Source organism: Nomascus leucogenys, chromosome 11 (genome assembly GCF_006542625.1).
Source record: "Nomascus leucogenys isolate Asia chromosome 11, Asia_NLE_v1, whole genome shotgun sequence".
Taxonomy (NCBI): Eukaryota; Metazoa; Chordata; class Mammalia; order Primates; family Hylobatidae; genus Nomascus; species Nomascus leucogenys.
Genome location: NC_044391.1, coordinates 54566056 through 54849033, shown reverse-complemented (window position 1 = coordinate 54849033; position 282978 = coordinate 54566056). Strand labels below are relative to the sequence as shown.

Sequence of the window (282978 nt, the reverse complement as noted above, 5' to 3'; positions counted from 1 at the left end):
AGTGGGTAGAGGTCCATCAGTAAGACAGATGGAGTGTGTGTGTGTCACCTTGTGTGCACGGTTGCAGCCTTCCAACAGAGGGACTGGCATGATTAACCATTTGGAGGCATGAAAAAGCCTACCAGGGTGACTATGATGTAAAGTCGGTGTGTGAGTGGTGTGGCTGTGAGGCTGCAAAGGTTGGCCAAGGATGGGGATGCCATTTGGAGTTTGTGGATTCTGTCCTGCAAGCAGTAAGGAACCATCAATGGCTCTGGACAGGGGACTTGACCCTCCATATCCACAAGTTCTGAATCTGTGGATTCAAACCACTGTAGATCGACAATATTAAAAAAAAATTAACAGGCCGGGCGCGGTGGCTCACGCTTGTAATCCCAGCACTTTGGGAGGCCGAGGCAGGCGGATCACGAGGTCAGGAGATCGAGACCACGGTGAAACCCTGTCTCTACTAAAAATACAAAAAATTAGCCGGGTGTGGTGGCGGGCGCCTGTAGTCCCAGCTACTCGGAGAGGCTGAGGCAGGAGAATGGCGTGAACCCGGGAGGCGGAGCTTGCAGTGAGCCGAGATTGCACCACTGCACTCCAGCCTAGGCGACAGAGCAAGACTCCGTCTCAAAAAAAAAAAAAAAAAAAAATTAACAATAAAAAAATAACAATACAACATTAAACAATAATACAAAGCCTGGGCAACATGGCATAACCCCATCTCTACAAAAAATACAAAAAATTAGCGGGGAGTGGTAACATAGGCCTGTAGTCCCAGCTACTCAGGAGGCTGAGGTGGGAGGATCACCTGAGCCTGGGAGGTTGAGGCAACAGTGAGCTGAGACTGAGCCACTGCACTCCAGCCTGCGTGATGGAGTGAGACTCTGTCCCCCCTAAAACAATAAAAATAAATAAATAAATAAATATATATATATAATACATATATATTTAAAATACAGTATAACGATTATTTACCTAACATTTACATTGTTTGGTATTATATGTAATCTAAAAATGACTTAAAGTATACAGGAGGATGTACCTAGGTTATTTACAAATACTACAAAAAGGGACTTCAGCATCTGTAGATTTTGGTATCTGTGGGCAGGGGGGTCCTGGAACCAATCCCCTCTCAGATACTAAGGGACAACTGTAATCAAAACTATATTTTAAAAAGATAAATCTGGGGGCAGTCTGGAAGATGGATCTAGGGGAAGGGGAGATTAGAGAGAGGAAAAGAAGACTAGCAGAATGGCTGCTGCAGGAATCTTGGTCAGAGATGACAAGACAATGAGGAAGACCAAGATGACGATGAGGATGATAAGGAGGACCACCATGACAGCGAGGAGGAGGAGAAGATGTATTTGGAAATAGGACTAATATGCCTTGGTTGACACTGTAACTGGCATATTTACCTGCCCAGAGGCGGGGGGCCGAACCCCTAGCTTGTGCAACAGCTGCTGAAACTGTTCGTTTTCCATGGCTTCCTCATTTTCCTCTGTGAGTGGCACCAATGGAACGGCCTGGGAGCAGCCTAAGACAGGGTCAATAGTCATATGGTGAAGATATAAGGGAAGAACTGGTCCTCCATCCCATGACCAGGTAGGTCTCCAATAGCCTCCAGGGCTCTCCTCCTAAAAGTGTCATCTGTCCACTCACCATCCTCTTCCCGATCATCAGCTGCTCGGATCAGGCAGTTCTGGAGCCATAGGAGCGGGGCAGAAAAGCCTAAGGAAATGAGGGAAACTTACATTTGACCCTACTCCCAAGCCTCCACCTGAGACACCTCTCCCAGCCAAAGTCCTCACCTTCCTGATGCAGGCTTTGACCAAGGTTTTCAGTTGAAAGGATTAAGCTACCCTGGACTTGTGCTGCTTCTGAGCCCCCTTCTTCTTCCTCTTCGCTGTCTTCCTCAGGCAGGTTTTCCTCTTCTTCCAGATCTTCCTGGCAAAAATCTTTCAGGGACTCCGCTCCATTTGGCTAAAATTCATTGGGGGTTGGGGGAATGAAAATGAAGGCAACACAAGGAACTTAGTGGAGTCTTCTCGTTCCTTTCTGCCGCACCCCGCCCCCGCCCCGCCACCTGCTCTCTCGGAAGGACCTGGTCAGAACAGCCTCAGGCAGGAAGAATCCAGGTACACTGCTCCTAAGGAGCACTTCAAGGGGAGCAGGCCCATGCCAGCAGAGCTAGGATCAGATTGTTACCAAGATGGAGGATGCCAACTTTTTCCGCCGTTTCTTGTACAGCTCCCGCCGCTCAGCCACCAGCCCCAGAGCCAAGAGTTTATCCACTATTCGGGCCCGTGAGCGTTTGGCTGTGATATTCTTCATGATATGACCCAGGACATCTATAAAAAGTAAGCACGTGAATACCCAACGGCAACAGGGAAAGAGATGAGTAAAATAAATCAGAGGTCTCTGGAAAGAGGGTACCTCAATTCATCCAAAAATGACACTTACAAATATAGTAAGTGAACAGAAGGGATGGGAGAATCTTTTCTTGGGAATAAAAGGCAGCCCCAAAATAAATGGATAGCTTGGCTTTCATCTCAAAGGTCCCCTGAGTTTCCACCTCACTCACCATCTGAGTCCCGGAATTCCTCAAAAAGCCGCTGCAGCTCCAACTCCTGATCCCCCGTCCACAGTACAACATGAGTTCCTTTCCTGATTAGGAAGGTGTCAGTGGAAGAGGAAGCCCAGGAAGTGAATGGAAGTCCCCATCCCAACAGCCTCCAGAGCATGTGCCTCTCTACCTTTGAAAGTCCTTGACACTGTCAGCCAGTCCCAGCTGTACCAGATGGTGGATGATCTGCTTGCGTGTTCGAGGAGCAGTGTTCAGGTGGGTCAAGATGGCTTCCACCACATCCTGCCCTGGCGTGGGGAAGGACTAAGGCAGTAAAGAAGGTCCCACAGCTCAGGCTGCCCTCCTCACAAACTCTCCAGATCCCAAGGCCTCTCACCTTCCACGTCCTTATGGGCGAGGTACAGCTCCCGAAGATGAGCCTCTTCTTCGGGGCTCCATGTAGGCGCTCTGCGACTGGAAGACCTGAATGGTGAAAGGAGAAAGGGAGCATATAGGTTCTTGGCCCAAAAAGAGGGGACCAAAGGCCTTCTCTGATCAGTTCTGAAAAGAACAGGAAGGACGAGGCAGGTAACTGAAAGAGGCCAGCCAGCAGAGGCCTACAGTGTGCCTCCTTCCCCTCACTTTCCTTCCACGTAAGAACCTAAAAGTCAAACTAAGAGATTTTCCAGGTTGGGCCAATGGAACCCTGACCATTTTGACTTTAGGGACTGAGAATATTATGGGAAAAAGAGACTAAGTGTGAAAGGAGAGGGGCTGAGATACTAAGGGAAAGAGGACAAACATTTCTACAAATCCTCATGGTTTCCCAACACATTTTGGGAGAGGTCGCACACGGACTCTCTCTGGGCAACCACCCAGCTCCCAACAGTGACCACCTCTATGGAGGCTGGTGATGGAGAAGGAAACTAGATACACGGTAGACTTGGGCTCCAGTCCCTGCTCCTCTCTTAGATAACCTTAGGTAAAGCATTTCACCCCCTGAGCCTGTTTTCTCACCCATGATAGGCAAAGAAACAGTGGGCTAAATGACATGCAAGCTCTTAACAGCTTTGACATTCTGTGACTCTGCATCAAACTTCCCCTACCCCCACCCATCCTTCGCCAACTTCAAGCTCACCTGTCCTCCAGGGAGCCATAGCCCTCAGTCATCTCTCGAATCACAGCTGTGTTCTTCCAGAACAACAGCTCCACAAAGGCTTTTTGGTTGACTGCAGCCAATGCAAAGAATTTGCCCAGGATGTATTTGGCAAAAGTCACTAGCTCCTGTAGGAGAAGGAGGTTACTATGAGGCCTCTGGTCCAATGCAGACCCGAACCTGGCCTTCTAGGTATTTTCTCTATAGCTGTTCCCAGCTGCTCCCTCCTCACTCACTCTCTTCTGTCCTTCTCCATGCAGCTCCCTCAACCTGCCTGTCTACTTTCTCATTGTTTTCCCATCTCCCAGCCCTTGACACCTCTCAGCACCTTCTATCTCCTGAAGATTATTTATTTACCTGAGGGTTCCCATACCCTTCCAGACCCCCATTCCTTGTTATCCCCTCACTTTGTAGGCTCCAGCAGCAGGGTCACTAAGCAGACGATTGAAGAGGCAGAAGACTGACAGCTGAAAAAGTAGGGCTTCCATTTTGAGGTCATGGGCCAGCCGGTGCAGCATCTTCACAATGCAATGGTTAGTGTGAGCACTATTCTGCTGGTAGCTCCGTAGTAGCAGCACATAGGCTCGAATGACAGTTGAACATGCAAAGCTGCACCAAAACAAGGAGGGAGAGGATGTCAGCATAAGGAAGACATAACTCATCCTCACAGCCACACAATCGCCACTCTAGGACCAACTCAGGCCTCTCAGCCCTCACCGTTTCAGGTAGTCCAGAAAATTAAATTCTTTCTCCGACACCTGGACCACTTGCAACTCCTCCTCTTCCTCCTCCTCCTCCTCCTCCTCTTCTTCTTCCTCTGCCCCGCATTCCTCTGGGCCCTGCTGCCCTATAGATAGAGGGAGGATTACTGAGTCTCTGTTACGTTGGTGCTAGAAAAGAGCTGGAAGGAGACAGATGTGAAGGGAGGAGACTCACGTGGAAGTGGAGCAGAAAGGATTTGTTTCAGCAACTGGATCTCTTCCTCTGGAGAAATGTCTTGAGAGCCAAACACATCTCCTTCAGGCCACACCTCCCTGGAGCACAGATAGAAAAAAGGCTTTACCCAGGGGAAATCTGGCTTTAAATTTATAATTCAAAGTAGAAGAAGGAATTTAGACTTATTTCTTTTGTTGGCCACAAACAGAATGAAAACTGTTACCTCAAATGAAACAAAGACTCCAGGGAAAATTTTCCTCATAAGCCACAATTCAATAAAAATCACGTAAGAACAAAATGCAAACAATCTAAATGTTTGACACCTGGTTGAACAAATGTACATATTCAAACAACGGTGTTTTAAAGCCATTAACAATTACAGAAATATATCTGATGAGAAATAATGCTCATAATATACTGAGAAGTGAAAAATTACTATAAATCAGCATGTACAGTATTTCATTTTTGTAAAACAAGGTATATATGATATTTTTACATGTAACAGAGTAAAAAAACCTCTGGATGGTTACTCATCAAAATGTTAATGATGCATATCTTTGGCTACTAGAATTAAAGTAAGTCCGCCCTTAATGTCTTCAATAGGTTCTTGGATACTGCCACTTTAAGTGAAAACAATGTATAACAAAACCAGTTTTTTTTCTCTTAACGTTATAAGAAACATGCTGTAGGTCATTTCACTCAAAGCTGCAATTACCAAGGACTTATTGATGATGTCAAGTGAGGATTTGCTTTATCTTTATTTTTTTCTCAATTAACTATGCTTTTTAAATGTTTTTCAGAAACAAAAAAAACCAACAAACCAATCAAAACGCCCCAGGAGTCAGTTGGTGTACAGTCCCAGAGCCTTGATGAGATGACACTCTTTTGAAGACTGAGAACCCTGTACCGCAGTGATGGCCTCCTCCTTCCCCCAAAGCCCAAGAGGATGAGCAGGCAGGGTTCTTACCGGGCACACCTCAGGAGAGTCAGGGCCTGTGGCGCCTGGCCAGCCAGGAGACAGTCCTGGATCCGTACCATGGCTTCTGCCCGCTGCTCCTCCACTGGCACCTCTGAGGCCGCATCAAAGGGAACCATGGAGTCCATGCTGAGCTCAGAATTCTAGAGATGGATAAAGCTATGGGAGCGGAGGGAGTGGAAAACCCAGACTGTATACCCTGAGCACTATTCTCAAAAAAGACAGGGTTTCTGTAACCACCTACCTGGGCACAGCACTGTAGCTGCTCAGCCAGGGCTGGCCACACAGCCTCCACTTCTTCTGGGCTAGATGGGACATTACCAGAAACAATGGCCTGGTCTAGGACCTTCTTCTTCTTCTTCCTTCTCTTCTTTCGTTTGTTCTGTGGGGAAAGAATTGTATTAGGATGTCAAGAGAGCTAAAGAGGCCTTTTCCCCATCAGTGTCTTTTCTATTACAAAACTAATTAACCGGACATTCACAGAGTGCCCATTATGTGCTATCCATTGGTAATACAAAGCAATAGTTAACAGCATATTTCCTTCCCTTTGAGGAGCTTTTACTCTAGTGGTGGAGACAGGAAGTAGAAAGGTAATTACACTAGAGTATGGATAACAGCTATAATGTGAGTGAGCATAAGATGCCACGGCAAAACTCCTGACCTATTTCCTGAGTTCAGAGGTTTGCCAAAAGCAGTGCTATCTCAAGAGGTCTATAGAATAAGCAGATGCTATGAGGATCAAATAAGACACATGGAAAAGCTTCATAAAATGCAAAGCACTATGTAAATAAAGCCTCTAATTTTTTCTCCTGAAAACTAGGACAGCCAGGCGCAATGGCTCACACCTGTAGTCCCAACACTTTGGGAAGCCTAGGCAGGTGGATGGCTTGAGGTCAGGAGTTCAAGACCAGCCTGGGCAACATAGCGAGACCCTGTCTCTACAAAAAAATACAAAAATTAGCCAGGCATGGTGGTGTGTGCCTGTAGTCCCAGCTACTTGGGAGGCTGAGGCAGAAGAATCGCTTGGGCACGGGAAGGAGAGGTTGCAGTGAGCTGAGATTGAGCCACTGCACTCCAGCTTAGGTAACAGTGCGAGATCCTGCTTAAAAAAATAAATAAATAAAAAATAAAAAAAAAAGAAAAGCAGGAGAGTGAGTCAATACCCAAATCCTGCTTTTCCCAAGTCAGGGCTGTGAACCAGTCTTTGGTGTGGGTACTCAAAAGTCAAATAGGATGAACTGAGAGGCCCCTAAAGGTCATGCTCCATTAAAGAACTTATAATCAAACACACCAAATCTTAGGAGCATGGAGTCCAGCAGATCTGGATTTGAGTATTGAATTAGTATTACTAACAAGACTTTGGACAAGTTGCTTAAGCACTTTGGGCACATGTGCTACTGTGAGGATTGCATGAAGATGTCAGCACAGTGTCCGACACATAGTAAATGCTCAATAAATGACAGTACCTAGTATTACAGATAACACCACAGAGCCCTGAGTGCAAAAACACCCTTTAGCAAAGTCTCATTGGTACTACTGCATCTTTCAAGTCCAGTTATGACAGAATTTTAAGCTGTAGCAACTAGAGTTATAGGAAAGTTCTGGTACAAAATCTATTTTTTTTTTTTTTTTTTTTTTAAGACAGAGTTTCACTCTTGTTGCCCAGGCTGGAGTGCAATGGCGTGATCTCGGCTCACTGCAACCTCTGCCTCCTGGGTTCAAGTGATTCTCCTACCTCAGCCTCCCAAGTAGCTGGGATTACAGGTGTGTGCCACCGCGCCAGGCTAATTTTTTTTTTTTTCTCTTTTTTTTTTTGAGACGGAGTCTTGCTCTGTTGCCCAGGCTGGAGTGCAATGGCATGATCTTGGCTCACTGCAACCTCTGCCTCCCGGGTTCAAGTGATTCTCCCACTTCAGCCTCCCAAGAAGCTGGGATTACAGGTGTGCACGACCATGCCTGGCTAATTTTTGTATTTTTAGTAGAGACAGGGTTTCACCATGTTGGCCAGGCTGGTCTCGAACTCCTGACCTCAAGTGATCTGCCCGCCTCAGCCTCCCAAAGTGCCGGGATTACAGGCATGAGCCACCGTGCCTGGCCCAAAATCTGTTTATACAAAGCAAAGTCTCTGTGTTTCCAGGATACAAATTCCTTGGAGTTTTCATTTTGTCCCGGGGTTTTTTTTTATTTTAATGTGAACCAACAATTTTATTTTTCAGAGATAGGGTCTTGCTCTCGCCCAGACTGGAATGCAATGTCTCAATCACAGCTCACTGCACCCCCGAACTCCTAAGCTCCAGTGATCCTCGTGTCTCAGCCTCCTGAGTAGCTGGGACTACAGGTATGTGCCACCATGCTGGTGAATTGTTTTTTTTTTTTTTTTTTTTTTTGAGACAGAGTCTTGCTCTGTGGCCCAGACTGGAGTACAGTGGCATGATCTTGGCCTACTGCAACCTCTGCCTCCTGGGTTCAAGCAATTCTCATGACTCAGCTTCCCAAATGGTTGGGACTACAGGTGCGTGCCATCACACCCAGCTAATTTTTGTATTTTTAGTAGAGAAGGGGCTTTGTCATGTTGCCCAGGCTGGTCTCAAACTCCTGGCCTCAAATGATCCACCCACCGTGGCCTCCCGAAGTGCTGGGATTACAGGCATGAGCCACTGTGCCCAGCCTGTCCTAGGCTTTTCACTGATTCCACTTTGGGTTCATGGACAACTGTTACAATCCCAACTTTATGGATCTGGAGACTGACACGACCAGCTTGAGCTTATTCCAATAATAACCAATACAGGACTAAATTCCAGACTTTCTAAAGTTCAATTTAAGGCTCTTTTTGTGTTGCTGTTGAGACAGAGTCTCACTGTGTCACCCAGGCTGGAGTGCAGTGGCATGATCTTGGCTCACTGCAATCTCCACCTCCTGGATTCAAGTGATTCTGTCTCAGCCTTCTGAGTAGCTGGGATTACAGGTGTGCATCACCACGCCTGGCTAATTTTTGTATTTTTAGTAGAGACGGGGTTTCACCACGTTGGCCAGGCTGGTCTTGAACCCCTGACCTCAAGTAATCTGCCCACGGCCTCCTCAAGCGTGGGGATTACAGGTGTGTGCCACCATGCCTGGCCGCAATTTAAGGCTCTTTCCACCTCACCACAATGCTTTCAAGGTATAACCAGAAAATGCTATAGCATAATTATTAAACTCTAAAATTATGAATCCCCAGGGTTTTTGTACTTGGCACGTGGTAGGTGTTCAATAAATGTTTCCTGACTGAACTAAAATATTTATGGCAGATCAGAGATTATTCTAATGGGAGAAGGAAACTGAGAAGTCTACTGTAGTAGACTCACACTGGCCAACACCCACAAACCTCTTGCTGTCGTAGTTCAGAGCAGGTTTAACAGATGAACTTAAGCTGTACAAACTGTGAGAAGAAAGAGCCCCCCTTCCTTGACTCTCCCTCACAGCTCTTTCTACATTGTGGGGCTGCCCAGTACCTGCACCACCAGCTTCCCACGGCTCCGACAGAATCGCTCCAACATTTTGAGGAAGAGGTGGGTGGTCTCCACCAGGTCACGAAGGAAAGAGCGGGGCTGGCATCTCTCATCAAACTTTCGAAAAAGTGCCAGGAATAGTTCTCGGTACTCCATCACATAGAAAATATTGTCTAGGAATGGGGAAGAGAAACGGATGGAAGGGCTATTCTGGAAAGCTTGGAAAAGGAGAGATGGATGAAGCTGGGACTGGGAAGAATGAGATTCTCATCACGAGACGGGACAGGCTGGGATCAGGGACCAGGCCAGGGCCTCACTCTTGATGATGCGGCTGCTCTCCCTCACAGCCTCATCTGGAGATATGTCCATCTCATTCACTGTTGCCAGCAGCTCCTGATAGGCCTTCAGTGCCAAGTGCATCCTGGGAGTTGAGGGGAAAAGGTGAAATGGAGGACAACTTAGGGCAATGGCCCATGGAAACAGCAACCTCCCACAGCCAAAAAAAAAAAAAAATGTGCCACCCAAACCAAATTTCCCAGCCAGTCCTTGCTCCCCAGACTGACCACCTGAACCCTGAATCAGGAAAAAAGCACCAGCCAGAATTCAAGCATTCAGATCCCTAGCTCACTCTATCTCCAGTAACCATCCCACTCACCGGCGTGCCCAGGAGGCAGCTTCCTTGCGGTCAGTCAGCATCATCTCATAGTAGTTGGTGAGGTTCTGCTCAATGAAGTGGAAGGTACGGACACTGAGGGTCTCAGAAACCAGGCCTGGCTGGAAGGAGGCAGCTCGGTTGAAGGCCATGAAGAAAGCCAAGGCCCACATATAATAGGTCTCATCATGCTGCTGAGCTTTCTCCCGAAGCAGGTGATCCTAACGTTTAAAAAAGAAAAAAAAAAAGATCACCACAACTTCAGGGCTTCCAACTTCTTCCTTCCTGTCCTATGATGATGGAATGGATGCTGGACACCATTGTCATAATTTTTTTTTTTTTGAGGTGGAGTCTCACTCTGTTGCCCAGGCTGGAGTGCAATGGCATGATCTCGGCTCACCGCAACTTCCACCTCCTGGGTTCAGGCGATTCTCCTGCCTCAGCCTCCTGGGTAGCTGGGATTATAGGTGCTCACGACCACGCCCAGTTAATTTTTTGTATTTTCAGTAGAGATGGGGTTTCATCATATTGCAGGCTGGTCTCAAACTCCTGACCTCAGGTGATCCACCTGCCTTGGACTCCCAAAGTGCTGGTATTACAGGCATGAGCCACCGCGCCTGGTCTTTTTGACAGCCTCGCGCTGTCATGATGAGGCTGGAGTGCAGTGGTGTGATCTCGGCTCACTGCAACCTCTGCCTCCCAGGTTCAAGTGATTATCCTGCCTCAGGCTCCCGAGTAACTGGGACTACAAATGCACACCACCATGCCGGCTAATTTTTTCTTTTTTTTTTTTAGGAAAGATATGGTTTCACCATATTGGCCAGGTTGGTCTTGAACTTCTGACCTCAAGTGATCCACTGCCTCGGCCTCTCAAAGCGCTGGGATTACAGGTGTGAGCCACCGCGCCGGGACACTACTGTAATACCCTAGGATCCACAATTTCCAACTCTGTCCTGTTCTCGCTTTCCTCTCCCTCTGAGGCAATTTTTCCAGAGCCTCTTTTGTCATGCCAGGAGCCCACTCGCTCCTGGCATTTTCACTATCTCTCAGGGACATCCTAACTGCATATCCTTCCCACCTACGAGTCCACATTCCAGGGGCAGCCTCCCCGAGCTCCTCCCCACTTCTTACCCACCAACAGCTGCATCATCATCTGTCTATTCCATTCCTGATTATCTCCATATCCTTCACAGGTTCTCACCTTTACTGATCCCATGAGCCGGTTGTAACAGTTCTCCAGGAACTCCGAGCAGAAGTCTCTGAGGAAGAGCCTCACATTGAGGGCAGAACGGCGCTGAATGGACAGCTCTCGGGCGGCCTGGCGACGTTTAGGCACCTTTCTCGGCTGCTTTCCCAAATCTGAACTGTAGTTTCGTAGCTGGGTGTGTTGGTTGGGGGATTAGAATTACTCCTAACTACCACCTTCCCCTTGCAGCTCTCGTCAATTTTCTCAGAAGAAACTAATTTTTGTTTTTGTTTTGAGACAAGAACTTGCTCTGTCACCCAGGTTGGAGTGTAATGATGCAATCGTAGCGCACTGGAGCCTTGAACTCCTGGGCTCAAGCAATCCTCCCACCTCAGCCTCCCGAGTAGTTAGGACCACAGGCGGGTGCCACCATGCTCAGTTAGTATTTTTCACTTGTTGTAGGGACAGGGTTTTGCTATGTTGCCCAGGCTGGTCTCGAACTCCTGGGCTCAAGCAATCCTCCTTCCTTAGCTTCTCAAAGTGTTAAGATTACAGGCATGAGCCATTGTACCCAACCTTTAATTTAATTTTTTTTTTAGAGACAGGGTCTTGCCGTGTTGCCCAGTCTGATCTTGAACTTCTGGGCTCAAGCAATCCTCCTGCCTCAGCCTCCCAAAGTGCTGGGACCACAAGTATGAGCCACCAGGCCCAGCCAAGAACTCTTAAGATGATTACCCTGCTTAAGCTATGCAACTCCACTATGTTCCCACTCCAGATGTAAGAATACTCACGTTGTGAAGGCCTTTGTGAAAGATGAGGTCCCTCTCCCCAATGGATTTCAACCCCTGGACAATATAGGAGCCCCCAAATCGAGAATGCCTGCAGAAACAAAAAGGTCCAAGGTGATTTTTCAGTTCTCTGGAAACTTTATCTCCATTCTCTATCATCGGCACATTGGAGCAAGTTAAAACTACAAAATGTTGGTCGGGCGTGGTGGCTCACGCCTATAATCCCAGCACTTTGGGAGGCTGAGGCAGGCAGATCACCTGAGGTTAGGAGTTTGAGACCAGCCTGGCCAACATGGTGAAACCCTGTCTCTACTAAAAATACAAAAATTAGCCTGGCATGGTGGCATGCGCCTGTAGTCCCAGCTACTGGGGAGGCTGAGGCAGAAGAATCACTTGAACCCAGGAGACGGAGGTTGCAGTGAGCAGAGATCGTGCCACTGCACTCCAGCCTGGGCGACAAGAGCAAAATTCTGTCTCAAAAAAAAAAAAAAAACTAAAATGTTATTCAATCACCCCATCTTAGAATTTGCCTTCTATGGGGCCAGGCGCGGTGGCTCACGCTTGTAATCCCAGCACTTTGGGAGGCCGAGGCGGGCAGATCACGAGGTCAGGAGATCGAGACCACGGTGAAACCCCATCTCTACTAAAAATACAAAAAATTAGCCGGGCATGGTGGCGGGCGCCTGTAGTCCCAGCTACTCAGAGAGGCTGAGGCAGGAGAATGGCGTGAACCCGGGAGGCGGAGCTTGCAGTGAGCCGAGATCGCGCCACTGCACTCCAGTCTGGGCGACAGAGCGAGACTCCGTCTCAAAAAAAAAAAAAAAAAAAAAAAAAAAAAGAAGAATTTGCCTTCTATGCCCTCAGCATTCCATGATGTAGGAAAAAGAACCTGCCTCTCTGTCACTCACCTGTTGCCTCGCTGGAGAGCTCGAGCCTTCTTTTCTGCCATCTCTCGCTGGCGCAACACCTCCAGTTCTGCAACATCTGCGCTCCGCTCCTGAGCTAAGCGTCCCTGCCCTACTCCCGCCAGCTGCTCAGGGTTCTAGATTGGAACAAAGAGGGAAGAATCAGAACAGTCATTCCTTATCCTGAGTTCATGCCTACTGGGGATGCAAAGAGTGAACAAAATAGAACCCCATTAACGGGGCGCTGTGCTGTTGTTCTCCCTTATCTGAGGGGGAAATGTTCTAAGACTCCCACTAGATGCCTGAAACTGCAGACAGTACTGAAATATATATATGTATATATTCGTATATATATATGTGTATACACATATACATAGAACATGTACGTTCTATGTTTTATAGAATGTATATATGTGCTATATATATACGTTATCAGAAAACAACATGTATACATATACACACACACACACACACACACACACACACACACACACACACGTTCTATTATGTTTTTTCAATTTGATAACCAAGATGGCTAGTATGTGACTAACAGGCAGGTATACAGTGTGGATATGCTGCGCAGAGGGATGATTCACATCTTGTTTAGGACAGACAGGGAGAAAAGATTTCATCACACTACTCAGAACAATGGACAAGTTTAAAACTTCTAAAATGTTTATTTCTGAAATTTTCCACTTAATATTTTCAGACCATGGTTGACTGTGAGTAACTGAAATCAACGAAAGCAAAACCATGAATAAGGGGGTACTACTGTACACAAGACATGGCTACTCCTGCCGTCGCCTGCCTTCCCCAAATAATGCAGCCACTATCACAAGAACAATTCTGGCTGTACAGCAGAAAAGTTCATGGGCAGAGGGGACTTGGGCAATAGGCCAGGGTCTCACCTGGTCACGAAACATAAGGGAGACAATCTCTAGCACATGTAGGCTCCATTGCTGCTCAGCAGACGAGCTGGCCAGAAAGAGGAGCAGGTCATCCAGGCCGCTGAGGTGAATCGCCCAGAGGAGCTGGTCATGGGCACTGGCGTCATCATCAATCTTCTGAGCAGTGAGTGGTGAGGGTAGAGAGGGAGCTCATTCAATCCCACTGCCCTGCCTTGAAGCTCTCCAACTCATTCTTTGACCAAGTCTCCTCTCCCAGACTTGTCAGAGGACAGAATAGCACGAAATGGGCAGCTTGGCCAGGTGCGGTGGCTCACACCCGTAATCCCAGCACTTTGGGAGGCCAAGGCAGGTGGATCACGAGGTCAGGAGATCGAGGTCATCCTGGCTAACATGGTGAAACCCTGTCTCTACTAAAAATACAAAAAAAAATTTAGCCAGGCATGGTGGCGGGCGCCTGTAGTCCCAGCTACTCAGGAGGCAGAGGCTGAGGCAGGAGAATGGCGTGAACCCAGGAGGCTGAGCTTGCAGTGAGCTGAGATCGCACCACTGCACTCCAGCCTGGCGACAGAGCGAGACTCCGTCTCAAAAAAAAAAAAAAAAAAAAAAAAAAAGGCAGCTCAACCTAACTGCACAAGAACATAGAATACCCAAAACCCTCACCTTCTCCTGATCAAGGTCAGCTGGGACATGAAGAATATTTCTGACCAGCAGTAGGATCCGCTCAATCAGCAAGTTGTCTTCCTCCTGCCGTTCCTCCCAGCCCTAACCAGAAGAGAGGAAGAGGAAGAGACTCCCTGTGGAAGGCAGGCAGTATGTACTCTGGCTGGAAGACCCAGGCACAGAAGAGAAGCAGGATTAAAAAGAAAGCGTTCCAACGGTACTGAGGCAGCCAGAGACTATGGATCGGACTACCATATCCCCAAGGACTGGGACCATATCTCAGCATCTCCTCCTCTGCCCGGAGAAGGTGCAAAATGCTGTCCCATGGGATCCTGTAAGGTGAAGACTCACCAGCTGCAACAGCTCATACAGGGTTTCACTGAGGACTCCAAAAGCCTTCTCACTGGCAAAGGCCTGTGAAACGGAGAACCTGATCTTAAGTAGCAGTCATCCAATTCTCCACCTTCTTCACCACTGCCCCATATTCTGCCCCAGGGACTCCAAAGGAAAGCCTCACCTCTTTGTAGGCCTGCAAATAAGTTAGCACCTGCAAAAAATGGTGCCGAAAGCTGGGCTCCTTAGGCAGATTGCCAAAACAGAGCAAGGCTGGTTGTGTCAAGTTCACCATCAGTCTGGGAGACAATGAAGGAGGGAGAAGTTGTTAAGTTTCCTTACCAGCTCAAATGCCAAACCTATCAGCTCAAACACCAAAGCCTGGCAGGTGGCGAAAGTTTAAAAGCTAAGGAGGCAACCTGATAACAGCATCAAAGAGAGGCTTGTCCTGGCGATGCTGGGTGAGGATGGGCAGAAGGTCGCTCTGTAGGATCTGGGCTGCCCCCAGCTGCTGCCGCACATCTCGTGTCTCATCCTCATACCTCAAATAGCGGATCAGATCCTTCACACTCTCTTCAGAGACAGAACAAAACATGCATGTGGAACCTTGGAAGAAGTTCCACCCAGACCCACATCTTTTCACACCCATGGTTTGAGAAATTCAACAGACCTCCTTAATTCAAGCAAATTTTTTTCCTGTTTCCTCGAAAAGGTACTCACCTAAGCAATCTGGTTCCTTGTGGTAAGTGTCTCCCTCCAAGTACCCAAGGGCACTACATGTGGCTAGAAGTTCACAGTTCATCATGTGCAAGTTCATATATCAGTGGACCAACCAATAGAGAAGGAAGTGGAGAAACAGGAGACAGAAATGATGAGGCCTGGAGAGATAGAGAAAGATAAAAAATGTAAGTTCCTCTCCATGAAAAGAAGATAGGAACAGGACAAGGCCGTAATGCTTAGAATATTATGAACACGATCCTCAAATGTTTGACTTTTGTCACAACCAAAATTCTGTTCTCAGTCCCAGAGAAAGTTTTAAATAATGGCTTCTACCTGATCAAAACCAAAGAGGCTCCAGCCTATGAATTAAGCACCTGCCCTGGCCAGGCACAGTGGTTCATGTCTTTAATCCCAGCACTTTGGGAGGCCAAGGCGGGCAGATCACCTGAGGTTAGGAGTTCGAGACCAGCCTGACCAACATGCAGAAACCCTGTCTCCACTAAAAATACAAAATTAGCCGGGCGTGGTGGCGTATGCCTATAATCCCAGCTACTCGGAAGGCTGAGGCAGGAGAATCGCTTGAACCCAGGAGGCAGAGGTTGCGGTGAGCCGAGATCAGCAACAGAGCAAGACTGTCTCAAAAAAAAAATTAACAAATAAAATTGTTAGACCCTGGCTGGGCACAGTGGCTCATGCCTATAATCTCAGCACTTTAGGAGGCCAAGACATGATAATTTGCCCCAGTGTTCAAGATTAGCCTGGGCAACATTGTGAGACCCCATCTGTACAAAAAGCCAAGCGTTGTGGCACACACCTGTAGTCCTACCTACTCGGGAGGCTGGCTGAGGCAAGAGGACTACTTGCGCCTAGGTGTTCGAGGTTGAGGTGAGCTGTGATTGCACCACTACACTCCAGCCTGGTCTACAGAGTCTCTGGAAAAAAAAAATTGCTCAACCCTGTCACCCTCCACTTTCTGTGGCTCTTCCACGCAGACACAGCTCTGATGTATCACAGGAATTAAAAAAACCGAGCTCTGGCCATACAGTGATTCCACCAAGGATCTAATACATCTCAGGAGCCCTGAGGCTTCTGAGACACTGTGAATGTGTAGAGAAAGGTTCTTCACTCTCCTCTCCAAAGTTACTCTTACACCTTGGTAATCTCAGTAGAAATCAGCATCTAACAGAACAGGTGAGGAAATGGAGTGAATAGAAACTGGTACATTCCCTATCACTCTCTCCCAAAGAATCATCTTCCTTTAAAAAAAAAAAAAAGAGACAGGGTTTCACTCTGTTGCCCAGGCTGGAGTACAGTGGCATGATCACAGCTCATTATAACCTCAAATTCCTGGGCTCAAGCAGTCCTCCTGCCTCAGCCTCCTGAGTAGCTATGACTCTGGGCATGTGCCACCATGCCCGGCCTTTTAAAAAATTTTTCTAGGCCAGGTGCGGTGGCATCCCAGCACTTTGGAGGGCCAAGGCAGGCAGATCACCTAAGGTCAGGAGTTCCAGACCAGCTTGGCCAACATGGTGAAACCCCATCTTCTACTAAAAATACAAACATTAGCTGGGCGTTGGCCAGGCACGGTGGCTCACGCCTGTAATCCCAGCACTTTGGGAGGCCAAGGCGGGCGGATCACGAGGTCAGGAGATCGAGACCATCCTGGCTAACATGGTGAAACCCCCTCTCTACCAAAAATACAAAAAATTAGCCGGGCGTGGTGGCGGGCGCCTGTAATCCCAGGTACTCAGGAGGCTGAGGCAGGAGAATGGAGTGAACCCAAGAGGCGGAGCTTGCAGTGAGCAGAGATTGCACCACTGCACTCCAGCCTGGGCGACAGAGTGAGACTCCGTCTAAAAAAAAAAAAGAAAAGAAACAGCTTGTTTAACACTCTGAAAAAGTATATAGTATATGATATAATCTCAGCTATGTCCTTTGAAATCCATAATCACTATGAAAAACTCCATACTGTCTGTGGAAAAACCAAACTCTGACAAATATTTAAAGAGACTTATTCTTAGCCGATGAGTAACTGCAGTCCAAGAAAACACTAACTTAAGAAGTCTTGGCTGGGTGTGGTGGCTCATGCCTGTAATCCCAGCACTTTGGGAGGCTGAGGTGTGTGGATCACCTTAGGTCAGGAGTTCAAGACCAGCCTGACCAACATGGTGAAACACTGTCTCTACTAAAAATACAAAAATTAGCTGGGCGTGGTGGTGTGCGCCTGTAGTACCAGCTACTTGGGAGGCTGAGGCGGGAGAATCGCTTGAACCTGGGAGGCATAGGTTGCAGTAGGCCGCCACCCTCCAGCCTGGGCCACAGAGCAAGACTCCATCTCAAAAAATAAACAGAAATAAATAAAAATAAAAAGTTGGAGTCAGTAGAAAGGAATGTTTAATATCAGTGTAAATTAGTTAAGGAAGTCTGCTAACCATCGTGTGATTGATGCTATGCCAGAGTCAAGTTATGAGAGCAAGCCATAACATACTGGGTCCAAGTGACCTGTTTAGCAAGATGGATGGGCTGCGGACATGGCTCTCTCCAGGCTCCTCAGGAAGGAATTTAGAACACCGAACAGTGGTCAGAATTCAGTAAGAATACATTATCTTTATTTTTCTCATTTCACTTCAGATGGATGGAAATGTCATCATATATTAGCGTTGTTCTAGCATTTAGAAATCGATTTGTATAATAAAAATCGTAAACCAGTCCAACAAAAGGAAAACTCCATGCTGCACGGCTTCATTTTGTTTTGCTCATTGCTGCATTCTCCAGTGCTTAGAATACAGCTTGGCATATAGCGAGCATGCAATTTTTTTTTTTTTTTTTGAGACAGAGTCTCACGCTCTGTTGCCCAGGCTGGAGTGTAGTGGCGTGGTCTCGGCTCACTGTAACCTGTGCCTCCCAGGTTTAAGTGACTCTTTGCCTCAGCCTCCCAAGTAGCTAGAATTACAGGCGCACATCACCATACCAGGCTAATTTTGTATTTTTAGTAGAGACAGGGTTTTACCATATTGGCCAGGTGGGTCTTGAACTCCTGACCTCAGGTGATCCACCCACCTCGGCCTCCCAAAGTGCTGGGATTACATGCTTGAGCCACCACGCCCAGCCAAGCATGCAATAAATATTTGCCGAATTTTGAATCAACAGATTATCCTGGGTCATACCCTTTGAAACAGTAAACTCATTTCAGAAAATATAACCCAAGAAAATAATTCATAAAAGAAAGGAAATCATTTGTACAAAACCAAAAATAGTAATACCTTTTCCTAGTACACTCGAGTTTGCAAAATGATTTTATAGCTTTTTTTTTGAGACAGGGTCTCACTCAGGCATCCAGGCTGGCACCCAGGAGTGCAGTGGTACAATCATGGCTCACTGTAACTGAGACAGCAGAATAGGGAAAATGAGGCAGGATAATATTAAAGGGAATTTAAAGTTGGATAAAGGGCAGAATGAGTAAGAACATGAGAGCAGAAGCAAGGTGAAGGGGTAGGTGAGCAAGAAGCAAGATAAAAGGCAAAAGTTAAGCAGGCCAAAACAAAAAGTAAGCTAGAGAAGCAAGCAAGGACCCCATGGCCTGCAGGATCCAGACAAAACCAGCAAGGAGCAGCTCTTCAGGGCAAGGCATATGCATCAAAGAGAAAAAGTGTCCTTATCATGACCCCGTATGATAATCAGCTCATCAATGCATATGGACTGCATATCACGCATGTACTTAAAATTATGGGATGGAGGCAGCAGGCAAGCACTAAGTAACACATCCATCAATTAAAAGGCAGACACTGACTAGAGATTAGGCAGCCAAAAAAAAAAACCACATAAAAAGACCCAAACTACATCAAACTAATGCTGATCTCATTTTGCAGAGGTCAGTCTGCTCTCTCGCTCCGAGAGTGTTAATACTGGGCTTGATAAACCTTTTTTTTTTCTAAGACGGAGTTTCGCTCTGTCACCCAGTCTGGGGTGCAGTGGCACGATCTTGGCTCACTGCAACCTCCGCCTCCCTCCTGGGTTCAAGCAATTCTCCTGCCTCAGCATCCCAAGTAGCTGGGATTACAGGCATGCACCACCACACCCGGCTAATTTTGTATTTTTAGTAGAGACAAGGTTTCTCCACGTTGGTCAGGCTGGTCTCAAACTCCCGACCTCCGGTGATCTGCCCGTCTTGGCCTCACAAAGTACAGGGATTACAGGCGTGAGCCACCGTGCCCGGCTTGCCCAGCTAATTTTTTGGTATTTTTGGTAGAAACAGGGTTTCACCATGTTGCCCAGGCTGCTCCGGAACTCCTGACTTCAAGTGATCCTCCTGCCTCCTAACTATGCTAACTCAAATTTGAAAGTCTATATTTAAAAAGGGCACAGCCAGGCTCAGTGGCTCACGCCTGAAATCCTAGTACTTTGGGAGGCCAAGGCGGGAGGATCACTTGAGCAAAGGAGTTTAAGAACAGTTTGGGCAATATAGTGAGACCTCGTCTCTACAAAAAATTTAAAAAATAAAATTATCTGAGTGTGGTGGTGTGTGCTTGTGGTCCCAGCTACTAGAGAAGCTGAGGTGGGAGAATTACTTGAGCCTGGGAAGTGGAGGCTGCAGTGGGCTGATATTGCGCCACTGTGCTCCAGCCTAGATGACAGAGCAAGGCTCTGTCTCAAAAAAAAAAAAAAAAAAGGAATGGAATACTGACTGATACATGCCATGAAGTAGATGAAACTTGAAAACATGTTCAGTGAAAGAAGCCAAACACAGCCAGGTGCAGTGGCTCACACCTGTAATCCCAGCACTTTTTGGAGGCCAAGGTGGGCAGATCACCCTGAGGTCAGGAGTTGAGACCAGCCTGGCCAACATGGTGAAACCCCATCTCTACTAAAAATACAAAAAAATTAGCTGGGCATGGTGGCGGGTGCCTGTAATCCCAGCTACTCGGGAGGCTGAGGCAGGAGAATCGCTTGAACCCTGGAGGTGGAGGTTGCAGTGAGCCCAAATCGCGCCACTGCACTCCAGCCTGGGCAGCAAGAATGAAAAATGAAAACTCCATCTCAAAAAAACAAACAAAAAAAAGAAGCCAAACACAAAAGGTCATATATTGTATGATGGAATTTATATGAAATGTCTAGAATAGGCAAATGCAATAGGCCGATATGGGCACAGTGGCTCACACCTGTAATCCCAGCACTTTAGGAGGCTGAGGTGGGCAGAAATGGTTGTACAACTCTCTGAATATACTAAAAATCACAGAATTGTACAGTGGTTTTCTTGTATTTTTTTTTTTTTTTTTTTTTTTTGAGACAGGGTCTCACTCTGTTGACCAGCCCAGGCTGGAGTACAGATCAATTATGACTTGTTATAGCCTCAACTTCTTGGCCCAAGCAATCCTCCCACCTCAGCCTCCCAAGTAGCTGGGACTACAGGCATTCAATACCACACCTGGCTAATTTTTTAAATTTGTGTAGAGCTGGTACCTCCCTATGTTGCCCACACTGGTCTCAAACTCCTGACTGGCCTAAAGTAATCCTCCTGCCTTGGCCTCCCAAAGTGCTGAGATTACAGGTATGAACCACCACACCTGGCCTGAATTGTACACTTTAAAAGGGTGAATTTTACAGTATATGAATTATATCTCAAACAGCCATTATAAACTACACTCCACACAATTACTATACACATTCTGTTTCTACCATTTTAACACCAAAAAAACTATAGACAAAAATCTCAGGATAAAATACTGTCCTTCAAATTTAATAAATATGACTTCATGAAAAAATTCATTACATTGACTTTATTTTCACATTTCATCATAGACCAGGTGAGAACTTTGTCAAACACCATAGAGCCAGTGGATCTGGACATTTAAAAGGGATGTCAGTTACTTTTCCTACTCAACTAAGTATCAAGCAGTTCAGATGAAGCAATATGTATCTGAAATCAATACTTGGAGGCATTAAAATGCAAGAACCAAAAGAAAACAACAGATAAAATATTAAATGTATTTGCAATTCAAATTAACTTTTTTTTTTTTTTTTTTTAGACAGTCTTGCTCTGTCACCTAGGCTGGAGTGCAGTGGCGTGATCTCAGCTCACTGCAACCTCTGCCTCCTGGTTTCAAGCAACTCTTCTGCCTCAGCCTCCCAAGTAGCTGGGACTACAGGTGCATGCCACTATGCCCAGCTAATTTTTGTATTTTTAGTAGAGATGGGGTTTCACCATATTGGCTAGGCTGGTCTCGGAACTCCTGACCTCATGATCTGCCCACCTCGGCCTCCCAAAGTGCTGGGATAACAGGCATGAGACACTGCGCCCGACCAAATTAACTTACTTTTTAAAGACAAAACAAAACACTCTACCTGCCCCAAACCAACTCTGCTCCAAGGATCCTCTTTGAGACCCAGTAGTATGAACAAAATGGCATCTAGCACTTGAATTCCAATTCTGTCCGGTACTAAATTGGTGAACTTGAGCAGGTGGCTTAACTAAATCCCTTTCCTTATCAGTATACTGAGGAAATAATAATACCCACCCTCACGAGATATTAGGGAAGTGCAAATGAGATCATGTAAAGCAATGCTACTCAAACCTTGGTCTTCAGACCATTGCCAGTCCACAAACTATTAGCAGTCTGCATCAAGGTAAGTACAGAAAGAAAGCATTAGCACTTAGAACATCTTAGGGCAATTTGACAGGCAGTTTACAGTTTTGTTTTGAGACAGGGTCTCCCTTTGTCACCCAGGATGGAGTGCAGTGGCGTGATCTTGGCTCACTGTAACCTCCGCCTCCCGGGTTCAAACTATTATCGTGCCTCAGCCTCCCAAGTAGCTGGGGTTACAGGCCTGTGCCACCATGCCAGGTTAATTTTTTTGTGTTTTGTAGTTGAGATGGGGTTTCGCCATGTTGCCTAGGCTGCTGAACTCTGGCCTCAAGTGATCCACCCACCTCGGCCTCCCAAAGTGCTGGGATTACAGGCATGAGCCACCGCACCCAGCCAATGTTTGTTGAATCTAATAATGATAATAATAAAAAGCCTGTATTCTCTATGTCTTCTTAAATGTTATTTTTCTAGTAATTTTATTTTACAGAAGTGCTTTTAGAACACTACTGATCTGCAACAGCTTGAGGGAAAAATCTACCTGGTCCTTTACCAAGACAGTTTGAGAAGCAGTGATATTAAGCACTCTACCCAGTGCTGAGCACAAAGTAAGAACCCCTGGCTGGACATGGTGGCTCACGCCTGTAATCCTAATACTTTGGGAGGTTGAGGTGGGAAGATCACTTGAGTCCAGGGGTTTGAGACCAGCCTGGGCAACATAGCGAAGCCCAGTCTCTACAAAAAATAAAATACAAAAATCAGCCGGGCATGCTGATGTACACCTTCAGTCCCAGCCTTAGGAGGCTAAGGCAGGAGGATCACTTGAGCCCAGGAAGTTGAAATTGCAATAAGCTGGCCGGGCGCGGTGGCCCATGCCTGTAATCCCAGCACTTTGGGAGGCCGAGGCGGGCGGATCACAAGGTCAGGAGATCGAGACCATCCTGGCTAACACGGTGAAACCCCATCTCTACTAAAAATACAAAAAATTAGCCGAGTGTGGTGGTGGGCGCCTGTAGTCCCAGCTACTCGGGAGGCTGAGGCAGGAGAATGGCGTGAACCCGGGAGGCAGAGCTTGCAGTGAGCCGAGATTGCGCCACCACACTCCAGCCTGGGTGACACAGCGAGACTCCGTCTCAAAAAAAAAAAAAAAAAAAGACATTGCAATAAGCTGAAATTGTGCCACTGCACTCCACCCTGGGTAACAGAGTGAGACCCTGTCTCAAAAGACAAACAAACAAAACAAACAGAAAACCCCCCCAAATATTAATTTCCTCTCCATCTGTCAGACTCTATAGTCAGTTACTAAATGCTTAGGGAGAACCTTCCTGGCAAAAGATAGTGTGTAGGTGCAATGGTAGAGCTAAAGAAATTTAAGAAATGTAGTTGCAGAGGCCAGGCGCGGTGGCTCACGCCTGTAATCCCAGCACTTTGGGAAGCCAGGGCGGGTGGATCACGAGGTCAGGAGTTCAAGACTAGTCTGGCCAACATGATGAAACCCCGTCTCTATTAAAACTACCAAAAAATTAGTCGGGTGTGGTGGCGGGTGCCTGTAATCCCAGCTACTCGGGAGGCTGAGGCAGGAGAATCACTTGAACGAGGGAGGCGGAGGTTACAGTGAGTCGAGATCGTACCACTGCACTCCAGCCTGGGTGACAGAGTGAGACTCCGTCTCAAAAAAAAAAAAATGTAGTTGCAGAAATAAAATCCACAAATATAGAACAAACAATGTAAAAGACCAGGCAGTACAAGCTCTAAATATGTGATACCAAAAAAAACTAAAAAACTAGTACTCTTTTCAGGTTAAAGTGGTCAAGGAGGTTTTGTCTGAGGAAGCACGATTAGAACTGGGCCTTTGAAAGCTGCATAGGATTAAGGCAGCTGAGAATAGGACGGGCATTTAAGCAGAGAACTGCCAGTGCAAAACCAAAGAGGGGGCCATTATGAATAGATGAGTCCAACAGGAAAGCAATGGAAAAGCAGCTGGAACCAGCTTTATGGGAAAAACCTCATCTTTGTCCATCAGTTCAAAGATTTAGAACCTAACCCAGGGAGCCACTGAAGATTTCTGAGCTAGAAAACAAAATGATCAAACCAGGGTCACACATATCCTACTACTGTATCACTATATACATCAGTTTGGCCATTTTCCCGTGTGGCCTCTATCTCTTTTCCTTTCAGTACACTCACCCTGCAAAAGACCATACATAACCTCAGATCAATGCAACCATCTGCTTCCTAGACTTCAATTCAAATCTAGGCCCAGATGTGCTGGAGAAAACCAAACAACCCTGTATAGTGATATAAGACAGATGATGTTGTGGGAAGTCAGGGACCCCGAATGGAGAGACCAGCTGAAGCCACAGCAGAAGAACAGAAACTGTGAAGATTTCATGGACATTTATTAGTTCCTCAAATTAATACTTTAATAATTTATTACGCCTGTCTTTACTGCAATCTCTGAACATAAATTATGAAGATTTCATGGATATTTATCACTTCCCCAATCAATACTCTTATAATTTCCTATGCCTGTCTTTAATCTCTTAATCCCGTCATCTTCATAAGCTGAGGATATATGTCATCTCAGGACCCTGTGATCATTGTGTTAACTGTACAAATTGTTTGTAAAACATTGTGTGTTTGAACAATATGAAATCAGGGCACCCTGAAAAAGAACAGAACAACAGCGATTTTCAGGGAACAAGGAAAGATACCATAAGGTCTGACTGCCTGGGGGGTCGGGCAGAATACAGCCATATTTTTCTTCTTCTTTTTTTTTTGAGACGGAGTCTTGCTCTGTCACCCAGGCTGGAGTGCAGTGGTGCAGTCTCGGCTCACTGCAAGCTCCGCCTCCCAGGTTCACGCCATTCTCCTGCCTCAGCCTCTCTGAGTAGCTGGGACTACAAGTGCCCGCCACCATGCCTGGCTAATTTTTTGTATTTTTAGTAGAGACGGGGTTTCACCGTGGTCTCGATCTCCTGACCTCGTGATCCGCCCGCCTCGGCCTCCCAAAGTGCTGGGATTACAAACGTGAGCCACCGCGCCCGGCCCATATTTTTCTTCTTGCAGGGGGCCTATAAACAGACGTGTGAGTAGGAGAAATATCACTGAATTATTTTCCCAGCAAGGAATATTAATAATTGATAACCCTGGGGAAGGAGTGCATTCCCAGGGGTAGGCCTATAGACGACTACTCTGGGAGTGTCTGTCTTACACGGTTGAGATAAGGGATGAAATATGCCCTGGTCTCCTGCAGTGCCCTCAGGCTTACTAGGATTGGGAAATTCCAGCCTGGTGAATTCTAGTCAGACTGGTCTTCTGCTCTCAAACCCTGTTTCCTGTTAAGATGTTTATCAAGACAATGTGTGCCCAGCGGGACATGGACCCTCATCAGTAATTCTAATTTTGCCCTTGCCTTGTGATCCGACTCTGCCCTTTTGCCTTGTGATCTTTTATTGCCCTTTGAAGCATGTGATCTCTGTGATCCACTCCCTATTCGTACCCCCCTCCCCTTCTAAAATCCCTAATAAAAACTTGCTGGTTTTGCGGCTCAAGTCGCCATCATGGTCCTACCAATATGTGACGGCACCCACGGAGGCCCAGCTGTAAAATTCTTTTCTTTGTAGTCTTTCTCTTTATTTATGAGACCGGCCGACAGGCAAAATAGAAAAGAACCTATGTTGAAATATTGGGGGCTGGTTCCCCCGATAACACGTATAGCCTGCAACCTGAGCAGGGCCTTCAGCTGGTCCAGCAAATCATTTCAGCATTCTTTTTTTTTTTGAGACAGAGTCTTGCTCTGTCATCCAGGCTGGAGTGCAGTGGTGCGATCTCAGCTCACTGCAACTCCACCTCCTGGGTTCAAGCAATTCTCCTGCCTCAGCCTCCCAAGTAGCTGGGATTACAGGTGCCCGCCACCACACTTGGCTAATTTTTGTATTTTTAGTAGAGACAGGGTTTCACCATGTTGGCCAGGCTGGTCTGGAACACCTGACCTCATGATCCGCCTGCCTCGGCCTCCCAAAATGCTGAGATTACAGGCATGAGCCACCGCGCCCAGCCTCATTTCTGTATTCTTGGTCCGCTTCATTGTCTCTTCCCAAAGAACCACTGTTCCTAACTTTCATCATTATCCTCAAGCTCCTTCACTCTACTGCTTCCTTGCCTCCCACCTGGTTTATCTGCTTCCTTCCTGTTAGGAACAATTGAGGTTATCAGACATGAACTCTCTCAACTCTCTCCACCCAAGGCTAAAAACATACATATTTCAAACACCCACCCCTAGTTCTTTGCTTCTAATCTAAGTACTCTGTGATCCTCATTAATCACTTCCTGTTCCTTAGTTGGTTATTCCTTATTTCCAACCTTCCCTTTACACTAGCCCCATCCCAATATATTGAGTTGCTCAAGGCTATTCCATCTGTTTTTTCTTTTGAGACAGTGTCTCAAAAGTGTAGTGATGTGCAGTGGTGTGATCTCGGCTCACTGCAGCCTCAAGCCCCCAGGCTCAAGCTATCCTCCCACCTCAGCCTCCCAAAGTGCTGGGATTACAGGCATGTGCCCCCACACCTGTCCCAGCTCATCTTAAGGGGGGAAAAAAATCCAACATAAAACTTTTCCCTTTGACCTCTTATTGGCTGTTCCTCCTCCTACTTAAGTGCTGATTTTCCTTAGGCCTGCTTCTTTAGCCTTCTTCCCTTCTCACTGTACACGGCCTGATTGGGCAAACTCACCCTCTCCCATGCACTTCAACTACCATCCAAGCCAGAAGCCAGCAAATCTGTATTTCTGGCCCCTCTGAGCTCTTGAGTTGACAATCTCATATGTTAAACTGACTAACTGAATAGCATTCTCTACCTTTATGTCTCAAAGATACCTTACACTCAATAGGTCTAAAGCTGAACTCATCTTCCCAAGTCTGTCTCCACTTTAGCTCTCTCAAGGACTGACACTATCTCCTCAGTGAAGAAGGCCGAGTTTCACCTTATTAAAAGAAACCTAGGGCCAGGCACAGTGGCTCATGCCTGTAATCCCAGCACTTTGGGAAGCTGAGGTGGGCGGATCACCTGAGGTTGGGAGTTCGAGACCAGCCTGACCAACATGGAGAAATGCCATCTCTACTAAAAATACAAAATTAGCTGGGTGTGGTGGCGCATGCCTGTAATCCCAGCTACTTGGGAGGCTGAGGCAGAATTGTTTGAACCCAGGAGGCAGAGGTTGCAGTGAGCCAAGATCGCACCATTGCACTCCAGCCTGGGAAACAAGAGCGAAACTCCTTGTCAAAAAAAAAAAAAAAAAAGAGGCTGGATGCAGTGGCTCATGCCTGTAATCCCAGCACTTTGGGAGGCCGAGACAGGTGGATCACCTGAGGTCAGGAGTTCAAGACTAGCCTGACCAACATGGAGAAACCCTGTCTCTACTAAAAATACAAAACTGGCCGGGTGTAGTGGTGCATGCCTGTAATCCCAGCTACTCAGAAAGCTGAGGCAGGAGAATCGCTTGAACCCGGGAGGCGGAGGTTGCAGTGAGCTGAGATCGCGCCATTGCACTCCAGCCTGGGCAACAAGAGCAAAACTGCGTCTCAAAAAAAAAAAAAAGAAACCTAGGAGTCACCTTAGCTCCATCTCACTTAACTTCCTTAAGTTCTTCTATTCAGTTGCAGTCTATCCTTCTATTCCAATTGCTACTGCCTTAGTTCAGTTCCTGAGTAGATCTTGCTTAGGTTACTCAACCTCTTCCTATCCTCTTTCTCTGCCACCAGCCTTTTTTCTTTTTTGAAAGAGGGTCTCACTTTGTCACCCAGACTGGAGTGCAGTGGTGCAATCACAGCTCCCGGCAGCCTCCATCTCCCAGGCTCAAGCAACTTTCCCACCTCAGCCTCCCAAATAGCTGGGACTATAGGGTACATCATCACACGCTGCTAATTTTTGTATTTTTTGTAGAGACAAGGTTTTGCCATGTTGCCCGGGCTGGTCTTTAACTCCTGGGCTCAAGCGATCCACCCCCCTGGGCTCCCAAAGTGCTGGGATTACGGGCATGAATGCAGCTGCCTCTAGTCTTGTTCAATCTAGCCTCAATATGGTTACCTGATTTAGGCATATAACAATCCTGCTTAAAACACTTCAATGTATACATAAGAAACTTCATAGTGATTGTCTCTGAGAACTAGGGGATCTAGGATAGGAGAAATATTTCTCTTTCCCTTTGATACTATTTGAATTCTTTACTATTAGCATGCATTACTATACAAAACTAAAGTTTCAGTGACCCCCAGTGCCTACAATACAAAGTCTTTCATGAATCTCTCTCCTGTTTACCTCTCACGCTTCTCTCTCAAGCCACTAGTCTATCTAGAATGGCCTCCCATCTAAATATCAACTTAGCTCTGAAGACTCTGTCCAGGCCAGGCGCAGTGGCTCACGCCTGTAATCCCAGCACTTTGGGTGGCCGAGGCGGGTGGATCGCCTGAGGTCAGGACTTCAAGACCAGCCTGGCCAATATGGTGAAACCCTGTCTCTACTAAAAATTAAAAAAAATTAGCCAGGTGTGGTGGCGGGTGCCTGTAATTCCAGCTACTTGGGAGTCTGAGCCAGGAGAATCGCTTGAACCTGGGAGACCATGCCACTGCACTCCAGCCTGGACAACAAGAGCAAAACTCCATCTCAAAAAAAAAAAAAGACTCTGCCCAAAAGGGACTTCCTCCTGACTTCTCCACACAGAAGTGACCTCCTTTTCCTTGATGTCTACTGTGTGCCATATTCAGACTTCCAACATGGTACTTACAATTCATGTTGTATATAATAGTTAAAATCAAAGTCTATCTCCCTCCATTAGCCTTAGATTCCCTGAGGACAGGAATTCTTTTTTTTTTTTTTTTTTTTTGGAGACGGAGTCTCACTCTGTCACCCAGGCTGGAATGCAATAGTGCAATCTTGGCTCACTGCAACCTCCGCCTCCCGGGTTCAAGTGATTCTCCCTGCCTCAGCCTCCCAAGTAGCTGGGATTACAGGAACATGCCACCATACCCAGCTAATTTTTGTATTTTTTTTTTTTAGTAGAGATAGGAATTCTTATTCACCCTTGAATTTTCAGAGCCTTGTTAGAGGATCAGAATTTCCACAGATGGGGCTTAGGCAAGTGTTTTGACAATGTTCCTCAGGTGATTTTAACTATCCTATGATAACTGCACTAAAACGTAAACTCTTTCACATCAGGAATCATCACTACCCAGCACAATGTAAGTGCTCAATAAATGCTTTACTAAATTGAACTGAAACAGACAAGTCTGGAAGATGAGGGATAAGAGTTTGGAGCTAAAGATTTGGAGGCATCAGGATGTAAGATGGTGTGAGTGCAGTGAGAGGAGGAAGGAAGCCGGGAAGGACTTCTTGATGACCCTTTCACTTTAACCACAGAAGACTCAATTACATGTGTTTTCCTTACGACTTGAGTTCCTCAAGGGATGGGAACTCTCCGTCCTAGTCATCTCTGTAAGCCTGGTGCTAAGCACAGTGCATGGTACATGTTAGGAGCTCAGTAACCTTTTATTGATCTTTTATTGAGCTGTATCAATGCCCCTGGTAATACAGGGGGATAAAAAACTTCAGGGACACACAGGAAGAAGTGACTAACTTGGCATAGGAGGCCGGATACATTGATTTTCAGAGGGACAATTAAGCTCAGTCTTCAAAGAGAAGTTCGCTTGGCAGAGCAGTGTCAAGAACTTCCAAGCAGAAGGAACAGCAGGAACGTAAGTACTGAGATATGAAAGAGGGCAGCCACAATCTTTCTACGTGGCCAGGAGTCAGGTGCGTAAGAGATTTACAAAATGAAATTGAGAGGGTCAGGGCCAGACTGTAAGGGGCCAAAGACACCCACCTACGGATTTAAGGCTAACTGTGGGTGGTCAAAGAGGAGTTTTAAATTTAACATCAGATGATCTACCTTTACTTTGTACCAAGTACTAGTAGGGTTGGGCACGGTGGCTCACACCTGTAATCCCAGCACTGTGGGAGGCCGAGGCGGGCGGATCATTTGGGGTCAGGAGTTCGAGACCAGCCTGGCCAACATGGTGAAACCCCATCTCTACTAAAAATACAAAAATTAGCCGGGCATAGTGGCGGGCACCTGTAATCCCAGCTCCTGGGGAGGCTGAGGCAGGAGAATCGCTTGAACCAGGGAGGTGGAGGTTGCAGTGAGCCGAGATCGGGCCACTGCACTCCAGCCTGGGCGACAGAGCAAGACTCCGTCTCAAAAACAAAACAAAACAAAACAACCAAAAAAACAAACAGGCCAGGCGCGGTGACTCACGCCTATAATCCCAGCACTTTGGGAGGCCGAGGCGGGCGGATCACAAGGTCAGGAGTTTGAGATCATCCTGACCAATATGGTGAAACCCCCGTCTCTACTAAAAAAAATACAAAAAATTAGCCGGGCATGGTGGCGCGCGCCTGTAATCCCAGCTGCTCAGGAAGCTGAGGCAAGAGAATCGCTTGAACCCGGGAGGCGGAGGTTGCAGTGAGCCGAGATGGCGCCACTGCAGAACGAGACTCCGTCTCAAAATAAAATAAATAAAAAATTGAAAGTACTAGTCGAAGCACGAAAGGCAAAGAATTGAGAGGCTCAAGGAAAAAAGCTTCATTAGCAGCTGAGGTCCAGGTGACAAACCCAAACAAGGCAACGAAGGGAAGGGAGTGAGAAATCCATTCCATAAAACCCACGATATAAGCAAAGCGGCCTGTGAATTCCGACCCCTGCTGACAGCCAGGCCACACACCAGTTTTTTTCAGGTCTCAACTAGATGCTAAGCTCCGAAGTGGAACTCCCTCAGATACTTTCTGTTCTAATTCAGGAGTTCCAAGCCCCTTTCCATCACAACCCATCCAGCGGGAGGCCCAAGCTGTGCGGAGCAGCGCAGGGATAAGCCTGCGTCCGGTGAGACCCGGGAACACGGCGCGGGAGACTAAGGAGCAGAGTACAGAACTGCGCGTGCGCGCCTGCAGCACGAGCCCCGCCCCCTGGCTCTAAACCGGATGGCGCGAAAAGGGACTCAGCGTCTCCCGAGAATGCCCCCATAGCTTCGAAAGGATCCCCGTGTCCGCTTAGCGCCCTCTCGCCACACACTCACTCACCCGCTCCCTGCGGGTCTTCAGAAGCCCGGAGGAGCCAGGAGCCCTCTGGCGCGGGGCCGCAGCCTTTCCGCCACCAGGCTCAGCTGGACCGGTCCTCGCCTGCGCGGAGAGCTAGGCGGGGCGAGCCGGGCTGGTCCACGTGACTCCGAGCGAGCTGGGGCGGAGATTGGTGAAGAAGGAAGGAAAAGGGAAGCGAGTGCAGGGACTGTTTTATGTGAGGTCGATCTAAAAATCACAGCGCTATGAATTTTCTGCTGAATTATAGTAGAATTAAAGTCCGATTAGAGGTGAATTTACAAACATTCTTCCCCTTCTTCTAGTCAAGCGGACTATTCCAAGTCTTAAATAGTTAGTTAGAAAAGTTAGGTTTTATTTGGGAGGAAGTAAAGAGCTGAAGTACAGAGAGGAATGGTCTTCTGGGATAGGGGGTGTCCGTTGTATTATAGGTATAAGTTTAAAGCTTTCAAAGTATGCAAGAGGCTCATAAAAGGAAGAAAGCAACCGTAAATATTCATTGATCAGTTGAGGGTCTCTTCTGGCCTCTGCTCAGAAGATCTTGCCAAAAGGAAAAGATAATAGGGCTCTGCTCTGGCCCCCTGTAATCCCAGCTACTGGGGAGGCTGAAGCAGGAAGATCGCTTGAGCCCAGGATTTCTAGACTGTAGTGTGCGATAATCGTGCCTGTGAATATCCATTGCACTCCAACCTGGTCAACATAGTAAGACCCCCCTCTCAAAAAAAAAAAAAGAAGAAGAAGATAGGGCTCAAACAAATAATAATCTCCTGAATTATTAAGCATTTGAATAGAAGGAATCAATTTCTGAGGTATGAGAGAGTTAGAAGAGATTTGCTTCAAGATGAAAGGACAGATGACAGAGAAATGAAAATACACAAGGCACAAAACAAAACAAAAAAACCACGGAACTAGTGATAAAAGCAGAAAGATGCCATTTGAGGAGTGTTTCGATTTGCTCTAAATAAATTAGAACAGAGTCAAAGCCTCTCCCCTCATGCCCCCTACTACCACCCGTTCATTTATTGCTCCAGGAATCAGATTTCCTGTGTTGGCCTTAGGGAACAATTGTGGGGCTTAAATACCATCTGCCAGGCAGCTACAACAGTGGATGTCAGGCTGACCAGTTAAGCTGCTTAATTTTTCTAGATTCTAGGCTTGCCCAAGCCCTATTTAGGTTGGAAGCTCCTTGGCCCAGGACCTCTGAAGAGATCCATTATGCCAGAATGAAAACAACCAGCCAGCGGATGTAGACAGGTTTATGTGGCTTTACAGAACAGCTAAATCCTAGTGTTCACTTTTCTCAGAGCTACTTCCCCACTCAAGTCCCTGGGGCAAGCATCCCTGAGATAAGTAGGTTATATATTCCCACTAACTTCCCCCCAATTCTTTGGTACACCTACATCCTGATCTGGGGCTAATACCTCCATTTTCACCACCCACCTCCCTTGAGTCCCTTCTCCTAACCCTTGGAAGCCTTGTCTCCTCCACTTCTCTCCATCTGCCTCATGTGAGGAGTAACTCCCTGCTTCTCTGTTCCCTCAGAAATCAAGAGCCACACACTTGACTGGCAGCAGGGTAAAGGCCAGAAACTTAAGGTATTGGTTACCCAGTACTCACCATACTGGGTCGAGGAAGGGAGGTATAGGATGGCACCTCTTTTTGCTTCCTTAGCTCTCATGCCCCAAAACTCAGACACAGCCACACTCACATTCATATGCACAATCAGCACACACGGCGAAGGGAGGTGGGATGGGGAGGAAGGGAAGTTTGCACCAACCAGCTCATGAATGCAACTTGAAAGATTTCACACAGCAAAAGAAAAAAAAAAAAAACAACCACATACACAAGTTAAAAAATAAAGAAGTACATGCCCCTCCCCACAGTCTCTTTCTTCATCTAGGGGCTGGCTCAACCCCTCCACGTAAACTCAGAAGCTTTCTACTCCCTCTATTCAGCTGGAGCTTCTACAGGGCCTGGGTGTTCAGTTCAACAGGTTCCCCTGTGACCTCTGGTTGTCCATTGGAGTCTTCGGGTTTGGCACCCTTGAGGACAGACAGTCTCTCAGAAATACTCTTGAGCCGGGGGAAGAGAAGAAAGTCGTACAGGAGGCTGCCCAGACCCCCTCCAATGATTGGGCCTACCCAGTACACCTGTAGGAAGAGAAAAGGAATACGCAGGCTTGGTTGCTGCTCTTTTTCCTGCCACCTTAGTGGAAAACAAGATATTGTACACTTGATATCTACAATAAACTCACCATTTATTTTCTGATTCATCAAATTACTCCTTTATCCCACACCTTAGCATGTGTATATTCTATTTGTTATCAATTTGCACTAGTTTGATGTTGCTTTCAAAAAAATTTTATAAATTGTGGTAAAACACATATAAAATTTACCATATTAAATATTTTTGGATAGGCACAGTGGCTTACGCCTGTAATCCCAGCACTTTGGGAGGCTGAGACGGGCGGATCACAAGGTCAGCCATTTGAGAACAGCCTGATCAACAGGGAGAAACCCCATCTCTACTAAAAATACAAAAATTAGCTGGGTGTGGTAGCAGGCGCCTGAAATCCCAGCTACTCGGGAGGCTGAAGCAGGAGAATTGCTTGAACCCAGGAGGCGGAGTTTGCAGTGAGCTGAGATCCTGAGATCAAGCTCCACTGCACTCCAGCCTGGGTGATAGAGGGAGACTCCGTCTCAAAAAAAAATATATATGTTTTTAAGTGTACAGTTTAGTAGTGTTAAGTATATTCACATTGTTGTGCAACCTATATCTAGAACTTTTTCATCTTGCAAAACTGTAACTCTATACCCATTAAACAACTGCCTATTCCACCCCACCCCCATCAGCCCCTGGTAACTATCCTTCTACTTTGTGTCTATGAATTTGAGTACTCTAAATACCCCATATAAATGTAATCATACAGTATTTGTCTTTTTGTGACTGGCTTATTCACTTAGCATAATGTCCTCAAGATTCATCCATGTTGTGGTATGTGTCACAATTTCCTTCCTTTTTACGGCTAATATTCCATTTATGTATATACCACATTTTGTTTATCCATTCATCCACCGAGGAACAGTTGGGTTGCTTCTACCTCTTGGCTATTGTGAGTAATGCTGTTATGAAAATGGGTGTACAGCTTTGAAAATTTTTAAAATTATTTCCATATGTTTGGACATAACCAATATTTATTGAGTGCTTACTTTATATCAGATTCTGTGCTAAATGTTTCTCACATATAACTTTCACACATTTCTCGTAATGTCCCATTTTATAGTAAAACAAACTGAAGCACAGAGTGATTATTTGCCCATGGTCACACACAAAGCCGATAACGTATTAGAACTGGAATGGGGCTGAGGCCCATTTGTGCTCACAACACATCTTGATCTCTGAGAGCAGAATTTATTCTGCTCATATTTAGTTGTCTCTCTTCATACTCCCTAGTTCAGCAACCAGTGAATACTCAGTGCATACTCCCTGACTAACCAGAGAAGGAAAAATATGAGCAAGAGCCTCTCCTTCTAGCAAAATCATGAATCCTGCTCACACAGGCATGCCACACTCTCTGACAGCCCCCTTAGCTGAGTGCTGGTAGAGCAGCCAACACATGCAGAAGGAGAGCAGGAATCCAGCCTGAAACCTGCAGTCCACAACCATCCAGATGGGCTCCAGGATCTTGCCCCTCTCCCTTCACTCACCCAGTGGTTAGTGAAGTTCCCAGTGAGAATGGCAGGAGCAAAGGAGCGGGCAGGATTCATGCCTGCACCAGTATAATACATCTGCAAAAGAGACAGTTGTAACTGAGACACCCCCCTACTGCACCCCAGCTTCTCTCCCCACAACCCACATTGCCCCTGAGAGCCGGCATCTTTTCTCTAGCCAGCAGCAAGTGGAGAGGGACAGCCTGCATGACTCTCCAGGGGTTCCTGCAGTGGGGTGAGGGCAACTGATGCCCTGTCTGGGAACAGACTATGGATCCATAGGCAAAGCCCATGTCTAGCCATGATGCATTCATTTCTACCTTGGGGTCAAGAAGGACTAGATATAGCAGTCACAAGAGAGGGATAGGGCAGAGTTGATTCCTTTGTGCCAGTACAGAGTGCGATGGATAATGTTCATGTTTGACAGTGAAGTAGGCAGGAAGAACCCTTAAAAGTTGGGAAAGGTTTAGGGGCCCCGGAATCCTTGAATGAGAAGTTGTTCTCCTTCCTGCTTACCCCAAAGAGGTGCCCTAGGGCAAGGGAGAAGCCAACGGCCAGGGCCACGGAGCCCAGTTGGCCATTCCGCCTCTCGTCATATGTGGCAAAGATGCAGAGCACAAACTGGAGCGTCAGGAAGATCTCCACTGTGGTTGCCTGGCCCACGCTCACTGCAGGGTGCAACTGCGCAAAGGAAGAAGAAGAGAGGCAGCTCGTGAGGGCTGCCACAGTGTTACCTCCTCAAGACTTCCCCGGCAAGGATCTCCTTATGGCATCAGGTCCCTGGAGAGGAAGGACAATACAACCCCCTTCATAATCATTGTATTTGCATCTTAGTATCTCCTAACAGTGCTCCTTCATGATGGAAATGATTGCAGCCACTTACATGTATGAGGAAACTGAGGCCTTGAAAGGTAAAATAAGTTTCCTTAAGAACCTGCAAGGAGTTGGAAGGAAAGCTGAAACTCAAACTCAGGTTTGTTAATTCTCAGTCCAGGGCCCTATGCCTTCCTTAAAGCTCTAAACCACCTGTCAATCCTCACCACTTCAACACACACATGCTCACACATGCACATATTGTCCCAGACCCCAGGTGAGCTGATTCACCTGCACCAGTCAGGGAGTCAGGGCAACAGAGAGTCAGGACACCAGGTTCCCCATCCCCTCTCAGCCAACCATTACCGTGTTGAGTGCTAGGTTTCCTCGGACGGCAGGTGGGGTAACGCTATACAGCACAGCGGCCCCAGCCACAGCTCCCAGGATCTGGGCTGCCATATAGCAGAAGGCACGGAGCAGGGACATCTGGGAGCCCACAAGGAAAGCAAAAGTGACTGCAGGATTGATGTGGGCTCCACTGATGTGGCCCACAGACTGCACCAGTGTAGCCAGGGCCAAGCCAAATGCCATAGCCACCTGCAGAACATGCAGGGATCCAGGAGCCCAACGCAGTGAGGACCCCAGCCCAAAGAAGACATAGAAGAGGGTGGCAAAGAATTCAGCGAATATGGCCCTCCAAAAGGAGGCTGATCGCAGTTCCCACATGGCAGGGGGGATGGGCACAGTGCCTGGGTCCCTGCTACCCCCATGGCCTTGTCTGGGTGGACAGTCCCCTTTATAGAGGACTCTTAATCCCTGGGAGGGGCAGGCTGAGGTAGCTGGCCCAGCCTCTTAACCCCTTCACAGCTGTGGAGGGCTAAGTCGCCTCCCATACATGGTAAAGATGTTGGATTTTCCCGCCTTTCTCAACTGGGAGATGAGCCGAGAGAGCCATGGCAGTGAGGGTGGGATTGGGGTCAGAGCAAGAGAGACTACGAGAAGTGGGGGTGAAGAACAGCAGGACTGGAAGAGTCTGCCCTTCTGTGTGTGTCAAAATTGGGGTTCATAGTCCTGATTGACATCAACATTAGAATACTCTTCAGCTCTGTTTGGAAGGTCCATCAAGCTGAGCTCACTTCATGGCATTTGGGGCTGAGCTCCTGGGGGCCTCAGCCTCCTCTGAGTCTGCCAGGGGTAAGGGTGGGGGTGCGGGTAAGGAGTGGGGTTCAGCAGGGAAGTTGGATAACTAAAGAGAATTCTTTAGTTCCCAGGGATTAGAAGCCTTTCTCCCATTGGCTAGTTTGGGCTGGAATCTGTGGACCCTGCAGCTCTGGGACAAAATAGTTCTGCTGCGTCTGGCTTTCTCTGAGCCTGGGTTCCCTACCCCCAGTCCATGACAGCACCTCCCTTTTCAAACCCTAGGCCTGGCTTTTTAAACCACAGGGATCGACAGAGAGAAGACACTATCATCCCTGCATGGGCTGGGGGTGGGGTTGGAGGGATAGGAATAAGAAAGGGACTCGTAGTTAAACCTTAGAATCAGCTTGTATTTCATCTTTCTTAAATCACATGGTCATAGCAAGAAGTACTGAAAGGAAGGAAACTGAGTCTTGGCTATGAAGCAATGGGAAGGTCTAATGTCCTCTAATACAGCCATGATCAGCACACCCTAAGCCTTGATCCCCAGGGAAAGACATGGGTGTGCTGGGATCAGACCTGGGGAAACAGCTGGTCAAGGAGAAGGAAAAGGATAATATGGGGCAGGAAAGTTTGGGGAAACAGGTTCAGTTGTGCTCAGGCTTGGTGAGGGACTTGGGACCTAGGTGTGGAGTTGTGTGGTGATGGAGAAGGTGGAATGGGACATACTGATAGGTTCTACCATCTCCACATAATAGCAAGTCATACCGGCCACAAACTTTTCTCATGAAGCACCAGAGAACAGAAATTCGAGGTGAGGCCTGCAAGAATGGTGCCCAGCATGGGTCCTACCCAGTACACCTGTGGGGAGACAGAAGGAACACAGATCAGGGACTGTGCTTTCTCCTCATAATACCCAGCTTGGGGATGAACAGAAAGAGAGTTATAGTGAAGGTAGGGGGTCCATCTAACCTATCCATTGGCAGGAAGAGTTGCTGACAACAGGTCAGAGAGCACCCAAAGGGTTTGGAGCTCTCAATTACATAGAAGAGAAACAGTCCACCAGAAGTCATTGGAATCTCCTATATTCTAGAAGCCTCACCAGTCTCCTGACTTAAGGCCCTGTAACCCTCAATGCATCTCACCCAGTAATGCTCCCAGATCCCAGTCACCACTGCTGGCCTCAGGAAGCATGCAGGGTTCACGCTGCCTCCAGAAAACTTCCCCTGGACAGGATAAAGAGAGAGGGTAGCACATCATGGTGTTAAGAGCAGAGATTTTGGCCACAGATACTCTGGTCTAATTAGGTGAGGATAAAAAGTGACAGAACCAGCTGGGTGCAGTGGCTCACGCCTGTAATCTCAGCACTTTGGGAGGCCAAGGTGGGTGGATCACCTGAGGTCAGGAGTTCGAGACCAGCCTGACCAACATAATGAAACCCTGTCTCTACTAAAAATAAGAAAAATTAGCTGGGCATGGTGGCGGGTACCCGTAATCCCAGCTACTCGGGAGGTTGAGGCAGGAGAATCGTTGGAACCCGGGAGGCAGAGGTTGTGGTGAGCCGAGATCACGCCATTGCACTCTAGCCTGGGCAATAAGAGCGAAACTCCGTCTCAAAAAAAAAAAAAAAAAAAAAAAAAGAACCAGTTACAACTGCTGGTGGGAGTATAAACTGAGATATTACTTTTTTTTTTTTTTTTTTAGACAGGGTTTCGCCCTGTCACCCATGCTGGAGTGGAGTGGTGCAATCACAGCTCATTGCATTTTCAGCCTCCTGGGCTCAAGCGATCCTTCTACCCCAGCCTTCCAAATAGCTGGGACTACAGGTGTTTACCACCATGCTCAGCTAACTTTTTTATTTTTTGTAGAGATGGGGTCTCACTTGTGTTGCCTAATCTGGCCTCAAACTCCCGGGCTCAGGTGATCCTGTCACCTCAGCATCCCAAAGTGTTGAGATTACAGGCGTGAGGCACTGTTCCCTACCTGAGATAATGACTTTGGGACATAGTTTAACACCTACTTATAAAGATGAACAAATTACATAATTTCTTTTCTTTTTTTTTTTCTTTGAGACAGAGTCTCACTCTGTTGCCCAGGCTGGAGTGCAGTGGCACAATCAGCTCACTGCAACCTCTGCAATTTTTATGTCTCAGCCTCCCAAGTAGCTGGGACTACAGGTGCCCGCCACCATGCCCAGCTAATTTTTGTATTTTTAGTAGAAATGGAGTTTCACCATGTTGGCCACGCTGGTCTTGAACTCCTGACCTTAAGTGATCTGCCCCTCTTGGCCTCCCAAAGTGCTGGGATTACAGGTGTGAGCCACCACGCCAGGTCAAATTACATAATTTCTGACTCAGCAACTCCACTTCTCACTTACATACCCAAGAGAAACTTGGGTAGCACATCATGTAAATTTATGTAATTGTCGGCTGGGGGCAATGGCTCACGCCTGTAATCCCAGCACTTTGGGAGTCTGAGGCAGGCGGATCACCTGAGGTCAGGAGTTGGAGACCAGCCTGGCCAACATGGTGAAACCCCATCTCTACTAAAAATACAATAATTAGTCAGGCATGGTGGTGGGTGCCTGTAATCCCAGCTACTTGGGAGGCTGAGACAGGAGAATCGCTTGAACCTGGGAGGTGGAGGTTGCAGTGAGCCAAGATTGTGCCACTGCACTCCAGCCTGGGCGACAAGAGCAAAACTCAGTCTCAAAAATAAAATAAAATAAAAGTAATTGTCAAGGTTCTAGTTTTTCTATTGGATGGATGGTTAGAAATGATGTTTAATCATTATTAAAAACAAATAAGTGGGAGCCATATATAGGCCAATGAGGAGAGGATATCATGAACAACAAAACATTCTGTGTACCCCAAATTAATTAAAAACAGCAGTGACAACAATATATGCTTTACCACTTTCTAGTTGGGCAAGTTATCCCCGCTATATATAGGTTCCAGGAGGGCAGGGACCGTGTCTGATTTTTCGCCAGTGCAAACCTGGTGCTTAACACACAGAAGGCAGCAAATAAATATTTGTTGAATAGATTAGATTAGCATAGGCTTGCTTGCTTGCTTGCTTCTTTTTTTTTTTTTTTCCCAGGCAGAGTCTTACTCTGGAGTGCAGTGGTGCCATCTCAGCTCACTGCAGCCTCCACCTCCTGGGTTCAAGCCTCCCAAGTAGCTGGGATTACAGGTGCACACCACCACACCTGGCTAATTTTTGTATTTTTAGTAGAGACAGGGTTTCACCACGTTGGCCAGGCTGATCTCGAACTCCTGGCCTCAAGTGATCTGCCCGCCGCGGCCTCCCAAAGTGCTGGGATTACAAGCCTGAGTCACTGTACCTGGCCAGATTAGCATAAGCTTTCTGAGTCTCAGTTTCCTCTGTATCAAATAACATAATGTAGGTAAAGAGCCTGGTACAGTGTCTGGCACAGAATAAAGCACTTAAAAACAGGAGCTACCTGCACCTGTAGTCCCAGCAAATCAGGAGGCTGAGGTAGGAGGATCGTTTGAGCTCAGGAGTCAGAGAGCAGCGTGGGCAATATGGCGAAACCCCTCCTGTACAAAAAATACAAAAATTAGCCAGGCACAATGGCACACACCTGTAGTCCCAGCTACTGGGGAGGCTGAGGTGGGAGGATGACTTGAGCCTGGGAGGTAGAGGTTGCAGTGGACTGAGACAGCACCACTGCACTCCAGCCTTGGTGACAGAGTCAGGCCCTGTCTCAAAAACAATTGAAAATTTGGCTGGGTGTGGTGGCTTACATCTGTAATCCCAGCACCTTGGGAGGCTGAGGTGGGTGGATCATCTGAGGTTGGGAATTTGAGACCAGCCTGGCCAACATGGCAAAACCCCATCTCTACTAAAAATACACAAAAAAATTAGCCAGGCATCATGGTGTTCACCTGTCATCCCAGCTACTTGGGAGGCTGAGGCAAGAGAATCACTTGAACCCAGGAAGTGGAGGCTGTGGTGAGCTGAGATCACACCACTGCACTCCAGCCTGGGAGACAGAGTGAGACTCCGTCTCGAAAAAAAAAAAAAAATTAAAATTAAAAAATTTAAAAAGTAAACAGAAGCCACTCAATGGGGTTTTATTAACAGGAATGGGTTATCTCTACCCACCAATCCTGTAGCCTCTGATAATAAGAGATGGAACAGCAAAGGGCAGTTAATTCAATCTCTTATAGACGACAAATAAAATGGCTAGCTTTCCTTATCTGCAGCTACCATCCTCTTGCCTTTATTCTTCATCAGCGTTGACAAGAATTTCATGGAGAACTAAACCTCGGCCCATTTCCTTTGACATCAGTCTCCCCACTTAGCTAAATGCCGGCCTCTTTCAAACCTAACTAGAGATGAACTCTCAAAAGCTTACTTGAGTTTTTGCATAGATTTACATACAATTAGTATGCTTATTGTTTTCTACTAGCCTAGCCTTTTATTTTATTTTATTTTTTACAGACGTAGTCTCACTGTGTTGCGCAGGCTGGAGTGCAGTGGCGCGATCACAGGTCATTGCAGTCTTAAACTTCTGGGCTCATGCGATCCTCCCACCTAAGCCCCCTGAGTAGCTGGGACTACAGGCACGTGCCACTGTACCCAGCTTATTTAAAATTTTTTTTTTAGAGATGAGGTGTTACTATGTTGCCCAGGCTGGTCCCAAACTCCTGGCTTCAAGCCATCCTACCGATTCTACCACCTCAGCCTCCCAAAGTGCTGGGATTACAAGATTACAAGCATGAGCCATAGAACCTGGCCTTATTTTTGTTGTTGTTGTTCTTGTTTTGTTTTGTTTTGTTTTTGAGACAGGGTCTTGCTGTGTTTCAAAAAAGGAGAGACTCCAGGCTGGAGTGTAATGGCGCAATCTCCCAGGCTCAAACAATCCTCCCACCACCTCAGCCTCCCAAATAGCTGGGACTACAGGCATGCACCATCACACCTAGCTAATGTTTGTATTTTTTGTAGAGATGGGGTTTTGCCGTGTGGCCCAGGCTTATCTTGAACTCTTGGGCTCAAGCAATCTGCCTGCCTTGGCCTCCCAAAGTGCTGGGATTACAGGCGTGAGGCACCTCACCCAGCCTTAGCCTAGCCTTTTTAAACAAAACAACAAAAAACAAATACAATCCGGGCTCAGTGGCTCACGCCTGTAATCCCAGCCCTTTGGGAGGCTGAGGCGAGCGGATCACCAGGTCAGGAGATCGAGACCATCCTGGCTAACACGGTGAAACCCTGTCTCTACTAAAAATACAAAAAATTAGCCGGGCGTGGTGGCGGGCGCCTGTAGTCCCAGCTCCTCGGGAGGCTGAGGCAGGAGAAGGGCGTTTACCCAGAAGGCGGAGCTTGCAGTGAGCCGAGATTGCACCACTGCACTCTAGCTTGGGCGACAGAGCAAGACTCCATCTCAAAACAAAAAACAAAAAAAGGCTGTGTCTCCCTTCAGAAGTGGGATGCACCTGTGGTCCTAGTTACTTGGAAGGCTGAGGTGGTGAGCTGTGATGGTGCCACTGCACTCCAGCCTGGGCAACAGAGTGAGACCCTGTCTCAAAACAACACCACAAAATAACCAGGCCTTAGCCTGGTTCACTGAGCCCGTGGAGGTTGAGGCTGCAGTGGGCCATGATTGCACTACTGCACTCCAGCCTGGACCACAGAGTGAGACTCTGTCTTAAAAAACAAAACAAAACAAAAACAAAAACAAAAGAAAAGAAATCTGCAAAGGAAGGTGACTTTGGAGAATTGCCTAGGAGTAAGGGGATTTCTGGGGTCTAACCCTCCTGGGTGATGCCAGGACACACTCCAATTCATCTTCATCTTTTTTTCTTGTTCACTTGTTCCCCCCTTTGCTATTATTCTACTTCATTCTCGTATTTGGGGTTCTTTTCAGGGGTTGCAAAATGTTTTTAGCTGTAGATTCTCCACCTTTCTTCTGGCCTTAAGTAAGTATACAAATGTTTTTGAAGTTTTTTCCAACAGGAACTATGAAAATGGAGAAAGGATTTGTAAAATAACAAATTTGAGTAATTACAAAGTTATTATAAATCTTAATGGCTCCTAGCGGTAATCACCCTGAATTCTCATTTATCTCTATACTTAACTGAGTTATCTCTTGATTACTAATGATCAGTCTTTCAAACTTTAGGACAGTGACAGTGATTCTAGCTTACTCCCCACTTCAATAAGGAAGGTTCCATTGCTTAGTCCCAGAGAGTGCTATATAACCATAATCCATAGTAAGAGAGAGCAAGTGGGTCTATATAGCTTAGGAAATCTGCAGGCAGAGCTATTTTTCTTGCTGTGTTCCTCCACAGTGAGTCCCATGTGATTACCACAGTCACCTCTAAGGATGTCCAGGACTGACTCACCATCTTACTGCAGCTACTCCCTAGCCAGCTCATATTATCAGGACCTGAAGAATATATCAGGTTTGAGTTCCATAAACAATCTACGCTGGACAGGTGTGGTGGCTCATGCCTGTAACCTCAACACTTTGGGAGGCCAAGGCAGGAAGACTACCTTGTCAGGAGTTCAAGACCAGCTTGGGCAACATAGCAAGACCCTGTCTCTATAAGAAGTTTTTTAAAAATTAGAGGGTGTGGTGGCACGTGCCTATAGTCTTAGCTACTCAGGAGGCTGGGGTTGAAGGTTCACTTGAGTCCAGGAATTCAAGGCTACAGTGAGCTATGATTATGTCACTGCATTCCAGCCTGAGTGACGGAGTGAGACTGTGTCTCTTTAAAAGAAAACAAAATAGTATTTTATTGCCTATCCGGCCAGATTGTAAAAATATAAATAAATGTAAATATATATAAATAAATTATATATATAAATTATATATAAAATAAATAAAATGTAAAAGGAAAAATAGCCAGTCATGGTGACTCATGCCTGTAATCCCAGCACTTTGGGAGGCCAAGGCAGGAGGATCACCAGAGGCCAGGAGTTCAAGGCTGCAGTAAGCTTGTGGCACCACTGCACTTTGGCCTTGGCAACAGAGGGAGATTCTGTTCAAAACAATAAATAAAGCCCAGGCGCAGGGGTTCACACCTGTAATCCTAGCACTCTGGAGGCCGAGGCAGGTGTTCATGACCAGCCTGGCCAACATGGTGAAACCCATCTCTACTAAAAATACAAAAATCAGCTGGGCATGGTGGTGTATGCCTGTAGTCCCAGCTACTTGGGAGGCTGAGGCAGGAGAATGGCTTGAACCCGGGAGGCAGAGGCTGCAGTGACTGAGATCATGCCATTGCACTCCAGCCTGGGTGACAGAATGAGACTACGTCTCACAAATAAGTAAATAAAATAAAAATAATAAAAACAAAATAAAATAAATAAAAATAAATGAGCTGGGTACAGTAGCACATGCCTGTAGTCCTTGCTATTTGGGAGCCTGAGGTTAAGGATTGCTTGAGCCTAGGAATTTAAATCCAGCTTGGACAATGTAGGCAGACCCTGTCTCTTAAAAAAAAAAAATCAAAGTATAAATGAATTGAGGTGTGAATTACATATAAACATAATTTATTATTATCATATATTGAACATCCTTTCTAGTGATTTCACTGTGGATTAATGGAGATGCAGCCCTCAGGGACTAGGTGACTATCTATCTCTGCTTCCACCATACAGAATCTCTTTCCCAGCCCCATACTCAGAATGCCAGGTCAGCATGTAACCCAGCTCCATTGTGTGGACAGTTTCAGCAGGACAAAGGCCCCAACATAGCACAAGCCAGCCCAGCAGCCCCTTTGGCTAGTTCCTGAGGCCCTCCCCACCCCCTGCCCTTCTCTCTCTTTCTCTGGTTATGCTTTGCTGACTGCTGACTACTGGCAAAGTCCAGAACAATCACCAAGCACTGAGTGCATCATCTTTCTCCCATCCATAGTTAAGGGATCCAATTAGTACTTGGATCAGGCCAGGACTCCCACGAATTAGAAATGGGGTAATCCAAGAAATCAAGTAATAAAGAGATTAGCGCACCTTGCCTCCTCCTTTCTTTTCCTAAGGAGTCAGATACAACTTCAAGCCAGGCAGACCAATGCTCACTATGGTCAGGTTCTATTCTAAGCATTTTATATTTATCTCATGGAATGGTCTTTTTTAGGGTTGTACCTTCCGTTTATTCCCTACTTACCCTATACCCTCTGTTTGGATGACCTCATCTACATCTACATCCACCTCATCCTTGAGATGTATATCCATATATCTATAGAACATTTCACCTGGTTGTCTCACAGACACCTCAATTTAGCCTGTCCAAAACTGAACTGATTATCTTCTCATCCAAACATGCTTCTCCTTCTGCATTCCCTTATTAAGTCAGAAAGTCAGAAACTTATGAATCAGCTTTGACACCTTCCCTCATCCTCTTACTTCCATCTAATGTCTCCAAAGCTCCAAGAATTCTACCTCTTAGTTAACTGAGTCTGCACTACGTTTCACCTGAGAACTTTAGTGCTCTCAGACCCTGTTTGTCCCTGTTTCTAGTCTCGTCCCTTCCAATTCATTCTCCATATTGCTGCCAGCTTTATCTTTATATGGTACCCGTAATTTGTAACTTCTCTGTGTTCCCTTCAACAGTTCCTGAATGCCTGAAAGACAGTCTAAACTCCTTCTCATGGCATGTAAGCCACTTCATCATCCAGCCTCAACTTTTCCAACTGCTTTCCTTGTCTCCCCAACATGAGACTCCGGCAATATTGTGTTCCTTGTGGTTCCTTCTAATACTCTGTTCTAAATTTCATAACCCAGTGCATTAGTCTAAGCTGTTCCTGTTGCCTCAGTGTCTTTCCTGTTTTGTCTGTTAAGTAAAATTGTATCATATTCTAATTATTTTGCATTAAAGTTAAGAATTATAGGCTGGGTGTGGTCAGCCTTTGGGAGGCTGAGGTGGGCAGATCACTGGAGGCCAGGAGTTCGAGACCAGCCTGGGCAACATGGCGAAACCCCGTCTCTACTAAAAATACAAAAAATTAGCCAGGCGTGGTGGTGCGCATCTGTGATCCCAACTACTCGGGTGGCTTTGGTAGGAGAACTGCTTGAACCCAGGAGGCGGAGTTTGCAGTGAGCTGAACTGCACTGCAGCCTGGGTGACAGAGCGAGAATCTGTTTAAAAAAAAAAAAAAAATTATAATTACAATGAGCAACGAGGCAGCTAAATCATCTGAATGAGGAAGGTGAGTTTATCAAATGAATGATCAGCCTGTGAAAGTGAAATGATACAAGAGATGACAAGCAAGGCTATTCCCTGAATAAGGAATAAAGTAATGGATGTGTCTTAAGTGACGGTGTGAGGGATGTATAGTGATTGCTTCAGCTCTCACAGGAACCAAAGGGGAAATCCTACAGAAACACAATCCGGGAACCTTCCCATTACTACCAAAATGCAAAGTATTGACAGAGCAGGACTTTGCTGAAGGAAATCTCTAAGCTCTCTTCTCACGTTATTTAGCTGACTGAAAAGTCTGGGCCATGATGACCCCTGGTGGAGATAATGGGCCACTGCACTCCAAACTGGTGGCGAGGCCAGGCGGGAGGCCGAGAGGGGCAGATCGCTTGAGGACAGGGGTTCAAGATCAGCCTGGCCAACATAGTGAAACCCTGTCTCTATTAAAAATACAAAAAATTAGCCAGGCATGGTGGTGCATGCCTGTAGTCCCAGCTACTCGGGAGGCTGAGGCAGGAGAATCGCTTGAACCCACGAGGCTGAGGTTGCAGTGAGTTGAGATCACACCACTGCACTCCAGCCTGGGCGACAGAGCCAGACTCTGTCTCAAAAGAAAAAAAAAAAACTGGTGGAGAGAATGAGCCACTGCACTCCAAAAAATGTGGGAACAAAACTTTTTTTTTTTTTTTTTAGACAGGGTCTCAGTTCGTTGCCCAGGCTCACTGTAGCCTCAACCTCCTGGGCTCAAGCAATCCTCGTGCCTCAGCTTCCCAATTAGCTGGGACTACAGGCATGCACAACCACACCTGGCTAATTCTAAAATTTATTTTGTAGAGATAGGGTCTCCCTATGTTGCCCAGGCTGGTCTTGAACTCCTGGGCTCAAGTGATCCTCTCACCTCAGCCTCCCAAAATGCTGGGATTACGGGCATGAGCTACCATGCCCAACCACCCTCTCCTTTTATACTCATTCGTTTTAATGAGTACATATTCTATGGTAAAGGGAACACTAAGGCCCTGGGGCACAGAGAACACAGTATTTAATCACCTTTCTTAAGAATTCACGACCTAAGGCAGGAGTGGTGGCTCATGTCTGTAATCCCAGCACTTTGGGAGACTGAGGCAGGTGGATCACAAGGTCGGGAGTGCAAGAACAGCCTGACCAAGATGGTGAAACCCCGTCTCTACTAAAAACACAAAAAAATTAGCCAGGCCTGGTGGCAGGTGCATGTAATCCCAGCTATTCAGGAGGCTGAGGCAGGAGAATCGCTTGAACCTGGGAGGCGGAGGTTGCAGTGAGTCAAGATCACACCATGGCACTTGAGCCTGGGCAATAGAGTGAGACTCTGTCTCAAAAAAAAAAAAAAAAAGAATTCACAACCTAATGGGTGATATAGGTTTCACTCAGCAGAGCACTGGGGAGAATGGAGACAAGTTAGAAGGCTGATGCAGGCCGGGCGTGGTGGCTCACGCTTGTAATCCCAGCACTTTGGGAGGCCGAGGCGGGCGGATCACGAGGTCAGGAGATCGAGACCACAGTGAAACCCCGTCTCTACTAAAAATACAAAAAATTAGCCGGGTGTGGTGGCGGGCACCTGTAGTCGCAGCTACTCGGAGAGGCTGAGGCAGGAGAATGGCGGAGCTTGCAGTGAGCCGAGATTGCGCCACTGCACTCCAGCCTGGGTGACAGAGCGAGACTCCGTCTCAAAAAAAAAGAAGGCTGATGCAGTTGATGGTGGGGGCTGGGTAGGAGTAGGGGGAATGTGATAGGGATTCAGCGACAATCAGATATGTGAGAGGAGACAGACAAGCCAAGGACTCCATGGTTTCTGGGCAACTGGCTGAATATGGGTTGCAATTCATGAGATTCCCTCACTTGCTTAACCATTTCTGCTTTTCAAGCCATAGCTATGGCTTTTGGGAAGTCTCTTCCCACCACTCTCAAATATACTAAATCAGAGGTTTCTCCTTTGTTTTCTGAGCAACCTGTATGACTTCAGTCATGGCACCTAGTGAATTATACTGCAATGGCCCTGTGAACCCTTAAAGAAATCATATTTTGTGAAAATGAACAAAGAAGGTAGCCTTACATATCATGTAAAGCCTTGTGACCATGCAAGGGAATTTGAGGCAGGCACATTAACAGATTTAAGTAGGGAGGTGGCATGTCTGACTGTAATGCCGACATTGAATTAGAAGCAGACAGATAGAAGCTGGCGGATCAGCTTAGAAGCTACTCACATTTCTACATTGAAATGAGAAAGCCTTGGCCAGGCACGGTGGCTCATGCCTGTAATCCCAGAACGTTGGGAGGCAGAGGCGGGCAGATCACCTGAGGTCAGGAGTTTGAGATAAGCCTGGCCAACATGGCAAAACCCTGTCTCTACTAAAAATACAAAAATTAGCCGGGCCTGGTGGTAGGCGCCTGTAGTCCCAACTACTTGGGAGGCTGAGGCAGGAGAATTGCTTGAACCTGGGCAGTGGAGGTTGCAGTGAGCCGAGATTGTGCCACTGCACTCCAGCCTGGGTGACAGAGCGAGACTCGGTCTCAATAAAAAAGATAAAATAAAATAAATAAATAAATGAAATAAGAAAGCCTTAAGGCCAAGGATGACAGAGGCCTGAACTAGGGCCATGTGCACCATTCAAGGCAGTTACAACTCTGGGAGAGGCGAAAGAATTTTTGGTTAATTATTTAGGCTTTTAAATATCTAGGCCAGAAGCCAGGTGTGGTGGCTCACACCTGTAATCCCAGCACTTTGGGAAGCTGAGGTGGGTGGATCACTTGAGGTCAGGAGTTTGAGACCAGCCTGGCCAACATGGTGAAACCCTGTCTCTACTAAAAACACAAAAATTAGGCCAGGTGCAGTGGCTCACGCCTGTAATCCCAGCACTTTGGGAGGCTGAGATGGGTGGATCACCTGAGGTCAGGAGTTTGAGACCAGCCCGACCAATATGGTGAAACCCGTCTCTACTAAAAATACAAAAATTAGCCGGACGTAGTGGCATGCGCCTGTAGTCCCAGCTACTCAGGAGGCTGAGACGAGAGAATTGCTTGAACCCGGGAGGCGGAGGTTACAGTGAGCCAAGGTCACGCCACTGTGCTCTAGCCTGGGCAACAGAGTGAGACTCAGTCTCAAAAAAAAAATTAGCCAGGTGTGGTTGGTGGGCATCTGTAATTCCAGCTACTCAGGAGGCTGAGACAGGAAAATTGCTTGAACTCCAGAGGCAGAGGCTGCAGTTAGCCAAGATCAAACCACTGCACTCCAGCCTGGGTGATAGAGTGACACTCCGTCTCAAAATATAAATTTTTAAAATGTATATCTAAAATCCTTTTTTGAGGGGTAGGAGGATGGAGGTGGGATGTATGTTGCTATTGCACTTGCCAGCAGAACCTTGAGAAGTGGACTGATTAAAAAAAAGTAAGCCTGGCATAGTGGCTAACACCTGTAATCACAGCACTTTGAGAGGCAAAGGAGGGAGGATGGCTTGAGCCCGAGAATTCGAGAACAGCTTGGTCAACAAAGTGAAACCCCGTTTCTACAAAAAAGTTAACCGGGCCTGGTGCATGCGCATGTGGTCCCAGCTACACGGGAGGCTGAAGCAGGAAGATCGCTTGTGCCTCGGAGATGAAGGCTGCAGTGAGCTGTGTTTGCGCCACTGTGCTGCATGCAGCCTGGGTGACAGAATGAGACCCTGTCTCAAAAAATAAAATAAAATGGAATGCAGATCGAAATGTTAAATATAGGCTGTCGATAATCCCCTACCTCATACCCTGAACCAAAATATTGCTACTTTTGGTTAAGTTCAGAAAACTGAATGCTGAGTTAAACCATCCGTTCCTAGCCTTGAACATACAAAACCAGCATTAACAGTATTTATGTATTTACTATTAATTATAAACAACTGTGAATTACCCAATGGTTGCTATTTGCCAATATATATCTAGATTATTCTTTTTTTTTTGAGATGGAGTCTTGCTCTGTCACCAGGCTGGAGTGCAGTGGCAGGATCTCGGTTCACTGCAACCTCCCACTCCCTGGTTCAAGCGATTCTCCTGCTTCAGCCTCCCGGGTAGCTGGGATTACAGGCGCGCGCCACCACGCCCGGCTAATTTTTGTACTTTTGGTAGAGGCGGGGTTTCACCATATTGGCCAGGATGGTCTTGATCTCCTGACCTCGTGATCTGCCTGCCTCGGCCTCCCAAAGTGCTGAGATTACAGGCGTGAGCCACCGCGCTCGGCCTTGATTATTCTCACTTAATTATTACTAAGGTCTGTATATAATTTCTATTTTATAAATGAGAACACTAAGGCTCAGAAAAGTGGAGTTGCCCAAACTCACACAGTGAAGCCAGGTTCAAAGCTAATTACAGTACTAATTTTAAAATCTATACTTTTAAGCATCTGGCTACACTATATCTCTAAAAGTTTTACGTAGTTCAAATGTGAGCAGCGTTCGTCTACGCAGAAAAACTGAATAAGCAGCATTAACCGCGGGAAGAAACAGAACAGAAACCACTAACGTGGCGCCCCCACCCCGCAGCCCAGGGCGTCTCTTACGTCATAACACTGCGCGGCCGCCCCTCGCGCACCACGTGCTGGGGGAGCAGGCGGGCAGATGGCTGAGTCTGTAAGCGGGAGGCGTGCCCGGTTCATCCAAGGCGCAAGATGGCGCTGCTTTTTGCACGCTATTTGCGATTGTGCCGCTGGGGAGCCAAACGATTGGGAGTTGCCTCCACAGAGGCCCAGAGAGGTAGGATTATCTCTTTTTACTCTTTTACCTCCAGAATGGCTTCTGTCTATTATTCCCAGACCCCACTCCGAGAAGCAACTCCAACCCTCTCGGGTCTTTTCCTTCCCCACCTGCCTTGGTCTCGAGATTCCAAACCTGTGACACCATTTGGTTTCTTTAAATTCCGGGACTTCCTCAATCCGAGTTTTTCAGCTCCGTGAGCTATCCATAGTAAAGCGACCTCGCGACTCTCTTGCCCGCTTGGCATTCTGACTCTTCCCTAGTTGCTCGTGTCTCATGACTGCCTGCCTCAGATCTGAATATATCACCAGCCCTAGGGTTCTAGCCCGTTATTATCCCGTCTTTTTGCTCTGCCCGCAGGCGTCAGTTTCAAACTGGAAGAAAAAACCGCCCACAGCAGCCTGGCACTCTTCAGAGATGATACGGGTGTCAAATATGGCTTGGTGGGATTGGAGCCCACCAAGGTGGCCTTGAATGTGGAGCGCTTCCGGGAGTGGGCAGTGGTGCTGGCAGACACAGCGGTCACCAGTGGCAGACACTACTGGGAAGTGACAGTGAAGCGCTCCCAGCAGTTCCGGATAGGAGTGGCAGATGTGGACATGTCCCGGGATAGCTGCATTGGTGTTGATGATCGTTCCTGGGTGTTCACCTATGCCCAGCGCAAGTGGTACACCATGTTGGCCAACGAGAAAGCCCCAGTTGAGGGTATTGGGCAGCCAGAGAAGGTGGGGCTGTTGCTGGAGTATGAGGCCCAGAAGCTGAGCCTGGTGGATGTGAGCCAGGTCTCTGTGGTTCACACTCTACAGACAGATTTCCGGGGTCCAGTGGTGCCTGCCTTTGCTCTCTGGGATGGGGAGCTGCTGACCCATTCAGGGCTTGAGGTGCCCGAGGGCCTCTAGTATGTCCATTACTGGAGTCCCTAATCATGCCCTTGGCCAGCCTCCTTTTGAAAGTGTCTGAAGCCTTTTTACTTTGCCTCAAGCAACCTCTAGCTCCCACAATTCAATGTTGGGTCCTCTGTGCAATATCATAATCATCTTCCTCATCCCCTACCTTGTGACAGCTAGGCATACAGCCGAACCCTCCTTTTCCCCACCCACCAACTACTGCCAATTTCCTAGTCTACCATGGGTGTATCTTCCCTGACCTGCTTCTTTCAGTCCCTCTGCCTCCCTTTGCCCAGGCCTTTCTCAGACTGTATTCCATCCTGGGGTCTTATCATTCAGCTTTGTTTGAATTTATTAATCACCATGATACCTCTCCCTCCCTTTGTCCACATGTAACTTGTTCTTGGGGCTCTACCAGATCGCTGAAGAGTAAATCCTTTCTACCTCTGGCTGAAGGAGTGGTGCAGTCAATGACTTGGCCCTTTTTCTACAGCACATTTAGAGTTTGGGCTCTGGCTCCCTCAGTAAGTGCTTTATTAACTCAGTGTGTCAAAATGAAAACAGAGCCCTCCTTCCCCAGTAGCTCAGTGCCATAGACCTTCAGCCCCACACAGCCGTAGCTATCCTTACCCTGAGTCCATCTACCTTAATCTGTACCTCTGACACCCAGCCAGTCTGTCATAATCATTATCCCAGTTATAACCGTGACCAAAGGGGAAGAGAGACACTTGGGGGATATCTAGGGGATGAGTGCTAGAAACTATTTATTTATTTATTTTTTGAGACAGAGTCTCACTCTGTCACCCAGGCTGGAGTGCGGTGGCATGATCTTGGCTCACTGCAAACTCTACCTCTTGGGTTCAAGCGACTCTCGTGCCTCAGCCTCCTGAGTAGCTGGGATTACAGGTGTCTGCCACCATGCCCATCTAATTTTTATATTTTTAGTAGAGATGGGGTTTTGCCATATTGGCCAGGCTGGTCTCGAACTCCTGGCCTCATGTGATCCACCCACCTTGGCCTCCCAAAGTGCTGGGATTTCAGGCATGAGCCACCACGCCCGGCCAAAACTGTTTATTCTTCAGAAGTTCCATCTTCATTTCTGCCACAGTTGGAACTTCCCGAGGAAGGAAGGAGGCCTGAGGTTTTGCACAATCTGTTTCAGAGCCTGTTTAGACTCAAACCTACACTTCCCTTGGCAGCAGAATACACTTAACCTAAAGCAGTATTTGGAGTTGAGAAAAACCTGGTGGGGTAAGTGAATATGTACTGTTTGGTAGGGTAGGTAGAGAAGCTGTGCTCTGACCCTGTGATTCCATCTTTTTCTACCTTCTATGATGGTGATGAAGCTAGATACCCCTAGGGAAGAAAGAAGGACTGGGTTTAGCAAAAATGATTCGGTAATTAAAGTTTATTTGAACACAAAATACTTTCTCTGTCTATAAAATTGGCTGTTAGCAGTAGCAGCAGCATGTCCTGGCCAAGGGGAGTAGATCTCTCCAGACTACTAAAGCCATGTATATAGCCATTCCCACTTCCCATATTCTGTGGATATGTCCATGTGCATGGTAGCTAGAGTGCCTCCACCAGTGTATCTCTCTCATGATGGTTTCTTCAGGGAGAGGAAGAGGAGACCTGGGTGAAGAGCTGGGATGGTTTTGAGTGGGGCAAGCCATTAGGCTGTACCTTGAAGCCCATTTTCTCTGGATAGCTCTACTGCAGGTGTCCTCTGAGGCCCTTCTCTGTACTCTGTCTGCTGAGGGAATGGGGTATTTTGACTCCCATAGAAAGCACTAGCCTAAGTCACCAAATGACTGCTTGGTCCCCACTGAAGCAGTGTAGCTCTCCATAGTATTTTTGGTGGTTATGGATTACATGTGTGGCCAGCTCATGCTTTTTCTTGAGCATGGGCTCTCCATGACCTGTGCTCATACCATGCTTTCTAAGTTCTCTTTGGACAGGGCCTCAGCTGCTGCCTCAGCCTGAGTCTCAGAGAGTGTGTAGGAGTCCTGGTAATCTTGAAGCAGTTTGACCACCTCCAGATGGTTGAACTGCACAGCATCATCCAGGGGAATGTTGCCCCACCTGAGAGGAATAATGATATGATCAGGCAAAGGAGACGTGGAGAGTATGGTGGTTGTATATATTTGCATGGTGGCTGGAGGATAGGTGGAGAAGCTGTGCCCACCCTCCTCCACTTTTAGCCTATTCCTCACCTGTCCTTGACAAAAGGATTCACTTTGCAAGCCTCGATCAGGAATTTAACAACTTCGATGTGTCCTAGGAATACGGGCAGAAGGAAAATGAGAAGGCGCAGGTCTTGAACCCTTTGGTGCAGACACTTAGCCACTGAAGTCTTTACCAAGAGGGGAGGGGAAAAGGCCTCTTCCCATTTTGTACCCTGCAGCACCCAGTAATAGTCTAGCTGCAAACCAAAGGGTGTCTAGATAAAACTAGTTGCTGCCCCTATAACCTTGAGGGCACATATAATGAAGGTACTTTTGGTGAAAAAGAAAGGGTCTTATGATTACCCTCCCCTCCTTAACCCTTCAGTACCTTCAGCTGCAGCAACATGCAGAGCTGTGCGCGAGTCATAGTCTTTCTGTTCCATATCCATGGCTGACAAGGCAAACCTGAGGGTAGTGGGAAAGCAGCTAGAGTTGCCTAGATCAGACTGGAATCACAGGTGTTCTTTTGTGAACTGGTATCAGACTGGATGAGTTTCAGAGAAAGTGAAACAGCCTATACTCAGATTTGTAGGCTCTGAATAATCTTTTTTCCATATCCAGATGAGACTGTTATACCCTTATTAGAGAGATGGGAATGTGATCCTACCAGAAATATCACTCACTGCCTACCTGTGGTAAGTGCCCATTTGAGGCAGGGTAACTACTTCCTAGGACACTGCTCTTAACACTCAATAACAATGGCTAACATTAATTATCATAGAGCAGGCAGTTTACTTTTTTTAAAAAATCTCCTTTTTAAAAAAAATTTCATTTAAATGCAATCTATATCCATTCTAATTCCAAAGCTGAAGCACTTAACTATTTTGTTATGCTGCCTCCGAGTAAAATCTCTGACCAGGAGTATTTTATTGTGTATATTTGGTCACAGTAGCATTACCTTCGAAGAGCTGAGACATCGCCACTATAGGCAGCAAATAACAGGTTGACCACAGTCTTGTTCTGGAACACAAATCATACCCACATGACATTAATTGAACTCACCTATGCCAGCTGTGCCCTGTGACCCTCCTCCATGGATGCTTAGTCCAAGGGTATTGCTGAAGTGTTATGGAATGTGCTACTCTGAAATATTATTATTATTATTATTATTATTTTTTTTTTTTTTTGAGATGGAGTCTCACTCTGTCGTTCAGGCTGAAGTGTAGTGGCGCACGATCTTGGCTCACTGCAACCTCCGCCTCCCGGTTTCAAGCGATTCTCCTGCCTCAGCCTCCCAAGTAGCTAGGACCACAGGCGCGTGCCACCACGTCTGGCTAATTTTTTGTATTTTCAATAGAGACGGGGTTTCACCGTGTTAGCCAGGATGGTCTTGATCTCCTGATCTCGTGATCTGCCCGCCTTGGCCTCTCAAAGTGCTGGGATTACAGGCGTGAGCCACCGCACCTGGCCTTTGAAATAGTCTTACAAGCCATCTGGAGTTTTCCTTACCCGAACTTCTGCCCCTTCACGCCGTGGGTCTAACTTCCGAGCACAGTGCCTCAGGTTGTCATAGTTGTGGAAATTGAAGAGAGACACCAACTTCTAGAATTGTAAGCCAAATATATTGTTTATTTACTCCTTACACTTAGTAGGAGCTCAAAATTGCTTTATTATAGTAAAAGTGGTATCATTAAACAAATTTATTGCTTCAAAAATATTAAGTACTATATGCAAAGCATCTCACCTGGCAGAAGCTGGTCCCCCTATGGCTGTTCCCCAGCTTGTCCAATGGGGGTGATAGGCACATCATTCCCATGACATTGGGTACCACTAGGAGGATGGCTCCTGATACAGCTGACTTGGCTGGCAGGCCCACCTGGGAAACAGAACTGAAGCTGAGGATGACGTAGGTGTACCCCAAATCAGAAAATAAACAAGTTAGGCTGTACTCTTAAGTTTGCAAATGACTGCATGGCCACCATCCACCTCAACCTTTTGGCTTGTTAATTAGCTTCTTTTATTACTCCTGTCCTTTCCTTCTCTTAAATTCACTGATTCAGCTAGAAAATATTTTTTGAAATACTTACAGCATTCTGTGCTGGATGCTGTGCTAGAACTAGGAACTTACATTCTGGTGTTAGGAGATAAGTAATAAACAGGTAAATAAATAGACACATAATTTTTAAAGTAATTGTGATAAACAGTGAGAAGCAGGGTGCTGTAAATAGAGGTAGAGGGGGGCCACGTGAGATAGGGTGGTCAGAAAAGTCTTTCTTTGGAAATGACATCTAAGCTGAGACCCCAAGGAGAAGAGCCAGCAATGTGAAGCACAATTCAGGAGCTGCAGCACCTCTGGTTGTTGTTGTTGTTTTTTTTTCTTTTTTTTGAGATGGAGTTTTGCTCTTGTTGCCCAGGCTAGAGTGCAATGGCACAATCTCAGTTCACTGCAACCTCCGCCTCCCAGGTTCAAGCACTTCTCCTGCCTCAGCCTCCCAAGTAGCTGGGATTACAGGTTGCACCACCACTCCTGGCTAATTTTTTGTATTTAGTAGAGATGGGGTTTCACCATGTAGGTCGGGCTGGTCTCAAACTCCTGACCTCAGGTGATCCACCTGCCTCAGCCTCCCAAAGACATCTCTTTATATATTCGAGGAACTTGGTGTTTTTGAGAAACTCGCCTAAGGAGTCTCAACCTAATTGCCTTCCTGGAAGTTAGTGAATGAGAGGCAGGAACAAGCCTCCACCTCTATCTTGAGAGAGTCAGTGTTCTCTCTTCTTAGCACTGGGCTCATGACAGATGGATAGCAGAGCCAGAAACTCACGTGGAAGGCAAACTGGCCAGAGAAGTCATACATGCCGCAGGAATGCATGAGGCTAAGGGTGTTGCGCACTGCTTCAGCACTCAGCACACTCTCGCCTGTGATGGGGCAGATCCCACCATTGGCGAGGGTGGCTGCCATGACACTGCCTGATTCACAAGTGACCTCCACAGAGCACAGCTATGAAAACAAAGAATAGGTGAAGATGTGATGTGAACCTGCACATGGTACCGTTGGGTGTAGGGCAAGGGCAAGGACAGTCTGTCCTGTTCCCTCGGACCTGAGCAGTGTTTTCTTACCTGGAAGTAGAGATCAAGGGCAGCCATCATGTCCACCCCCTTAGGAAAGCACTGCAAGGAAGAGAGGGGAGAGCATTTCTCTTCAGGACATCAGCCCTTTCACACTGTCAGGGTCTCAGCTGAAGCCCCCAACCCCTACTGCCCTTCCACTAGCAGCAGAATTCCCAGGGACTTTCTCTTCCGGCCTCTTCTGGTTACCTTCTTTTCCTTGAGATAATAGCCGATGGCATAATTCCGATCCCCTGTTTCCTTCTCTGACTGGAATCTGAAGCAAACACCCAATTTAGTACTTGAAGTTGGAGGAGTGGGTGTTGGGAGAAGGGGAAAAATTACCTTCCCTGGAGAGACAGAACTACATCACACCACAAACTAAATGAACCCCTTTATAACTTCTCACAGTAATATTAGAGGAAATTTCTGAACCTGAGCAAACACTCAGCATAGCTTTGTTATAAAGTAAACCCAAACCAAACACCCCAAACTGTCTAGTCATCTAGGAAAACCGGTGAAGTTTTTGGCTTTGAAAGTCTTGGCAAGAAAGGGCTTAGGCACAAACCATCACACTGCCTCTCTCATTACGTACTAATTAGAAATGGAACAAATTATTTTACAAGATAAACAAATGTTAATGAAGGGACTCAGGGGAAGCTGGAGGGCCAAATTTCCCCTGGGATTTCTTCCTCCTAAGATTCTCTCTCCCTCATTCCTCTTGTCCCCATCCTAAGTACACACACATACACCACAATGCTTTCAGTCAGTCCTCTGAGTAGGGACTTACGTGGCATTGCTGAAACCCATGTATTCATTCCCAGCCATTTTGTTGAGATACTGCAACACCTGGAAGAGAAAAAGGGACATTGAGGCTCCACTTGACTAAGAAGCTCTATTAATACCTCACAGGCTGACTAGCCCTTCTGAACTCAGGTCTTGTTAAGAGGCTTTCCTCTCTGAGGCCAGCAGATTTCCACACTTCTGGAAATAAGGCTTCTAGTATGGGCTGGTGCACCTGGTAGTGGGGTTAGAGAGCCACTGGGGCAGCTGGAGAGGACAGCATGCCATGGAGAAATGCAGCCAGGGGCCAAGTAGCAAGGGAACTTACAAAATCAAACTTCTCTGCTTTGTTACAGTCCATCTGCAGAGAAAGAGAGAGAGATGTCAGTATTCTAAGCCTAGGAGGATGACAGAGGGAAGGGTCAGAAGGATCTAGTGGAGTTCTAGTGTTAGTCTGGTTCTGCTGCTGCAAATGTATTCAGTTTTATAATGGCCCTTTTTTTATCCTTCTGAAAACACTGCACTTCCATTGGCTCCTCTCTTTCTTTTTTTTGAGACAGAGGCTTGCTTTGTCACCCTTGTCACCCAGGCTGGAGTGCAGTGGCATGATCATGGCTCACTGCAGCTTTGACCTCCGAGGCTCAAGTGATCCTCCCGCCTCAGCCTCTGAGTAGCTGGGATTACAGACATGAGCTACCTTGCTGGGCCATCCCACTTCCATTCTCAATCCAAACCCTCATCCCTGACTCCCACATTCATTTTCCTGACTTGAATCCTGTCTCCTAGCCCCACCCTATCCCTGATCTCCATCCCCATTCCTTACACCCCATGCTAGAGCTTTACTCTATCCCATTGGCCAGCATGATGTTTCACGCCTGTAATCTCAGCAATTTGGGGGGCTAAGGCAGGAGGATTGCTTGAGACCAGGGGTTTGAGACCAACCTAGGCAACATACGAGAGACCCTGTCTCTATTTTTTTTTTAATTTTTTTATTTTTATTATTATTATTTTTTGAGATGGAGTCTCGCTCTGTCGCCCAGGCTGGAGTGCAGTGGCAGGATCTCAGCTCAACTGCAAGCTCCACCTCCCGGGTTCATACCATTCTCCTGCCTTAGCCTCCCGAGCAGCTGGGACCACAGGCACCCGCCACCAAGCCTGGCTAATTTTTTGTATTTTTAGTAGAGAGGGGTTTCACCGTGCTAGCCAGGATGGTCTCGATCTCCTGACCTCGTGATCTGCCTACCTCGGCCTCCCAAAGTGTTGGGATTACAGGCGTGAGCCACCGCGCCCGGCCTCTATATTTTTTAAAAAAGGTCCTACTTAGATGGGAATGGGATGAGGCAGGTCCCAGATACAGGTTTGTAGGTGGAGCCATCACAGAACAGGAGGACTCAGCCTCTTTTCCTCACCCAGACTCATTGCTTACTCATGTGTCAACTACAGAGTCAATACCACAGGGACTCTGACACCTGAGTCCCTGAGGGGAGGATTCCTAACACCACCTTCCCCAGGAGGGGCTGTGATTGGCTCCAGGGTGTTGCTGCCCAGCTGCTCCCAGGTTCTTGCTCAAGCCCTGGGAGACCTACAGCTGATGGGCTAGTCTGACACCCTGTTCAAGGCCAACTCACAGTTCCAGGTGACGTGAATAACTGCCCTGGCCTGGCCATTCACCCTTCCCTGCAGGTGTCCCACACCCAGAAGTGGCCAATCAGTGCCCAATAGTGCTGTCCTCCCCTTGTCTCTGGCATTTGGCCCTTGGTCCTAGGCAGGGGTCAGGACCTGCTCACTTCTCTAAGGGTCAGGAAGCTCTAGGCTCTAGACTCATGGGTGGGGGCAGGGAACAGTACTGAGTGGGGGTGAGGGAGGCTGTGCAGTCTCTTTTACTGACATCGTCAGCATAACATGTGGGTCCCTGCTGTGCCTCATGTGCCTTCTGGGGACCCTCAAAGGAATCAGAGCCCCATCGGTCTCCCCAGAGAGCTGAACAAATATGAGGGATACAGGAACACAGGAGCTTAGAGGATAATACCTATCAGAAGGTTAAGGTGGCACTGACCTTGATCAGGGAGCTGACAACAATGGCACCAGCATTGACCATGGGGTTATGGGGGATTCCTGGGGAAATACAAACCACCAAGAGTCTTAGCCACTGAACAAAGCCTCCCTGACAGCCCGCTCTCTTTGTGGGTTGGACAAGAAAGACTGCTAGGGAGAAAGGCATGACAGGGCTAATCAGGAAGGGCAGAGAAACACAAAAGGCTGGGAGATGGGGTGGGGATAAGGAGAAGGGGACGGCTATAAGTATGGTCTGAGCCTTGGTAGTGCTCACCTTCCTCATTGAGGGAGAGCTTGTTGTAGCGCAGGCCACTTGGCTCTTTGCCCACAAACTTGTGCACGTAGTCAGTGCCTAGGGTGCTTATGGAGATGGCATAGGTGAGGGGCTTCACACAGGACTGCAGGCAGAAGGGGATCTTTGTGTGGCCCACAGAGTGTCTGGAGGCAGACAGATGCCATCAAAGGGGTTGGCCTGTGTTCGGCACCTGTGCCCTGCCTCCCCTTCCTCTTGCCCAGCATCTCACCGCTGACCATCCACAGTGCACAGGGAGACACCCCACAGGTCTGGGTTTGACTTGGCCAGCTGAGGGATGTAGGCTGCCACCTGGACGTGAGTGGGTAGAGAAAAGGGAGATGGATGTGGAGAAGAGGAACAGAGTTGAGGTTGAGGGTCAAGAGAATCTTTTAGATAAAAGCTAAAGTTCTGTCTTCTGTAGGGCAGAGGGGTTCCCTCCTGCATGTTGCTCCCAGAAATGCCCGAGCCTTAAATCCTAGAAGGCCATATCTTTCTGTATCCCCAATCCTGTAGAGATAGCAGTAAAGCCCATGGAAGTTAAAAAAGGAGAATTCTGAGGTCACCTTCCCCTTTTGGTTCTTAGGCTCAATTACCCTATAAATCCCTTTGAAGGCTCTACTGAATCTTGATTCCCTCACCTGCTCTAGGAATCGTGTATAGAAACACATGAAGCCATGTCACCATTTACAGAAGTTCTGCTTCTCATCTCTCATTCATAGGATTCCCAGCCCCAGGAAATCTCTGAGAAGCAAGGTATATCTAGGTGTGGTGGCTCATGCCTGTAATCCCAGCACTTTGGGAGGCCGAGGTGGGTGGATCACTTGAGGTCAGGGGTTCGAGACCAGCCTGGCCAATATGGCAAAACCCCATCTCTACTAAAAATACAAAAATTAGTCGGGTATGGTGGCATATGCCAGCTACTCGGGAGGCTGAGACAGGAGAATCGCTTGAACTCGGGAGGTGGAGGTTGCAGTGAGCTGAGATTGCACCATTGCACTCCAGCCCGGGTGATAGCACAAAACTCTGTCTCAGGAAAAAAAAAAAAAAAAAAAAAAGATATCTGGCCCAGGTCCCTGACCCCTCCCTTAGTCCCGACTCTCACTTTGCCTCCAGTGAGCTCTTTGGCATCCTCAAAGATGCGATCCACATGGCCCGTGAACTCCTCAAAATCAGGAATGACAAACTTCTTTCGGAATGCCTGGGTCAGGAGCACAATGTTGCTGCTCACACACCTGGATCCCAGACACGATTGGATTAGGGGGCTAGAGAGATACAGCTGGGACTCACTCTGGAGCCACGGAAGTTGGGAATAAAGAAGGTTGAGTGGTCTTCAGGTTTGAGATCAACAGCTCTGTTACCTTTGGCACATCAGTTTACCTTTCTAGGTCTTAGTTTCCTTACCTCTAAAATGAGGGGTTTTAATGATGTGGAAAGACACTATGTCTTGGGATATGAGAAAAAAAATAAATACCAGAATAATATGTATGTATGTTACCTTGATATTTAAAAAGCCTAAATCATAAAAGTATATTTATATATATATTCATGTATGTATGTCAATACATAGGACATTATCTAGAAGATACCCACTAATCTGTTAATATTTACTTCTGGGAAAAGAGGACAGGGATTGAATAGGGAGGGAAAGAAGAACATGTATTTCTATATCGTTTGAACTCTTATGATGAGTATTCATGTATAACTTATGTAATAAGTAATAAAATAAAATGAGGACTTGAACTATACAATTCCCAAATTCCTCCCTGCTCTGAGAGTCTATGTCCACAGGACAGTTTTCAGAGAGCAGTGCCCTTGTTTCTGGGGCCCTCACTTTCGGAAGAGATCTCGGTCCAAGAGGCCACCACTACTGGACTCTTGGACCACGCGGTGCATCTCGCTCATGCAGTCTCGGAGCCGAGGATCTGATGTCTGCAGTCCAGTGGCCTTTAGTGCCTTTAGAGGAAAGAAGAGGCCAGAAAGGTCAGCTACAAGGACAGCGATATACTCCTCATAATCTTTCCCACTGGATACTCAATTAGCTGAACCCCAGCCACTACAATAGGTGGAACAAATGGGTTTGCAGAATAAGAAAGGAGGGGATGGAGTAGCTCTGAAGGCTAACAAGGGTTTCCTGTCCTTTTTCCAGAGGGTTTAATCTTCTGACCCTGGGGCAGGGATTGGCTTGTCTTGTCAGCCTAGACATCTGGATTCTCATCCATCTGTATACTTCACCCTCATGTAGCAACCCATTAGCTGCCCTGCACTTGTCATACCCTCCTTTCCCCACTTTTCAGAGATCTTAAGGAATTAGGGTCCTGAACAGGTAGAGAGCAACTTACAGTGGTGAACTTGTGGATAGGGATTCGTTCCTGTCCTTCAGCAATAGTGTAAAAGAGCAAATCACCCAGGCGGGACAGCATGCCACTTTCTGATGAATCACTGTTTGGGGGCAGAGAATGGGGAGGAAAGTGGGGCCTGAGAACTGCTACCTGCTCCTCCTTCTGCAACATGGCCTTATAAGTAGGTGAGTGTCCTCATTCTATGCCTCCTCCTTAAGCCATCTGATCTAGCCCTATAAATCTAACTTTCATGTCTGTCCTAAGAAGTTGTAGATCTTTTCTCTAGCTTTTACTCCTGACCTTCAGATCTTTATTTTTAGCTCCCTTCTCACACTTCCACCTATAGGTGCCCCACAAGCACTGAAAAATATGTCCAAACCTGAGTCATCTCAATTCCTTCCCTCTTCTTCTCCTCTTGTTTCCCACCTGGGTTAACAGCATTACCACCCACCTGGGTGCCAAGCTGGAAATGTGGCATCGTTTTGATAGTTGCCACACCTTAAGTCTCTGCTTAGTTGGTCACCAACATTGGATGAATCTGCCTCATAATGTCTCAAATCCACCCTCTCTTCTCCTTTTCCCTGTGCCAGCATGGTGTAGTAGACCAGAGTTTGCCCCTTAATAGCTGTGTGATCTTGAGCAGGTCGCTTAATATTGCTGAACTTGCTTCCTATCTGTAATATAAGGATAGTAATGTCTACTTCACCTGGGTGATGTGAGGCTTAAGATAATATTCCGTGAAAAACTGCCTGACACAAAGTAAATGTTCAATAAATCATGTTTATCATCAGCTCCTTATTCCCTATTACCTAATTACCACTATACTCTCTTGACTTTCAATCCATCTTTTTTTTTTTGAGACAGAGTTTTGCTCTTGTTGCCTCAATCCATCTTCTAAAATGTGCCAGTGATCTTTTTCTTTTTTCTTTTTTTTTTTTTGAGATGGAGTCTGGCTCTGTCGCCCAGGCTGGAGCGCAATGGCGCAATCTCGGCTCACTGCAACCTCCACCTCCTGGGTTCAAGCGATTCTCCTGCCTCAGCCTCCTGAGTAGCTGGGATTGCAGGTGTGCGCCACCACGCCCTGCTAATTTTTTTGTATTTTTAGTAGAGACGGAGTTTCACCATTTCGGTCAGGCTGGTCTCGAACACCCTACCTTGTGATCCGCCTGCCTTGGCCTCCCAAAGTGCTGGGATTACAGGCATGAGCCACCATGCCCAGTCAAAATGTGCCAGTGATCTTTCTAAACTCAAATGTAATTTCTCTACTCAAAAACGTTTGGTAGCTCCCCAGTGCCTACAGAATAAGCTCTTGAAATAAGAAGTAGGCTGGGCATGGTGGCTCACACCTGTAATCCCAGCACTTTGGGAGGCTGAGGCAGGCGGATCACCTGAGGTTAGGAGTTCAAGACCAGCCTGGCCAACATGGTGAAACCCATCTCTATTAAAAAACACAAAATTAACCGGGCATAGTGGCACGTGCCTGTAATCCCAGCTACTCCAGAAACTGAGGCAAGAGAATTGCTTGAACCCGGGAGGCAGAGGGTGCAGTGAGCCAAGATCTCGCCATTACACTCCAGCCTGGGCAAAAAGAGCAAAACTCCATCTCAAAACAAACAAAAACTTGGTAGGACATCAAAAGCTCTTTAAAACCTGCCAACTGGCCGGGCGTGGTGGTTCATGCCTGTAATCCCAGCACTTTGGGAGGCCAAGGCGGGCAGATCACCTGAGGTCAGGAGTTCGAGACCAGACTGGCCAACATGGTAAAACCCCATCTTTACTAAAAATACAAAAATTAGCCAGGCGTGGTGGTGGGCTCCTGTAATCTCAGCTACTTAGGAAGCTGAGGCAGGAGAATCGCCTGAGCCTGGGAGGTGGAGGTTATAGTTGGTCAAGATTGTGCCACTGCACTCCAGCCTGGGTGACAGAGTGAGACTTTGTTTCAAAAGAAAATAAAAATAAAATAAATAAAACCTGCCCACTTAACTTTCCTATTCCCCATCATGCCCACACTCCAGATATAACAGGCAATATAGATGGTTCCCCAAAATGGGCCAGGAACTGTGAGGCTTCCTGGCCTTTGCTTATGCTGTAACTTCTGCATAGAATGACCTTTGCTTAGTATGGTCCTGCTCATTCTTCAAGGTCCAGATCAAATGTCACCAACTCTGTAAAGACTTCCCCAAACCTCCAGATATTGCTTATGCTGCCGGTTTGACACAACACACCATCTTACTGACAGAAGAATCTCCCGTGCTCCACTGTTAGGTCTTTGGGTTTTACACATCTTTGTCTTCCTAGCACTCAGCAAAGTCCCTAGCAACGCAGTGGGTCTTCAATAAGAATTACTAAATTGTTCTGCTAGCAAGGTCCCTGTGTCCCAAAGTATCTCTCTGGCTATAACACCTAAAATTCCAGGTACTGAAGACTTCTTAGTTTTCAAGATTTCCATTAATATGTTAAAATATTTAGAAGAGTTATTATTTTTTTAAGTAGAAAAGGGGTCTCACTATGTTGCCTAGGCTGATCTCAAACTCCTGGACTCAAGTGATCCTCCCACCTCAGCCTCCCAGAGTGCTGGGATTATAGGCATGAGCCACCGCACCCAGCCAAGCGGAGTTATTTTATCAGATTATTTCCAAATATGACAGCTAGTTGTGATTAAGACCCTTCAAAGATCTTTGAGCCAATAATTTGACTTCCAGTGATTTATCCTACAGGTATACTTACACACCTCAAAAATAACATATTTACAATTATTCATCACTTTGTTATTTTTTCTTTTTTCTTTTTTCTTTTTCTTTCTTTCTTTTTTTTTTTTTTTTTTTTTGAGATGGAGTCTTGCTGTGTCACCCAGGCTGGAGTGCAATGGCATGATCTCGGCTCACTGCAGCCTCTGCCTCCTGGGTTCAAGTGATTCTCCTGCCTCAGCCTCCCAAGTAGCTGGGATTACAGGCACGTGCCACCACGCCCAGCTAATTTTTGTATTTTTAGTAGAGACGGGGTTTCACCACGTTGGCCAGGCTGGTCTCGAACTCCTGACCTCGTGATCCGCCCGCCTCCCCCTCCCAAAGTGCTGGGATTACAGGAGTGAGCCACCGCGCCCAGCCTTCATCACATTGTTAGTAAGATTAGAAACAACTTGATGTGCAACAATAGGGAACTGATTAATTATGGTATATTCATATAATGCAATATTATGCAGTGTAAAAAAAAATTGGGGTGTGCTCTAAGAATTGATATGGAATTATCTCTAAGATATAATATTAACTAAAAGAAGTGTGTTGTAGAACAGTATAATATTAACTAAAAGAAGCGTGTGGTAGTATTTATGTTTGTTTGTTTGTTTCTTTTTAGAGATGGGGTTTAGCTGTATTGCTCAAGCTGGCCTTGAACTCCTGGGCTCAAGTGATCCTTCTGCCTCAGCCTCCCTAGAGTAGCTGGGACTATAGGTGTATGCCACCATGCCCAGCTTTATTTATTTTTATTTTTTAATTTATTTTTTATTTCAATAGGTTTTTGGGGGAACAGGTGGTGTTTGGTTACATGAGTAAGTTCTTTAGTGCTAGCTTTTTCATTTGTTTTTTCTTTTTTTTCTTATATCAGTTTTCTCAGGTTGAAGCACAGGTTTAAAAGGGAAAAATATGTATGTGTTTGCTTATTCAGGCACAGAATATTTCTAGAAGACCATTTAGGTAGAAATAGGTAACACTGGCCGGGCATGGTGGCTTATGCCTGTAATCCCAGCACTTTGGGAGCCTAAGGTGGGCGGATCATGAGGTAAGGAGTTCGAGACCAGCCTGATCAACATGGTGAAACCCCATCTCTACTAAAAGTACAAGAATTAGCTGGGTGTCGCTGGGCGCGGTGGCTCATGCTTGTAATCCCAGCACTTTGGGAGGCCGAGGCGGGCGGATCACGAGGTCAGGAGATCGAGACCACGGTGAAACCCCGTCTCTACTAAAAAAATACAAAAAATCAGCCGGGCGTGGTGGCGGGCGCCTGTAGTCCCAGCTACTCGGAGAGGCTGAGGCAGAAGAATGGCGTGAACCCGGGAGGCGGTGCTTGCACTGAGCCGAGATTGCGTCACTGCACTCCAGCCTGGGTGACAGAGCGAGACTCTGTCTCAAAAAAAAAAAAAAAAAAAAAAAAAAAAAAAAAGAATTAGCTGGGTGTAGTGGCGCGCGCCTATAATCCCAGCTATTCAGGAGGCTGAGGTAGGAGAATCACTTGAACCCAGGAGGCGGAGGTTGCAGTGAGCCAAGATTACGCCACTGCACTCCAGCCTGGGCAACAGAGTGAGACTCCATCTCAAAAAAAAAAATAAATAAATAGGCAAGATTGATTCATTCCTTCTACAGAGATGACATAGGTGCTGGGAAAAAGGGATGGGAGGATACTTTTCACTATCTTTTGTATATTTTGAATTTTGAACCATATGGAATATATTATCTATTGAAACAATGGATTAAAAAATAAGACTCAAACAGCTTGGCATAGACTAGGCATGTGTGTGTTTGGAGTCAGGAGGAATACCAGAAGAGGGAATACCAGAAGAGTTTTCCTGCTTCTGGAGAAATCCGGTTGTCACAATGAAGCTAGTGCCTATAGCGGAGAGAGGAGGAAAAAAGCTATCTGAGGGATAACTCAAGAAGGAAAGTACATGGGAACACTTTGAAGGCAGGACTCTGCCTGGAAGCTAACAGAAGACAGGAAATAATGCTATACCACTGAATGTATCACAGGCCTAAAAAAACTGCATATCCCTCAGATATGGATGGATCACCAATGTAATGTTGAAGGAAAACAAGCAAGGTACAAGAGCAATGTGTATAGTATACCAAAAAAGCAAGGTATAGGAACAATGTTTATAGGATACCATTTGTATAAAAAAAGGTAGAGTAGTATCAGCATGTATTTTATGCATAAAATATCTCTAGAAGACTATACATGATATCAATGACATCAGATTATCTCTGGGGGGCAAAATTTCCTTGGAATTTGTGAAATAATTGAACAAGTGTACAAGACTATATAGTAACCAAATTGAAGACTGGTTATATAAACTATGATACCTCAAACAATGGAATCTTAAAATGACAAAATGACAATGTCATACACATTCAATGATATTAAAAGCTGTTCATAAATGAAAAAGATAAGTTCAAGAATATGACTTATCCAATTTTTGTTAAATTACATATACATATATAGGATATATATGAATATATCACAGTATTAATTGGTTATCTCTAATACTGGGATCTTTCTTTTTAAAATTTTTAAGTAATAAACTTATTTATGTATTTTTGAGACAGGGTCTTACTCTGTTGCCTAGGCTGGAGTGTGATGGTGCAATCATGGATCACTACAGCCTCGACCTATAGGGCTCAAGTGATCCTCCCACCTCAGTCTCCCAAGTAGCTGGGACTACAGGCACGCGCCACCATGCCTGGTTAATTTCTGTATTTTTTTTTGGTAGAGACAGGGTTTTGCCATGCTGCCCAAGCTGGTTTCGAACTCCTGAGCTCAAGTGATCCCCCTGCCTTGGCCACCCACAGTGCTGGGATTACAGGTGTGAGCCACTGCGCCTGGCTCTAAATTTATATTTTTTAAAATTGAAACATAATTGTACACATGTTTATGGGATGCATAACGATGTTTCAATACACAGAATTATAGTGATCAGATAAGGGTAATTAGTATATCCATCATCTCAAACATTTATCATTTCTTTGTGTCGGGATATTTTCCTCTTGATACTCTTGTTTTTCTTTTAAAGTCATAAATATGGTCCAGCACGGTGGCTCATGCCTATAATCCCAGCACTTTGGGAGGCCGAGGCAGGTGGATTATCTGAGGTCAGGAGTTCGAGACCACCCTGGCCAACATGGTGAAACCCCATCTCTATTAAAAATACAAAAATTAGCCAGTTGTGGTGGTGGATGCCTGTAATCCCAGCTACTCAGGAAGCTGAGGCAGAGGTTGCAGTGAGCTGAGATGGTGCCACTGCACTCCAGCCTGGGCGACAAAGAGACTCTGTCTCCAAAAAAAAAAAAAAAGTCATAAATACAGCTAAATATTAAACAAACAATAACCTGAATAACAGCGCATTTCCTCTTTGCTGCTCTCTTTCCTCCCCCAAACACAGGAACCCCACCCCATCATGGTGTCACACTGCCAGAGCACATCACTCTCCAGTGCTCTCAACCCTTTCTGCCTGGGGAGCACCAGTCCAAGGATATGATAGGGGGTTCCCTGGGCAGAAGAAACAAGGTCCCCTAAAAACACTTCCATCACCAGACTCCACTGGAAAAGGAGGTGTGTGTGTGGGAAACCAGGGATACCTCTAGTTCCCTACTCTGCAGAAGGCGGACAGATGAGGGAAGTTCAGCCTTTGCTGTATGCCACCATTATTTCTCCCATGGTGAATACCTGGGGGGAAGTTGGGGTGGAGACTAGAACAGGAGTGAGAGGGCTTATCCTTTAAATGTTCTGTGTCTCTTTGAGAAGAAACTGATAGGAAAGCACTGTGTAATATGGATAAGAGACACCATGACTATGAAAAAAAAGAAAAGGGCCGGGCGTGGTGGCTCATGCCTGTAATCGCGGCACTTTGGGAGGCTGAGGCAGGCGAATCACCTGAAGTCAGGAGTTCAAGACCAGCGGGGCCAACATGGTGAAACCCTGTCTCTACTAAAACTACAAAAAGTAGCGGGTTGTGGTGGCATGCACCTGTAATCCCAGCTACTCGAGGTAATCCCAGCTATTCGAGAAGCTGAGGCAGGAGAATTACTTGAACCCAGGAGGTGCAGATTGCAGTGAGTCGAGATGGTGCCACTGCACTCCAGCCTATGTGACAGAGTGAGACTCCGTCTCAAAAAAGAAAGAAAGAAAAGTACTGCATAATGTCATTAATAATAAATAATACCTATTGGTGTCCCTTACGACAGAGACTCGAGTAGTGGTGAGGTAGTGTTGTGTCAGTCTGGCTACTTTACTGATGGTGTCCATGTTTCTGAGTGTCATCAGGGAGATGGCAGCGACGAGGGAGATGGCCCATTTCCTGTTCCTGCTACAGTAGAGCAGGGGCTCTTTGGACAGTGTCTATGCTGGCCCTCTGGGGAGGACAAGATTTCCTGCTCAGCACCGTCTGCGTCTCGGAGAAAAAGGCTCAGCCACCAAGTGTGTCCTAGGCGGTGGGGAAGATAAAGGTTTGGCATCCTGGGCGGAAGAAACACCCAAATGAAGAGAACCTTTTAGATTCTGGAGCCTGGGCCGCACAAATAAAGGCTCGGACTGGCTCTGGTTTGGGAAATCTGCGTCTTAAAGACTTTTCCTCCATTACAAATATTCTCCCCATTCAACAACCAGTTTGGGAATTCCCCCCCCCCCCCATTCTGCTGTTCAGGGAGCACTGCTACGCACACACCCAACACTTATGCACGTACCTGCGCACCAATAATACACGCGCATCACACATTACCTGCCGAGGACACGCAGAAATACAACACACAGACCCCAGTACACCTGGAGCGGAGGCAGGAGGCTGTTCCACACCCACGCATCTCCTAAAATACACACGGGGACTAGGGAAGGTGAGGACTGGCGGCGTGCGCCTGGCCCTGCACTCAGACACGTGAGCCAAGCAACACTCGGCGCGCATCTGTGATCCGGGTTAAGTGCGCACCTTGGACAGGCGCCATCCCCAGGACCCGCTTGCCCAACGCACTCCCAGGCAGACGGCAGATTACTGCCCGAGCGCGGCGCACCCAAAGCCCCACATCCAAAGGAAAAGGCATCGAGGGCTAGTGAGCGAGGAGAGGGGAGATGAGGGGCGCTGCCTGGGGAGGGCACTCGGGAACTAGCGAGAACCACAGTGGGAGTGGGGGCAAGCCCGTCCCCTGCCCTGTCCCAGGAGCCTTACTGATCCTGGTGCTGCGGCTGGTGGCTGTGTGGCGTCTCTCTGCCCTGCGCCGCGGCCTCACTGAGGTGGTGCCGGACGCCCCCGCCAAGGAGGGGGCTCCGGCTCAGGTGACCCCAGCCTCCTCGCCCGCAGTGACTGCCGGCCCGGCTCAGGGCCTTCTGCAGAGCCTTCATGGAAAGCATGCCCCCAGCAAGCCGCCGGCTCTGCAGGTGCGCCCAGGACCTCTAGCTGTGGCTGGGAAGGAGGGGCGGAGCGAGCGAGACAAGGTGCGGGGGAGTTCTGTGAGGGAGCGCAGGGCCTGGAAGACGGAGAAGGGGGGGCCGGTGGGTGGGACTGGGGCAGGAGAAGGGGCCTGCCCCTTTAAAGCTGGCTCCAGGGTTATGAGCACCCTCAGGACAGGGGCTAGGTGAGGAGCGTTGGGGATGAAGGAGAACCCGGGTGGAGTTCTAGTGGGTGGAGAGAGGGCGGTGCCTGGGAGCTGGAATGGACAATGCCCAGGTCCAATCACTGAGGAAGCACAAACATTGAGGCGGGGAAAGGGTAAGGTTGCCCAATGAGAGCAAGACGGTGGGACCTTGCGACAGCCTGCGGATGCTTCCGCGTGGGCCCCGCGAGGGAGGGTGTCCGCGGATGTTGAGGGTGGGAAAGGCGAGGACAAGCTGAGGCGAAGCTGGTGGGGGCGGGAGGCCCTCCCCGGGGACACCGTGGGGCTGCGAACGATGGAGTTCTCGTGTAGAGAGGAGGGTGCTGCCTCGAGAGAGGAGGCTAAGTAAGAGTGAGCCCAGTTCAGGAGGTCACTTAGAGAGCCTCGACCTCCGAAGGCCAAACCAGCGCCCAGTAACTCGGCGGGTAGCGTGGCGCGCGGCCGACGTGCGGTGGTGCTGAGTGGAGAGTAGGGTGGCTGCTGGGTACCCCGGGCAGAAGCAGCCGACTAGCACTCCAGGGAGGTATTGGGCGGCGGGAAGGTCGCTCTGGCGGTTAGGATGCCTGGGTTCCAGTTTGTGTCCCTCTACCATTTATTTGGTGTAGGACTTGTTTTCAAATCTGGAAAGTTAAGACATTAAAATAAGGTGGCACGCAGAAAAACATTTTATAAACCATGAAGTGTTCCCCACATTTTTCCTATTTTAATTGTTTGCCCTTGTCCTCACGGGCAGAAAAAAGAGGCGATGTACAAAAAGCATTTTGAAATCTAAGAACATTCAGGACTTTTGCCATTTGCAACTAGAACTTTCACCTTGTATCTCGGCAGCGCCTAACCCAGCATCCATATTTAGTAGGGACTTACTATGTAAATGATAGCTATTATTGAGTGCCCATGGTGTGTCAACCACTTAGTTTCTTTCTTCCTCTCACCAGAGACCTACAAAGTAGTTATTAGTCTCAATTTGAAGGTGAGGAAACTAAGACTGGGAAATTAAGACTTCTCGCATAAGGTAACCCAGCTAGTAAGTACCAGAGCCAGAAATTAGACCCGTTTTTTTTTTAACTACAAGTCTCTCCTTCATGCAGCCCTTCTCAAAAATTAAGCACTGAATTGAATTATCCCAGGAGAAATGACCCCATCCCCAAAGGAGGTATTTTATGTGGAAGTATTATGATACAGTACTGGGAGTCTTTTCCTTGTGATAGTTCTGGCTGTACCACAAAATACCGATTTTTGTTTGTTCGTTTGTTTTTGAGACGAAGTTTTGCTCTTGTTGCCCTAGCTGGAGTGCAATGGCGCAATCTCGACTAACTGCAACCTCCGCCTCCTGGGTTCATGCGATTCTCCTGCCTCAGCCTCCCTAGTAGCTGGGATTACAGGCGCCTGCTACCTCGCCCAGCTAATTTTTTGTATTTAGTAGAGATGGGGTTTTGCCATGTTGGTCAGGCTGGTCTCAAACTCCTGACCTCAGATGATCCACCCGCCTCAGCCTCCCACAAGTGCTGGGATTACAGGCATGAGCCACCGTGCTTGGCCCATAGTTTTCATTTTTGGATTAAAATGAGTTTCAAGGGTACCTGTGGGAAAACAAATACTGAAACCAGTCAGGTGTGTTCTGTGGAAAGGCAGTTCTCCTTTGCCTTGATTAGGGTTGGAGGGCGTATTTGGCTTAAAACCAGATGGAATGACATTTGTTTTTGCTTGTTTTTGTCTTCTGTAGTCATTCTGTGTCTGCTGTATCTGTTCTCCTGTCCGTGGAAAGCCCTCTAATTCTGGGAAGGCTTGCTGCTTTGTGCTTGGCTTTGCCCAAGAGGCAGAGTTCTGGGTCTTAATACTTAACGTAAACTCAATCCTGCATTAGTTTTTTTCATATGTAACAGACGAATCTTATCCTTGTTTCATAGGAATATTATTTATCTGAAGCGTTTTGATCTGTTCAAGAGAAAAATACCATCTGTTAGGGAATTTCTAAACATTACCCAGAAGTAATTTGCTTCCTTTTTTTCCTATTTCTGCCTTTTTGAATTAGCTTTATACTCTAATGAGTTCCTTTCTCTCTTTCTCCCAGCATTCTTCCACTAATAGGAACTGGTTGGGTAGTGAAGAAGATCTATGCATGGAAGCAGAGGTTCTTTGCTCAGAGAACTAGCTCCAGCTGCACTTGGACCTTTGGACTAACTGTCTCCAATACAATATTGTTGTCTTTGCATGAGGATGGAGCATGAACTGGTGAATTGGGAGGCCAATGGTACTGTGTAAAGTGTAAGATGCTGGAGAAGAACAAGTTTGTTGTCCCAGGTGGTTAAAGCTTGGCAGGGTCAGGTCCTCTTTTTGTTTCTAATTTGAAAAATACTCATCATCTAGTTTAATTTGTGCAAAACTATTAGCCAACTATGACAAGGGCAGCTAGAAATTAAGATTTTCATAACTGAAAGTTCTTTGTGTCTCTAACAGTGGGCTTTTAGGTTAGTCCATGGCTGTGCCAGAGTTTTGTGGTATGTGAGAGAGGATTAGACTTAATGATTTTGAATCTTCAATAAAAGCTAAATCCGGGCCGGGCGCGGTGGCTCATGCCTGTAATCCCAGCATTTTGGGAGGCTGAGGCAGGTGGATCACCTGAGGTGAGGAGTTCGAGACCAACCTGACCAACATGGAGAAGCACTGACTCTAATAAAAATACAAAATTAGCTGGGTGTGGTGGCACATGCCTGTAATCCCAGCTGTTCAGGAGGCTGAGGCAGGAGAATTGCTTGAATCTGGGAGGTGGAGGTTGCAGTGGGCTGAGATCGCGCCATTGCACTCCCGCCTGGGCAACAAGAGTGAAACTCCATCTCAAACAAAAACAAACAAACAAACAAACAAAAAAACCAAAAAGAAAGAAAGAAAGAAAGAAAGAAAAGCTAAATCCTCTGTGATAGGAAATTGATGTTTGGAGTTTGTTTATTTCTTATGATTTAGAGACTCATTTGTTCTACTCTATTTTGTGTGTGTGTGTGTGTGTGTGTGTGTGTGTGTGAGATGGAGTCTCGCTCTGTCGTCCATGCTTCAGTGCAATGGTGTGATCTCAGCTCACTGCAACATCCACCTCCCGGGTTCAAGCAATTCTCCTGCCTCAGCCTCCTGAGTAGCTGGGATTACAGGCACCCACCAATATGTTCAGCTAATTTTTGTATTTTTAGTAGTGACAGAGTTTCACTATGTTGGCCAGGCTGGTCTCGAACTCCTGACCCCGTGATTTGCCCGCCTCGGCCTCTCAAAGTGCTGGGATTGCAGGTGTGAGCCACCGCACCTGGCCTGTTCTACTCTTTAGACTGTAGCTAGGATGTTAATTGGTCCAAGTAAAAGATTAGTTCACTTTTTTTTTATTAATCTTTGTTAATGATACTATTGTTACAAACTCCTTTCTGCCTTAGTTTCTCCATTTGTAAAAGATAAACTTGTATTTTACTGAGTAAAATGTAAGTACTTGGGGCTCTGACATAATCAGCTTCCATTCACTCAATTAATATTTATTTGTTGGCATTCAGTGTGCCAGGTCCAGTGCTGGAGAATCCAGAAATTTAAAAATTTAATAAACCAGTTTCTATTGGGAGAAATGAGAAAGCTTATGTTTAAAATTCCTAATGAAAAATGCTGTGATGTAGAGACATTCAGAAGAAAGTATAAAGAGGGGACATCTAACTAAGCTGGGGGTGAAGGGCCACTGGGGTAGAAGAGGAATGTTGACTGACAGGAGCTGGTTTTTAAAGCATGAGAGGTGTTTCAGACAGAGGGCTCTACAAGAATAAACATAGCCTGAGAGGAACATTCGAGGGACTCTACCCCTAGTTTGGTTGGAATGAAACGTAGGTATAAGAATGTGGACCAGCCAGGCACGGTGGCTTATGCCTGTAATCCCATCACTCTGGGAGGCTGAGGTGGGTGGATCACAAGGTCAGGAGTTCGAGACCAGCCTGACCAACATGGTGAAACCCCATCTCTACTGAAAATACAAAAATTAGCCAGGCGTGGTGATGTGCACCTGTAATCTCAGCTACTCAGGAGGCTGAGGCAGGAGAATCAGTTGAACCTGGGAGGCAGAGGTTGCAGTGAGCCGAGATCGTGCCACTGCACTCCAGCCTGGGTGACAGAGCGAGACTCCGTCTCAAAAAAAAAAAAAAAAAAAAAAAAGAATATGGACCAATGAAACTGAGGATGTAGGTATGGGATGCATGTTTTAACTTGATGCTAGACTTCCATGGAGTAAATGAAATTTAATAAAAGTTTAAGCGTGTCTGTGATCTACTCCAGTGTGCTTTCCTAATTCTTCTTTGGTTTAGCAATAACAAAATGAAAATTTATAGGACTGAAAAAATATAAATATAAGCCTATTAAAAAACATATCATCACACTGGTCCATTTACGATGCCTAACATGCATTTTCTCTATTTTGCCAAATAATATCTTCTATAATCTGCGTTCTCCAATAGCCATTAAAGTAGATTCTAGCAAGTCTTAATCAACAAAATATACTAAAATAATGTAGATTTTGCTAGAATTCCTAAAAAGGATTTAGAAAAGTCTGTAGGTGAAAGCTAATTTGAAGGAATTTGAAAGCCTTTGCCGACACAGCAAAAAGAAAATACCTTTGGGGTTTGATTGATAGCATTTTCTTTTTTCCCCTTCTCCAAGTTATTGCTAGAGAAATAGTATTTTAATACTTGTTTTTCTTTGACTTAAAGACTATGAAAGATGTCAGAATCTTGTATTACTCTATAGTGAACAAATTAGACCCTTCTCTAAAAGACTAGGTTAAATTAACTTTTAACCACATTTAGCTAAGTGAAACACTCCATAAGCCATATTTTATTAAGATTTTATATAATTTGAAATTTTTTACATCACCTACTTTGACCTGTCAGTTTGCAAAAAAACCTGTCGTTCTAGTTTTCTGATTTTCAGGAAAGTTTTAGATAATACAATTTTAGATCATCAGGTAATTTATGTAACTACCACTCAGAAAAGAGATTTTTGGTGCTAAGTATATTTACTCCCTTGTTTGCATTTCTTATTCCAATTTAGTTAATTTAATTAGATGAAAATTCACAATAAAAAGTAGGTGAAGGTGCCAAATTAAAGGAATAATACTACATATAAAATTTCTGCAATAGTTACTAACAGTACTGGTATTTGATTTCAGATTTCTCTGAAATATCATCTTAGTTTTGTTTTTGAATTATTATTATTTAACAAGTCCCTTACTGGTGTATATTTGTGTTATTTTCCTTTTTTTTTTTTTTTTTTTTTTTGAGATAGAGTTTCACTCTTGTTGCCCAGGCTGGAGTGCAATGGTGCGAACTTGGCTCACCGCAACGTCCACCTCCTGGATTCAAGGGACTCTCCTGCCTCGACCTCCTGAGTAGCTAGGATTACAGGCGCCCGCCAATACGCCCAGCTAATTTTTGTTATTTTTAGTAGATATGAAGTTTCTCCATATTGGTCAGGCTGGTCTCGAACTCCCGACCTCAGGTGATCCACCCGCCTCAGTCTTCCAAAGTGCTGGGATTACAGGCATGAGGCCACTGAGCCTGGCCTCCATTTTTTATTATTGCTAGAATCACCATATTTCCTGGCTTGCCTGGAACAGTATGAAACATATTCTTATGTTTATAGCAGAATTAGGCCAGACGCAGTGGCTCATGCCTGTAACCCCAGCACTTTCGGAGGCTGAGGCGGGCGGATTACCTGAGGTCAGGAGCTCGAGACCAGCCTGGCCAACATGATGAAACCCCGTCTCTTCTAAAAATACAAAAAATTAGCCAGACATGGTGCCGCACACCTGTAATCCCAGCTACTCGGGAGGTTGAGGCAGGAGAATTGCTTGAACCCAGGGGGCAGAGGTTGCAGTGAGCCAAGATCACGCCACTGCACTCCAGCTGGGCAACAGAGTGAGACTCCATCTAAAAAAAAAAAAAAAAACTGCCTAAAGAACTCTATAGAATCACAATATTTAACAGAATTATTATTATTTAATATAGAAGCACAAGCAGGGAAAATACATGTCATCAAAATTTTCAAGTAGTCAGCTCATTATTGGAGCCATTTTATTTTATAATTTTATTTATTCAGCTAGTTCAGAATTCAAAAGGGCATGTAATGAAGTTGCTATCCTGCTTCTGTTTCCCAGCTATCTAGCTTCCCTCCCTGGAGGCAAACAGTGTCACTGGTTTTCAATATATCCTTCCAGATATATGTTATCCGTATCTAAGCAGTTATATTTATTCTTACTTTGCATAAATGGTAGCATGCTATAAGCACTGTTTTGTATTTTGCCTTTAACAATTTTTATTATACATCTTGAAGAACTTTCCAAATCAGTACATAATGTGCTTCCTTTCATTCCTTCATAGTATTCTATTGTCTGGATGTATTATAATTATTTAACAAATTCCCTATTGGTGAATATTTGTCATTATTACTAGAATGACCATATTTCCTTGTTTGCCTGGGACAGTCTAAGCTCATGTCACTTGTCCCAGCTTATTTATTTATTTATTTGAGATGGAGTCTTGCTCTGTTGCCCAGGCTGGAGTGCAGTGGCACCATCTTGTCTTCTTGCAACCTCTACGTCCTGGGTTCAAGCAATTCTCCTGCCTCAGCCTCCTGAGTACCTGGGACTATAGGCATGAGCCACCACACCCGGCTAACTTTTTTTTGTATTTTTAGTAGAGACGGGGTTTCGCCATGTTGACCAGGCTGGTCTCGAACTCCTGACCTCAGGTGATCTGCCTGCCTCGGCCTCCCAAAGTGCTGGGATTACAGGTGTGAGCCACCGTGGCTGGCTGGTTATCACTTTTTTTGTGTGTTTGCCATTCCAGTAGGTGTAATATGCTACTTCAGTATTGTATTTTTATTTTTATTTTTATTTATTTATTTAATAATTTTTTGAGACGGAGTTTCGCTCTTGTTGCCCAGGCTAAAGTGCAGTGGTGAGATCTCGCCTCACTGCAACCTCCGCCTCCCAGGTTCAAGCAGTTCTCCTGCCGCAGCCTCCTGAGTAGCTGGGATTTCAGGCAAGCGCCACCATGCGTGGCTAATTTTGTATTTTTAATGGAGATGGAGTTTCTCTATGTTGGTCAGGCTGGTTTCGAACTCCTGACCTCAGATGATCCACCCACCTCGGCTTCCCGAAGTGCTGGGATTACAGGCATGAGCCACCGCACCTGACTTATCTCAGTATTGTTTTTATTTCACTTTTTAAAAATTATGAATGAGGTTGAACATCTTTTATATATTTAAGAACCATTGGTGTTTCCTTTTTTATGAAGTGTTTATTCCTATGTTTTGTCCATTTATCTGTTGGATATTAAAATTTTTAAGTTTTATTATTTTGTTAATTTTTTTTTTTTTTAAGAGACAGGGTCTTGCTCTGTCACCCAGGCTAGAGTGCAATGGTGAGATCATAGCTCACTGTAATCTCAAACTCCTAGACTCAATTGATCTTCCTGCCTCAACCTTCTAGGTAGTTAAGACTACAGGTGAATGCCACCACACCCAGCTAATTTTTGTTTTTGTTTTTTTTTTGGAGAGGGGATCTTGCTGTATTGTCCAGGCTGGTTTTTCGAATTTCTAGCGTCAGGTGATCCTCCTGCCTCAGTCTCTCAAAGCGCTGGGATTACAGGTGTGAGCCACTGTGCCTGGCCAGATATTAAGCTTTTAATATGGGTTTTTAGGAACTTTTCTTTTTCTTTTTCTTTCTTTTTTTTTTTTAGACGGAGTCTCGCTCTGTCGTCCAGGCTGGAGTGCAGTGGTACAATTTCGGCTCACTGCAAGCTCTGCCTCCCGGGTTCACGTGATTCTCCTGCTTCAGCCTCCCGAGTAGCTGGGACTACAGGCGCCTGCCACCACGCCCGACTATTTTTTTTTTTTTTTTTTTTTTTTGTATTTTTAGTAGACACGGGGTTTCACTGTGTTAGCCAGGATGATCTCGATCTCCTCACCTCGCGATCCACCCACCTTGGCCTCCCAAAGTGCTGGGATTGCAGGCGTGAGCCACTGCGCCTGGCTGGAACTTTTCATATATTTTGGAAATTAGCTGTTTATGAAATGAGTTGCATACATTCTCCCCTCCCTGCCAGTTTATCATTTGACTTTGGTTTTCCATTTGTGGATTTGTTTGCCATGTAGAAATATTTTCTCTTTATGTGGTCAGGTCAGCTTTCTTTTTTCTTTTCTTCTTTTTTTTTTTTTCTTTTTTTGAGACCGGGTCTCACTCTGCCACCCAGGCTGGAGTGCAGTGGCACCATCATGGCCTACTGCAGCCTCGACCTCCAAGGGGTTAGGTGATCCTTCCACCTCAGACTCCTGGGTAGCTGGGAGTACAGGTGTGTACCACCACGCGCAGCTAATGTTTTTGTATTTTTTTTAGAGACAGCGTTTTGCACGTTGCTCAGGCTGGAGACTTACTATCTCTACAATGACAAAAAAATCCATTGTTCAGCTAGAGGTTCACATGTGATCCTTTATTTCTCCTGCTTCCATATCCTTTACATCCGATAATGGGTCTCAAATCCATCCACTTCCCATTCCCATTGCTACTATCTTAGTGAAGCTTCTTAATTTAGGTCTCCTATCAGTTTTACTCCCTTCCATTCGTTACAGTATACCCATAAGTGATCTTGCAGATATGCAAATCTGATTATGTTGCTTTTTAAATATAACCCAGTGGCCGGGCACGGTGGCTAATGCCTGTAATCCCAGCACTTTGGGAGGCCGAGACGGGCGGATCACAAGGTGAGGAGATCAAGACCATCCTGGCTAACACGTGAAACCCCGTCTCTACTAAAAAAATAAAAAATTATCCGGGCGTGGTAGCGGGCGCCTGTAGTCCCAGCTACCCAGGAGGCTGAGGCAGGAGAATGACGTGAACCTGGGAGGCGGAGCTTGCAGTGAGCCGAGATGGCGCCACTGCACCCCAGCCTGGGCGACAGAGCGAGACTCTGTCTCAAAAAAATAAATAAATAAAAAATAAATATAACCCAGTAGTAATTTCTCAACTCTAACATAACTTGGAATACAATTAAAAGTGAGCGGAGAAAAACAAATGAGAGATGAGGACATACAGTTAGCAAATGTAGATTACTCTTGATTATGGGGAAAATTAAGAATATCTAGAGAGCAACCTAGGGTACAGGGAAGGGCTTTTGTTTATTTGTTTTTTATGTATGTTTTCATCTGTCTTTTAATTTTAATTTTTTTTTTTTTTTGAGACGGAGTCTCGCTCTGTCACTCTGGAGTGCAATAGCACCATCTCGGCTCACTGCAACCTCCGCCTCCCAGGTTCAAGCGATGCTTCTGCCTCAGCCTCCTGAGTAGCTGGAACTACAGGCGAGCACCACCACACCTGGCTAATTTTTGTATTTTTAGTAGAGATGGGGTTTCACCATATTGGCCAGGCTGGTCTCAAACTCCTGACTTCGTGATCCACCTACCTCAGCCTCCCAAAGTGCTGGGATTACAGGTGTGAGCCACCGCTCCAGGCCCTATCTTGTCTTTTTAAAAGGTCATCATATCCACATGTGGAGGAGGAAAGCCAGTAGAGATATCAAGGTTAAAGATAGCAGATAAATATGATATGCTAAGAATGTAGAGTGAAATAGTGAGGTAGAAAACTTAGAGTGGTAAATGTTTAGAACAGCTATAGTAGAGACAAGGAGAGGGCACTAACTCTAGAGTCTTGTGGGAATGCTGGGAAATACTGAGAGTTTGATGAGATTAGAGATTTTGTAGTTTAAATACTGACACAGAAAAAAATATATACAGAAGCTTTTATGCGGAAGTACTATTGAAGTACTTTTATGTGGCAGTACTTTGAAGACTTCAGTCTTCAAAGAACAGATTTTCCAAGAAATAAAAAAAGAAGGAAAACTTCACAACTTGTTTTGTGAAGCTATTGTAAACTTTAAACCCAGAACTAGACAAGGACAGTAAAAGAAAAGTAAGATATAGACCAATTTTATATAAAGAAATAAATGCAAAAAGTCATAAAATATTAGAAAATTGAACACACACACACACGTGGCAAAGTCATGTTTATCCCAAAGATGCTAGAATGGTGTAATATTAGAAAATGTGTAGTCCCACCACATCAACAGATTAAGAGAGAAAAATCTATATGATCCTCTCAAGTCATTGTAGAAAAATTATTTGATAAATGTCTTTCAAGCAAATATTTTCAAAACTCTTAGCAAATGAGACAAGAAAAGGAATGTCTAGACCAGGCGCCATGGCTTATGCCTATAATCCAAGCACTTTTGGAGGCCAAGAGCGGCAGATCACTTGAGGACAGGACTTGGAGACCAGCTGGCCAACGTGGAGAAACCCCATCTCTACTAAAAATATAAAAATTAGCCGGGCATGTTGGCGCATACCTGTAATCCTAGCTACTCAGGACACTGAGGCATGAGAATTGCTTGAGCCCGGCAGGCAGAGGTTGCAGTGAGCCGAGATTGTGGCCACTGCACTCCAGCCTGGGTGACAGAGGGAAACTGTCTCAAAAAGAAAAGAAGTGCCGGGCACAGTGACTCATACCTGTAATCTCAGCACTTTGGGAGGCTGAGGCAGGTGGATCATGAGGTCAAGAGATGGAGACCATCCTGGCCAACATGGTGAAACCCCATCTCTACTAAAAATACAAAAATTAGCTGGGCGTGGTGGCACATGCCTGTAGTCCCAGCTACTCAGGAGGCTGAGCAGGAGAATCGCTTGAATCTGGGAGGCGGAGGTTGCAGTGAGCCGAGATCACACCACTGTACTCCAGCCTGGCGACCGAGTAAGACTCCATCTCAAAAAAAAAAAAAAGAAAAAGAAAAAAAAAGAAAAGAAAAGGAATGTCTAAAACTGGATAGAGTTTATCAGGGAACAGGCTTGGTTTCACAGCTTCTGTTATATATTTTATTGGAGGCCTTATTGTCCAATAAGATGTTTTTAAATGTTAAAAGGATTAATAAGAAAGATACAAAATGATCTTTTTTTTTTTGAGATGGAGTCTCACTCTGTCGCCCAGGCAGGAGTGCAATGGTGCGATCTCTGCTCACTGCAACCTCTGCCTCCCAAGTTCAAGAAATTCTCTGCCTCAGCCTCCTGAGTAGATGAAATTACAGGTGCACACCACCACGCCTGGCTAAATTTTTTGTATATTTAGTAGAGACAGGGTTTCACCATCTTGGCTAGGCTGGTCTTGAACTCCTGATCTCGTGATCCACCTGCTTTGGCCTCCTAAAGTGCTGGGATTACAGGCATGAGTCACTGTGCCCAGCCATAAAAAAGATACTGAGTCCAGGGATTGGTTGAGTGCCAGCTAATTTTTGTATTTTTTGTAGAGACAGGGTCTCACCATGTTGCCCAGGCTTGTCTTGAACTCCTGGGCTCAAGCAATCTCGCCCATCTCCACCTCCCAAAATACTGGGATTATGGGCGTGAGCCACTGTGCCCAGCTGGTTGTTCTGTTTTAACATGGCATATTGTGTTACTTGATTTTTTTTTTTTTTTGAGATGGAGTCTTGCTCTGTTGCCCAGGCTGGAATGCAGTGGCGCGATCTCGGCTCACTGCAGGCTCTGCTTCCCGGGTTCAAGCAGTTCGCCTGCCTCAGCCTCCCGAGTAGCTGGGACTACAGGCGCCCGCCACCACACCCAGCTAATTTTTTGTATTTTTACTAGAGATGGGGTTTCACCGTGTTAGCCAGGATGGTCTTGATCTCCGACCTCATGATCCGCCCACCTCAGCCTCCCAAAGTGCTGGGATTACAGGAGTGAGCCACTGTGCCTGGCCAATTTTTGAACATTTAATTAGCCTTGCATTCCTGGAATAAATCCCACTTGGTCAGGGGGTATAAACCTTTTTTATTTTATGTATTTTATTTTATAACTTATTTTACTTGTAAAAGATTCTCACCATGTTGTCCAGCCTGGTCTCAAACTCCTGGGCTCAAATGATCCTCCCACTTTGTCCTCCCAAAATCTTGGGATTACAGATGTGAGCCACCGCTCCTGGCCTAAACCTTTTATTTTTTTTGAGATGGAGTCTTACTCTGTCACCTAGGCTAGAGTGCAGTGGCAGGATCTCAGCTCATTGCAACCTCCACCTCCCAGGTTCAAGTGATTCTCATGCCTCAGCCTCCCCAGTAGCTGGGATTACAGATGGGTGCCACCATGCCTGGCTAATTTTTGTATTTTTAGTAGAGATGGGGTTTCACCATGTTAGCCAGGCTGGTCTCGACTCCTGACTTCATGTGATCTGCCTGCCTCAGCCTCCCAAAGTGCTGGGATTTCAGGTGTGAGCCACCGTGCCTGGCCGCCTAAAGCTTTTTTGTTTTCTTTTTCTCTTCTCCTTCCTTCCTTCTTCCTTCTTCTTCTTTTTCTCCTCCTCCTCCTCCTCCTCCTCCTCCTCCTCCTCCTCCTCCTCCTCCTTCTCTCTCTCTCTCTCTCTCTTCTTTCTTTCGAGACGGAGTTTCACTCTGTTGCCCAGGCTGGAGTGCAGCGGTGCAACCTCAGCTCACTGCAACCTCCGCCTCCCGGGTTTGAGCAACTCTCATGCCTCAGCCTCCCAAGTAGCTGAGATTACAGGCATGCCCACCATGCCCAGCTAATTTTTTTTCTATTTAGTAGAAAAAGGGTTTCATCTTGTTGGTCAGGCTGGTCTCAAACTCCTGACCTCAAATCATCCACCTGCCTTGGCCTCCCAAAGTGCTGGGATTACAGGCGTGAGCCACCATGCCTGGCCCACCTTTTTAAAAAAAATATGTTTCTGGGACCGGGTGTGGTGGCTCACGCCTGTAATCCCAGCACTTTGGGAGGCCAAGGCAGGTGGATCACCAGGTCAGGAGTTCAAGACCAGCCTGGCCAACATGGTGAAACCCTGTATCTACTAAAAATACAAAAAATCAGCCAGGCGTTGTGGCATGCATCTGTAATCCCAGCTACTCGGGAGGCTGAGGCAGGAGAAACACTTGAACCCGGGAGATGGAGGTTGCAGTGAGCTGAGATTGTGCCACTGCCCTCCAGCCTGGGCGACAGAGCAAGATTCCGTCGCAAAAAGAAAAAAAGAAATAAGGAACAACAAAAGAGCACCACTTTGCAACCTGTAATAAAGCAGTTGATCAAGGCAATAATTATCAAAGGCTGCTAAAACCATTATATTAAAAATTGATTGTGTATCACAAGAAAGGAAAACTATATACCAATATCTCTTATGAATATAGATGTTAAAAAAAATCCTTAACAAATTATTAGCAAACTGAATTCAGAAACCTTTTTTTTTTTTTTTTTTTTGACCGAGTCTTGCTCTGTTGCCCAGGCTGGAATGCAATGGCAGGATCGCCACTCACGGCAACATCCACCTCCCGGGTTCAAGCAAGTCTCCTGCCTCAGCCTCCCGAATAGCTGGGATTACAGGCACGTGCCACCACACCTGGCTGATTTTTTGTATTTTTAGTAGAGACGGGGTTTCACCATGTTGGCCAGGCTGGTCTCGAACTCCCGACCTCGTGATCTGCCCGCCTCGGCCTCCCAAGGTGCTGGGATTACAGGCGTGAGCCACTGCACCGAGCCTGTTCCTTATTTCTTTATTATTTTGTATTCATCTATAAAGGAGGATTTTCTTCAACTACTTGGTTATTCTGAGAAACAATTCATATAGAAAAGGCAGCCTATATATTCAACTTGTTTTCCTTTATTTGCTAGTTTTAGGCATAGTAAGTTGAGTATGTAATATCCTCTTAAAGATGATCAATTAGGGTTTTGAAAAATTATTACGAACTTACGGATTTTATTAAATTTGGCATGTTTACATTCTTTGTAGTTATTCTTTTTGATGCTCAAACTGTACCATCTTTGGACAATAGCAACCCACTGAAGTTGATTCTTTTTAAATATTATTCATTTAATCTTTGACTTTTTTCAATAGAGACTGTGTTTCCCAGGCTGGTCTTGAACTCCTGGGCTCAAGCAGACCTCCTGCCTCAGCCTCCTAAAGTGCTAGGATTACAGGTGTGAGCCCCCATGCCCGGCTTCTAAAGTTGATTCTTGAATCCTTTTGACATACGCCCAGTAGTCTTTGATAGCTTTCTTGCTTACTGTTGTGAAGATGCCTTATATGTACTGTCTCTTCTTATTGTTGCCATTGTATCTTTCGGATCTATTCCTACAAGTGGGACTGTTGGGTTGAAGGGTAAATACACATATAATTTTGGTAGATAGTGTGAAAGGTGTTATTTTATTTTGTCTTTCCACAAGCAATATATGAAAGTGCCCTCCCCGCCTTTTTTTTTTTTTTTTTTTTTTTGTAAAGACAGGGTTTCACTCTGTTGCTTACGCTGGAGTGCAGGGGTATGATCTTGGCATACTGCAGCCTCAAGCTATCCTCCCACCTCACCCTTCTGAGTAGCTAGGACTACAGGCATATGCCACCGTGCCTGGCTTATTTAAAAACTTTTTTTTTTTTTTTTTAGAGGTGGGGTGTTGCTATATTGCCCAGGCTTGAAAGTACCTTTTAACCCACAGTCTCACCAACAGTTTGTTGTAAGAGTCTGGGTTTTTGCCAGTCTGGCAGGTGAGAAATGGTAGCTCTGTGTAGTTTTGTTTTTGTTTTTGTTTTTGAGATGGAGTCTGCTCTGTCGCCCAGGCTGGAGTGCAGTGGCGCGATCTCGGCTCACTGCAAGCTCTGCCTCCTGGGTTCATGCCATTCTCCTGCCTCAGCCTCCTGAGTAGCTGGGACTGCAGGTGTCCGCCACCACGCCCAGCTAATTTTTTTGTATTTTTTAGTAGAGACGGGGTTTCACCGTGTTAGCCAGGATGGTCTCGATCTCCTGACCTCGTGATCCGCCCGCCTTGGCCTCCCAAAGTGCTGTGATTACAGGCATGAGCCACCACGCCTGGCCTGCTCCGTGTAGTTTTAATGTGAGCATAATTTTATGTTCAAAATCACATTTTAATAAGTTGATGATAGCAAACCTGCATTAACATTTAAAGAAGGCAGGCCAAGCATGGTGGCTCATGTTTGTAATCCCGGCACTTTGTAAGGCCAAGGCGGGAGAATCACTTGGGTGCAGAAGTTTGAGACCAGCCTGGGCAACATAGTGAGACCCCATCTCTATAAAAATTTTTAGCCCTCACTCGCCACCAACAACCTGTCTCGCTGCGTGCACGCCCTGCCGCCGCCCGGCAGAAATGCTTCGGTTACCCACAGTCTTTCGCCAGATGAGACTGGTGTCCAGGGTACTGGCTCCTCATCTCACTCGGGCTTATGCAAAAGATGTAAAATTTGGTGCAGATGCCCGAGCCTTAATGCTTCAAGGTAGAGACCTTTTAGCCGATGCTGTAGCCCTTACAATGGGGCCAAAGGGAAGAAGAACAGTGATTATTGAGCAGAGCTGGGGAAGTCTCAGAGTAACAAAAGATGGTGTGACTGTTGCAAAGTCAATTGACTTAAAGGATAAATATAAAAACATTGGAGCTAAACTTGTTCAAGATGTTGCCAATAACACAAATGAAGAGGCTGGGGATGGCACTACCACTGCTACTGTACTGGCACGCTCTATAGCCAAGGAAGGCTTCGAGAAAATTAGCAAAGGTGTTAATCCAGTGGAAATCAGGAGAGGTGCGATGTTAGCTGTTGATGCTGTACTTGCTGAACTTAAAAAGCAGTCTAAACCTGTGACCACCCCTGAAGAAATTGCACGGGTTGCTACAATTTCTGCAAACGGAGACAAAGAAATTGGCAATATCTCTGATGCAAAGAAAAAGGTTGGAAGAAAGGGTGTCATCACAGTAAAGGATGGAAAAACACTGAATGATGAATTAGAAATGATTGAAGGCATAAAGTTTGATCGAGGCTATATTTCTCCATACTTTATTAATACATCAAAAGGTCAGAAATGTGAATTCCAGGATGCCTATGTTCTGTTGAGTGAAAAGAAAATTTCTAGTGTCCAGTCCATTGTACCTGCTCTTGAAATTGCCAATGCTCACTGTAAGCCTTTGGTCATAATCGCTGAAGATGCTGATGGAGAAGCTCTAAGTACACTCGTCTTGTATAGGCTAAAGGTGGGTCTTCAGGTTGTGGCAATCAAGGCTCCAGGGTTTGGTGACAATAGAAAGAACCAGCTTAAAGATATGGCAATTGCTACTGGTAGTGCAGTGTTTGGAGAAGAGGGGTTGACCCTAAATCTTGAAGATGTTCAGCCTCATGACTTAGGAAACGTTGGAGAGGTCATTGTGACCAAAGACGGTGCCATGCTCTTAAAAGGAAAAGGTGACAAGGCTCAAATTGAAAAACATATTCAAGAAATCATTGAGCAGTCAGATGTCACAACTAGTGAATATGAAAAGGAAAAACTGAATGAACGGCTGGCAAAACTTTCAGATGGAGTAGCTGTGCTGAAGGTTGGTGGGACAAGTGATGTTGAAGTGAATGAAAAGAAAGACAGAGTTCAGATGCCCTTAATGCTACAAGAGCTGCTGTTGAAGAAGGCATTGTATTGGGAGGGGGTTGTGCCCTGCTTCGATGCATTCTAGCCTTGGACTCATTGACTCCAGCTAATGAAGATCAAAAAATTGGTATAGAAATTATTAAAAGAACACTCAAAATTCCAGCAATGACCATTGCTAAGAATGCAGGTGTCCCATCCTGGCTAACACGGTGAAACCCTGTCTCTACTAAAAAAAAAAAAAAAATACAAAAAAATTAGCCAGGCGTGGGAGGCTGAGGCAGGAGAATGGTGTGAACCCAGGAGGCAGAGCTTGCAGTGAGCCAAGTTCGTGCCACTGCACTCCAGCCTGGGTGACAGAGTGAGATTTCGCCTCAAAAAAAAAAAAAAAAAAAATGCAGGTGTTGAAGGATCTTTGATAGTTGAGAAAATGACGCAAATTTCCTCAGAAGTTGGTTATGATGCTATGGTTGGAGATTTTGTGAATATGGTGGAAAAATGAATTATTGACCCAACAAAGGTTGTGAGAACTGCTTTGTTGGATGCTGGTGTGGCCTCTCTGTTAACTACAGCAGAAGTTGTAGTCAACAGAAATTCCTAAAGAAGAGAAGGACCCTGGAATGGGTGCAATGGGTGGAATGGGAGGTGGTATGGGAAGTGGCATGTTCTAACTCCTAGATTAGTGCTTTACCTTTGTTAATGAACTGTGACAGGAAGCCCAAGGCAGTGTTCCTCACCAATAACTTCAGAGAAGTCAGTTGGAGAAAAATGAAGAAAAAGGCTGGCTGAAAATCACTATAACCATCAGTTACTGGTTTCAGTTGACAAAATATATAATGGTTTACTGCTGTCATTGTCCATGCCTACAGATAATTTATTTTGTATTTCTGAATAAAAAACATTTGTACATTCCTGATACTGGGTACAGGAGCCATGTACGAATGTATGGCTTTCAACTTAAATCACTGAGACATTTTTACTACTATTCTGTTAAAATCAGGATTTTAGTGCTTGCCACCACCAGATGAGAAGTTAAGCAGCCTTTCTGTGGAGAGTGAGAATAATTGTGTACAAAGTAGAGAAATATCCAATTATGTGACAACCTTTGTGTAATAAAAATTTGTTTAAAGTTAAAAAAAATTTTTTAAATTAGTGAGGCATGGTGGCATGTGCCTGTAGTCCCAGCTACTCAGGAGGCATGGGTGGGAGGATCAATTGAGCCCAGGATGTCAAAGCTGCAGCGAGGCATAATCAAGAGGCACTTCACTCCATCCTGGGCAACAGAGCAAGACCCTATCTCAAAAAAAAAAAAAGTTTGTCTTTAGCAATCTAAAATTTGACAAGTTTGCTTTGACTCTCTAGCTGCAGGTTCATAACCAAAGTTTACAGTAAAAAATAAGATGGATTTGTTATATTCAACATGGTGTAGTAAATATCAAGTATAGGTGAAAAATATATTTCATATTCGTAAAATACTATATAATAAAGTACTTTTATATAGTAAAATACTACATAATAAACAAAGTACTTTATAGTCACCTGATTTGACTGCCTTGATAATCTCTGAGAGATAAGCAGGACAGATACTTATTAGATGCCCATTAAACAGAGTAGTATACTAAGAAGTGTACAGATACTACTTAGATGCCCATTTTGTAGAATAGGAAACTGATGTTTTAAGAATGTAATTTTCCAGTTTAACACAGCAAGTGGGTGCCCACTTTGTCAGCACATATACTGACACAGCAAGTAGTAGAGCTGGGTTTGAATTTGAAACTTCTGATCTACCAACTACAAATTCTATACTTTCTTTTCCCAGTATTTGCTAAAGGAGACACAACCCGTTTTACCCAGAAGGTGGCAGTGTTTCTCTTACTGTTATATTTATTGGACGCTCACTTTCCCATTGAAGGTGAAATACTTAAAAAGTGAAAATTGTATTCTTTCAGTGAATAATCTCGAGTTAAATTATGTTTAGCTGTTAATGATAATAAGATCAGTAAAGTTGGTTCCTGCCTTCTAGGAGTTGACAATCTAGCTTCTAGGAGTTGACAATCTAGGAGCAAGAGGTGCAGGTGGAACTGTGAAGCAGAGTCCAAAATAGCCTAAAAAGGCCGGCTGTCATGGCTCACACCTGTAATCCCAGCACTTTGGGAGGCTGAGGCAGGCAGATTACTTGAGGTCAGGAGTTCAAGGCCAGCCTGGCCAACATGGCGAAACCCCATCTCTACGAAAAATACAAAAATTAGCCGGGCATGGTAGTGTGCACCTGTAATCCCAGCTACTAGGGAGGCTGAGGCAGGAGAATCGCTTGCACCTGGGAGGCAGAGGCTGCATGAGTTGAGACTGTGCTGCTGCACTCCAGCCTGGGCAACAGAGCAACATTCTGTCTCAAAAAAAAAATAGCCTATGAAAATTTCAAACAAAGTGTTATAGGAATACAAATTTGTAATGGAGCTCTTGATGTGATGTCTTTAATGGCAGTTTAACTTTAGTCCACAGGTGAGAGTGGGCTTACTCTACTGTTAGGAGACACAGGTAAGTTCAAGCTCTCTGACTTCCAAGACACAAAAATAGGCAATAAAAAAAAATCAGGCCAGGCATGGTGGCTCATACCTGTAATCCCAGCACTTTGGAAGGCCGAGGCAAGAGGATCTCCCTTAAGGCCATGAGTTTGAGACTAGCCTGGGCAACATAATGAGACTCCTGTCTCTACAACAAATTTAAAAATTAGCCAGGCCTGGTGGCATGTGCCTGTAGTCCTTGCTATTTGTTAGGGGGTGGTGCTGAGGCAGGAGGATTGCTAGAGGACCGTGTCTCAAAAAACAAAAAAAGAAAGAAAATAATATATTGTAAACATAAAGGGAAAAGCTCCTAGATGTTCTAATGTGCCATTCCATCACTGCCAGCACTACTTTTACCTTTTTTTTTTTTTCCTTTGAGACGGAGTCTCGCTCTGTTGCCCAGGCTGGAGTGCAGTGGTGAGATCTTGGCTCACTGCAAGCTCTGCCTTCTGGGTTCCCACCATTCTCCTGCCTCAGCCTTCCGAGTAGCTGGGACTACAGGTGCCCACCACCACGCCCGGCTCATTTTTTTTGTATTTTTCGTAGAGACGGGGTTTCACTGTGTTAGCCAGGATGGTCTTGATCTCCTGACCTCATGATCCACCCGCCTCAGCCTCCCAAAGTGCTGGGATCACAGGTGTGAGCCACTGCGCCCAGCCTTACCATTTTTAATTAGTAACATTTTTTTCAGATGTAAATTTTGTGTTCTGAGACAGTCCATTTATTCATTTAACAAATATTTTAAAATTTTAAATTAGCCAGGTCCTGCTGAATGCTAAGGATATAATGGTGTACAAAACAGTCACAGTCCGTCTCCTCATCAAGCTTATGCTTCTAGTGAAGGCTGCTCATGACTAGTGACCTTATAACTAATGTATATTTATATTTTAACAATTACTTTTTCAGCACCATATGAACAGGAAAAATAGAAAAACAATTATTTCTTAAATTCAAATCTCTCTCTCTCTCTCTTTTTGAGACAGAGTCTCCCTCTGTTGCCCAGGCTAGAGTGCAGTAGCACAATCTTGGCTCACTGCAACCTCTGCCTCTGGGTTCAAGTGATTCTCTTGCCTCAGACTCCCGAGTAGCTGGGACAGAGCCACACCACCACGCCTCGCTGATTTTTTTGTATTTTTAGTAGAGATAGGGTTTCACCATGTTGGCCAGGCTGGTCTTGAACTTCTGACCTCAAGTGATCTGCCTGCCTCAGCCTCCCAAAGTGCTGGGATTACAGGTGTGAGCCACCGTGCCCAGCCCTTACATTCAAATCTTATGTTTCACCTGAGAGTTTTAGGATATGGTCCTAATTATCTGGAAAGCAGATTTCAAGCAAATTATCTTCTAAATATGTAGCGAATCAAAACTCAGGTAGAATCTTCATTAGGAGTGCTTCTCAGCAAATGTGGTTTTCAACAAACCTCTTGCTGTTTGTGTTGTAAGTTTATCCCTAGAAATATTACCCAGTGTGTAAGTTAAGAATAAGTGAGAATATTGAATATGACTACTACTTGAGGTAAGGGGCTGGCTTGAGGAAAATAGTTGAATCTTTCACTTCTGGATTCCTAGGATTATTCCTTTATTATTTCTGACCCCAAAGTACATATTTACTGGAATTTTTAATTTTACAGGCAAATAGAAAGGATAGAATTGAGTCAAGAAATATGAATTCTGGCCAGGAGCATGGCTCACAGCTATAATCCCAACACTTTGGGAGGCCGAGGCAGGCAGATCACCTGAGGTTAGGAGTTTGAGACCAGCCTGGCCAACATGGTGAAACCCCGTCTCTACTAAAAATACAAAAATTAGCCGGGCGTGGTGACGTGTGCCTGTAATCCCAGCTGCTCCAGAGGCCGAGGCAGGGGAATTGCTTGAACCCGGGAGGCGGAGGTTGCAGTGAGCCGAGATCGCGCCATCGCACTCCAGCCTGGGCAACAGAGTGAGACTCCATCTCAAAAAAAGAAAAAAAAAAAAGAAGAAGAAGAAATCTGGATTCTGATGTCACTTATGCTGCTATTTGACCCCTATGACCTTGTGTAAGTGAGCTTGCCTCTCTGGGATTTGTTTTTTTAATCTGAAAATGAGAGAGGACAAGGGGAAGGAACTATCCAATTAATTACTGTTTTGGCTCATTATCATCCCCACAGTCTCACATTTCTTGCAATATTTAGATTTAACCATATGAAATTGCTAGTATTCAATAATATGAAAAGATTAAGATTTGACCTATGGTGACAGCAGTCTCATTTGATTCAGCCTAATTGTTGAATCAGTTGTGGGCCCTATTGGGATCATCTGAGTTATTTATTTTAGGGATAGATGAGGCCAAGGCCAAGCAAAACTAATGCCTCAGGTGTGAAGGAAACACACATTTAGAGAATATATCTTTCTGGTAGGTGATAAAATAAAAATAAAAAGAGAATACAATGAATACCACCATATAATCAATGTAGTATATTCTGGGTTACATAGAATTCATTCTAGTCTTTTCTTTCTACAATATGCTAATTTTCTAGCCCAGTGATTCTAAATGATTTGGTTCCTGTATTCCTTCAGCGTCTGGCAAAGGAAAAGTCCATTTGACAATTTTGTTAGAATATTCTCTGTAGCAATGTTTGTCCAGGAATATCTGTTGCTATAGGAGAAGAGAGCCTGTTAGCACTGATATCCAGGTGTGAAAGAAATAATTCTTCAGAGCTGTCTTTTTCCTTGTTTGCCAGTGAGGTAAGTCAAAGAGGTAAAAAGACAAACTTTTCCAATTTTTTGTTTTAGACCAATTTTGTCATTCCCTCTACATCAGAAGGGGTCATGGCTAAGCTTTGCTTTCTTGTTTGGTGTAGCTCATTAACGTTTCTTGCCTAAGGAAACTGGTATGTTCAATAAACTGTTTTTGTTTATTTGTTTGTTTCATTTTTTTTTTTACTTTTCCCTAAGACATAATCTCATCTTTTTTACCAGGAAATAAACTCAACTTTCTTTTTTTTGAGACAGAGTCTCACTCTGTTGCCCAGGCTGGAGTGCAGTGGCAAGATCTCAGCTCACTGCAACCTCTGCCTCCCAGGTTCAAGCGATTCTCCTGCCTCAGTCTCCCAAGTAGCTGGGATTACAGGCGTGTGCCACCACGCCTGGCTAATTTTTGTATTTTTAGTAAAGACAGGGTTTCACTATGTTGACTAGGCTGGTCTCGAACTCCTCACCTCAAGTGATCCGCCCACCTCGGCCTCCCAAAGTGCTAGGATTGAGCCACCGCGCCTGGCCAATAAACTCAACTTTTTGGACTATTTCCATTACATAGCCTTTTGGACACAAAAGTTAGTCAGTGGAATGGGAAGATAATCCACAGGGAGTATTTATACTTAGGGAAAAATGTTTCTTTGGCTCTAATATACCTTGTTCAGGTCTCTAAGCCACAGTCAGAGCCTCACACGCAAACTGACCTGTCTCATTGCTTTCAGCCACATATACCACACCAGCCTGTCTCCATTGGAATGTCTGGCTAGGGTCCAGCACATCTACAGGTAATACATTCTTCTGAATTCTCCACCCTGATATGGAGGGGCCAATAGAGGCATGCAAACATTTTTCTTTATTTTTCTTTTTCTTTTATTTTGAGACAGGATCCCACTTTGGTTGCCTGGGCTGGAGTACAATGGCGCCGTCTCAGCTCACTGCAGCCTCGACCTCCCAGGCTCAGGTGGCTCTCCCACCTCAGCCTCCTGAGGAGTTGGGACTACAGATGTGCACTACCATGCCTGGCTAGTTTTTTGTATTTTTAGCAGAAATGGGGTTTTGCCATGTTGCCCACATTGGTCTCGAACTCCTGGACTGAAGCAATCTGCCCACCTCAGCCTCCCAAAGTGCTGGGACATTTTTCAGCTACATTTTGGGGTTGATCTAGCCCCTACCCCTTCACCTTGGACACTTGTTTAAAAGAGTTGTTTTTCTGGAGAAATCACAAACAAGCCTATATTGAATCAGGTACAAATGTCTCTTCCCCAAAGAAGTTACAGATAACTCTCATTTTGGTTTTTTCCCTTCAAAACAATTCCTGAGTGCTGGGTTCGTGAGAACCAAGAATTAGAGAGGCATTGACTAAATCTGGAAAAATGTGGGCAATATAATGGGCAAAGCAGAAGGGCGTCAAAGTAAATACACTGGAGGAAGTAGGATTCTTCCTCCTCCCATATACTTCCTGAATCTAACCACAGAATACTATTACCTTCCCCAACATTTCCACAGAATTCCATAACTCCTTTACAAATATACTCACCTGTAATGCCAGCAGTTTTGGAGACTGAGGTGGACACATTGCTTTAGCTGAGGAATTCAAGACCAGCCTGGGCAACATGATGAAACCCCATCTCTACCAAAAAAAAAAAAATTGCAAAAGTTAGCCAGGTGTGGTGGTGCATGCCTGTAGTCCCAGCTACAGGGTGGGGAGGGGTGGGGTGGGTGCGAGGATCACCTGAACCTGGGGAAGTCAAAGCTGCCTGTTGTGAGCCGTGATTGTGCTACTGCACTCCAGCCTAGGTGACAGAGTGAGACCCTGTCATAAAAAATATATGTATTTATAATATATATACTCACCAGAATGAAGAATTTAGTTTCCAGTTTTGTTGGTGCTCTTTAACATAATACATCTTTGGCATCAGTTTGCATATCTGGGTCATTTTACTTCTGTGGTCTTAACTTACTAGATTATAAAAATTTAGATTTTTAGGCCGGGCGCCGTGGTTCACACCTGTAATCCCAGCACTGTGGGAGGCCAAGGCGGGTGAGTCGCCTGAGGTCAGGAGTTCGAGACCAGACTGGCAAAAATGGTGAAACCCTGTCTCTACTAAAAATACAAAAAATTAGCCGGGTGTGGTAGCAAGCGCCTGTAATCCCAGCTACTTAGGAAGCTGAGGCAGGGTAATTGCTTGAACCCGGGAGGTGGAGGTTGCAGTGAGCCAAGATCATGCCGTTGTACTCCAGCCTGGGTGACAGACAGAGACTCTGTCTCAAAAACAAACAAACAAACAAAAATTTAGGTTTTTGTATTAGTTCACATAAGTAGAGCTTATTGAATTAGATCCTTCTTTTATCTCCCTTCTATCTGATATTCTCTACTTGTAGAGTAGAGGAATGGGGTTAAATCTTAGGATGCATGGAAGTCCTCCTTTTTTTTCTGCCAGACTTGTTTTTATTTCTTGGATGGTAGGACTCAAAGAGAAATGGGAGCTGGGGTGTCTTATATCTAGTGTTTTTTGATTTTGTATTATTTTGTTTCCTTTTTTTTCTAGAGATAAGACATATTCCACCAATTTCCAGGAGATTAAGAATTATGAAAATAATTTATTAACAATCAGGTTGTACGCTTATGGGAGAGAGGGAAGAAACTAGATTGGATGATCCCTGAAACTTTTCGAGGTGTGTAGTTTAGCCTGCTTGATTCTAGGATAATCTTTTGAATGTAACTAAGATGCCAGTTTTTGGAATTGCTCACTTCGGATCTTCAAATTGGGTTATATGATACCCAGAGGGATACACGCTGGCAGGTGGTAGAGTGATTAATCACAATGAACCTAACATCTATTGAGTGTTTACCAAGTGTCAGGCACCTTCTTAGGGGCTTTATATGCATTGCCTTATTTCATTTCATTACAATTTTAGGGAACAGATACTATTTATTATTCCATTTTACAGATAAGGAAAGTAGGGTTCAGATATGTGAGGTAATTTCTCCCAGTGTCACTCAGCTTGTGAGTAATAGGTCTGGATCAGAACTTAGGTCTGATTCCAAAGGCTAATGAAGTATTATCTTCACTTTGCACGTGGGTGAATGAGAGATGTTAAGTAACTTGGTCTAAAGTCATATAAGTAGTAACTAACAGTGGTGTCAGGATTTTAATTTTCTTTTTGGAGACAGTCTTGCTCTGTCACCCAGGCTGGAATGCAGTGGAGCAATCTCGGCTTACTGCAATCTCTGCCTCCCAGGTTCAAGTGATTCTTGTGCCTCAGCCTTCCGAGTAGCTGGGATTACAGGCATGCACCACACCCAGCTAATTTTTGTATTTTCAGTACAGACAGGGTTTTGCCATGTTGGCCAGGCTGGTCTCAAACTCCTGGCCTAAAGTGATCTGCCCACCTTGGCCTCCCAAAGTGCTGGGATTACAGGCATGAGCTACTGTGTCCAGCCTGTTGTCAGGATTTGAACTCAGGTCTGCCTTTTTCTAAAACCCATGGTTTCTAACTGTTTTTAATTTTTTCTTAATTTGATTATTTTTTAAACTTTTTATTTTATTACAGATTTATTTATGTATTTTTTTAGAAATAGGGTCTCTCTCTGTCGCCCAGGCTGGAGTGTCATGACAGATCACAGTTTACTGCAGCCTTGAACTCCTGGGCTCAAGTAATCCCTCTGTCTCAGCCTCCCCAGTAGCTGGGACTATAGGCGCACACAACCACACTTAGCTAATTTTTGTTTTAATTTTAATTTTTTTAGAGACAGAGTCTTGCTCTGTTACAGGTATGGTCTTGGAACTCCTGGCCTCAAGCTATCCTCTTGCCTCAGCCTCCTGAGTAGCTGTGATTATAGACACGAGCCATGTGCTTGGCATTAACTATTTAAAACAATTTTTTTTTTTTTAATAGAGACGAGGCTCTCACCATGTTATCCAGCTGGTCTGGGCTCCTAAGCTCAAGCAATCCAACCACCTTAGCCTCCCAAAGTGCTGGATTACAGGCGTGAGCCACCATGCCTGGTCTCTTGCCCCCGCCCCCCCCCTTTTTTTTTATAGGGGTGAGGTCTCAACTTCTTTAAATTCTAAGGGATCATTAAGTATTAAGGAATGAAAGTGAGAATATAACACACTAGGAATATTAGAATTGGACTGGGTGCAGTGGCTCATGCCTTTGGGAAGTCAAAGTGGGAGGATCACTTGAGACCATGAGTTCAAGACCAGCCTGGTCTTGTTTGTTCAAGAACAGCAATGTCACTTCTGGGTATTTACCCAAAAGATTTGAAATCAGTTCATTGAAGAGATGTCTGCATTCCCATGTTTATTGCAGCACTATTTAGGGTAGCCAAGTTATGGAATCAACCTAAGTGTTCACCCACAGATTAATGAATTAAAAAAATATGCTATATATACACAGTAGAGTACTATTCAATTTTATTAATTTTTTTGAGACAGGATCTCACTCTGTCAGCCATGCTGGAGTGCAGTGGCGTGATCATGTCTCACTGCAGCCTCGAATTCCTGGACTCAAGTAATCCTCCCACCTCAGCCTCCCAAGTAGCTGGGACCATAGGCATGCACTACCATACCTGGCTAATTTTTTTTTATTTTTTGTATAGGTGGGGTCTCACTATATTGCCTGGACTAGTCTTGAACTCCTGGGCTCAAGTGATCCTCCCACCTTGGCTTCCCAAAGTGCTGGGATTATAGGTTGTGAGCCACCTCACTCAGCCTCAGCTTTAAAAAAGAAGGAAATTCTGTTATTTGTGACAACATAGATGGAATTGGAGAACATTGTATTAAGTGAAATAAGCCAGGCACAAGAAGACAAATACTGTAATTTCTCACTTATACATAGAATCTAAAACAATCAACTCATGGTAGCAGAAAATAGAATGGTGGTTACAGAAAGCTGGGGGACCAGCCGGGCTTGGTGGCTCATGCCTGTAAACCCAACACTTTGGGAGACCGAGGCAGGTAGATCATGAGACCAGGAGTTCAAGACCAGCCTGGCCAATATAGTGAAACCCCGTGTCTACTAAGAATACAAAAATTAGCTGGGCATGGTGGCGAGTGCCTATAGTCCCAGCTACTTGGGAGGCTGAGGCAGGAGAATCGCTTGAACCTGGGAGGTGGAGGTTGCGGTGAGCCAAGATCACGCCACTGCACTCCAGCATGGGCAACAGAGTGAGACTATGTCTCAAAAAAAAAAAAAAAAAAAAGAAGCCGGGGGATGGAGGAAATGGGGAGATGCTGGTCAAACTGTCACAAAATCTTAGGAGGAATAAGCTGTTTTTTTGTGTGTGTCCGAGCTCTATTGCGCGTGTGGTGAAAATTGTTAATAATAGGCTATTATGCATTTCCAAATTGCTAAAAGAGTAAATTTCACATGTTCTCATCATAAAAAATGATAAGTAGGCTGGGAGCAGTGGCTCACACCTGTAATCCCAGCACTCTGGAAGGCTGAGGCAGGTGGATCACTTGAAGTCAGGATTTCGAGACCAGCCTGGCCAACATGATGAAACCCTGTCTCTACTAAAAATACAAAAATTAGCCAGGTGTGGTGGTTGCGCACCTATAATTCCAGCTACTTGGGAGGCTGAGGCACGAGAATGGCTTGAACCCGAGAGGTCGAGATTGCAGTGAGCTGAGATCATGTCACTGCACTCCAGCCTGGGTGACAGAGCGAGACTCTGTCTCAAAAAAAAAAAAAAAAGGCCAGGCGCGGTGGCTTACGCCTGTAATCCCAGCACTTTGGGAGGCCTGAGTGGCTGGATCATGAGGTCAAGAGATCAAGATCACCCTGGCCAACTTGGTGAAACCCCATCTCTACTAAAAATACAGAAATTAGCTGGGCGTCATGGCACGTGCCTGTAGTACCAGCTACTCAGGAGGCTAAGGCAGGAGAATCGTTGGAACCCGGGAGGCAGAGGTTTCAGTGAGCCGAGATTGCACCACTGCACTCCAGCCTGGCGACAGAGTGAGACTCTGTCTTGGGGGAAAAAAAAAAAAAGTAGAAAGAAAAATTAGACTTAAAAAAAAAGTTAAATTGGGTTGATTGCCTTTATGAATCAGGCCTTCAAGAGAAAGGTTTTTGTACCACATTGTTAGGGTAAAGAAGAAGATATCATCCAAGGGCCTAAACAGCAAGGATAAATTGGTTAATGAGAGTCTCTGAGAGCAGAAAAGGGACTTAAAAAAATATATATATGGGTCGGGCGCAGTGGCTCAGTCCTGTAATCCCAGCACTTTGGGAGGCTGAGGCGGGCAGATCACCTGAGGTCGGGAGTTTGAGACCAGTCTGGCCAACATGGTGAAACCCCATCTCTACTAAAAATACAAAAAAATTAGCTGGGCATGGTGGTGCATGCCTGTAGTCTCAGCTACTCGGGAGGCTGAGGCAGGAGAATCACTTGAACCCAGGAGGTGAAGGTTGCGGTGAGCCAAGATAGCACCACTGCACTCTAGCCTGGGCAACAGAGCAAGACTCTGTCTCAGAAAAAAAAAAAAAAAAAAAAAAAAAAAAAATATATATATATATATATATATATATATATATATATATATATATCACTGATTGATGCCTTCATTTATTTACTTACTGCATTTGGCTGCTGTGTTTCCAATCTCAGTTGCAATTCCCACACTGAGGCTGTCCCACCCTTCCTGTGTCCCTTGAGCTGAACAGGCACTTCCTGTCCTATTGGAAATGAAAGTTAGAGATTGGGGGTAGGGTATGTATATTTACTCTGCAGAATACTAATACTGTCTGTTCCCTTCATCATAGCAAAAAAGTGACAGGGAAACTAGAATAGAGACCAGAACTTCATTTGAGGGAGGGTTTGGGGTTAATATTTGTTGTCACAAAACAGACAGGGTTAATTTATATCTCAAGAGCCTACTTAGAATGGCAGCAAGGTGGCCTTATGAAAGGATTTGAAGGCTTTCATTTTACATCCCTATTCCACTTGGATTGGTAGGGGTTACTGGATATCATTCTTAAGTTTTTGGTTTCCTTTCTTGTTAAGGTTACTCCTACAAAGACGTTCTTTGGAAACTAGTAGAGGTAAGTGTTGCAACTCTATTAGGTTCTTGACTCTGAAATTTATATTCCTTCCTAAGAATTTTGTGTTTTTATTCTGTTGAAGCATATGCTTCTTAAGTAGTTTTTTTTTTTTTTAACAGCTCATACAACTCGAAGCAGACATCCCAACTGTAGACTTCAATTTAGACATAAATTCCAGGTTTGGTGAGTTACTCTAATTTTTTCAGTTTCATGGATCTTAAAGATGAGGAAATAGTAGGGCAAAATGTTAAATAAGATAGCCTGCAATTGTTAGAGAAATGACTAGGCACCAAGTTTCGTGATATAGTCCAGTTTGATAATTCCTTCTTAAGTATGAACTCATTCCTCAGAGAATCTAAAATAGTGAGGGGCATCAGCCCATTGGTGTGACCCAAGAGAAACACATCTAAGGATCTGAAACTAGTTATACCCCATACTCTGTTTTGCTTAGCTCTGCTCTTTGGTGTGTTCCTCTATTTGTTCCTTTGTACATTAAGATCACTGTAAATGGGCCAGGGGTGGTGGCTCATGCCTGTAATCCCAGCACTTTGGGAGGTTGAGTGGGTGGATCACTTGAGGTCAGGAGTTCGAGACCAGCCTGGCCAACATGGAGAAACCCTGTCCTTACTAAAAAATACAAAAATCAGCTGGGTGTGGTGGTGGTCACCTGTAATCCCAGCTACTCCAGAGGCTGAGGCAGGAGAATTGCGGAAGGTGGAGGTTGCAGTGAGCCGGATCCGGGATTGCACCACTGCACTTCAGCCTGGGTGACAGAGTAAAACTCTGTCTCAAAAAAAAAAACAAAAAAATCACTGTAAGTGTAAAGTAGGGGAAGCCCTGAGCTTATCTCACACACTCTGTCTCTAACTCTGTTTTTTTTTTTGCGTGTTCTCCAAGGCAATGTCTCAGGAGCCCCTTTAAAATCAAACTTGAAATCTTATAGCTGAGATCTAAGGGTGGAAATAAAGCCCTCATTGTCTTTATATGAGAATCAGAACTTGTTCATAGAGGAAAGAGGATAAATTTGAAAGGGGTTAGACCTGAGAACTCCTCTTTCTAGCTTTAACTCCTGAGACTATGAAAAACAAACAAACAAAAAAACATCTTGGGCATTAGGACCCAGTGGAAGTGCCTCTGCCTCATTCAGACTCTGTTAACTTCTCTCAGTGACGTAAAGGAGCAGCCCGAGCTCATTCTCTGCCCGCAGCGCCCCCTTCATCTCTCTCCTGCTGCTCCTTTTCTCCTCCTTTCTCCTCCCCCTCCCTTTTTTCTTCCCTCCCTCTCCCCCTTTCCCTCGCTCCCCTCCTCCCTCCCTCCCCGTCTTTCTTACCCCCTCCCTTTCTCTCTCTCTCTCACTCGTTCCCTAACATTAAAGAGAAAATGCTGCTATCCGTGACTTCCAGGCCCGGGATTTCGACTTTTGGCTACAATAGAAACAACAAGAAGGTAGGGAAAAGCGCTTTTTTGGTATCTAGCTACTTCTTTTTCTGGGGATCTTGCAATGCCCTTGGTTTTTACATTCTTTTTAAAGAGGAGAAGGGGATTCCTCTCTCAAGATTCCTAATTCCTCACCGCGCTTCTCCCTTTTCCACTACTTCTTTCTGCATCTTTCCTCACCTGGTTCTGGAGTTCAAGGAACTTACAGTCTCTGCGAGGCCTGAAAAGACAGGGGAATTAAAAACAAATCAAGCTTGCAAGTTTGTATCCTTATGAAATGAAGTTAGTTTGACTTCCTGCTGATGTATCAATCTCCACAAGGATAATATGTCATTTCAGACCCTGTCCCCCAGTCCACCCCACCCCACAAGATTATTTTATTTTTTGATTAACTGTTTGCATTCTCTCCCCAACCTTCCCTCCTACCCATACTACCAGTAGTATTAGATAGCTGAAATCATAGATAGTCAGAGAAACCACAACAGTTTATCAAGAGCTGGGTATACTCTTCTAGACTACAGATCCTACCCCACCCAGCCTATAGAGAAGGAGTCTTGAGAGACATCGCACTTTGGGATTAAGGCACAGAGCGCTGTGATACTTTGGATCTTGTATTTGAACTGATACTTGGAGCTCTGCAGATAGCCAGACTTTGCAGTGATCCTAGGAGTCTTTATGATTAACCCATGGCTGCCAGAGAATTGTGCTGTCCTTGGGCACATGGGGAGAGATGGACAATCTTGTCCATATTTGACAAGGAATATATTTGGCAGTTTCTGGCATTTCAGGGCGCACAGCATACTGATTAGGAGGAATTTCATGCTGTAGCAGGAAGAAGACTCTTTACCCTCTCTTCGTGTTGTAGCTGTTCTTTGAAGAAAAAAATGTGACATAGACATTTAGGGAATCTTTTGCTCATCTAATGGAATGTTGGAGGGTGAGGAACGATTCCTGCTGCTTTCTCATGTACCTAATGATACCATTAGAGGTAGATTTAAACACAAGTGTCTGATCAATGCAGTGGGTAAATGTTTAGACCCAAAACACTTATGGGCTTAGTCTGTGTGGTACTCATTCTGTTTATATCCTGAAGAAATATGGGTAGAGGGGGGAGGAAATGGGGAGCTATAGGTCAGAGGATACAAAGTAGTAGATATGTAGGATGAACAAATCCTGAGATCCAATATACAACATGAGGACCATAGATAATAAAGTTGTACTGTATATGGGATTCATGCTAAATGAGCAGACTTTAGCTCTTCTTGCCACAAAAAGAAATAAAAGGGACAACTATGTGGGATGATTAATTTACTTCACTATAGTAACTTTTCTACTATCTATATGTATCCCATAACATGTTGTATACCTTAAATATACACAATAAAATTTACTTTAAAAAAGAAATGAGGCTGGGCATGGTGGCTTATGCCTGTAATCCCAGCACTTGGGAGGCCAAGGCGGGTGGATCACTTGAGGTCAGGAGTTCGAGACCAGCCTGGTCAACATGGTGAAACCCCAAATTAGCTGGGCTTGGTGGCACGCGCCTGTAATCCCAGCTACTCAAGAGGCTGAAGCAGGAGAATCACTTGAATCTGGGGGACAGAGGTTGCAATGAGCCAGGATTGTGCCACTGCACTCCAGCCTGGGTGACAGAGCAAGACTCCATCTCAAAAAGAAATGAAATGAGTTTATACATATTTGTTGGTTATCAATATATGTTTATATGTACATATGCTGACATCCCTTTATCAAATATATGTATAGATAATACATTATATATTATACATATATATTTGAAAGAGAAATATTTCATGTGTCTTTATTCTTTTCAAACCTTGTAGAGTACCATGTGAAAATTTCTTTCCTGATTTTTTTCCCTCCTAGTCTCTCAGGTTACCCAGAACTCATTAAAATAAAATGAATTCCCAAAATGAATTGCTTCCCTATTAGAAGTTTCATGTATTTGAAGCTATCTAAAAATCTCTTTTTGCTCTCTGCTCCCTCTCCCACCTTGGAGTATAGGAAAAAGTTAACTAGCTTCTAAATCTAGGATAGTATAGGGGACAAGAGGTATGGTTGTGGGTTTGGGTTGAAATCTCTTATCTCTTCCTGATAACTGTAAGGTTTGACAATTCAGGAATTGCTGGAATTGGTTGGGGAGGATGGGTAGATACATAATTACTAATTACTAATGTATTTGTCAATTCTTTGGGTTCTTATAAGTCAATGTTATGATCAGATGTAAGGATGCTGTATCTGCATCACTTTGTGGCTATGCATATGACTCCTTTTGTGCCTATATAAGTTTGTGAACGCAGAGGGTTTTCATATTTTTATTTTTACTCTTTTTTTTTTTTGAGATGGAGTCTCGCTTTGTCACCCAGGCTGGAGTGCAGTGGTGTGATCTCAGCTCACTGCAGCCTCCGCCTCCCAGGTTCAAGCAGTTCTCCTGCCTCAGCCTCACAGGTAGCTGGAACTACAGGAGTGCCACCACACCTGGACAGTTTTTTTGTGTTCTTAGTAGAGACGGGGTTTCACCGTGTTGGCCAGGCTGGTTTCAAACTCCTGACCTCAAGTGATCTGCCTGCCTTGGACTCCCAAAGTGTTGAGATTACACTTTGAGTCGCCAAGCCCGGCCCATATTTTTATTTATTTATTTGAGACGGAGTCTTGCTCTGTCGCGCCCAGGCTGGAATGCAGTGGCGTGATTTCGGCTCACTGCAACCTCCGTCTCCTGGGTTCAAGTGATTCTCCTGCCTCAGCTTTCTGCGTAGTTGGGATTACAGGTGCCCGCCACCACGCCCAGCTAATTTTTTGTATTTTTAGTAGAGACGGGGTTTCATCATGTTGGTCAGGCTGGTCTCGAACTCCTGACCTCAGGTGATCTGCCTGCCTCAACCTCCCAAAGTGCTGGGATTACAGGCGTGAGCCACTGCGCCTGGCCCTATATTTTTATTTTTATTTTACTTAATTTTTTTCCTCAACACCAGATGACCAGGGAGGGTGTTTTTAAACTACAGCATTATTACGTTGCTGTTTGTCTTGTCAAGTAGGGCTTACTGTGTTTCTGTTTTGGAAAGTGTTGTAGATGCATTTGCTTATGTAATTTGTGTATTTTCCATACCCAGTTAAATTTTATTTATTTGTTTATTTATTTATATTGAGACACAGTCTTACTCTGTCACCCAGGCTGGAGTGCAGTGGCATGATCCTGGCTCCCTGCAACCTCATCTCCTGGGTTCAAGTGATTCTCCCGCCTCAACCTCCTGGCTAGCTGGGACTACAGGTGTGCGCCACCATGCCCAGCTAAATTTTGTAATTTTAGTAGAGACGGGGTTTTGCCACGTTGGCCAGGCTGGTCTCGAACTCCTGGCCTCAAGCAATCTGCCTGCCTCGGGTTCCCAAAGTGCTGGGATTACAGGCGTGAGCCACTGCCCGGCTTATTTATTTATTTATTTATTTATTTATTTATTTTGAGACAGGGTATCACTCTGTAGTCTGGGCTGGAGGACAGTGCCATGATCTCGGCTCACTACAACCTCCACCCCCTGGGCTTAAGCGAGCCTCCCACCTCAGCCAACTTTTATATATAACTTTTTTGTTGTTTGTTTTCGAGACAGAGTCTCGCTCTGTCACCCAGGCTGGAGTGCAGTGGGGCGATCTCGGCTCACTGCAACCTGCGACTCCTGGGTTCAAGCGATTCTTCTGCCTCAGCCTCCTGAGTAGCTGGGATTACAGAGGCCCACCACCACGCCTGGCTAGTTTTTTATATTTTTGGTACAGATGGCGTTTCACCATGTTGGCCAGGGTGTTCTCGAACTCCTGACCTCAAGTGACCTGCCCACCTCGGCCTCCCAAAGTGCTGGGATTACAGGCATGAGCCACCATGCCCTACCTATATATAACTTTTATATAAAAGTTACTGTTTCTTACTGAAACTAATGAAAATTATTGTAAAAATTTAACTTTGGTGCTCACACCTGTAATCCCAGCTCTTTGGGAGGCGGAAGCGGGCACATGGCTCGAGGTCAGGAGTTCAAGACCAGCCTGGCCAACATGGTGAAACCCCATCAATACTGAAAATACAAAAATTAGCCGGGTATGGTGGTGCATGCCTGTAGTCCCAGCTACTCGGAAGGCTGAGGCAGGAGAATCGCTTGAACCCAGGAGGTAGATGTTGCAGTGAGCCGAGGTTGTACCACTGCACTGCAGCCTGGGCAACAGAGTGAGACTCCCTCTCAAAAATAAATAAATAAATAAAATAAAAAATAAAAAAACATAAAAGGTAGGATTATTTTATTTTGAAATATATACTTCACTTATCAGGAAAGATGTTTCCTGAGGAGCCCATGACAGTCATAGTTTTCTTACTCTATTGGCTGGTGGTAAATATGGGAATGCCGTCAACAAATGTATAATGCCTAATAAAGGCAGACTTTTTTCTCAGGAAGTAGTGTTAAATTTTTTTTTTCCTTTCTTTGGAATTAAAATAGTTGCTGAAGGGGAAAAATGTGGATTTCAAAGAGGGATTCTGCAAGATAATTTTGTGGTTTTTTTTTTTTAAACATCAGTTTTAATGCCCTTCAGTAACTTGGTTCATTAAAAAAAAAAAGGCTGAAGTAAAAAGAGACAGCGTCTCAACGCTGTTTCTTCAATGTTTGAAGAAGTTGCCTAAGTAGAGAAATTTGAGTATAGGTGAGATCGAAAGAGGAAGTGTTTGGGACTAAAGGAATTTCAAACTTGTAAAGGGCCTAACCACGCCTTTCTTGACATCATCTCCCTGGCATGTGTTATTATAATTTAACTCCTCATAGGATCAACAACCATTTCCTTTGGAAAAAAAGAAAAGGGACTGTGTTTAACTTAGGATAATTTGCCTTCTCCAACGTACTTTTCATACATTTCTATTTCTTCTCAATGTTAATATATTGAAGACTGATGGGGAGTAGGAGGTGATGAAAGTAAGGCTGACTGGTGGGTACTGCCAGATCCTCACTCATTGAGAAGCTTGTTACCTGAGATTGTCAAGAGTGTTTACTCAGGAGAGAGAAGTGACAAACAGTACTGTAATCACTTAGTACTTCTAACAGGATAGAGAATTTTCTCTGTGTATATTTACTACTTTTCCTTCTAGTTTCCATCAAATCAAATGTAATAGGACTGAGAATTAAGAACTTGTAGGTCTAACATCTCTTGACTGGGGCAGCTGTTCTGTTATCAGTAATAAGTTAACTCAAATGGTTAAAGTTTAGTGGTAGGCCGGGCGCAGTGGCTTATGCCTGTAATCCCAGCACTTTGGGAGGCTAAGGTGAGTGGATCACCTGAGGTCAGGAGTTTGAGACCAGCCTGGCCAACAGGGTGAAACCCGTCTCTACTAAATATACAAAAATTAGCCAGGCGTGGTGGCGTAATCTCAGTTACTTGGGAGGCTGAGGCAGGAGAATTGCTGGAACCTGGGAGGCAGAGGTTGCAGTGAGCCGAGATCGCGCCATTGCACTTCGTCCCGGGGCGACAACAGCGAGACTCCATCTCAAAACAAAAACAAACAAAAACAAAAACAAAAAAAAACTTTAATGGCCATATATTACCTGCTGAACAAAGTGCAAATCTCTAGCCCAACACCTACTATCTGTCTGGCCTTTCCTTATCTTCCCCATCCTCCCCCCCGCCCCGCCCCACCGTGCCCCCTTGATACTGTTACATTTGCTCTACTAGCCAGTTATATTAATGCAGTTTTCTGGATATACCCTTTGGTTGCTGGTTTACATTTCCTATTCCATAGGAGAATATGCAGTATGCAGTATAACAAAAAAATACAGAACAGAAACAGGACAAGGGAAAATATCAGTTGGAATAAGAAGTCAGTTGGAATGAAAAGGCAAATATGGCCAGGCACAGTGGCTCATGCCTGTAATTCCAGCACTTTGGGAGGCCAAAGTGAGAGGATCACTTGAGCCTAGGAGTTCTAGACCAGCCCGGACAACATGGCAAAACCCTGTCTCTACAAAAGATACAAAAATTAGCTATGTATGGTGGTGTGTGCCTGTCGTTCCAGCTGCTCAGGAGCCTGAGGTGGGAGGATCGCCTGAGCTGGTAGAGGTCGAGGCTACAGTGAGCCATGATCATGCCACTGCATTGCAGCCTGGGCAACTGAGCGAGACCATGTATCAAAAAAAAAAAAAAAAAAAGTCAAGCGTGCAAATCATAAAATTATAATGCTGGAAGATGAGGATTGAAGAATAGTCTTTGAATTTGTTAGTGTAAAGGTGTTTGATGACTTTGACAAGCAATTTCAGAGGTATGGGGAGCAAAATCAATATTGGAATAGGTTGATGAGTGAAAACAAATAAGGAAGTATAGATGGTATATATACACTAATCTTTTAAGAACATTGATTAAGATGTAGAGCAGAACCCAAATAGAAAGTAGGCAAAACATCTGAATCGATGTTTATCCACAGGCTCTATGGAAAGATGCTTAACATCATTAGCCATCAAGGAAATATAAAATAAAGCCACAATGAGACACCACTTCACACCCACTAGGCTGTTTATAATGAAAAAGACAGATAATGAAAAAGACAGTCAATAATCAAAAAGATAATCAAAAAGACAAATAACTCCTTGGCACCATGTTGCCCAGGAGTTTGAGACCAGCCTGGGCAACATGGTGAAACCCCATCTTTACAAAAATACAAAAATTAGCTGGGTGTGGTGGCATACACCTGTAGTCCTAGCTATTAATACTTGGAAGGCTGAGGTGGGAGGATTGCTTGAGCCCAGGAGGTCAAGGCTGCAGTTGGTTGCACCACTGTCTTCATTCTGGGTGACAGAGCAAGACGCTATCAAAAAAGAAAGAAAGAAAGAGAGACATAATATATGTGGAGTAACTGGAACCTTTATACACTTCTAGTGGGAATGTAAAATGGTACAGCTGCTTTGGAAAACATCTTGGCAGGTTCTCAAAAGGTTAAACAAAGACCCAGGAATTCCACTCCTAAATATATGCCCAAGAGAAATGGAAACATATATTCACACAAAGACCTGTACATAAATGTTCATAGGAGCATTATTCATAATAGTCCAGAGTAGAAACAACCCAAATGTCCATCAACTGATGAATGGATAAATAAAATACATGGTGTGCCCATACAATGAAATATTATTCAACAATAATAAGGAATGGGGTACTAGGCTGAGTGTGGTTTCTCATGCCTGTAATCCCAGCACTTTGCGAGCCTGAGGCAGGTGGATTGCTTGAGCCCAGGAGCTCTAGACCAGCCTGGGCAACATGGCAAAAGCAAAACCCTATGTCTACAAAAAGTACAAAAATTAGCCAGGTGTGCTGGTGTGCAACACACCTGTAGCCCCAGCTACTCAGAAGGCTGAGGTGGTAGGATTGCTTGAGGTGGAGGCTGCAGTGGATCACACCACTGTACTCCAGCTTGTGCAACAGAGCAAGACTCTGTCCCAAAAACAACAGCAACAACAACAACAACAAATCCCTAGGGGAGAAAAAAAAGAAAAAAGAAATGGAATACTGATACATGCTAGATGGGATGAACCTTAAAAACATTACGCTCATGAAAGAAGCCAGTCATAAGAGACTACATGTTGTATGATTCCATTTATGGGAAATGCCCAGAATACGGAAATCTATAGAGATAGTCGATTAGTGGTTGCCTAGGGCTTAGTGGGGAAATAGGGAGTGACTGGTAATGGGTATTGTGTTTCTTTTTGGGATAATGAAATGTTCTAAAATTGTGGTTATGGTTGCACAACTCTGTGATCTAAGTACCATTGAATTTATGCTTTATGTAGAGACAGGGTCTCACTCTGTTGCCCAGGCTGGAGTGCAGTGGCACAATCATAGCTTACTAAAGCCTCAAACTCCTGAGCTCAAGGGATCCTCCTGCCACAGCCTCCCAAGTAGCTGGGATTACAGTGCCACATGCCCAGCTAATTAAAAAAAATTTTTTTTATAGAGACAGGCTTTTGCTATGTTGCTCAGGCTTGTCTCAAACCCCTGGGCTCAAGCGATCCTCCTGCCTTGGCCTCCTAAAGTGCTGGGATTACAGGCGTGAGCCACTGTGCCTAGTCCTGAATTTATACTTAAATGGGTGACGTGTATGGTATGTGAATTATATCTCAGTAGAGTTGTTATTTTAAAAAAAGGACTGGAGAAATGAGATAAAAGCTAGAAGAGGATGGTGGTGCTGTCAAGAGACAATTTTCTTTTTCCATTTTTTTTTTTTTGAGGCAGGGTTTTGCTCTGTTGCCCAGGCTGGAGCACAGTGGTGCAGTCATGGTTCACTGTAGCCTCAACCTCCTGGGCTCAAGCGATTCTCCTACCTTGGTCTCCTGAGTAGCTGGGACTACCAGCTCACGCCATCACACTTGGCTGATTTTTAAATTTTTGTACAGATGGGGTCCCACTATATTGCTCTGGCTGGTCTCAAACTCCTGGGCTCAAGTGATTCTCCCACCTCAGCCTCCTAAAGTGCTGGGATTTCAGGCCTGAGATACTGCACCTGGCTGAGATAATTTTCTTAAAGATGGGAGATGTAGGAGACAAATGTAAAGAGAATCATGACCAGTTACTTGGTACTTATTCTCAAAATATGCATATTTACATCCCTCCAACTCTGATCTTTTCATTGTTCTTGTGCCTTATGCATTCAGCCTCTGATCCTTTTTGTTGTTGTTGCTCAATTCCGGAATGGCCTTTCATTTCATTTGTTTACTTCACTCATATTACTTATATTTATTGAACAGCTGCAGCATGCTAGGCCCTGGGGTTAAGGCATGACTGTGGCCCTTTAAGAACTCACAGTCAAAACTGTCTTTAAAAATCCTACCCATCCCTTTAAGTTCAGTTGAAAATTACCTCTTATATAAAGCTTCTACTAATCCTTCCATTTCCCAGCCCCAGAGGGGACTGTTTTTTCCAAAGGGGACTTTTTTCTGAACCCCCATAATGTTTTATACTTCTTATATGGTGTTTATATAATTTTGCATTGTATTGGAATCATTTAGGTAATTGTCTTATCTTCATTGCTAGAGTGTAAGCTCTTTAAGGTAGAGACAGTGTTATTCAGTTTATTATGTCCCCAAATACCTAATATAGCATCTTAGGCCTATTTAGTAGATACTCAAAAAATATATATCCTAATAAATGTGATTAAGCTATCACATTCAGTGCCAATGGTAGGCACTAAATCAAGGTTAAGCAAAGGAAAGAAGCATTATGTTCTGTACAAACCCTGAAATATGGAGTTAGATAGATCTGAATTTATTTTTTAAGTAATTATTGATTGATTGATCTGAATTTAAATGTGGCTTTGTCAAGTATTAGCTGTGTGACCAGTGCCAGTGTCTTAGTCTTTCTGACCTTGAATTTTTCATCTTAAAGTACTGATATATTGGCTGGGCGTGATGGCTCATGCCTGTAATCCCAGCACTTTGGGAGGCTGAGGCAGGCGGATCAGAGGTCAGGATTCGAGACCAGCCTGGCCAACATAGTGAAACCCAGTCTCTACTAAAAATACAAAAAAATTAGCTGGGCGTGGTGGTGGGTACCTGTAATCCCAGCTACTTGGGAGGCTGAGGCGAGGAGAATCACTTGAACCTGGGAGACAGAGGCTGCAGTGAGCTGAGATCTGCCACTGGGCTCCAGCCCAGGTGACAGTGCGAGACTCCATCTCAAAAAAAAAAAAAAAAAGTACTGATATATTTTGTCGAATTATTTTGAGGATTGGTAATGTTTATAATCACATATCAGCCTATATATTGGCTGTTTTTCTCTTATTTAAAAAAAAAAATGTGGGCTCACCGCCTGTAATTCCAGCAGTTTGGGAGGCCGAGGTGGGCAGATCACCTGAGGTCAGGAGTTCGAGACCAGCCTGGCCAACATGGTGACCCTGTCTCTATTAAAAAATATAAAATTAGCTGGGCATGGTGATGCATGCTTGTAATCCCAGCTAATTGGGAGGCTGAGCCAGGAGAATCACTTGAACTCAGGAGGTAGAGGTTGCAGTGAGCCAAGATCGTGCCATTGTATTCCAGCCTGGGCTACAAGAACGAATTTCTGTCTAAAAATTGTGAACCTATGGAGTACAAAAAAGAAAAAAAATTGGCCAGGCGGTGGCTCACACCTGTAATCTCAGCACTTTGGGAGGCCGAGGCAGGCAGACCACCAGAGGTCAGGAGTTTGAAACCAGCCTGACCAACATGGTGAAACCCCATCTCTACTAAAAATACAAAATTAGCCAGGCATGGTGGCGCATGCCTGTAATCCCAGATACTAGAGAGGCTGAGGCAGGAGAATTGCTCAAACCTGGGAGGTGGAGGTTGCAGTGAGCAAAGATTGTGCCATTGCACTCCAGCTTGGGCAACAAGAGTGAAACTCTGTCTCAAAAAAAAGAAAAAAGAATTTAAATTTAAAAAAAACCTTTTTCTTCTTCTAGCCATTGTTTCATTTCTCTTCTTCCCTTTACAGTAAAACATCTTGAAAGAGCTATCTATTCAAGAATCATATATACTTGCTCTCTCCAATTTATTTCCTTCCATTCTTTTTTCTTTTATTATCTTGAATATATTGTCAGATAATACAAAAGTTTACATGTAGTTATAAAGTGTAATAATAGAGGAACACCTGTAAGAGGTACTCTCAAGTACTAGACTAGATTCATTGCTCATAAATTACGTACACATGAATTTCTCCATCTCATCCTCTGCACCTCTTCTAGAGGCAACCACTGTCCTAAATTCTGTATTTATTACTCTCTTGCTTTTTATTTTATTTTATTTTTTGAGACTGGGTCTCACTTTGTCACTCGGGCTGGAGTGCAGTGGCTCGATCATGGCTCACTGCAGACTCGACCTCCCTGGCTCAAGCAGTCCTCCCACCTCAGCCTCCTGAGTAGCTAGGATTACAGATGTGCATCACCATGCCCAGCTAATTTTTAAATTTTTTGTGGAGACAGGGTCTCACTCTGTCATCCATAGTGGAGTGCAGTGGCATGATCGTAGCTCACTGCAGCCTGGAACTCCTGGGCTCCAGTGATCCTCCTGCCTCAGCTTCCCAAGTAGCTAGGACTACAGGCACTCACCACCACAGCTGGCTAATTTTTAAATTCTTTTGTAGACACAGGGTCTCGCTATGTTGCCCAAGCTGGTCTCGAACTCCTGACCTCAAGCGATCCTCCTGCCTTGGCCTCCCAAAGTGCTGGGATTATAGGTGTGAGCCATGGCACCCAGCCCTATAACTTTTTTTTTGTTTTTTTTTTTGAGATGGGGTCTTACTCTGTCACCTAGGCTGGAGTGTAGTGGCGTGATCTCAACTCACTGCATCTTCCACCTCCCGGGTTCAGGCGATTCTCATGTCTCAGCCTTCTGAGTAGCTGGGACTACAGGTGCATGCCACCACACCTGGCTTATTTTTGTGTTTTTAGTAGAGACAGGGTTTCACCATGTTGATCAGGTTGGTCTCGAACTCCTGACTTCAAGTGATTCGCCCACCTTGGCCTCCCAAAGTGCTGGGATTACAGGCATGAGCCACTGTGCCCAGCAGCCCTGTTACTTTTTAAAAATATAGTTTTAGTTTTCTGTGGAAGAAAGTGAAGCCAGTTTACTTCTATACTGCCATTTTGGACTGAAAGTCTTCCCCAAAAAAACATAGTTTTAAAATCATGTTTAATTAACTTGTTTGCACTGTTCTAAGTACTTTGTATAACTGTATATAATTATATCTACATAATATATAGTTATATAACTATATTTTATCTTATTTAATCCTTACAACTTCATTATTATTATTCCCATCTTATAGATGAGGAAAAGTGAGTTACAGAGAGTTTGAAAATCATACTGCTAGTGAATGGCCCAACTGGGATTTGAACCCAGGTAATCTAGTTCCAAATCTGTGCTTGCAACCACTGCTGTAGTGTCTTATTGCAGCACATAGTCTTCTGTCTGTTTTTGTTTTTGTTTTTTTACCTTCAGTTTTGTGTGTTCACAATTCATTCATGTTGCTTGTAGATGTGGTTTATCCATTTTTCATGCTTTACAATATTTCATTTGTGAATATACTGTAATTTATCCATTCTCCTACCAATGGATTTTTGGGTTGTTTCTAGATTGTGTTTATTCATTTTTGCTATTTTTGAAATTGCTGTTCTGAACATTCTTCTGTATGTAGTATCCTTGTGCTAGAGTTTCTCTTGGGTTTCTACCTAAGAGTGGGATTGGTGAGCCATCAGGTATGCGAATATTCCACTTTGGGAGATAATGCTAAATTTATTAACAAAGTATTGTACCAAATCTGTTTCCATCAACAGTGTATAAAATTTGTCATAGATTTACATCCTTTCCATTTTTTGATAATGTCAGACTTCTCTCATTCCCTCTGAAACCAAACTAATTAGGCTTTTATTCCTACCACTCCACCAAAACTGCTCTTTTGAAAGTCTGCAGTGACTCATGTTATTAAGTAAATGTGTATTTATTTATTTATTTTTTATGACAGAGTCTCGCTCTGTCACCCAGGCTGGAGTGCAGTGGCACAATCTCGACTCACTGCAAACTCCGCCTCCCAGCTTCACATCATTCTCCTGCCTCAGCCTCCCGAATAGGTGGGACTACAGGCACCTGCCACCATGCCCGGCTAATTTTTTGTATTTTTAGTAGAGACAGGTTTTCACTGTGTTAGCCAGGATGGTCTCGATCTCCTTACCTCGTGATCCACCCGCCTCAGCCTCCTAAAGCGCTGGGATTACAGGCGTGAGACACCGTGCCCAGCCCCAGTAAATGTTTATTTCTTAACTTTCATCTTAGCCTATCGACAACACTTGACACAATTGATCACTCTATTCCTTGAGAAACTTTCTTCATTTGACTTATAAAATGCCACACTCCTGGTTTTCTTCTCATTTCTATGGCCTCTCTTTTTCTGATTCCTTTCCTAGTTTCTCCTCATTTTCCTGACCTCTAAACCTTGGAATACCGCAGGACTCAGTCCTTGAGCCTCTTTCTGTCTATACTTCTCTCTTCATAGTTTTATCCAGGTCTTGGACGGGTGCAGTAGCTCATGCCTGTAACCTCAGCACTTTGGGAGGCTGAGGTGAGCAGATTGCTTGAGCTCAGGAGTTTGAGACCAGCTGGGGCAACATGGTGAAACCCCGTCTCTACCAAAAATACAAAAATTAACCAGGCGTGGTGGTGCATGTCTGTGGTCCCAGCTACTCAGGAGGCTGAGGTGGAAGGATCACTTGAACCCAGGAGGCAGAGGTTGCAGTGAGCCGAGATTGTGCCACTGCACTCCAGCCTGGGTGACAGAGGGAGACTCCATCTCAAAAAAAAAAAAAATTTATGTCCAGTCTCATAGCTTTGAATAGCACCCGTATGACGGAACTCTCAACTTGGACTGGAACTCTCAACTTGGACTGCCCTCCTGTATTTTAGATTTATATATTTAACATCACACCTGACATCTCCATTTAGACATTTATTAGACATTTCAAACTTAACATATTTAAACAGAGCTCCTGCCTGCTCTTTTCCTCCCTGCCCTGCCAAAACTGTTCTCCATCTCAGTAAATGACAACTTCATTCCTCCATATGCTCAGACCAAAAACCTTAATATTATCCTTGACCTTCTTTTCCCCCATAACTCCATATCTAATGGCATACTACTAGTATCCACTTTATTGAGCTGTCAGTAATGAATGCTTGGCACATAGTAAATGATCATTAAGGTTAACAATTGGCCGGGTGTTGTGGCTCACACCTGTAATCCTAGCACTTTGGGAGGCTGAGGCAGGTGGGTGGATCACCTGAGGTCAGAAGTTTGAGGCCAGCCTAGCCAACATGGAGAAAACCTGTCTCTACTAAAAATACAAAAATTAGCTGGGTGTGGTGGCGCACACCGTCCCAGCTACTCGGGATGCTGAAGCAGGAGAATCACTTGAACCTGAGAGGTGGATTTTGCAGTGAGCTGAGATCATGCCATTGCACTCCAGCCTGGGTGACAAGAGAGAAACTCTGTCTCAAAAAAAAAAAAAAAAAAAAAAAAAATCCCAGCACTCTGGAAGGGGGAGGCAGGCAGAATACCTGAGGTCAGGAGTTCTGCCCGGCTAATTTTTGTATTTTTGTAGAGATGGGGTTTCACCATGTTACCCAAGCTGTTCTTGAACTCCTGGGCTCAAGTAATCCTCCCACCTCAGCCTCCCAAAGTGCTGGGTTTACAGGCGTGAGCCACTGCACCTGGCCTATTTTTATTTTTAATTGTGACAAATATACATAATGTAAAATTTACCATCTTGAACTTTTTTCTTTTTTTGAGATGGAGTCTTGCCCTGTTGTCCAGGCTGGAGTGCAGTGACATGATCTTGGCTCACTGCAACCTCCACCTCCCAGGTTCAAGTGATTCTCCTGCCACAGCCTCCCAAGTAGCTGGGATTACGGGCATCTGCCATCACACCTGGCTAATTTTTGTATTTTTAGTAGAGACGAGTTTTCACCAGGTTGGTCAGGCTGGCCTTGAACTCCCGACCTCAAGCAGTACACTCACCTCAGCCTCCCAAAGTGCTGGGATTACAGGCGTGAGGCACTCACCTTGCCTGGCTCATCTTAAACATTTTAGTATACAGTTTAGTAGCATTAAGTGCATTTACATTGTTGCGCAAACCATCTCCAGAATTCTTTTCATCTTACAAAACTGAAACTCTATACCCATTAAACAACTCCACATTCTCCTCTCCCTCTAGCCTCTGGCAACCACTGTTCTACTTTCTGTCTCGATGAATTTGACTATCCTACGTACTTTATGTAAGTGGAATCATACAATATTTTTGTGACTGTCTTATTTCACTTGGTTTAATGTCCTCGTGGTTCATCTATGTTGTAGCATGTGTCATTGTTTCCTTGCCTTTCACCCTGAATAATGTTTCATTGTATGTACAGCATATAGCACATATTTGTTTATTCATTTGCCCATTGATGGATAATTGGGTTGCTTCTACCTTTTGGCTGTTGTGAATAATGTTGCTATGAACTTGAGTGTACAAATACATTCAAGTGTCCCTTTGAGACACTGCTTTCAATTCTTTTGGGTATATACCCAGAAGTGGAATTGCTACATCATATGGTAAGTCTATTTTTAACTTTTTCAGGAACCACTGTCCTGTTTTCAACACTGCACAAGGGTTCCAATTTCTCTGCATCCTTACCAACACTTGTTGTTTTCTGCTTTTTTTTTTTGAAGGAAAATTTGTATTTTAATTATTTTTATGTACAGAAAACTCAACAGTGTACATTTAACCCAGTTTAGTGGCAAGTTCTTTAGCCTTTGCCTTTTCGAGCTTGGCGATACGAGCCACAGACTTAGGACCCAGGATGTTGCCGCCCCAGTGACGGTGGATCTCTTCGTATCTGTCATTGTAATTAGTCCTGATAGCTTCCACCAGCTTAGCCAAAGCGCCTTTGTCTTCCGAGTTCAACTGTGTGAAGGCGACAGTGGTGCAGGTCTTCCTGTGGACTAGACGTCCCAGTCTTGCCTTCCCCTTGATAATGCAGTAAGGGACCCCCATTTTACGACACAGGGCAGGCAAGAAGACAGCCAGCTCAATGGGATCCACGTCATGTGCAATCACCACCAGCTGAGCTTTCTTGTTCTCCACCAAGGTGGTGATGGTGTTAACTCCTGCTCGAAGGACAGGTGGTCTCTTCGTGGGGACGTCCCATTTGCCAGCAGCTTTTTTCTCGGCCCGGGCTAACAGTCTCTGCTTCTTCTCTTGCTTTGTCTCTGGTCTGTACTTGTGGGCCAGCTTAAGTAGCTGAGTAGCTGTTTGGCGGTCCAGGGCCTGGGTGAACTGGTTAATCGCAGGAGGCACTTTCAGCTGCTTATAGAGGATGGCTTTCTGCCGCTGCAACCTGATATAGCGGCGCCATTTCACAAAGCGGGTGAGGTCTCTTTTGGGCTGGATGTCCTGTCCAGTGCCAAAATTCTTAGGCCTTTTCTCAAACAGGGGATTCACCACTTTCTTAGCCTCCTGCTTCTTCACGACAGCAGGGGCCAGAGCCACCTTCTTTCCCTTGGCCTTCTTTCCTTTCGGCATCTTGGGCGGTGGGAGGAGAGAGACTTTTTTTTTTGATAAGTAGCCATCCTGATGGGTGCGAGGTGGTATCCCATGGTTTTGATTTCTGTTTCTCTAATGATTAGTGATGTTGAACATCTTTTCACATTTGTGAAATGTCATTTGTAAATCTTCTTTGGAGATAAATCTATTCAAGTCTTTTGCTTATTTTATTTAATTAATTAATTTATTTATTTATTCGAGACAGAGTTTTGCTCTTTTTTGCCCAGGCTGGAGTGCAATGGCGTGATCTCAGCTCATTGCAACCTCCACCTCTTGGGTTCAAGTGACTCTCCTGCCTCAGCCTCCCAGGTAGCTGGGATTACAGACATGCACCACCATGCCCAGCTAATTTTTGTATTTTTAGTAGAGATGGGGTTTTGCCATGTTGGCTAGGCTGGTCTCGAACTCCTGGCCTCATGTGATTCACCCACCTCAGCCTCCCAAAGTGCCTGGAATTACAGGCATGAGCCACCACACCCGGCCCATCTTTGGGATTTTGATAGGGATTACATTGAATCTGCAGATTACAGGCATGAGCCACCACTCCTAGCCCATTTTTGGGATTTTGATATGGATTACATTGAATCTGCAGATTGCTTTGAGTAGTACTGATATCTTTTTTTTTTTTGAGACGGAGTCTCGCTCTGTCATCCAGGCTGGAGTGCAGTGATCTCGGCTCACTGCAACCTCCACCTCCCGGGTACAAGCGATTCTCTGCCTCAGCCTCCTGAGTAGCTGGGATTACAGGCACCTGCCACCAAGCCCGGCTAACTTTTGTATTTTTAGTAGAGATGGGGTTTCACCATCTTGGCCAGGCTGGTCTTGAACTCCTGACCTCGTGATCCACCCGCCTCGGCCTCCCAAAGTGCTGGGATTACAGGCGTGAGCCACCCCACCTGGCCCTGATATCTTAACAATGTTAATGCTTCAAATCCATGAGCATGGAGTCTTTCCATATATTTGTGTCTTCTGCAATTTCTTTTAGTAATATTTTTGGCTTTCACTGTACAAGTCTTTTGCCTCCTTGGTTAACCTTATTCTTAAGCATATTAATATTTTTGGTGCTATTAGAAATGGAACAGTTTTAATTTTCTTTTCAAATAATTCATTGTTAATTATATAAAATTCAGAAATTCTTTTTTTTTTTTTTTTTTTTGAGACAGAGTCTTGCTCTGTTGCCCAGGCTGGAGTGCAGTGGCGCAATCTCGGCTTACTGCAACCTCCACCTCCCAGGTTCAAGCAATTCTCCTGCCTCAGCCTCGCAAGTAGCTGGGATTACAGGTGCCCGCCACCACGTCCAGCTAACTTTTTGTATTTTTAGTAGAGATGAGGTTTCACCATGTTGGCCAGGCTGGTCTGGAACTCCTGAACTCAAGTGATTCGCCCACCTCAGCCTCCCAAAGTACTAGGATTACAGGCGTGAGCCACTGTGCCCGCCAGAATTCAGCAATTCTATAAGTCTATGTTTGTATATTGATTCAGCAAATCAGATATTGCCTTTCTGTTATAGAGGGTAAAGATTTATTTCTTTTAAACCCCGTGCCCTTATGTTCCAGCTGCCCCTTTTCTTTCCAGCTTCCGTGTATAAGTTGTGTCATGATTTTTAGTTAAACCAGTATTCAATATTTATATTATTATGATTTTATAAGTATTATTTCTAGCTAAGCTGTAGAATATGCTAATAGTTCCTTTGTTCAAGTTTTGTTTTCCCTGGAGTTAATAATTACCTTGTTTTCTTAGTTTTATTTTATATAATAGACAGTATTTTTACATACCAGTTACTGTTCTTTAATTTTTTTTGAGATGGAGTTTCGCTCTTGTTGCCCAGACTGGAGTGCAATGGCGTGATCTCAGCTCACTGCAACCTCTGCCTCCCAGGTTCAAGCGATTCTCCTCCCTCAGCTTCCTGAGCATACCAGTTACTGTTCTAAGCCCTTTATAAAATTTAACTCACATAAACCTTCTAAAAACTGAGAGGCCAGATGCTTCATTACATTCCGGCTTCACTGGCCTTCTATTCCTTCCAAAGTCCCACCTTATAGCTTTTAACCGTGTGCTCCCTCTTTCTGGAATGATCTCTTTCATTCTCCGAATGGCTAGTTTCTTCTCATCCTTGAAGTCTTTCATACTTAAATGTCATCTTTCTGACTAGTCTAATGAAAATAGGCCACAGCCTTCTTTTTGTTTTTTTTTGGTAGCCCATTTATCACAGTGGGTAATTATTAAATTATTTTATGATTATTTGATTAATGTCTCTCTCCCCACTAAATACCCCTGAAAATTTTATTAGGGCCAGAACCATGTCTGGTTTAGCTAAGCATTTTGTCCTTGGTACCTAACATAGTACCTAGTACTCTAAAGTGGGCATTGAATATTTATTGAATGAATAGATGTCAGCTCCTTTTATGTTTCAGACACCATGATAAGAGTTTTACATGTATGTATGTATGTATTTATTTGTACTTACATATATGTATATATTTATTTATTTATTGCAGAAGGGGATCTCACTTTCTCTCCCAGGTTGGAGTGGAGTGGTGTGATCATAGCTCACTGCAGCCTCAAACACCTGAGCTCAGGTGATCCTCCTGCCTTAGCCTTCCATGTAGCCGGGACTACAGGTGTACACTAACACACCCAGCTGATTTTTTAAAAATTGTTTTTTTAGAGACAAGGTCTCACTATGTTGCCCAGACTGATCTCGAACTCCTGGCTTCAAGTGATCCTCCCACCTCAGTCTTCAGAGTAGCTGGAATTATAGGCAAGAATAACCACACCTGGCTACCTGCATTTATTTTAATCCCCACAAGAGTCCTATTTCATAGGTGCTGTTAACTGTCCCCATTTTATAGGTGAGGTCAAGCAACTTATCCAAAGTCACACAGCTAATACAAGACAATGGTAGAATTAAACCTAAATATTGGCTGGGCTTGGTGGCTCATGACTGTAATCCCAGCACTTTGGGAGGTCAAGGCAGGAGGATCACTTGAACCCAAGAGTTCAAGACCAGACTAGGTAACATGGCAAGACTGAGTCTCTACAAAAAATTCAAATATTAGCCAGGTGTGGTAGCATGCGCCTGTAGTCGCAGCTACTCGGGAGGCTGAGGTGGGAAGATTGCTTGAGCCCAGGAATTCGGGGCTACAGTGAACCAGGATTGTGCCACTACACTCCAGCCTGGGCAACAGAGTGAGACCTTGACTCAAAAAAAACAAAAAAAAACCCAAAACCCCTAAGTCTCTGCGACTTTTGAGCCAGTGTTTTAACCATTTTCTGTTGGTTAATGGGATTTATAGTCAAGAAAAATACTTTTTAAAAAATTGAGTAAACATTGATTCCTTGCCTATTCAGTTGCTGAATGAACAGTGAAAAATTAAGTAGTTATATAAAAAGTGAATCTGATTTTCCCTCATTTGTAAAATAAAGACATTAATTAGGAATGAAATTGATTTACTTTAACTCAAATTGAATTACTATTAAATTATTATTTTACAAATAATAGGATTTGCAAACTGGTAGGGCTGTACTCTAACCTTTACCCCACTATTTCAATTACCAAAAATAATATTTGCATAGTACTTAAAGATTGTTGGGGTTTGAGGGTTTCAATTGGAAGCACTCCTCTTACTTTAATCCAGTTAAGAAATATGAAAAAAGTTTGACAGATGGAAATAAAGTAACACTTATTACTAATAAAACTAATATTCAAGAAGATAGCTTATATTTGTGGGCTAGTAGATGTTCTAATACTGAATCCAGAATTAGACAGATTTATCCACCTAAATACAAGCAGTACTTAAAAACCAAACAAAAACCTATGCACTTCGTGTGGGCACTTACCCCTGTAAAATTTGACGAGTTCAGAGTAGCAAAGCTGAGTGTATACTCTCTGCAGCTAGCTGGATCTCAAAATAGGAAAGAAGGAGCTGTGTTTTTCTTCTAGTCACTAAAAAGGGAGGGGTGATATGCTAAACGCTTGGCTGTCTACATTGAAAGAAACATCTGGAGTAGGGAATAAGTGTTTTTCCCTAAGATGATAACAATCCAGAGAGAAGCAAGAGTCAAAAAATAAAATAAACATTAAAAATTTTAAAAGATGATACAAGATTCTCTTGATTGGGTTCCATTTTCACTTATTAGATCAATGCTTAAATCTAGTAGATTTATGTTTTTTAGACAGGGTCTCACTGTCATCCCGGTGGAGTGCAGTAGCATGATTACCACTCGCTGCAGCCTCAACCTCCGTGGATTCAGGTGATCCTCCTGCCTCAGCATCCAGAGTAGCTGGGACTACTTACGGGCACATGCCACCATGCCCAGCTAATTTTTGCATTTTTCTCTTTTTTTTTTTTTTTTTTTTGTAGAGACAGAGTTTCGCCATGTTGCCCAGGCTGATGTCAAACTGCTGGGCTCAAGGGATCTTCCCACCTTGGCCTCCCAAAGTTCTGTGATTACAGGCATGAGCCACCACACCTGGCTCTAGTAGACTTTTTGATGATTGAGGTAAAATGATAAACTAAATCCCTTTAACTGTTTTTTGGTGTCATTTTAGACTACTGATTTGAACATATTTAAAGTGTGGGTTTTTTTTTTTTTTTAAATGGGGCTTATAGTTAACGAAAACCATTGACTGTCCCTGTGTTTCTTTTTTTTTTCTTGTTTTTCTTTTTTTTTTTTTTTTTTTTTATTCAGGGTTTCACTGTGTTGCCTAGGCTGGTGTGCAGTGGCCCGATCTTGGCTCACTGCAGCCTCAACCTCCTCGGCTCAAGCGATCCTCGCAGATCAGCCTCCTGAGTAGCTAGGACTATAGGTGCACACCACTATGTTAGGCTAATTTTTAAAATTTTTCGTAGAGGCAGGGTCTTCCTGTGTTGCCCAGGATGGTCTCGAACTCCTGGGCTCAATCAATCCTCCCATCTCTGTCTCCCAAAGTGTTGGGATTATAGCCGTGAGCCACCATACCTGGCCTCTTTATTTATTTTTTAACCGCTCCATATTTCATTTCATTATTTTTATTTATTTAGTTATTTATTGAGATGAAGTCTCACTGTGTCACCCAGGCTGGAGTGCAATGATACAATCTGAGCTCACTGCAACCTCCGCCTCCTGGGTTCAAGCAATTCTCCTGTCTCAGCCTCCAAATTTCTTTTTTGAAAAATTTTATATAGAGACATTATCTCACTGTGTTTCCCAGGCTGGTCTCAAACTCCTGGCCTCAATGATTCTCCTGCCTTGGTTTCTCTAAGTGTTGGGATTACAGGCATGAGCCACCACACCCAGCCCCATACTTCATTTCAAATTGTCCATGAAGGCCGGGTGCGGTGGCTTACGCCTGTAATCCCAACACTTTGGGAGGCCGAGGTGGGTGGATCACCTGAGGTCAGGAGTTCGAGACCAGCCTGGCCAACATGGTGAAACCTCATCGCTACTAAAAATACAAAAAAATTAGCTGGGCATGGTGGCGGGCGCCTGTAATCCCAGCTACCTGGGAGGCTGAGGAAGGAGAATCGCTTGAACCCAGGAGGCAGAGGTTGCTGTGAGCTGAGGTCATGCCATTACACTTCAGCCTGGGCAACAAAGCGAGACTCCATCTCAAAAAAAAAAAAAAAAAGTACTGAGAGTCAACTTTTTTTTTCTTTTTTTTGAGACAGTCTTGCTCTATGGCCCAGGGTAGAGTACAGGCTGGTCTCGAACTCCTGACCTCAAGGATCCACCCGCCTCGGCCTCCCAAAGTGCTGGGATTACAGGTGTGAGCCACTGCACCTGGCCTAGAGTCACCTCTTTTTTTGAGGGGGAGGGATGGAGTCTTGCCCTGTCCCCCAGGCTGGAGTGCAGTGGTGCGATCTTGATCTCAGCTCACTGCAAACTCCACCTACCAGGTTCAAGTGATTCTCCTGCCTCAGCCTCCCAAATAGCTGGGATTACAGGCATGCGCCACCACACCTGGCTAATTTTTGTATTTTTAGTAGAGATGGGGTTTCACCATGGTGGCTAGACTGGTCTCGAATTCCTGACCTTAAGTGATCCACCCACCTCAGCCTCCCAAAGTGCTGGGATTATAGGTGTGAGCCACCATGCCTGGCCATAGAGTCACCTTTCAAAACCAGCTATAGGCCAGGGTGGTGGCTCACGCCTGTAATCTCGGCACTTTGGGAGGCCAAGGCAGGGGGATCACAAGGTCGAGAGTTCGAGACCAGCCTGACCAACATGGTGAAACCCCATCTCTAATAAAAATACAAAAATTAGCCGGGCGTGGTGTCGCATGCCTGTAATCCCAGCTACTCAGGAGGCTGAGGCAGGAGAATCACTTGAACCCAGGAGGTGGAGCTTGCAGTGAGCTGAGATCATACCACTGCACTCCAGCCTGGGCAACAGAGCGGGACTTTGTCTCAAAAAAAAAACCTATCTATGCTGGCAGTTATGTGGCATGTATTCTCTGCCTCAGGCTCTGTTTTAGAGATGCCTTTCTTGTTTTACATTGTTTTTAGGAAGAGGAGTTGCAGGAAATATTTATTTCTTTCTCTTACATGATTTGAGCTTCAATAAAATATATTTATCTTGTGACTGACTTTTCTACCTGGAAATGAAGTAGAGTGATGCCACCTAGGCTGAATTCTGTGCCAGTTCATGGTAACCTCTGGTAACCTAACGTCTCAAGATAGTTTTAGTGGTTGGAATGTCTTCTTCTGTCTGCCCATCCTCATAATATTTTGTTGTTGTTGAGACAGTCTTGCTCTGTTGCCAGGCTGTAGTGCAGTAGTGCAATCATGGCTTAGTGCATCCTCAGCCTCTCAAGTTCAGTGATCTTCCCATCTCCTGAGTAGCTGGGACTACAGGCACATGCTACCATGCCCAGCTAATTTTTAATTTTTTTTTTTTTTTGGTAGAGCTGGGACTTTGCCATGTTGCCCAAGCTGGTCTTGAACTCCTGGGCTCAAGCAATCCACCTGCCTCAGACTACCAAAGTGTTGAGATTATAGGCATGAGGCACCACACCTGGCCCTCATCACATTTTTTAAACTACATATTTAAATTTCAATAGTTTTGGGGGTACAGGTGGTTTTTGGTTACATGGATAAGTTCTTTAGCGGTGATTTCTGAGATATTAGTGCACCTGTCACCTGAGCAGTTTGCACTGTACCCAATATGTAGTCTTTTATCCTTCACACCCCTTCCAGCCTTCCCCTCCTAGTCCCCAAATTCCATTATATTACTCTTGTGCCTTTGCATCCTCATAGCTTAGCTCTCATTTATAAGTGAGAACATATAATATGCGATTTTCCATTCTAAATGAGTTACTTCATTTAGAATAATGGCCTACAGCTCCATCCAAGTTGCTGCAAAATACATTATTTTGTTTCTTTTTATGGCTGAGTAGTATTCCATGGTGTATATACATCACATTTTCTTTATCCACTTGTTGGTCGATGAGCACTTAGGTTGGTTCCGTATCTTTGCAGTTGCAAATTGTGCTGCTGTAAACATGCACCTCATCACATTTTTATAACAGCTCTACTGAGATATAATTCACACATCACACAGTTTAAAGTTCACACATCATACATTTAAAGTATACAATTCAGTGGCTCTTAGTATATGCAGTTTTGCATCCACTACCATAATCAATTTTAGAACATTTTATTATCCCCAAAAGGAAATCCTACCCACTTACCTATCACCTCTTAATCCTCCCATTACTCCTCTCCCATTGCCCTAGGTAGTCACTAATTTACTTTCTATATCTATAGATTGCCCTATTCTGGACATTTTATATAGATGGAATCATGCAACATGTGGTCCTTTGTGATTGGCTTCTGTCTGTTTGCATAATGTTTTTAGGCTTACTTCACATTGTACAATGTATCAGTACTTTCTTCCCTTTTATGGCTGAATAAATATTTCATCATATGAATATATCACATTTTATTTATCCAGTTATCAGTTGATAAACATTTGTCTTGTTTCCACTTTGGGCTATTATGAATAGTGCTTCTGTGAAATTTGTGTACAGGTTTTGTGTAAGCATGTGTTTTCTTCCCTTTTTTTTCTTTTCTTTTTTTTTGAGACAGGGTCTCACTCTGTTGCCCAGGCTGGAGTACAGTGGCACGATCTTGGCTCACTGCAATCTCTGCCTCCCGGGTTCAAGTGATTCTTGTACCTCAGCCCTCCGAGTAGTTGGGATTGCAGGCATGCACCACCACACCTGGCTAATTTTTGTATTTTTATTTATTTTTATATATTTTTTGAGACAGAGTCTCGCTCTGTCGCCCAGGCTGGAGTGCAGTGGTGCGATCTTAGCTCACTGTAAGCTCCACCTCCCGGGTTCACGCCATTCTCCTGCCTTAGCCTCCTGAGTAGCTGGGACTACAGGTGCCTGCCACCACACCCGGCTAATTTTTTTTGTATTTTTAGTAGAGACAGGGTTTCACTGTATTAGCCAGGGTGGTCTCGATCTCCTGACCTTGTGATCCCCCCGCCTCAGCCTCCCAAAGTGCTGGGATTACAGGCTTGAGCCACCACACCTGGCCCTGTGTGGGCATGTTTTCAATTCTCTTAGGTGTATACCTAGCAGTGGAGTTGCTAGGTCACATGGTAACTTTATGCTTTAAACATTTGAGGAACTGCCCAACTATCCTCCAAAGCAGCTGCATCATTTTGCAATGCCATAAGCGGTATACGAGGTTTCCAATTTCCAGTTTCTTTACACCTTTACCAGAACTTACCTGTCTTTTTTATTATAGCCATTCTAGTAGGTATAAAGTGATAGCTTGTTGTGATTTTGATTTGCATTTCCTTGATGGCTCTCCATTAAAACTTTATTATTCTGGGCCAGGTACGGTGGCTCACACCTGTAATCCTAGCACTTTGGGAGGCCAAGGCAGGTGGCATCATTTGAGGTCAGGAGTTCAAAACCAGCCTGGCAAACATGGTGAAACCCCATCTCTGCTAAAAAATATTTTTAAAATTAGCCAGGCATGGTGGCGGGTGCCTGTAATCCCAGCTACTCAGGAGGCTGAGGCAGTAGAATCGCTTGAACCCGGGAGGCAGAGGTTGCAGTGAGCTGAGATCACACCACTGCACTCCAGCCTGGGCAATGAGAGCGAAACTCCATCTGAAAAAAAAAAACAAAAAAAGTTTATTGTTCTGGCTGGGCATGGTGGCTCATGCCTGTAATCCCAGCACTTTGGGAGGCCAAAGTAGGAGGATTGCTTGAGTCCAGGAGTTTGAGACAAGACTGGGCACATAATGAGTCTCTGTCTCTATTTAAAAAAAATAATTATTTGTTCTGCTTATCCTTTCAAGGCCCAAGTGTCTTTTTTGAGAGACTTCACCCTCAGGAATTAATTGTGTCTTCTTTCATATTCCTATACCATTAGCACAAACATTTTGTTCTGCTACTTTTCTTTTCTTTTCTTTTTTGAGACAGTTTCGCTCTTGTTGCCCAGGCTGGAGTGCAATGGCATGATCTCAGCTCACTGCAACCTCTGCCTCCCAGGTTCAAGCGATTCTCCTGCCTCAGCCTCCCAAGTAGCTGGGATTACAGGTGCCCACTACCATGCCTGGCTAATTTTTTTGTATTTTTAGTAGAGACAGGGTTTCACCATGTTGGCCAGGCTGGTCTCGAACTCCTGACCTCAGGTGATCCACCCACCTTGGCCTCCCAAAGTGCTGGGATTACAGATGTGAGCCACCGCACCCAGCCCATTCTGCTACTTTTCTAGATTGTAAGCTCTAGTTTGTGAACTTGTTAGTGACTCCTTGTGGATGTGCATTTAAATTTATTATGTACCTCCCTGTGGAGCATGTTAATAAATAAATATATTATGAAATATTTCACTCATACACCATTCATCTGTGAGTCCCCACAGCATATGTACAAGCAGTGTTTGTACATAGTTGGTATTCAAATATTTGCTTGGCTGGATGTGGTGGCTCACACCTGTAATCCCAGAACTTTGGGAGGCTGCCAAGGTGGGCAGATCACATGAGGTCAGGAGTTCGAGACCAGCCTGGCCAACATGGTGAAACCCCATCTCTACTAAAAATACAAAAATTAGCCAGGCCTGGTGGCACATGCCTGTAATCCCAGCTACTTGGGAGGCTGAGGCAGGAGAATTGCTTGAACCTGGGAGGCAGAGGTTGCAGTGAGCTGAGATTGCGCCACTGCACTCAAGCCTGGGCAACAGAGTGAAACTCTGTTTCAAAAAACAAACAAACAAACAAATATTTGCTGAATGACTGAAATAGTGCAAAGGATCTCATGGGTAATTATTATGGGGTCTGTTACTTCTCAGAGAAAGTAGACTTTCTCTTATTAGGTGATACAATGACTTGGAACCCAGGAAATAATGTATTTTAGGCAAACGTTCAGATATGTTGTATGTCCTAGAGACCACTGGCCCCAGGAATATGTTTTGTAGATCATCCACATTCCCGTTGCATTAGGAATTTTGATGTTAGGCTGCTGGATTATTTATCTGTGAGACTTTTTAGGGATTTTTAACATGATACACAATTAGCAAACCCTGTGTTTATTTCACTCATTTTAACAAATATCCGTGCCTATTATGTGCCAGGAACTTAGCTAGGTATCAGACGTGGGATTGAGTTTTCTACTGCTCTGGCAGTTCATAGTTAAGGGCCCAGGGTGAGGATGACTTTGATGGCAAATGAATGGATACAGGATTCATAAATTTTATGAAACTAGACTAAATGAGCACTTGATCGGAGAGCTTAATTTTCAGAAATACAACTTCTTTATTTGTTTTGATTTGTTTTCTTGAGACAAAGTCTCACTCTGTCACCCAGGCTGGAATGATCTCGGCTCATTGCAACCTCCGACACCCAGGTTCAAGTGATTCTTGTGCCTCAGCCTCGCGAGTAGCTGGGATCACAGATGTGCACCACCACGTCTAATTTTTTTATTTTTAGTAGAGACGGGGTTTCACCATGTTGGCCAGGCTGGTCTTGAATTCCTGGCCTCAAGCGATCCACCTGCCTCTGCCTCCCAAAGTGCTCAGATTACAGGCTTGAGCCACTGGGCTGGGCCAGAAATACAGCTTCTTTAAAGACAATGTTTTACTTATACTAGATTATAATTGCAAGTAACTCATCTGATTGGATCATTCTCTTAAAAGAGCTGATGAAAACCTAGTGATTGGGAAGTAGGCATTGTGCCACCCTCCTTCTATCATTATAATCTCTTGAAAGAGAGCAAATGGAAGGACACTCTCTTTTCTCCTAGTTTCATACGACTCAGTAAGACAGGAAACATGAGGTTTCTGCTACGGGTACAGGGGAATTCGATTTTTCTTTTTCTGGGTGAAAGATGAAGGAGTTATATAATTTTATGTCCATGTCCCACCAGCCTTTCCCTCAGATTAATGAATGTTCTGGGGAAGGGAAGGATAGGACTGTATTATCACTCATACTAGTTTGAAATGGTTCTCAGGGGCCATCAGTCTTATGTCAGGCCCTATGCTAGAAAATGAAGAGCCAGGCAGGGTGTGGTGGCTCACGCCTATAATCCCAGCACTTTGGGAGGCCGAGGCGGGCAGATCCACCTGAGGTCAGGAGTTCGAGACCATCCTGACCAACATGGAGAAACCCTGTCTCTACTAAAAATACAAAATTAACCAGGCGTGGTGGTGCTTGCCTGTAATCCCAGTTACTCAGGAGGCTGAGGCAGGAGACTCACTTGAACCCAGGAGGTGGAGGTTACAGTGAGCTGAGATCATGTCATTGCACTCCAGCCTGGGCAACAGGAGCGAAACTCCATCTCAAAAAAAAAAGGAAAAAAAGAAAATGAAGAGCCAGATTTTTTCCTTAATCCTCCTGTACTATGGTAGATTTCATAAACTGCAGCAGATTCTAAATCTTAAATCTCATTTGCTATTTATTGATATGTCCTAAATGTCATTTTCATGTGAGAATCAATGTCAGGGTTATTAGAAGACCTGAATTGGCTGAATTGTCAGTTCTCCAGGTTTCTCTTAAGAAAGGGATAGACTAGACCAGGTGCAGTGGCTCATGCCTGTAATGCCAGCCCTCTGGGAGGCTGAGGTGGGCAGATTGCTTGAGCTCAGGAGTTTGAGACCAGCCTGAGCGACATGGTGAAACCTTGTCTCTACAAAAATACAAAAATTAGCCAGGTGTGGTTGCGTGTGCCTGTAGTCTCAGTTACTCAGGAGGCTGAGGTGGGAGGATCACTTGAGCCTGGAAGGTTGAGGCTACAGTGAACTGTGATCGTGCCACTACATTCCAGCCTGCTTGGGTGACAGAGTGAGACCCTTTCTCAAAAAAAAAAAAAAAAAAAAAAAGGCCAGGCATGGTGGCTTATGCCTGTAATTCCAGCCCTTTGAGAGGCCGAGGTGGGTGGATCACATGAGATCAGGAGTTTGACAGCAGCCTGGCCAACATGATGAAACCCCGTCTCTACTAAAAATACAAAAATTAGCTGGGTGTGGTGGCACACATCTGTAATCCCAGCTACTTAGGAGGCTGAGGTAGGAAAATCGCTTGAATCCGGGAGGCAGAAGTTGCAGTGAGCCGAGATTGCACCATCGCACCTCAGCCTGGGTGACAGAGCAAGACTCTGTATCAAAAAAATAAATAAATAAATAAAAAATAAAAGGAAGGGAGGAAGGGAAAGGATAGGCTGAGGCAGGAGGATTGAGGCCAGGAGTTCAAGACCAGCCTAAGCAACATAGCAAAAAATTTAGAAATCAGCCAGGTATGGTGTCATGCATCTGTATTCCTAGCTACTTGGGGGACTGAAGCAGGAGGATCACTTGAGCCCAGGAGTTTGAGGCTGCAGTGAGCTATGATCGTGGACCACTGCACTCCAGCCTGGGTGACAGAGCAAGACCCTGTCTCAAAAAAAAAAAAAAAGAAAGAAAAAAGGGATAGATCTCTGCTCTAACATCCATCAGTTTGCTTCACTCCTTTGAATGGCATGCGGTTTTATTTGGCTCCTAGAAAACGAAACCTTGCAGGTTTTTACTCATAACCTTGGTTTATGCTCATTAGGTAGAATGACAGAAGTCATTTGAATTAGTAGTATTTAGAAGAGGACTCATAATTGTACTGTGCCCCTCATGATTTCAAGATTTAAGCAGAGCCATCACATGTGGCCTAAAATCTTAGATGTCTGGGATGATATTAGATTTGCTTTTAGAAGTAAGGGATGGTAGCATATCATCATGTAGCAAAGAAATATGTAAAGAAATCCAATAAAAGAGTATTCTAGGTATGAGTCTTCTTATGAAGTAGACTGGAAGTGAATGGGCAACATTAATGGGTTTATATAGAGAGAAATGACATGATCACATATACTTGAGAAGGCTAATGCTAGCTGCATTATTGAGGGTGGTTTGGAGAACAGAGGCAGTCAGACAAGTTAAGAGATATTAGAAATAAGGGAGTTCAGGAAAAGGTACAAAAATTAATTTTAGACTTGCAGAATTTGAGATTACCTGCTTGATGTATATATGTTGAATGCTTTCAGAATAAACATGGGTTAATTCATTCACTTAGTAAACATTTGAGTACTTGAGGCCAGGCATGGTGGCTCACACCTGTAATCCCAGCATTTTGGGAAGCCGAGGTGGGCAGATCACCTGAGGTCAGGAGTTCAAGACAAGCCTGGCCAACATGGCAAAACCCAGTCTCTACTAAAAATACAAAACTTAGCCGGGCATGGTGGCATGCGCCTGTAGTCCCAGGTACTTGGGAGGCTGGGGCAGGAGAACCGCTTGAACCCAGGAGGTAGAGGTTGCAGTGAGCCGAGATCGTGCCACTGCACTCAGCCTGGGTGACAGAGGAAGGCATGAAAAGCCTGGTAGTGTGATGACGAGTCTTGAAGTTTGATTTATTAACTAAAAGCTAATGTATTGCCTTAGAAATGTAGGCATGTAAAGGAGGTAATGTTTTTAAAAACTTCTAGTATTTCACTGATTTTTTTGTGTGAAATGCAGGAATTTCAGTTTTATTCCCTGGAGGTGAGAAGTAGTCTCAAGGCTGGGGCTTTTTTGACTTTGGATCTGCCAGTGAAACCTAGACAGGTACCCACTTGGTTACCAAGACAGAAAAGGAAACTTTGATTGATTATTCAAATTCAAAGCAGGATGCTAGGAAACGGCAGATTTAAGATTAGTTGGATGACTGGAATTTAGCATATAAAGATGTGTGAAGACACCCGTGTGGAAAGGACATTTCTATTTCCCAGAAGCGTCACTCCCTTCTCAGAGTGAGCAGCCACACATAAAAGCAGAAGGAAAGCAAGAGAGGTAGGATAACTGAGATGGTAGATATAAAATCCTTAGCACAGGCCAGGTGCAGTGGCTGACACTTGTAATCCCAACACTTTGGAAGGCGGAGTCAGGAGGATCCCTCAAGCCCAGGAGTACGAAACCAGCCTTGGCAACATAGTGTGTCTCTACAAAATTAAAAAATGTAGTGGCAAGTGCCTGTAGTCCCAGCTACTCGGGAGGCTGAGGTGGGAGGCTTGCTTAAGCCTGGGAGGTCAAGGCTGCAGTGAGTCATGATCATGCCACTGCACTCCAGCCTGGGTGACAGTGCAAGACCCTGTCTCAAAAAATAAATAAAATACTTAGCACCATATACAACAAGTGCCAAATATCAGTAATAGTTATTCTTTTAAAATTAAGAGTCTTTTTTTTTTTTTTTTGAGTCAGAGTCTCGCTTTATCCCCCAGGCTGGAGTGCAGTGGTGCAGTCTCGGCTCACTGCAACCTCATCCTCCCGGGTTCAAGCGATTCTCCTGTGTCAGCCTCCTGAGTAGCTGGGATTACAGGCGCCTGGCTAATTTTTGTATTTTTAGCAGAGACGGGGTTTCACTATGTTGGCCAAGCTAGTTTCCAACTCCTGACCTCATGTGATCTGCCTGCCTCGGCCTCCCGAAGTGCTGGGATTACAGGCGTGAGCCACCGCACCCTGCCAGGAGTCTTTTTGAGACAGAGTATCACTCTATTAAGCCATCCTCCCACCTCAGTCTCTTGAGTAGCTGGGACTGCAGCCATGCACGATCATGCCTGGCTAATTTTTGTATTTCTTTTTTTGTGTGTGTATGTGATAAAGATTGTTCTGTCGCCCAGGCTGGAGGGCAGTGGTGTGATCTCTACTCACTACAACCTCCGCCTCCCAGGTTTAAGCAATTCTCCTGCCTCAGCCTCCCCAGCAGCTAGGATTATAGGCGCACACCACCAAGTCCGGCTAATTTTTGTACTTTTAGTAGAGATGGGGTTTCACCATGTTAGCTAGGCTGGTCTCAAACTCTTGACCTCAGGTGATCTGCCCACGATGGCCTCCTAAAGTGCTAGGATTACAAGCGTGAGCCACTGCACCCAGCCTAATTTTTGTATTTCTTTTAGTAGAGGCGAGGTTTTACCATGTTGCCCAGGCTGGCCTCAAACTCCTGGGCTCAAGTGATCCACCCGCCTTGGTCTCCCAAAGTGCTGAGATTACAAGTTTGAGCCACTGCATCTGACCAAGAGTCTTTAAAAATTGAGTCTTTTTTAAAAAAAGAATTCTTGTAATTTAATTTTTTTTTTTTTTTGAGATGGAATCTCGCTCTGTCACCCAGGCTGGAGTGCAGTGACACGATCTCGGCTCACTGCAGCCTCCGCCTCCTGGGTTCAAGTGATTATCCTGCCCCAGCCTCCCGAGTAGCTGAGACTATAGGCGCATGCCACTACGCCCGGCTAATTTTTGTATTTTTAGTAGAGACAGGGTTTCAGCATGTTGGCCAGGCTGGTCTTGAACTCCTGTCCTCAAGTGATTCACCCACCTTGACCTCCCAAAATGCTGGGATTATAGGCGTGAGCCACCACACCCGGCTGAATTCTTCTAAAATTAGAACGAAGGACAAAATTCTCCTTCCTTTGCAGATATAGATAATTCACCCATATTGAGCTGTCATCTGTCTGCAGAGGCTTGATGTTTCCCTTATCAGCTGTCAAGGATCCAGGGGAACTTGAGATGCCTTTGTGGAAAGCACATTTAAAGATTTAGAGCTTTCTCTTCACAATAGAAAAGACATGGAATCAACCCAAATGCCCATCAATGATAGGTGGATAAAGAAAATCTGGTAAATACATACCATGGAATACTATGTGGCCATAAAAAGGAACAAGATTATGTCCTTTGCATGGACATGGATGGAGCTGGAAGCCATTATCCGCAGCTAACTCATATAGGAACAGAAAACCAAACACTGCATGTTCTTGCTTATAAATGGGAGCTGAACAATGAGAACACATGGACATAGGGAGGGGAACAACACACACTGGGGCCTGTTGTGTGGACAGGCAGGGTAAGAGCATCAAGATAAATAGCTAATGCATGTGAGGCTTAGTACCTAGGTGATGGGTTGATAGGTGCAGCAAACCACCATGGCACCTGTTTCCCTATATAGCAAACTTGCACATGTATCCTGGAACTTAAAATAAAATAAAATGTTTTAAATAAATAGTAATATTAACATTGGTAGTAGTGGTACTAAACAGCTTAGTTTTTTCATGTAATAGTATATTTTTAGTATCCTTCCAGGAAAAGACATATAGATGTGCCATATTATTTTTAATGGCTTACATGGTACTCCTTTTATGTATGCACTATAATTTATGTAACCAGTTTTCTCACTGATGAGTATATGCTTTTTCAGTATTTTACTATTATAAACGAATGATGCAATGAATATCCTTGTACATATATATTTGTGCACATATATAAGCATCCCTACAAGTGGAATTTCTGAATAAAAGGATATATACACTTAAAAAAAAAAAGATTTAGGGCTTTGAGGCAGGCAGCCAAGTACCTGGATACCTACTCAGTGAGCTGGCCCTCAACATCTTGAAGACTACCTCTCTCTGACTCAGAAAGTTACTTTTGTTTAAATTATATAGCAATTCCTTCTGTTTTGTTTTTCTTTAATTGTCTAGGACTGAGACTGAGATCTTTAAGACATAATATTAAGAAGACCTTGGTACAAAATTAGCTGGGTATGGTGGCGCATGCCTGTAATCCCATCTACTCGGGAGGCTGAGGCAGGAGAATCACTTGAACCCAGGAGGCGGAGGTTGCGGTGAGCCAAGATCGCACCATTGTACTCCAGCCTGGGCAACAAGAGCAAAACTTCGTCTGAAAAAAAAAAAAAAAAAAAGAAGAAGAAGACGTTGGCCAGGTATGGTGGCTCATACCTGTAATCCAAGCACTTTGGGAGGCTGAAGTGGGAGGATTGTTTGAGGCCAGGAGTTCAAGATCAGCCTGGGCAACATAGCAAGACTCCGCCTCTATGAATTTTATTTTATTTTGAGACCAGGTCTCGTCTGTCACTCAGGCTGGAATGCAGTGACACGATCTCAGCTCATGCAGCCTCCACTTCCTGGGCTCCAGTGATCCTCCCACCTCAGCCTCCTGAGTAGGTGGGATTACAGGCGCCCACCACCATGCCCAGCTAATTTTTGTATTTTCAGTAGAGATGGGGTCTCACCATGTTGCCCAGGCTGGTCTCAAACTCCTGGCCTCAAACAGTCCTCTCACTCAGCCTCCCAAAATGCTGGGATTACAGACATGAGCCATCACACCCAACCAAAAATGTTTTTTAAAATTAGCCATGTGTGGTGGTATGTGCCTGTAGTCCTAGCTACTTGGGAGGCTGAGGCAGGAGGATCACTTGAGCCCAGGAGTTTGAGGTTACAGTGAGCATAATCATGCCACAGCACTCCAGCCTGGAAGACAGAGCTAGACTCTGTGTCTTAAAAAAAAAAAAAAAAAGGGAGAGAGGGAGTGAGAAATACCTCAATTCCCTATAAATTGGTGGTGTGATATTTAAAGAATAGACAGGGTAGTCGCAGTGGCTCACTCAGGCCTGTAATCCCAGCATTTTGGGAGGCCAAGGCTGGAGGATTGCTTAAGCCCAGGAGTTCAAGACCAGCCTGGGCAACATAGTGAGACCTGAAAAATAATAAATAAAGGATAGAGAATTATGCTGTAAGATACCCTATAAAAATCTCTGGGGATCATAGGATCTAAAGTATTTAATGTAAAAGTATGTCACCGTAATCTCTTCTTATACTAAACATTACTTTGTCTTTTAGCTTTTTTTTTTTTTTTTTGAGACAGAGTCTCACTCTATCACCCAGGCTGGAGTGCAGTGGCGTGATCTTGGCTCACTGCAACCTCTGCTTCCCGAGTTCAAGCGATTCTCCTGCATCAGCCTCTGGAGTAGCTAGGATTACAAGCATGCACCACCATACCCAGCTAATTTTTGTATTTTTAGTAGAGACAGGGTTTCACAACGTTGGCCAGACTGGTCTTGAAATCTTGACCTCAGGTGATCCACCCGCCTCAGCCTCCCAAAGTGCTGGGATTACGGGTGTGAGCCACCGCGCCTGGCCTGTCTTTTAGCTTTTAAGCAGCTGCTGAGAACTAATACTAACCACATTCTGAACTATATTTAAGGCCAAAATAACATGAAAGAAGTATAGAGGTAAAACTGCTCCTTTGATAGTTCACTTTTATCAGTGATTGAACAGAGCTGAGAAGGCAGCTCATTCATGATGATGATATTAACTGATAATATTAACTGATGATATTATTTATTCATCAATAAAGTCACTATGGATTCAAAGATAGGCAACTCAGACAATTTTCTGCCTTTATGGAGCTTACAGTCAGCAAAAACACTGTGGGACTGGTCCCTCTGATCAAGAGGTAAATTCTTTAGGCTTTTTGCTCTATAGTAAGCCATTGCCTACCCTAGCCTTCATCTCTCTATCAATTTGGATATAAACTCATTTATGATGCTCTCTTGTTGAAGAATTAGAACTTCCTCAGCTGAGAAACATAAGGAGGGAATCCATGGTAGGGCTCTGGAGAAACCATAGCTTCTTTTTATTCTTCCCTTCTCCAGTAAGAATATGTCAGTTCCCTGGGTGCTCATATGTATTACCCTTTTCTCTCTTACATATTATAGGTAAACATATTATTAGTTTACAGGGTCTTTGTCTCCAAATTGTTTTAGGAAGCCAGATAAGCTTTACTTAGGGGCTTTCTTAATCATTTCTCCCCCTTGTATTCTCTTACCCTTAAAAGTGAATATTTTTCTACCATTTTTCTTTGGTGTCAAACCTATGCAGCAATTTCAGAAGGTACGTGAGAATGGCAAGAAATAAAAGTTGTTTTATAGTAAGCAATGGCTTCCTATAGAGCAAAAAGCCTAAAGAATTTACCTCCTGATGAGAGGGACCAGTCCCACAGTGTTTTTGCTGACTGTAAGCTCAATAAAGGCAGAAAAGTTGTTTTCTTCTGAGCCATATCTTCTTTTCTAAGAATTTTTTCAGGTCTTGTAGTAAGTTTATTATTGACTAAGTCATATTTTTGAACTATATCTAAGACCTTAGTATTAAAACCAAGATGGTAAGCATGGTAGCAAACTAATAGCCTCTTTTTTCTTTTCTTTTCTTCTCTTCTCTTCTCTTCTCTTCTCTTCTCTTTTCTTTTCTTTTCGAGATGGAGTTTCGCTCTTGTTGCCCAGGCTGGAGTGCAATGGTGCGATCTCAGCTCACCACAACCTCCGCCTCCCAGGTTCAAGCGATTCTCCTGCCTCAGCCTCCTGAGTAACTGGGATTATAGGCATGTGCCACCATGCCCAGCTAATTTTGTATTTTTAGTAGAGACGGGGTTTCTCCACGTTGGTCAGGCTGGTCTCGAACTCCCGATCTCAAGTGGATCCACCTACCTCAGCCTCCCAAAGTGCTGGGATTATAGGCGTGAGCCACCTCGCCTGGGCTTTTTTTTTTTTTTTTTTTTTTTTTTTGAGACGGAGTCTCGCTCTGTCGCCCAGGCTGGAGTGCAGTGGTGAGAACTCGTCTCACTGCAAGCTCTGCCTCCTGCCAGGTTCATACCATTCTCCTGCCTCAGCCTCCCGAGAAGCTGGGACTACAAGCGCGTGCCACCACGCCCAGCTAATTTCTGTATTTTTAGTAGAGACGGGGTTTTGCCATGTTGGCCAGGATGGTCTCGGTCTCTTGACCTCACGATTCGCCAGCCTCAGCCTCCCAAAGTGCTGGGATTACAGGCGTGAGCCACTGTGCCTGGCCTTTTTTTTTTTTTTTTTTTTTTTTGAGACAGAGTTTTGTTCTGTCACCCAAGCTGGAGTGCAATGATGCAATCTTGGCTCACTGCAACCTTCGCCTCCCGGGTTCAAGCAGTTCTTCTGCCTCAGCCTCCCAAATAGGTGGGATTACAGGCATGTGCCACCACGCCCGGCTAATTTTTGTATTTTTAGTAGAGACGGGGTTTTGCCATATTGGCCAGGCTGGTCTTGAACTCCTGACATCAAGTGAACCACCCACCTTGGCCTCCCAAAGTGCTGCGATTACAGGCATGAGCCACCAGCTGCTTCTCTTCAATTTATTTATTTCCCCAGTAACCCTTGTATTCTTGTTTGGACAGTCCTGGCATCATTGATTCTTTCTTTCAGAAACATTATCTCGCATTGAGAATGGGGATAGATGAACGCCAACTGAGGCAGGTGGTCTCTTCATCTGCTCGTGCTTGGCACATAGTATGGTGCTACTAAAGTTGCTTTTGTTTTTTTCCCTCCCTCCCTCCCTCCCTCCCTCCCTTACTCCCTCCCTTCCTTCATTCCTTCCTTTTTCTTTCTTTTTCCTTTTTTTTTTGTTTTTGAGACAGAATCTTACTTTGTTGCCCAGGCTGGAGTGCAGTGGCATGATCTTGCTTACTGCAACCTCTACACCTCTGCCTTCCAGGCTCAAGTGATCCTCCCACCTCAGCCTCATGAATAGCTGGGACTACAGGTGTGTGCCACCGTGCCCACCTAATTTTTGCATTTTTTTATAGATGTTTCACCAGGTTGCCCAGATTGGTTTCGAACTCCTGGGCTTGAGGCATCTGCCTGCTTCAGCCTCCCAAATTGCTGGGATTACAGGCGTAAGCCACTGTGCTTGGCCTCTTTGTTTTTTTAAGAGATAGGGTCTCACTCTGTTGCTCAGGCTAGTCTCTGACTCCTGGCCTCAAGCCAACCTCCCACCTCAACTTCCTGAGCAGCTGGGATTACAGGCTTGAGCTACTGTGCAAGCTGACAGTTGCTTTTATTATCATTGTTACGTTGACATCGTGGCTATCATCATCATCACCCTCATCACTGACAGACCTACAGTCTCATATTCAGAGAAGCAGCTTTGTTTTCTCAGCTAAGGATCAATAATAGCAACTCCTTAGAGATAAAGAAGGACATATTTTTTTTTTGGAGACGGAGTCTCTCTCTGTCACCCAGGCTGGAGTGCTCGGCTCACTGCAAGCTCTGCTCTGCCTCCTGGGTTCACAGCCATTGTCCTGCCTTAGCCTCCCGAGTAGCTGGGACTACAGGTGCCCGCCACTAAGCCCGGCTAATTTTTTTGTAGTTTTAGTAGAGACGGGGTTTCACCATATTAGCCAGGGTCGTCTCCATCTCCTGACCTCGTGATCCGCCCGCCTCGGCCTCCCAAAGTGCTGGGATTACAGGCGTGAGCCACCGCGCCCAGCCAAGAAAGACATATCTTATTTAATGATCTCCAGCAGTAAACTCCTTATTCTAAACTCAGGAACTGTGATTAAGAATTTAGGTCACAATAGGCTGGGCGCGGTGGCTCACGCCTGTAATCCCAGCACTTTGGGAGGCCGAGGCGGGTGGATCACGAGGTCAGGAGATCGAGACCATCCTGGCTAACACGGTGAAACCCCGTGTCTACTAAAAATACAAAAAATTAGCCAAGCGTGATGGCGGGTGCCTGTAGTCCCAGCTACTCAGGAGGCTGAGGCAGGAGAATGGTGTGAACCCGGGAGGCGGAGCTTGCAGTGGGCTGAGATCGGGCCACTGCACTCCAGCCTGGGCGACAGAGCAAGACTCCGCCTCAAAAAAAAAAAAAAAAAAGAATTTAGGTCACAATCTTCTTTTTTTTTTTTGAGATGGAGTCGCCCTCTGTCACCCAGGCTGGAATGCAGTGGCACGATTTTGGCTTACTGCAACTTCCACCTCCCAGGTTCAAGCATTTCTCCTGCCTCAGCCTCCCAAGTAGCTGGGATTACAGGCATGTGCCACCATGCCTGACTAATGTTTGTATTTTTAGTAGAGACGGGGTTTCATCATGTTGGCCAGACTGGTCTCGAACTCCTGACCTCAAGTGATCCAACCGCCTCGGCCTCCCAAAGTGCTGGGATTATAGGTGTGGGCCACTGTACCTGGCCATAGGTCATAGTCTTCTTGACAATGTTTTATCTTTATGAAATACGTATTTATCACAACCTTCGTAATTTTTTTTTTTTTTGAGATGGAGTCTCTTTCTGTTGCCCAGGCTGGAGTGCAGTGGTGCAGTCTTGGCTCACTGCAACCTCTGCCTCCCGGGTTCAAGCAAGTCTCCTGCCTTGGCCTCCTGAGTAGCTGGGACTACAGGTGCATGCCACCATACCTGGCTAATTTTTTGTATTTTAATAGACAGGGTTTCACCATGTTGCCCAGGCCAATCTTGAACTCCTGAGCTCAGGCAATCCACCCACCTCGGCCTCCCAAAGTGCTGGGATTAGGGGTGTGAGCCACTGCACCCTGCCTCAACTAATTTTTGTATTTTTTGTAGAGATGGGGTCTTGCTATATTGCCCAGGCTGGTCTCAAACTCATGGGTTCAAGCAGTTCTCTCACCTCAGCCTCTCAAAGTGCTGGGATTACAGGTGTGAGCCACTGTGCCTGGACCAGTGTATTATTATTATTGCAGAGCTAGTAATTAAATGGAAATTTCAAAGTGATTCTTTTTAAAATTTATTTAACTTTTATTTTAAGTTCATGGGTATATGTGCAGGTTTGTTATATAGGTAATCTTGTGTCATGGGGGTTTGTTTTACAAATTATTTTGTCACCCAGTTATTAAGCCTAGTGACCTATTAGTTATTTTTCCTGTTCCTCTCCCTCCTCTCACCCTCCACCCTCGGACAGTCCCCAGTGTGTATTGTTCCCCTTAATGTAAATATGTGTTCTCATCATTTAGTTCCCACTTATAAGTGAGAACATGCGGTATTTGGTTTTCTGTTCCTGCGTTAGTTTGCTAAGGATAATGGCCTCCAGCTCCAACCATGTTCCTGCAAAGGACAGGATCTCATTCTTTTTTATGGCTGTGTAGTATTCCATGTGTGTATGTACAACCTTTTCTTTATTCAGTCTACCATTGATGGGCATAGGTTGATTTCATGTCTTTGATATTGTGAATAGTGCTGCAGTGAATATACACATGCTTGTGTCTTTATGATAGAATGATTTCTATTCCTTTGGGTATATACCCAGCAATGGGATTGCTGGGCTAAATGATATTTCTGTTTTTAGGTTTTTGAGGAATCACTACATTGTCTTCCACAATGGTTGAAATAATTTGCACTCCAACCAACAGTGTATAAGTGTTCCTTTTTTCCATAACCTCATAACCTCACTAGCATCTGTTATTTTTTTACTTTTTAATACTAGCCATTCTGACTGTTGGGAGATGGTATCCCACTGTGGTTTTGAGTTGCATTTCTTTCTTATTTTTGAGATGGAGTCTTGCCCTGTCACCCAGGCTGGAGTGCAGTGGCGTGATCTCGGCTCACTGCAAGCTTCGCCTCCCAGATGCACGCCATTCTCCTGCCTCAACCTCCTGAGTAGCTGGGATTGCAGGCGAGTGCCACTACACCTGTCTAGTTTTTTTTTTTTGTTTTTTTTTTTTTGCATTTTTAGTATAGACGGGGTTTCACCACCTTGGTCAACTGGTCTTGAACTCCTGACCTCGTGATCCACCCCCCTTGGCCTCCCAAAGTGCTGGGATTACAAGCGTGAGCCACTGCGCCCGTCCTGCATTTCTTTTCTTCTTTTTTTTCAAACGTGCTGTTGCCCAGGCTGGAGTGCGGTGGCACGATCTCGGCTCACTGCAATCTCTGCCTACCGGGTTCACGCCATTCTCCTGGCTCAGCCTCCTATCTGGGACTATAGGCACCCACCACCACGCCCGGCTAATTTTTTTGGATTTTTAGTAGAGACAGGGTTTCACCATGTTAGCCACGATGCTCTCGATCTCCTGACCTCGCGATCCGCCCGCCTCGGCCTCCCAAAGTGCTGGGATTACAGGCGTGAGCCACCGCGCCCGGCCCACAGAGTGTTATCTGGGAAGTCCTAATGTAAGTGCTGGCAAAAGAGGGAAAAAGGAATAGGAAATATAAAGGGTGTATTAAAAGCTACAACAGAATTTTAAATCTTTGGGCTATCTCAGAATGTGGTATTAGATTTCTTCTCTGCTAAAATATGGAGCTAAGGAACAAACTATGTGTGTCCAAGTGAGTGCACATTTGTGATTATATATAGTTTGGAATCATTTTTTCAAGAGGTTCAGGATCTTCCTCACTCTCCAACATGTAAATGGATAATCCTTCTACCTCTTCCTCATGTCTCCCTGCAGCCATATGTGTCACTGGCTCAGCAGATGGCACCACCTAGCCCAAGCAACAGTACACCTAACAGCAGTAGTGGAAGCAATGGAAATGACCAGCTGAGCAAAACCAACCTATACATCCGAGGATTGCAGCCAGGCACTACTGACCAAGATCTTGTCAAGCTGTGTCAGCCGTAAGTTGCAGTACATGTGGGTAGGCTTCCAGGGACAGTATAGATTTGGTTTTGAGACAGGGTCTCGTTATGTTGTCCAGGCTAGTCTTGAACTCCTGGGCTCAAGTGATCCTCCTGTCTCAGTAGCTGGGATTACAGACGCATGCCACCACTCCTGGCCTTGCCAGCTCACTTATCCTAAAAGGCAATGGCATTTTGTTTCTACTCCATAGACACAAACTTTCTCAGCAGCCTCTCTCTTAAAAAATTCTACCTGCTACTGGCCGGGTGCAGTGGCTCACGCCTATAATCCCAGCACTTTGGGAGGCCGAGGCAGGCAGATCACGAGGTCAGGAGATAGAGACTATCCTGGCTAACATGGTGAAACCTCGTCTCTACTAAAAATACAAAAAAATTAGCCGGGCATGGTGGCGCGTGCCCGTAGTCCCAGCTACTTAGAAGGCTGAGGCAGGATAATGGTGTGAACCCTGGAGGCTGAGCTTGCAGTGAGCCGAGATCATGCCACTGCACTCCAGACTGGGCAATAGAGCGAGATTCCATCTCAAAAAAAGAGAAATCTACCTGCTACTGATATGTATTATAAAGCCTTTATGTATTTCTCTAAGGAAAGCCAGTGTGGGACTGGCCTTTAAAGCCTAATATCCAACTTTATTTCCAGCACCTCCCCCAACCTGATGGTCTTAGTGGAAAGATTGCTGTCCTTACACCTTGAATAGAAAAGTTTAATATCTCTATAGATGTTAATTAGAAGGCATGAGAGAGCTGGCAGTGGGGATGGAAAAAAGTGGGACTCGCCAATCAAATCATGCACTTCGGACTTTCTGCTGCTGGAGATATTCCTTGGGAATGGAGACCTCATATTAGCAGATAAAGAAAGTGGAGATAGGAGCAATTACTCTGCATCTACCCCATGAAGACCCTTCGGAGTTCTTTTTAGTAGATTTGAATCATGGAATTGCCCAATTAGGAATGTTGGGAAAATGGCAAGAGTGCACAGTTGTCCAGCTCAAAAAATAACAAACAATAAAAAATAAAGTCTAGTGTATATACAAAACTGGTCCTTGGGCCGGGCGTGGTGGCTCACACCTGTAATCCTAGCACCTTAGGAGGCCAAGGCAGAAGGATTGCTTGAGCTCAGGAGTTCAAAACCAGTCTGGGCAACATAGTGAGACCTTGTCTCTATAAAAAATATAGTAAAAATATATATTTAAAAAATTTTAAAAACTGGTCCGTTATCTCAGCTTACCTTGCTAGAAAGGCATGTAAGTGGAACTAAGGGGACTGTCTTGGACTAGTAATTTTTGAGAGGTGGGAATTAGCAGAAATGTTGGTTTATGAGGGAGCGAAAGAGTATCATATTAATATAGGTCCTTGATTTCTAAATTTTGTTTCTTGTACTAAATATAATGTGCTACAAAAATTCTCTCACATCACAAGACAGAGAAGAATCTTTTTTTTTTTAAGACTGAGTCTCAGCCTCCCAAGTAGCTGAGATTACAGGCGCACACCACCACATCCGGCTAATTTTTGTTTTTTTTTTTTCGCTAGAGATGAGGTTTTACTGTGTTGTCCAGGCTGGTCTCGAACTCCTGACCAGGTGATCTGCCCACCTCGGCCGCCCGAAGTGCTGGGATTACAGGTGTGAGCCACTGTGCCTCGCTCAGAGAAGAATCTTGATTAGACTTTACCATATATTCGTTCCTCAGTATCTGTGGGGGATTTGTTCCAGGACCTCCTCTGTCCCCCTGCATGGATACCAAAATTCACCAAGCTCATGTCCCTATGCTTTTTTTTCTTTAAGACAGGATCTTGTTCTGTCACCAAGGCTGGAGTGCAGTGGTGTAATCACAACTAACCGTAGTCTCTAGGACTCAAGCAATCCTCCCACCTCAGCCTCCTGAGTAGCTAGGCCTACAGGTACACACCACCATGCTTGGCTAATTTTTTGTAAATTTTTTTTTTTTTTTTGAGACAGAGTCTTGCTCTGTCGCCCAGGCTGGAGTGCAGTGGCGCCATCTCAGCTCACTGCAAGCTCCGCCTCCCGGGTTCACGCCATTCTCCTGCCTCAGCCTCCCGAGAGCTACAGGCGCCCGCCACCACGCCTGGCTAATTTTTTGTATTTTTAGTAGAGGCGGGGTTTCACCGTGGTCTCGATCTCCTGACCTCATGATCCGCCCGCCTCGGCCTCCCAAAGTGCTGGGATTACAGTTGTGAGCCACCGCGCCCGGCTTTTTGTAAATTTTGTAGAGATGAGATTTCATCGTGTTGCCCAGGCTGGTCTCAAACTCATGTGCTCAATCATTCCTCCTGCCTCGGCCTCCCCAAAAGCTGGGATTACAGGCATGAGCCACCGAGCCTGGCCTCAAGTCCCTTAGATAAAATGGTGTAGTGGCCAGGCATGATGGCTCACGCCTATAATTCCAGCACTTTGGGAGGCCAAGATGAGTGGATCACCTGAGGTCAGGAGTTGGAGACCAGCCTGGCCAACATGGTTAAATCCTGCCTCTACTAAAACTACAAAAATTAGCTGGGTGTGGTGGTGGGCACCTGTAGTCCCAGCTACTCAGGAGGATGAGACAGGAGAATCACTTGAACCCAGAAAGCAGAGGTTGCAGTGAGCCGAGATCATGCCACTGCACCACAGCCTGGGTGACAGAGCAAGACTTCGTCTCAAAATAATAAAAATAAAATAAAATAAAATGGTGTAGTATTTGCATATAACCTATGCACATGCTCCTATATACTTTAAAATTATCTCCAGATTACTTATGATACCTCAATACAATACAAATGCCATGTAAATAAATGTTATACTGTATTGTTTAGGGAATAATGACAAGAAAAAAGTCTGTACATGTTCAGTACAGATGCAACCATCCTTTCTTTTAAAAAACATTTTAACTTTTATTTCAGGTTAAGGGGTACATGTGCAGGTTTGTTACATAGGTAAACTCGGGACTCGGGTATTTGGTATATAGATTATTTTGTCATCTGGGTACTAAGCATAGTACCCAACAGTTATTTTTTTTAATTTTTTTTTCCCTGAACTTCTCTTAGAAGAAAGACCTTTTTTTTTTCCCTGTATATTTTCAATCCATGGCTGGTTCAGTCCACAAGTGGGAAACCTACAGATACAGAGGGATTTTTATTTTGCCTTTCTGAACAATTGCCTTATCTTTTGCTGTGTCTGAAGCATAAGTATAGTCAAGGGCAGCATGTAAGATCGAAGTAAGGAGCCCAAAAGGGGACTGTGGAGAGGCAGGAGTGAGGCAGGGATGAAAGAGGTGCCAGAGGAGTCCTGACGAGGAGACTGAGCAGAGCAGGTGGGTGGAGCCCTCTGTCCGCTGTGAGCAGGGAGTTAAGCCTTTCTAGGAAGGATGTTTCTCATGCGTAGAAGGACTTCCTGCCTTTGTCCCAGTTGTCTCTCCCTGGGTTGTAGAGGAAGTAAATATTGCTGGATCCTAAAGTCTGGTATGTGGGAAGGAGAGGCGTGGAGTCTAGGACTGGAGCTCCTGGTTCTCGGAGGGGCTCCTTCAAGGAAGCAGCAGCAGTGACCCAGCTGCTGCCAGCTGCAGTGGAAATTCTGAGCTCAAAGTCTCAGCTGCTAGACCACAGCAAGCTCTACCCTGGGGCCTTCATAGGGATAGCAGCACTTGTGTCCTCTGCCCCACAGTCAGACTTCTCATGAGTCCCTCCGCTGCCTAAATTTGGGAATGAATCCAAGTATGTAGCCTGGAAGGGCTAGGATAGCCACATCCATCCTCACCCTCCTTTTAGTGTGTTCTGTTCCCAGCTTTCAGGGCATTGCTTGGCTTATTCTGTCTAATCCTTTGGATCACAGAAGTTCCACCAAAAAAGTCAGTGAGATGCCGCCAAGGAGTGAAAACAAATCAATCATCATATGTTCTTTAGGGATAGAAGGAGAGATGGGAAAATCGCTTGTTTGGGGTATTATTCTCAAATTCATTCCCTGACAACTATTTTCAGTTAGCTCTTGTACTTCTGACTTTGTTAGTGATTTCTGTTCTGTCTCTTTAATATTTTCACCCTCCTGGAGTGGAATGTAGAGGCTTTTGTCTAGTGGAACACCTCTAATATAATCCCTGATCTGTGATACACTACTACTCAAGTTTTAGAAGTTCCACGTGACTCTGCTACCAAAGTATAATTTTCAATAAGTTGAAAAACACAACTGTTAGGCTGGGCACAGTGCCTCACACCTGTAATCACAGCACTTTGGGAGGCTGAGGCAGGTGGATCACTTGAAGTCAGGAGTTCAAGACCAGCCTGACCAACATGGTGAAACACCATCTCTACTAAAAAATACCAAATTAGCTGGGTGTGGTGGCGCATGCCTGTAATCCCAGCTACTCCAGAGGCCGAGGCAGGAGAATCGCTTGAACCCGGGAGGCGGAGGTTGCAGTGAGCCAAGATCATGCCACTGCACCTCAGCCTGGGCAACAAGAGTGAAACTCTTTCAAAAAACAAAAAGAAAGAAAACACAACTGTCATGCAAATATAAAATGTACGTGAGTCAAAGATTTTTATAACTCATTAATGAGGGAACCAGCAGGATGGCAAAATGAGTTCAAAGAGCATTTGAGGAACTATTTATAGGAAATGAAGAAAGAATGTTGGAATAAGATTGCTACATTAGATAAAAAACTGGTTTATGTCCTATAGGATAGTAAAGCCACTAACCTTTGCAATTATTTTATCTACTGCACAGAAATAATTTGCATTTTTACTGGACAAAAATCTATAACTTGGCCAAGTGTGGTGGCTCATGCCTGTAATCCCAGCACTTTGGGAGGCTGAGGCGGGTGGATCACCTGAGGTCAGGAGTTTGAGACCAGCCTGGCCAACATGGTGAAACCTCATCGCTAGTGAAAATGTAAAACTTAGCTGGGTGTGGTGGCAGGCGCCTGTAATCCCAGCTACTCGGGAGGCTGAGGCAGGAGAATCGCTTGAACCTGGGAGGCGGAGGGTGCAGTGAGCTGAGATTGCGCCATTGCACTCCAGCCTGGGCAACAAGAGCAAAACTCCATCTCAAAAAAAAAAAAAAGAAGAGGAAGGAGAAGGAGGAGAAGAGGAAGAAGAGGAAGAAGAAGAAAGAAGAAGAAGGAAGAAGAAGAAGAAAGGATATGCAGCGTTTGGCCTTATCACCAAAATTTAGATGGTTTTTTGTTTATAAGATGATTTTCTTAGAGCTGGGCATGGTGGCTCTCAGCTGTAATCCCAGCACTTTTGGAGGCCAAGGCAGCAGGATTGCTTGAGGCCAGGAGTTAAAGACCAGCCTGGGCAGCATAGTAAGATCCTGTCTCTACAAATAATTTTTAAAATTAGCCGGACATTGTGGTACACACCTTTGGTCCTCAGGAGGCTGAGGCAGGAGAATTGCTCGAGCCCAGGAGTTCAAGGCTGCAGTGAGCCATGTTCACACCATTGCACTCCAGCCTGGGCAATAGAGCCAGACCCTGACGCACACACACACACAATTTTTTTTTAATACTACAGTTCCCACTCTCCTCCCTAACACCCTCAAATCTTGACAATGAGAAATAGAAGTCTTAGAGTAAGGCAAAGAGATATTAAAGTTGAGGTTCCTTGAATATAATAATAATAGCAATTAAAAATTTTAAGTGCTTACCGTGTGGTAGACATTAATGATTTGTGTTTATTAACTCAATTCACACTCCTAACCATCCTATCTCCATTTTACAGATGATGAGGCTGAGACACCAAAAGGTTCAATGACTTGTTCAAGATCACACATAGCTAAAAAGTGGCAGAACCAGGATTTGAACCAAAGCAATTTGGCTCAGGTTGACCTTCAATTAAAGGGGTCAGTGGAGGGGTGATGGAAATAGGATATCAGAGTAGAAAAATGTCTATAGTTTTTTCATAGGATCAGTGGTGTTTTCCAAAAGAAAATAAGTAATGGCAAGGATTCTTTTTAGTCCTCAGGGAATTCCAGCCAGAGCTCTGCCTCTACACACTCTTTTGTGTGGACATTGCCAAGCTTCTTTCCCCAAAAGACAGTCATCTCTTTCCAACTAGTGTGTGAGTCTTAGCTGGGAAAGAAGAGAGAAATGTGTTGGTATTATAAGGAGTACAGTTACCTTATTTCTTTTAGGTACCTTTGGGGAGGATGGGTTTATATTAAGTGTGGCATTTTTAACCCACTTCTTTTTTTTCTTTTCTTTTTTTTGAGATGGAGTCTCGCTCTGTCATCTAGTCTGGAATGCGGTGGCGCCATCTTGGCTCACCTCAACCTCCACCTCCCAGGTTCAAGCAATTCTCCTGCCTCAGCCTCCCAAGTAGTTGGGACTACTAGCGTGACACCCAGCTAAGTTTTGTACTTTTAGTAGAGATGAGGCTTCATCATGTTGGCCAGGCTGGTCTCAAACTCTTGACCTCGAGTGATCCTCCAGCCTCAGCCTCCCAAAATTCTGGGATTACAGGCGTGAGCTACTGCACCTGGCCCCCATTTCTTTTTTATTTTTATTAATGTTTGAGTAGGAAGTTAGATCATGGAAAGGGCATGGATTTGTCGAGATGTCTGAATCTGTCCTATTCTTAGTCTCTGCCCCCAGATTATTACTTTGCATTTTCCTCTCCCTTAGATATGGCAAGATTGTTTCCACTAAGGCCATACTGGACAAGACCACAAACAAATGCAAAGGTGAGAGAACAACTGTCCTTGGTGTTGGAGAGCACCAGTAAGTGAGGCCATCCCTTGCCACTGCCCTTTACTGCTGAGAGTCCTGAGTCTACGGTGTCAGCGAGGAGTCCCTGAAATTTTTAGGCTTAAAAGATTAGGAGATATTTAGATTCTTTGGTGACCAGATAGCTAGAGCTGAAAATGCTGTTTAAGGGCCCCAAGGCCAGAAGACTATACAAAACACCTTTGAGTCTACTGAGCTTATTTTGGACTTTGTATTTCCCTGGATGAGGTGGTAGAAGTGGGTAAGTGAGATTTTCTTCTGCTTAGCAAAGCCATGTAAATGCCTTTTTTGGGGAGTGTTTTGGTGGGTGTTATTTTCTGAGGGTGCGTAGTTTTATTGGGGTTTTGAGCAGTTCTAGATAGAGCTGGAAGAGTGGAAGGAAGAGAAAGGGTTATAGGTTGGGGTGGTGAGGGTCTTCTTCCAGCAGGTGGCTGGTGGTCTGCTCTGAAGAGGCTGCATTCCCTACATGCCTAGCATTTCTGGGGTATATCAAGAAAAGAGGGGAGTGAATTCTTGTAGAGGTATAGGGGGGCTTTGGGTTATTAGAAGAGCCTAGTTCCTGAAACCTCAAATTTCTTAAGAGGGAGGGAGAAGGGCAGGGACACCAGAGTAGCTCATTGCTTTGGCATTCTTAGCCACAAAGTAGATCACATCTCAGGGTTTGAGGAGCATGTGGATAACTACCTGAAACCTCTCAATAGCTCTTTCTCCCTCCCATTTCTGTTACATGGATCCTAACTCTTCCTCTGTCTCCTGAAAAGCCTGGACCTCTCTATGTTCCTTACACCTCCCACTTCCTAGTCATGCTGTTTCTCTGTTCCAGGCTATGGCTTTGTAGATTTTGACAGCCCTTCAGCAGCACAGAAGGCTGTAACAGCACTGAAGGCCAGCGGTGTACAGGCACAGATGGCAAAGGTAAGGGTACTGCCCCATGTCTGTTCCTCCAAGGGGTTTGTGGTTAGCACCAAAATTCCAGTTCTAAGGCTTCCAGAGGGCTTAAGAACCATGAAATTGAGTGGGCAAGGGCTGTCCGTGGTGCTTTCTAGACAGTCCATGAGCACCCCTGGCTGCTGGAGGAAGATGTATTCAAAGTCTATGGCAGGTAGCTCTATCAGCTCCCTTCCTCTTACCAAATTATTGGCAGCAAGAAAGGTAAGGTGGCCTCTTCCAGTACTCCTGCTGCTTCCCTATGTTCCCTATATTTTTCACCCTGGCCCCACTTCCCTACCAGACAGCTTGTGGTGGTTTTGCAACATTCTCTGAACAAGTCAATTGTGCAACTCAGAATTTCAGAACAATGCTCTCCACCTCCTAATGTTGTTCCCCATACGGGGCCGGGCAGTGGGCTGGGGAGGCAGGAGGGAAGCCACATCACGGGAGGAAACTGTCTCTTCTCCTCAGATCTGTCTGAAACTGTTGTCTTCACCTAGACTACTAGAAATCTAGAAGCTTTTCTCTCACTTCTTCTGTTAGTTGGGATTGTCCCCTTGCCTTTCTATTTTATTTTATTTATTTTGAGACAGAGTCTCGCTCTGTCGCCCAGGCTGGAGTGCAGTGGCGCAATCTCGGCTCACTGCAAGCTCCGCCTCCCGGGTTCACGCCATTCTCCTGCCTCAGCCTCCCAAGTAGCTGGGACTACAGGCACCCGCCACCATGCCTGGCTAATTTTTTGTATTTTTAGTAGAGACAGGGTTTCACCGTGTTAGCCAGGATGGTCTCGATCTCCTGACGTTGTGATCCACCCACCTCAGCCTCCCAAAGTGCTGGGATTACAGGCATGAGCCTGTAATTACAGCCTGGCCGTCCCTTTGCCTTTCTGAAGCTGTTATGAGTATTATACATAGAGCTTGTGAGACAGGCCTGCTAGACACCTTTTCTGTAATGGTTAAAGAAGAGGAAAACAAAAGGAAAAGCCAGAAGAGGATTAAGGTTGCTAGTGACCACTGTTTAGGGCAGAGTGACTGCTTAAATTCTTATAAATACAACTATTGGATGATATTGCCATTTTGCACATTCTATCCCCTGGAAGGGCTCTCCTACCTCCTCTTCCAGGAGTAAAACCCTCTGACAAAAGCTCAAAGGTTTAGGAGCCTTCAGGGTCCTAGGAGACTGTAGCTTTCAGGGCTCCATGGTGACCCAGTGAACTCTGCATCTGGCTCTTTCCCTGTTCCCTTCTCCCCTCTTCCTGCTCTTCCTCCATCAGGGAGTGAACAGGCATTCCTACTTAGAGGATTCTGCGTGGCCGGAAGAGAAGTGGGGAGGGGCTGTTCAAAACAAGCCAGCCAAGGAGCAAGGCAGTCTGAGGGAATCCAGCCTCTGGGACCGGCTGCTGGGGGAGAGCGGGAATGCTGCTCTGCCTGTTTCTAAAAGAGACAGCCAAACACCATTTATGACTTGTATGATGGGCTTGTATAGTACTAGAAATATTAAATCTGCACTTCTCCCTCCTGGAACTCAATATACAACCCGTGGTAGAGGGACTGGGTGTTAACAAATAGAATAATCTTTGTTTATGTGGGGCCCTTCCTGTAGTCTCTTTCCTGAAATGTCATTTGTGAGGAGGGCTGAGGGTGGGAGAGGGATAAGAGATGTGAGCCTCATTTTCTCACTGTTATTTCCATAGCAACAGGAACAGGACCCCACAAATTTATACATCTCAAACCTCCCACTTTCAATGGATGAGCAGGAACTGGAGGGGATGCTGAAGCCCTTTGGCCAGGTTATCTCCACCCGTATCCTTCGAGATACCAGTGGGACCAGCAGAGGTGTTGGCTTTGCAAGGTGAGGATGGCAGGAGTGGGGAAATGATGAGGTTAATAACAAATGTCACTTGGGGCTCACCAGAAAACAAAATCTGTGCCTTTCCCACACAAGGTTAAAATACTGTACTATTATTCAAAAATACTTGATGGTAAGTCGAAAGTTCATTTTAGGCCAGGCACGGTGGCTTACACCTGTAATCCCAGCACTTTGGGAGGCCAAGGCAGGCACATCACCTGAGGTCAGGAGTTTGAGACCAGCCTGGCAAACATGGTGAAACCCCGTCTCTACTAAAAATACAAAAATTAGCCAGACGTGGTGGCACATACCTGTAATCCCAGCTACTCGGGAGGCTGAGGCAGGAGAATTGCTTGAACCTGGGAGGCGGAGGTTGCAGTGAGCTGAGATCATACCACTGCACTCCAGCCTGGGGAACAGAGTGAGACTCTGTCTCAAAAAAAAAAAAAAAAAAATTCATTTTATTATAGGTTACAATACTCAAAAACCCATTAGACCCTACCTAAATATTTTTTTATAAAGATGGGGTCTTCCTGTGTTGCCCAGGCTGCTCTTGAACATCTGGGCTCAAGTGATCCTCCTGCCTCAGCCACCTAAGCAGTTGGGATTACAGGCATGAGCCACCACACTCGGCTAAGCTCCCCACTACTTCCTGCTACTCTAGGCTTTGTTCCTTTAATCCAGACCCAACCAGAGTAAAAAATTCTGTACATTCTTATGGTTTACTGAGTATTTCTCATCTTGTTGTCTCATTTAATCTTTTTTTTTTTTTTTTTTTTTGAGACGGAGTCTCGCTGTCACCCGGGCTGGAGTGCAGTGGCGCGATCTCGGCTCACTGCAAGCTCCGCCTCCCAGGTTCACGCCATTCTCCTGTCTCAGCCTCCTGAGTAGTTGGGACTACAGGCACCCACCACCACGCCTGGCTAATTTTTGTATTTTTAGTAGAGACAGGGTTTCACCGTGTTAGCCAGGATGGTCTCGATCTCCTGACCTCGTGATCCGCCCGCCTCGGCCTCCCAAAATGCTGGGATTACAGGCGTGAGCCACCGCGCCCGGCCCCTCATTTAATCTTTACAACAGCCCTATGAGATAAATATTCTCTATCTTACGGATGAGGAAAGTGAACTCTTCAGTAGAAATGATTTGCCCAGGGTCTTACAGGAGTAGGTGTTAGAGCAGAGCCCTGATCCTTCTGGCTTTGAGAGCAGTAGGATGAAGTAGAAGTTTTGATCTTCCTTTTCAGATCTGTTGGGAGACCTCTATTCCAGAACAATTCTGCACCTGTGATATCAGAGCTTGTGAGCCTTCGTTCACTCTCTGAAGTGGAGATTGATTCAGATGAGTAATTTTCCCACAGTATTCCCTACACCTGCAGTTTTCCCAGGTGCACTTCTTTGGGCTTTGGTATCTGCCCTCACTGTCATAGGGCATCAGCCTCCCTTAGCCCACTTAAGAAATGGCTCTGCTTTTATTTATTTTAAGATTTTATTTGAGAGGAGATTCTTTTGACTTTTTTTTTTAAGTTTCAAAATGACTGGACTAAGTGAGCTAAGCACCCCTTTTTGCTTTATAATATCTTGTCTGGTCCGTGAACACCTCCTTACTCTGCGTGTTTGAGACCTTGGGAACAAGAAATAGTTTCTCTTGGCCGCGCGCGGTGGCTCACACCTGTAATCCCAGCACTTTGGGAGGCTGAGGCGGGTGGATCACCTGAGGTCAGGAGTTTGAAACCAGCCTGGCCAACCTGGTAAAACCCCATCTCTACTAAAAATACAAAAATTAGCTGGGTATGGTGGTGGGCTCCTGTAGTCCCAGCTACTTGGGAGGCTGAGGCAGGAGAATCACTTGAACCCAGGAGGCGGAGGTTGCAGTAAGCCGAGATCGCGCCATTGCATTCCAGCCTGGGCGACAAAGCGAGACACCGTCTCAAAAAAAAAAAAAAAAAAAAAAAAAGAAGAAGAAATATTTCCTTTTCCCCAGCTGACTCAAGCTTAGTAGCACCACCTGCTGGCAATCCCGTGTATATCTAAAGGAGAGTTCCTAGGCTTGGGACCATCGAACTTATTTTGCAGGTTGAACAGAGGTTCTCAACCTTTCTCAGTTTGTGGCACCTGTAGTTATCTAATAGTTTTTCACTCTAGATCAAAAGAAATACCTAACAGTTCCATTTATTAAGTAACTGAATGGTCCACACTTTTTTTTTTTTTTTGAGACGGAGTCTCGCTCTGTCGTGTACCACAGGTGCGTACCACCACGCCTGGCTAATTTTTGTATTTTTTTGTTGTTGTTGTTGAGACGAAATCTCACTCTGTCGCCCAGGCTGGAGTGCAATGGCACAATCTTGGCTCACTGCAACCTCTGCCTCCCGGGTTCAAGTGATTCTCCTGCCTCAGCCTCCTGAGTAGCTGGGATTACAGGCGCCCGCCACCATGCCCGGCTAATTTTTGTATTTTTAGTAAAGATGTGGTTTCACCAGGTTGTCCAGGCTGGTCTCGAACTCCTGACCTCAGGTTATCCAGCCGCCTCAGCCTCCCAAAGTGCTAGGGTTACAGGCATGAGCCACTGCGCCCAGCCAGTCCACACAACTTTTTTAAAAACTTCCCTGACAGCAATAACTTCATGGTCCATACAGCTTAAGAAGTGTTTATGTTTTAACAACTTTGTAGCTGTTTGAAAAAATAATACACAAACATTGAAAGAGAGCATGTCTTTATTTCATTCTAACTACACTTACTAATGGAATATGTGCCTTTTGGAATTGCACAACTTCTCAAAATTTGGTATCAGAATGGACACCTACACACTCATTTCCTGTTACATATTGGTTTTCTTATGGTATTTGCTTTTGTCATAGCAACTATTTAAACCCAGCTTTGTGAAAATATGATGTTATCAAAAGGATTGTAGGGGGAACTAGTGTTGACGCAGTGAACAATTTTGAGTTAGTAGTGCCCACATTTTCCAACAGATATTGCTGTTTTTCTTCAAAGAGTTAAAATAACCCTCATTGTGCCCCTCTGAGTTCACCACAGCCACCCACAGTGCCTGAGCACAGTTTAGGAACTGTGGCTTTAGAGACTTTTGAAAAACTGTGAAATTTCTTGTATGTTTCTATGTTATTGTCTACAAGTTTTCTTCATGTATTCAGATTCATGCAAAGTATGATTTCCAGCAAATTATAAATATTGGCATTTAAAATAAAACTGTTACCTCATTTAAAATGTATTCAAATGAGATCCAAATATCATATCAATCTGATACACAAATCATTCATTTAAAAAATACCTGACTTTGGCCGGACTCGGTAACTCACGCCTGTAATCCCAGCACTTTGGGAGACCGAGGCGGGTGGATCGTGAGGTCAGGAGATCGAGATCATCCTGGCTAACACGGCGAAACCCCGTCTCTACTAAAAATACAAAAAATTAGCCAGGCCTGCCGGGCGTGGTGGCTCATGCCTGTAATCCTAGCACTTTGGGAGGCCGAGGCGGGTGAATCACAAGGTCAGGAGATCGAGACCACGGTGAAACCCCGTCTCTACTAAAAATACAAAAAATTAGCTGGGTGCGGTGGCGGGCGCTTGTAGTCCCAGCTACTCGGGAGGCTGAGGCAGGAGAATGGCGTGAACCCAGGAGGCAGAGCTTGCAGTGAGCCGAGATCACGCCACTGCACTCCAGTCTGGGCGACAGAGCGAGACTCTGTCTCAAAAAAAAAAAAAAAAAAAAAAAAAAAAAAAGCCAGGCGTGGTGGCAGGCGCCTGTAGTCCCAGCTTACTCGGGAGGCTGATGCTGGAGAATGGTGTGAACCCGGGAGGCGGAGCTTGCAGTGAGCCCAGATCGCACCAAGGCTCTTCAGCCTGGGTGACATGCACTTCAGCCTGGGCGACAGAGTGAGACTCGTCTCAAAAACAAACCGGACTTTGGGAGGCTGAGGCGGGCAGATCACTTGAGCTCAGGAGTTCAAGACCAGCCTGGGCAACATGTGAAACTCCATCTCTATAAAAACAAAACAAACAAACAAAAAAATTAGCTGAGCATGGTGTCACGTGCCTATAGTCCCAGCTACCTGGGAGGCTAAGGTGGGAGGATCACCTGAGCCCAGGAGGTCAAAACTGCACTCAACCATGATCACACCACTGCACTCTGGCCTGGGCTACAGAGTGAGACCCTGTCTCAATAAATAAATCAATACAGGAATATGGGTAGGGCTGCAGGCAGATGGGGTGGGTCTTGCCCTGGGGATGGAGCTATGGGCCCATAGGACCCCCAGCCACTTCCAAGTCCCCCTTACCCCTACACCCCCTCTCAAAAAAAAGGGGCTACTTTTTTTTTTTAATTTAAATACAGTAGTCTCGGCCGGGCGTGGTGGCTTATGCCTGTAATCCCAGCACTTTGGGAAGCCGAGGCGGGCAGATCACCTGAGGTCGGGAGTTCGAGACCAGCCTGACCAACGTGGAAAAACCCTGTCTCTACTAAAAATACAAAATTAGCTGGGTATGGTGGCGCATGCCTGTAATCCCAGCTACTCAGGAGGCTGAGGCAGGAGAATCACTTGAACCTGGGAGGCGGAGGTTACGGTGAGCTGAGATCATGCCATTGCACTCCAGCCTGGGCGACAAGAGCAAAACTCCATCTCAAAAAAAAAAAAAAAAAAAAAATAGAGTGGTCCCCCCTTATTTATGGTTTTACTTTCTATGGTTTCAGTTACCCACAGTCAACTGAAAATATTAAACGTAAAAGTCCAGAAATAGTTACAAAGTTTTTAAATTGTATGCCATTCTGAGTAGCATGATTAAAATTCAGGCCGGGCTCGGTGGCTCATGCCTGTAATCCCAACACTTTGGGAGGCCGAGGCGAGCAGATCACTTGATATAGGAGGTCAAGACCAGCCTGGTCAACATGGTAAAACCCTATCTCCATTAAAAATACAAAGCTAGCCAGGCGTGGTAGTGTGCACCTGTAGTCCCAGCTACTCGGGAGGCTGAGGCAGTAGAATTGCTTGAACCTGAGAGGCAGAGGTTGCAGTGAGCCAAGATCGCACCACTGCACTCTAACATGAGTGACACAGTGAGATTCTGTCTCAAAGACATAAATAAATAAAAAATTTCATGTTGTCTGCTCCATCCCACCCTTTGTCCAAAGTATCCACACTGCAAATGCTACCCACCCATTAGTCACTTAGTAGCCATCGTGGCCATCGGATGAAAAAGCATAGTATATCTAGGGTTTGGTACTATCCATGGTTTCAGGCATCCACTAGGGGCCTTGGAATGTATCTCCTGAGGATAAGGAGGGACTACTATAGTCATAAATCTCATATCATTCTTATATTCCTTTTTGCTTCTTGATCTTGTGTTTCTATTCCATTTCTCTATAGAATTTTGTTTCTATTCCATTTCTCCATAGAATTGTATTCTAGTGTAAAATATTTTTATAAAGTCTTTGTGGATCATCTTGTCATACTTCTCTGCAACAAAAATATGTATATAAATTAAAAATTTTGGCCAGGCATGGTAGCTCATGCCTGTATAATCCCAGCACTTTGGGAGGCTGAAGTGGGCAGATCACTTGAGGTCAGGAATTCGAGACCAGCCTGGCCAAAATGGTGAAACCCCCGTCTCTACTAAAAATATAAAAATTAGCTGGGTGTGTTGGTGGCCACCTGTAATTCCAGCTACTCAGGAGGCTGAGGTGAGAGAATCACTTGAACCCAGGAGATGGAGGTTGCAGTGAGCTGAGATCACCCCACTGCACTCCAGCCTGGATGACAGAGTGAGAGTCAAAAAAAAAAAAAAGTTATCTTTACAATGATGAGCTCGCAATTGCCCAGACAACATAAATATATTAAAATGTTCATACAAGGCCAGGGGCAGTGGCTCACGCCTGTAATCCCAGCACTTTGGGAGGCCAAAGTGGGTGGATCACCTGAGGTCAGGAGTTCGAGACCAGCCTGGTCAACTTGGTGAAACCCTGTCTCTACTAAAAATACAAAAATTAGCTGGGTGTGGTGGCAGGTGCCTGTAATCCCAGCTACTCAGGAGTCTGAGGCAAGAGAATCACTTGAACCCAGGAGGCGGAAGTTGCAGTGAGCCGAGATCACACCACTGCACTCCAGCCTGGACAATAAGAGCGAAACTCCGTCTCAAAAATAATAATAATAAATTAAATAAAATAAAATGTTCATACAAAATTATTATTAATATTATTATTATTGAGACAGGGTCTCACTTGGTTGTGCAGGCTAGAGTGCAGTGGTACGATCCTGGCTTACTACAGCCTTGACCTTCTGGGCTCAAGTGATCCTCACACCTCCCTACCACCATGCCCAGCTAATTTTTTTGGGGGGGGATGGTGGGGGCAGCAAATTTTTTAATTTTTTTTTTGGAGATGGAGTTTCACACTGTCACCCAGGCTGGATTGCAGTGGTGCGATCTTGGCTCACGGCAACCTCTGCCTTCCAGGTTCAAGCAATTCTCCTGCCTCAACCTCCCGAGTAGCTGGGACCATTGGCACATGCCGCCACACCCGGCTAATTTTTTGTATTTTAGTAGAGACTGGGTTTTACCGTGTTGCCCAGGCTGGTCTCGAACTCCTGAGCTGAGCTCAGGCAGTCCACCTGCCTCAGCCTCCCAGAGTGCTAGGATTACAGGCGTGAGCCACTGCACCCGGCCTAATTTTTTAAATTTTTTGTAGAGTTGGGAGTCTCACTGTTTAGCCCAAGCTGGTCTTGAATGCCTGGGCTCAAGCAGTCCTCCTGCCTCAGCCTTTCAAAGTGCTGGGATTTAGGCATGAGCTACTGTGCCTGGCCCGAAATTTTTTTTTTTTTTTTTTTTTTTTTGAGATGGCATCTTACTCTGTTGCCCAGGCTGGAGTACAGTGGTGCGATCTCAGCTCACTGTAACCTCCACCTCCCAGGTTCAGGCGATTCTTGTGCCTCAGCCTCCCAAGTAGCTAGGATTACAGTTGCATGCCACCATGCCCAGCTAATTTTTGTATTTTTAGTAGAGGCAGGGTTTCACCAGGTTGGCCAGGCTGGTCTTGAACTCCTGGCCTCAAGTGACCCATCCACCTTGGCTTCCCAAAGTGCTGAGATTACCGAAGTGAGCCACTGCACCCGGCCAAATTATTTTATAGAAGTAAATTTTATTGCATATACAGAAGCATCTATGACATGGATAGGTTTTCTTTTGTTTAGATTTTTCTAATTAGGTCAGGTAAGCATAAATTAATATTGTTTATTACTGTAACAAGGGAGAGTTTAATGCCAGTTCTGTTCCTGCTTTTTGTTTTCATGCTAAGAAACCTTGTTCTCATAAATAAGTAGATGGGAATGGAAAGAATTTTGTTAAAACAGGAATTTTAAAAATTTCTTCTGGCTAGGTATGGTGGCTTGTACCTGTAATCCCAGCACTTTGGGAGGCTGAAGCAGGCGGATCACTTGAGGCCAGGAGTTTGAGACCAGCCTGGACAACATGGCGAAACCCCATCTCTACTAAAAATACAGCAATTAGCCAGGCATAGTGGGACATGCCAGTAATCCCAGCTACTGGGGAGCTGAGGTAGGAGAATCGTTTGAACCTGGGAGGAGGAGGTTGCAGTGAGCCGAGATTGCACCACTGCACTCCAGCCTAGGCAACAGAGCGAGACTCCATCTAAAAAAACAAACAAAAAATCCTTCTGAATTATATGCCAAGAACCAAGGTGTTCTGTCATCAAAATTGATTTTTTATGTGTGAATTGACAACTTGCTAAAGTCCCCCAACTTTGTTGTTTCTAAAGAATTGGAAACCATTTGAGAGGAGCTATCGTAAGAGGGAACTTCAGCCTTGATCATTAGCCATCAGGAGCTCTCCCTCAGGAAGATTAGATTTAACCATTTTTGAGAAAGTTGAGATTCTGAAATGCTCCACGGCCTGCTTACCCTTTGGAAAGACTGTAAGGGGTAGAAGTACCCAACAGAAGACCACAGCTCTACGATACCTAATGTGTGGTTTTCTCTAAAAGGCTCAATTTGAGGACTTTTAAAAATCTCTTCTTTTGGCCGGGTGCAGTGACTCACGCCTGTAATCCCAGCACTTTGGGAGGCCGAGGCGGGCGGATCACGAGGTCAAGAGATCGAGACCATCCTGGCTAACACGGTGAAACCCCGTCTCTACTAAAAATACAAAAAATTAGCCGGGTATGGTGGCGGGCACCTGTAGTCCCAGCTTACTCGGGAGGCTGAGGCAGGAGAATGGTGTGAACCCAGGAGGCAGAACTTGCAGTGAGCTGAGATCGCGCCACTGCACTCCAACCTGGGCGACAGAGTGAGACGCAGTCTCGAAAAAAAAAAAAAAAAAACTTTTATAGGAATGGTTCATATTTCTGGTGGTCATTGGCACAGAAAATGTGAGTCTTACTTTAAATATGGAAATAGATTAAATATACTGAGTTACTTTAAATATGGAAATAGGTGAAAATACTGTTCCTTGTTCTACATAGTCCCTTATAATTTTTAGAACACATTTATATACATTATCTCCTTTGATCTACACAACACCAAGTGGTAGGGTAGATGGATGTTATCTCTAAAGCACAAATAAGGAGTGGATCAGAGGGGTTTTTTTGTTTTGTTTTGTTTTTTGTTGTTGTTGTTTTTGAGATGGAGTCTTGCTCTGTCGCTTAGGCTGGAGTGCAGTGGCGTGATCTCAGCTCACTGCAGCCTCTGCTTCCCGGGTTCAAGCAATTCTTCTGCCTCAGCCTCCCGAGTAGCTGGGACTACTGGCACGCACCACCATGCTCAGCTAATTTTTTTTTGTATTTTTAGTAGAGACGGGGTTTCACCATGTTGGCCAGGATGGTCTTGATCTCTTGACCTCGTGATCCGCCCGCCTCAGCCTCCCAAAGTGCTGGGATTACAGGCATGAACCACCGCGCCTGGCCTTTTTTTTTTTTTTTTTTTTTTTTAACACGGATTCTCACCCTGTTGCCCAGGCTGGAGTGCAATGGCGTGATCTCAGCTCACTGCAACCTTTGCCTCCCAGGTTCAAGTGATTCTCTTACCTCTGCCTCCCGAGTAGCTGGGACTACAGGCAAGTGCTACCACTCCCGGCTAATTTTTGTATTTTTAGTAGAGAAGGGGTTTCTCCATGTTGTCCAGGCTGGTCTCAAACTCCTGACCTCAGGTGATCTGCCTGCCTCAGCCTCCCAAAGTGCTGGGATTACAGGTGTGAGCCACCGCACCCAGCCAATCAGAGGGTTTTTGTGAGTGTCCTAACTCACAGAGCTCTGGGTGGCGAACTGGTGCTGGAATCTCAGTTTTCTGATTCCTTATTTCTCTTTCTCCAACAAGAAACTAACTCAGTAGACTCCAGCATTCCTTTTTCTATCACTATGGGCTATGAACTCTTTCTTATTGCTTTTTCCTTCCACAGATTCATGAAATATTAATGATATTATCAATAACTAATTAGACCTTGACCTTAATTACAACAAGAAGCAAAAAATAAATATTGGCAAATTCTTAGCTTGTACAATTTTATCAAATTAAAGGAACAATTTTCATTCAGAATTTTCCAATAAAAAATAATGGTAACAACCTCTATTTCTTGTATTCTTATTTATATGGCAGACACAAGAGAGGGCCCACGTTAATAGTCTGAAGACCGCCATTATTCCTATGAGGATCCGATACAGGGACCAGTTGAGAGAACCTTCATTACTAGTTGGGGTTACCTCTTCAAGAACCTTGAATTTGTGTGGCAGACACTCTGTGCTTCTGTAGTCATAACATTTGGAGCAGTTGTGGGGCTGGGAACTTAGAGCTTTGCTTTCTCTTTCAATGTGTGGAGAGCACAGATCCTGGAGAAGCTAGAGCCTAACCCCTCTTATGCTCCTTAGGATGGAGTCCACAGAGAAGTGTGAAGCCATCATCACCCACTTTAATGGAAAATATATTAAGACACCCCCTGGAGTACCAGGTGAGGCATCTGGGGCTCAGGCTGAGAGGGCCACAGGTTGTTACTTCCGGTGAAGATTCTGGAGCAGCTTTGCATGAGTGTGCCTGGGCCACATGAGGTGGGACTCAGCTGCCCATCTGCCTTCTCTCTCGGCAGTCCCATCCGATCCCTTGCTTTGCAAATTTGCTGATGGCGGGCCAAAGAAACGACAGAACCAAGGAAAATTTGTGCAAAATGGACGGGCTTGGCCAAGGAATGGAGACATGGTAAGAGGACCTCTGAGGAGACAGGCGTACTAACGACATTAAAGTGGAATGGAAATGATCATGGCATGATTTCTGTGAGCTTAGGTGGAAAGCTTGAGAGCTACAGTATGTAATTGAGAAATGCTGGCTGTTAACATACTGCCAGTATGTTCTCGAGTGTGGCTTTGTGGCCTGCATAATCAGAAAAACTCTGAAATAGCTGTAGTGGGACTTGTCCAGGCTTTAATTTGTTAAACTAAAACATTCCCAGCCTTGGACATTGTGGGCCAGCTCCTATTCTCACTCAAGGGCTCACAATGTGAACACTGTGTTCTTTCTTTATAGGGCGGCATGGCCTTGACCTATGACCCCACCACAGCTCTTCAGAATGGGTAAGGTTTTATATAATCAAGCCACCTGAAAATGATAATGGCCTGTGTCCAGACACTCAAATGCTTCATCTTGATTCTCTCATTTGAAAGTCAAGGGAACATTGGCTGTGCCTATCACTTGGGGCCCTTCCCTTGTGGTTTCCTGTGACTCAGTACTGATTGAGGTTCCTTCCCACAGGTTTTACCCAGCCCCTTATAACATCACCCCCAACAGGATGCTTGCTCAGTCTGCACTCTCCCCATACCTTTCCTCTCCTGTGTCTTCGTATCAGGTATGTTCATGCCTGAAAAATGGTGTGCTGGTTTTCCCTACTACTGTGCTTTAAGTGAAGTAATATAAGGCTAGGAACTACTTGTTTTTTGTTTTTTCTTTTAATCATATTACACACAATTTTACATAACAGCGTAAAAGATGATCTGTGCGTGTGGTCATATATATGGTATACAGTTTTAATGGTGTCCTCTTACTCCCCCTCCACCACCTCCACAAGTAAACGCATGTTAATGTCCTACTGTGTAGCATTTGTCATATTTTTTCATATGAATATACACATATGTATAGCATTTGGGGAGTTGTTTATTTTACAAAAATTGGACCATATTAAATATATTTTTACATTCGCTTATCTCACTTAACAGTATCCTACACCAGTGATTCTTAAAGTGTGGTCCCTGAACAAGCAGCATCAGCATCATCTGAGAATTTTTAGAAACAGAAATTTTGGACTCCCCTCCAAATCTACTGAATTACAAACTCTGAGGATGGGGCCCAGCGATCTGGGCTTTTGTTTCTTTGTTTGTTTTAAGAGGGCGTCTCGCTCTGTTGCCCAGGCTGGAATGCAGTGGTGCAATCTTGGCTCACTGCAATCTCCGCCTCCTAGGTTCAGGCGATTCTCCTGTCTTAGCCTCCGGAGTACCTGGGATTACAGGCATGCGCCACCACGCCCAGCTAATTTTTGTATTTTTAGTAGAGATGGGGTTTCACCGTGTTGGCCAGGCTGGTCTCAAACTCCTGACCTCAGGTGATCCACCCGCCTCAGCCTCCCAAAGTGCTGCACCACGCCCAGCCGTGATCTGGGTTTTAACAAGCCCTCCAGGTGATTCTGTTGCAGATCCTCCGCTCTATGTTGAGCATAATGTTGAGATCCTCCGCTCTAATTTTATCTTTTTTAATGGTTGCATTATATTTCATGCTGCAGATATGCCAGAATTCTTTAGCTATACCCAATGGGGGCATTCACTTAGATTCGTTTTTTTGCTGCTATCAGTAATGCTCCACTAAACACCCTTGTGCTATATTTTTATATATGAGTGCTTCTATTTCTGGGGGCTAGAGTCCCAGGAGTTGGATTGCTAGGTTGAATGTCATATGGATTTTCAGTTTTATAGATGTTGCCAGATTGCTTTCCACAAACGCTGTGTCACCTCACATTTCCACCAGCCATGTATGAAATTACCCATCTCCCTCTAGGCATGGGTGCTACTGCTCTTTTAAAATTGTTCCTGTCTTGCTGGGCGCGGTGGCTCATACCTGTAATCCCAGCACTTCGGGAGGCCGAGGCAGGTGGATCACCTGAGGTCAGGAGTTCGAGACCAGCCTGGCCAACATGGTGAAACCTAGTCTCTACTAAAAACACAGAAATTAGCTGGGCATGGTGGCGGGCGCCTGTAATCCCAGCTACTCGGGAGGCTGAGGCCAGAGAATTGCTTGAACCCAGCAGGCGGGGGTTGCAGTGAGCCAAGATCGCACCACTACACTCCAGCCTGGGCGACAAGAGTGAAAATCTGTCTCAGAAAAAAACAAAAAAATTGTTCCTGTCTTGATGAATGTAAAGTACATTGTTATTTTAATTTGCATGTCCCTTACTATAGGTGAATTTAACCATTTCATTTGACATATTTTGATTGGCTTCTCTCTGATTGCTATTCGTATGCTTTGCCCATGTTTCTATTTGGTTATTTGTTCTTTTCCCATCAACTTATAAAAACTCCATGTAAGTGTTACTCTTCTAAATGTTATCTTTGTTACAAATTTTTTTCCAATTTTATTTTTTGGCTGTTGAATTTGTGGTCCTCAAACTTTAGTGATGTATCAGAATCATGTGGAAAGCTTATTGAAACGTGGGTTGCTGGGCATCACACCCAGTTTCTGGTTCAGTAAGACGGGTGGAAGGCAAGAATTTGCATGTCCGACAAGTTCCCAGGTGATGCTGCTGCTACTGCTGCTGGTCCAGGGACCATACTGTGGGAATCACTAGTTTTTGCCATATAAAAGTTTAAAATTTGGCCAGATGTGATGGCTCATGCCTGAAATCCCAGCAGTTTGGGAGGCAGAGGCAGGCAGATCACTTGAGCTCAGGAGTTCGAGACCAGCCTGGGCAACAGGGCAAAACCCCCGTCTCTACAAAAAAATACGAAAATTAGCCAGGCGAGGTGGTGCATGCCTGTAATCCCAGCAACTCAGGAGGCTGAGGTGGGAGAATTGCTTGAGCCCGGAGATTGAGGTTTCAGTGAGCTGTGATTGTGCCACTGTACTCCATCCTGTGCAACAGAGCAAGACCATGTCTCAAAAAAAAAAAAAAAAAAAGTTTAAAATTTGTATATAGTTAAATTTGTCTTTTTCTTTTATAAATAACTTTTGAGGCCAGGCATGGTGGATCACGCCTGTAATCCCAGCACTTTGGGAGGCCGAGGTGGGCGGATCACAAGGTCAGGAGATCGAGACCATCCTGACTAACACGGTGAAACCCCGTCTCTACTAAAAATACAAAAAATTAGCCGGGCGTGGTGGCGGGCACCTGTAGTCCCAGCTACTCGGGAGGCTGAGGCAGGAGAATGGCGTGAACCCGCGAGGTGGAGCTTGCAGTAAGCTGAGATCGCGCCACTGCACTCCAGCCTGGGCGACAGAGTGAGACTCTGTCTCAAAAAATAAATAATTAAATAACTTTTGAATTTCATGTCCTTTTTTTTTTTTTTTTTTTTTTTAATGATGGAGTTTCGCTCTTGTTGCCCAGGCTGGAGTACAATGGACCAATCTCAACTCACTGCAACCTCCACCTCCCGGGTTCAAGTGATTCTCCTGCCTCAGCCTCCCAAGTAGCTGGGATTACAGGCATACGCCACCATGCCTGGCTAATTTTGTATTTTTAGTAGAGATGGGGTTTCTCCATGTTGGTCAGGCTGGTCTCAAACTCCCGACCTCAGGTGATCCACCCACCTCGGCCTCCCAAAGTGCTGGGATTACAGGCGTGAGCCACTGCGCCTGGCAAATTTCTTAATTTAAAAAAGTATTCTCTGTCTCTATACTGTGTATCTGGTCTCTAAGATTTTATGTTTTACATTTACATTTAAATGTGTAATCATCAGGAATTTATCTTTGTGTATGGCATAAGATAGGAGTCTGTTTTCTTTCAGAGTGTTAACCAGTTGGCCTAGCACCAAATTATTAAATAATCTAACTTTTGGGATTATTTAATCCAATATTGGATTATTTCAAATCCAATTTTAATTGAAATGTCCTTGCAACCCATTATATACTTCTGTGTCTATGGATTTGCCTATTCTGGATGTAATAGGCAAAGCTCAGAAAACTGTATGATTGTGTGATTACACATAAGTAAAATCATACAATATATTTTTTTGCGTCTGGCTTCTTTCACTTAGTATATTTTCAAGATGTATCCATGTTGTAGCATTTATCAGTACTTCGTTCTTTTTATGGCTGAATAATATTCCATTATATGGCTATACCACATTTTGTTTATCCAGTTATCAATTGGTCATCATTTGAGTTGTTTCCTTTTGGCTATTATGAATAATACTGCTATAAACATTGATATACAAGTTTTTGTGTGGACATATGTTTTCATTTCACTTGGGTATATACCTAGGAGTGGAATTGCGGGGCTACATAGTAACTCTATATTTAACTTTTTGAGGAACTGCCAAAGCATTTTCCAGAGTAGCTGCACCATTTTACATTCCCACCAGTGGCAGTGTAAAACACTCGTTATTCTATCCTTTTAATTGTAGCCATGCTGGCCTGGCACTGTGGCTCACACCTGTAATCCCAGCACTGTGGGAGGCCGAGGTGGGTGGATCACTTGAGCTGAGGAGTTCAAGACTAGCCTGGGCAACATGGCGAAACCCCGTCTCTAAAAAAAATACAAAAAGTAGCCAGGTGTGGGCTGGGCGCGGTGGCTCACGCCTGTAATCCCAGCACTTTGGGAGGCCGAGGCGGGCATATCACGAGGTCAGGAGATTGAGACCATCCTGGCTAACACGGTGAAACCCTGTCTCTATTGAAAATACAAAAACAAAATTAGCCGGGCATGGTGGCGGGCACCTGTAGTCCCAGCTACTCAGGAGGCCGAGGTGGGAGAATGGTGTCAACCTGGGAGGTGGAGCTTGCAGTGAGCCGAGATCCCGCCACTGCACTCCAGCCTGGGCGACAGAGCAAGAACCGGTCTCAAAAAATAGAAATAATAATTGTAGCCATCCTAACAGGTATGAAGTGGTATCCCATTGTGGTTTTGATTTGCATTTGAACCTCTTTCATGCACTCATTGACTATTTGTATATCTTCTTAGAGAGATATCTTTCCAAACCCCCCTTTTTTTTTTTTCTAATTTTTTTAGTGACAGGGTCTCACTCTGTCGCCCAGGCTGGAGTGTAGTGTCAGAATCATAGCTCACTGTAATTTTGAACTCCTCTTTGCCCTTTTTTAAACTGGATTATTTATTGAGTTTTAAGAGTTGCTAATATTTTTAAAGCAGTTTTTCTTAATGTTTCCATTTTGAGTGGGGCATTGGAACTTTTCTGAGCTTTGTTGAACATTATTAGATCCTTGGGCTGAATAATAGTTTCCAGGCAATTAACATTTTTGGTTTTGCTTGTTTTAGAGAGTGACTCAGACATCTCCTCTACAAGTACCTAACCCATCTTGGATGCACCACCATTCGTACCTCATGCAGCCTTCAGTGAGTGTTCAGAAGTGGGCAGAAGCCAAAGAGGCAATTTGATGTAAAGAAAAAACTGGCCAGGCACCGTGGCTCATGCCTGTAATCCCAGCACTTTGGGAGGCCAAGGCAGGCGAATCACCTGAGGTCAGGAGTTTGAGACCAGCCTGGCCAACATGACAAAACCCTGTCTCTACTAAAAATGCCAAAAATTAGCCAGGCGTAGTGGCGGGCGCCTGTAATCCCAGCTACTCAGGAGGCTGAGACAGGAGAATCGCTTAAATCCAGGAGGCGGAGGTTGCAGTGAGCTGAGATCGTGCCATTGCACTCCAGTCTGGGCAACAAGAGTGAAACTCCGTCTCAAAAAAAAAAAAAAAAAAAAATGGCCTTTGATGCCAGGAGATGGGGGTGTGAGTTCTGGCTCAGACCCTTGTGCAACCCAGCAGTAAGACCTAAGCTTGTTATTCTTAGACGAGGGTCCTTCCACACTGACAGGCAGAGTTCCTATTCTTGTTGCATAGTTGGGTTGCTGCTTACTTACCATTTCCCAGGATTCTTAAATGTCTGTCTCCAGTGGTCCTGACAGCCACCAATCACTGCTTTAGGCAGCCTCATGGGATGCTGCAGCTAACCCTGTCCTTTGTTGCTGCCTCTAGGGTTCAGTTCTGACACCAGGGATGGACCATCCCATTTCTCTCCAGCCTGCCTCCATGATGGGACCCCTTACCCAGCAACTGGGCCATCTCTCCCTCAGCAGCACAGGCACGGTAAAGCAGGATATTTCTGATTGTAAACTCTCCTACTGAGCAAGGCATACCTGTGTAATACTCTTCAGCATAAGTAACTTATGAATAATGATGGAATTACTTCAGTGTCATCCAGGGCACACTCAGAACAGGACATAAACTACAATGGTGGTGCTCCATGAGCCAGGAATACAGCCATTCTGCTCCCCAGCCCACCCCTTTTAGCTGATTCCTACTCATGCACCTCATGAATAGTGCTTCTGTCTGCATATTAGTTTAAGATACACACACGTCCTAGGAATCCTCGTGAAAATAGTACCTGGAAGGATGGAGGAAGCTCATTAGGTTTCTTGTAGGCCTACTGCATTCCTTTTTGCATAGAAAGGGCTCAAGGGTAGAGAAGGGAGTGTGTTGAGGAAAAGCAGAAGAAAGTCAGGAAACAGGAGGAAAATAAGTCCTATAGGGAGATGTCTCCCTAACAGTGTACTTTAGAACCACCTGAAGTGCTTTTAAGACGCTAATGCTCAGACCAATTAAAATAGAATCTCGGGGTAGAATATAGGTGTCAGTATTTTTTAAAGCCCCCCAGCTGCTTCAAATGTAGCCAAAAATCACTGCTGTAAGCCTGTTGATGTTTCTCTTTCTAGTATGTGCCGACGGCTGCAGCTATGCAAGGAGCTTACATCTCCCAGTACACCCCTGTGCCTTCTTCCAGTGTTTCAGTCGAGGTAAGAGTTATCATTTCTTTGGATTGAGATTAGGAAAACGAACGGAGGCAGGTTTCCCCCTGATGAAGTTCTTTCTCTCACAATGATGCTGATTCTGTGTTCACAAATAGCTGGTAGGTATATGAAGAATGTAGGAAGGATGTGCTCGCTTCGGCAGCATGCATACTAAAATTGGAACGATACAGAGAAGATTAGGGCCCCTGTGCAAGGATGACATGCAAATTTGTGAAGCGTTCCATATTTAAAAAAAACAACAACAACAGATGTAGGAAAGAAGGACTTGGTCTGAGTTTATGAATGAGGCCCTTCCTTACAGTAGTTGACACCAGGGTGCTGGCTTGTATTGACTAATGTGTCTTGGGAAGAGGACAGGCTGTAGGAAGGTTGGGGAAGTGGTGGTGTGGCTGGAAACACACATGAGTGTGGAGAGTGGGTAGGTTTGGGAGGGCACTCGATGTCGGATGGGCTTTGGTGAGGCTGCTGTAGTGGAGGTGAGGAAAGGAATGCACAAGATGACTCCCCTCCTTGGCTATGGCACAGGAGAGCAGCGGCCAACAGAACCAAGTGGCAGTGGACGCACCCTCAGAGCATGGGGTCTATTCTTTCCAGTTCAACAAGTAACAGTGGGTAAGAACCACATGCTGGGGGGCAGGGAGGGCTGCAGTGGCAGACAGCAGCTCAGCCCGGCCTGAAGTCAGGTTCTCATGTTTGTCTTGTCTCCTCTCTGGCTTGTGCCTTCTTTAGGATTCCCCTCCCCATCTTTACTGAATAGAAATGAATTCTTGGAGATACTCATGCTCCCAGATTCCCGAGGGTTAACCAGGAATGGAGACCATCCGTCGGCCCTGCTAAGGACCAACACTTAGCCATCGCTTTTCACAGGCCTGGGCCTGGAAAAAGAAATCTCTACGTTCCTGCCTTTTACTATTTCTCCATTGCTGATGGAGCCTGGGGGAACCATCACTTTTTTTGTGTGCTACATTCAAGGAGATCAAAAAAAACTTTTTTTCTTTTGCGAAGAAAGCTTTTTGTTTTTAACTGCAACGTATTTTTCCCCTACCTTGAAGAGACATGGTGGTCATAGCTTCTCATCTATGCGAAAAAGTTTTTGATGTATTGGAATTATTTGGGAATGCTTTTAAAACAATTTGTAATTATTTCTTTACAAACCAAAACAGAACAGAAAGGTGTGGTGGTAGAACATTGATGAAGGAGCCCTACTTACTGAGCTTAGTTATGGACTTTTTTGATGTGTGTGTGTATGTGTTTTAAAAAGTATGCAGACTCTTAAAATTTTATTTTGTAAAGCTCGCAGCTCATGCACCCCGTCTCCTCTTCACCCATATTATGCCTTCTTTCTCTTGTCCAGATTCTTCTTTTTCTCTTTTCTAAACAGCTGAGCCTGCCTACTTTGCCCTTTTACAGCTTTTAATTTTATGGATTTTTAAAAATGAAATTTCAGGTGGAATTTGGGGTTGGGGGCAGGCTGGGCAAGGAACAAGGCAGAACACTAAGTAGGCCATGGAAGTGGCTGTTCTTTCCCCCACCGTGCCACACCCTGGGAGAAAAAACTAGACTTTGGCTTCAGAAAGCACAGATGTGACCCAGGCTTACTAAAGAGACAATTCCACAGCCCTGGGAACACACCCTTGAGCCAAATTTGGTTGAAGACTAGGTCTTCCCTGGCAAGTTCTGGAAGACTGGACTTACTGACTTTTACCAAGTCTTCTCACTGCCAAGGCCAACAGCATCTGAGGAAGATGCCAGGTACAGCTTTTTGGGAGTACCTGCTTTCTTGCCTCCTGGAGGATATTTTCTGTCCTGGGCTTCATGGCCCCTCTCTTCCCTGTTACACATTGCTGTGCTCAGAGCCTTTGCAGCTGTGACCTAGTTGAATCCACATAGGCTTCTTCCACACGGTGGAAGATCTGCTGCTTCACTCACAGACCAGGGGTTCTCAACCAGAGGTGGTTTTGTCCCTCAGAGGCCTTTGGCAACATCTAGAGACAGTTTTGATTGCCACGCCTGGAGGTGGGATGTGTGTGCTACTGGCATCTAGTGGCTGGAAACCAGGGTTGCTGCTAAACATCCTACACTGCATAGGATAGTCCCCACTACCCCCAGCCAAGAATTATCTGACTCCAGAGGTCAATATTGCCAAGATTGGGAAACACTGATATAGACAGTGTTGTCCCTGCCTCCTGGGTTAGGGTAAATTCTCACCCCAACCCTGGACAAACAGTGCCTTCTGACACTCATGCAACTGTTTGGGAAGGACTGGACTGGGATCCTTGAATTCTCCCCAGACTTTGACTTTTGATAACTCTGCATATAGCAAGAGTGATTCTTGAAAGAGCTGTGGCTCCATGCGGAATGCACACATGTACTCAGAGGGACTCAGGTGGGCATTGTTCTGGTGTGTGCTGTGCAATGGTGGGAAAGGACAAAGCTCTCTAAACTGTCCAGAGCAACCTGCCCTGCCCCGGTGTGCTTGGACCCTTTGCCCAGGGAACCAGGACGTCAGAAATAATGTTCCTTCTCTGGAAGGACAACAGGGAGCTAGGGTAGAAAAGAACAATAAATTCCAACTCTTTATGAGGTCAGGAGTCCTTTAAAAAAAGCCTGTGTCTTGGTCTTTAACTGTCCCCTTCTGCAAGATGTGACTCTATACACATGGAGACAGATTGAAGAAAGACTTCACCCATCTTCTAGGAAATAAAATCCTGCTCCTGTCTTCTCCCAGTCACTCCCTTATGCACTGAAAGGAGAATTTGACTCCCTTGCACTTCAAGGCCAGGTGCCTCTCCACCAGACAGTCAGACAAAGGCAAATAATGGAGGACAGAGAGACAGGTGTTCATTAGGCTGGCCATAGGGACAGCAAGGGGGTGACAGCAGGGGAAAAGAAACTGTAGTGTCAGTTGTCACAAGTAGAGCTTGGCCCAGCTTTCCCTCCCTTCCCAGCCACCCCAGAATTGAGAGTCCCAGTGCCCCCTAGTGTCGACTTTCTATGTACATCCTAGGGGTGAGGGAGTGCGGGGCAATGGGTAGGATATAAAGCGTAAAGGACGGGCGGGTGGCTCACGCTGTAATCCAGCACTTTGGAGGCCGAGCGGGGATCACGAGTCAGAGCTCGAACGCGGTGAACCTGTCTCTACTAAAATACAAAAATTAGCCGGGGGGGGGGGCTGTAGTCCAGCTACTCGGAGAGGCTGAGGCAGGAGAATGGCGTGAACCGGAGCTGGAGTGCAGTGAGCTGAGATTGCGCCACTGCACTCCAGCTGGTGACAGAGCGAGACTCGTTCAAAAAAAAAAAAAAAAAAAAAAGCGTAAAGGACAAATTGCCACAGTCTTCTCATTGATGCTTCCAAACTCAGGAAGGGCTTATCCAGTGTAAAATAGCCCCAAGCCCAGCAACCTTCTAGAGGGCCCTGGCTGGGCAGATAGCTTTTGTTTTTGAGTCTCCAGCCCTCAGTCAAGGAAAATATACCATAGCTGCTTTCTTGTCAGTGGCCTTTGAGAGAAAGAGAAAACAAATCTAGAATTCTGTTCATTTGATAGACCGGGGGAGCTTTGCTATGGTAGGAGGCTTAGGAAGGGCCCTTCACGCATAGAAACCATTGTTGATATTACCACTCCCCTCTCCTCTGCCTCACAGAACTCCTGATTCTGTCTTCTTTCTCTCTATATATATATATTTTAAAATGTTTAAATGGCTCTAATTTTTTGTTTTGAATTTCAAATTTACCTCTTGGAGTTCTTCTCATGTGAATCTACTTGTTAGATTGTATTAATGAGTGTTTCTGGTTTGGGCATGGGAAGTGATGGGGGCCTGAAGTGATTTTGCAGTGGCTAATGGCACTGAGGAATTTCTTTTTTGGTGCATTTGGTTTACACTCATTTCCCCCCAGTTGTTAGTTCATTTGTAACAGTGGGTGAGTGTTTGGAGGAAAGGAGGGAGAAGAAAGGAGGGATACTGTTTCTCCCATGAAATAGTCTAATTGGTTGGGGTGATGGCAGAGGGAAACGTAGGGGAGCCTTCCAGCTCACAGCCGAGGGTTGGGCTCTTAAACACTATGCCTAGTGTTTTCTGAATGCTGTCTTCATGGAGCCCAGCTCTTACTGTCTTTATACTTTACATCTCACCCCCACTCATTACAGATGCTCATAACATTCTTAAAATATTTTTGTACTTGGCATTTTTCTGTTTTCAGTCAACTAGAACACACTAGAGTCCCTTCCTCAGATGGCATAATCCTTTATAGGCTCTGAGCCTGCCTAGCCATCTCCTATCGGTGTTACTACTCCTCATCTCAGACTCTGAGATGACACTCAGACCCTAAACTGATTGGACTTTTTGGAGGAGGGTGCCAGTAGAGGTCAGGAAGATGTGGAGATGATGATGGAGAGAGATGTTTTTATTTTATTTTATTTTTTCAGACAGAGTCTTGCTCTGTCGCCCAGGCTGGAGTGCAGTGGCAAGATCTCGGCTCACTGCAACCTGCGCCTCCCAGGTTCAAGCAATTCTCCTGCCTCAGCCTCCCGAGTAGCTAGCTGGGATTACAGGCACCTGCCACCATGCCTGGCTAATTTTTTTATTTTTAGTAGAGACGGAGTTTCACCATGTTGGCCAGGCTGGTCTCGAACTCCTGACCTCAGGTAATCTGCCTGCCTTAGCCTCCCAAAGTGCTGGGATTACAGGCATGAGCCACCGCGCCCAGCTTTTATTTTATTTTTTAGGGATGGTCTTGCTGTGTCACCCAGGCTGGAGTGCAGTGATGCAGTCGTAGTCCACTACAGTCTCGAATTCCTGGGCCCAAGGGTTCTTCCCACCTAAGTCTTCCAAGTAGCTGAAACTACAGGCATGTACTACCAAGCCCAGTTAGTTTTTTAAGTTTTTGTAGAGACAGGGGTCTTACTATGTTGCCCAGACTGGTCTTAAACTCCTATCAAGTGAGCCTCCCACCTCAGCCTCCCAAAGTGCTATGATTACAGGTGTGAGCCTCCATGCTTGGATGAGATGTTGTTTTTAATGTTTTTGGTTTTTTGGTTTTGTTTGTTTTATTTTGTTTTTTTGAGACAGGGTCTCACTCTGTGGCCCAGGCTGGAGTGCAGTGGCACCATCACGGCTCACTGTAGCCTCGACCTCCCAAGGCTCAGGTGATCCTCTTGCCTCAGCCACCCTTTCCCCGGCCACCAAGTAGCTGGGACTACAGGCGTGTGCCAGTAGTTTTTTTATTTTTTATTTTTAGTAGAGATGGGGTTTTACCACGTTGGCCAGGGTAGTCTCCAACTCCTGACCTCCAAATGGCTAATTTTTGTATCTTTAATAGAGACAGGGTTTCACCATGTTGCGCAGCCTGGTCTCGAACTCCTGGGCTCAAATGATCCACCCACCTTGGCCTCCCAAAGTGCTGGGATTACAGGCATGAGCCACCACACCTGGCCTTTTCAGTTTTTTTATTTTTATTTTTTCTTTGAGACGGAGTCTCACTCTGTTGCCCAGGCTGGAGTGTAATGGCGTGATCTTGGCTCACTGAAACCTCCATCTCCTGGGTTCAAGCAGTTCTCCTGCCTCAGCCTCCTGAGTAGCTGGGATTACAGGTGCCTGCCACCATGCCTAGCTAATTTTTGTATTTTTAGTAGAGACAGGGTTTTGCCACATTGCCCAGGCTGGTCTTGAACTCCTGGGCTCAAATGATCCACTTGCCTTGGCCTCCCAAAGTGCTGGGATTACAGGTGTGAGCCACTGCACCCGGCCCTTTGTAGTGTTTTTAACCAAAGAATTTGTAGAGTTGCCCAGGCCAAGAAGCCTGGCGGCTCTAAAGGGTAATAGACCTTGTCAGTAAGAGATAGGGAGTGGTAAGAGGACATTACTCATACTGAAGATGAAGACCAGACTTTGCTGCTTCACAGGCCATGCCCTGGGTTGGGCCACTTCAGCTCCACTCCATTCGTTTTCCTTTCCTAACTTGACAATCAGTGAGCTCATTCACCCTCCCTTAGTGCCTCCAGTGCCTACTCCTGTCACTCCAATGTCAACCCATTGGGAGTTGAGGCCTGCACGTGGGCTGTTACTTTGCACCATACAGATGCTGTGAGAGGCCTTGCTGGAATGTCCTAGGAATCCCTAGTAGCAGTGGCTATTAGTCTTCTAGAAAGGGACTATTGCTGCTGCCTTGTGCACATGCCCCACCTTCTGGGAAAGTGGCAGCATTGCGCTCATGAGGGGCTTTGCATTCTTAGCCAAGGGCAATAAACTGGGTGGGTGATCTGGCCCAAACTTGCCCCTAGGCTCTGCTAGCCCTGAATCAGCAGGCTTCAGAGAGGAGGGTGGGTGTTATAAAAGCCAGTCTGTAAAGGGTAAATTCCAAATCTTGTGCCTTGTTATACCAATCCTTCCTGATTCCCGTTTAAACCAACTACTCTATTTCTGTGCTGCCTACATTTTCAATCCTCCCAAGCATTAGCAAATTCCTGAAATTTCCTCATTTGGTAGGCCTTCCATAGGAGCCAGCTATGGACTTCCATGAGTTGGCAGCTAAAACCAGACTGTGAGTTTCTGTCTCCCTTCTGATCTTTGCTGCACCTCCCAGGGGATGGTCCCCACATGACTACAAAAGCCAGGTGCCCTCATCACCCATTACCCCTGACCTGTCCACTTGTTTTGAATAAACCTTCATTCTCCAAGCAGATCGCCAAACTTCCTTGTCCTTGTTACACATCTACCTCACAATCTCACAATTCAACAATAGGTAAATACCTGGATTCACTGATTTCTTTACTGTCCTTCTCTCTCTGAGTGTTGGGAAGATGGGGGCTAGAAAAGGCTCATAATTTTTAAACTCTTCGGAATTTAAAAACTTGGGAATTTCTATTCCTACAATGTTTTCTCTGGGGTTTTTAGCTCACTGATCACCCTAGAATGGTGTGAACTCTCCAGATAGGTCCTGCTGTGATAGGCCAGGGGAGTAGGCTGTGCAGTGATGGCTTACGGTAATAAGTAATGGTTGGAGGACACCAGCATAGGAGCAGAGTTTAGAACTTAAGAGGACAAGAAAGCTGCTCGGTGGCTGGTGTATAGCTGTGAAGGTAACCAAACACCAAAGAGGGAGTCTGGGATTTTTATAAGGCTGGAAGTGAATGTTCCTTTTCTACCTTAACAGTTTAGGGGGTTTTCACCAAGACAAAGTTTCCAGGCTGGAGGGTAATACATTTCCAGCCCGAGTGAAGTCCCCACTTCAACATATACCCTTTTTGGGTGGGTAAACACTTCTTTGCATGTGGACAGAAAATGTTTAATTTATACTTAAACACATTTTGTGCATTTTTATCTAGAGACTTCTAGTTTTATACTCTTCCCACATCTATGCCAACGCCACCATTCTAACTTACGCTCCTTTTCTACCCCTGGTCTTTTCCTTGTCCTTCCCTACAACTTGGTAGAGGTCCATTTTGGCTTACTTCACACTTTTTTTTTTAATAAAACACAAAAGTCTACGTCTTGGTGTCTTATCCGTGAGTGGGAAGTGGTTGGTACGCTGGTGATGGTCCCATTTTTGCTATGACAGGAACACAGAGGTAGCAGCTTAGGAAGCTGGGGCCACATCTCACAAGGCAGGACCTGGATGCACTGAATCCCACTTTGCTCCAGCAACTCAGCCAGACATTTAGGCAGGAGCACTAATGACTCTTTCCATCCACACGGAGGGTGTGGAACAGGAGTCCGGCTTTTAGTACCGTTTGCACAGAAAAGGCGAACATGTTGTTCCCCTGCCTGTGGTCTCTTAAGCCAGTCATACCCATCCCAACGCCGTCTCCCCCTCAGGTGTGTAGAAGGGAAGATGAATACACAGAGTCTTTTGAATCTCTATCAAATGTGGTTTTTTTATTCAACTGACAAGCACTTTTCTACAGCTGCACTTGTGGAACATCACATGGCAAAAACAGGAGTTTTTTCGCTAGACTTTTTTTTCTTTTTAACCTTATTAAAAATGAGATTGGTCCTAAAAATATAGAAAGAAATAAATTTAAATTCACAAAAAACTGTACATTATCAAAAAGTCACTAAAACACCACATTTGGTTATATAAAAAGTCCCTTTTGCTGTAAAAGGAACACAGAAACTTGTTGGTGTTGATGATGTGGTTTCTTCCTGTCAATCAGACTGATGGGAGGGAAGCAAATGGGCAGGGGGTGGGTTGTCTTTTTATTTTAAACCTGCTTTCCCTACCAAATACTCTTGTCATGAAGAGAAAATCCACCTAGCTCAAGGGGGCAGTGAAGATGAGGAAAGAAAACCAAGAAATGGCCCCTTTGATCATGCCCTATCCCTACCACCCCCAACCCTGCTCCAGCCCCCACTTCTTCAAACTGAAGCTAGGACCCCACCCCGCCATATGAGTGAGTGTCTGGTCCCTAGGGAAAGAGATGGAGCTGGGAGAGAAACACAAAGCAGGAACCATGGAGATTTCACTCCCCCATCCACCTCACCTCCAACAATGAAATTAATCTAGCACATCTTATACCAGGGGAAAATTGCCAGGGGGGAAAAAGCAGAGCCCCCAACTCTAACAGTTTCAACTGTCTAACACAAAGTTTGTTACAGCGCAGTTATTTAGATAAAATATAAATATTTATGCATAATATAAAGTCAATTCAAATATTCTTCAATCCACCTCTTAAAAGCAAAAAAAAATCTCAAATAAAATTAAAAGTTTTGAGGTTTATCTGACAGAAAAGGCGACTTTAGAAATAGGCTATGGGGGAGAAGGGGCATAAAGGAATAAAGGGGCTGCCCCAGGACCTACACTGCCCCTACCCCCTTCAGTGGCTCTTCAGTGCTGCCAGAATACAAGGAATGTTCCACCTCACCTGGCACCCCCACCCCCAATGGAACATTTCTTGGATGCCTCAGCTCTCTGCTTGGGCCAGCCAGCAGCCACCTCCCCAGTGCAAGTACCCGTAATCTCTGAAGGGAGGGGCTCTGCTGAGCAGGAAAAGCAGGGGCCAAGCGCCCATGGCTATAGCTGGGAGTCAGCAGCTTTCCTCTCATGTTGGGGGCTTAACTTGGACATAGTCACATGTAGGGCAGTGATGGACCCAGAACTACTCCTCCCTACTCTCCTGTGCTCCAGGGTCTCTGCTGCTGGGGAAGGGGTCCTGGGGTATGAAGTAAATGAAGAAAAGCACAACTAAATGGGATTAGGAAATGATCCAGTTCTACCACTCTCCCGTAGAAGCTTAAGATTCAGAGCTACCGAGAGGAGAGGGAGTTCCTGCTGAAAGATTGCACAGTCTGAAGAGGCTGGAACAAAAATGACCAGGAGAGAGACACAGCCTTGTCTCCAGAGAAATTGTTCCTGTGGTTTCCCAAAGACAAAAAAGTGATGGTTTTAAACAATCGGAAAAATGAGAGTGAAAACAGATACTTGGGGAAACTGAATGGATCCTATCAAACAATACAGGGTCACAAGCACAGCATCTTCTCTCACACACACACACACTCACACACAGCGCGCTCTGAGGCCGGCCCCATTGCTACCTGGCCTCCATCTTGGGGTGCACCCAAACTCAGCAGTAGTTGTCCCTGAGGAGTTCCCAAGAGGGTTTGGGAAGGAGGTGGGGAAGGAGGCTGGAAGGCCCAGGAAGCCTCCCTGCCCTCTCCCCAGCTACTGAGTTTCAGAAAAGGCTGGAAACTCAGCATATGAGGAGCATCCAACGTCATACAGGGGATAGCTATCGGCAGGAAGATGGGGACAGAAGACAGGGACCTCTGAACGTTTTTTTTTTTCCTTTGAAGGGAAAAGATTTGGGAGAAGAGAAAAGGAGGGAGGAACCCGTACACGATAGTTTTACATTATTGGATGAGAGAAAATCTGAAAACTGGGGGTTGGGAGGTGGGAAAAGAAAAACAGACAGCGAGAAGCAGGGAAGGGACTGAACATGGAAGCAGCATGTCCAGGGCCCGGTGTCCGGCGCGACACACTTGGGAGTTAAGTCCACTTTACTGGCCGTCACTGCGGGTCCGCACACAGTACAGAGTGTTTCTTGGTTTCACACATTCACTAGAACTATTGCTATTGTTAAATAACCCCAGAATGCTGGGGCACGTACAGGGGAGGAGAGGAAGCAGGGAGGAGGAAGTAGGGACTTCTTTCCCCCTCCCCATTTTTAATTAGCAAATAAAACAGAAAAGAAAAATTATTTTTTTCTTTCTTTTTTTGGCTTTTAGTCCAGAAGGACCTCATCTCTGCACCTCTTACTGAGGAGCAAGAGGAGGAAAGGGAGAAAGGGATATAGGAATAAGAGGATGTGGGGCGCTGCCAAGGGCAAGGTCAAAAATCAGGGTTGTATCTGACTTGAGTCTGGACCCAGGGCACCATCAGCAGGTGAAAATGGCAGGTTTTTGTTTGGAAGGTGGGGGGAGATGCCACAAGGTGACTCCCCACCTCCCTTGCCTCACAGATTGGCCTGTTTTCCCTGATAAAACTCCTCCCAGCGGCTCTCGAAGAAGCGGCGCATGATGTGCCCAGCCTTGCCTACTTCAGAGTCATCCTCGTTGAAAGTCTGGCAGTTGTCAAATACCAGGAGGGCATCAGCCGCAAACTCCTCTGAGCTGGTGTACCTGGACAGGGCAGGGGCAAAGCTGTGAGCTGGGTAGGAGTTGCAGCAGTAGCAAAGACCGGGGGGGTTCACCCACATCTACTTACCCTCCCCTGAGCAGCCGCTCCCGCATGGTGGAAAAATCCATAGGATTTTTGATGATGCGCCGGTACCCACTCACCAGACGTGGGTTCACAGGCTCTAGGAAAGGCCAGGCTGCATCATGGGACTCCATCTCCATCAGGATAATCCTATCATTACAAGGACAATGATGGCTCCATCTCAGGAAGCAAATATGCTGACCCCTCCCAGCCCTTTCCTCTGGCAGAGGTAGAGCCAACTGTCCTCCTAGGATTCACTCAACTCACTCGCAAAATGTGAGATCACTGTGGTGGTTCCGCATTGAGAGTCGCCGCCGCTTGGAGGGGGACAGCCCTTCTTCCGAGTACCGAAGCCCTGCTGCAGGGCTTTCTCGGCCCCTCAACAGTACCCGGCGTCGGCGGCCATCACCCTCTGAGAAGTTGAGCGAATAACCACTTTTCCGCTTCTGGCCACGCTTTGGGAAACCAGGCTTCTGAGTGAATTCTCCCTCCACCTGCTTAGTATAGGAAACAGCTGAGATTAGCAACAGCTGGAGATGCACTGCTTGTCCTACTACAATCTCTGCCTAAATATGATTTAAGGCTTCAAAATACTATCATGCATAAGCTGGCATTGGTTTATTCACATAACCCAATGAAGTAGGTAAAAGGGAAGGTATAGTTATTCTCATTTTATAGAGAAAGCAACTAAAGCTATGGAATTTAAGTGACTTGTCCAAAAAAGGACTTAGAACCCAGGTCCCCTGATACCCAGTCTGGGACTCTTTCCAAGGAGAGGAGAGATTGAGGATAATCTCTGATTTCTGTTGGAGTGTGGGAAAGAAAGAGCAGAAGCCTTACCTGAGCCAGACAGACAGTACAGAACCAATCTCCTTCTGGGACAGCCTCCATCTTGGGACGATGGCAGTAAATGTGGCAGCCACGGTCACATCCATCACAAAGCAGAAGAAACTCATCGTTGTCACCCTTCCGGCAGACTAGACATGTCTGGACCAAGGTTGTGAGGAGGTAGAATGAGTTCTCCAGCCTCTACCTGCCAGTGACCCCACCTGCCCCTGCTGGCTGGCCCCTCAGCCTTTCCAGCCTCTCTCAGCCTCTTACCACTTTGTTGACAGACTTCTCCCAGGCAATGGACCTCTCCAGCTGGCCCAGGCACAAGCACACCTGGGCTGCGCTCCGGCACCGCTCGAGGGTCTGGCGCCAGACACGAATGCGAGGGGTGATCTCGTATGATCTGAAGGGAGAAAGTGGTGATCTTTGGATGAGGAGCAGGATCCACTAAAGAGGGAACTTATCCCTTTCTCTCCAAGACCAAGAATGGAGGGTGGGAGTCACTCACATCTCTGTAGTGGTGCCCTCAGGGGCACCATTAGGTGTGCTAAGCAGGGCCTTCTCCAGCACAACCTCATGAGTTGGCCAGAGGGGCTCCCGCAGGTACCGCCGTTCTACATTCTGTTCCAGGGCAGCCAGCCGCATCACAGCCAGGTCCAAAGGGTTGGTAGTTTTACGCTGAGGTGCCAGTCCTTCCCTGCCCCGACCTCGCCAGGTGATATCCTCCTGGGAGTCGGAGAGGTGCTCACAGTAGGCCAAGTCTTCACGGGTAGAGTCTGGGCTAGGACATGTCCAGCCCTTCAGTTAAGAGAGAGGAATAAAACTCACTGTAAAAGGAGGAAAATTTGGCATAGAAAAAAAAAAAAAACAAAAAACAAGACCCACTTAAGGTAGGTCACCTGTGAAGTAGGGACCCAGGGTTTTTTCTAACAGGGCATAAGGGACCAATGCTTTTCCCCAAACTTCCTACACAATGCCAATCCCAGCATACCCGAATCTGCAGATCAGACATGATAACCCGCTGCTCCAGCTCCTCTACCCATTGAAGCACTGCTAGGTCTGTCTCATATGTCTTCTCTTTGGGGGACCAGCTCATAATCCCTTCTTGAAAGGCAGGTAGTTGCCTGGGCTCAAAGATGGGGTCTGAGAAGAGAGGTGGCAGAGGGAGAGGCCCATCAGGCTGTTGTCCCTAGCAGCAGCTCAATGCTTACCCTGGGCTCTTCAGCTCAAGCTGGGTGTAGGAATGTACTTACCAGCTGAGGGCCGCAGGCAGACTTCCTGCAAGAAGTCCTTGTGCTTGTTAAGGTGTTTGTGAAGTGCCTTCTCCCGGATACCTCGGGGATGTAAGGCCTTGAGCATGGCATCCAACGTCTCAGGATCTCGTATCCACCACCAGCCTGAGCACATCTCTGTGAGCAGATGAGATATATGTGGGGGGCCAGCTGTGAAGCACTGCCCACACCGGATGCCCTCACTCCAAGATCACTCACCAGGTGGGACAGGCTGGGCTGTCAGCTGGGTTAGGTAACGCTGTTCCATCTGTTTGAAGAACTTACTGGGAGGTCTCCCTCTCCGTTTGGGCTGTCCCAGCCCTGTGGGACTCTGTGGCATTTCTCCAGGGTCTCCTGCTCGCCTCTTAGGGGCCAACCCAGCCAAGGGTGTGGAAGAGAACTGCACTGGAGAACAACGGTTGGCAGCACTGGGTCTATTCATCTGTGAATAAAATGAGACATAAGGAAATGAGGATGTTTTCATGTTTATAGGTTCCCTCAACTTCAGGCAGCAGCTCCACTCCCAGGCAATGGTGCCTGTGGCAAGATGAAATCAAGTGCATACTAGTAATTCTGGCTACTTACTGGCTTGGAGGAGGCAAGCTGCTGAGGGGAGGGAGTGGGTTGGTCCTCAGAAACTGCAGGGGGCGGTGTAGGGGCAGCATTGCAGGGCATCTGGGCTGAGATGTTAAACCAGAGTGCTTGAGGATCAGGGCTGGATTCTGCCTCATCGGGCTCTGGCTCCTCCGGGGGCTGTGATGGAGCTGGGTCTAGTTTTCCCGGACTGCTATCAGGCGTGAGGACTGAGCTGCTCAACAGGGAGCTATGGCTCTGAGTCTGGCTCAGCCAAGACAGGAAGGCTGACTGGCTGAGGTCATGCTGGCTCTGACCCAGTGACAAAGGGGAGCCTTCTTGCTCCAGGAACCCCTTATGGGACTGAGGATGGGACTGAAGCTGAAGCTGAAGCTGAGGCTGGGGCTGGGCAAGAGCATGAAGCTGAGCCTCAGGCTGAAGCTGGGCCTGGGGCTGTTCTGAATCCTGACCCCTGACAGGCGACTTAAGATGCCTGGGTTGCATAGACCCAGGCTTAGTTTTTCGAGGTCGGCCTCGGGCCCGGGCAGGAGAATTGGCAGTGGTGTTGGAGCCAGCTAACTCCATCTTCATAGAGAAGAGGGCAGGGTTGAGTGATGCATGGGCTGCCACTTTTAAGGAGTCAGTTTCCTTCTTTATCACATCCTCAGGAACTGTAAAGAGAAGTAAAGAGTTAAGCCATATGCTGACATACGAGGGAAAGTAAGAGGGTGTATAAACTTAGGACTTATACTTTCTTTTTCTCTTGGACTTAGTCCCCCTTTTTTGAGATTCCACTGGGAAGAGCTTATATGCCAATGAACACAGTATCTGGGGAAGAAACACTATTCTCCCAAGTAATCAGCAGCAGCAGCACAATCATAAGCAAACATTTATTGCGAACCAACTATAGGTTAAGTATTATTCTAAGAGACTTAACTCATTTTAAGCCTCTCAGTAGCCTTATGAAGTACACATACTATTATTATCTCAACTTCACAAATGAAGAAACAGAATCATACAGCTGGAAATGGCAGAGCAGGTGGGTAGGCTGCTTTACTCTAAAATCTGTGCTCTTAACCATTACGCTATATTATCAGAAAATGAAAGAAGCCCAAGACTACTAAGGAAAAGGAATTATTTAATTCTTGTTTGATAAGACTCAGAATCCACACTCCCACAGACACACCTACCTAAGTTCCCCTCTGTTCCTTCTACAAAGATACCAGCCAAATACGGCAATACCCAGTAGCGACGTCTGTAGCGGTCCTGACCCAGGGAGACCGCCCGAAGCATCTGGGATGAGTGAAGCAGCTTTTTGCGAAAGAAAAGCTGACGCTGGGTAGACAATGAAAATGAAGATGAATAAACACATTTCCAGAGTAACAGTGGTGAATTCATCCAGTATATCGGAGAAAGGCAATGGCTTTCAGCCCCTCTATAAAAGTGATGCCATCTGGGCCTAATTCAGAAGGTGATTAAGGTTGGGAGAGGTGGCTCACGCCTGTGATCCCAGCACTTTGGGAGGCCAAGGCAGGTGGATTGCTAGAGCCCAGGAGTTCAGAACCAGCCTAGGTAACATATGGAAACTGTCTCTACAGAAACACAAAAATTAGCCAGGCATGGTGGCTCCTGCCTGTAGTCCCAGCTACTTGGGAGGATCACCTAAGCCCAGGAGGCTGAGGCTGCAGTGAGCCATGATCATGCCACTGCACTCCAGCCTGGGTAATAGAAACCCCATCTCAAAAGAATAAAAATTAAAATTCCGTTTAAAAAATAAGCTGATCAATTCTTGCCCAGCCCATATCTCCAACTCTTGGGAGGTTAGAAGCACAATACCTTACTGAGTTTTTCTATCTGGCGCTCTAGCTCTGGGATGCTAGATGCTGTGGCATCAACCTGGGGAGAAACACGTGGGCATTTTTAAAAAAGGAGGTTATCAGATTCAAGAAAGGGGAATCTATTTTATAACTCCCACTTTCCTTGATCTTGGGCTAGTACCTCTCCATCTCTTCGACCCCTGCGGCCATGGACAGCTGCTATAGACTCCTCTTCTTCCTCTTCTTCCATGCCACTGGTCTCCTCCATGATCCGAGAACTGCGCCTCCGTCCCAGGCATTCCTCTGGCCCTTCCATCTCTATTTCAGACCGCCCAGTTCGCTTGGCCAGAACAGTTTTCAGCCTTGAAATAGATGGAGAAAGATTAAGGCAAGGCCAAGCGTGGTGGCTCACACCTGTAATTCCAGCACTTTGGGAAGCCAAGGCAGGAGGATCACCTGAGGTCAGGAGTTCGAGACCAGCCTGGCCAACATGGGGAAACCCTGTCTCTACTAAAAATACAAAAATCAGCCAGGTGTGGTGGCATGGGCCTGTAATCCCAGCTACATGGGAGGCTGAGGCAGGAGAATCGCTTGAACCTGGGAGGCGGAGGTTGCAGTGAGCCAAGATTGCACTATTGCATTCCAGCCTAGGCAACAGAGGAAGACTCCATCTCAAAAAAAAAAAAAATTTTAAGGGAAACTGGTGAGGAACATGATAGTGCCACAAAAGAAATACCTTGACTCTAAACCATCCTGGGCCCTGGTAAGGTCCCAAACCCAGGGAAGGGGCTAAAGCATCGCATTTCAGGCCAAAACCCTGGCTATGCTTCACCCGCCCCACTTCTTTCCGCTCTGGGGCTCTACCCTCTGTCTGGTCCCTACCTCCGGAGCCGGCCTTCAACAATCCACTTGTTTTTCCTGTAGCTGGACATACTCTCCAGAGTCTTGTCAATCTCACTGCAGGGGAATAGGGAATAGGATGAAGTGGCAGCACAAAAAAAGGGAAAGGAGGCTCAAGGGTAAAGGGGCTGCAGCTGAAAAAGGAGTTCCAGCCTAGAACCCAGACTGGATGAATGGCAGAGGAAGGCTTAGGCTCTCCCAGGGAGGGCACTGCAATTCAGTCCCAAGTCATTCCAGCATCTTTAGAACATGGCAGTGAACACACATTTCTGAGGACTTCTGGAAGGCTAGAAGTCCACCACCCCATTCTGATGCAAGGGATACAATGACCATCCCCACTCCCAGCCTCTCACTTGATGATGAGGGTGGAGCCATTGAGCTCATGCACAAGGAAGGCCAGGACAGCAGCCTTCTGCTGGGGTGGCTGGGCCTGAAAAGGCTGGGTGCGCAGGCGGTCACAGAGGGCTGGCTCTACTCCGTATGCCATAAGGAAGCAGCGCAGGATCTCCGACACATTGTCTCTTGTCAGTGGGATCTCAGACACCTTCTCCCCCAAGATCTTTAGGGACTGTGTGGAGGACAGCATAATGGGGGTGAGTAGGGAAAGACGAACAACCAAGCTGGGTGAATGTGCAAGAGGAAAATACATCAGAAGAGAACTATGGGGGTTAAGACAGAATACGAAAGAAGACCACAAAAGAAAAGGAATAAAATAAAGAAAAGTAAAATAAGGAGAGAGGAGTCAGGAAGAAAAAGAAATGGAAAAATATAAGGAAAAGAGAAACACTAAGTAGTTACATCTCCTTTACTTGTCCTGGTTACTTTGGGAGGGACTTGCACTCACCTGACAGTAGGAGGGCAAGCCAGGATCATGGAGTGCAGCCTTCAGCAGCCTCACCAGCAGGTCTTGCACCTCACCCAAGCTGTCACCTTGACACAGGAGTCCCTCCTGCAGGACCCCCAGGCTAGGCACATCTTTGGCAGGATCAAAGCCCAGCACCTTGCCAAAGCTATGCAGGAACTCCACAATGGTCAAGCAGTCTGAGAAGGCTCCACTGGGCAATGTCAGACCAGGGACTCGTGAGAAGTCAGGCAGGGGCTAGAGAGATAAAAGTGAGTAGGGAGTTCTGTTAAACATAACAGAAGGTGACAATTTGGATGTCTACAAGAGGTTCTTCCTTTAATCTTTATGTAATTTTTTTTTTTTTTTTTGAGATAGGGTCTCACTCTGTCACCCAAGCTGGAGTGCAGTGGCATGATCTCTGCATACTGCAGCCTCGACCTCCTAAGCCCAAGAGATTCTCCCACCTCAGTCTCCCAAATAGCTGGGACTACAGGTACATGCCACCACACCCGGCTAATTTTCGTATTTTTTGTAGAGATGAGGTCTCGCCATGTTGCCCCGGCTGGTCTTGAACTGCTGGGCTCAAGCGATCTGCCCACCTTGGCCTCCCAAAGTGCTGGGATTACAGGTGTGAGCCATGGCACCCGGCTTTCCTTTAATCTTTAATGGAAGTGTCTCTCCCATTGCAGAAGTCCTTTTTTTTTTTTTTTTAAAGGAAAGTCTTCCCAACTGACCCAGGAACTGGTACTCTCTCCTCACTACCTGGTGGTCAGTCAGACACATATCCTCTGTGGGCTTCTTCATTTCCTCCAAGATCATCTGTTGCCTCTGCCGTTCCTCCAAGCGCCTCTGTGTGGCCAGGGTCTTATCTGCTTTGCAGGCTGGCTTGGCTTTGGTCACCTCCTCCTTTTCCTTCATTTTTACCTTCTCCTTCTTTTCCCTCTTGACTTTTTCCTTCAGTTTTTCCTGCTTTGTCTTTCCCTTTTCTTTCTCAGCCTACCCAAGGAAGAGAGGAACCAAGAGTGCCATAAAGATATCAGTTACTATCCTTCCCTGGTCCCAGTCCTCCCAAACTCACAGCCCAGAAATCTCACTATAAAACAAGACTGATGTACATGTCTTACAAAAATCAGTTTAGTGGCTTCGAAATTATACTTGGCAAGTTTGTACATGCACCTACCTTGGATTTCTTCTTAGCTTCCTTCTGCTTTAAGCTCTTGGTCTCTTGTTTCCGCTTATTTCTGGCCTGTAAACCATAAGGGAAGTCATTTCTCCTCAAACTCTGAAAGCATCTCTGCTTGGGCTAGGATTCAAAAACAGACAAGGGTGCTGGGGAGGAGAGGTGAGAGATGGAATGAGGGGTTGGCAATGGATTCTCTCACCCTAGAGATGCCCATGTTATTTTTGAACAAGCCCAATTCTCTAAATCAAGCGCAAGAAATTTCAGGGTAATGAAGATATGCTGCTACACAGGGAGTGATGGATGTGGGAAATGAAAATAAAAGATGAAGTAGGTTGTAGGAAAAATTAACCTACTGTTTCATCTCTCTGATGTCCCTCACCTGCCCTTGGATAGTACTCTGACACTCTCCCCGTTGAACCTTCTGCCTCATCTTCTTCTTGCTTTTAGCAATCTTTGCTTTATCCTCCTCATTCAATGTTTCTGTGAGAGTAGAAAGAAAAATGAAACAAGTGAGGCAGGAAGGCAGTTCTCTAGCATCCAGGGCAACACATGCCCGTCTCAAAGCTGGCCTCCCAAGCAGCTCCCTGAAGAATCTAGAGTAGTTTGTTTTTTTTTTTTAAGTATACATAATAAAACATTGGGGGAACAAATGTAGGAGAGGCACCTGCTATGGGGGTGGCACAAAGAACTCAAATGACATCTCCTGCCCAGAAGCACCAGCCCCTGGCTCCAATCAGACTGCTTTAGAAGGTGTCCTGCTGATAGAAAAGAGGCCACAATGGCAGAGTAACCTTGGAGCCAATCTCTCTCCCAGGATACCTGACAAGAGCAGAAACCCACGGACTGATTTTAGAGCAGAAAGCAGAGAAAGGATACAGCAAGCCAAACTGCCAGGGAAAGAGGGTAGTAGTTAGAAGCACTGATTAACCAAGGGTGTGCCAGAAAAAAGGCCCACACAGTGGACACCTCAAAAGAATCACTGACATAGTTATTGATCATGCTCAGCTCCATGTCTTGCTTCACTAAAAGTTCTGAATTTCTTCCTTTCGGGAAGACTTGTGGAAGTATAATTCTGCAAACAAGAGTATTTCATAATTGATGTTTCTGACATGACTATATATACATATATATTTTTTTTGACACGGAGTCTCACTCTGTCGCCCAGGCTGGAGTGCAACGGCGCAATCTCAGCTCACTGCAACCTCCACCTCCCAGGTTCAAGCGATTCTCCTGCATCAGCCTCCCGAGTAGCGGGGACTACAGGCGCGTGCCACCACGCCCGGTTAATGTTTAGTATTTTTAGTACAAGCGGAGTTTCACCGTTTTAGCCAGGACGGTCTTGATCGCCTGACCTCATGATCCGCTGGTCTCAGCCTCCCAAAGAGCTGGGATTACAGCCATGAGCCACCGTGCCCGGCCCTGACATGACAATATTTATTATTTTGTTTCTGGTATAGAAACGCCACCACATGTCTACGTGACAACCCTCTAAGACAGATATTATGGGCAGATGAACTACCTAAGGCTTTGATTAAAATATGAGACTTGGCCGGGTGCAGTAGCTCACACCTGTAATCCCAGCACTTTGGGAGGCTGAAGCGGGCGGATCACCTGAGGTCAGGAGTTTGAGACCAGCCTGACCAACATGGAGACACCCCATCTCCACTAAAAATACAAAATTAGCTGGGCATGGTGGCATATGCCTGTAATCCCAGCTACTTTGGAGGCTGAAGCAGGAGAATTGCTTAAACCTGGGAGGTTGCGGTGAGCCGAGATCACGCCATTGCACTCCAGCCTGGGCAACAAGAGCAAAACTCCATCTCAAAAAAAAAAAAAAAAAAGGCCAGGCATGGTGGCTTACACCTGTAATCCCAGCACTTTGAGAGGCCGAGGTGGGCGGATCACGAGGTCAGGAGATCAAGACCATCCCGGCTAACACAGTGAAACCCCATCTCTACTAAAAATACAAAAAATTAGCCAGGCATGGTGGCGTGCGCCTGTAGTCCCAGCTACTCGGGAGGCTGAGGCAGGAGGATGGGGTGAATCCAGGAGGCGGAGCTTGCAGTGAGCCAAGATTGCGCCACTGCACTCCAGCCTGGGCAACAGTGCAAGACTCTGTCTCAAGAAAAAACAAAATAAGACTTGTTCTAGGTCATTTGGTTGAAACATGACACAGCTAGATGTCTGAGTGAAAATCAAAAGACTAAGTTTTTTCACATTCTTCACACTACACCAGGGTAAACACACTATTTACTGAAAAATGTAGGTATTTCTCACCCGTCCATCCACTAAAACAGTGCCTATTATTATTATTATTATTATTATTATTATTATTATTATTTTGAGATGAAGTTTCACTCTTGTTGCCCAGGCTGGAGTGCAATGGTGTGATCTCAGCTCACCGCAACCTCTGCCTCCCAGGTTCAAGCCATTCTCCTGCCTCAGCCTCCCGAGTAGCTGGGATTACAGGCACGCGCCACCATGTCTGGCTAATTTTGTATTTACAGTAGAGACAGGGTTTCTTCATGTTGGTCAGGCTGGTCTTGAACTCCCGACCTCAGGTGATCTGCCCTCCTCAGTCTCCCAAAGTGGTGGGATTACAGGCGTGAGCCACCGTGCCTGGCCTTTTTTTTTTTTTTTTTTTTTGAGACAGAGTCTAGCTCTAGCTCTATCACCAAGCTGGAGTGCAGTGGCGCGATCTCAGCTCACTGCAACCTCCACGTCCCAGGTTCAAGCTATTCTCCTGCGTCAGCCTCCCAAGTAGCTGGGACTACAGGCACATACCACCACGCCCAGCTAATTTGTTTTTGGTTTTTTTTTTTGTATTTTTAGTAGAGACGGGGTTTCACCATGTTCGCCAGGATGGTCTCAATCTCTTGACTTCACGATCTGCCTGCCTTGGCCCTCCGAAGTGCTGGGATTACAGGTGTGAGACACTGTGCCCGGCCTATTATTTTTTTTTTTAGAAATAGGGTCTTGCTCTGTTGCCCAGGTTGGAATGCAATAACACAACTGAAGTTTACTGCAGCCTCCAAACTCCTGGGCTTAAGTGATCCTCTCCTGCCTGCCTCAGCCTCCTGGGTAACTGGGATTATTAGGCACACCCCACCATGCCCGGCTCCCAATTATCTTTTGAATTCAGATGTGAATTCTGAACCTCCATTATAGTAGAAATGAGTAAGGTAAGAGGGTACAACTGAACCAGTATATGATAAGGAGCTAAAAGATGGAAAGAAAGGGCAAGAAAGTCCTCTCCTCTGGGCTAAACACACCTGGGGGCAGCCCAAGGTTTCACTGGTACCAGCAACTCAAGAAAGAGCATGGCTGGAAAAGTAGTATTCCCAAGTGCTGGGACTAGGATGCTGGATTCCAAGGAGAAGCTGATTCAGATTCATTCTTCCCAGATAACATTAGTCACACTTCTGGGAAATCCAGGTATTAGCAATTCATCAACATTTTAGATACCTAATGGAGGGAGCAGAATCCCAAAGTAAGAAACACCACTGTACCTTGGGCCTCCAGTTTCTTTAGGGGGCGGTTGTCTGTCTTGTTCAATAGCTCAGTGATTTTGACCTTAGGTGGCCGACCTCGACCCCGTTTCACCTTGGGGACTTCCTTAGTCTTAGCCTTCTCAGTGTTTCGAGGTCGACCCCGTTTGCCAGTAATTGCCTGAATCCTCGACGGGATCTCCTCTGCTGAGAGCTGCACCCACTGCAAGCCCTAAGGTAGCAAGGGAGACTGTTACAGTGGGGTAAGGAATCAGTGCAGGCCACGAGGCCCTCGGAACCATTCAATGCCCCAGAACCTTCAAACCCCACAAGAGGAAGCTGCAGCCTGTCCACCAACTCTTCCTCAGGGACAAAAGCATATTTAACCCTTGGGTCTGCACCTCTGGCGTGTCTCTTTCTTCAAAGAAATCTCCAACAGGCATACGGGGACTGAAGCTGAAGTGCTCACGGCGGACACTGTGTACCACGTTGCGGCTCAGGTACTAAGAGGAGGAAGTAAAGTAACATTAATAAAATTGGAATCCTACCATGTCTTTGGCCAGCAAAGGCACAAGCAGAACAGGCCCAGAGCAGACAATGCCAGCCTGTTGTCACCGAGCCCAAGAACGGAGTCTTGGGCAGTGGAAAAGAGTCCACTGAGCCCAGGAAAGGAGTCCTTTAAAAAAAGCTACATTACCTTGATCACTTCTGGAAATTGCTTCATCCTCTTCCCACAGGGGCCATAATACCAGGTCTCCCCCTGCCATCGGTGGCTGCCCTTCTTGATGCGCACCTCTCTCCGCCACCTGCCAGAGAAGCACATGGGCCCTGCCGCCAGGTCACACCCCTACCCACTCCCATGCCACCTAAGAGCGAAGCCCTCTGAGCAGATGACCCTCCCCACATTTGTATCTCTAGAACTGCATGCAGATGCAAAAGCACCAAGAGAGATAAGCTTGGCTAGAAGGCTGACTTGAGCTCCGGCAAATACACCAAGGCCCTTAGGAGAAAAGCAATACACCAAACTGCACAAGCTCAGAGAGATCTCCATCCCTCCTTTACAAAATCAGTGAGATAAGCTGCCAGAAACCCCTCCCTGAGCCATTCAGGGAAGTTACTGGATTTCCAGTAAAGAGGATAAAGACCTAAGGGGAATAAAGACAGAAGACAAAGGGCAGGGAGGCAAGCAGAAAAATAAATTTGCTGCTGATTCCATGAAAAGACTCAATATGCCAGGGTTTAGTTAGGAACTCTGTGTTCTGAGCAGAACACAGAGTTAGTTCTAAAACTAACTCTAATCTTTCTCTCAAAATTTTAAGCAGTACTCAGACTTGGTGACCACAAGTAGCCTTGAGGGGCAGGGGTGGGGAAGATCCAGGAAGGCAGTTATTTCCACAAGGCCCTGGTGTCAGCTAGTTTGTTCATTTTGGTCATGTACTGTTCCTGCCCTTACCTCTCCTAAGAGCATTAAAACAACAAAACCACCTCAATTCATTAGTACTAAGCCACTCCTCATTCATTACTATCCCTTCTCCACAGAAATAGGACAAGCCAGCTAGTTTGGATGTGAGCCCTAGGGTTTGGAAAAGATAATAGCTGGAGTTCCTTGGGCAAAATTGAGTCACTACAAGATGAAGAAAGAATAGGTGATGGAAGACAGACCTTGAGAGAAGAAGGAAAACCTAGGAATCTCATGCCAAGAAACATTATCACTGCAGATAACTGTCCTGTAATCTACTCTTGTCTGGCCCATTCCTCCCCCACCTCAGAGGAAAAGAGGCATTCCCTTCTTTCTAGAGTTGTGCATTAAACTTGTCAAGGTCAATAAATGTAGCAAACTAGAGCATTTACCCATGTTGGAGGGGAAGACGAACTTCTTCTGGGGTAGCAATACGTCTCCTCATGACATCACCTTGGGAGGAAGGGATACCCAAGTTAAGAGTTCAAGCAAAATATTTAAACAATAGGCCAGTAGGGAAAGGCTAACTGCAACATGGGACAGAAAAGTTTCTTGGAACCAGACAGGGATAGAATACAATCTGGATACTCACCACTACCAGAAGTAGTGAGTCCTTCTCCTGTGATCTCTTCCAGGTCAGCAGTGGTTTCTAGAAAGCTGCTGACATCCTTATTTGCTGGGGAGGCTGTTGGAAAGGCAGCTGCTGGGGAAGTTACGGGAGAGGCTTTTGGGGATGTCACTGAAGCCGTCAAGGGGACTTCTGAGGAGACTGCTGAGGAAGCTGGAGAGACCACTGAGAAGACTGCTGGAGGGACAAGTGTAGAAGCTGCGGGACAAACTTCTGGAGAGATTTCTGGGGAGGCTGCTGGAGAAACCACTAGGGAGACTGCTGGGGAGGTTGTTGGCGAGACTGCTGGTGAGGTTGCTGGATGTAGCTGAATAGTGGATGACTGATCAGGAGCTGGCTGGGTCAGGGATGGTGGGAAGTCTGAAGATTGAGATTCCATTTCTTCCTGTTCAGTGTCACTACCATTATTCAGGTCAAAGCTGTTATCTAGAATCCAAAGGGACAGCATAGGCTTTAAAAAAAAAAGGCATCACATAAAACAAGAGAATCTACTCAGTCAAACCTGGACCAAGCTAAACAGGGTTACTTCAAGAGGTCTTCCCTAGGGTTGGAAAAAGAAGTAGCTTTTTCTCCCAACCAATCATGAAGATTAAAGGGTAAAATTGCTGCAGATGTCATTGTGTGAAGAAATACCTTTTACCTGGTGCCAATAAAGCCTCTAGCCTCCTTCTCCCTACAAATTCCAAGTCTCACAAGTTCTTCAAAGCAGAGGGCACAGGTCAGAGTATAGCAGCCTATGCCTCTTTTAGTTCCACCATACACTATCCCATAGCCCCTCAGCTCCCAGCAAGGTGCTCTTGCTTTCCTAATTTTTTTTTTTTTTGAGACGGAGTCTTGCTCTGTTGCCCAGGCTGGAGTGCAACGACACAATCTCAGCTCACTGCAACCTCTGCCTCCTGGGGCCAAGTGATTCTCCTGCCTCAGCCTCCCGGGTAGCTGGGATTACAGGCACGTGCCAACACACCTGGCTAATTTTTGTATTTTTAGTAGAGGTGGGGCTTCACCATGTTGGCCAGGTGGTCTCAAACTCCTGATCTCAGGTGATCCGCCCGCCTCGGCCTCCCAAAGTGCTGAGATCACAGGCGTGAGCCACTGCGCCCGGCCAGATTTCCCACTCTTAAGGCCCTAACTATGGAACTTATTCTCTCATCTTTTCTCAGGTAAAGGTCTTTCTTTGTCCTACCTACCCTCACTTACCTTGCAGGACAGACTCCCCTAGGACAGGTGGAGAGGTGGGACTGGCAAAGATAGAGGTTGATGTTTGACTATCATCTGCCAGGAGACTGAAGGCAGTAGCATTATTGAGGGAAGGGCAATCAAGGGCAGAAATCACAGGGCTGTCCTCAAGAGGCAGCTTGTCCTCTGCACCCATCAGCTCCGTGTCATCAATACCATATAGTCCTCCACTCACTGGCTCTGTTCACAAGGGCAGAAAAATCAGAGCAGGATAATGAGAAAAAAACCAGAAAGCAAGATTTAAGAAACATTGGTCAGAAAACATCCAATTCTAGTTCCCACAATGTGAAGATTCTTCCTAATATTAAGTTAGGTAACAAATAAAGCCTTCTCCCTGAAAGAGTAGTCATCAGACCATAGGGATCATAAAAGTTTGAGGGGAGGCCGAGGCAGGAGAATTGCTTGAGGCCAGGAGTTCAAGACCAGCCTGGACAACATAGCAAGACCTCATCTCTACAAGGTGAAAATGAAAGGAAAGGCATTGGTGGTATTATCTACCCAGAGACCTATGCAAAATTCTAGGATTTATCATAAAATATGTCTTTCTTGTACTTCAGCGGAGTAAAAGGTAACTGCTCACTGACAAATGTTTTCTTCCTAGTTTGTTAGAACCCAGAAAGATCAACTGTGTGGTAATAAGTCCCTATTCAGTGAATTATTACAGCCCAGAGCTCTCGGCCAAAAGGAATACTGGGAAAGAACCTGGGACATGAACCAATTCAGCTCAGAATTCAGTCAGTGCAGCAAGTCCTGTAGCATGTAACTGTGGTCTGCCTTAGGCCTACCTGGAAGCCCCAGTGCCCCTGACTGCCTAATACTTTTCCCATTTTACTGTCTCTTTTAGGTAAAGGTTGGCTACTCTGCGTGGATAAGTTGAAGCGACCCAGCCTCCAAACCTACCTGGTGCCAGAGAGTTGAAGGGCTCCAGAGAGTCTTCACTGAGGATTGGAGTGTCTTCCAGTTGATCAGGAAGATGTGAAGGATCATCTAAACAGCTCACTGTGGGGTCAGGGACCAGGACTGAGACCTCTTGGTGTAACGATTCCACAGAAGGGACAGAGCCATTGTAGCCACACATCTTCAGTTCTAGGAAATCCCAGGAGAGACCAAAAGTCAAAATCAGTGCCTTATATTGGTTCATTTAGCTATACTAGGCAGTCAATCTTTGCTAGAAGGATGTTCATTCATTCAACATTTATTGCGGCCAGTTCATTGCTGGGAACCGATCACATCGAGATACTCTGAGCAGAGATGTGCTGGTAAAATCAATCCTACAGCAGGCAAAGAGAGGAAAAGATCTTGTCTCAGATCTCTATCATGTTCTCAGATATCTCCCCCAGCCATTGAGAAACAGAGAAAACATCCTGTAATTTTACAGAGTGGTGGTTACCCTTGTACCAGGAATCAACTGGAAGCTAAGCTTTTATCTATTTTGAGGGAAAAGATGAGAGGGGCTGTCACATGTACTAATGCTAAACAACAAAAAAAAGGAAACTGAGTAGACAAATAATGATATGCTCTGCCTGCTTCCTTCCCTCCTTCGCATGCCAATCACTACATTGGGCTCAGATGACTTTAGCAGCCAGTCTGATCCTGCCACGGTCAGTTAAAACAGCCTCAATGCCCACTGCTAGACCCTAACTACTCCGTATATTTTGAAAGAAGCCTTTCTTGATGCAGGGTGTCTGTTGGGGCTGTTTCGGGCTCGCCCACCTGCCCTCTCCAGGCCAGAAGCTCTGCATGAGCTTGAAATAATTTGCACTCCCACTCGCGAGCTGGTGCTGCTGCCACAAAAACACCAGCCACTTGGCTCTGCTAATTGCTAATCACCAACATGCAAATCAGCCTCCACTGCAGAGAGCTGGAAAGACAAGTTTTTCTCACCTCAAAAAGCCACTATCCCCCCGAGCTCCATTTTCCCTTTCCCCACCCAGTTCACCAACCCAGTTATACCTGGCTGTTCTTCCAGCTCCAGGCTGCCTACCAAGCCAGTGCCATTCTCTGACACAACTGAAGTCATCTCCTTTTCTGCTGCCTCATCAGGATGGATACCACTGCCTACCTCCTGAGAGGGTGCAAAGGTTTGAATGCTAGATCCCAACATAGGAGAAGTCTGTGGGGAGGTGAAAAAACTAGGGGGTCCATTGGGCATCACCTCAAAATTCTGGTCAGGAAAGGAATCATATAGTTCTTGTGAATCAAAGTTAAGCCCCATGGGACTCTGGGTACCGTTGGCCCAGAACTCTTGGCTCCCAGCCCGAAGGTTAGTGTTGTGACTTGGGGATGAAGGTTGCCGGCTGCCCCCAAGGATGCCGTTGAGTGGGTATTGTGTCCCCGAGAACTGGGAGAGAAGGGGTGGGTCCTTGAGGTTGCTGCCAGGATTGGCAGATGGGTACTGTGAGTAGTTCCAGAGACAGTCGTAGGCCACGCTGGGGTGATGGAGGTGTGAGGTGCTGGAGGAGTGGGGAGCAGAGTTCAAAATCCCTGAAGTAGTAGTGTGAGATACAGTAGATAAGCCATTAACATTCACATCCCCATTCAAACCTGGCAGAGAAGGAAAGAAAAGGTCAGTTACAGATATGTAGGCAAGCAACTTTACCAAAACAAACCCAAAGTAATAGCACTGACTAGAAAAAGACATGGTAAAGGGAAGGGGGATTCCTCCCCTGCTATATTTAGTTTTTGGGTCTCTGAAGAACACCAAGCCCAGAGGCTCCTGGATGTAGGTTTAGCAACTGCTGCTGAATAGGGGGCTAGAGAGCTCTCCAGGCCTACCACGAGAGCCACCAGCAGAGCTGGTTGCTGCTGCTTATTGCTGGCTTTTTTTTGGTTTATTTTTTGTTTGTTTGTTTTGAGACGGAGTCTTGCTATGTCACCAGGCTGGAGTGCAGAGGTGCAATCTCGACTCACTGCAACCTCCGCCTCCCGGGTTCAAGTGATTCTCCTGCCTCAGCCTCCCGAGTAGCTGGGACTACAGGCACCCGCCACCACGCCCGGCTAATTTTTGTATTTTTAGTAGAGACGGGGTTTCTCCGTGTTGGCCAGGATGGTCTCATCTCTTGACCTCGTGATCCACCTGCCTCGGCCTCCCAAAGTGCTGGGATTACAGGCATGAGCCACCACGCTTGGCCTTTTTTTTTTGTTTTTAATTAAATGAAACTGTTTGCAGACTCCCTACAGTGACTTGCGTTCTGCCCTACTCTCATTCCCTAGGGGATTTCTTCCCTTGGAGGGGTATGACTGAATTCTCCAGGGGCCCCCTTTCCCCAGTGCCTATTTGGCCCCACAGTGGTACCAAAAGGAACAACCTCCACCTCACTGGCACATGCAGATCCAGCACTTTGTGCTGGGCTAAGAATAGAATTTGCAGTCACCACAGCGACAAGAACCCAGCTCAGAAGGCTGGGCTTGGCCCTTCCCTATAGGCATTGGAAGGTAATATGCCAGCTGGAGGGGTGGGGGGAGCTTTGCATGCAGTGCTGTAGAATTCAGCTCTCAACATCAATGGCAACCTCTGGGATGGAGAACAATCAATCAAAAAGAACCAAGATATTAAGGAAGCTTGAGGGTAGGGTGGAATCCAATGAAATAAGGGAGCTTCTACCATCTGCAACCCTCTTCGAGAGGATCGGAGGGAGAAGTAGCAGTATTTTTCTGCTGCAAGAAAGGAGGGAAGCATGTGGGCTTCTCTCTGCTTCCAAGTATAAAGGACCTGAAACCCATGCAAGATTATAGAGGTACCTGGCGAGTCATGGTACAGAGCAACTGGTAAGCCAAATCCAGGAAAAGACCCAATCCTGGCAGCAACACTTCCATATGGAATTATGAACTTCTCTCTGGCAAACTAAGTAAGCATTAAACTTTCCCTTGTCCCTACCTTCCATCTAAGGACAGAAGGTGGAGTAAGTACTTCTAGCATCTGCCTTTCTCTGATGTACAAACTAAAAGGCAATACACTGCAACCTTCATTCAACTCTCAGTCCTGACCCAGTGTAGCTTCCCTAACCTCTAAAAACAGCTTCTTAGAAGGCTAGCACTTTACCTCTCTCATGGGTCCAACCTGGTTATCAGCAGCAGTAGCCACCTCACTGCTCTGTCAGCAGCCAGGGGAACAGGGCTGACAGAAGAACAGGCTAAGATGAAAAAGCCAGTGGGATTTTCCAATCTCTTCCAACCTTAAGTCAATACAAAAAATGTTTCCAAAAAACCCTAGAACTTGTTCTTAGAAGTTGATTTCTCTCCAGTGCAAAGTAGAGCGAAATATCCCCCCAGTAAATCTGCCCTAAAGGGATGATGCCCATTCCCTCCCCAAGCCAAGCAGCCCTCACACTCACTTTTCCCTTGCTGGGGGAAGTTCATGGGAGACCCGTTAGTGTAGAGGCCCTCCCCTGAGGAAGGAGAGGGTTTCAGTCCTGAGGCAGCAGGTGCAGGGGGAAGGCCAGTAAAGTTAAAATGGTCGTTTGCCTCCATTTCTGCAGGAGGGGAGAGAGAGGGGAAAAAAAATACTGGTGGTTAAACAAGGTTACGTCACCTGGAATCTTCCAGGGGGAATGACCCCTCCCCTCCACCTACTTACCCTTCTACTACCTAAGTACTGTGTGAGGGAAGGTACAAGCTAAGAAAAGAAAAGGAGAAAATATGCCTCTAGCCTGAGCAATGACCCTATGAAAATAGTCTTTTAAAGCCAGCTTTGTAGATTAAAAAACAAAACAAGTTAGCAAGAAAAACCAAGATACAAGCCTGGAGGAGTCTTCCCTCTGTGTAAGCCCCACTCAGCCCAGGTTACCCTTCTATATTAGATATTAGCCCTCTACTGTAACACTAAACATTCTCCGTCCTTTTGTTTTTATCCTCAAGGTAAAGTCTCCCTCCCAGGCCCACAAAAGGTTCTCAAAGCCATCTTTGTGACAGAAAAGCATATTTGATAAACATTCTTTGTTTCATGATTAAACTTGAGCTAAACATAATTTCTAATTATCCTATCCATAACCCTAGACATCTCAAGATAGTAGTTACATTAGTAAAGGGATTTGAAAAGGAGAATACATTTCAGAAAGGTGATCATAATGGCAAACCTCAAATCATCCAGCAATACTTCTACTCTTTATGCTCCCCAAGAACACAGGTCAGAAAAATGTCAGCAGTGGAAAATTGATTAAATATGAGGGTATCCCCCAAAATATTATTCTGTTATGTCTACTATGGTTATTTCCTAATGTTTTAGTTTTGTGGCTTAAATATAAAGAAAGGGTCACAGAGAAAATAGCAAGATACTTATATTTGTAAAGTACAATGGCTCATTGAGGTATGGCTAAAAAGTTTTTCACCCTTTCTGAATACTAGTAAGAATGATGAGAAGCCCTTGATCAGAATGAATTTAACTTTGACAGAGGAAAGGAAAGAAAGCAAGCAGAAGCCAGAATTATTGGTAAAGTCTAACATATCAATTGGATTCTTGTGATATCCTAGTGCATACCAACTTGATATGTGAGAAACATAATCTGTCTTGATACAGAAAAAGCCACTCCTTGAATTATGTTACTACATTTTAAAAAAGAGAAGAACTCAGGCCAGGTACAGTGGCTCACCTGAGGTCAGGAGTTCGAGACCAGCCCGACCAACATGGTAATACCCTGTCTCTACTAAAAATACAAAAATTAGTTGGGTGTGGTGGCGGGTGCCTGTAATCTCAGCTACTCAGGAGGCTAAGGAAGGAGACTCGCTTGAACCTGCAAGGCAGAGGTTGCAGTGAGCCGAAACTGTGCCATTGCACTCCGTCCTGGGCGACAAGAGTGAAACTCCATCTCAAAAAAAAAAAAGAATGAATACACTGGTTAAGTACATATATGATGAGGCCTGGCATAGTGGTTCACACCTATAATCCCAATACTTTGGAAGCCAAAACAGGAGGACTATTTGAGGCTAAGAGTTTAAGACCAAGCTGGATAACACGGTGAGACCGATCTCTACAAAACATTTTTAAAGTAGCAGGGTGTGAAGGCTGGGTGCAGTGGCTCACACTTGAAATCCCAGCACTTTGGGAGGCCGAGGCTGGTGAAGTCAGGAGTTCGAGACCAGCCTGGCCAACATGGTGAAACCCTACCTCTACTAAAAAATACAAAAATTAGCCGGGCATGGTGGCAGGCACCTGTAATCCCAGCTGCTCGGGAGGCTGAGGCAGGAGAATTGCTTGGACCTGGGAGACAGAGGTTGCAGTGAGCGGAGATCATGCCATTGCATTCCAGCCTGGGGGACAAGAGCGAGACTTCATCTCAAAAAAAAAAAAAAAAGTAGCAGGGTGTGGTGGGGCACACCTGTGGTCCTAGCTTACTCAAGAGGCTAAGGCAGAAGGATCACTTGAGCCCAGGAGGTCGAGGCTGCAGTGAACCATGATCAGCCAACTGCACTCCAGCCTGGGTGACAGGGCATGACCCTGTCTCAAAAAAAAAAAAGAAAAGAATATATATGCCCACTGGCCAAAGTCTGCAAGAGTTACATTCATAAATATGCTACATTACTAAAATTAGACACCACTAGTATAAATGTGAATATAACATAATTCTGAGCATGATATATAAACCCTGCATAGTATGTGGGAATTGTCTGTATCCTAATCAATTTTAACTGAAATTTTAAAAATAAAAATAGACCAAGCATGGTGGCTCATGCCTGTAATCCTAGTGCTTCAGGAGGCTAAAGCACGAGGATCGCTTGAGGTCAGGAGATCAAGACTAGCTTGGGAAACATAGCAAGGCTCTGTCTCCACAAAAAAATAAAAAAGTTAGCTGAGCATGGTGGTTCCTGTCTGTAGTCTCAGCTGCTCAGGAGGATGAGGCAGGAAGATTACTTGAGTCCAAAAGTGCAAGTCCAGCCTATGCACCACAGCAAGACCCCATCTCTAAAAACAAAAAGCAATTTGTATTTTGTTGATTTAAGGGAAAAAGTTTTTAGGACTTACTTATCTCCCATATAGGATATCTCATCTTTAGTCTAAATAGGGGTGTCCAATCTTTTGGCTTCCCTGGACCACACTGGAAGAAGAATTGTCTTGGGCCACACATAAAATACACTAATGAGAGCTGATGAGCTTTAAAAAAAAAAAAAAAAAAAAAAAAAAAAAGGCAAGTTTACAAATTAGTATTGGGCCAGATTCAAAGTTGTCCTGGGTGGGTTGGACAAGCTTGCTCTAAATTAAGTAGCAGACTTAAACCTGCTATGCCTCAGTGAAAAAATGGAGTCTTTATAGTGAAAAGACCCCAGGTTAGCCAGGCATGGTGGTGAGCAGCTGCAGTGCCAGCTACTTGGGAGGCTGAGGCAGGAGGATCGCTTGAGCCTGAGAAGCAGAGATTGCAGTGAGCCAAGATCATTCCATTGCATTCCAGCCTGGGTGACAGAGCGAAACTGTCTCAAAACAAAACAAAACAAACAAACAAACAAACCACACAGGGTCCTCCAGGATTTCCCTATTTTTTTTTGGACAGAGTTTCCCTCTTGTTGCCCATGCTGGGGTGCAAGGGTGTGATCTTGGCTCACTGTAACCTCTGCCTCCCAGGTTCAAACGATTCTCCTGCCTCAGCCTCCCCAGCAGCTGGGATTACAGGCACCCGCCAACACGCCCAGATAATTTTTTGTCTTTTTAGTAGAGACAGGGTTACACCATGTTGGCTAGGCTGGTCTCGAATCCCTGACCAGTGATCGACCCACCGCGGCCTCCCAATGTGCTGGGATTACAGCCATGAGCCACTGCGCCCGGTCAGGATTTCCCTAGTATAGTTAACAACTACTCCTCAGCAGTAGGGGGTCTGAAAGATAAGCATCATGAGATTAATAATCCTTCTTAAGTGCAAGAATTAAAGGAAAGTTCATTCCTTAGTCTCTAGTTAGGTTCCCTCCAAAGCTTATACCACAGAGCAAGGAGGACATTCTTCACTTCAGAAGTCCTGGAAATACTATGCCTAGAGGGCCAATTTCATCTGATCCTCACCTCTCCTCTCCCCAGTTTTTTGTACACCTCCCCTGGTGTAGAGGACACATGCAACTTCCATCCTATGTGCAGTGGACTATATCCTCCTCAATGATGGGTCACAGTTCATTTGTCCATTCTCTATTTGAATCCAAGAACAAAGTTGTGACCTCCTCTCTGCTGCTCTGGAAAAGCACAGCATATCCGGTTTTTGTAAATATTAACAGCAATATGTCGATGGCTCACAGAAATCAGAGAAGTAAAAAGAATGGGAAGTTATCTAGTATGTGAGATCGGTTTCTCCACCTGTCTCTTCTGAACTGTCATCAGAACCACAACCACTTCATTTACAAGAAGCTTCCTAGACACATAAAATTGTCTTTGTGCTGTGCAATGTGGTCAGCACAATGCAGTGGGCTTTAGGTTCAAATCCCAACTCTACTATTTACTAGCTAGCTGTTTAACCTTGGACAAGTTACTTATACTTGCTGGGCCTAGGTTTCATCATCTGTAACGATTTTTGTACCCACTTTTAAGGACTGGTGAGGATGAAATGAGAAAATCTAAACTAGAGCCCCAGCACAGTGTCTGTCATCCAGCAAGCACTCCATAAACGTTAGTTTTTTTTTTTTTCTTCTTGAGACAGAGTCTCATTCTGTCATCCAGAGTGGAGTGCAGTGGCATGATCATAGCTCACTGCAGCCTGGAACTCCTGGGCTCCAGTGATCCTCCTGCCTCAGCTTCCCAAGTAGCTAGGACTACAGGTGCTCACCACCACACCTGGCTAATTTTTAAATTTTTTTGTAGACACAGGGTCTCGCTATGTTGCCCATGAGGGTCTCAAATTCCTGGCCTCAAGCAATTCTCCCACCTTGACCTCCCAAAGTGCTGGGATTACAGGCGTGAGCCACCTTACCAGGACTACATTAGTTACTATTATTAGACAAACAGAAAAGACTGTGTAGGTTTCAAAAAGATAATCAGGCCTGGCCGGGCGCAGTGGCTCACTCCTGTAATCCCAGCACTCTGGGAGGCCAAGGTGGGGGGATCACCTGAGGTCAAGAGTTCAAGACCAGCCTGGCCAACATGGCAAAACCCCATCTCTATTAAAATTACAAAAAATTAGCTGGGTGCGGTGGCAGGCACCTGTAATCCCAGCTACTCAGGAGGCTGAGGCAGGAGAATTGCTTGAATCCAGGAGATGGAGGCTGCAGTGAGCTGAGATCACACCGTTGCACTCTAGCCTGGGTGACAGAGCAACACTCTATCTCCAAAAAAAAAAAAGATAATCAGGTCTAAATGGTCTACATATAACATAAATATAATTTAAAACTAGGGATGATCCAGCCAGACTTCCTTATATACAATTTGACTCCTGATTTAAGATGTCACTTAAATATGGGAATTAATTATGTCACAGTATGGGAATACAAAAAAAAATGGGAACACCTCCTATCAACAATAAACCTAGGTTTATTTCATTTTAACCTTCCTACTCAAGATGCTTTTCACAATAAACCCTAAAGGTAAACTCTGTCCTCCCATCCAGAGCTAGTAAGAACAGTAAAGCAAAGGAGGGTATCTCCCTTTGAACTAATAGGATTTTTGCCAAATGAGAAAAGAAATCAGCCAGTGCCCAACCCCTAGAGTAGCAGATGACTCTCATACCAGGAAGTACATTCATGCAAGCATCCAGCCCAGTCCCAGCTGTACATAAATGGATCTTTTAAGAGCTCCTATGTTTCATTTATAAGAGTAAGGGACATTGCCCTATAAGCTTGAAGCAATAAAGCCCTCCCCACAGGGCCGAATAGGTTGCTTTTCTCCCAGTTCCCATCAAAGAGCTGCTACTCTGTGGGCCTGTGACATGGTTTAATAGAAAAAGGCTGACAACACCGGGAGCAGTGGCTCGCGTAATCCCAGCACTTTGGGAGGCCGAGATGAGCGGATCACGAGGTCAAGAGATCGAGACCACCCTGGCTAACACGGTGAAACCCTGTCTCTACTAAAAATACAAAAAATTAGCCAGGCGTGGTGGCGGGCGCCTGTAGTCCCACCTACTCGGGAGGCTGAGGCAGGAGAATGGCATGAACCCGGGAGGCGGAGCTTGCAGCGAGCCGAGATCGCGCCACTGCACTCCAGTCTGGGTGACAGAGCGAGACTCCGTCCCAAAAAAAGAAAAAAGGCTGACAATGCACAAAGTGTTGAAATAAATATTATATATTTCAACACTGTTACAGGTGTCCTCCCTGACCAATTCTAACCTTCCAGCCTCTGAGGCTACCCCCCAGGACAACAAGACACATTAACACCCTCCAGCTGGATACTGCAGTGGTCCCTGCAGCTCTTCAGTTCATTCTTCCCATGTAGTACACCAAAATCTCACAAATGAGAGGTTTCTAAGTTGGGGTGGGGGGGATGAGAGAAGATTTCAAATGTTTATCTTGACTAAACAGCAAAGGCAAATTCTATAGTAAAAATCACACCACTACATTTTAGCTTTGTAATTGTGAACATCATGAAGGATATTTTAACTCTACACATCTCTGGATTACCCACCACACTCTAATACAGAGGTTCTTATCAGGGGCCATTCTGCCCCGTAGGGGACATTTAGTAATCTCTGAAGGTATGTGCTACTGGCACCTAGTAAGCAGAAGCCAAAGATGCTGCTAGGCATCCTTCAACACATAGGACAGCCCCTCCCCACCCCCCCCACAACAAAGATATTATCTGGCCCACATATCAACAGTGCCAAGGCTGAGAAACCCTGTTCTAATGTAAAAGCTGTCCCATTCCTGCCCCACACCTTGGGAAAGTTCCAAGTTTTCACTGTTCCCAGTTCCTGACACTGCAAATGAGGATGCTTTGGCTTTTGTATCTAAAAACCTCATTTCCCTGGCTAAGCCATCTTCCTCCACCAATAAGAGTTCAACATAGGCTGGGAGAGGTGGCTCATGCCTATAACCTCAGCAGGATCACTTGAGGCCAGGAATTCAAGACTGGCCTGTGCAACATAGTGAGACCCCATCTCTACATTAAAAAAAAAAAAAATTCCAAGTACCAAGCCACAGAATAAATATGCCCTCTTCTCCAATCACGATAACCCATTCTGAGTGCCCTGGTAACAAGCTTCCCTTGAACTCTGACTTGGACAAACTATATCATATACTGACTGAGGCTCAAAATATCCATCCTCTCCTTAACCACCTTCCCTAGTCAGGACTCCAAGTGAGGCAGAACAAAGATAATGAAAGAAGGAAGATTATACTAAGGGGGCTACTCAAACAAAACTGTCACGTCCAGGCTGTTCAGAAGAATTCAAAGATGACTGTTCTCTGTCCTTATTTCTACTACATTATGTTGGTTCCACAGCATCAGTTGGATATAAGTTCCACCATTATATCTCCAGCACCTAATTTAGTACTAAGTATACAAAAGAACCAAAGGAAATATTTGTTGAGTCCATGAACTGAAGAAATGAATGAGTAAATCTACCTTTTCTGCCACTACCAGCTTACTCATCCAATGAAGGTCATGGGCTTTGCTCTTACTATTTTCAGAGAACAAAAAAAAAACTCAGTTTCATTCTTCACAGAGATAAAAATTTCAAGAGAGAAGAAAGGCCTCAAATCTTGACGTACTTAAATAGCCATTCCTTGAAGAAAATAAGGCCTGAAAATAGGGAAGTACTGATAATGTAAAAAGCCAATAAATTAGCTAGGCGTGGTGGCATATGCCTGTAGTGCCAGGTTCTCTGGAGACTGAGGTGGGAGGATTATTTGAGTCCAGGACCTGGAGGCTGCAGTGGGCTATGATCGCACCACTGTTCTCGACCAAACAAAAAAATAAATAAATGTAAGCTCTGAATTAATAAAATGTTCTGCTTGGTTTAACTGAACACTCGAGACATATAATAGGTTTTTATATATTTGTTAATTAAAGCAACTACAGGTTAAGTTTTCTGCCACATTTCCAGTCACTTTACTCTCAGAAGACCGGGAATGCCTCTGAAATTGCAGGACACTAAAAGCCACAGTCCAGAGGTTATATTAAGGTTATTTCCCTCTTTCAGCTCTGATTGTTTCTTAGAATTTTTTTTTTTTTTTTTTTTTTTTTTTGAGACAGTGTGGCTCTGTTGCCCAGGCTGGGGTGCAGTGGCATAATCTCTGCTCACTGCAACCTCCATCTCCCCGGTTCAAGCAATTCTCCTGCCTCAGCCTCCCAAGTAGCTGGGATTACAGGCGCCCGCCATCACGCCCAGCTAATTTTCATATTTTTAGTAGAGACAGGGTTTCACCATGTTGGTCAGGCTGGTCTTGAACTCCTGACTTCAGGTGATCCGCCTGCCTCAGCCTCCCAAAGTGCTGGGATCGCAGGCTGAGCCACCGTGCCTGGCCAGAATTTAAACTCTAACAATTAAAGACTCTACCCTTTCCACCCCCAAAAATGAGCTAAGCAGGCAGGTTAAGGACCCCATTCATGAGGCAGGTTACAGAGTCCAACCTCAAAAGACTAAAAGTAGGAAGACCATCTATCTCTTAAAAACTTCTTCCCTTCTTTGGTAAATTTTTGGCAAGATTACAGTATTTTAGTCTGCAAAATGCCCCCATAATAACTGTTCTCTTTAACGAGGAGAAAAGACAAAACACTAAGCCAATGCTACTTTTACTGCTAGTGACAGTGTCTTCAAAGTATCAGATATCTTCAAAGATGGGCTTTTTTTTGTTTTGCACGATTTTTTAAATTTCAAAATTAGGCAGACTGACAATAACAAGCTGGTGAAAAATAGTCCTACCGACCCACATGAGATAATACTGAGAAACTATTCATCTTGGGCTATATATAAGGCATATGAGGACACCAACATCCTAAGAAACAAACCAAGAAGATTATTTGCCCCAGGAATTATCTCAAATTTTATATTTGGCATTATTGCTGCTCTTGATACATCTCACACAAGGTCAAACATCATTATCAATGACTAACTTCTATACTGTTTTAGCAGTAAAAATAGCAGTTTGGTGCTGGACTTCTTCAGTGGTGACAAGAAAGGTCAACAGCAGGAAGACACTGTCAGTAACCCTAACAAGCTTTGTTTCTCTCCTAGTAATACTTGATTCCAGAGCCGCAAGACTACAAGATGAACCTTTCATTCTAGACTGGCTCTGGGGTCAGCCCATACAGCTCTCTTTACACCTCAGATTTTTTCTTTCATCAAGAAGCTTGAAATATTAAGAAATATATTTTTCTGACAGAAAAATGCACCCATTTTATAAGAAGGCCATGAAAAGTTTGCTTCATTCAGCTCCCAAGTCAATCATGTATCAAATGAAATCACTATTTTCTCAAAATCAGCTTTTCTTTTAAAAGTCGAAAGACTCAAGAGTAGTTATTTCTCCTTTCTTTACTCTTTTAACCCCCAACAGGGAAAATCAACTTGCTGTTCTGTCAAGTGCCAATTCAGGTAAGCAAAGCTGAAAAAAGGGGAACTTAAAATCAGCATCAAATCAACCCCATCAGACAGCAACTTAAAGGAACTAATCAAGGGCAAGAAAAAGGATGCTGACATCAGATGGACTTGTTTTTACTGTTTCCAGAATATCAAAAACCCCAACAGCCACAGTGAGAAGAGCAATGATGCTATCTTCCTAGTGATGATGCCACTTTCACACAATCATAAGTGTCTACCTGCTCCCATACTGGATCTTTAATCTAGGGATCTTCATCTAGGTGGGAGGGGTTTTTGCCTGGAAAATAAATAGTGAAAAGATGATTTAAATGACAGGCTTAGGTAGTTTTCAGAATAGTCCAAATAATCTTAAAATGTTATCTTTCAAGGCTTAGCATGGTGGCTCATGCCTGTAACCCCAGCACTTTGGGAGGCTGAGTTCGAGTTCGAGACCAGCCTGACCAACATGGCGAAACCCCTTCTCTACTAAAAACACAAAAATTAGCCAGGCATGGTGGCGCATGCCTGTAATTCCAGCTACTGGAGGGCTGAGGCAGGAGGATCGCTTGAACCTGGGAGGTGAGGGTTGCAGTGAGTCGAGATGGTGCCACTGTACTCCAGCCTGGGCAACAGACCGAGACTCCATCTCAAAAAACAAAAAAAAACAAAACAAAAAAAACCCACAAAACTTTATCTTTCAAAATCTAAAATCCTGTGGTCCTGGGGTCATAGGCGGGGCACAGTGGCTCATGCCTGTAATCTCAGTACTTTGGGAGGCTAAGGTAGCAGGTCACTTGAGCCCAGGAGTTCAAGACCAGCCTGTGCAAAGTGGCAAAACCCCACCTCTACAAAAATTACAAAAAATTAACCGGGTGTGGTGGTGCGTGTCTGTGGTCCCAGCTACTCAGGGGGCTGAGGTGGGAGGATCACTTGAGCCAAAGAGGTCGGGGCTGCAATGAGCTATGATGGCGCCACTGCAATCCAGCCTGGGAATCGGAGTGGGACCCTGTCTCAAAAAAAAGAAAGAGAAAAGAGAGAAGAAAAGAGAAGAGAAAAAAAAGAAAAGAAGACCAGGCATGGTGGCTCACACCTGTAAACCCTGCACTTTGGGAGGCTGAGGTGGGTAGATCACCTGAGGTCAGGAATTCGAGACCAGCCTGGCCAACACGATGAAACCCCGTTTCTACTAAAAATAAAATAATTAGCCGGATGCGGTGGTGGGCTCCTGTAATCCCAGCTACTCGGGAGGCTGAGGCAGGCGACTCGCTTGAACGCTGGAGGCAGAGGTTGCAGTGAGACAAGATCACACCACTCCAGCCTGGGCGACAAGAGCAAAACTCCATCTCAAAAAAAAAAAAAAAAAGAAAAGAAAGAAAAAAAAAGAGAAGAAAGAAAAATAAAATTCTGTGGCCAACTGTTGCCCCTAACCAAATCCAGTGTGCAACAAAATGCCTGGGGACATAGCACACAGTCCATCACTATATGTTACAGGAGAAATATCCTAGGATTATCAAGTGAAAAGAAAGAAAAAAAAAATCTGGGCACATGACTTTGCAGGGAACAGAGGAAAAGCTTACCAATTTCCAAGAAGAATAAGAGGGGAGACGTTCTTTTATGGATTAAAGAGTAAGTCATATAATAACAAACTGTACTATTCTAATTAGTTGATTCTGCAGAAGGTAGTATCTCCAGCACCCTTAGTCAAATAACAAGCTTCCCACAGGGGCTGCCCTTAGGCTAGAATCACCACCAAGGACCGAGTTCACCAATCTCAGTCTGTAAATCAGTCCCTACCCCCAACACACAAATCCATCTAATAGTTAAATCTTCCTCACCCCTTCCTCTTCGTCCATTTCTCAGAATCTACCCTTCTTCACAAGCTCACTTGCTGAGGTGTTCTGCAATATAGAAACTGTCATAATAACTATACCAAAGTAGGACCCCAAGAAGCTACTCGTGCCACAAAAGATCTCTAGTCTCCCTGACAGCTCTCTATGCTGAGGGAATTTGCTCACTTATATAGAGTATACTCCACTGGTAGATAACTGAGTTTGCTTCTCTATGACCTCTAGCTCAAGGGAAAACAAAACGAAACCAGACAGGAAGACAGAGATGTTCTGGAGGAGGGACTGGGATACATGAGTCAACTTAAGTTGACTACTTCCAGTTGACAAGTTTACAAAAAAAAAAAAGTCCAACGAAAGGTCTCTTGGACCACATGGTTGGCAAGATCCAAGCTTGCCCAGAAGGCTTCAGAAAATGAAACAAAATCTGATTAAAATGGACATTTCAAAACAACAAGACACGCAGCAGCAAACGCACAGCTGCCATTTCCCGGCCACTTCCTGCGGGAGGTTGGGGGAGGGGCTGTTTGTGTACAGATGGAGGTGGAAGCTATCCCCTCCGTCGTCCCCCAAAGCAGACAAATCTCTCACTCCAATAAACCCTACAAACGACAACTGCTATTGGCATTGCCTTCTCCTGAAAACTGGGAACACCGGGAAAGAAAGGGATGATGCGGTATCATCTTTCTGCCACGGAAGCGGGGATCCCCTCAGTGAGGAATCTCCTTGGAAAAAGGAATTCCTCTTTATTCTTCCCTTCTGCCCCTCAGCCCAGCTCAAATTCGAAAGCCTCAGCGGAAGCCCTATCAACCTCCATCCCCGGAGTGGGGGATTCTCCCGGGACGCGAGGGCCCCGAGCCAAATGCAGCACCACCCTCAGCAAGGAAGGCCCTCTCCTGATCTCCACGCTCAAGAGAATGGGTGCACTCCCCAAGGGAGACACCCTCAGACCCCTGGAAACCCCTTCCGGCCTCCACTCACCGCAGTCAAAACGCCCAGCTCCCCGCAAACGGAGTGTTTAACCCGCCAAGGGAACCCCTTCACCCACCCCTCGCGCTCAGGCAATCCCCACCCCCACCCGAGGAGGTGGAGCCCCTCCCGGGGATTCCACCCCAAGTCCCCCACAGGAGTCATCTCCACCAGCCAGGCGGCTTCTCCGCCTCCTCACTGTCGCCAGGAGCCCCTACAGCTCCTCCTGCCCCCGCGGGCCCGTCCGGGGTCCTCAGCAGCCCCACCAGCCCTGTTCTCTTCCCAGACCCCAGGGCAAGGAGACCCTCGCCTCGGGTTGGATCCTCGCAGGAAATAAGCTCCCGTCGGCTTCCCGCCCCGGCAAGGCTCAAGCCGGCTCTGGAGCCTCTGTTCCCCGAGGGAAGCCTCGGATGAAAGCGGGGCTTCCTCCCTCTCAGGCCCCTGGCCACAGACCCCACAAACCTGAGGCAGCGGCGTCCAGCCGGGCTCGGGGCTCGTCTCTCCCCGGGGTACAGGCGGTTCACATGGCCGCGCTCCGGGCTCCAGAAGGAGTGGAGACGCCCGCTGGGGAGGTGGTCTGGGGTCCGGGGTCCGGGAGGGGGGGAGGGGGACGCGGCTCAACCGCGGGGCCCGAGAGGAGCCAACATGGCCGGCGGGGGAGGAGTGAGTCGGAGCCGGAGGGGGCGGAGAAGCCTCGGCCGGGAGAGACTCTCCCCACGCGGCCTCCGCCACAGGGTCCTAAAGCCCGCCATCCTCTCTTTCCGACCCGGACCTGGGTCCTAGCGCCGCTGTGTCTCCTGCAACCCTGGCCACCTTGCCCACCTGGCAGCTCCCTCTGCACCCGCATCTCATGGCGGCAGTAGTCCTGCTTCACACAGGGCAAACTGAAAGGCATGCCACAGTCCCAAGGCTAACCTAAAAGACTAGACCAAACGTCTAGGCCCAAAGGCATGTGCCACTTCTCTAACAGGCTGGTAGGGGGTGAGAGTCAGGGGAATTTCGGGGGCAGTTATTTCCCAGGTAGGGTAATGGAAACGTGGAAATAGAAAGGTTAGTCACTCAGGGCGCGATTCAGTAAAGGGATGGGGAGAGGCAAGAGTCGGTCACCCACTCACCTGTCCCTTCAGTGCAGCCTGGTCCTGCCTGGATCACCACTTTCCTGGTGACATCTGCAGGGCCCTGGTCACCAGAAAGGAAAGATTCCTGTGCGTGGGGGAAAGAAGGTTCGGTTCTGGAACCAGACAGCAAAGACCTGAGTGTAGCCTAAATGCAGTCAGAGAAGTAAAGGATAAGCTGAAAACTAATCAGCAAAAAGATGCCACAAATGTCCACCCATTCTATGGTTCTGGGAATTTTTTTCTGACAGGGCTACATAACTGTGTGAAAACTCAGAAAAGTAAAATCTAGCAGAGGACTAGAGTTCGGCTGTCACCTAAAATGTCTACTGCAGGGCACCAGGATGAAGAACAGTGTCACATGATGTTAGAGCTTAGAGAATTTCTAGTTCAGGCGGGACGAGGTGGCTCACGCCTGTAATCCCAGCACTTTGGGAGGCTGAGGCAGGTGGATCATGATGTCAGGAGTTCAAGACCAGCCTGACCAACATGATGAAACCCGGTCTCTACTAAAAATACAAAAATTAGCTGGGTGTGGTGGCGTGCCCCTGTAATTTCAGCTACTCAGGAGGCCAAGGCAAGAGAATCACTTGAACCCGGGAGGTGGAGGTGCAGTGAACTGAGATCGTGCCATTGCACTCCAGCCTGGGTGACAGAGGGAGACTCCATCTCAAAAAAAAAAAAAAAAAAAAAAAATTCTAGTTCAACCTTCTCTCCTTCATCAAATGAAGAAATTAAGACCCAAAGAGGTTCAATGACTTCTTCAAGGTCAAACAGTGGATAAAATATGACAAGAAAGGAAACCAGGTTTCCTTTCCTTGCAACTCAACACTTTGCAGGCTTCAAGATAATTCCCATTTAATTCAATGCAATGCAGTTCCAGAAACAATTGCCTAAACTGTGCAAAGCCCAGGCTGCTGAATATTCTGGAAAAGCAACAGAGTGGGGATGATGAAACTCTGGCAAGTTGGGGGGGTGATAACAAATACGTTTTCCTCTGGGGGTCTGAGGAGGAAAGAGATCTGAAAAATGGGCAGAGTTAGGGGGTGAGATCCATCAGTCTACATTGGATTTCCTTACTCCACAGAGGGGTGGGCTTTTCCTGAATTTTGGGGAAAGATTCCACCCCTCCCCCCCACTACAAATGGCTCAGAGAGGATAAGAAGGAAGCTAGCTTTAGCAAAGGCTCACAGAGTGTGTGGGCCACAGACACAGAAGGCTAAGGGGGTTTCTCTTCCTCTCTCGAGATAAGTAGATTACCAGTGGAGGGAACAGGCAGGTGGAAACCAAAACCCTTCTCTCCTCCCTGTCAAAACAACAGATTTACAGGTCACCTTGGGGAAAAAAAAATACTCCTCCAACAGCCTGCTGACCTCAAGTCCCTGAGTAAGTGGAAGTCACACTCAGGGGAGAGGTTTCCTTCCTTCTGGAGAAAGGAGGGCTCTGGCAAACTTCTGCTAAGAAATGCCTCTCTATCCCCAAATAAAAAATAAAGGCAGGTGAAGAAAGGCATAAAAACTGACGCCTCAAGGGCGGCGGGATGGGGGTGGAGGTAAAGAAGCTGGTATCCCTTTGTCTTCCCTGCCCTTTTCCAGGGCAGATGAGGGAGAATCTTCCTACCTCCTGCTCCCAGTCTTAAAGGGGGCCAGTCGCGGACTGGGCAGGCAGGGGAGGAGCCTGCGCCCGTCAGACGGGTGTAGCCACGCCCCTCCCCACACCCACACACACCCACCGCTGGCTACACTCTGCTCCGGAAGAGCCGGTTACTCCTGTGCCCCACTGACCGCCCCCACCCCTTCCGAGCCCCAGGCCTAGTCTCCAGGGCAACCTTTAGGACTATTCCAGCCAGGAGCGGTTAGGAAGAGGGGTGCTGGATAGGAGAGGACCACTTGGGATTAGAAAAGAAAACGAGGTAGGATCCATTCTTCCCATCTGGTGCAGTAACACTACAATCATCCTCATCCCTGAATGAGACCCCGCCTCATCTCATCTAATCAGGATCTTCCTTGCTCTGAGGAAGGATGAGGTTAGGGTGACAGTGTGCCCAACAGCTGGATGTTTACTTCCTGCTAGAAGTCGCCCCATGCTGCAACTGTGCTTCTCCCCCCATCCAGACGACAGAGGGCAGACTGACCCCAAATGTCCCAAAACATTCCTCAATCCCAACAGATGTGGCTGATCACCCACCCACCTCTTTTCTCCACCCATTTCCCTTCAGGAAGCTACTAGAAAGGGGAAGGGGCAAATGGTCATTTTATCAGCAACTTGTAAGGAGCGTCTCCAGGGAATAGGCTGAACCTCCCTCAAGCCAGGCCAGTGGACTAGTCATGAAGAGAATGGGGAAGGACAAATTAGCACCTGCTCCCCTTTTCTCACCCTGCCTGTGTTCCTGCGGCACCTCCCTGACTCTGGGGTCAGCTGCCACAGTGCCTGGCTCCACTCTGTAGCCAGATGGCTGGGGCTGGGAGGAGAAAGAGAAAGAAGGGTATTCGTTTGCATCTCTCTACGTCCTTCCCTCTCCCCCACCAGATACTTCTGGCATCCAACCCCAAACATCACTGCTGAACACCCTCTCCTCCCCCCAGGACCCCCTCTAAACATGACTTAGAAGAGTCTGAAGCAGATCCTGGCACCCAGTCCCCTAATTCTGGAAGTGAGAAGTGGGAAATGAAAGAGCATAGCTAGGAGCGCAGCTGGACTGGGGGCAGAGGGGGAATTCTCTAATGGAGGTGGGATAATTATTAAAGACCTCCCTTCCCCTCACTGGCTGAATGGATCATACTGTTAACAGGATCTGTCTAGCAGGGAGATGGCTCTTAGCCGGGTAACCATTCCAACTAGACCCCCCCACCAGGTTAAAGCAAAAGTCTTCACCCCCTCTACATTCTGGGAAGGCTAGATTCTCCTATAACATATTACAAGGACCATACCCCTCCCCTTCTTCCACTTTTTTTTTTTTTGTTTTTTGTTTGTTTTGTTTTGAGACCGTCTTGCTCTGTCGCCCAGGCTGGCTGGAATGCAGTGTCGTGATCTCAGCTCGCTGCAACCTGTGCCTGCCAGGTTCAAGCGATTCTCGTGCCTCAACCTCCCGAGTACCTGGGATTACAGGCACACGCCACCACGACCGGCTAATTTTTGTATATTTTGTAGAGACAGGGTTTTGCCATGTTGCCCAGGCTGGTTTCGAACTCCTGACCTCAAGTGATCTGCCCGCCTTGGCCTCCCAAAGTACTGGGATTACAGGCGCGCACCACTCCACCCGGCCCCCTTCTCCCCTTTAAGTCGACAGGTGGCTCCTCAGATTCACACAGTCTTGTTTCCAAAGTTCCCAATGGGATTCTCTATGGTGGTCCTGGAAGTTAGAGAAAGCCCCTATTTCCTAGGGAGTCGGGGGACTTCCTTTGTATCTGAACAGAGAAGGCTGGACTTCTCTTGCCTTCCCCATCGCCCCAACTCCCTTAGAGATTTAGCCCCAGCTCCCCACGCACTCTCTCCCAACTGTCCCTGAGGCCCTGAAGCACAAGATTCCGGCAGCGCCCTGGCCCCCAGCTCCCAGGTTCTGGGGGAGGGGCCTTCCTAGGCTGCACCGACCAACCCTAGGCCCAAGAGGAGAGCCCTTCCCATCTGGGCTCAGTAGGCGGTGCTGAGGTTGGACCCCAAGCTCCCGGAGATGTAGGGTGGGGTGAGGACTACAGAAAAGGTTTAGATGGGACTTAGCTGAACTTAAAGGGCTGAGCGGAGCAGGGGCAGATAGTGCTGTCGATGTTGCTCCCCCGCCCCCCTTACTACGGGGAAGGAGAGGAGTTGGGGCGGGTATCCCCCCTCCCATTGGGGTTAGGAAGGCGTGGGAAAGCGCTAGTTCCAGAGGGGAGGAGGCGAAACCCAGACCGCGGGAGATTTTTCTGGCGAAGAAGGCGCGGGGGAGGGGGAGATCCTGGGCCCAGAATAGGAAAGGTACTCGGGAGAGGATGGCGGAGAGGCGTGAGAAGCCTCCGGATTCCGGTCGCAGAGGACAGGGGGAAAATGGGCGAGTAGATAGTTCAGGGTAGAGAGGAAGGGCAGCTCCCTCAGGGGGAGAGTCAGATCCAGAATCCCGGGGCAGCAGGGATCCCAGGGCAGGATACCGCAGGAACGGCCCGCCAAGGGACTCCAGAGCTGGAGGTGGGTGCCGGGCCTCACCTGGAGCAGGGCCGGGCCGCAGGCGGCGGCGGCGGCGGCAGCGGCGCAGGTGGCCAAGCCGGGCGGCGGCGGCGCCTCCTCCCCCAGCCCTGGGCCGGCGGCGGCGGAGGGGAGGAGGTGGTGCTTAAAGGGGCAGGAGCTACCGAGGTGAGGACAACCGCTCAGTAGAGCAGTCGCGAAGGATCCACTGGGGGAGAGGATAGCGGGTGGCGTCTCCTAGGGGCCAGAACCAGGAAGGATCCCAGATGGGAGGAAGAGAACAGATCCCAGAAAGAGACAGAAACTTCTGCGGTGAAGTGGGGGATGGTGGTAGGTCCGAAAGGAAGGACTTGGGAGAGCTCTGCCCGCGCTCCCACGGCACCAGCAAAGACCGCTTCACAAAAGAGGCCGGGGAAGGCAGAAAGAGCTACATGGGCTCCTAGGAGGCCTAGGGGTGCAGGAGAGGGAACTCAAGGCCGAGCCTGCTGGGGGTCACGCGCAGCGCCCTACTAGGTGAACTGGTTCCCCGTGTTTCAGCTCCTCAGGGCCCCATCCCTACAGCTGTGGGGCCTTTGGAATCAGGAAGCCACGAAGGCAAAAACCTCCTATCCTCTCAACCTCAATCCTGCCTCCCACTCAGTGCCCTCAGTGACTGTAGTGTGGGGGCCATCAATAGCAGCCCCAGTGAGGCTGATGTGGGACCATGAGAATCGACTTTGGTTCAGTTTTCCCCCAACCACCACCACCCTTGCTTCAGTCTCTGGGGCAACAGGAAGCAGCTGCTCAGTGCAGCCCCCACCTGAAGGTGGGTCAAGGTGGGGGAGGAGAGAAGACAGACTTAAAAGGCCTTAGAAAAATGAGAGGGAGGGGAGGCATTTTAAAGACCTTCCAGCACTGCCAAAAGCCGGCTTTACTTTTGTGGGGGCTAGCAGTGAGTACTGTCAAAATTTCCTTGCATCTCAACAGCTTAAATGGGGAGGAGCAGGGGCAATCCTCCACGGGGCGGCGGGGAGGGGGCTGGGAAAGCCCTGGCCTAAGGTGCGTCTCAGGCTCTTCCTTAGAACTGGGGCTTGCCCATACTCAGGATCCCGTGGTCGGCAGCCTCGCCAGCTGAGCCCTGTGCCCCCCGTCCCCCAGAGTCCTGTTTCCTCTCCTTCAACCCCCAAATGAGCAAAGGTTAGGCCCCACCCCTGCTGAGTCAGCCAGGGAAGGAGTAGGCATCCCTCAGGCCTTCCCCGGGGCTGGTCCCCATACTCACCCATGTCAGGCTGGCAGAGCTCCAGGCTGGGACCACCCAGCTCCTCACTGTCCTTGGGCCCCCACTTCACGTAAAGGTTGGTGTTGGATCCTCCCAAACTGTGAGCTGGGAACTAGCAAGAATCAAAAAGCCAGTGTATGCTTCCTGCGAACCACACAGCCTGAACTGCTGTAGGGTGATGTCCCTGTGTGACAGACTGGGGTGGGGAGGGAGGAGGGAAGGGCGGGGCTTTCTCTGGGTGGAGAGAGGGAGGAGGCGAGGACAGGGCAGACCAGGAGAAATATGGAGGAAGGTTAGAGCTGTGTTGACACTCCAGTGGCATGGTAGAAGAGGCAAAGGGGGAAGGAAACAAATAGTTGCAGCTACTGAGAGGGAGAAGGTTCTCGATAAACGCTGAAGGACGTGAACGTGTTGGGGGAAGGGGTAGAGGGATGCGAAAGACCTTTAGGATTTCAGTTCCAAGGTCTGTATCGGGTGACGTGAGAAAACAAAGCAGAAAGGGCTGACCTGTACCCTAGGGCTTTTTCTACCAGCTTCTTACCCACTCCAGAGTCAGGACCTAGAGGAAGTGTCCCCACCCCCATAACTCAGCATTTCCCCAAATCCCAGCTTTTCTGGGAGCAAACTACCAGCACAAGCAGCTCAGGGGCTCCACCTTCTGTCCAGATCATGACACAGGAGAGACTGCGGGAGAGGCTGCTGCCAAGGACGTCATAGGCAGATGGAAGGAAGCTTAGAGGCCCCTACTCCACCCCTGGCGCCGCGCCAAAAAGCCCTCCCCAACCTTCAGCCCCCAGGGGCCTCTGAATTGGGAGCTCAGCTTGCCCCGCCCAGCTTCTACCTAACTTGATGGCCTCAGCGGGTGGAGCTTATAGATGCAGGCTCCTCCCCAGGACAAAAGCCCCAGATGGTCTGTAAACAGTCTTTAACTGAGAGCCACATCCCAGCAAATGGCCTTCATGGATTTGAAAATGGGATCGGAATTCTTGCAGAGTCTCCAGTGCTACCGCGAGAGGGCAGTAGGATGGGGCTGGTCCCGGAAAAGAACACAAGGGGAACCCAATCTGACCTTGCATGCTTCTTTTAAATTGAAATGGTGAAATATACCTTCTACCCCTGCACCTCTCAGTCGGCTAAAATGAAGGGAAAATAACCTAACTTCATTAGTTTAGAAGCCTAAGCCAGCAACCCTGAAAATTGCTATTCCCTTGTAAGATTATCTTTTCTGGACTTTCATAAGGGGATCTTCACAGAGGGTGGACTAGGCCTTATGGTATTATATGCCTCTGCATAGCCTCAAGGAATCACAAGCAACTTTTATTTAGGCTTGCCCAAAATGTCAGGAAGTAGTTAAGTACACTTTCTGAAGACATGAAGCCCTAACCAATATGTAGAGAACCCTTTTGATTCAATTTTAACAAAGATCAGTATTCTTCATCACTATTTCTTGAAAATTTAATTCATTAAACTCAGATTAACCCCTGGAAATGTTATTTCTAAAACGAGTTTTTCCCAATATGCCCTTCAAAAAAGGCCTATTTTTAACCAAGAAGTAGGGATGTGCCACATGGAATAGAGGCCAAAAAAAAAAAAAAAAAATCAATTTGTATTGACCAAAGGCCCAAAACTGAGGCCCTACTAAGATCACACTACCCACAGAAAACCCCTCACAAGAGGTATGGTTGTCCATCAACAAAAGAGAATGGCTATTTTTAAGGACCGATTTCAAACATACATGGCCCACTTCATGCTGAAACTGCTTCTTATAGCCACTCTAAAAATCTAATTGTTGAAAACAGTGCTGGTGATGTGAGACTACATACACTTGTAGCCCCAGCTACTCAGGAGACTGAGGTGGGAGATCTCGAGCCCAGGAGTTAGAGACCAGCCTTGGCAACACAGCCAGACACTGTGTCTCTAAAACTAAATACATAACCCTTCAGTGTTGACTATGTTGTCAGAACCAAGAGAATCAGACAAATTCTGAGGGGTGTACATTTTATTGGAAACCTTAAATATCGTTCAGAAAGAATATATCTTCAATCAAGGCTCTTGTGCAGCCTACACAGAAAAATGAAGCTTTTTGGGTTAGGGGCAAGGAGAAGGACAGTACAGAGGACAAAGACCCCTCACGATGAATGCTCTTCAGCCAGCTTATCAGCTTTTGCCACAGCTTCTTCAATGGGTCCCACCATATAGAAGGCCTGTTCAGGGAGATGGTCATATTCACCTGTATGACGGGGGAAAAAAAAAAAAAAAGTAAGAAGCGGAGGGATATCAACTTCTGCATCGTGTAACATTCCTCACCACTTGAGGCCATCAGAATGTGATGAATTCATGTCATCTTAGAAAGCTTAAATTTCCCTCACAAATCAAATTTACAAGACATGATACAGTACGAATTAAGAGCACATGGGCCAGGCACGGTGGCTTACACCTGTAATCCCAGCACTTTGGGAGGCCAAGACAGGCGGATCACCTAAGGTCAGGAGTTCGAGACAAGCCTGGCCAACATGGCGAAACCCCATGGCTACTAAAAATATAAAAATTAGCCAGGCTTGGTGGTGTGCGCCTGTAATCCCAGCTACTTGGATGGTTGAGGCTGGAGAATCACTTGAACCTGGTAGGTGGAGGTTGCAGTGAGCCGAAATTGCACCAGTGTACTCCAGCCTGGGTGACAGAGACTCAGTCTCAAAAAATACATATAAAAGGGAGCTAGAGAATCAAGTAACAAATCACACTCAAATTAAATGTAGAGTATTTTCAAACAAAATTAATGGGAAAGTTTGTTTTTTAAATTAAAAAATATAATTAAGCATAGTATATTATATATTGCTTGACGGTTGTTGGAATGGGACCACAGCACAGTAAACATTCAAGATTTTGGTTTTTCTGTGATCTTATGTTCAGCTTTGTACTCAAAATCTCACCTGCCAAAATCTGCTGGAATCCTTTGATGGTCTCCTTCAGGGGTACCAGCTTCCCCATATGACCTGTGAAGACCTCAGCAACCTGGAATGGCTGAGACAAGAAACGCTGTATTTTCCGTGCACGGGACACAGTCAGCTTGTCTTCCTCAGAAAGTTCATCCATACCCAAGATGGCAATGATATCCTGGAGGGATTTGTAGTCCTATGAGAAAAAAGAAGACTGAGTTAAGTATTCTTATCCCTTTAATTTGGACAAGCTAACAAAGGGAAAGTTACATGCTAGGGGGCAGAGAAGGTGGTGGTGTTATGAGGGCCCTCAGCCAAGATCAGTGTCTTGTTCTCCACAGTCCTAGTTTGGTGCCGTTAGAAAAATATCGCATTCCGCCGGGCGCGGTGGCTCATGCCTGTAATCCCAGCACTTTGGGAGGCCAAGGCGGGTGGATCATGAGGTCAGGAGTTCGAGACCAGCCTGACCAACTGCTGAAACCTGGTCTCTACTAAAAATACAAAAAGTAGCCAGGCATGGTGGCGTGCACCTGTAATCCCAGGTACTCAGGAGGCTGAGGCAGAAGAATTGCTTGAACCTGGGAGGCGGAGGTTGCAGTGAGCCGAGATGGTGCCACTGCACTCCAGCTTGGGCGACAGAGCGAGACTCGTCTCAAAAAAAAAAAAAAAAGAAAGAAAAATATTGCATTCCAAAGCGTAAGTACCTGGAAACTCAAGAGACCTCATTAGCTCTCACTAGCAATTGCTAGCCTCAACTTTCCTTGCTCCAAAACAAATCACACAAATCACTAAGAAAGATCCAGTCCTAATATAGTCCCCATAATCCCTCTTTTTGACTTTCCGGACACTGATCCCACATGGTAATATACTCACCTGCAGGATCTTTTGCACCCCACGGGCAACATCGTAATGCTCACTGCCAACAATGTTGGGATCCATGATACGAGAGGTGGAGTCTAGAGGATCCACAGCTGGATAGATGCCCAGCTCAGCAATGGCACGTGACAGTACAGTGGTAGCATCCAAATGGGCAAACGTAGTAGCAGGGGCAGGGTCAGTCAAGTCATCAGCAGGCACATAGATAGCCTAAAGTGAGATCCCATGAAGAACAGGAACCAAAGTAAATTTTTTTTTTTTTTTTTTTGAGACAGGGTCTTGCTCTGTCGCCCAGGCTGGAGTGCAGTGGCGCAATCTCGGCTCACTGCAACCTCTGCCTCCCGGATTCAAGCAATTCTCTGCCTCAGCTTCCCGAGTGGCTGGGACTACAGGTGCCTGCCACCACACCTGGCTAATTTTTTTTGTATTTTTAGTAGAGACGGGGTTTCACCATCTTGGCCAGGCTGGTCCTGAACTCCTGACCTCGTGATCTACCCGCCTTGGCCTCCCCACAAAGTGTTGGGATTATAGGCGTGAGCCACCACGTCCAGCGAACCAAAGTAATTTTACTTAAGCCATCCCCCTTTCTGACCTATCTTTATCATCTCACTCCATATTCTTAGCACTCAAAAGACCCTTCTTACCACCCCTAATACCTGCTGAATAAGCTGACAGATTATCTGGTCTCTCAGCCATGATGGAAGAATTTTTATTATCATTCTTTTTGTTCTTCGTCTTTTATTTTAACTATTTTAATGCCCACTTTTAGAATTAAAAACAAGAGGCTGAGGGCCGGGCACAGTGGCTCACGCCTATAATCCCAGCACTTTGGGAGGCCAAGGAGGGCAGATCACGAGGTCAGTAGTTTGAGACCAGCCTGACCAACATGGTGAAACCCTGTCTCTACTAAAAAAAAAAAAAAAAAAAAAAAAAATTAGCCAGGCGTGGTGATGCATGCCTGTAATCCCAGCTACGCAGGAGGCTGAAGCAGGTGAATCGCTTGAACCCAGGAGACGGAGGTTATACTGAGCCAAGATCGTGCCACCACACTCTAGCTAGGCGACAGACTCCGTCTCAAAAAAAAAAAAAAGAGGCCAGGCACAGTGGTTCACACCTGTAATCCCAACACTTTGGGAGGCTGAGTCGGGCAGATCACCTGAGATCAGGAGTTCAAGACTAGCCTGACTAACATGGTGAAACCCCGTCTCTACTAAAAATACAAAAATTAACCAAGCCTGGTGTCGGGCACCTATAATCTCAGCTACTCAGGAGGCTGAGACAAACGAATCACCTGAACCCAGGAGGTGGAGGTTGCAGTGAGCCGAGATCACATCCATTGCACTCCAGCCTGGGCAATGAGAGTGAAACTCCATCTCAAAAAAAAAAAAAAAAAAGAATTAAAAACAAGAACAAAAAACTTCTTGCACAATAGTTCATTACACTGAATCATGAAAAGTTCCTACAGTTTAGCCACATTTTTACTATATGTAAAATTTATGTAATTTTACTATATATCCCATCTATATATATTTGAAAATGTATAGTACATTAATGCAGTATTTTTTTTTTTTTTGTAGACGGATTATCACTTTGCCACCCAGGCTGGAGTGAGTGGCCCAATCTCAGCTCACCACAACCTCCTGCAACCTCCGCCTCCAGGTTCAAGCAATTCTCCTGCCTCAGCCTCCCGAGTAGCTGGAACTACAGACAGGTGCCACCATGCCCAGCTAATTTTTTGTATTTTTAGTAGAGATGGGGTTTCACTGTGTTAGTCAGGATGGTCTTGATCTCCTGATGTCATGATCCGCCTGCCTCGGCCTCCCAAAGTGCTGGGGTTTTTTTTGGTTTTTTTTTTTTTTTTTTTGAGACGGAGTCTCGCTCTGTCGCCCAGGCTGGAGTGCAGTGGCGCAATCTCGGCTCACTGCAAACTCCGCCTCCCGGGTTCACGCCATTCTCCTGCCTCGGCCTCCCGAGTAGCTGGGAATACAGGCACCCACCACCACGCCCGGCTAATTTTTTTGTATTTTTAGTAGAGACGGGGTTTCACCATGTTAGCCAGGATGGTCTTGATCTCCTGACCTCATGATCCACCCGCCTCGGCCTCCCAAAGTGCTGGGATTACAGGCGTGAGCCACCGTGCCTGGCCCCAAAGTGCTGGAATTACAAGTGTGAGCCACTGCACTCGGCCCTAATACAGTAAATATTTAATGCTCAGTTTCCATATAGCTCCGGACTCCCCTCAGACTAGAAACCATTGCTTTGTGATCTACATTTAAATGTATACCTTCATTTATGGTTTTTTTTTATTTTTTGAGGCAGAGTCTTACTCTGTCGCCCAGGCTGGAGTGCAATGCCCCAATCTTGGCTTATTGCAACCTCTGCCTCCCGGATTCAAGCGATTCTCCTGCCTCAGCCTCTGAGTAGTTGGGATTACAGGCGCCTGCCACCATGCCCGGCTAATTTTTTGTATCTTTAGTAGAGACGGGGTTTCACCATGTTGGCCAGGATGGTCTCTTAACTCCTGACCTTGTGATCCGGATCCGCGTACCTCAGCCTCCTAAAGTATTGGTATTACAGGTGTGAGCCACCGCACCTGGCCCAGTAAGTTTTATACATCTCTCTACATACATACAGCTTTGTTCCCCAGGCTGATCTCTTGGGCTCAAGCAATCTTCCCGCCTCAGCATCCTCAGTAGCTGAGATGCACCACTGCACCCTGCCTTTATACAAATCAGATCTTCATCTATGTAATTTTTCTTACCTGTACAGAGGTGATAGATCCCTTCTTGGTAGTGGTAATTCTTTCCTGCATAGTACCCATGTCAGTGGCCAGGGTAGGCTGATAGCCCACAGCAGAAGGGATTCGGCCCAATAATGCAGACACCTAAAAGAAAAAAACGTCTTAGGTGTCTACATCCTTAGCCTCATCTGAATAGCTACAAAGAAAGGCCAGATGAACCAGGTCCTCTCAAGCCTTCCCTCTTACCTCTGAACCAGCCTGGGTGAAGCGAAAGATGTTATCAATAAATAGCAGTACATCTTGACCTTCTTGGTCTCTGAAGTATTCAGCCACAGTCAGTCCAGTCAGAGCTACCCGGGCACGAGCACCAGGTGGTTCATTCATTTGACCATATACCAGCGCTACCTGCAGTAATCATACATAATCGTAAAACCTGACAAAGGAGTAGAGAAGCCACATACTGAAGGTTCCCAAATCGGAGAAACGACCACAGATCCTTTCTCAGAAGGTGTCAACGTTTTTGTGTGCAAGTTCCTTTTCCCTATTAGAGATGCAGTTCAAAACAAAAAAGACACCTTCTTATATTAGTAAGGCAAAACTATAGTAGAAAGGAAATAAAAACCTATTCAAGTTAAGTGAAAAGTACAAAATAGGCTTAACTGAAACATATGTACCATGTCCAATCTAGCTCTCCCAAAATTAGCTTTCAAATGATGGGACTATCTACCAAAAAGAAAACCTGGAAATGTTATTTAATGTCAGTATCAAAGAGGAAATAGGCCGGGTGCGGTGGCTCAAGCCTGTAATCCCAGCACTTTGGGAGGCCGAGGCGGGCAGATCACGAGATCAGGAGATCGAGACCATCCTGGCTAACACGGTGAAACCCCGTCTCTACTAAAAATACAAAAAAGTAGCCGGGCGTGTTGGCGGGCGCCTGTAGTCCCAGCTACTCGGGAGGCTGAGGCAGGAGAATGGTGCGAACCCAGGAGGTGGAGGTTGCGGTGAGCCGAGATCGCGCCACTGCACTCCAGCCTGGGGGACAGAGAAAGACTCCGTCTCAAAAAAAAAGAGGAAATAAAATGTCCATTTGTGTATTGGAAGTTGGGGGGAAAACACTAACAGGTTTCCTTTGTAGGTGCTGGGACACGAAAATGAAAATATTAAAATGTTCTTAAAAAGAAAAAAAAATTAAATAGAAAATATAGAACATGGCTTCAATTGGCAATAGTTTCCTGGCATAACTAACATGTGGACATCAATTAGCTCAATGCTTACCTTAGAGGTGGCATCTTTTAAGTTGATAACACCAGATTCAATCATTTCATGGTATAAATCATTGCCTTCACGGGTCCTCTCTCCAACACCAGCAAACACAGAGTAACCACCATGGGCTTTGGCGACATTGTTGATTAACTCCATGATCAGTACAGTCTTGCCAACTCCAGCACCACCAAAAAGCCCTATAAGAGGTTGAAAAGAAAGAGTATTTAAGAGTTCTGCTTTCCTAAATAAGCAAACTTCAAAAAAAGGCATTGCTTCCTTCCATCCTATTCCTTCTCAGAAATTGCATCTGGCTTCAGCAAACTCAGAAGAACGAAAGTCAGAACGTACTCATCAGTGAGGAATAGATGTCAATATCCACTCATAGCATTGTATGAGTTTTTCCTCCCATATTAGGTTTGGAAAATATGTACTGCTTAATAACATACCAATTTTGCCACCCTTGGCATAGGGAGCTAGCAGATCCACAACCTTGATACCAGTCACCAGAATTTCCTGCTCAACACTCATTTCCATGAATTCTGGAGCCTCAGCATGAATGGGAGCAAATCTGTAAAGGCAGAAGAGAGGATGGTATCTATTCACCTTGTTGAAAGCAAATGATAATCTTATATATCCCTCCCTATCAACTCTCAAGTTCATCCCTTTACTTGAAGAACCACAGTCTTATCTCCCCTTTGTTACATAAATTAGATAAACTATCATCTAGGATCTAACCCAACTTTCTGCAATAAAGAAAATCATTATCTTAGGAAACAATAATCCCATTCCTTGACTTTAACTGTCATAAATTTTTCATTTTACTGAGCCTTAACCTAACAGCGTTCCCTCACACAGCAACAGCAAATACAAAAACCTACAAGTTTTGGAGACTCCTAAACCTAAGCCATAGGACTGAGTCTTGGCCGGGCGCGGTGGCTCACGCCTGTAATCCCAGCACTTTGGGAGGCTGAGGCGGGTGGATCACAAGGTCAGCAGATCAAGACCATCCTGGCTAACATGGTGAAACCCCGTCTCTACTAAAAAATACAAAAAATTAGCTGGGCGTGGTGGCGGGCGCCTGTAGTCCCAGCTACTCGGGAGGCTGAGGCAGGAGAATCGCTTGAACCCGGGAGGCAGAGCTTGCAGTGAGCCCAGATCGCGCCACTGCCCTCCAGCCTGGGCGGCAGAGCGAGACTCCATCTCAAAAAAAAAAAAAAAAAAAAAAAAAAAAAAAAAAAGACTGAGTCTTAAAAATACTCAACTAGCTGGGCGCAGTGGCTCATGCCTGTTATCCCAGCACTTTGGGGGGCCAAGGTGGGGGGATCACCCGAAATCAGGAGTTCGAGACCAGCCTGGCCAACATGGTGAAACCCTGTCTGTACTAAAAATACAAAAGTTAGCCGGGCATGATGGCATGCATCTGTAATCCCAGCTACTCAGGAGGCTGAGGCAGGAGAATCGCTTGAACCCGGGAGGTGGAGGTTGCAGTGAGTCGAGAGCGAAACTCCCTCTCAAAAAAAAAAAAACGAAACAAAACCTCAAGTAGCAGGCTTTTGTCAATCAGAAATTCTTCATCCTAATTTCTTCAGGTGAAACTGCACTGTGTGATTTTAATAATCGAACGTATCAGAAGAAAAATTCTGCTTTAGGAGAACGTGTCACCTTAATGTGTAAAACTGCAAATAACAGAAGTTCCTTTGTGCATAGATGCAATAAGAGCAACTTACTGTTTAGTTTTGATGGGACCTCTTTCATCAATAGGTTCTCCAATGACATTCATGATTCTGCCCAAAGTCTCAGGACCAACAGGAATTTTGATTGGTGCACCAGAATCCAGTACTTTCTGGCCTCTAACCAAGCCTTCTGTACCATCCATAGCAATAGTCCTTACTGTGCTCTCACCTGTTGGATACAGGCACTGCAGGGTTATACATAAGCATAAATTGGTATCAAGACCTAAGTCGACCAAGACTCCTTCTCAGTACCTAAATGTGGCTTCAGCAAACTCAGAAGAACGAAAGTCATTTTGATAAAATCATCATAGAAGGGAGACGGCTTGGTTTTTGGGATATTTGGGCTATACAAGGTCTTTACTATTCCTAACAAATTCGACTTACCCAAATGCTGGGCCACCTCCAAAACCAGTCTGGTCTCCCTGCCTTGCACTTCCAGGGCATTTAGAATTGGTGGTAGTCCCTCATCAAACTGGACGTCCACCACTGCGCCAATGACCGCCACGATGCGCCCGGTGGCGGCGCCTGCTTTCGGCGAAGGAGATGTTTGCGCCGCATAGTCCCTGACTAACAGACAAAAGATATTAGAAGGAGCTGGGGTCAGGCCAGTTAAAGGTCATCGGAAGCCAGGACTTAACACACAAGGAGAGAAAACTCAGCCGAAGTCAGGCCTCTTTCCGCTTGTACGGAAGGCGTGTCCAAGAGGGAAGGCCGCGCAGCGATCGATAAAGCGCCTGCACAGCCTTCCCATCCGCATGCACAAGACCCCATTTTTCGAGAGTTCAGTACCCCTATTCAACCGGAAGGTCAACGCACCTGCCCGCACCTTTTCCGTCACACAAATAACTTTATACAAAATGGGACAGAGTTGGGTCGAAGAAACCTCCTATGGGTGCCCCATTCTTGTTCTCCCGCCATTAGAGAGCAACACGCGGCTCCAGGCATCCTCTTAACACCACAGATCCCTTAGGCCCGAGCTACCATCGTTCCCCGGCTCAAGGTCATGGGGCGGCAAAATCGAACGTTAGCTCCTAGAGAAAAGCACTTACCAGGATGGACCGCCGTCGGAGCGGCCCGCAGTAAGAGCTGAGCTGGGGGCAGCGACGCTGAAGGGGTGAGTCCCCGCAAGGCCCCGGAGGCCGAAGCAGCGGCCAACCGACCCACAAGCCCCAACATGGCGTAGTCCGGGTGGAGACTGAAGGCTGCAGCAACCGTAGCCTCCTGCTCTCCTGCAGTTGAGGCGAGGCCTACGCTGCAGTAGGCAGGTCCATTGGGTGAATTGGCTGCTCATCATTCTCTGTGCTGCTTCTACAGGTTAATACACGCAGATCTTCTCATCCATTGGTCAAAACTGGTGCTAATCTGAAACTCCTTTTTTTATTGGACAGTGTGAGGTTAGAGGGCGTCACTCTGAGCCTCGAAACTTAATTGGATCATAGAGACGTCCGTTGGACAGGGTAATCAGAGGAACTACGTTCAGGAAAGGGGCCGAGTTCCTGTTGAAAGTGCGTGGGCTGTCTTTGCCTGTCCTTGGACTTTCTCCTTAGATAGGTCCTTCATCTAGGTGACAGCCACAGGGGCGGGGGTTAGGGAAGTGGTAGTGCCGTGAAGCACCACTGAAGGTGAACGTGGCGAAGTCAGGAGCCCTCTTTAGAGCCAAAATACGATTTCTCTCTCGAAGTAGTGAAATTGGAAGTTCCCAGGCGATTGCACAGATTAGCAACCTAGACAAGATCTTTATCATTTAAACCTATTAAAATGAAAGAAACTAATGTAACCAGTACTTTAGCTGGGCATTGAGGAGACTCAATAATAAGATAAATAAGACTAAGGACCTTCCTCTTAAGGTCCAGGTGAACAAACAATGCAATAATGTGATGGTTCCTGGTTAGCATAAACTGGGTGCATGAAAGAGGAGGGGATAAATTTGGGTCACCTAGAGATACAGAATTGTCCACCTTGAAGGACGCTGAGAGACCTCAGCTATGAAATGTGAATAGAAATCCTTAGGGTAGGCTGGGAGCGGTGGCTCACGCCTGTAATCCCAGTACTTTGGGAGGCCGAGGCAAGTGGATCACCTGAGGTGAGGAGTTCGAGACCAGCCTAGCTAACATGGGGAAACCCCGTCTCTACTAAAAATACAAAAATTAGCCGGGCGCGGTGGCTCACGCCTGTAATCCCAGCACTTTGGGAGGCCGAGGCGGGCGGATCACGAGGTCAGGAGATCGAGACCATTCTGACTAACACAGTGAAACCCCGTCTCTACTAAAAATACAAAAAAGATTAGCTGGGCGTGGTGGCGGGTGCCTGTAGTCCCAGCTACTTGGGAGGCTGAGGCAGGAGAATGGCGTGAACCTGGAAGGCGGAGGTTGCAGTGAGCCGAGATCACACCACTGCACTCCAGCCTGGCGACAGAGTGAGACTCCGTCTCAAAAATAATAATAAAAAATAAATAAATAAATAATAAAATAAGTAAAAAGGGCTGGGTTGGGCACGGCCAGCCCAGTAATCCCAGCACTTTGGGAAGCCGAGGCGGGTGGATAACTTGAGCCCAGGCGTTCGATACCAGCCTGGGCAACGTGGTGAAACCTCATCTCTAAAAAATATGTAAAAAAATACACACACACACACACACACACACACACACACACACACACACAAAATTAGCCAGGTGTGGCATGTGCCAGTAGTCCCAGCTACTGAGGAGGCTGAGATGGGAAGATGGCTTGAGCCCAGGAGATGGAGGTTGCAGAGAGCTAAGATTGCACCACTATACTCCATGCTGGCTGACATTGTGAGACCCTGTCTCTACAAAAAAAGAAAAATAAAAAAGAAGAAAAAAAAAATTAGGCCGGGAGCTGTGGCTCACACTTGTAATCCCAGCACTTTGGGAGGTCGAGGCGGGCGGATCACGAGGTCAGGAGATCGAGACCACGGTGAAACCCCATCTCTACTAAAAATACAAAAAAATTAGCCGGGCGTGGTGGCGGGCGCCTGTAGTCCCAGCTACTCGGAGAGGCTGAGGCAGGAGAATGGCGTGAACCCGGGAGGCGGAACTTGCAGTGAGCCGAGATTGCGCCACTGCACTCCAGCCTGGGGGACAGAGCGAGACTCCGTCTCAAAAAAAAAAAAAAAAAAAAGAAAAAAAAATTAGGGCTGAAAAAAATCCTCTGGGTTTGGGTTTGGCAACTAGGAAATCATTCCATGGTGGAGTGGGATTAAAAGTAATTTCAATGGGCTGCATCAAAACATAGGATTTTGGCTGGGTGTGGTGGCTTACACCTGTAATCCCTGCACTTTGGGAGGCCAAGGCCTGTAGATCACCTGAGACCAGCCTGGCCAACATGATGAAACCCGGTCTCTACTAAAACTACAAAAAATTAGTCCGGGCGCGGTGGCTCATGCCTGTAATCCCAGCACTTTGGGAGGCCAAGGCAGGCAGATCACCTGAGGTTGGGAGTTCAAGACCAGACTGACCAACATGGAGAAACTCGGTCTCTACTGAAAATACAAAATTAGCTGGGTTTGGTGGCACATGCCTGTAATCCCAGCTACTTCGGAGGCTGGGACAAAAGAATCACTTGAACTCAGGAGGTGGAGGTTGTGGTGAGCTGAGATTGTACCATTGCACTCCAGCCTGGGCAACAAGAGTGTAACTCCATCTCAAAAAAAAAAAAAAAAAAAAGAATATTGCATATTGCCACTGGAGCCAGGCTGGGAATCTTGTGTTTGCCACTCACTAGCTGTCATTGGGCAAGTTATTAATCTCTTTACATCAGTTTCCTCATCCATAAAAGGGATACTACTACTAACAATGGGGATTATATCCTAGGATTGTTTTGAGAATTAAGTAGACTAATATAAGAAAGAAGCATTGAGAACAATGCCTGGCACAAAATTAGCCCTATATATACATGATATTATTATTTTTGTTTACTATTGACTAATGTCAATGGGATCCTATCCAATCCATTCAATAATTTGTTCCTCTCATACATTTTGTGAGCAGAGTCTGTTTAGTATAATGCCCTTGAAAAAGTAATATAGGGCAAATAATGTTGAGGATGTTTTTTAAATTCTAGACAATGTGGGTTGCTTAAAAAAAAGGCAGAGATGAAAAAGAAATCAAAGATTCCTTTTGTCATTTGTGAGCCTGTTATGTCATATCTATGGCCTCATTTGTTTCTGACCTGAACAAGGATAATTTTACAGGCTGGGCATGGTGGCTCGCGTCTGTAATCCCAGCACTTTGGAATGCTGAGATGGGGACATTGTGTGAGTCCAGGAGTTGCAGACCAGCCTGGACAACATGGTAAAACCCTGTTTCTACAAAAATACAAAAATTAGCCAGGCATGGTGGTATATGTCTGTATTCCCAGCTACTGGGGAGGCTAAGATGGGAGGACGGCTTGAGCCTAGGAGGTAGAGGTTGTAGTGAGCTAAGATTGCACCATTGCAGGAGGCTACTCAGGAGGCTGAGGTGGGAGGATTGCTTGAGCCTAGGAGATGGAGGTTGCAGTGAGCTGATATCTGCACCACTGCACTCCAGCCTGGGCAACATAGTGAGACCCCCATCTCAAAAAAAAGAGATAATTTTATATAAAAGTGAAGAAGCTCCAAGACTTCCTCCCTCTCCCCCCTTTCCAGCAAGACTTAATCTGATTTGAGAACTTTGGTTTTTTATCACCAATTTGGGTCTTGGCAAAATTAGAGTATTATTAACCATTAAACACATTACTCTGACATTTTTTTCTTTTTTTTGAGATGCACTATCAATCTTGTTGCCCAGGCTGGAGTGCAATGGTGCTATCTCGGCTCACTGCAATCTCCACCTCACAGGTTCAAGTGATTCTACTGCCTCAGCCTCCCAAGTAGCTGGGACTACAGGTGCGCACCACCATGCCTGGCTAATTTTTTTGTATTTTTACTAGAGACAGGGTTTCACTATGTTGGCCAGGCTGGTCTCGAACTCCTGAACTCAGGTGACCTACCCACCTGGAACTCCCAAAGTGTTGGGATTATAGACGTGAGCCACTGCCACCGGCCTACTCTGACATTTCTTTTTTTTTTTTTTTTTTTTCTGAGACAGAGTCTTGCTCTGTCGCCCAGGCTGGAGTGTGGTGGCACGATCTCAGCTCACTGCAACCTCTGCCTCCCAGGTTCAAGCAACTCTCCTGCCTCAGCCTCCTGAGTAGCTGGGATTACAGGCGCACACCACCACACCCGGCTAATATTTTGTATTTTTAGGAGAGATGGGGTTTCACCATGTTGGCCAGGCTGGTCTTGAACTCCTGACCTCCTGATCTGCCCACCTCAGCCTCTCAAAGTGCTGGGATTACAGGCATGAGCCACTGTGCCTGGCCTACTTTGACATTTCTTTTTTTTTTTGAGACAGAGTCTCACTCTGTTGCCCAGGCTGGAGTGCAGTGGCGTGATTTCGGCTCACTGCAAGCTCCGCCTCCCGAGTTCATGCCATTTTCCTGCCTCAGCCTCCTGAGTAGCTGGGACTACAGGTGCCTGTCACCACACCCAGCTAATTTTTTTTTTTTTTTGTATTTTTAGTAGAGACGTGGTTTCACCATATTTGCCAGGATGGTCTCCATCTCCTGACCTCGTGATCTGCCCGCCTCAGCCTCCCAAAGTGCTGGGATTACAGGTGTGAGCCACCGTGCCTGGTGACGTTTCTTAATCCAAGTTTCTAAGAAAAACATTCATACTAGGTAACCGAAGATCATCACTTTTTGAAATGCATTACACATTTATTTGTCCTCTTATCAAATTACCAAGTAATTTAACTTTTCTTGGGTATTAGTGTTATTCATTCAACAAACCTTTTTATCACATTGCAATGCTAAATGCTTTCAGTGTTAATGAGGTGGGGCTCCCTGGCTCATGCCTGTAATCTCAGCACTTTGGGACCCCAAGATGGGAGGATTCCTTGAGCCCAGGGGTTTGAGACCAACCTGAGCAATGTAGGGAGACCCCATCTCTATTTAAAAAAAAAAAAAAAAGGGCCGGGCATGGTGGCTCACGCCTGTAATCCCAGCACTTTGGGAGGCCAAGGCGGGTGGGTCACAAGGTCAGGAGATCGAGACCATAATGGCTAACATGGTGAAACCCCGTCTCTACTAAAAGTACAAAAAATTAGCCGGGCGTGGTGGTGGGCGCCTGTAATCCCAGCTACTCGGGAGGCTGAGGCAGGAGAATGGCGTGAACCCTGGAGGGGAGCTTGCAGTGAGCCAAGATCACACCACTGCACTCCAGCCTGGGTGACAGAGGGAGACTCCATCTCAAAAACAAAACAAAAAAGAAAAGTTAAAAGTAAAAAAGAGCTATTTCTCCATGAGACCATTAAGCTGAAGTTTGTGAACTCTTAATTTTTCTCACTCTGTTGGTATCAATGTTGGCCTTTAACAACCTCCTCTCCCTCTCTTCTGAAATCAGTTAAATTTATTAATATAAGTAATAATGTCTAAAATAGAATAAGCTTGATTAGCTCAGATCAAGATATGCCTTAATTCTGAGTAAATAATGTAATCTATTTTAGAGTTGTAACATGTTTTTGTCCTACATAGTTTATTTTTTTTTTGAGATGGAATCTTGCTATGTTGCCCAGGCTGGAGTGCAGTGGCACGATCTCAGCTCACTGCAAGCTCCGCCTCCTGAGTTCATGCCATTCTCCTGCCTCAGCCTCCTGAGTAGCTGGGACTACAGGCACCCACCACCACGCCCGGCTAATTTTTTTTTATTTTTTTAGTAGAGACAGGGTTTCACCGTGTTAGCCAGGATGGTGTTGATCTCCTGATCTCGTGATCCACCTACCTCGGCCTCCCAAAGTGCTGGGATTACAGGTGTGAGCCACTGCGCCCGGCCTTTCCTACATATTTCTTGATTGAGACCCAGATTGTCCAAGTGATATTTTATATAAAGTACAAGTTATTTTTCATAGGGGAATAGGAACCACACAGACCCACCCAATCTGGTTTCTTATCTGAAGTTAATTCCGAATGACTGTGCTCTATAATTTAAAATTCATCTTGAAGTGAAAATTACATTTTCTTTTTTTTTTTTTTTTTTTTTTGAGACGGAGTCTTGCTCTGTCGCCCAGGCTGGAGTGCAGTGGCGCAATCTCGGCTCACTGCAAGCTCCGCCTCCTGGGTTCATGCCATTCTCCTGCCTCAGCCTCTCTGAGTAGCTGGGACTATAGGCGCCCGCCACCACGCCCAGCTAATTTTTTTGTATTTTTAGTAGAGACGGGGTTTCACCGTGGTCTCGATCTCCTGACCTTGTGATCCGCCCGCCTCGGCCTCCTAAAGTGCTGGGATTACAAGCGTGAGCCACCGCGCCCGGCCGAAAATTACATTTTCCACCAACTCCTTTCATTACCGCTATCCACATTGGTCATACCCCCACATCCTTCCAGTACTCTGGTAATTGGTGGAATGTGTTTTTTTGGTCTCTACTACATTTCTTGACAATCATCCTGGATTATTTCAAATTCCACGAAAATAACCCATTCAATGCCCTAGCTTCAGAGATCCTCAACCACTTCAATTCCAATTAGTTTTTCACATTCTCATTTCACATAAGCAGCCTACTTCCACAGCCATTCCCAAGTTGAAATATTCTCCTTCAGAAATCCAATATTCCCTTCTTAGGTCACAATTTGGGAGCACTATTTATTACACAAGTAACATATGAACATATTCTAGGTGTACAGGATGAGTTCTTTCACCATTACTTCCAAAACTTCCACTGTCCTTCCCAAAAATGACCATTGAAAAAACTTTTTGCATGCATTCCACTCACTTTCTGTTTCATATACATATAATGCAGGGTTCCCCAGTGTCTAGGCCATGGACCAGTACCTGTCCATGGCCTGTTAGGAACCAGGCCACACAGCAGAAGGAGAGCTGCAGTCGAGTGACCAAAGCTTCATCTGTATTTACAGCTTCTCCCCATTGCTCACATTACCACCTGAATTCCGCCTCCTGTCAGATCAGTGATGGCATTAGATTCTCATAAGAATGGAAACCTTATTGTTGTGGGAAGTCAGGGACCCCAAACGGAGGGAGCGGCTGAAGCCACAGCAGAAGAACATAAATTGTGAAGATTTCATGGACATTTATTAGTTCCCCAAATTAATACTTTTATAATTTCTTACGCCTGTTTTTACTGCAATCTCTGAACAGAAATTGTGAAGATTTCATGGAGATTTATCACTTCCCCAATCAGTACTCTTATAATTTCCTATGCCTGTCTTTACTTTAATCTCTTAATCCCATCATCTTTGTAAGATGAGGATGTATGTTGCCTCAGGATCCTGTGATAATTGCATTATCTGCACAGATTGTTCGTAGAGCATGTGTGTTTGAATAATATGAAATCTGGGCATCCAAAAGGAATAGGATGGCTGCGATTTTCAGGCAGCAAGGGAGATAACCATTGGGCCTGACTGCCTGTGGAGCCGGACAGAACAGAGTCATATTTCTCTTCTTACAAAAGCGAATAGGAGTAATATTGCTGAATTATTTTTCTCAGCAAGGAACAGCCCTGAGAAAGAGAATGCATTTCCCAGGGGGAGGTCTCTAAAATGGCCGCTCTGGGAGTGTCTGTCTTATATGGTTGTAGATAAGAGATGAAATAAGCCCCAGTCTCCTGTAGCACCCCCAGGCTTATTAGGATTAGGAAATTCCTGCCTAGTAAATTTTAGTCAGATCAGTTGTCTGCTCGCAAACCCTGTCTCCTGATAAGATGTTATCAATAACAATGTGTGCCCAGTGGGACATGAAAATTCATCAGCAATTCTAATTTTGCCCTGGTCCTGTGACCCCGCTCTGCCCCCATTTGCCTTGTGATATTTTATTGCCCTTGAAGCATGTGATCTCTGTGACCCACACCCTATTCGTACACCCCTCTCCTTTTGAAATCCATAATAAGAACTTGCTGGTTTTGTGGCTCAGGGGGCATCACGGATCCTGCTGACATGTGATGTCTCCTCCGGACACCCAGCTTTAAAATTTCTCTCTTTTGTACTCTTTCCCTTTATTTCTCAGACCAGCTGACACTTAGGGAAAATAGAAAAGAACCTACGTTGAAATATTAGGGGTTGGTTCCCCTGATACCCTATTATTGTTTTTTGTTTTGTTTTGTTTTTTGTTTTTTTGAGACGGAGTCTCGCTCTGTCACCCAGGCTGGAGTGCAGTGGCATGGTCTCGGCTCTCTGCAAGCTCCACCTCCTGGGTTCACGCCACTCTCCTGCCTCAGCCTCTGGAGTAGCTGGAACTACAGGTGCCCGCCACCACGCCCGGCTAATTTTTAGTATTTTTAGTAGAGATGGGGTTTCACCATGTTAGCCAGGATGGTCTCGATCTCCTCACCTTGTGATCCACCCGCCTCAGCCTCCCAAAGTGCTGGGATTACAGGCGTGAGTCACCGTGCCCCGCCGGAAACCCTATTGTTAACCGAGCAAGCAAGGGATCTAGGTTGCACACTCCTTATGAGAATCTAATGCCTGATGATCTGACACTGTCTCTCATCACCCTAAGATGGGACTGTCTAGTTGCAGGAAAACAAGCTCAAGGCTCCCACTGATTCTACATTATGGTCAGTTGTATAATTATTTCATGAACCATATCCCCCACCCCCATCCATGGAAAAATTGTCTTCCACAAAACCAGTCCCTGGTGCCAAAAAGGTTGCTCACTGCAACCTCCACCTCCCAGGTTCAAGCAATTCTCCTGCCTCAGCCTCCCGAATAGCTGGGATTACAGGCACATGCCACCACCCCCAGCTAATTTTTGTATTTTTAGTAGAGAAGGGGTTTCACCATGTTGGCCAGGCTGGTCTCGAACTCCTGACCTCGTGATCTGCCTGTCTTGGCCTCCCAAAGTGCTGGGATTACAGGCATGAACCACTGTGCCTGACCCTAGTACTCCTTTAATACATATTCCTAAACATGTTGGCTTAAAATATGTTCACTTAAATAAGATTCTGCCAAATTGCCTTCCCAAACCATCTTGCTAATTTACCAGGTTCCCAGCATCCTTGACAAAACTTTATTTTTGAAGGTGGCTAATATAATGAAATTATTGACTTAATTCACTTTTTTTTTTTTGAGATGGAGTCTCAATCTGTCACCCAGGCTGGAGTGCAGTGATGCGATCTCGGCTCACTGAAACTTCTGCCTCCTAGGTTCATGTGATTCTCCTGCCTCAGCCTCATGAGTAGCTGAGATTACAGGCTCCCACCACAATGCCTGGCTAATTCTTTTGTATTTTTAGTAGAGAAGGGGTTTCACCATATTGGCCAGGCTGGTCTTGAACTCCCGACCTCAGATCATCTGCCTGCCTTGGCCTCCCAAAGTGCTGGGATTACAGGCATGAGCCACTTTTTTTTTTTTTTGTTTATTTTTTGAGACAGGGTGTTGCTCTATCTCCCAGGCTACAGTACAGTGGAGCGATTACAGCTCACTGCAGCCTTTGCCTCCTGGGTTCAAGCAGTTCTTGAACTAGAACCTCCCAGGCTCAAGTAATCCTCCCACCTCTGCCTCCCGAGTAGCTGGGACCAGTCATATACACACAACACCAGGCCCTGCTAATTTTTGTAAAGGCAGGGTTTTGGCTGGGTGTGGTGGCTCACGCCTGTAATTCCAGCACTTTGTGAGGCCGAGGTGGGCGGATCACGAGGTCAGCAGATCGAGACCATCCTGGCTAACATGGTGAAACCCCGTCTCTACTAAAAATACAAAAAATTAGCTGGGCATGGTGGTGTGTGCCTGTAGTCCCAGCTACTTGGGAGGCTGAGGCAGGAGAATCGCTTGAAACCACCAGAAGGCGGAGGTTGCAGTGAGCCAAGATCGTGTCACTGCACTCCAGCCTGGGCAATGAGAGCGAAACTCCATCTCAAAAAAAAAAAAAAAGGGTTTTGACATGTTGCCCATGGCTACCTTCACGTCTGGTGGTGGGACGGGGGGAAGCTCAAGCAATCCGTCTTCCTTGGCCTTCCAAAGTGTTGAGATGACAGGCATGAGCCACCACACTCAGCTCTAATGGCTAGTAAGGTGGAATATTTTCATGTTTGTTGGTCAGTTGTATGTCTTCAGTTAATTACTTGTCACCATCTTTTGTCAATTTTTTCCTTTTGCCTTGTCATGATTAAGTGTTCTTCAAATGCTTTGTTAAACATGTAAATGTTTTCTTCTAATGTTATCTTTTAATTTAGTGGTATGTTTTGACCTATTATTTATTTGTTTGTTAATTTTTATTACTATTATTTTTTGAGATGGAGTCTAGCTCTGTTGCCCAGGTTGGAGTGCAGTGGCGCAGTTTCGGCTCACCACAATCTCTGCCTCCTGGGTTCAAGCAATTCTCCTGCCTCAGCCTCCCAAGTAGATGGGACTACAGGCATGCATCACCATGCATGGCTAACTTTTGTATTTTTAGTAGAGACGGGGTTTCACTATGTTGGCGAGGCTGGTCTTGAACTCCTGACCTCGTTATCTGCCCGCCTCAGCCACCCAAAGTGCTGGGATTACAGGCATGAGCCACCTCACCCAGCCTTATTTATTTATTTGTGAGACAATGTCTTGATCTTTTGCCCAAACTGGAGTGCAGTGGTGGGATCTCGGCTCACTGCAATCTCCACCTCCCTGGTTCAAACGATTCTCCTGCCTCAGCCTCCCGAGTAGCTGGGATAACAGGTGCCCACTACCACCCCTGGCTAATTTTTGTATTTTTAGTAGAGATGGGGTTTCATCCTGTTGGGCAGGCTGGTCTCAAACTCCTGACCTCAAGTGATCCACCTGCCTTGGCCTCCCAAAGTGCTGGGATTACAGGCATAAACCACGTCGCCAGGTGACTTTTTTTTTTTTTTTGAGATGGAGTCTCACTCTGTTGTCCAGACTGGAGTGTGGTGGCATGATCTCAGCTCACTGCAACCACTACCCTCTGGGTTCACATGATTCTCATGCCTCAGACTCCCGAGTAGCTGGGATTACAGGTTTGTGCCACCATGCCTGGCTAATTTTTTTGTTTTTAGTAGAGAGGGGGTTTTACCATATTGTCCAGGCTGGTCTCAAATTCCTGACTTCAGGCTCTAGCGATCCACCTGTCTTGGCTTCCGAAAGTACTGGGATTACAGGCGAGAGGTACTGTGCCTGGCACATTGACCTATGTAATTTTTGATGTTAATTTTTTATCTGTAGTATCCAAATTTATCATGCTTGGATTTCCCCATATCATCTTAGGCAAGTAGGGGCATGATCTCGGCTCACTGCAATCTCTGTCTCCCAGGCTCAAGGATCCTCCCACCTCAGCCTCTGGAGTAGCTCGGATCACAAGCATGCACCACCACACCAGGGCTTTTTTTTTTTTTTTTGGTAGAGATGGGGTTTCACCATATTGCCCGGGCTGGTCTCCCTCCTGAGCTCAGGCCTTGGCTTCCCAGAGTTGGGATTACAGGTGTGAGCCACGATGCCCAAACTGGATTATTTAAATTTAGTAAGATTTAATGTAATGGATTTTTTTTTTTTTTTTGAGACAGAGTCATGCTCTGTCGCCCAGGGTGCAGTGGCACAATCTCTGCTCACCAAAACCTCTGCCTGCCGGGTTCAAGCGAATCCTCTGCCTCAGCCTCCCAAGCAGCTGGGACCACAGGCGCACACCACCATGCCCGGCTAATTTTTGTATTTTTAGTAGAGACAGGGTTTTGCCATATTGGCCAGGCTGGTGTCGAACTCCTGACCTCATGATCTGCCCACCTTGGCCTCCCAAAGTGCTGGGATTATAGGCGTGAGCCACCGCATCCGGCCTGTAATGATTTTTATTTAAAAATCATTTCTTAGTTGCACTAGCTTTTCAGGTCCTCAGTAGCTCTATGTGGCTAGTAGTTACCTATCGGACACTGGATATATGGAACATTTCCTTCATCACAAAACATCACACTGTACATGGCTATCTCAGTAGGACCAACCGAATGAGAACCTACATTTTAGATCCAAAACAGTAATGAGACTTTGGCATACATCAGAATCACCCAGAGAGGCTTGACAGATCACTTGACCCCACCTCCAGAGTTTCTGATTTAGTAGGTCTATTTGGGGGCCAGAATTTGTATTTCTAATGAGTTCCTAGGCAAGACTAATCCTGCTAGTCTGGGGATCACATTTTAGGAATCACTGGTTTCTAGTTACCAATAATATTGCAAATCCCTGGCCCCACATGGACAAGCTTATCTCAGGGATAGGACCTAGGAATCCACATTATCACAAAGAACTCCATGATTTTGATTATTTGAGAATAGGTTCAAGATGAACCACAGGGCAATAGAAACAGGGAAGGAACTAAAACTACAAAGGCTAATTAGCTGTGAGGTCAGAGAAGGAACAGTGGTTGAGGGACAGTTAGACTGTGTAACACTTAGTTGTAGTATAAGCAGCTTTGCAGTTCTTTCACTCATAATGATGAGATACATAATGGGAATGGGTTGCTAAGTACTCAACTGCAGGCCATTGGATTTGAGGTTAAGAAATTGAGGATTGGGGCTGGGCACGGTGGCTCACGCCTGTAATCCCAGCACTTTGGGAGGCCGAGGTGGGCAGATCACCTGAGGTTGGGAGTTTGAGACCAGCCTGACCTACACAGAGAAACCCCATCTCTACTAAAAATACAAAATTAGCCAGGCTTGGTGGCGCATGCCTATAATCCCAGCTACTTGGGAAGGCTGAGGCAGGAGAATCTCTTGAACTCGGGAGATGGATGTTGCGGTGAGCTGAGATCATGCCATTGCACTCCAGCCTGGGCAACAAGAGCAAAACTCCGTCTCAAAAAAAAAAAAAAAAAAGAAAAGAAAAGAAATTTAGGATTGTCCTGGCACAATGGCTCAATCCTGATCCCAGCACTTTGGGAGGCTGAGGTGGGTGGATCACTTGAGGTCAGGCGTTCGAGACCAGCTTGGCCAACCAGGTGAAACCCCATCTCTACTAAAAATACAAAAATTAGCCAGGAGTGGTGGCACATGGCTGTAATCTCAGCCACTCAGAGCTGAGGCAGAAGGATCGCTTGAACCTGGGAAACAGGCTGCAGTGAGCCGAGATCATGCCTCCATGTCAAAAAGTGACTCCGTGTCTAAATAAATAATTAATTAATTAATTAATTAATTTAGGAGTGAGTTCTGGATAAGTTCTTCACATGAACAATGAAATTACCCAGACTGACAATACAACTTGCAAACAAACGATTTGTCACTTTAGACTATCTGGTAAGAGCAAAGCAAGCCTGGCAACATTTTTTTTTTCTTTTTGAGATGGAGTCTAGTTCTGTCCCGCAGGCTGGAGTGCAGTGGCTTGATCTTGGCTCACTGCAACCTCCACCTCCTGGGTTCAAGCAATTCTCCTGCCTCAGCCTCCCGAGTAGCTGGGATTACAGGCGCATGCCACCATGCCCAGCTAATTTTTGTATTTTTAGTAGAGACAGCGTTTCACTGTGTTGGCCCGGCTGTTCTCGAACTCCTGACCTCATGATCTGCCCGCCTCGGCCTCCCAAAGTGCTGGGATTACAAGCGTGAACCACCGCGCCTGGCCAAGCCTGGCAATATCTTAAACGAGTTGTCACCAAGCCTTATTTGACCACCTACATATACCTGGATTCCGGATCCCATTACCATTGCCTAAATTTAGCCCTTCATCTCTTACCACTTGAATTACTGCACGAACTTGTTTCTTTACCTCCAAATCCACCTGCAAAACATTACTCATGCTATGGTATTTCTGAAATGTATTTTACCATACTGTGTTGAGGGAAAGATATTTGGTGGCGATATATACGACGCTTTTTACTAGCAGGAATAGACATTCAACATTTAATTGTGGTCGATGTTTAAATGGAACCCACAGGTCTAAAAAACACAATTGGTCGGGCGCGGTGGCTCACGCCTGGAATCCCACACTTTGGGAGGCCAAGGCGGGTGGATCACCTGAAATCAGGAGTTCGAGATCAGCCTGGCCAACATGGTGAAACCCCATCTCTAGTAAAAATATAAAAACTAGCTGGGCATGGTGGCACACACCTGTAGTCCCAGCTACTCGGGAGGCTGAGGCAGGAGAATTGCTTGAACCTGGGATTCAGAGGTTGCAGTGAGCCGAAATTGTGCCACTGCACTCCAGCCTCAGCGACAGAGCGAGAGTCTCAAAAACACAAAAAACAACAAAACAAAAAAACACAATTGTCCCTTGGTATATTCCGGAGCAGTGGTTTCATGACCCCTCCACCACCAAGCATACCCAAATCAGAGCATACTTAAGTCCTGAAGTTGGCCCTGCAGAACCCTCCGTATTCATGGGTTTGGCATTTTACAAATACTGTATTTTTGACCTGCATTTGGTTGGAAAAAATCCACCTAAAAGGGGTTCAAACCCATGTTGTTCAAGGTTCAAGTGCGCAAGGATGACAGAATGTAGGGGTTAGAATAGGCCTTTACAAAAATCCTTAGAATTCACTGTTAAAATTCTCCATCCTACTGCCACCCTAGACCTCCATTTCAGTTGTCCTCTTATTTGCACAGGCTGCTAGATTCGACCAGGAAGTCCTACTCTGTATTCCCAATTACACCCTTAGTTATCAATTTATTTAATCACTATCAAAGCAATTAGATGTTAAGTTCTTCACAAAGTGCCAGCCTCCTCCGTACCTAGCCTATATCTTTTCCTATTTGGTACAATGCTGGGTGATCCACAAATAAAAATTTATACTTTTAAAAAAATTTCTCAAAAGAATTCCTGCTAAACAGGAGAAATTTCAATTAGCCTAGAACTAAAATGGGGGACAAAACCTTCATGCTACTGTAGCAATCACCCTCAATCTGCCCTCCTTGGAAATAGCTAAGTTTAGGAAACCGTATAGCACCAATATCACGACCTATCAATATGGACAAAAAATATGCTATACCCATTCATCTCAACTTAAAAAATTTCACTCATGGCCGGGCGCAGTGGCTCACGCTTGTAATCCCAGCACTTTGAGAGGCCGAGGCGGGCGGATCACGAGGTCAGGAGATCGAGACCACAGTGAAACCCCGTCTCTACTAAAAATACAAAAAATTAGCCGGGCATGGTGGCGGGCGCCTGTAGTCCCCACTACTCGGAGGCTGAGGCAGGAGAATGGCGTGAACCCGGGAGGCAGAGCTTGCAGTGAGCCGAGAGTGCGCCACTGCACTCCAGCCTGGGCGACAGAGTGAGACTCCGTCTCAAAAAAAAAAAAAATTTCACTCATAATCCTCCTAAATTTTTTTTTGAGAGGCAGTTTTGCCATGTTGGCCAGGCATGAGCCACCATGCCCAGCCGAGAACATTTTTTGTTTTGAGACAGTCTCGCTCTGCCGCCCAGGCTGGAGTGCAGTGGCGCCTCCCAAAGTGCTGTGATTACAGAATTGAGCCACCATGCCCGCCCCAGAAAATGTTAACAGCAGCTTTGAATTAGAGATGAGGTACAATGCACAAGGTTTGGTACCTAAGCAATAAGGACTGATGAGAACCTGTTCAAAGTGTTTGAACACAAAATATTTAAAATTATAGCCAGGTGACACACACTGACACGCAACTTACTACTGGCACTTGGGAAGGCCAAGGCAGGCATATCACTTGAGCCTAGGAGTTTGAGACCAGCTTGGGAAACATGGAGACCCGTCTCTACAAAATATATAAGTCCACTAGGTGTGGTGCTTGAGATATGATTGCACCACTGCACTCCAGCCTGGGCAAGACCGTATGTTTTGAGATGGAATTTCACTCGCAGCCCAGGCTGGAGTGCAATGGTACGATCTGGGCTGACTGCAACCTCTGCCTCCTGGGTTCAAGCGATTCTCCTGCCTCGGCCTCCTGAGTAGCTAGGGCTACAGGCATGTGCCACCACACCTAATTTTTTTGTATTATTAGTAGAGACGGGGCTTCACCATGTTGGCCAGGCTAGTTTTGAACTCCTGATCTCAGGTGATCCTCCCACCTCAGCCTCCCAAAGTGCTGGAATTACAGGCGTGAGCCACCGTGCCCGGCTTTTGAGACACTTCTGTCTACAGAAAAAAGTTCGTGGTGCAATCTTGGCTCACTGCATCCCCAATAGCCCGGGCTCAAGTCATCTTCCCACTTTAGCTTCCATAGTAGTTGGGATTACAGGAACATGCCACCATGCCCAGCTATTTTTGTCAAGATGGGGTTTCGCAGGCCAGGCATGGTGACTCCTGCCTATAATCTCAGCACTTTGGGGGGCCGAGGCAGGCTGGAGTCCGAGACCAGCCTAGCCAACATGGTGAAAACCCAGCTCTACTAAAGATAAAATTAGCTGGGCACATGGAGTGTGCCTATAATCCCAGCTAGTCAGGAGGCTGAGGCAGGATAATCGGTTGAACCCGGAGGTCAGAGGTTGCACTAGGCTACAGGGCGAGACTCCGTCTCTCAAAAAAAAAAAAAAAAAAAAATAAAAATAAAAATAAAAATAAAAAAAAGGGAGTTTCACCACATTGCCCAGGCTGGTCTCAGGCAATCGGCCTGCCTGTCTCCCAGAGTGCTGTGATTAAAGGCAGGTGGAAGTTAGCGTGCCGGCCTGTATAATGTGTTTCAAGGCTGGGCAGTAAGCCAATGAATCATCAATTCCCAAAGCTGACGTATGAATTTTTTCAAGAAAAACAAGTTTTTTAAATGTTTTCCCCCTGAAGCTAAGAACTACACATCGTAATACATTATGCGTATCTATTATCACACTTCCCATCAAGTTTTTGTCTGTTTGTCCCCCCTAGCCTAGCTTGTGAGCTCTCTGAGCTCAGCAATCATCTGAAATATTAATCTTTGTATCATCAGCACTTTAACTGCCTGCAACACAGGTCCTGAATATCTGACATAAATACTAAAATACATAGTGTTTCTACGTTATGACAAATACAGAAGCTGTGAGGGAATGAAAACTGCCAAAATGCAGAAGTTCAAAGATTTAGAGGACAACACATTGTTTTATTTCAATCAAATCACAACACTTTCTTTTCCAACTGCTGCAAAGTGCATCTACAATATGCTATTACAGATCCACTTTTAAAAGGTTTCCTGTGACATTACAGCAAGCCTCTTTTTTCAAACAGAGGAATAATCCCAAATTCTTCCTCAAATAAAAATAAACTCCATTCCAGTAAATGGTAAATACATAAAAATTACAGTAAGCCAGACACTTAAAAGGACAGCCAAGAAGTCTTCCAACAGTTTATTAGAAAGAATGTAGACATTTAAAAAAATCCCCACTGTCATGAACATAAATTGAGGTTTTCAGCCCTGGTATAAGCTGAATCAAAAAAAGAAATAAAAAATCCAATAGTGTATTAAACATTTTTCACTCATTTGCCATACTGACAGTGCAAATACAAATCTGGACTAAATGTACAGACTCTCAAGCAACAATGTACAGCTTTCTTCGTCCTCCATGCTAAGAGATGTAAAAGCTTAAGGGTCAAACAATACCAAATGTATAGGCTTCAAAAACCATCTAAATTAGGGCATTCTCTAGTTTTAGCTAAGATACACCTGGAACACTGACAAGTGATCACTTACATAGAATAATGTGAAGTAAATTTTTTGAAAAATAAATTTTAGTGGAACAATCCTGAAGGATAACACCAGAGGAATAGCAGGTTACCAGTAAGGTGTCAGCCAATTTGTTCCAGCCACTTTTGAATCCATGTTTTATAATCTAAAATTTATTCTTTCCCTAAGCTGAGAGCTTCCTATCATGTCAGTATCTATGTTATGAAGAAAAGGAGACTTAGGTGAGATGTTTTTATTTATCACAACTGCTGCATTAATTGCCTAGGACCTCAACAGCTTCATGAAAGTCTGGGAAATGTTCATGCATAAGGTTATTGCCTTAGCTGACTTAAAATTGCCCCATACAATGGTACATATCAACCCTTAGTGAAGCCTTTTAAAAAACAAACAGGTTGAAAAATGGGTTAAAGTAGGCAAATACAGCATCTGCCTTTAGAGCTATCAACTCAGGAATTCTCTCAATTATGAAATCTTGCAGAGAAGTTATTTTTCTTTCTCAAAATCCAGGTGATGACAATATTCCTTACTCCAGATCTGGCATTTCTGAAAGAATTTTTAAAAATATTAGTATATAGTACAAGTGAATAATCTACCAATTTTACTGTCTTAAAGGAAAAGCAACCAAAAATCGAAATATATAGCTCCCCAATGAATTAACAGGTTGTTTTGCTATCTCAAGTTACTCACATTTCTGCTTTGGTTATTTATTCAAGGTCATAAAGAAAAAATTACTTCAAAAGAAGTTAACATCTCTATTTTGAGTTTGTTTTTTGATGCAAAGTATCACCGTGTAAACATACTTTTTATATACACTTACTTTCATCATCACTGTCTTGTGAATCCTGAAAAAGGGAAAATAAAATTACCGAGCTGATCAAATATTCGTTTGCTAACTGAACAGTTTACCTAAAAAAGTTCAAGTGCTGTATTTTTGACTAAAGTAGCACAGGTAGGTAGTTATATCAAGCCTAGAAATTTAGTCATTGGACTTGATTAGGTTTACCTAAGGTGAATGGATGTACAGCAGATGATCTATCTACCTGTAAAAAATGATGAGTGTCTTTTGGTGACAATTTAGCCCACCCTTTGAATCCATTCCTAAATTAACCTATCTCGGCATTCAAAGAGAAAACATGGATCAATATGAAGAAAAATGGACTGACAGAAGACAGTGAACTCTAATCCTAGCTGTTGAGTGAATATTAAGTATTTTTCTAAATAGCATTAAGTAACTTTCTGGGAGATGTTAAGAGGATGCTGGGGTTGGAAAGATGTTGAGAAAAGTTACTTTTTTTTTTTGGGAGATGGAGTCTTGCTCTGTCACCCAGGCTAGAGTGCAGTGGCGAGATCTGGCTCACTGCAACCTCTGCCTCCTGGGTTCAAGCGATTCTCCTGCCTCAGCCTCCCAAGTAGCTGGGTTTACAGGCACCTGCCACCATGCCCAGCTAATTTTTGTATTTTCAGTAGAGATGGGGTTTCACCATCTTGGCCAGGCTGGCCTCAAACTCTTGATCGCATGATCCACCCATCTCCGCCTCCCAATGTCCATCTGTTTTATTGGTCTCTGACCAATCCTGACATAAAACCTATTTAACTTACTTTCTTAGTCAAAATCATACCTATAAACTGACTCTTTTCTTTCTTTTTGAGATGGAGCCTCGCTCTGCTGCCCAGGCTGGAGTGCAATGGTGTGATCTTGGCTCACTGCAACCTCCACCTCCCAGGTTCAAGCGATTCTCCCACCTCAGCCTCCCCAGTAGCTGGGATTACAGGCACCTGCCATCATGCCTGGCTAATTTTTTTAAGACAGGGTTTCACCATGTTGGCCAGGCTGGTCTCGAACTCCTGACCTCAGGTAATCCGCCCACCTGGCCTGCTGGGATCACAGACATGAGCCACCTCGCCCGGCCTAAACTGACTGTTGTAATTGAGTAAGGTATTAATATATAATGTCTCTATACAATGATTCTTTGGAAATCTAATCCATTTAGGAATGGTCTACGGTACAACAAGTTCCCTGATAGATACCCATTCCTCAAAAATGGGCACATTTTAAAATTTGCTTTTCCCTTTATTTTTTTTTTTTAGAAAATAAGAAGTAATCGTGAATCTATAGAAAACCATTTGTAAATATGTTGTTTCTTAGTATTTAATAGTATGAAAGTAAACAGAAAAAAGAATTTTTAGACTTACATCATCTGCTCCATCTACTTCTGGTAAATCTACATCCTCATCACCACCCATGTTGTTCATCATCTATTTGAAGTGTAAAAATTAGTTTTAAAAATGATGTTAAGTTAGGCCCTAATTATTAATGCTGTATGCTTCAGAACAAACCCTAAGTCTGCCACAGATATCAAAAAATGAAAAATGCAAAATAAATGTAAGCATCTTCTCTTCTGGAAAAGGAAGATTATAGGTAATTACACAAAATCCTAAAAACCTATACGGAAATTAAAACTAAATTTTCCCTAAAGCAAAGCTATTCATGCAGCAAGGTATCAATGTATGATAGACATTAAAAATTCTACTTGAGTAGTGGTTACCTTTGGTGGTTAAGGAAAAGAATGGGATTCATTTGTAGTTGCACAGCTATCTATCTTAAGTTAGGTGGAACGTGTATTAAGGTATTCTTTTTTTTTTTGCAACAGAGTCTAGCTTTGTCGTCCAAGCTGGAGTATGGTGGCGTGGTCTCAGCTCACTGCAACCTCTGCCTCCGGGTTCACGCAATTCTCATGCCTCAGCCTCCTGGGTAGCTGGGATTACAGGCGCGCACCACCACACCCACTAATTTTTTGTATTTTGGTACACACGGGGTTTCACCATGTTGCCCAGGCTGGTCTCAAATTCCTGGGCTGTAGTGATCCACCCACCTTGGCCTCCCAAAGTGCTGGGATTACAGGCGTGAGCCACTGTGCCCAGCCTTTTTTATTTTGAGATGGAGTCTTGCTCTGTTGCCCAGGCTGGAGTGCATCGGCACAATCTCGGCTCACTGCAACTTCCGCTTCCCAGGTTCAAGGGAGTCTCCTGCCTCAGCTTCCTGAGTAGCTGGGATTACAGGTGGATGCCACCACGCCCAGTTAATTTTTGTATCTTTGGTAGAGACAGGGTTTTACCATATTGGCCAGGCTGGTCTTGAACTCCTGGCCTCAAGTGATCCCCTTGCCTCGGCCTCCCAAAAAGTGCTGGGATTACAGGAGTGAGCCACCATGCCAGGCCTGGTATTATCATGGTTTTAGATATTGTGAAGAACCAAGAAATGATTTAAACCTAAACTATTATCAGATGATGAGAAACTTATTTTCTCAAGTTTAAACCATTTTTGTAATGTTTACATTTTAGAAAAATAAAATCACATATGCATGGAAAAAAATCAGACTTCAAAAATACATGATTACCCAGATTTTAGAACTGGAAGGGACCTTAAAAACATAGTCAAACATACAATGGAATGTGTTCAGCCTGAAAGTATCATTCAGCCTTAAAGAAAAAAATCTGCCTTGTGTGACCAAAACACAATGAAGAATCTGAAGCACATCATGCTATGTGAAATAAGCCAGTCACAGGACAAATACTGCATGATTCCACTTATATGAGATACCTAAGATTATATAAGATACCTAAGATAGACACACAAAAATAAGAGAGTAGAATGGTAGATGCCAGGAGTTGGAGGGAAGGAAAATGCAGAGTTGCTACTGTTAAATAGGTATGAAATTCCAATTACACAAAATGCATAGTTCCAGAGACCTACTGTACAGCATTATGCCTATAGTTAACAATACTGTATCATGCACTTAAAAGTCTATTAAAAGATAGCTGGGCGTGGCCAGGTTCGGTGACTCATGACTGTAATCCCAGAACTTTGGGAGGCCAAGGAGGCTGGATCACCTGAGGTCAGGAGTTCAAGGCTAGCCTGCCCAACATGGTGAAACCCCGTCTCCACTAAAAATACAAAAATTAGCCGGGCGTGGTGGTGGCTGCCTGTAATCCCAGCTACTTGGGAGGCTGAGGCAGGAGAATTGCCTGAACCCAGGAGGCGGAGGCTGCAGTGAGCCGAGATCATGCCATTGCACTCCATCCTGGGCAACGAGAGCGAAACTCTGCTTCAGAAAAATAAATAAATAAATAGTCTGTTAAAAGAGTAGATTTCATGTGAAGTGCTCTTACCTCAATTAATTAAACACACACACAAAAGGATTCAGTATAAAAATTTTGGACAATCTATCTTGAATGAAATGAGTAACTGCGAAAGTTTCCCTACCTCCAAAAGCACTACTGAATACTTTAAGCTTCTTTGGGCAGGAAAAATGCTAAATGTACCAAGCACAATGCTACGTGCTTAAGATAAACAGCAAGAGAAAACTGAACATATTCAAGAGATATTTAGGAGATAACAACAAAAACTGGACAACAAAGACAGAAAAAAAAAAGTGTTACAAGCCTGGGGGTGGTGGCTCAGGCCTGTAGTCCCAGCACTTTGGGAAGCTAAGGCAGGAGCATCACTTGAGCTCAGGAGTTCAAGACCTGCCTAAGCAACACAATGGCTTGCACAGCTAGGTAAATGGTAGCACCAATTTCTACAGGTAAGGAAAGTACAATTAAAAAATAATATGAGGCCAGGCGCGGTGGCTCACGCTTGTAATCCCAGCACTTTGGGAGGCTGAGGCGGGCGGATCATGAGGTCAGGAGATCGAGACCACGGTGAAACCCCGTCTCTACTAAAAAATACAAAAAATTAGCCGGGTGTGGTGGCGGGTGCCTGTAGTCCCAGCTACTCGGAGAGGCTGAGGCAGGAGAATGGCGTGAACCCGGGAGGCGGAGCTTGCAGTGAGCCGAGATTGCGCCACTGCACTCCAGCCTGGGCGACAGAGCGAGACTCCGTCTCAAAATAATAATAATAATAATAATAATAATAATAATAATGTGAACAGAACATCCTCCTTTCCTGTTGAAATCACCATGCCAGAGCCACGTGTGGAGAACTGTTAAATAAGCAGTTGCATAAAGCTGGAAACTTAGCTCCTTTTATTTAACTCTTAAGGTCTCAAAATACAAAATCTAGTTAATGAAAAATTTCAAATAGCAACAAGAAATGGATTTCATCAGTATGCATTCGACTTACACACTAATGTTCTTTCTGTACTTAGTTTTATTCTACTACATTTGATAAAGTCTATTCTGCCTACATAGAGATGAATCATTTACTCTTTGGCCATGGCAACATGTTATTTGGGTGACATCTTAGAAAACAGACTTTCTTAAACTTTTTTCCTTCTATACCTCATGGCAAACATTTCACCATGATTTTTTTTTTCTTTTTCTTTTTTTTTTTTTGAGACAGTCTTGCTCTGTCGCCCAGGCTGGAGTGCAGTGGTGTGATCTCGGCTCACTGCAACCTCTACCTCCTGGGTTCAAGCAATTCTCCTGCCTTAGCCTCCGGAGTAGCTGGGATTACAGGCGTGCACTACCACGCCCAGCTATTTTTTTGTAGTTTTGTTTAATTATTCATTAATTCAGAGACGGCGTTTTGTTCTTGTTGCCTAGACTGGAGTGCAATGGCGATCTCAGCTCACCGCAACCTCCACCTCCCGGGTTCAAGTGATTTTCCTGCCTCGGCCTCCCGAGTAGCTGGAATTACAGGCATGTGCCACTACGCCCGGCTAATTTTGTTCACGCCTCCTGGGTTCACGCGATTGTCCTGCCTCAGCCTTCTGAGTAGCTGAGATTACAGGCGCCCGCCACTGCACCTGGCTAATTTTTGTATTTTAGTAGAGACGGGGGTTCCACCATGTTGGTCAGGCTGGTCTTGAACTCCTGACCTCAGCTGATCCGCCCACCTCAGCCTCCCAAAGTGCTGGGATTACAGGCGTGAGCCACCGTGCCCAGCCTATGATTCTTGTGTTTAACAGTTTATAGTTATTCATTTATTAGACCGAGTCCCGCTCTTTCGCCAGGCTGGAGTCCAGTGGCACGATCTCGGCTCACTGCATCCTCTGCCTCCAGCGTTCAAGCAATTCCCCTGCTTCAGCCTCAGGAGTAGGTGGGACCACAGGTGTGCGCCACCACGCCCAGCTAATTTTTTTTGTATTTTAGTAGAGATGGGGTTTCACCAAGTTGGCCAGTATGGTCTAGATCTCCTGACCTCGTGATCAGCCAGCCTTGGCCTCCCAAAGTGCTGGGATTACAGGTGTGAGCACCACGCCTGGCCAGAAGTTTATAGTCTTATTTTATGACTTCAAAATCCAAGTCAACTACTGCAATCATGCTTAAAAAAAAGTCCCAATGATGAAATTAGCAAACTAGCTGTGTTAGTTTGTCTTAATACATTAACTTTTCTAACTTTTGTAGCTAACACTGATTCCTTTTAAAATCACTAAAATGGTTCAACTTCAGAATTAAAATTGCCATTGTTAACATCTATTTACTATTACCACAAAATGGTCTTAAAAATAACGTGCATCATGAATACCATTAGGTGCCCAAAACCAAGTTAAATTGACTACATAGACAGGTACGTACTTCGAATGGGGAGAGGTCCATTTAAAGGAACTTACCTCAGAGAAACGATCAAAATTAGACATGTCTTCATCTGAATCATCCTCCCAGTCTTTCCAATTATTGAAGTCGACACTAAGCCAATTAAGCTATAAATCAATACAAATATCACCCTAAGATTAGGCTAATTTGCATTTGGCATGAACCTTAAGACTACATTTTTTCTTCTTCTAAAGAAACCAGGTCTTGCTATGTTGTCCAGGCTGGAGTGCACCAAGCATTCACAGGTGCAATCCCACTACTGATCAATATGTGTTTTGACCAGCTCCGTTTCTGACCAAGGGTTTTGTTTACCCTCTTCAGGCAACCTGGTGGTCCCCGCTTCCTGGGACAACACCATAGTGATGTTAACTTAGCGTGGTTACCTGACTGACATATGGCAATGCAACCCAGAAGTGGGCGCAAGCAGTTCTCCCACTTCACCCTCCAGAGTAGCTTTTAACTACAACAGGCACATGCTACTGGTGCCTGGCAAAACAATATTTTTTGAACTGTGACTTTGTATTTTTGGGAGGGCATGTAATTAGCACACAAAGAATAGACTAAGCTAAATGGGGTGGCTCACACCTGTAACCCCAACACTTTGGGTGGCCAAGGTGGAAAGACTGGTTGTGTAATCCTTCAGGAGTTCGAGACAGCCTGAGCAATAGTGGATCCTGTATCTGGGGAAAAAACACATTTCCTGGGCGTGGTGGCACATTCCTATAATCCTAGCTATTTGGAGAGGTGAGGTGGGTGGGAGGATCACTTAAGCCCAGGTGGAGGCTACAGTGAGCCATGTTCACACCACTGCACTCTAGCATGAGTGGCATGAGACTACCTAAAAAAAAAAAAAAAAAAAAAAAAGATTAGGCCGGTGTTGTGGCTCATGCCTGTAGTCCCAGCACTTTGGGAGGCTGAGGTGGGGAGACTGCTTGAGCCCAGAAGTTCAAGACCAAGCTGGGCAACATTGTGATACCCCTTCTCTACAAAAAATAACAAAAATTAGCCAGGTGTTGTGGCATGCCCCTACAGTCCCAGCTACTTGGGTGACGGAGGGGGGAGGATCACTTGGAGCCTGGGAAGCTGAGGCTGCAGTGAGCCGAGATCGTGCCACTGCACTCCAGCCTGGGTAACAAAGAGAGACCCTGTTTTGGAAAAAACAAAACAAAACAAAAAAAACACTGAAAATTGTTAAACATACCTTTTGAAAACAAATTTACTAGTAAGAACTATTTTCAGTTGATTATTTTTTCACCAAGTTTTGTCCCCTCCCATGTGATAGCTGAGTAATTTATGCAAAGTCTGTCTCTTAAGTGCAAAAGATTCTACACCAGTTAATAACTGATATTCTGATCACACTTCGTATTAAGTTAAAACTGAGTAGACAAAAAACATGAACATGAGGCTTTATAACTAGCTGTGAAACAAAAACACAGGAGTATATTCGTTACATCAAATAAGTATATCTTTTATTACCTAAAATAAAAATACCAAACTTTTCAAAAAAAGGAAAATGAAACCTACCTTTGCCCTTTCTTTTGTTAACCTTGGCCATGACTGGCCAGATTCTCCTTTTCGTAAACAACATAAAATTGATCTGTCCGTTCTTTTATGCTTGGAATCCTAAAAACAAAAGGACCATCATACCATTTATCTTTCCAGCATCACTACATGATAGAAAGTAGCTTGTCATTTCTCACCTTTTTCATTTCTTTACCTAAATTTTCTCTGGACTCTGAAAGAAACATGCCCTTGACTACTACTAAAAATTTCAAACTATCCAATCGCCCCAAACCCCTGTAAGTTTCATTTAAAAAAAAAAATTTTTTTTTTCCCTTCTATTTCCTACTGAAATAATCTGCACAACAGCAAAGTTTCAAGTTTAACCTGGTACCATTTTTTTCTTTCCTGCACACGGTAAACAGAATAAAACCTTAAAAACTTTAACTAAAAATTATATAACCACAGAATGGTTTAAAGATTCTATTCTTAGATAAGGGAAGCCTTGGCCGGGCACAGTGGCTCATGCCTGTAATCCCAGCACTTTGGGAGGCCGAGGCAGGTGGAACACCTGAGGTCAGGAGTTTGAGACCAGCCTGACCAACATGGTCTTTACTAAAAAACACAAAAATTAACCAGGCTTGGTGGCATGTGCCTGTAATCCCAGCTGCTCTAGAGGCTGAGGCAGGAGAATCCCTTGAACCTAGGAGGCAGAGGTTGCAGTGAGCCGGGATCACTCCATTGCACTGCAGCAGTCTCAAAGAACAAAACCAAACAAACAAAAAAAACAAAACAAATAAAAAAGATGAGACAAGCCTCAAGGATAGTACTCTAAGCCCAAACAGTGATAGCAAAAACAAAAAGTATGCAGAAACCAATTTTGGAGGAAATATTCTACAAAATGTAAATATATGTAGTTTGCCTCACTGTTAAGAAAAACAGAACTAATGCTTATTGCTAAAAAGAATACTTGGTATGTCTGTTTCCTCACAACTAAAATTTGGATTAAAGCATAAAGACTACTTACATTTGGATCAATACAGTGAAAAAGATCAATTTCATTTAAATGCTTAAAATTATCACTTCCTCCGAGACAACTGTATAAAATAATAAAGAAAGAATTAAGCCTTTTCAAAGAGACAAAGATTAATAATTACTTCAATGAAAAGACAAGCCAGTCAAAGTTATTCAGTTGTGTGAATGACTATTTTACATCATTGGATTAAAAAGCTTAACTTACCTGAATGTAAGTTTGGATTTTTCAAAATTTACATTAACATCCTTACTGTCTTCAACACAAAATTCAATGAAGACATAGTCCCTTCGATCGTACCACTTTGCAGAAGCAGGTTGCCTACAAAAGGATAAAGTAGGGAAAGTCAAGCTGGAATTCATTAACTAAACATTTACATACTAACCTTCGACACCAGTATAGCATTATTTCAGGGCAGTTTGTTACAATTTTAAACAAAAACTACATTTTTACCCTAACAGCTACATTCCAAGTTAAAATCTATGGGTCTAACAAGATTTAGTTTCAGAATGATTCCAATTTCATAATAGGAAGGATTTAAAAACCAAACAATGCTTAGTAGAGTTAGCCATTTATCTAGTCCTATCAAAAATTATGTTACTTGGCTGGGTGCAGTGGCTCACACCTGTAATCCCAGCACTTTGGGAGGCTGAGGTGGGCAGATCACCTGAGGTCAGGAGTTCGAGACCAGCCTGACCAACATGGTGAAACCCCGTCTCTACTAAAATACAAAAATTAGCTGGGTACAGTGGCGGGCGCCTGTAATCTCAGCTACTTGGGAGGCTGAGGCAGGAGAATTACTTGAACCCGGAAGGCAGAGGTTGCAGTGAGCCGAGACTGCACCATTGCACTCCAGCCTGGCAACAGAGCGAGACTGTTTCAAAAAAAAAAAAAAAAAAAAAAAAAAAAAAAAAAAGGCCAGGCACGGTGGCTCACGCTTGTAATCCCAGCACTTTGCGAGGCCGAGGCGGGTGGATCACGAGGTCAGGAGATCGAGACCACGGTGAAACCCTGTCTCTACTAAAAATACAAAAAATTAGCCGGGCGTGGTGGCGGGCGCCTGTAGTCCCAGCTACTCGGAGAGGCTGAGGCAGGAGAATGGCGTGAACCTGGGAGGCGGAGCTTGCAGTGAGCCGAGATTGCGCCACTGCACTCCAGCCTGGGTGACAGAGCGAGACTCCGTCTCAAAAAAAAAAAAAAAAAAAATTAGCTGGGCATGGTGATGCAGGCCTGTAGTCCCAGATACTTGAGGGTTGGGACTGAGGCACAAGAATCACTTGAACCCGGGAGGTGGAGGCTGCAGTGAGCTGAGATCATGCCACTGCAATCCAGCCTGGGCAACAGAGACTGTCTCAAAACAAACAACAACAAAAAACACTGGTACATCAGAGCTTCACTTTTTACATTAAGTTCACTGAAACCAGGAGAATCAATCTCCTTTCCTCAAATTAAGCAATCTAGAATTTTATCATTGTTTCCTGAAAATTAATACATTGAAGTCCTAACCCCCAGTACATCTTAAGAATGTGATTGTATTTGGAGAAAGTGTCTTTAAATGACAAGTAAATATGAGGTCTTAGGATAGACCCTAATCCAATGACTGCTGTCCTCCTATATGAACAGATTAGCATAGAGGGAAGAAAGAAGATAGCTATCTGCAAACCAAGGAAAGGCCTCAGAAGAAACTAACCCTGCTGACACCTTCGCCTTGGATTTTCAGCCTTATGGGAATGTGAAGAAATAAATTTCTGCTGTTTAAGCCACCCAGTGTGATACTTTATGAAAGCCTTAGCAGGCCAGGCGCGGTGGCTCACGCCTGTAATCCCAGCACTTTGGGAGGCCGAGGCAGGTGGATCACCTGAGGTTGAGAATTCAAGACCAGCCTGACCAACACGGAGAAACCTGTCTCTGCTAAAATTACAAAAAATTCAGCCGGGCACAGTGGCTCATGCCCGTAATCCCAGCACTTTGGGAGGCTGAGGCGGACAGATCACAAAGTCAGGAGGATCGAGACCACCCTGGCTAACACGATGAAACCCCGTCTCTACTAAAAATACAAAAAATTGGCCGGGCGGGGTGGCGGGCGCCTGTAGTCCCAGCTACTCGGGAGGCTGAGGCAGGAGAATGGCATGAACCCGGGAGGCAGAGCTTGCAGTGAGCTGAGATCGTGCCACCGCACTCCAGCCTGGGCGACACAGCAAGACTCCATCTCAAAAACAAACAAAAAAAATTAGCCAGGTGTGGTGGTGCATGCCTGTAATCTCAGCTACTCAGGAGGCTGAGTCAGGAGAATCGCTTGAACCTGGGAAGTGGAGGTTACAGTGAGCCGAGATCGGGCCATTGCACTCCAGCTTGGGCAACAAGAGTGAAACTCTGTCTCCAAAAAAAAAAAAAAAAAAAAAAAAAAAAAAAAAAAAGTGCTGGTTCACACCTGTAATCCCAGCAGCACTTTGGGAGGGAGAGGCAGGCGGATCACGAGGTCAGGGGTTCGAGACCAGCCTGGCCAATATAGTAAAACCCCATCTCTACTTAAATTGCAAAAATTAGCTGGGGGTGGGGTGGCACGCGCCTGTAGTCCCAGCTATTTGGGAGGCTGAGGCAGGCAAATCAGTTGAACCCGGGAGATGGAGGTTGCAGCGAGCCAAGATCACGCCACTGCACTCTAGTCTGGGTGACAGAGCAAGACTCTGTCTCCAAAAAAAAAAAAAAGCCTTAGCAAGCTAATATAATCATGTCCCAGATAATAAAACAAATTTAAATTATCAAAACCTGTGGTTAGGCCATGAGCCAAAAATGATTCCTGCATTTCTTAAATATGTATTTTTTTCAAAACCCAGGAGGCGGAGGTTGCAGTGAGCCAAGATCACACTACTGCACTCTAGCCTAGGCAACAGAATGAGACCAAAAAAAAAAAGTGAGTGAGATAAGAGATATTTGTGGCCTGCAAAGCTGAATATTTACTGGCTGACCCTTTATACAAGGTTGGCTAACACATTAAAACTACAAACGGGGCCGAGTGCAGTGTCTCACGCCTGTAATCCCCAGCACTTTGGGAGGCTGAGGTGGGTGGATCACCTAAGGTCAGGAGTTCAGAGACCAGCCTGGCACATGATGAAACCCCATCTCTACTAAAAATACAAAAAATTAGCTGGGTGTGGTGATGGGCACCTGTAATCCCAGCTACTCAGGATGCTGCAGCAGGAGAATCCCTTGAACCAAGGAGGTGGAGGTTGCAGTGAGCCCAGACAGTGCCACTGCGCTCCAGCCTGGGCAACAAGAGAGAAACTCCGTCTCAAAATACAACACAAAAACTGCACATCAGGCGCGGTGACTCAAGCCCATGATCCCAGCACTTTGTGAGGCCAAGGCTGGTGGATCATCTGAGGTCGGGAGTTTGAGACCAGCCTGACCAACATGGAGAAACCCCATCTCTACTAAAAATACAAAATTAGCCAGGCGAGGTGGCACATGCCTGTAATACCAGCTATTTGGGAGGCTGGGAGGTGGAGGTGGAGGTTGCGGTGAGCCAAGATCACACCACTGCACTCCAGCCTGGGCAACAGAGCAAGGATGTGTCTCAAAAAAAAAAAAAAAAAAAAAAAAAAAAAAAAAAAAAGGCCAAAATAGGATTGGAACCCAGCATTTCTGACAGAAGGCTTATTTTTTTTCACTTCACAAAAAGGGACAATAATTTCTCCGGCCGTCCTTTTATTGCAAAGTAACTAACCATGTCTCTGTACTTCCAGTTTGTTTTATTATATAATCCAAACTAGCTTCTGCATACTTGACAATATGGAGTCTTGAGAGTCTAAAATTTGTTATGGAGGCAGTGAGAGAGTGATATTTGACCTTGAGTCTTTCTTGAACAAAGAAAAATTATTTTATCTCCTGGGGATGTTAAAAGAAGAATGCTTCAGGGTCTAAAACCAAAGCAAGAAATTATTTTTTTTAAAAAGGAGTGCTCAAAAGATGGAATATGGAAAGCCACAAGAGTTGCTTGATAGAAAAGTGCTAAGTGGGTATGCGTGGTGGTTCATGCCTGTAATCCCAGCACTTTGGGAGGCCAAGGCAGGTAAATCACTTGACGTCAGGAGTTCCAAGACCAGCCTCGACAACATGGTGAAACCCCATTGCTACTAAAAATACAAAAATTAGGCATGGTGGCACGCTCCTATAGTCCCAGCCACTTGGCAGGCTGAAGCACAAGAATCCTTGAACCGGGTGGTGGAGGTTGCAGTGAGCTGAGATCGTGCCACTGCACTGCAGCCTAGGTGACACAGATTCCGACTCAAAAAAAAAAAAAAAAAAAAAAAAAATAGTGCTGGCCAGGTGCGGTGGCTTATGGCAGTAATGTCAGCACTTTGGGAGGCTGAGGTGAGCAGGTCACCTGATGTCAGGAGTTCAAGACCAGCCTGGTCAACCACCATGTGAAATCCAGTCTCTACTAAAAATGTAAAAATTAGCTGGGCATGGTGGCGTGCACCTGTGATCCCAGCTACTCGGATGGCTAAGGCAGGAGAATTGCTTGAACATGGGAGGCAGAGGTTGCAGTGAGCCAGATCGCACCACTGCACTCCAGCCTGGGCGACAGAGTGGGACTCCTTCTCCCCCACCTGCCCCCCCACCAAAAAAAAAAAGTGCTACGTTTTCCATAAAACATTACCTTGAACACCTTTCACCTTTGTATCTTAGAGTGGAAATTACCACATAAAAGAACTCGCTAGCACAGAGGTTCACAAGACTTCCCGGTGTATAGTGCCCTTAGTGTTTGAGGAGTTTTGTTGTGCTCTTAAGCCAAAAGGAGTAACTAGCAGTTGCTTTGATGACATAGCTGTATCCAAGCAACATAACTATATTGTCTTAACAGCCTAGTAGCTATTGGAAAAACGAATTTACATTATTGGAAAGAAAAATATATATAGTTCTTATATAACCATACCTATCAATGGAATGTGTATGGCTTTCAGATACCATATAACTTCTCAAACTTCGAAATGACTTCTATCATCTCACTCCTTGTTCCCCATTGGTTTTTTTGGTGGGGTGGGTACCTGTGTTTTTTTGAGTTACAGCAACCACCAGAAATTCAGTTTTGAGAAGATGAAACTCAATGGAGGGGTTTGCAGTACAATCTCATATTGAAACTGAACAACCTCAAACTAATAGTTTGCTTGGTGTCTTGGCTAATGTTGAGTATCACTGAATTACTCTGAAATTTAAAATATCCCAAGGTAGTTGTGAGTTCCTCCATGGGGCCCTGATACATCTTGGCACATGATTTGGTAGCCACAGGCCACAGGACTAGCAGGTTTATTCAGATCACCTTTTCAGGAAGTTTTAGAGTACTACAGCTGATTACAGAAGATCTGAAATATCTTACGGTTTCCCTGAGCAATGAGTATGTGGGAGACAGAGAGCTTGGTGTCAGACATTTATAGGCAGGGTGTTTGACACCTAAGAAAGAAAAACCATTTATGAACTCCGGAACTACTTTTTTCCTTTCCATAGTAGAACTTTGATGTCTCATTCCTCACATATTACAAATAGGTATTTTTTAAAATTTATTTATTATTCTTTTTTTTTTTTTTTTTTTTTTTTTTTTTTTGAGACGGAGTATCGCTCTGTCGCCCAGGCTGGAGTGCAGTGGCTCAATCTCGGCTCACTGCAAGCTCCGCCTCCCGGGTTCACGCCATTCTCCTGCCTCAGCCTCTCCGAGTAGCTGGGACTACAGGCGCCCGCCACCACGCCCGGCTAATTTTTTGTATTTTTTAGTAGAGACGGGGTTTCACCGTGGTCTCGATCTCCTGACCTCGTGATCCGCCCGCCTCGGCCTCCCAAAGTGCTGGGATTACAAGCGTGAGCCACCGCGCCCGGCCTATTTATTATTCTTGAGATGGAGTCTGGCTCTGTTGCCCAGGTTGGAGTGCAGTGGCGTGATCTCGGCTCACTGCAGCTTCTGCCTCCTGGGTTCAAGCAGTTCTCCTGCCTCAGTCCCCTGAGTAGCTGGGATTACAGGCGCCCGCCACCAAGCCCGGCTAATTTTTTTTAGTAGAGGCAGGTTTTCACCATGTTGGCCAGGCTGGTCTCGAACTCCTGACCTCAGGTGAGCCACCCGCCTCAGCCTCCCAAAGTGCTGAAATTACAGGCGTGAGCCACCACACCCAGCCTGTTTTGTCTTTTATAATAAAATGTGCATTGCACATAGTAAAACTATCAAATGGATTAAAATAACTGGGACACTTTTCCTAGCAAACTGTTTCCATCTAGCTTCTCTGGTGCATCAACTTTTTATAGTGAAGGGTGTTTGCAGTGTTTTATAAATTAGAGTTAAAACTCACCAGACACTAACATATTAAAATTACGGTATTTAGGAACAAATACGGTCTCTGTCCTTTTAAGGCTAACAAAGAGACCTTTTAGACAGGACTATAGAGGATTTTAGGTTATGCAAAATGTAATTGCTTGGATTGGTGTATATAGCCCTTCTATTGAGCTTAGAAATGCTTGTCACATCAGCATGGAATAGGCTGGGCACTGTGCCTCATGCCTGGAATCCTAGCACTTTAGGAGGCCAAGGTGAGAGTATCATTTTGGGCCAGGAATTCGAGACCAGCCTGGGCAACATTGCGAGACCACATCTCTGCCAAATAGAAAAAATTTGCTGGCCATGGTGACACATGCTTGTAGTCCTAGCTAACTGGGGGGTACTGATGTGGGAGAATTGCTTGAGACAAGGAGTTTGAGGTTATAGTGAGCATGGTTGTACCACTGCACTCCAGCCTTGGCCACAGAGCAAGACTCTGACTTAGAGAAGCATGGAGGCCAGGAGTGATGGCTCACATCTAATCTCAGCACTTTGGGAGCCCAAGGCTGGCAGATCACTGGAGGCCAGGAGTTCAAACCAACCATGCCAACATGGCAAAACCCTGTCTCTACTAAAGATACAAAAATTAGTTGGGCATGGTGGCATACCTGTAATCCCAGCTACTTGGGAGGCTGAGGCATGAGAATCGGTTGAATCCAGGAGGCGGAGGCTACAGTGAGCTGAGATGTGCCCCTGCTGCACCCCAGCCTGAGCAAGAGTGAGACTCTGCCTCAAAAAAAAAAAAAAAAAAAAAAAAAAAAAAAAAAAAAAAAAAAAGCATGGAATGTCCACCTGTGGGGTTTATTGTTGTTTTGCTTTTAGTAGATTATTTACATAATGTATGCAGAGGTGGAAAGTTTTGTATCTATAGGTATCATTACTATTAAAATGAATTAACAGTCTTACACAATGGTTATGAGTTTAGCCAGTGTTAGCAGAAAGGCTAGCGATAAATCTGGTATAATTAGTTTAGAAGCGGGAGTTAAAGCTAAACTCAGCCCCCTCTCCATATGTTTTGGGTTTGTTTTTTTAGACGGAGTCTCACTCTCACCCTGGAGTGACAGGCTGGAGAACGGTGGCATGATCTTGGCTCACCGCAACCTCCACCTCCCAGGTTAAAGCGATTCTTCTGCCTTAGCCTCCCGAGTAGCTGGGATTACAGACGCCTGCCACTATGCCCGGCTAATTTTTGTATTTTTAGTAGAGACGAGGTGTCATCATGTTGGCAAGGCTGATCCTGAACTCCTGACCTCAGGTGATCCACCTGCCTTGGCCTCCCGAAGTGCTAGGATTACAGGCATGAGCCACCGCACCCAGCCCTCTCCATGTGTTAATAGGAGAAAAAGAGATGGTGTAATCCTCATGGAAGGCAAAAGGAGATACCGTAAATGCTGGTTTTCCATTTTTGTGTTTTTTTTTTTTGAGAAAGTCTTGCTGTCGCCCAGGCTGGAGTGCAATGGCGCGATCATAGCTCAATGCAATCTTCGCTTCCTGGGTTCAGGTGATCCTCCTGCCTCAGCCTCACAATGAGTAGGTGGGACTACAGGCATGCACCACCACACCTAGCTAATGTTTTCAGATTTTTAGTACAGATGAGGTTTTGGGATATTGGCCAGGCTGGTCTTAAACTCGGTCTCAAGTGATGTGCCCACCTCAGTCCCCCAAAGTGGTGGGATTATAGGTGTGAGTCACTGCACCCAACCCTATTTTCCTTTTTTTTTTTTTTTGAGACAGTTTCACTCTTGCTGCCCTGACTGGACTGCAATGGCATGATCTTGCCTCCCTGCAACCCCTGCTTCCCGGGTTCAAGCGATTATCCTGCCTCAGCCTCCCAAGTAGCTGGAGTTACAGGCATGTGCCGTCAAGCCTAGCAATTTTTTTTTTTTTTTAAAGTAGAGATGGGGTTTCATCATGTTGGTCAGGCTGGTCTCAAACTCCTGACCTCAGGTGATCCTCCAGCTTCAGCCTCCCAAAGTGCTGGGATTAACAGGCGTGAGCCACCACGCCTGGCCCAGTTCTCCTTTCAAATGAGGGAATACGTATGTGTCTATTCCTGATTCAGGATAAGTGTAGGGCACCCTCCACCCACTTTGTAGTTTTTGTTTTTTGAAAGTTTTTTTTTTTTTTTTTTTTTTTTTTGTGAGACCAGTTCTTGCTTTGTCATTCAGGCTGGAGTGCTGTGACGTGATCTCAGCTCACGCAGCCTTGACTTCACAGGCTCAGGTGATCCTCCCACCTCAGTCTCCATGGTAGCTGGAACCACAGATACATGCTACCACACCCAGGTTATTTTTTGTAGAGATGGGGTCTTACCTTGTTGCCCAGGTTGGTCTCAAACTCCTGAACTCAGGTGATGCATCCACCCTGGCCTCCCAAAGGGCTGGGATTACAGGTGTGAGTCACCATGCCCAGCCCCCCCATTTGTAGTTGTGTTTTGTTATTTTTTTGGACAGAGTTTTTGCTCTTGTTGTCCAGACTGGAGTGCAATGGCTTGATCTCGTGAGCCCCAATCCTATTTCGGACAGCCCCTTTATGATTCTCAAATTAGTGCTGTGTAAATGGGTATTTTAAGAATCGGGCCAGGCGCGGTGGCTCATGCCTGTAATCCCAACACTTTGGCAGGCCGAGGTGGGCTGATCACGAGGTCAGGAGATCCAGACCTTCCTGGCTAACACGGTGAAACCTCGTCTCTACCAAAAATAAAAAAAATTAGCCAGACAAGGTGGCGGGAACCTGTAGTCCCAGCTACTCGGGAGGCTGAGGCAGGCGAATGGCGTGAACCTTGGAGGCGGAGCCTGCAGTGAGCCGAGATTGCGCCACTGCACTCCAGCCTGGGCGACAGAGTGAGACTCCATCTCAAAAACAAAACAAAACAAAAACAAGAATCAGGCGGGTGCAGTGGCTCACGCCTGTAATCCCAGCACTTTGGGAGGCGAAGGTGGCAGATCTCCTGAGGTCAGGAATTTGAGACCAGCCTGACCACATGGCAAAACCCCATCTCTAAGCCGGGTGCTGTGGCTCACACCTGTAATCCCAGCACTTTGGGAGGCTGAGGCTGGCGGATCACGAGGTCAGGAGATGGAGACCATCCTGGATAACACGGTGAAACCCCGTCTCTACTAAAAATACAAAAAAATAGCCGGGCGTGGTGGCAGGCGCCTGTAGTCCCAGCTACTCAGGAGGCTGAAGCAGGAGAATGGCGTGAACCCGGGAGGCGGAGCTTGCAGTGAGCCGAGATCGCGCCACTGCACTCCAGCCTGGGTGACAGAGCGAGACTCCGTCTCAAAAAAAAAAAAAAAAACCATCTCTACTAAAAAAAAAATAAAAAAATAAAAAATAAAACATTAGCCAGGTATGATGGCGTGCGCCTGTAATCCCAGGTACTCAGGGGGCTGAGGCAGGAGAATCGCTTGAACACCCAGGAGGCGGAGCTTGCAGTGAGCTGAGATCACACCACTGCACTCCAGCCTGGGCGACAGAGCAAGATTCCATCTCAAAAAAAAGTCTCGCTCTGTAATCCAGGCTGGAGTGCAGTGGCGCATTCTCAGCTCACTGCAACCTCCTCACCTCCTGGGTTCAAGCCATTCTCCTGCCTCAGCCTCCCAAGTAGCTGAGATTACAGGTACCCGCCACGATGCCCAGCTAATTTTTCTATTTTTAGTAGACAGGGTTTCACCATGCTGGCCAGGCTAGTCTGGAACTCCCAATCCCAAGTGACCTGCCCGCGTTGCCCTCCAAAAGTGCTGGGATTACATGTGTGAGCCACCGTGCCCAGCTGACATTAGCACTATCAAATGAAGTGTGGCTTCATGTGAACGAGCACCTGAGGCACAGAAAAGCCCCAACAGCACATTTTATTCAGCTTCAGAATACAGAACGGGAAAAGAGCATATGCTGAAGGTGAAGTTAAAATATCAATGAGCAAGTGGCTCCAATTCCAGCACTCTGGGAGGCTGAGAAGATTGCTTGAGCCCAAGAGTTTGAGACAAGATAAGCCTAGGCAACATTGTGAGACCCCCGTCTCCAAAGAAATTAAGTTAGCTGTGTGTGGTGGTGCACACCTGTAGTCCCAACTACTGGGGGGCCAAGGCAGGAGGATGGCTTGATCCCGAGTTTGAGGCTGCAGACACTGATGACACCACTGCACTCCAGCCTGGGCAAAGCAGTGAGACAGTGTCTCAGAAAAGAAGAAATATTCCTGGAAAACCGCAAGGTCAAAGGTATACCAAGGATTGGGTGCAGCAGCTCACACCTGTAAACCCAGCACTTTGGGAGGAAGATCTCTTGAGCTCAGGAGTTCAAGACCAACCTGGATAACACAGTAAGACCCCGTCTCTATTTAAAAGAAAAAAAAAAAAAAGCCGGGCGTGGTGGCTTACACCTGTAATCCTGGCACTTTGGAAGGCCGAGGTGGGAGGACTCCCTGATCAAAACGGTGAAACCCCATTTCTACTAAAATACAAAAAATTAGCTGGGCCTTAGTGGCACATGCCTGTAGTCCCAGCTACTTGGGAGTCTGAGGGAGGAGAATCGCTTGAACCTAGGAGGCAGAGGTTGCAGTGAGCCAAGATCGCACCACTGCACTGCAGCCTGGGCAACAGAACGAAGACTCCGCCTCAAGAAAAAAAAAATTTACAAAGGTGTACTGAGGCAGCAGGAAAGCAGCCTCATTCTAGAATCTATCATTGCCGGCTGGGGCAGTGGCTCACGCCTGTAATCCCAGCACTCTGGGAGTCTGAGGCACGTGGATCACGAGGTCAGTTCAAGACCAGCCTGGCCAAGATGGTGAAACCCCATCTCTACCAAAAATACATACAATTAGGCTAGATGCAGTGGCTCACTAATCCCCTGTAATCCCAGCACTTCGTGAGGCCAAGGCAGGTGATCACCTGAGGTCGGGAGTTTGAGACCAGCCTGACCAACATGGAGAAACCCCATCTCTACTAATTAGCCGGGCATGGTGGCCCATGCCTGTGATCCCAGCTACCCGGGAAGCTGAGGCAGGAGAATCGCTGGAACCCAGGAGGCGGAGGTTGCGGTGAGCCGAGATCTTGCCATTGCACTTCAGCCTGGGCAACAAGAGAGAAACTGTCTCAAAAAAAAAAAAAAAAAAAAAAAAAAAAAAAAAAAATTAGCCAGGCATGGCGGCAGGCACCTGGAATCCCAGCTACTCAGGAAGCTGAGGCAGAGAATTGCTTGAACCCAGAAGGCGGAGGTTGCAGTGAGCCGAGATCGCACCCGTGCACTCCAGCCTGGGCGACAGAGCCAGACTCCGTCTCAAAAAAACAAAAAAAACCCAAAACTATCGGCCGGACGCGGTGGCCCACGCCTGTAATCCCAGCACTTCGGGAGGCAGGCGATTCACGAGGTCAGGAGATCGAGACCATCCTGGCTAACACGGTGAAACCCCGTCTCTACTAAAAATACAAAAAATTAGCTGGGCGAGGTGGCGGGCGCCTGTAGTCCTAGCTACTCGGGAGGCTGAGGCAAGAGAATGGCGTGAACCCCAGGGGGCGGAGCCTGCAGTGTGCCGAGATCCCTCCACTGCACTCCAGCCTGGGCGACAGCGAGACTCCGTCTCAAAAAAAAAAAAAAAAAAAACCAAAAACCAAAACTATTGCCAATCCACACAGTAAATAGTAAAAAGTTCAATACACTATTTCCATAGCAAAATATGCTCACTAGAGTATTTTCTGAACTCACATAAATATGATCTTAGATGTTTAACAGCTAGATTGGTTCTGAACAGTTGATATTTACAAAGTTTTTTTTTTCCCTGAAAAGAGACAATCGCTAACCACAAGACACAAAAATGATATAGCTTGTAGAAGATTTTTAAACCGAGAAAATCCAATTAGGCAGGAGAATCTTAATTTAGCAATAAAACACTGGCTTGCACTCAAGAGATTTTTCACTTCCAGTTTCTACTGCCTTCTAGTTAAAGTCTAACTGAACACAGGAAGAAAAATTAAAAATCCAGTTGCCAGGTTACAGGTACACAGGAAATCAATACTGAACAAAGGCCACCCACCATCAGATACTCTTCAAGTTATAGCAATTAACGATATAGCATATGTTCACTATGACAATTTGTTTTGCAGGCTAAAGATGGGCAATTTTATTCTGGGGATTCGTTCCTACACAGCTGAGTGACAGAAAGTAAGATTTTTACCAAAATCAGAGATGCAAGTTTCTGGACAACTTCCTAATTATATACATTAGACAGGAAAAATAACTTCAAACATCTCTAAAGTAAATAAAACATTTTACTTTTTCTCTGTTTTTAATCGGTCCAACGACAATGATTCAAAAAGAAAATGCGAAGTAGCACCCTCTGGCAAGGTTAGGCGGAAAATCTTGAGTAGGGGAAGGTCCTAAAAATTCCAGCCTTCTCCAAGATAGGTCCGAAATTAAGAGCTTTTATGTAAACTATGAGACAAACTTTTATAACTTAGGATTTAAAGAAACGTAACTACGAAATCGCTGAAGAGCAAATGAGTTAAATCAAATGAGAAAACACACTCCCAAGCCTTTAAGGCACCCAGCATAAATCTCTCTCTCCCCAGAGCTCAAAAAAAATTTATTAGCCAGGCATGCTGGTGCTTGCCTGCAGTCCCAGCTACTCGGGAGACTGAGGCAAGGAGGATCGCTTGAGCCCGGGAGGTAGAGGTTGCAACTGCACTCCAGCCTGGGTGACAGAGAAAGACTGTCTCAAAAAAAAAAAAAAAAAAAAAAAAAAAAAAAAAAAAACTTTTAAAACAAGTTATCAACAAAATAAACCCTTATCAGCCAGATTCTTCTTAAGACTGGATGACGACCCATTAAAGGCTTCTTCCACTTCAAATAACTGACTTATAACTTTCATTTTAAAATTTCATTTAAGTCTTTAGCTTGGGCCGGGCGCGGTGGCTCACGCTTGTAATCCCAGCACTTTGGGAGGCCGAGGCGGGCGGATCACGAGGTCAGGAAATCGAGACCACGATGAAACCCCGTCTCCACTAAAAAAAAAATACAAAAAAATTAGCCGGGCGTGGTGGCGGGCGCCTGTAGTCCCAGCTGCTCGGAGAGGCTGAGGCAGGAGAATGGCGTGAACCCGGGAGGCGGAGCTTGCAGTGAGCGGAGATTGCGCCACTGCACTCCAGCCTGGGCGACAGAGCGAGACTCCGTCTCAAAAAAAAAAAAAAAAAAAGTCTTTAGCTTGGTAAGAGTCCCTGAAGAATTTACTAAATAGCATATATTGAGTATTTTTAAAAGAATATTTTAGCTGGTCTCTTCAAAACACTTGTTTCCCCCCGCCCAACACCCTTCAAGTGGCATCGAATCACTCATTTTGAAGGTAGCATTTTTTTTCTTTTTTTTTTGAGACAGTCTCGGTGTGTCGCCCAGGCTGGAGTACAGTGGCGCGATCGCGGCTCACTGCAAGCTCCGCCTTCCAGGTTCAAGCCATTCTCCTGTCTCGGCCTCCCAAGTAGCTGGGACCACAGGCGCCGGCCACCACACCTGGCTAATTTTTTGTATTTTTAGTAGAGACGGGGTTTCACCGTGTTAGCCAGGATGGTCTCGATCTCCTGACCTCGTGATCCACCCGCCTCGGCCTCCCAAAGTGCTGGGATTACAGGAGTGAGCCACCCCGCCCTGCATGAAGGTAGCATTTTTATTTTTTAACTAGAGAGGCTACTTTTTGGAATAGTCTCTCTACTGCTACGCTTATTTTATTTTTGAGACGGAGTCTCCCTCTATTGCCCAGGCTGGAGTACAGCCGCGCAATTTCTGCTCACTGAAACCTTCGCCTCCTGGGTTCAAGTGATTCTCCTGCCTCAGCCTCCGGAGTAGCTGGGACTACAGGCGTCCACCACCACACCCGGCTAGCTTTTGTATTTTTAGTAGAAACGGCGTTTCACCATATTGGCCAGGCTGGTCTTTAACTCCTGACCTCGTGTTCCGCCTGCCTCGGCCTCCCAAGTATTCGGATTACAGGCGTGAGCCACCGCGCCTGGCCTTACACTTACTTTTCACCCAAGTTTTTAAATCTACTTTCCTAATAGCCGTTCCTTACCTATTTAAATATCTCATGTGGCCTCCAGAAAGTGCTTCTACTTCAAGCCAATTTTAAACATATTTTTCGCGAAAAGATATGTTGTTTGGCTCTATTATTAAAAGCTGTTTAATGCCTCATCTGACAAAAATTTTCCCCTTACAGATTTTCAGAGTATGAAAGGTTAAGACTGATGTCCCTTCTACATTACTTAGGAAAGATTTCAAAGGGAAAAGCAAAAACTATTTTATATACATTAAAATTTTTTTTTAATTTTTTTTTTTTTTTTGAGACGGGGTTTCACTCTTGTTGCCCAGGCTGGAGTGCAATGGCACGATCTCGGCTCACAGCAACCTCCACCTCCCAGGTTCAAGCGATTCTCCTACCTCACCCTCCCGAGTAGCTGGGATTACAGGCATGTGCCACCAAGCCCGGCTAATTTTTTTGTATTTTTGCAGCGACCGGGTTTCTCCACGTTGGTCAGTCTAGTCTCCAACTCCCGACCCTCAGGTGGTCCGCCCGCCTCGGCCTCCCAGAGTGTTGGGATTACGGGTGTGAGCCACCGCGCCCAGCCTGATTCAAATTTTTAAAAACCCCGATTACGTATCACTTTCGGGGAGGGGGCTCCTTCAAAAATTCTAACATGCTGTGCTCTAGAAGCTTGTTCCCAGTGATAAACTCGCTTCAACCTCACGCATCCCTTTAGATTTCCAGCCAATATACTCAGCGTCAGTATCATGACTTGAATCAAGTAAATCCTTATTACTTTTCCAAAGACATAAAGTCACTCCCCTCTTCTCTCTTCTGGAGTCTTAAAAAAAAAGAAAAAAAAAAAGGTTCCCCTTAATTGTTCTCCATACCTTTTAAGACGTAGTTAGTACCTTAAAAAATAACCTCCCGTCAAAAAAAAACCAAAAAAACAAACCTGTAAAACCGGCAGTTCCCACTGTACGCGGCAGTGCCAAGAATTCTTACTCGGTTAAAATCGCCAAGGCTTTACTTTATCACCGTAAAATGAAGATTGCCATAGAATCTGTATTCACCTCCACACAAATTTAAGCTCTTTAGGACAACTGTAGGTTAATTATATGCCTACTACATACCTATTTCATCCCACACTGTAACAGGATAGTGAAACCTCACCTCAAGTTGAACATGGAACACAGAAAATGTCCGTATCTTTCCAAAGTCGACACGTGCGGAACTACCTGCTCAATGGTAACTCCTCGCTGCCAGGGAAGCGGCTGAGTTTTGGCAACCTCTCGTGTTTTCAAGAGACTGGAGTTAGGAGGCGGACTGGAAGTACCCACACTCAAGAAACCCAGACACTGGAGAGGGAAGTATATTGCGGCGTGGGCATGGCTTCCTTCTAGTTGCCTAGCAGTACCTGCCGCTCACGGCGAGGTCCGCGTGGGGCTCTCCCAGGAGCTCCGCCAGGCACCTGGCGGCACCCACCACAGGTGCACTCGACTCAGGGCCTGGCCCCGGGACCACAGAGCAACAGAACCGGAGCGCCCAAGCAGCCGAGAGGCGACCCACGAGGGTTCACGCTTCAGGGCGCCGCATGGCGAGCGGCTACCGGGAGCTTAAGGCCTACAGTGAAGTTACCTAAAGAGGCGAGTAGCCCAGACAGCTGAAGGGGTAAAAGTAGGATTTCCGGCATGGGGAAGCCAAGGGACGGTTCAGGGGTGGGGGAAGCAGACATCTGGAGGAAAAATGTCCTCCACCCGCCAACGGTAACCGGAACAAGGATCCTGGACCTCCCGCCCCCAGGCAGGAACGACTGCCACCACCGATGCGAGAAAGGCTAGGGAGCCGCTTCCAGGGAGCCCCCAACGCGGCCTCGGCCTCACTCGGCGACCTTCCCTCGGCGGGGTGTCGCACTCACATTGTGAACGGGGCAGGGGGACGGGCGAACGGGTGGGCGGGCCTCTCTGGCGGCGGCTGCTGCTAGGGAGTCGACTTCTCTCCAGTGGCGACTCCGCTTTTGCTCTCCGGTCGCGGCCTCTTCTCGCTTCCCTCAGGCGACGGCGGCAGCGGCGGGCTCGCCCTCGGTCCCCAGAATGCACCGCGCGGGAAGAGCGGCTCCTCCGGTCGGGGAGAAGAGGAAAGTGTAGGAAAAGGGGCGCGAGGACGGAGAATGAACGTGCGTGCGTGCAAACGAGGGGTGGTGAGGCCGGGCGGCGGCTGGTGACGCAGCAAAATGCCCGGGCCCTGCCACCGCGCGTGCGCAGTCCTTGTTTTCGGGCTCCGGCGCGGCTTTCTAGAGATATCTACGGAAAGGGCGGGGCCTCCCAGCTCCTTCGCGATCCTTCCTGGCGCCGGCCCCGCCCTTCGTCCGCCACCCCACCCCCACCCCGCCCCCTGCTAGTCCCTACGCGTTCCCGCCTCTCCTCCCGCGCTGTCCTCTCGCGTTAGAAAACCGTTGGTGGCCCAACTGTCCGGCCATGCGCCATCGGCGATTTCTGAGAAACGGCTGCGTTGGCAGTCGGAGGCAAGGCCGAGGCGGAGGGACACGGAGTCGGGATCTTGGAGAACTGAAATGGAGCGTTGGTTACTGTTGAGGGAGTAAATCAGCTCACTGAGTAATCGTTCCACCACAAAAACCTGTGAAAAGCCTGTGCTGGAAAAGAGCTCACTTCAGAATCAAGAGCCTGGGTCCACCTCGCCATTTTTCTGAAGGTTGGAGGCTCTGTCCAGGGACAGCGGAAATTCGAGGTTCTTGGCGGAGGAGGAGCATTTGCCAGTTGGGGCGTGCTTTTGCCCCTACCTTGAGACCATAGTGCTATAGATGAGCCAGGAAGGGTATTTGAAGGGAGAGTCTAGGTTTCTGGTAATGGAGAGAGTAGGACATGGGTGTCTCCACGCACATCGTTTGGGGGAGAAGGGGTTCCCCGTCGCTTCGTGCAACATATTAGTAGGGTGCAGTAGGGGATAGCAACCAAGAGACCCAAAACAGTCCTGCTTACCAAAAGGCCGCTTAACGGTGGAGTAGGGGAAAAATACTCTAGTGCGCTACGTTTTGAACAGGAAGAAGGTTTAACGAAAGTCCTATAAAACCTTTCTGAAGAACGGGGCTTCATAATAAGCAATAAGGTATTTAGTGTCTGTGTTGTGCAGGACAAATAGTGGGAGCTACGAAACCTGGACCCTAGCTCAAATGCCATTAAAAAGGGAAATTGGGCAGGGCGCCCGTGGCTCACGCCTATAATCCCAGTACTTTGGGAAGTTCGGTGGGCGGATCACCTGAAGTCAGGAGTTCAGGACCAGCCTGCCCAACATGGTGAAACCCCATCTCTACTAAAAATACTAATTAGCAGGGCATGGTGGCACGTGCCTGTAATGCCAAATACTAGGGAGTATGAGGCGGGAGGATAGCTCGAACCCCGAACCCGGGAGGCAGAGGTTGCAGTGAGCACTCCAACCTGGCCGACAGAGTGAGACCCTGTGTCAAAAAAAAAAAAAAAAGGGAAGGGGCCGGGTGTGGTGGCACACGCCTCTAGTCCCAGCTACTCGGGAGGGCGAGACAGGAGAATCGCTTGAACCTGGCAGGCGGAGGTTGCAGTGAGCCAAGATCGCGCCACTGCACTTCAGCCTGGGCGACAGAGCGAGACTCCGTCTCTAAATAAATAAATAAATAAAGTGAAAACTGTAACTGTTACATCAGATAAAAACTGACAGGGGGGCTGGATTTGGTATGCAGGCTGTAGTTTGCCAGTCTCTAGCCTAAGTAGTTCAGAGTGTAAGGGAATAATTCAAGATACGTTCAAGAAGGTAGGTCATGGCCGGGCGCGGTGGCTAATGCCTGTAATCCAGCACTTTGAGAGGCTGATGCAGGCAGATCACTTGAGGCCAGGAGTTCGAAACCAGCCTGGCCAACATGGTGAAACCGCATCTCTACTAAAAATACAAAAATTAGCTGGGCATGGTGTGCCTATAATCCCAGCTACTCAGGAGTCTAAGGTGGGAGAATCTCTTGAACCCGGAAGACGCAGGTTGCAGCGAGTCTAGATTGTACCACTGTACTCCAGCCTGGGTGACAGTAAGACTCTGTGTAAAGAAAAAAAAAAAAATAGGTCACAACCAAATAATGGTGGCACTGAATGTCAGGCTAAATTTTTTTTTTTTTTTTTTTGAGACAGGGTCTCTAACTCAGGCTGGAGTGCAGTAGTGGTATCACAGGTCACTGCAGTCTTGACTTCTGGGTTCAATTGATTCTCCTGTAAGGACTGAATTTAAATATATGTGCAGAGTCACAAATTGCAAAAGAGAACTTTATAGACTGACTTGAGCAATTAAAAAATTGTTAATTGAAGATGAGAACAATCTTATTTTATAAGGGGGCTTTCTAATAACAGAAGTTGTTAATTTTGTATTAGGAAGTCAAAGGGAAAGGGTGCAAAATGGTAAAAATGTCTCCTGGAGGCCGGGCGCGGGGGCTCATGCCTGTAATACCAGCATTTTGGGAGGCCGAGGCGGGTGAATCACCTGAGGTCGGGAGTTTGAGACCAGCCTGACCAACATGAAGAAACCCCATCTCTACTAAAAAACACAAAATTAGCCGAGCATGGTGGCGCATGCCTGTAATCCCAGCTACCAGGGAGGCTGAGGCAGGAGAATTGCTTGAACCCGGGAGGTGGAGGTTGCAGTGAGCCGAGATCATGCCATTGCACTCCAGCCTGGGCGACAAGAGTGAAACTCTGTCTCAAAAAAAAAAAAAAGTCTCCTGGGTATAGGGAATAAAAATTGGGCTGGGCGCGGTGTCTCACGCCTATAATCCCAGCACTTTGGGAGGCCAAGGCAGGTGGATCACCTGAGGTCAGGAGCTCAAGACCAGCCTGGCCAACATGGCAAAACCCCATCTCTACTAAAAATACAAAAATTAGTTGGGTGTGGTGGCAGGCGCCTGTAATCCCAGCTACTTGGGAGGCTGAGGCAGAAGAATTGCTTGAACCTGGGAGGCAGATGTTGCAGTGAGCCGAGATCATGCCATTGCACTCCAGCCTGGGCGACGAGCGAAACTCCGTCTCCGAAAAAAAAAAAAAAAAAAAAAAAGGCGGGGCGCGCGTGGCTCACGCCTGTAATCCCAGCACCTTGGGAGGCCAAGACGGGTGGATCATGAGGTCAGGAGTTCAAGACCAGCCTGGCCAAGATGGTGAAACCCCATCTCTGCTAAAAATACTAAAATTAGCCAGGGGTGGTGATGGGTGCTTGTAATCCCAGCTACTCGGGAGGCTGTGGCAGAACCCGTGAGGTGGAGGTGGCAGTGAGCCGAGATCTCCCCACTGCACTCCAGCCTGGGTGACAAGACTCCGTCTCAAAAAAAAAAAAAAATTGCCCATAAACCTTTAAAGAGATATTATGACCCAGCTTAATATAAACATCACTAGTAGCCACCTGTAGTCCCAGCTACTTGAGAGGCTGAGGTGGGAGGATTGCCTGAGCCCAAGAGTTCAAGTCCAGCCTGGACAATGTAGGGAGACCCTGTCTTTGAAAAAATAATTTTTTTTTTTTCGAGATGGAGTCTCACTCTGTTGCCCAGGCTGGAATTCAGTGGCACGATCTCTTTTTAGTAGAGACGGAGTTTCATCATGTTCACCAGGCTGATCTTGAACTCCTGACCTCAGGTGATCTGCCCACCTCAGCCTCCCAAAGTGCTGGGATTACAGACGCGAGCCACTGCGCCCGGCAAATAAAATCATTTTTAAAATTACTTATGTTTTAGGCCAAGCATGGTGGCTCATACCTGTAATGCCAACATTTTGGGAAGCCAAGGTGGGAGGATGTCTTGAGGCCAGGAGTTCAAAACCTGCCTGGGTGGCCGTGAGCAGTGATTGACGCCTGTAATCCCAGCACTTTGGGAGGCTGAGGCAAGTAGATCATCTGAGGTCAGGAGTCAAGACCAGCCTGGCCAACATGGTGAAACCTCATATTTACTAAAAATACAAAAATTAGCTGGGTGTGGTGGTACATGCCTGCAGTTCAGCTATTTGGGAGGCTGAGGCAGAAGAATCGCACCCAGGAGGCAGAGGTTGCAGTGAGCCAAGAACGTACCACTGCACTTGCCACTGCACTCCAGCCGGAATGACAGAGCGAGACTCTGTCTCAAAACAAAAACAGAAACAGGCCAGGCGTGGTGCCTCATGCCTGTAATCCCAGCACCTTGGGAGGCTGAGGCGGGTGGATCACGAGGTCAGGAGATTGAGACCATCCTGGCTAACATGGTGAAACCCTGTCTCTACTAAAAATACAAAAAATTAGCCAGGCGTGGTGGCTTCGCCTGTAGTCCCAACTACTCGGGAGGCTGAGGCAGGAGAATGGTGTGGACTCAGGAGACGGAGCTTGCAGTGAGCCGAGATCACGCCACTGCACTTCAGCCTGGGTGACAGAGTGAGACTCCGGCTCAAAACAAAACAAAAAAAACAGAAACAGAAACAAAAACCTGGCCGGGCGTGGTGGCTCACCCCTGTAATTCCAGCACTTTGGGAGGCCGAGGTGGGCAGATCACCTGAAGTCAGGAGTTCCAGACCAGCCTCTCCAACATGGTGAAACCCTGCCTCTACTAAAAATACAAAAATTAGCTGGGCATGGTGGCAGGTACCTGTAATCCCAGCTACTCGGAAGGCTGAGGCAGGAGAATCACTTGAACCTGGGAGGTGGAGGTTGCAGTGAACCAAGATTGCACCACTGCACTCCAGCCTGGGCGACAAAGCAAGACTTCCTCTCAAAAACAAAACAAAAAAGCAAAAACAAAAACCTGCCTGGGCGACATAGCCAGACCCTGTCTCTGAAAAAAAAAAAAAAAAAAAAAATTATCTGATGCCATTATCTTCTCAGCAATGTAGAAGCATAGCCTACTGGGGCCGGAGGCAGTGGCTCAGACCTGTAATCCCACCACTTTGGGAGGCCAAGGCAGGCGGATCACCTGAGGTCAGAAGTTCAAGACCAGCCTGGCCAACATGGTGAAACCCTGTCTTTACTAAAAATACAAAATTAGCCAGGCATGGTAGTGTAATCCCGGCTACTTGGGCGGCTGAGGCAGGAGAATCGCTGGAACCCAGGACGTGGAGGATGCAGTGAGCCGAGATCATGCCATTGCACTCTAGCCTGGGCAACAAGAACACAACTCTGTCTCAAAAAAAAAAAAAAAAAAAAAAAGCGTAGCCTATTCATTTGGTTTGGAAAGAGTTTTAAAAAGAGTACTGTATTTTGTGCTGAGTAGTTTTCTCATATCTTTTTCTTTTTTTTTTTTTATTTGGTTATTTTTGAGACAATATCTCTCTGTCGCCCAAGCCAGAGTACAGGGACACGATCATGGCTCACTGCAGCCTCGACCTTCTGGGCTCAAGTGATCTTCCTACTTCAGCCTCTTGAGTTGCTTGGGCTACAGCAGTGAGCCATCATGCCTTACTGAGTTTTCTCATATTCTGAGTTTTTTTGTTGTTGTTGTTATGGTTGTTGTTCAAACAAAATGTCTCAGATATTTATTACTGAACCAGCCTACTAGTGCAAAGCATATCAACAAAGAGAAAAAACATTTTCCAAGAAAACATATCCGACTGTCCAGATATTTTCAGCTTGATGTGGTAAGATCGTAGTGATCTTGATACAGCAAAAATGTGTGCCATCTCATGTGCAATTCCTTATATTCCTTAGTTCTTCTCTAATGTCTTCTGTTGGAGTAGTACCTGATTTTATTGCAAGTTTTCTTCCAAATCCACTAGGGAATGGGATAATTTTGCTTTTGTTTCTTGGCCAGGAATCACTTGATTCTTTTTTGTTTGTTTGTTTGAGACGGAGTCTCGCTGTGTCGCCCAGGCTGGAGTGCAGTGGCACAATCTCGGCTCACTGCAAGCTCCGCCTCCCAGGTTCACGCCATTCTCCTGCCTCAGCCTCCCGAGTAGCTGGGACTACAGGCGCCCGCCACCACGCCCGGCTAATTTTTTGTATTTTTAGTAGAGACGGGGTTTCACTGTGTTAGCCAGGATGGTCTCGATCTCCTGACCTCATGATCTGCCCGCCTCGGCTTCCCAAAGTGTTGGGATTACAGGCGTGAGCCACCGTGCCCGGCCCTCACTTGATTCATAAAGTCTCTTGAGAAGACATGGCCAGAAACAGAGTCAACCACACACACTACAATGGCAGAGAAAAGACAGGGGAGCTCATATTCTGAGTTTTGGTTTGGTGCTACCTGCGTGTCTTGGGCCAGCATCAACATGAACATCTTTACAGGAAAGAAGAGCCTTTTAAAAGCTATTTACCCGCTGGGCGCTGTAATCCCAGCACTTTGGGAGGCGGAGGCGGGTGGATCACAAGGTCAGGAGTTCAAGACCAGCCTGGCTAATATGGTAAAACCCCGTCTCTACTAAAAATACAAAAATTAGCCAGGCATGGTGGCGCATGCCTGTAGTCCCAGCTACTCAGGAGGCAGAGGCAGGAGAACCACTTGAACCTAGGAGGCGGAGGTTGCAGTGAGCCGAGATAGCACCACTGCACTCCAGCCTGGGCAACAGAGTCGGAGTCCGTCTCAAAAAAAAAAGGTAAAAAGGTATTTACCTGTAAAAATGACATGCATTGAATGAAGTATTTTTAAAATGGTGGCGGGGCGCAGTGGCTCAAGCCTGTAATCCCAGCACTTTGGGAGGCTGAGGCGGGTGGATCGCAAGGTCAGGAGTCTGAGACCATCCTGGCTAACATGGTGAAACCCCGTCTCTGCTAAAAATACAAGAAATTAGCTGGGCATGGTGGCCCCTGCCTGTAGTCCCAGCTACTCGGGAGGCTGAGGCAGGAGAGTCACTTGAACCCAGGAGGTGGAGGTTGCAGTGAGCCAAGATTGCACCACTGCACTCCAGCCTGGGCGACAGAGCGAGACTCTGTCTCAAAAAATAAGTAAATAAATAATATAAAAAATAAAAATATAAATGGTCTTCTGCTGGACACGGTGGCTTATGCTTATAAACCCGGGACTTTGGGAGGCTGAGGTGGGTGGATCACTTGAGGTCAGGAGTTTGAGACAGCCTGGCCAACATGGCAAAACCCGTCTTTCCTAAAAATACAAAAATTTAGGCCAGGCGCAGTGGCTGATGCCTGTAATCCCAGCACTTTGGGAGGCCAAGGCAGATGGATCATGAGGTCAGGAGTTCAAGACCAGCCTGTGCAAGATGGTGAAACCTCATCTCTACTAAAAATACAAAAATTAGCCGGGTGCGGTGGCAGGTGCCCGGAATCCCAGCTACTCAGGAGGCTGAGACAGGAGAATTGCTTGGACCCAGGCAGCAGAGATTGCAGTGAGCCGAGATCGCACCATTGCACTCCAGCCTAGGCGATAGAGGAGTAAAACTCTGTCTCAAAAAAAAAAGAAATAAAAAAAATTAGCTGGGCGTGGTGATAACCTGCCTGTAAATAAATAAGCTACTTGGGAGGCTAAGGCAGGAGAATTACTTGAACCCGGGAGGTGTAGGTTGCAGTGAGCTGAGATCGTGCCATTGCATTCTCAGCCCGGGCAACAGAGCAGGACTCTGTCTCCAAAAAAAAAAAAAGATCTTCTACCCCAGGTCCCCAACCTCCAGGCTGTGGCAATCCCCAGGCTGTGGATAGGTACTGGTCCATGGCCTATTAGGAAAGCAGCCACATAGCAAAAGATGAGCGCTCCGTGAGCCAGCATTACTGCCTGAGCCCTACCTCCTGTCAGATCAGTGATGGCATTAGATTCTCATAGGAGTGCAAACCCTATTGTGAACTTCACATTCGAGGGATTTAGGTTGCGCTCGCCTTATGAGAATCTTTTTTTTTTTTTTTTTTTTTGATACAGGATCTCTGTCGCCCAGGGTGGAGTGCAGTGGCGTGATCTTGGCTCACTGCAACCTCTGCCTTCCGGGTTCAAGCGATTCTCCTGCCTCAGCCTCCTGAGTAGCTGGGATTACAGGTGTTTGCCACTGTGCCCAGCTGATTTTTTATTTTTTTTTAGACGGAGTCTCGCTCTGTCACCAGGCTGGAGTGCAGTGGTGTGATCTCAGCTCACTGCAAGCTCCGCCTCCCAGGTTCACGCCATTCTCCTTCCTCAGTCTCCCGAGTAGCTGGGACTATAGGTGCCTACCACCACGTCTGGCTAATTTTTGTGTTTTTAGTAGAGATGGGGTTTCACTGTGTTAGCCAGGATGGTCTCGATCACCTCTACTTCGTGATCTGCCTGCCTCGGCCTCCCAAAGTGCTGGGATTACAGGCATGAGCCACCGCGCCCTGCTGTGCCCGGCTAATTTTTGTATTTTTAGTAGAGATGGGGTTTTGTGATGTTGGCCAGGCTGGTCTTGAACTCCCAAACTCAGGTAATCCACCAGCTTCGGCCTCCCAAAGTGCTAGGATGACAGGCATGAGCCACTGCGCCTGGCCACTTACGAGAATCTAATGCTTGATGGAACGATTTCATTCCAAAACTATTCCCTCACCGTGGAAAAACTTGTCTTGCACAAAACCCATTTCTGGTGCCAAAAACATTGAGGACCACTGTTCTACCCCAAACATCACCTTATCTTATGTTTACATCTGAAGTTTATATTATAGAAAATAAGACCATTGAGTGGGCAGGGTGGCTCATTCCTGTGATCCCAATACTTGGGGGGCCAAGATGGGAGGTTTGCTTGAGCCCAGGAGTTTGAGACCAGCCTGGACAACATAGGGAGAGCCTGTCACTACAAAAAATAAAAAATTAGCCAGATGGGCCGGGCATGGTGGCTCACGCTTGTAATCCCAGCACTTTGGGAGGCTGAGGCAGGCGGATCACGAGTTCAGGAGATCGAGACCACGGTGAAACCCCGTCTCTACTAAAAAATACAAAAAAGTAGCCAGGCGTGGTGGCGGGCGCCTGTAGTCCCAGCTACTCGGAGAGGCTAAGGCAGGAGAATGGCGTGAACCCGGGAGGCAGAGCTTGCAGTGAGCCGAGATTGTGCCACTGCACTCCAGCCTGGGCGACAGAGTGAGACTCTGTCTCAAAAAAAAAAAATTAGCCAGATGTAGGCCGGGTGCAGTGGCTCACGCCTGTAATCCCAGCACTTTGGGAGGCCGAGGTGGGCGGATCACGAGATGGGCGGATCACGAGATGGGCGGATCACGAGGTCAGGAGATCGAGACCACCCTGGCTAACACGGTGAAACCTCGTCTCCACTAAAAATACAAAAAAAAATTAGCTGGGCGTGGTGGTGGGCGCCTGTAGTCCCAGCTACTCGGGAGGCTGAGGTGAGAGAATGGCGTGAACCCGGACCCGGAGCTTGCAATGAGCCGAGATCGCACCACTGCCTCCAACCTGGGTGACAGAGAGAGACTCTGTCTCAGAAAAAAAAAAAAAAATTAGCCAGATGTGGTATATGGTGATGCTGGGATTACAGGCATGAGTCACTGTGCCTGGCCTAGTGGATGCATTTCTTGAGTGAGAGCACTGCTGTCATACTTTTCTCACTATTCTGAGTCCCTGGCACATAGTAGATGCTCAAAAATGTTTGTTAAATATATATATATATATATATATTTTTTTTTTTTTTTTTTTTTTTTTGAGGCAGAGTCTCACTCTGTCGCCCAGGCTGGAGTGCAGTGGCGCAATCTTGGCTCACTGCAAGCTCCGCCTCCCGGGTTCACGCCATTCTCCTGCCTCAGCCTCTCCGAGTAGCTGGGACTACAGGCGCCCGCCACCACGCCTGGCTAATTTTTTTTGTATTTTTAGTAGAGACGGGGTTTCACCGTGGTCTCGATCTCCTGACCTCGTGATCCGCCTGCCTCAGCCTCCCAAAGTGCTGGGATTACAAGCGTGAGCCACCGCGCCCGGCTAAATATATTAATAATTTAGCTGTAATGGAGAAAAACTATGGACAAACCAGTCATGGTAGTTTAGGCAAGAGATTAGACCCAGAACTAAAGCAGTGGCAGTAGAAGTGGACAGATAAAGCTAACCCAGAATTTTGATGTATTTCTAACCTTGAAGACCAGTTAGAAAAGGAATCAGATAAGGAGGTTTCTAGTTTGGGAGACTGGGTGAAATGCGACACCATTAGCTGAGACTGAAAGGGACAGATGGAGGAGTAGAAATATAATTTAATATAGTTTATATTTAGTAGTTGAGGAGAGGGATTTTGTTGTTGTTGTTGCTTGTTTAGGAATGGGATGTTTGATCATGTTTGATGGGTGAGAAAATAAGCCAGTGGAAAGAGAGGAGGGGTTGAAGAAGACAGGATAACAGGGAGAACAAGGTCTGGTATGAGGCAGGAGAGGATAAAAGCCAAAGGAAACAAAGAGAAAGCATAGGAAGAGTGAAGGAGATGAAAGTCTAAGGGAAGGGCTTTTAAACTTGATTCTGGCGCTCGCACTCTCTCTCTCTCTTGCTCTGTGTGTATCTGTATTATACACACACAAAAAGAATATACATACATAAACACACACACACATATATATATACATTTTTTTTGAGACACAGCCTCTGTTGCTCAGCCTGGAGTGTAGTGATGTGATTATGTTTCACTGCAGCCTTGACCTCCCCAGGCTCAGGTGATCCTCCCACCTCAGTCTCCCAAGTAGCTGATACTACAGGTGTGCACTACCACGCCCAGCTAATTTAAAAAAGTATTTTGTAGAGACGGGGTTTTGCCATGTTGCTCAGGCTGGTCTCAAACTCCTGGATTCAAGTGATCCATCCATCTCAGCCTCCCAAAGTGCTGGGATTACAGGCTTGAGCCACCGTGCCTGCCTGCTCGCTCTCTCTCTCTCTCTCTCTCTATATATATATATATATATTTTTTTTTTTTTTTTTTTTTTTTTTGAGATGGAGTCTTGCTCTGTCACCCAGGCTGGAGTGCAGTGGCGCGATCTCGGCTCACTTCAAGCTCCGCCTCCTGGGTTCACGCCATTCTCCTGCCTCAGCCTCTCCGAGTAGCTGGGACTACAGGCGCCCGCCACCATGCCCGGCTAATTTTTTTGTATTTTTATAGAGACGGGGTTTCACCGTGGTCTCGATCTCCTGACCTCGTGATCCGCCCGCCGCGGCCTCCCAAAGTGCTGGGATTACAAGCGTGAGCCACCACTCCCGGCCGCCTGCTCAATATATGTTTGTTGAATGAATGAATTAGGTGCCAGATCCATGACAGAAATATATTTTACAGCAAAGGAACTCAGATCGCTTAAGCTTTTTGTTTGCAGGTTTGTTGGGTACTACAAGCTGGAAATTAATATCTAACTCCCATGTAGTATCTAACTTGTGAAATCTTGTTTTGCTTCCATCTCTAAAGAAGTGTCCTTCTGGAGGTTGCAGGGAGCCGAGATCATGACACTGCACTTCAGCCTGGACAATAGATCCAAACCTTGTCTCAATTAAAAAAATATATAATAATAAATTTTTTAAAAAGTCCTACTTCAAGCACAGGATGATCTTTTCTGCGTGCGTTCTCTTTTTTTGAGACAGTTTCGCTCTTCTTGTCCAGGCTGGAGTGCAGTGGCATGATCTCAGCTTGCTGCAACCTCCACGTCTCATGTTCAAGCGATTCTTCTGCCTTAGCCTCCTGCATAGCTGGGGTTATAGGCATGCACCACCACGCCCGGCTAATTTTTTGTATTTTTAGTAGAGACGGGGTTTTGACATGTTGGGCAGGCTAGTCTTGAACTCCTTACCTCGGGTGATCTGCCCACCTCAGCCTCCCAAAATGCTGGGATTACAGTGTGAGCCACCGTGCCTGGCCATCTGCATGTGTTCTTAGTGTCATTGTCTCTGGCCTTTTCCAGGAGTGTGAATCTTCAGTTTATTCCCTGAATCTTTCCATTTTGTCTACAAAATGCTTAGGTGTTCCATTCTAAAAAGCAAGACAAAGCAAACCTTTCCTCAGGCCTCCATTTTTTTTTTTTTTTTTTTTTTTTTCAGATGGAGTCTCGCTCTGTTGCCCAGGCTGGAGTACAGTGGTGTGATCTCGGCTCACTGCAAGCTCTGCCTCCCGGGTTCAGGCCATTCTCCTGCCTCAGCCTCCCGAGTAGCTGGGACTACAGGCGCCTGCCACAATGCCCGGCAAATTTTCTGTACTTTTAGTAGAGACGGGGTTTCACCATGTTAGCCAGGATGGTCTCAATCTCCTCACCTCATGATCCGCCCACCTCGGCCTCCTAAAGTGCTGGGATTACAGGCGTGAGCCACCGTGCCCGGCCACCTCAGGCCTCCTTTTTATGCTGTGGTCTGTTAAACTTTTTCCACATTTCTAAGATTGTTCCACAAACTATTCTCACTAAAGGTACTTCTTTGCTATCCATTCATTGGTTCCCACTCCCCCAAGCTACCAAAGTGGATACACTGAAAGCCACTCAATTGTCAAATTCAAAGGCCCTTTTTTTCAGGCTGGGCACAGTGGCCCATGCTTATAATCCTATTATTTTGGGTGGGCAGATTGCCTGAGCCCAGGAGTTCAAGATCAGCCTGGGTAACATGGTGAAAACCTGTCTCTAGCCAAAAAAAACACCCCAAAATCAGCCATGTGGCCCGGTGTGGTGGCTCACGCCTGTAATCTCAGCACTTTGGGAGGCCGAGGTGGACAGATCACCTGAGGTCAGGAGTTCGAGACCAGCCTGACCAATATGGTGAAACCCTGTCTCTACTAAAAACACAAAAATTAGGCCGGGCTCGGTGGCTCAAGCCTGTAATCCCAGCACTTTGGGAGGCCGAGGCGGGCGGATCACGAGGTCAGGAGATCGAGACCATCCTGGCTAACACGGTGAAACCCCGTCTCTACTAAAAATACAAAAAATTAGCCGGATGTGTTGGCGGGCGCCTGTAGTCCCAGCTACTCAGGAGGCTGAGGCAGGAGAATGGCGTGAACCCGGGAGGCGGAGCTTGCAGTGAGCCGAGATTGCGCCACTGCACTCCAGCCTGGGGGACAGAGAAAGACGACATCTCAAAAAAACCACACAAAATTAGATGGGCATGGTGGCGGGTGCCTGTAGTCCCAGCTACTCAGGAGGCTGAGACAGGAGAATTGCTTGAACCTGGGAGGCAGAGGTTGCAGTGAGCCGAGATCGTGCCACTGCACTCTAGCACTCCAGCCTGGGCAACAGAGTGAGACTCCGTCTCAAAAAATAAATAAGTAAATAAATTAGCTGGGCATGGTGACTTGCATCTGTAATCCCAGCTACTTGGGAGGCTGAGGCAGGAGAATCGCTTGAAATCAGGAGGCGGAGGTTACAGTGAGCTGAGATCGCACCACTGCACTCCAGCCTGGGCAACAGAGTGAGACTCTGTCTCACAAAAAAACAAAAACAAAAACAATTAGCCGTGTATGGTGTAGTCCTAGCTACTTAGGAGGCTGAGGTGGGTGGATCACTTGAGCCCAGGAGGTCAAGGTGGAAATGAGCTGAGATCATGCCATGTACTCTAGCTTGGGTGACAGAGATGCTGTGTCACACACACAAAAAAAAGGGCCTTTTTTTTCAGTCTCTGTTCTTTTTTTTTGAGACAGAGTTTAGCTCTTGTCACCCAGGCTGGAATACAGTGGTTCACTGCATCCTCTGCCTCCTGGGTTCTGGGTTCAAGTGATTCTTCTGTCTCAGCCTCCTGTGTAGATG

At 45.8% G+C, this 282978-nt stretch overlaps 8 protein-coding genes, 3 non-coding genes and 2 pseudogenes across 33 annotated transcripts in view; 4 read left to right on the top strand and 9 right to left on the bottom strand.

The window, feature by feature from the left end:
- Positions 1-31124, bottom strand: part of TIMELESS (timeless circadian regulator) — a 34166-nt gene extending 3042 nt beyond the window's left edge. The window contains exons 1-26 of one of the 2 annotated variants that reach the window (XM_030822429.1): positions 30969-31124; positions 15257-15414; positions 14956-15109; positions 14721-14835; positions 14555-14617; positions 14204-14305; positions 13544-13699; positions 12639-12772; positions 11734-11821; positions 10958-11134; positions 9760-9977; positions 9422-9525; positions 9108-9277; positions 5861-5998; positions 5608-5759; positions 4641-4738; positions 4422-4551; positions 4112-4313; positions 3687-3832; positions 2946-3031; positions 2739-2856; positions 2567-2649; positions 2191-2333; positions 1794-1965; positions 1645-1713; positions 1401-1519 (exon numbers count right to left, since the gene is read on the bottom strand). In XM_030822429.1, coding sequence (XP_030678289.1) covers positions 1401-1519; positions 1645-1713; positions 1794-1965; positions 2191-2333; positions 2567-2649; positions 2739-2856; positions 2946-3031; positions 3687-3832; positions 4112-4313; positions 4422-4551; positions 4641-4738; positions 5608-5759; positions 5861-5998; positions 9108-9277; positions 9422-9525; positions 9760-9977; positions 10958-11134; positions 11734-11821; positions 12639-12772; positions 13544-13699; positions 14204-14305; positions 14555-14617; positions 14721-14835; positions 14956-15109; positions 15257-15353 — 3234 coding nt within the window. In that variant the 5' untranslated portion in view covers positions 15354-15414; positions 30969-31124. The remainder of the gene's footprint in view (positions 1-1400; positions 1520-1644; positions 1714-1793; positions 1966-2190; positions 2334-2566; positions 2650-2738; positions 2857-2945; positions 3032-3686; positions 3833-4111; positions 4314-4421; positions 4552-4640; positions 4739-5607; positions 5760-5860; positions 5999-9107; positions 9278-9421; positions 9526-9759; positions 9978-10957; positions 11135-11733; positions 11822-12638; positions 12773-13543; positions 13700-14203; positions 14306-14554; positions 14618-14720; positions 14836-14955; positions 15110-15256; positions 15415-30968) is intronic. The other variant, XM_030822430.1, reaches the window with a different exon arrangement.
- A 36-nt stretch (positions 31125-31160) lies between these two features.
- MIP (major intrinsic protein of lens fiber) lies at positions 31161-36270 on the bottom strand. The gene is made up of 4 exons (XM_030823096.1): positions 35873-36270; positions 35210-35374; positions 34691-34771; positions 31161-33133 (listed from the first exon to the last, which is right to left on the bottom strand). The coding sequence occupies exons 1-4, from the start codon at positions 36230-36232 to the stop codon at positions 32948-32950; spliced, it is 792 nt and encodes a 263-aa protein (XP_030678956.1). The 5' UTR covers positions 36233-36270; the 3' UTR covers positions 31161-32947.
- Positions 36271-50373: 14103 nt separating this feature from the next.
- Positions 50374-52874, top strand: SPRYD4 (SPRY domain containing 4). The gene is made up of 2 exons (XM_003252808.1): positions 50374-50563; positions 50924-52874. Exons 1-2 carry the CDS (start codon positions 50479-50481, stop codon positions 51460-51462), a joined length of 624 nt encoding a protein of 207 aa, XP_003252856.1. The 5' UTR covers positions 50374-50478; the 3' UTR covers positions 51463-52874.
- GLS2 (glutaminase 2) lies at positions 52841-70589 on the bottom strand. 5 transcript variants are annotated; one of them, XM_030822427.1, is made up of 19 exons: positions 70118-70197; positions 69122-69382; positions 62194-62293; positions 61686-61807; positions 60957-61116; positions 60084-60163; positions 59834-59997; positions 59561-59619; positions 57833-57865; positions 57512-57570; positions 56932-56998; positions 56734-56784; positions 56438-56614; positions 55360-55491; positions 55125-55217; positions 54574-54635; positions 54004-54080; positions 53664-53727; positions 52844-53532 (listed from the first exon to the last, which is right to left on the bottom strand). In XM_030822427.1, the coding sequence occupies exons 2-19, from the start codon at positions 69217-69219 to the stop codon at positions 53376-53378; spliced, it is 1755 nt and encodes a 584-aa protein (XP_030678287.1). In that variant the 5' UTR covers positions 69220-69382; positions 70118-70197; the 3' UTR covers positions 52844-53375. The 5 variants fall into 5 exon arrangements, with proteins under 5 accessions (XP_003252855.2, XP_012365932.2, XP_030678287.1 ...); XM_003252807.3 differs by lacking the exon at positions 69122-69382 and having other exon boundaries at positions 52841-53532; positions 60957-61086; positions 70118-70588; XM_030822426.1 differs by lacking the exon at positions 69122-69382 and having other exon boundaries at positions 70118-70589.
- Positions 70590-85500: 14911 nt separating this feature from the next.
- Positions 85501-88147, top strand: LOC100582857 (annotated as a pseudogene). Its single transcript, XR_120797.4, has 2 exons — positions 85501-87197; positions 87409-88147. The product of XR_120797.4 is annotated as a 60 kDa heat shock protein, mitochondrial-like (transcript).
- A 4674-nt stretch (positions 88148-92821) lies between these two features.
- On the top strand, positions 92822-193969 carry RBMS2 (RNA binding motif single stranded interacting protein 2). 9 transcript variants are annotated; one of them, XM_030822421.1, is made up of 16 exons: positions 92822-93086; positions 99317-99354; positions 99474-99537; positions 141428-141594; positions 148221-148279; positions 149146-149237; positions 150946-151103; positions 160979-161058; positions 161194-161303; positions 161628-161674; positions 161853-161946; positions 166576-166653; positions 167289-167399; positions 168026-168106; positions 168647-168733; positions 168851-170843. In XM_030822421.1, the coding sequence occupies exons 4-15, from the start codon at positions 141452-141454 to the stop codon at positions 168725-168727; spliced, it is 1134 nt and encodes a 377-aa protein (XP_030678281.1). In that variant the 5' UTR covers positions 92822-93086; positions 99317-99354; positions 99474-99537; positions 141428-141451; the 3' UTR covers positions 168728-168733; positions 168851-170843. The 9 variants fall into 9 exon arrangements, with proteins under 9 accessions (XP_030678281.1, XP_030678282.1, XP_030678285.1 ...); XM_030822422.1 differs by lacking the exon at positions 92822-93086 and adding an exon at positions 94776-94977; XM_030822425.1 differs by lacking the exons at positions 92822-93086; positions 99317-99354; positions 99474-99537 and adding exons at positions 100460-100800; positions 147319-147439.
- Positions 116048-116923, bottom strand: LOC115837252 (annotated as a pseudogene). Its single transcript, XR_004032286.1, has one exon. The product of XR_004032286.1 is annotated as a 60S ribosomal protein L7a pseudogene (transcript).
- On the top strand, positions 168248-168351 carry LOC115837481. The gene has a single exon (XR_004032513.1). It is a non-coding gene; the product is annotated as a U6 spliceosomal RNA (small nuclear RNA).
- On the bottom strand, positions 175973-215990 carry BAZ2A (bromodomain adjacent to zinc finger domain 2A). 6 transcript variants are annotated; one of them, XM_003252805.4, is made up of 29 exons: positions 215801-215990; positions 197376-197513; positions 194995-195585; positions 193942-194127; positions 193003-193221; positions 191770-192231; positions 191570-191630; positions 190416-190524; positions 190120-190221; positions 189740-189950; positions 186610-186710; positions 186228-186293; positions 185810-186043; positions 185048-185302; positions 184557-184771; positions 184186-184260; positions 183485-183665; positions 183323-183382; positions 182677-182821; positions 181499-182157; positions 181133-181355; positions 180896-181051; positions 180634-180785; positions 180151-180440; positions 179913-180045; positions 179652-179798; positions 179079-179308; positions 178818-178961; positions 175973-178732 (listed from the first exon to the last, which is right to left on the bottom strand). In XM_003252805.4, exons 1-29 carry the CDS (start codon positions 215802-215804, stop codon positions 178567-178569), a joined length of 5715 nt encoding a protein of 1904 aa, XP_003252853.3. In that variant the 5' UTR covers positions 215805-215990; the 3' UTR covers positions 175973-178566. The 6 variants fall into 6 exon arrangements, with proteins under 6 accessions (XP_003252853.3, XP_030678274.1, XP_030678276.1 ...); XM_030822414.1 differs by having other exon boundaries at positions 178309-178732; positions 179079-179305; XM_030822416.1 differs by having other exon boundaries at positions 178309-178732; positions 180896-181039.
- Positions 215991-217781: 1791 nt separating this feature from the next.
- On the bottom strand, positions 217782-226634 carry ATP5F1B (ATP synthase F1 subunit beta). Its single transcript, XM_030822412.1, has 10 exons — positions 226398-226634; positions 225733-225915; positions 225343-225517; positions 224062-224183; positions 223628-223812; positions 222599-222757; positions 222374-222496; positions 219610-219822; positions 218731-218932; positions 217782-218030 (listed from the first exon to the last, which is right to left on the bottom strand). Exons 1-10 carry the CDS (start codon positions 226522-226524, stop codon positions 217930-217932), a joined length of 1590 nt encoding a protein of 529 aa, XP_030678272.1. The 5' UTR covers positions 226525-226634; the 3' UTR covers positions 217782-217929.
- Positions 223905-223975, bottom strand: LOC115837417. The gene has a single exon (XR_004032461.1). It is a non-coding gene; the product is annotated as a small nucleolar RNA SNORD59 (small nucleolar RNA).
- On the bottom strand, positions 225589-225663 carry LOC115837416. Its single transcript, XR_004032460.1, has one exon. It is a non-coding gene; the product is annotated as a small nucleolar RNA SNORD59 (small nucleolar RNA).
- A 16694-nt stretch (positions 226635-243328) lies between the features above and the next one.
- On the bottom strand, positions 243329-269762 carry PTGES3 (prostaglandin E synthase 3). Of its 3 annotated transcripts, XM_003252792.4 has the most exons (8): positions 269288-269762; positions 253208-253321; positions 252995-253064; positions 251992-252090; positions 250485-250574; positions 246121-246183; positions 244745-244769; positions 243329-244470 (listed from the first exon to the last, which is right to left on the bottom strand). In XM_003252792.4, coding segments are annotated over exons 1-8 (483 nt in total). In that variant the 5' UTR covers positions 269290-269762; the 3' UTR covers positions 243329-244450. The 3 variants fall into 3 exon arrangements, with proteins under 3 accessions (XP_003252840.1, XP_003252841.1, XP_030678271.1); XM_003252793.4 differs by lacking the exon at positions 246121-246183; XM_030822411.1 differs by lacking the exons at positions 243329-244470; positions 244745-244769 and having other exon boundaries at positions 246015-246183.
- Between the last annotated feature and the right edge of the window lie 13216 nt (positions 269763-282978).

Excerpts from the sequence above, each read along its gene's own strand:
- MIP (XM_030823096.1), bottom strand. The coding sequence starts at position 36,232 with ATGTGGGAACTGCGATCAGCCTCCTTTTGGAGGGCCATATTCGCTGAA. Across the intron at positions 35,375-35,872 it reads GAAACCTAGCACTCAACACG|TTGCACCCTGCAGTGAGCGT; the intron begins GTAATGGTTGGC and ends TCCTTTGCGCAG. Across the intron at positions 34,772-35,209 it reads CCCTAGGGCACCTCTTTGGG|ATGTATTATACTGGTGCAGG; the intron begins GTAAGCAGGAAG and ends TCTCTTTTGCAG.
- SPRYD4 (XM_003252808.1), top strand. The coding sequence starts at position 50,479 with ATGGCGCTGCTTTTTGCACGCTATTTGCGATTGTGCCGCTGGGGAGCC. Across the intron at positions 50,564-50,923 it reads CTCCACAGAGGCCCAGAGAG|GCGTCAGTTTCAAACTGGAA; the intron begins GTAGGATTATCT and ends CTCTGCCCGCAG.
- GLS2 (XM_030822426.1), bottom strand. The coding sequence starts at position 70,299 with ATGCTTTCCATGAAGGCTCTGCAGAAGGCCCTGAGCCGGGCCGGCAGT. Across the intron at positions 55,492-56,437 it reads CTGGCCAGTTTGCCTTCCAC|GTGGGCCTGCCAGCCAAGTC; the intron begins GTGAGTTTCTGG and ends TCTGTTTCCCAG. Across the intron at positions 54,081-54,573 it reads GATGTCTCAGCTCTTCGAAG|GTTTGCCTTGTCAGCCATGG; the intron begins GTAATGCTACTG and ends CACTACCCTCAG.
- RBMS2 (XM_030822418.1), top strand. The coding sequence starts at position 100,735 with ATGCTGCTATCCGTGACTTCCAGGCCCGGGATTTCGACTTTTGGCTAC. Across the intron at positions 166,654-167,288 it reads CGTACCTCATGCAGCCTTCA|GGTTCAGTTCTGACACCAGG; the intron begins GTGAGTGTTCAG and ends TGCTGCCTCTAG. Across the intron at positions 167,400-168,025 it reads CCCTCAGCAGCACAGGCACG|TATGTGCCGACGGCTGCAGC; the intron begins GTAAAGCAGGAT and ends TTCTCTTTCTAG.
- BAZ2A (XM_003252805.4), bottom strand. Across the intron at positions 191,631-191,769 it reads ACTCACTACTTCTGGTAGTG|GTGATGTCATGAGGAGACGT; the intron begins GTGAGTATCCAG and ends CTTCCTCCCAAG. Across the intron at positions 186,044-186,227 it reads AAGCTAAGAAGAAATCCAAG|GCTGAGAAAGAAAAGGGAAA; the intron begins GTAGGTGCATGT and ends TTCCTTGGGTAG.
- ATP5F1B (XM_030822412.1), bottom strand. The coding sequence starts at position 226,524 with ATGTTGGGGCTTGTGGGTCGGTTGGCCGCTGCTTCGGCCTCCGGGGCC. Across the intron at positions 225,518-225,732 it reads GGAGGTGGCCCAGCATTTGG|GTGAGAGCACAGTAAGGACT; the intron begins GTAAGTCGAATT and ends TGTATCCAACAG. Across the intron at positions 223,813-224,061 it reads TGCCAAGGGTGGCAAAATTG|GGCTTTTTGGTGGTGCTGGA; the intron begins GTATGTTATTAA and ends AACCTCTTATAG.
- PTGES3 (XM_030822411.1), bottom strand. Across the intron at positions 253,065-253,207 it reads AAATCCAAACTTACATTCAG|TTGTCTCGGAGGAAGTGATA; the intron begins GTAAGTTAAGCT and ends TATTTTATACAG. Across the intron at positions 252,091-252,994 it reads TTCACTGTATTGATCCAAAT|GATTCCAAGCATAAAAGAAC; the intron begins GTAAGTAGTCTT and ends TTTTGTTTTTAG.